We start from the raw sequence: 288,358 nt of genomic DNA, 5'->3' as shown, positions 1-288,358 counted from the left end.
AAGGAGCCTTCAGATGCCATGGTTAAGGGCTTGGCTGTCCACTGAAAGGTTAATGGTTCAAACCCACCAGCAGCTCTGTAAGGAAAGAAGACAATCTGCTCTCATAAAATAACAGCTGAGGAGCCCTCTGGAGCAGTCTTCTTCTGTAGGCTCCCCTGAATTGCAATGGACCCTATGAAGCACAATACCAACATCATAAAATTGTAAACGTTAAAAAATTAAACATAAAACAACTGTCGCTCTCTGTAGTACCGATGAAGAACACAGCTTTCCCCCAGATCCTGGATGCTTCCTCCCCCAACTACCGTGATCCGAATTCTACCTTGCAGGGCTCGATAGGGCAGAGACTGTACACTGGTGCATATGGGAGCTGGAGGCACAGGGAATCCAGGGTGGATGATACCTTCAGGACCAGGGGTGTGAGGGGCGATGCAGGGAGAGTGGAGGGTGAGTGGGTTGGAAAGGGGGAACTGATTACAAAGATCCACATGTGACCTCCTCCCTGGGAGATGGACGGCAGAGAAGGGGGGGAAGGGAGATTCCGGATCGGGCAAGATATGACAAAATAACAATCTGTGGATTATCAAGTGCTCATGACAGAGGGGGGAGCGAGGAGGGAGGGGGGGGGAAGAGGACCTGATGCAGAGGGCTTAAGTGGAGAGCAAATGCTTTGAGAGTGATTAGGGCAAAGAATGTGCGGGATGTGCTTTATACAATTGATGTATGTATATGTGTGGATTGTGATAAGAGTTGTATGAGCCCCTAATAAAATGTAAAAAAAGAAAAAAAAGAAAATGATTAGGGCAAAGAATGTACAGATGTGCTTTATACAATTGATGTATGTATATGGATGGATTGTGATAAGAGTTGTATGAGCCCCTAATAAAATGTTTAAAAAAAAAAAAAACAACTATCGCTCTCAATTCAACGTTTGGCAGCCCCCTGTGTCAAGTTCACTTCTTCATTAGGCTTTTAGGTAATGACAGGAAGACATGAGCTCTTGAGAAGTGGTGAGGACATTAATTTAGACTGAAAGAAGGAAAGCCACTTGCCTTCTCTAATTCTATTCCTAATTCAAGGCAGATATAAAAGGCAAGATCAGTATCCAAATATTTTCCAGGGGAAAAAAAAGGCCAACAACAAATGTATATGCTATAAATTCGCATTACTATCACCACAGTGACATCTTTTCCCTTGATGAAGGTCATCAGCCAGGGAGAGGCTGGCCACTTCAAGAGTTACATATATTTCATTTTGCTATCAAAAAAATCCCCTACTTCCAAACATCTAAATTACATCTGCTATAATCTGATTACTTTCCATTTATTTTGACAGCACCAAAAATAATGCTCTATCTTTAGGGCTTATCTCAGTACCACAGCAAATATCATTGAAACTAATAATACCCCGCTGGATTTAGCAACACTCTTACAACAGCCCCCTTTCAGTCAATGGCTGAGCTGAAACTAGTTCTTTTTAAATACACCCATCAAAGTGCATTCGCCACCTTAACAAACATTTCAAATGGCTTTACTGATTTAAAAGATCAACATAAAGGGGGAAGTTTGGGTTCATTTAACCTCTTACCAAACAAACCTGAATGTAGCTTTTCTTTTAACAGTTTTATTGACACAAAATCCATATATCATACAATTCAATTGTACAATCATGTCAAGAACTTTGAGCATCTTGTGAATGTATTTACATAGCCTCTAATTTAACTAAAATTTACAGAAAAACTAGGCAATTTAGTAGCCCATTAAATATTGCATTAGACTTTCTTAGTGAATGTCAAAGAAAACAAAATTTCTGGGTGTTCAGCATTAAATTAAAATTAAGTATGACTAATGGATTGACTATATGTTTATAAAATCACATTCAATATAATTTTAGACAAAATAATTCTCATTTCACATATAGGGACTCCACCCCAGGTGTCACAGGCAGTCAATGACAGAATTTGAACCCAGATCTGATTCTAACCCTCTCGATTTTTCCACTTTAACTTGACTTTGCTCTATGTAGGGAAAAATAGGGCACCACCATTTCCAGTATATACATATATATGCTGGAATTTAAGTAAAGTAATAGAAATCCATGTAGAGAGCAAGATATTGCAAAAGGAAATCACTCCACCCTTCAAATTCCCATGATCAACGGCTTTCTTATCTATTATCGGAATATGCCATCAGCAGAGAAAACAAGCAACCCAAATGCATTAGCAATCACAAATATCATTATTTATATGTTGCTGCATGGTGTCATCCAGTGTGTTCTGACTCATAGTGACCCTGTGGACTGTGAGCCAGAACTATTACTGTGTAATAAAATACTGCCTGGTCCTCGCAACTGTTCTTCAGTTCGAGCCCACTGTTGCAGCCACTATGTCAACCGATCTTGTCAAGAGCTGCCCTCTTTTTCACGGCCCCTCTATTGACCAAGCATGATGTCCCTTCCAAGGACTGACCTCCCCTTATAGCATGCCCAAAGTGCATGAGACCAAGTCTCATCGTTCTCTCTTCTGGGGAACTTTCTGGTTGTTACCTCTTCCAAGGCTGGTTTGTTTGATACTTTTATAGGCCAGGGGTCTTTCAATTTTCTTTGCCAGACCCATAATTCAAATGCATCCAGTTTTCTCCTTTCTTCCTTACTCAATGTTCAACTTTCACATTCATATGAGGAAATCAAAAATACCATGGCTTGGATCATGTACAAAGAAATCCCCTTTATTCTTTATTCTTACTCCTCAATGTCACAGTGTCTACAATCAACAAGAAATCTAGATTCCACACCAAACGCAGTGCACTAGTCTCCAACATTCCAAGGAGGGCCTGTGCAGCAGATTTACCCACTGCACTGCATCCTTTGATCTCTGGTGAGAATTTTTATTCTCCTTACACTGAGTTGGAATCCACATCGAAGCCTACAATCCCTGATCTTCATCAGCAAGTGCTTCAAGTCCTCCTCACTTTCAGCAGGTAAGATTCTGTTATCTCTTCTGGGAGGTTGTTATAAAGCCTCTTCCAATTTTGACACAGAATTCATCTTCATATAATCCAGGCTCCATGATTATTTTCTCATCCAAAACATTAAATAACTATAGTGAAAAGATAAAACTCTGATGCCATAAAGAGCATCATATATTAAGAAAGCAAAAGATCATTAAAAAGACAGAAAAAATCAAAGTGGCTGTCAACGGAGACTCTGAGAGTTGCTCTTAATCACAGAGTAGCTAAGATAAATGGAAGGAATAATGAAGCAAAATAGCTGAACAGAAAATTTCAATAAGCCGCTCAAAAATACAAAGTAAAATATAAAAATGAAATGTGCAAAGACTGAGAATTAGAAAACCCAGAAGAATAACACTATTGGCATATATTAAACTGAAATAACTAAAGAAAATATCCAAGCCTTGAGTGAATTATGTGTATTTCTGCCTATAATAAATATATGAAAACAAAGAATAAAATTATTACATAATCTCTACATTGGAAAAGATCTGAGGAGTGTGTTAGTTTGGGTACTTTAAAGAAACAAATCCACAGAAACTCATGTATAAGAGAGAGTTTTATATAAGGTTAAGTGTGCATCAAGAAAACATCCCAATCCAGTGCTGCCCAAGCCCACAAATCCAACATTAACCCATTAACCCATATGTCCAACACAAACCCACAAAGTCCTCCTCCATCTCACAAAACATATGCAACGATGCCGAATGAGCAAGAAAGCTGAATCAGTGAATGTGCGAGCATCTCAGCGCTGACAGGGGTCTCCACACAGCTGCTCCAGCACGCAGGGCTGCATCAGCATAGGTCCATGTGGTTTCTCCTCAAGGATGTCTTGCAGGAAGTGAGCTTTGCCAGCTGAAGCTGGGAACTGGCTAAGGCAGCTGCACCCTGGTCCGACCATCAGAAAGCAAGAGACCAGAGAACTAGAAAGGCGAGACTCACTGAGCCATTTATTCCTCCACCTTTCAATTAACACACATTTGTTTATCAGCCAGGTTGACACAATAAACAAACTACCTCAAGGGAGTACATACACATACACACACACAAACACACACAATACCTGAATTCTTTTTTAAGATATGTATTTAAACATTTTTTTATAGAACAACCTTTCACCTTCAAAGTACTCTCTATTACACTTAAGATGATTGTCAAATCTGCAATTCCATTCTTAGAAACATTTTTTCAAAATCATCTGTTTGATAGCTGTTAGAAACTCCCTCGGTTGTTTTCCTTCACCTCTTCTATGTCATCAAACCACTTTCCTTTCATGTTCATCTTCACTTACCGAAGCATCAGGTGAGTAAGGTGCGTGGGACAAGAGAGGCATGCTGTTTTTTGGCCAGAAACTGGGGTGATGAGATGGCTGTATGAGCAGGTGCATTGTTGTGGTGGCAAAAACAGTCCCCACTCTGCCACAAATCAGGCCTTTTTGATCTCACACTGTTATGCAAACTTTTCAGGACCTCTAAATATAAAGCTTGATTAACAGTCTGACCTGGTGGAACAAACTCCAAATGCACTATGAGTCGACATTTTCATCTGTTCAGGAAATCAATGGACGACCAGCACAAGGTTTGTGATCAATCAACATGTTACCTTTTTTGAAATGAGAAAACCATTTGCACACTAGAGTTTACCATACAACTATTTTTGTAAGCTGTGTTCAACATCACATTTTTCCCGAGCAGGGCACATAATTTCACAATTGCACACTGTTCCCTTCAATCAGCAATTAGAAAAAATTAGGTTTGAGCAAAACTGCTTTTATTAAAAACTTCACTGTGACCAGAAATCATCTTCCCAGGTGATGCCAAAGGGTACAGTAACTGAGTGAGTTGCTTGATGCTCACTTATTGGGAAAAGCTCTGGCCCATCCAGCACAATTCCAGTTTGGGTGAGGGTACCCCTTGTATGCTGTCTCACGTTTGATTGTCTATAGTAGCAAAACCAATGGAGCTCATATAAATATACATAGAAATAAATTGTCTTGAAGAAAAAGGCTCATACAACTTTGAAGGAATGGTCCACCCACTTGTGGGGGCTAACAAGTTCCAGAGTCTTGGGTCAGGCAATAGACTGATGACCTTGGCTGCCTCCTGTAGTTGGAGGAAATAAGGAACCCCAAACCCACAGGTCAGACGGCAGACAGAGAACCTCTGCTGGGTCAAGACCTAGAGAGGTCTGGAAATCCAGCAGGTGATGGTCAAAAGAAAAGCCAGAGATATGTGCGGGTTCATATCCCAATAATTTGACGTTACATAACAAGGAGAGTACAGAATCAAGAAAGACAGGGCACATGCCAGAATAGCACATTTTTAATGCATTTGGAATTCCATTTGGGAATGCCACATCCCCTAGGGAGTACTCCTTTCAATTGATTGGCTGTTCATATAAGGTCACAAATTGGCAGATGATTATATGGTGTCTGCTAAACTAAGTCTCATAGTCTGCCCAAGTTGACACAGCATTAACCATCACATTTGTGAACAGGAGAACATCTAAGGTACTTTTAACTGCTGTTGCCATGGAGGAACACAATTTGGGATCTGATGAGACCTTCGTTTTTTAACTTCTTGCAATTCAAGCATGATTGAGTTTATAAGTTATATATCAGGGAACTAATGTGAGATTAAAAATAGAATTGAATTTTCCTAAAACATTTTGAGGCCCCCTCATATTCCAGTCCTGTAGTTTAAAAAAATCTGAAATAAATAATTGGTGTAAAACTAAAGAGATTGATGTTGTGTGTCATTGAGTTGATTCTTACTCCTAGCAAACCTATAATTCAGAGTAGAAATGCCCTCTAGGGTTTTCTGGGTTGTAATGTTTGGGGAGCAGATAATGGGGTCTTTTATTTTGTGGAGCAGCTGGTGGGTTCAAACTGCTTTCTTCTCAGTAGCAGCTGTGCACATCATACCACTCGGGCTCCTTCCAAATGCAAGAATAGTGGCTTTTGGAGGTGATAATTTAATATTATATTTTGCAATATACATATATTTATAATATTATGTTAGAAGAGTCATTAAGACCCTTTATAGTTGATTCTAATATTTTAATTTCTGATCTGGGGATTGATTACATGGTACTTCTTCCCATAAAGTTTTTTGATATCATTTTCCTATATATTCAAAAAAATAATTTTCAATAAATTAAAATGAATCTTCAACACAAATTACCAATATGGCCAAGTTATTTATGATTCCTAGTATAATTAACAACATATCTGATTTGTGCTGTCAAAACAGTCTCAATCTCAACCTGAATTACATGACTTTTCTAAAAGTAACTTATTCTCATTGTAGTAATTTTTATATCATTTTATTAGGGGCTCATACAACTATTATCACAATCCATACATACATCAATTGTGTAAAGCATATTTGTACATTCAGTGCCCTCATCATTCTCAAAACATCTGCTCTCCACTTAAGCTCCTGGCATCAGCTCCTCATTTCTCCCCTCCCTCCCCAGTCCCCCTTCCCTCATGAACCTTTGATAGTTTATAAATTATTACTTTGTCATATTTTACACTGTCTGATGTCTCCCTTCACACATTTTTCTGTTGTCTATCCCCAGGGAGGAGATTATATGTAGATCCTTGGAATCTGTTCCCCCTTCCCACCCCACCCTCCCTCCACCCTCCCGATATTGCCACTCACACCACTGGTCCTGAAGGGATCATCCACCCTGGATTCCCTGTGTTTCCAGTTGCTATCTGTACCAGTGTACATCCTCTGGTCCAGCCAGACCTGCAAGGTAAAATTGGGATAATGATAGTGGGGGTAATTTTAAAGATGAAAAGAACCTTGGATATCAGGTAGAGACCAAGAGTTCTCTAAATGGCACTCAGGGAGCACTTTGAAATAGGAGGTGGGAATTTTAGTGTTTGCAATCTCTGCAAGCTCTACTGGAATCCAGCAGACTGAAGTCAGGGTACTTGTATCTTTCTTGTGTGTTAAACAGATCTATATAATGCAAAAAATTGACCTCACTTTCTCTAAAAAAACCAATCAACAACCACCCCCCCCACAACACCCTGATACCCAAAATGCCATACGATTGATTAAGAGAATATTTAGTACAGAGCAGTTTTTATAGCAAAACTTGGAGCTCTCACCTTACTCATTAGTCTCCACACAAATCACTGTCTTGTATCTTCGTTCCATTCTTCCTTCCTCCTTCATTATTTTCTTCCATCTCTTCTTTCCATCTTTTCTTACTTGATGTTCAACTAAACTTGTATTTACTTATGAAAAATATCAACATCATTCAACTTTATCAATGATAGTAAATTCAATTTAATGTCAGAAAGCATGGAATTGTTCATTAGCCAAATGCAATAAGTGATTTGGTGACATATCACTCTGACATACTAAAGACACAAAAGCTCACACCTCTCTAATCCCTCACTTCCTCCTCCAAGTTTTCCTTCCTCTTCCACCCTGCCAAGTTCACTTGCTTATTCCCCAGAATACAGGAAGCAGCGTCTGTGGTGGGTTCCGCTGAGATTTATTCAGCCAGCTTTTCATTAAAAATAGCAACTGAATTGACTCAATAAAATGTTGCTTATCCTAATAAAGCTCTTTAGAGCTTTGCAAATTTGCATTTAATACTCTTTAGTGTCATTTCAGCATTAATAATCTGTGCCTAAAGGGCAATAGAAAACTTTGCACTTTCTGGTTAATGAAGGTAGCTTCATAACCTTCTATTTTCAAGCAACTCATCTCTAATTTAGCCAGAAAGGAGACTTGTCATAATATACTGATCTTTCTTACATTTGCCAGGAGCCTTGGATGGTGCAGTGGTTATGCATAGGACTGCAGTTTGAAACACCAGCCGCTCCCTGGGAGAATAGATGGGGCTTTCTGCAAACCCTGTAAACTGCCCTGCAGTGTCCTTGTGAACCAAATCACCTCGGTGACAGTGAGTTTGCTCTTATATTTCCCAGACATGAAAATGAATGCAGTTATGTTGACTTGGCCCTGTAGAAGAAGAATCCAGAATTTACTTAAGAACAAATGATTTCTGATATTCTGGATGTCTTCTCATTGCCAGTGGGGTTAAGATATGAAAGCAAAGAAAGTGGAGGTAAAGGAGGAAGGCAATAAATAAGCATGTTTGCATAGCCTGTCAGTGTGAAACCATACCTTAAGCTAAATGTTTGAGGTCTATGGGGAAGTGAGAATTGCTGCCAAGGAAATTGTTAAAGAAAATGAAAACCTTCTTACTTGGTCCCTGTCCCTTCTCCTCAAGTTCTCTCCCTTTCCAGATTCTGTTTTTAGAGAAACAAGCAAAAAGGAAAGAAAATTCCAAGTTGTTTCTAATGTAGATTTAAGACAAATCACTGAAAACACATGAATGGTTTCATGGTACTGTGTAGACTTTTCTTTTTTTATCAGCTAGTGGGCTCAATAATAAACTGATCACATGAGAAAGACATAGAATCCAGGAGATCCGTTCCTGGTGAAAGAACCCAAACCCTGCATCAAGCTAGGTCTTCTCTGGCATCTGAATGCCATCTGATGGGTGGTCTCTATTTTCTAACTAGTTTAAGATTGATTTAGAATAAAATGGGTGGGCATGAAAGGAAGAGTGTGGGAACCACATATTCTCAAATAAAAGGAACAGCTGGGCACTCAGCATTTTCAAGGGTGTATTTGCTGCACTGCAATGGTTGGGCTTTTTTTGTTTTGTGTGTTTGTTTGCTAAACCTGGTTGTGCTGTTGAGTAAGCATTGACCTGCTAACTGAAATTTTGTTGGTTCAAACTCACCAGCCACTCCAAGGGAGAAAGAGGAGGCCATCTACTTCCATAAAGATTTACAGTCTCAGAAATCTAATAAAAGTGATGTTATAAGTCAGAATAAATTTTATAGCAATGGCTTTAGAATACACACACACACACACACACACACATATGTTCAAAGGGAAAGGAGACAGGGACATTATTCAGAACATTTTAGAGTGTTCTGTTGTGTATATCTACGAAAGGTTATTCGTTTTTCCAATGATGAGCACTTGAGTTGTTTCGATCTTCTTCCTATTTTGAGTAGAGCCCTGATACACATGGTTGGGTTCATGCTACAGTTCTGATTTCTTTAGGGTATATGACAAAGCATAGGGAATCCTGGGTACTGTGGTATTTCTATTTGGGTCTGGGATTCTTTTGGGTGATGCATCTCAACTTTCAGAATTCAACACTGGTGAAAAAGTGGGGAGGACAATACTTTGTCTTATATACTTTGGATACGCTATAAAGAAGGTCAAGTGTTGGAGAACGTCATCATACTTGGTAAGATAGAAGGTATTCAAAAAAAGGAAAAAAAAACTCTCAATAAGGCATGTCAACACCGTGGCTGCAACAATGAGTTTAAATTGGCAGAGATTATGAGGATGTTGCGGGACTGGGCGGCGTTTCATTTTGTTGTAAATGGAAACAGTATGGATTGAAAGTGGATGGATGTCACCTAACAACAATCACAATGGAAGCATCTGTCATAAAAACAGATGTGTTAAAAATAATATTAAAAGGAAACTAAAATAGAAAAGATGAATACATCAAAATTGTAATAAAACAATAATGTATAGTTAAAGCCAAAATAATTTTTTCAAGGGTGAGGAAGAAGAGCGGTATAAGAATGGGGAATGAGAAAGGAACAGAGATAGAAATAGTCCGTGGAATTAGCCACTGGAAAAATGTTTGATTGATCAAAAGACAGAAAATGGCCACACGAAGACAAAATCTAAGTTAACCATGCACTTAAACATTGGTTACAAATGAGCAGGAGCTTGAGAGCCCCAGTTCCCACTCCAGTTAAAAGCCTGGGTAGAGGAAGCAGATGAATTTTAATCTGATGATGCCTCTCAGAAGTAAGGGGGGCGGCGGGAGAGAAATGATGTTGTCAAAAAGCAGGAGCTTGTTAAAGAGTGAAAACATAAGAAATGAACATTTCAAATATATAAAATGATCATTGAAAGATTATGCCTTTGTAAAACTGCACAATGGAAAATTAAATCTGAATGCAATGGCCATTTATGAATATGGAATCATCAACTCAATGACTTCCATGTGAAAAGATAGAGGCCAGTTTACAAATACATTCACCGAACATAGGGTCAAATGAATGAACTCATTCTCTGCAGAAAGTATGAATTTGATAGCAACCCTAAACCAGGAAAGCATAGAAATGGAATCACAGTGTGGCCTCAGGTAGATTTGACAAAGACAGAGGAGCCTGAAAAATCAATAATAAAGCTTAATTCAGTCAAGGTTTCTGGCTTTTCATGTGAACAAAGATAAGATTAAAGCCCCAAGTCAAATGTATAAAATAATGTACAGTGAATACCTCTGTAAGGATCCTTCTCTTTGGGGGAAGATTTCTAAGTGCTATATGCATTTTATAAACCAAATTATCCATTCTTGTACATTTTATGTATGTTAAATATAATCAAAGGACAAAGAAAATCAAGGTTCTGAATGAAGGCTGTTAGTCTTTAGTGAAATTTAAAATATAATCATGTGCTTGTTTTTAGAGCACATATAAAAATTCCAAGGTGTTCAAACGTCTCTGAGAGGGGTTCTTAATTGATTTGTTCTTACTGAATACGAGGTGTATGCCACAGTGCTGCAGGGAGAATGGGGTGCAGAATAATGTCATTCCCATTGACAGAATGCTGTACCAATTTGGGAGACTATGTGTTTCATCAGAGCAAGACAACTGCAATTCTCTAATTAGCTTCAGATGAACACAGGGATTTTTTTTTTTTCATTTAAAAAAGGCAGATGTTTGGCTTTCCTCTGAACTTCCTAGATTTGTTCTTTGAATGTCAAATCTTACTTGTATATGTAGTTTACAAAATGAAATGATACCAACCTATTTCACAGAATCCAAAAGAGTATGATTATCAATGTTACACAAGGATAGGAAATATACATATACATATATAATCTTTCAGATATATGAAACATATCTGAACATGTTAAAATAGGTGGCCTTCATCTGCACTGAATTATCACACTTGTGATGATGGTAAAATAAAGATAAATGATTCATACAAAATCCAATCCAAAGTCTGCATTTTACTAAAAAGCAGCAGATGTTATTGACCAAAGTGATGTGTGTGTGTTTTCATACACACACACACACACACACACACACACACACTCAAGGTGATTTTCAAAAAATAAAGAAATCACCCCTATAGGTTATATGTAAAAGTACAACAGGTGTAGCTCTCTAAGTGTAATAATCCTTTGATGTAAACTTGGAAGTTGCCATTCAGTTATCAAATATTATCTATGTAGCTAAAAACTTGCTTTGACAAATAGCTTATAAAATGTCATAAAATAATTTATAGTCTGGTTCAATCTAATAACAAAACTCTAAAATTAATTACCCTCTGCTGTCAATTCTGACTCATAGCAACTCCATGTAACAGCACTTCCGAGATTATAAATCTTTACAGAAGCAGGCTGCCACATTTTTCTCCTATAGAGTGGCTAATGGGTTGAACTTCTGCCCTTTGGGTCATCAGTCAAAAGACTTAACCATTGTTCCACCAGGGTTTTATTATGTCTCCATATGGGTTCTCCTTTTTTTCCTCTCCAACTGCCTTAAGAATCATGTTAGCAAATATTTTCATCCTAGCAGAGATCTTTGCACACAAATGATTTTCAACCCATGTTTATCCCATTACTGATCCAAGCTAAAAGTACGTGAGAGGGCAAAGATTATACACTCTCAACAGTTTGACTTTTGGCATAATTTGCTGTTACTGTTATCTCAGTAAAAATCTGATAATAGATATCTATTGAATGACATAATGTACATGAGTGTGCATGCACGCAGAAAAGCAACGTGGAGACTTAACGAGCAGGAATGGCCCAGCAAGGGGAAGACAGGGAAAGCATCAAGTTCTCGCCATTTGGTCTTCAACATCTCATTTCACTGTTGATATTATAATAAGCACCAAGATCATAGGAATCATTTCCAAGTTTGAATCTCTCCTTCTCCCTTCAACTTAGTGTTGGTAGGTAAAACCCATTTGGGTTGATTCATTCAGTTCCTGACTTCCTAGGAAGACACTATACACAGCAGGGTGAGCCTCTTGGAACACACATCTCAGAAACGGTTCTCTGGATCAGAATACCCCAGCTCAATCAGCCAATGCTGCAAGCGAGTCTTCATATAGTTGTTCTATTATAGAATTGATGATTTTGGCTTATATGTGTTCCCCACCCAAAATGCCAAAATGCCAATTCCACTGCTACCCAGCTGATTGTGGTTTACAATGATCTTATATAGGGTTTTGAGACTACAGATCTTTCACAGGAGCAAACAGCTTCTTTCTGTAGAGTTAGAAGTTAGAAGTTTTAAGCCTAGCAAAACTTGATGAGCTTATTGGCTAACACTTTTTTTTTTTACAGCATTACCAGAATTCTTTTGTAAGTGCTCAGGGAAGCCTTTAAATTCAAAAAATTCTAACCCTCATTTTCTTGGCCTAGTGCCATGTAATATAATCTCTAGGTTTTTTTTTTTCTGTTTGAACTTCCAGTGTGTCCCTGTGTACTTCCCTGCTAAGACTATACCCTTTCTCTGGACCTGATGCTTACTTGTCTGGCCCAGGACCCTTGATTAACTCTTACAATCACTTATATCCTATGGAGACCGTGTTAGGCTGAGTAGACAAATCCATACATACTCATATATGTATAAGAGAGTTTTATATAAAGGGTAATTGTGCATTAACAAAGCATCCCAACCCAGTCCAGTACAAATCCATAAGCCCAATTTTAGTCCCTATGTCTATACCAATATATAAAACCCTCTTCTAACTCATGAAACACAGCAATGATGTAGAATGCAGGAGGATCACAGGCCAGTGGGTAGAAAGTCTTTGGATCCAGTGGGTTGTGAGCATCTCAGCACTGGCAGGAGTCTCCACGTGGCTTCTCCAGGTCCAGAGTTCTGGCTCCATCAGGGTAGGTCCATTTGGCTTCTCCAGCTCCCAGAGCATATTGTCATGTGTCTTGTCAGTAAAGAGTCTCCAAGGGAGTGAGGAAAGAGGAGAAGTCTCCCACCTCCAGGAGGAAAAATCAGATTTCTCAGAATCCTCAATAGAAAGCCATGCCCACACAGAGGCATCCTTGACTAAGATTCAATTGACAGATTCGACTCCACCCCTTCACTCTTAATCCTCAAATTGACAAATGATTATATAATTACCAGAGAGACCATATATTCTATTTTTTAACTTAGAACGAACTCTTCTCCAGCATTGAATGGATGATCGCATATGCTTTTGAATTCTGTCCTACAACCCAGGACAAGTCAGAGAACTGTGAAGTAATTGAAAGAAACTGACCCATCATCACCCCCACCTGTGCTGGTAGGCCTTTTGTTTTGGAGTACTGCTTCTCTTTGAACTTATGACTGAAACACTGAACTCTGAAAACTCAAATAGAGCAAGAGTTCTGTAAGAAAACTCAAATATTTAGTCATTTTTCTCTTCCAACTAACTTTGAAAAGACACTTTTCCCCCTACACATGTGTTACAAAGTAAGCCTTTTGTGCATGTTTAGTAGCAACTGCTCAAACATTTTATTAAAACACATACTAAGGTAGTTAGTTTATTTGCCAACCTGGCCAATAAACACATGTGAGGTTAATTGAAGGGTAGAGGGATAAATGGCTCAGTGAGCCTTGCCTTTCTAGTTCTCAGGCCTCTTGCTTTCTGATGGTCGGACCAGGGTGCAGCTGTCATAGCCAGTTCCCTGCTTCAGCTTGCAAGGCTCACTTCCTGCAAGATATCCCCGAGGAGAAGCCACATGGACCTATCCCAATGCAGTCCTTGGTGCTGGAGCAGCTGTGTGGGGAACCCTGCCAGTGCTGAGATGTTTACACATTCACTGACTTGGCTTTCCTACTGAAATTGGCATCATTGCTTCTGTTTTGTGAGATGGAGGAGGATTTTGTGGGTTGGTGTTGGACACATGGGTTAATGGGTTAATGTTGGACTTGTGGGCTTGGGCAGCACTGGGTTGGGATGTTTTCTTGATGTGCACTTAAACTTTATATAAAACTCTCTCTTATACATGAGTTGCTGTGGATTTATTTCTCTGAAGTACCCAGACTAACACAAATACTAAATGAGAAAAAAATACTTAGTGGCATTAGCAAAATATCTACTTTAAGAACCAGAAAAGACTCTGCCGTAATTCACATTTTATACCCTCTTAAACTAGATTTAGTTCCGGTCTTTATTTCCCTTTAAATTATACCTAAATAGATAGATGCATTTTTTTCAATTGTCAAAAGATTTATTCTCTTGGACAATGGGACATCTCCTCACAGAAGGGTCACCAGGAAAAAATGATTTAACCAGGGTGAAGTATAGCACTGATGAAACAGACCATATTTCTTTGGTTCCTTGAGGCTTCCTCTCCTGGCTTTCACTATGGGCTTTTCTTTAGCAGGTACCGAAGCATAGATAAGAGTTCAGGACATAGGAATCCAGGTCAGCTAAACCCCTCTAGAACAGAAATGGGAGTAGTCATATCAGGAGGATTGGGGGAAGGTGGGGAGAGGAAGGGCCTAGAAACCATGGGGGAAGGAAGACAGCAGTTAGCGTAGGATATGAAATAAATAATAATTTATAACTTAACAAGGGGTCACAAGGGTAGGAGGGGGAGAGAGAGGGTTAAAAGAGGAGCTAATATCAAGGTCTCAAATAGGATGTAAATGGTCAGAAAATAATGATGGCAATATGTGTAAGAATACTCTCGATACAATTTGTGTATGGATTGTTATAAGAGCTGTAAGAGCCCCCAATAGAATGACACTTTTTTTTAAAATTTGGAGGCTCCAGTCCATAAATGTGAAAATCTACTTCTAACATTTTAGCCATTTAGAGACATATGGAACCTAATTTTATTCTGATACACATGGGGTCATCATAGGTCTGAATCAACTCAACAGCAATTAATTAGTCTCTTGTCAGGTAAGAGCATAGGCTTTCCTTTGTGTCAATAATTCGGCTTTTCTATCTGAAATGGATATCTATTACAGATTGAATTGAGTTACCCAAAATGTTATGTTAAAGTTGTAACCTCTATACATGTAAATATGATCTTTGATGGGAAGAGAGGCTTTCTGCTGTTATTTGAGATATCTTACAAGTGATATCTCATACAAAGAGCAGAATATATACAGATACATACAGGGGAACAAAGATGCCATCTGAAGATATGTAGCACTGGCAAACCAAGGATTGTTTGTTCGTTTGTTTTTTTACTTGACAATTTTCCTTATGAATTTTACTGGTTTACTTGTTATACTTCTAACATTCACTTTGATCTTTTCTTTCTTTTTTTAAAAAATTGTTTTATTAGGGGCTTATACAACTCTTATCACAATCCATACCCACATCAATTGTGTAAACCACATTTGTACATTCAGTGCCCTCATCATTCTCAAAACATATGCTCTCCACCTAAGCCCCTGGCATTAGTTCCTTATTTTCCCCCTCCCTCTCCACACTCCACTCCCTCATGAACACTTGGTAATTATTATTTTGTCATATCTTGCCCTGTCAGACGTCTCCCTTCACCCACTTTTCTGTTGTCTGTCCCCCAGGGAAGAGGTCACATGTAAATCCTTGTAATCAGTTCCCCCTTTACAACCCACCTTCCCTCCACCCTCCTGGTATTGCCACTTTCACCACTGGTCCTGAAGGGATCATCTGCCCTGGATTCCCTGTGTTTTCAGTTCCTATCTGTACCAGTGTACATCCTCTGCTCTAGCCATATTTGTAAAGTAGAATTGGAATCATGTTAGTGGGGGAGGAGGAAGCATTTAGGAACCTGAAGAGGAAGGTTGTATGTTTCATCATAGCTATATCACACCCTAACTGGCTCATCTCCTCCCTGAGATCCTTCTGTGAGGGGATGTCAAGTTGCCTATAAATGGGCTTTTGGGCTCCACTCTGAACTCCCCACTTCATTCACAAAGATATGATTTTTTGTTCTGATGATGCCTGATACATGATCCCTTCGGCACCTAGTGATCGCACAGGCTGGTGTGCTTCCATGTGGGCTTTGTTGCTTCTAAGCTAGATGGCCATTTGTTTACCTTCAGGCCTTTATGACCCAGATGCTATATCTTTTGATAGCCGGGCACCATCAGCTTTCTTCGCCATATTTGCTTATTCACCCGCTTTGTCTTCAGCAGTTGTGTCGGGAAGGTAAGCATCATAGAATGGCAATTTAATAGAAGAAAGTATTCTTGCATTGAGGGAGTACTTGAGTGGAGGCCCAATTTCCTTCTGCTACCTTGATACTAAACCTAGAAATATAGGCACATAGAACTATTTCCCCATTCTCATATATAAATATATTTGCATGTGTACATGCCTTTAACAATTATCAGAAACTAGGAGAAGAGCTAGAAGAATCAACATATCTGAGACACTGATTTGTAATTTCAGCCTCCAGAACTTTGAGACAATAAATTTCTGTAGTTCAAAGTCATCTATTTTATGGAATTTTGATAAAGCATCCCTAGATAATCAAGAAGGGAATTGTCTTACAACAAAATTTAAAATTAATTTTCTAGTCTATCTGAAGACAATAAGAATTTGTTTAGTTTAAAAAAGTATAATTTGTTTTGATAACATTAGACACTCTATGAATTGCTTTCGAAAATAAAATGATCAGTAATAAGTAATCCTACACCACTTCCCAATTTATTGATAGTAGTTGCAACTATCTGACTTTGCTTGGTCAACTTCAAGATGCCATTGGTCAAGGCAAGGCAAAAACAAAAACCCTCCCACGATCATAGCAGATGGTACTTGTCCACAAGTTCCACCTAAGAGGATAAACCTGAGAGTTTCCCTGATCAATTTTGCCCAAGGATTATAACCTCCATATCCACCCAGTGATTTGTTAATTGATCAAGGGCATGACTCGCGTTCTGCCGGAGGAAAAAAAACAAAGTCAAATATATGTTTATTGAGTCTCAAACAGGGCAGCTGCAAGCAAGGAAAGATAAGGATAAATCATTCAGATGAGGAAAGCTATCATTAGGAGGCCATAATGTTATTTAAGTTCTCACAGAAACTTGGTCATTTAAAATAGGACTTGGAGAACAAAGGAAACATTCATAAAATCATGAGTCGTGGCAGATCAGCTCATCACAGTCTAAGCAGAACTACACTGTCAGCAAAGGTACTGTGCTTAGGATAGGTGTGCTGTTGTGGATGAGAAAAGCTTACATAATGGACTCAGGGACCTGCAATAAAGACTGTCAGAGTGTAACTCATGACTATGTAGTCCCTCAGGACAATCCTACCACTCCCTGACTAGCTAAGGAAGTGGTAATAATTCAATTTCAAATATTTTCTGCCTGATGGCCAAAGCTTTTCACATTACTAATCAGTAGCCAGAATTCTTGAAGCCTAGTGGGTTGTCAAGGGGTTGCTCACTACGAGGTCATCAGTTTGAAACTTCCCAAAACTCTGATGGATAATGAGGAAACGTTTTATGTCCATAAAGGGTCACACTTTCTGAATCCCCTGGAGCATTCTGCTCTGTCCTACAGTCACTAGAAGATGGAAGCTAATCAAAGGCAGTGGTTGTTGAAGTTCTTTATTCAGAAAGAATTCCAGGAAGCCTTAATCCATGTGGAGATTCAAATCAGATTTATGTTTCCAACGATATACTGTAGCCTTCTGCAAGCCTGGTGCTCAGAATGCAAGTTCATATACAGTCGCCATGGGCTGGATGATACACCCATAAATATATATCCATTTATTTGTGCTGAGGTATATAAATATAGATTTATTTGGGAAAAGTGGGTCTTGTCAGTTGAAACTATATTATTTCTTAATTTTTAGTAATAGGGTTTTATTTTATTGTAAACCAGGTGAGGTTTGCATTTCAGATCATCAACTTTATATTAAAATTCTTAAACTACTAAAAAACCACACGTTTATGCTCCCACTGCTCATTGATTTCTCTTCCTCCTCTCATAGACTAATGTATTTCATGTCACCCAAGTGAACACCCATCATATGTTAAGTATCTCAAGATAATCTAGGATGATCTCAGTGGGTTCTAAATATAAGAACAAGTGTCTGTATCAGAAACAATGGTCTAGGACAGTGGTCCTTAACCTTCCTAATGCTGTGACCCTTTAATACAGTTCCTCATGTTGTGGTGACGCCCCAAACCATGAAATTATTTTCGTTGCTAGTTCACAACTGTAATTTTGCTATGAATCGGGTGACCCCTGTGAAAGGGTTGTTCGACCCTTAAAGGGGTCATTACCCACAGGTTGAGAACCACTGGTCTAGGAGATATAATGCAGTGCAGGGAATAGTTTAATATTTCCTTCAGCCTAAACTTGATTGAGTTTGATAACAGGGCATTTCAGAATTGCATGGATGAAACAGAATTCTGTACTACATAGAGTATGGTGCTTTAAGGATAAAGTCTAAGCCCTACCCATAACACAAAGTCAGGGCATTTATATCTGAAAACCCATGTCACTCACCCAGAACTGTTGAGAAAGTGGGAAATTTACATTTCACAAAAAGACCTGAAGGGAAAGAAATAATAAAATGACTATCTTTTAAAATTTGGAGCAAGCCTCTTGCTTTGGATGCACTTGGATAGGAAAAGTCTGTGCCCATCAGAGATGAACTCCTTCTGGGATGGAAAGTTATAGGGATCTGGCAAGCAGATAGCTGGGTGTGCTTTCTGTGATGACCACATGGTACACTTGTTGAGTGCAAGGAAGGAAGGAACAACAATGAAGGGAATGTAGCTACGTTCCACTGGCATCCAATGACCTAGTCCTCAGAGGCTACAGATGAGAGCGGAGAGGAAAGAATTGCTGGTTTGCAGTTTAAGGAGTTGAGTGGATTCCTGAAACTTAGGGCTGCAACACAGGCCACAGGGCTTGGGTTTTGAGAGAGACAGAGAGATAGCTGGTCTGAAATGCAGGGAAGGTTTATGGACTCCCATGTTTGCAGCTGGTACTAAGTTGACTTAATTAGGATGGGGAGAGTTGAATTGACCAGAATCTGACAAAAGGAGGTTTCACACTGAGCAGAGGTACAGAGCTGCAATTTAATGGCTTGCTCTGCAGTGGAACTTCGTTTATGGATGCAAATGCCCATAGATTCAACTGCAATGGAAGATTCCGCAGATTTAAAAAATGTGCATGTCCCCTAGAGTATTGGGTTGATAGGATTGAAAAATTTGGAAATTGGATATCCAAATGCTAGCAGATGAAGGTATGAATAGCTGGTTTACAAACTTTCATGGGTGTGTTTATGATCAAATGATTAGAAGAAAAATCTAAACCCATTGTCCTCAAGTTAATTCTGATGCATCATGATCCTATGTGGGCTTTCTTAGACTGCAAACCTTTCTGAGAGCAAACAGCTCAGCTTTCTTCCACAGAGTAGCTGGTGTTTTGGACTTGTCAACAGCCCAGTTCCGAAAGCATGGTGCCATCGGGTTCCTTTTAAAAATTATGAGATGGAACAAAGTTAATTCTTCAGGTTTAAAGGAGGCAATGGTTACGAGGGCCAGTGGTCCTCTGCAGCTAGTGAATTAGCAAACGGCTCTTCTAGTCCTAGTTTTGGCAACTCTCATCAAATGACTTTTTCCTATTCCATCTGAATGAAAGAAGGTAGGGGGGAATGCTAATGGGATTATAGGATTACATGGGAGAGTCAATGTGAACAGGATCAATTAGTATTTTTTAATTCTTCTGGGTTTAAATGAACCCATCCCAAAAGCAGGAAGAGTGAGCTCACTGTCATCAAGAAAGAAGCAAGAGTAGTCCTTCCTTTAGACCTGTGGTCTCTGAGTGTTGAGCCTCATAAATCCAAGAGACAGAAAGCTGAGACACTAGAAAAGCTACAGAGTGGGAGCCTCAGCAGATTGAGAGCATGCGTCAGAGAGGTATGCTTCCAGGACCACAGAGTGAGTAAAAATAAGGGCCATTGGGCAGGAGACTCACTTGTGGAGTGATGAGCCTACATGTACTTAATTAGGGAATTTAGGTTTTCTGATTCTCAGAGATAAAAATGAGTGCCTTCAGATTAAGTTTTATGGGTAAGTAGAGTGCTTTGGGGCATTTATTGATGGTGCTAAAAGAGCTCTGTGGACTTACCCAAGTAGAGCAGAGGCCAGACCAAAGTACCAAGGGCCAGAGAACCTAAGGGATAAGTCAGAGCAGAGGTTTCTGAACTAAAGAACTATATCCTAATCATTTTTCTTCTTGGATTATAACCTTTTAACTTCCCCCCAAAAATCTCATAATCATGAATATTGTCTGTGAATTCTTGTGGCTAATGAAATGATCATACCTAGCATAGACACAGAGACAGATGTAGAAGGGACAACTAGTAGCAGAACTGGTGAGAGAGGAGAGGCATGTTTGACCCCTCCCTCAGAGAATCAGCCAGGGGCTAATGGAGAGTTTGATTTCCCCTCCTCTCTGGGAAGACAAAGCAGATCAGATGCTGTGTTCATGCCCATTTAAAGGGCCACTTAGGGGGTCAGCAGAAATTAAAGTTATGCAGTCACAAGCCCACCTGAAAAATAAGCTGAAAAAAAGACAAGGAAGACATGTCCTGTAAGATCTTTGGGGGAAGCACATCCCTATAGACAACTTGAATTTAGACTTTAGATCTTCTGACCTGTGCAGGATAAATTTCTGTTGATTTAATCCAAGTCAGAAAAATCATAGGTATTTGTTTCAACGACCCAAGGAAAATTATTTGACAACATAATCCAAAAGTTACCAAAAATAACCCTCATAAACACTCAATCTTTCTGAGATGCTGGTTAGTAAATTAAACCAGAAGGGCATTCATTCCCTGAGAATTTATGAAGCAAATATAGAAAGAGAAATAAGATATTTATAATTGGAGGAACACTGGGAAGAAACCATGATAGAAGGAAAGAATAAGTAGCTGAGGAGACAGGGAGTGCCTAAATGGAAATGAGGGGTGGGCTGAAGATCAATGAGTTCCAGGCAGGTTTTAGACACCTGACCAGCTCTCTACCAGCCCTCAGTTTTTATATTCAACCTCCCATTGCTTCAATAACTCTGGGTTTTGTAAATACAAGAGTCTAACACAATCATTCTAAAAAGTAGTACGCACTTTTTTTGTGGTCAAAGTTATCAAGAGATAACTTAGTTGAAGCATCCCTGGTCACAATCAGCTCTGGTTTGTTTACTGGAGCAAAACTTTGACATATTAAGCAAAGATCGGCCAAAATCAAAAGCAAATATAAATCTGTAATTTGGAGAAATTCTTTTAAAAACGTCTACAGATATTTGTGTGTTGGAATTGCCATCAGCACGGGGTGACTTGCCATCCTAGTAAGAAACACGTGAGTTATTCTATAAGATTCATTAGCAGTACCTCCTACAGGTTATGGAATATGAAGGACAATTGTTAGTCAAAACTGATTTTTTGTCCTAAGAAAATACAAACTTAGACTTTATCAGCTTTCCTCATCAAAAGAATGTCTTAAAAAAGAATTAAGTGCTACTCATTCAATCCTCTAAGTTTCTCAGGGTCAATTTTACCTTGAATTTAATGATCAGCCAACTACATTTATTAGCTAACCACCACTTTATTAAATTACATTTTCTATTATGTTTCTAATCTTTTCTATTTTACAACTCTTTAATGTGACTTGGATATTAGTTAAGAGAACACATTCGTTTTCCATTCAACAATTCATACACCTTTTGTTTCATAAAGATTCCAACCCCCACAGCGCTCTGCCCTTTTCCCTCCCTCCATTCTGAGTCATCCATTCCTGTCTCTGTCTTCAGAACCTTGTTCTCTTTGATCCTGTCTTTCTCATCTACCAGGATTGATTGTTCTAAAGAGTGCCTTTGCGCAACGGGTATAAACACAGTTCTAGGCTGGAAGGATTACTACGACGAGTTAAGTCTGGTCATCTTTATGATCTTCAGCTTTGTTTCACATTTTTCTCTCACCCTATCCAGGGCATTCTGTTATGACCCCAATCCGAGCAGTTGGTAGCACTAGGCAAGTACCACCCAGTGTTCCTAAATTCAGGAGAGGGGATGCAGGCTGTCCCTTAGTCCTCTGAACTAGCCGTGGCCTTCCATCTTTGATTTCCCTTACTTTCTTTTCTCTGAATAAAAAGAGACAAACGATTATATATAGATGTCTGCGTACCAACTTCCAAGACCTAAGTAGGATGTAGAACCTTGTCTTTGTGGACTGTGTTCAGCCAATTGATCATGATGCTCCTTGAGACTGTGGTCCTGAGTCCCCAGGCCCAGGGATTCAGTCCTTTAAGGTGACTGAACATGGCTAAGAAATCTTTATAACTTTGTTTCCTATGTGCTCTACTATACACATGGAGATATTTGTAGTACATGTGGTAGAGACAGAGAATATACAATGCGTACTTAAAAGTATGCATTCAACGAATTTTTTAAAAGCTAAATGAGTCTTCAGAACAAGTTAAACTGCTTATTTTTATGTTATTCTAAAATGCATAAAATTATATTACTCTAAAATGTTTTAAACTTATCACATTTATATAAAAATTAGTCACATAAGAATATTTGAATAATTGCAAAGTTTACTTTTTAAAAGTGATTAAACTTTTTAAAATTATTTGATATTTTTTCCTTCTTTCCCCCCTTTTCTTTAGTTATCAAGAAGTCCAGATAGCAATACAATGCATAATTACACGTATTGTTTTAGTGCTGAAATTGAAGTAGTTATTGATTTCATTCTGCTTGACTCAATAATCAAGGTCCATGGAAACAGCGGTCAAGAGGTGCCATATGCATTTTCAAATTTACTACAAAAGACCCTTTAAAGATTTAAGAAAAACAAAGCTGCCACTCTGATGACTACGGTCTGTCTGACTCAAGTCATGGCTTTTGAATCTCTTTGTATGCATGCAAAGTTGAATGATGAAAAAAGCAAGAGAGAAGAAAAAATGATATACTTCAAGTGCAGTGTAAGGGAACAAAATTGAATACACCACGGGCAGCCAAAAGGAACTAGTCGATCTTAGAAGGAATATAAGCAGAATTCTCCTTAAAATTGAACTGGAAAGATATTGGCTGTTTACTTTGGGAACGGCATCAGAAAACATCAATCACCAGTAAGAGATGCCTTGTTTAGTAAAGTAGAGGGCCCGAGAAAGTCTCAGTGACATGGATTGGCACAATAGTGACAACAGTAAATTCAAATATACCAAGGATTGCGAGGACAGGGAAGATCAGACACAATTTCATTCTGTTATACATCAGTTACCATGAATTGGTGCCAACTCAACAAAAACTAATAACAGAGTATTGTTAGTGTACTTTAAGTGAACGATATTCTACAGTGGTTAACATCTCAAAGTTTGAAATTGGTCATGTTTATATTCAAACCTTGTCTGCTATTTGACAGCCATATGTCCTTGAGTAGGTAACTTAATTTCTCTCAGGCTATTTTCTGATCTATGGAATGAAGATTTAAGCAGTTCAGATTAAATTATATAATCCATTTACAATACTTAATAATTTACCTGCTACTAGTATTTACACAGAAAAAATCTGTTTTTCTTTAAAACTTTTATTGCATACAAGCTCTTAATCCTTTAGTGAACAGGTGAAATACGAGTATTAAATATAGTAAAAGTCTGCTAGATGATATAAAGAATCTGAAAAGTTTAGAGGACAAAACTTAAATGTGATTGCAGATTTTTGAGCTTAATTTTCATTTCCCCTTTTAAATAATCCCAGTAATAATTATATATGCTAGAAAGTAGACTAAATGCAGAATTTGGGATGTCAACAAAGCATACCTGATCATAAGACTAAACCCTTTAGCAGTTTTATATTAGTTAAAATGAGAATTAGAATGAACCTCAGCAAGCATTCATTATTAATTAGAGCATGTAATATACTAAATATGACTCTAGACAAACTGGAAGTCTTAACAATGCAATGGAATGCATAAACCTTGATATTCAAGGCATATGTCAGTTGAAAGGGACTGGTATCGGCCATATACAATCAGTAGATCATATGGCCTACTGTGCTAGGAATGACCGATTGAAGTTTAAAGGTGCTCTGTCCATTACACAGAGTCCTGGTGGTGTAGTAGTTATACATTGGGCTGGTAGCCTCAAGGTCAGTAGTTCTAAACATCCAATGGCTTCTCAAGAGAAAGAGGTGGGTTTTTCTACTCCGTGAAAAGTTACAGCCTTGGAAACTCGTAGGACCAGTTCTAACCTGTCGTACAGGGTTTCTTTGAATCAGTTTCAACTTGACGGCACTGGGTTTGGGTTTTTGGTTTGGTCCAGTACACCGCACTCTCTACCATTTTGGGTTAAGTTCTATAATCCATTGCAATGGCCACACAGAACTCACTGATAATACTCTTGATTGTGGGATTTATTATGGCAGTTGACAGGATATAGTAGGTGGAAATGTTCTGGACAGATGAGCATAGGAAAAAATATCAGTTTTTAAAAGGCAGCTGTTTTCTCCTTCAGATTGTTTATACAGACTATTTTATCTAGATAGACCTGCAGAGATAATAATATGCACAAATACAAGACCGAGCAAAACAATGCAACCAAATAAAACACAACAACAATGGGACCAACAGTTCTGGGGAGCGATGGGAGAAGGGCAGGTGGGGAAAAGGAAGTAGTGTTAACAAACCCAGAGACTAGGGAACAACAAGTGATCCAAAATCAGCAAGGAGGGTGTAAGAGGCGTGGGAGGCCTTGATCAAGGGCCATATAGCTGAGAGGAATTACTGAAACTCAAATGAAGGCTGAGCATGATAGTGGGACAAGAGGAAAGTAGAAGGAAATGGAGGAAAGAACAAGGAGATAAAGGGCATTTATAGAGATCTGAATAGAGGCATGTACATATGTAAATATATTTATATATGATGATGAAGAAATAGATCTATGTGTATACATTTATAGGTATAGTATTAAGGTAGCAGATGGACATTGGGCCTCCACTCAAGTACTCCATCAACACAAGAAATCCTTATTCTTGTGAACTGGCATTCCATGATACTCACTTTCCAACATGATCACTGAAGACAAAGCGGGTGCATAAGCAAATGTAGTGAAGAAACCTGATGGTGCCGGCTATCAAAAGATATAGCATCTGGGATCTTAAAGGCTTGAAGATAAATAAGCAGCCATCAAGCTCAGAAGCAACAAAGCCCACATGGAAGGTCACCAGACTGTGTGATCACGAGGTATCAAAGGAATCAGATGTCAGCATCCCCGTCCTGGGCGAGCTCCACGGGGGCCTGGTCCTGTGCCGCGGCCAGTTTCTCCGTGTGTCTTTGTCTCGCGCGCTCATGCCACTGCGAAATTTCTTCCTGAGAGAGAGGTCTGGGCTTATTCTGAGGTAAAGCCTTAGCATCAACTGCAAACATTTTGGAAACAAAGATAACCACCTCACTGGGGGACAGTCAGTGAAGGGAGACATCAGACAGTGTAAGACATGACAAAATGATAACGATTTATAAATTATCAAGTGTTGATAAGGGAGAGCAGGGAATGAAGGGTGGCAATGAGGAGCTGACACCAAAGGCTCAAGAAGAAAGCAAATATTTTGAGAATGATGGTAGCAACAAATGCACAAATATGCTTGACACAGTGGATGGATGGATTGTAATAAGAGTTGTATGAGACACCAATAAAATGCTTTTTTTAAAAAAGCTAATTGCCATACCTGAGAATAAAAAAGAGAAAGGAAATTCGACTTTGAAAAAAAATTAAAAGGCAGACATGTACCTTTCCCCGGCAGTTCCTACACTAGATCTGTTCTTTGGCATGTCTAAGTGTATTTGCGTGTATAAGTTACAAAAGTATAATGATGCTGTTCCATCAGATCTGTAAACAGTATGATTACCAATGCTGTACAAGGACAGAAGAGCATATAAAACACATGTGAAAATGTGAAAGCAGACACCTGTCATCTGCGCTCAATTGCCACATCTGTGAGGCGAATGACACTAAGATAAAACATATCTCATGTCCTTCCTGCTTTCAGCAAACAAGGTTGTGTCACCTGCATAACACAGGCTGTAGAAATAAGCCTTCCTCCAATTGAGATGCCTCACTCATTTCCATATCGTCCAGCTTCCCGGATTATTTGCTCAGCATGCAGATTGAATAAGCCTGGTGAAAGGAAAGAACCCTAATGGACCAGTTTCCTGATTTAAATTTCATGGTGTTGCTTTGTTCTTTTCATGAACTGTTTCATGGTCCATATGCAGGTTCCAGAGAAGCGCAATGAAGTCTTCTGGAACTGAAGAATAAAGGAAATGAATTACAAAAAGCTAGGTAAACCCTCAGCAATGGAGTCAAGCAAAAAATAGAATAATGAGAGAAACAGAAGATAGAATAACTAAACCTATCAAGTCTCAAGAGAAAAAGGAGCGACGGAAATTAAATTAAATTAAAAATATAACATTAGAATTATTTGAATCCTAAAGCAGCATAAGAAGAATAAGGCATAGAAACAATTTTCCAAGAGAGCGTCAAAAAGGGTCTCCCAGATCTGAGCAGAGTACCACACATGCAAAAACATGAAGCTACAGGAGCTTCAATCAGAAGAAACGCAAAAATATGAATTTCCTACCATTTTAACAAAAGTATTGAAAAGACAAAGAGAGAATTCTTCAAACAACAAAGCTGAAATCTGCAGAAGCAAAAATGCTACAGCTTTCTCCCCTTGAATAACTTGTGGATTTGAACCACCAACCTTCAGTTGGTTAATGAATGTTTTAACCACTGCATCAAAGGGGTCCTAATTATTCAGGCAATCTATGTTTGTTTTCTGTTTGAGTATTGCCACCACTCTATGCCCATTTGTCATATTATGGTGTGGTCACTCGTGTGTTGCTAGGATGCTGAGAGCTACGCTGCCTGTGTTTCAGTACCATAAGGTTGTAGAAGAAGGATTCAAAAGAACTTCCAGATTAAGAAATAGTAGGACAACAGGACTGGCCACTTGTAGAGCTAAAAATTTAAGCAACATTGATTAAATTGTATTATCGGAGTTCCTAGGCTAGTAACTCAAAATTTGGAGTTTCAAGGTTAGAGACTGAAAGGCTTACATGTTTACAAGTTTGGTCCATTGAAAACAAATGGAGTATACATGAGGCCTTGATGGGTTAGAGTCAACTGGACAGCTAGTACACTCTCCTACATGGAGACCAGTCTCACTATATAATCCTTTTCTATGTATACAGGAAATGTAAGCGTCCTTTGTGAAGTCTGTTTCAATTTATTCACGGTGTTCTGCGTTCTCTATACTTCTTGCATCAATTTTTAGTTTCTTTATATAAACATGGACAGTCAACCCATAGAAAATGCTATATCTTTGAAATTTCATTGAGAGTTTTTTAAACAACTAAACACCTACACTGAAAGAATAAATATAATGAAAGACAAACAATGGATACCAGAAGAGTCTGAAACATGCTCTTTAACATTGGGAAGCTAAAGCCAAAGAAGAAATGGTGCAGTAAAAGAGCGGAACAAAAAATTCCAAAGGAAAGCTCAGGAAGACAAAGCAAAGCATCGGTAAATAAAAGTACAAAGACCTGGAGTTAGAAAGCTCTTAAGAAATATGTTCAGCATAATCCTTCTTTATATTTTTCTATGACAATTATAAGAATTCATAGATATGTAGGGTCAACCCTATGTTAATTAAAATCTTAAATGTACCATGTTATTCTGCTCCCTTCATAGGATTCCTGCCTCTCACATACAAGGATAAGTAAAAAACATTGATACAAAATCACAGCAGCCAAATTATCAAAATGTGAAGCTCTTGGTCTCAACATATCAGATGCATTTTTCTGGGATGAAACTAAATAAGAAATATTCTTATGTGCAACTTCCTAAGCTTGTTTTTTTTTTAACCAGTGCACTGTTCTTTTTTTTTAATTCTCATGAGCCCCCATGAGTACCCTGTGTCTTTGAGAAAACTCTATCAATACGACTTCTTTGGAATCCCCACCAAAGTCGCTCTAACTATCTGAGCAGACCCCTCTGCCTTGTTTTCACTGGCTTCGCAGACCCCTTGGATGCCACTGTTTGGCTAGGACAGCCTCTTTGTTTAAAGACCCTCTAATAAGACTAAGACAAGTAGGTTGCTGAGAGCACTTGTCTGCAGCCATCCTCTCACCGCATGTTTAAAGAAGTGATGCTTGTAATAAACCCATGCATAAATGAACGGAAATCCTAGTAACGATAACTTTGTGCACCCACATACAAATACCCATGACAAACCCAATGAAAACAAAACATTTTATCAAAATTCCTGGAGTCGGTCATGTTTAGATGGTGTTCATCATCTCTGGAAATATGCCAATGCGTATGGAAAACACCACAGAACATCATTGGTCACACAGTGAAAAAAACAAAGCAAATGTAGTTTATTTGTTAGAACAAAATAGAAAAATAAACTTAGAGATTCGATAGTCTTTTTTCAGATAGAGTGAAAACTTGGAAAATGTTTAATAACTGATAGTCAGAAAATTTAAATAATCTAAATTCCTAAACATCTAGCATAAAACTTAAAATATATGAAATGCATTTAAATGTGTACATTAATATTTAAATTCATGCAATTTAAAATAGTAATGAGGTATTTTGTCAGAAGCACAAAACTGTCAGCAGTTAAGAGTCCTATAAAAACAATTCGAGTTGAATCACTAGTTGATATATTATTAAAACAAGGGCTCTCTTCTTTATAAGTGAGGGCTGTCAAGATCGATTCACGTTTTTTTTAAAGTTTAGCTGAAAATGATTTTGAATAACTTTTTAAAGGCCCTAGTGAAGCACCATAGAGTATTCATGAATTATTCAGTTTTTTGACATGAACATGAATACATTTATTATCCCATTTTCACAGTCTCCTAAAAAAATATTTTCAAAATACCTTGTGCAGTCTCAGAGGAGCTATTTGATGAAACCTATATCTTAAGTTGTATTTCTGTGGATGTGTGCATGGATATTCTGTGGCCAAATAGATGGCCCTTGGCAATTTAAACAGAGCAACGCCCAGTAGCAGGTTAGCACATTATTTTCAATCAGTGATTTGTCTTGAATCACCATGACTGAACAGGCTATGACACACAGTCCCTTTGATAGATTTTTATTATGAAGAGAGGGAACAGTTATTTCTCTAGGCAGAATTTGACAGAGAGAATTTTATATAACTGTAGCAAACCTGTATCTGTGTGTGTGATGGGTGTGTGTGTATGGGGGGGTATTCTAACACCAATTCAGTGTTTGTGGAAACAAGAAATTACATGTCATCAAAACAGGAAATAAATAATGATATGATTTTTATATTCTATTAAACTACAATAAGAGTTAAAATACATATTCTGCCAGCATTAAATTGTTTTAATTAAATCAAAAATAGTAATTCTACGTATAATCAGTATTTAAACTTATTTTATCAAATACCCAACCATATTTAATCTTTCACTGTTGAAAAACAAATAAAATACTATTTGTTTACTAAAGAAATTGTTGCAGGCTTATCTATCACACAGGCATTGAATTTTCAAAACTGTGCATCTGTCTCTCTTTCAAACTCAATAAATTTAAAACTTTCAAAAATGTGGATTCTGTTTTATGAGGAATATGACATTCTTAGAAAGAATGATAAGCATTTTGATTCCAGAGGCTTACCTTAAATTTAAGCAGCCTCTCATGCATAATTCCTAGCCAGTTCCATGCCTAGCTGTCAGCAATCTATCACGATTGCTTGATGTTTTTAAAGAAAAGTGGATTTTTAAAAAAAATCTTTAAGCTTGAAATGCAATGTTGTACTTCTCTTTCGTAAGTCTGTGTATTCTTTCTTAGCTATTTCTACCGCCATCACCAAATTGTTATTATTTTTTTAATCAATGGCAAGAAACACTTACCATTGAGTGGATTCTGACTCAGGGCGACCCCCGGGGGTCAGAATAGAATTGTGCTTCACAGTGTTTGTAATGGCTGCTTTTCCAGAAGTAGATTGTCAGACTTTTTTTCCTGAGGTGTCTGTTGACAGCCAAGTGCATTACTGTTTACATCATCTAGGGATTCCTCTTCCAACAGAATATCCCTAAAATAGCAACCGTAAAAAGCAGGAAAATAAATACAGGCGCTACGATCTGCTGACCCAGGCCAAAATGTAGGTTGAGATGAGTGCAGAAGGAAGGATGCTAACGCTGCTTGTGGGCCGGGAGGGCTGCGCCCTGACAAAGCCCATCACTGCTCTTCAGTAATGAGTAAAGCAAAACAGCCCTGGGTTCGACTGTATTATTGTTACAAAAGATCACTTGAATCTCTATTTTGTGCAGTATCTTCCCTTCAAGAGGAAAAACAAAACAAAACTGTGTTCGAGTCAGAAGCCACTGCTGCCTTCTGAGATTGAAATGGCAACTTGTATCTAGTACAGGCACCCCCAGTACTAGGAGAGACTCTCCGGAGTCACCATCGCTGGGCGATTGTAACAGAAATAGCCATGATCTATGGGGAAGATTTCAACCAATTCTCAAAAAAAGTATCATTGACCATTAAGATGGCCTGATTCTGGTCATACGAAGCAGAACACTTTTGTGGGTTTCATAAAAAGTGATTTAAGGGATAGGTGATTCCACAATCAACAATTCAAGGACAGAATTAAGTATTTTGGATTTGTCTGTGGTTAGTGAATTACTAGCATCATCCCAAGGATTGTATCATTGATTCTGAAGATGTGGCAGGACTGAACAGCACTGCATTAGGCTATGCCTGAGGTCACCATGAGTCGAGTCATCTTGAAAGCTACTAATAACAGGAACCTCACTTACTCTCTAGGCCTTAGGAGTGAAACCCAAACCCCAAGAGCGGACAAAATGGTTTAAAGGGACTCCTGAGAAAGATCACCATGTCAGGGCTCTGGAAGGTGTAGAAGCAAGAGAAAAGGGTGTAAGTAGAGAACCTTAGCATTAGAAGAATCAGTGGTATGTGTTAAAAATAAATTTATTTCATTGCTGATACATCTTCTATTTTACCTTTTAACTCCATTCTACTATCAGTTTTAATTGTGTCTGATTTTTAGTGTTATATAGCCATTTTAACTTTTTAATCATTTGCTTTTTAGATAATGTGTGTGTGTACCTGTGTGTGTGCAGAGTCTATGACATGAATGTTACCAACCGTGCTAACCAACCGTGAGCAAAGTACAGCTGCAGAGAGAGATGTTGAGGTCAGCAAAGGACTGAGAATGTGAATCTCAAGCAAGTGATGACAAGTAACCACTCAAAAAGATTTGTAAAGGACATGGAAAGATCCTTGGCTACTCAGAATGACCTAGAGCAGGGCCACCTAAGAGCCAGAGAGTGACAGTTATGAGCAGGAAGATGACCCAGGTTGTGTTATATGTCAGCCCTCTAGCAAAGAAACGGTAAGCCCTGAAGACATGAAAATTTGGAGATATTGGGGTTCCACTGTATTAAGACAGAATGAAACTCGCAGGTATTTGTATGGTACTCCACCTGGCAATATTTCCCAGAAATAGAAGTAAAATAGAGTCTCCTGTTCTTGCTAAGATCGTTGTACTAAAGAAGTATAAAGTTCACCTATTTAATGCATAATTTCATTTTATTTACTAATCATGTTCATCTGAATTGCTTTTCAGTCACTGGAAAGACTGATGAAAACTTTATAAACAAACTATGAATTGAAACTCTGGTGTTTTTATTCTGATTTCCACCTGCACTGTGTGTATTTTTTCCTCTATTCTTTAAAACTACATCAAAGTCGGTAAATAATTGTTACGCTCTACTCCCATTGAAAATATCTGGCATTTATAAAAACAGAAATCTCTGACTGGTCAGCATAAGTCATAAGAAATTTTCTTCATTTAAAACACAACTCATAACTACATTCATAAGTGTGGTTTACTTTGCTATTAATTTTTAATTCCCTATTTTACTCTGTGGTTCAGCCTGGCAATGTGGTGTCATATTCCAAATTTCTTTTTGGACATTATCAGGATCCTTATAACTGGTCAGGAACATGACTGAAAATGAGGGTGTGGGAATGATAGAAACCAAGGAAAAAGCCAAATACCATTTTTATGAATAATGCAATAGTGAAAAGTATATTTTCAAAAGGTAGGCTGTTACTTCTACTTAGTTTCAATGAGTTTTAAATTGTCCAAGAGAAGCATATCTTTAATGGACTGGAAAAAGCCAAAGGCACAGTGGTTTGGGTGTTGTATTTGTTATGGGGAAAAGGGAGCTAATGTATGAATTTCTTTCTCCAATAAGTCACTTGCAATATGACTTATTCATTAAGAGAAAAAATAGTATATATAATATATATATTTGAATTATAATATTGTAGAATATATTATGGACTACCAGAGAGCAACCAAATATATCTTGAAAGACATACGGCTGAAATGCTCCTTGGAAGTAGAGACGGTAACAGTAACAGGAGTAATGGTTCCATGAGGGTTACAGGGAGGGGGGAGGGTGAAGGGGAAACTCATAGGATTGATGACTATACCGTGATATACTATACTAGTAACACCACTCAGTGGGAATGGTAGGTGAATATATACATTGGAGTGTGTAATATATGGGGGGCAGATAGAACTAGAATAGGGAAAAAAGAAAAGAAGGATTCCTGGTGGGTAGGGCAGGACAGGGAGGGGATACAAGGGAGCCAATATCAAGGAGTTCAAGAAGAAAGATAATGCTTTGAAACTGATTGTGGTAGCAATTTGATAATACCACTTGATGTCATTAAACTGCGGAATGTTATATCTTTAAGTGCTCCCAATAAAATGGAATAACTAAATAAAATAAATTCTACTAAAGTTGCTTGAGTGTGAGTTCTTACTCTTATTTGCAATGAAAATCAGTTGGGTGAAAATTATAGAAAGTACACCTCTATATAATGGCTCCCTGGTGGTGTAGTGATTAAGCTTTGGGCTACTATCCAAAAGTTCAGCAGTTCAGAATCACGAGCTGTTCCTTTGGAGAAAGAGCGGGGTTATACTTCTGTAAAGAGTTGCAGTCTCTGAAATACACATAGACAATCCTATGTGTATTTTCTCCTGCCCTATGGCTTCACTATAAATCAGAATTTACTCAATGGCAGCGAGTGGGTTTGAGACCGTTGAATATACTCTCAGGTACCGGGTGCCACTGTGAAAGCAATAGCACACATACTCGTCTTTAACAAATAAGTGTAGCTCCTTGGAATTAGCAGTCTAACTTCAGGCCAGCTGAATTCAGGATGCCAGCTCTACGATAAGCCTTCTTAGCTCCGTGGACTCCAGAGAAGCTCCTTGCTTCCTTAGCTTCTCTTCCTTGGTTCCTCAGTGACTTTCATGAAATATGGTATCTGCCTTTTCCCCCCAACTCAGCTTATTTAATTTAATTATTTTACAATGAAGACCAACAATGTACACCATATACTAATATTGCCTCCTTTACACAACATAAACAAACAAACAAACTCCGAGTTGGTTCGTAACCACAGGTATCCAAAACTCAAGCCAAATCCACTGCCATAGAGCTAATTCTGACTCATGGTGACCTGACAGACCAGAATACAGCTCATCATTGGGTTTTTGAGGCTATCATATTATTGGAGCAGATTGCCCTACTTTTCTCCCATACAGTGGCTGAAGGGTTTGAACCACACACCTTCAGGATGTCAATCCCATCCACTGAGCCAGCAGGACTCCATAGAACTACCAAGTAGAGGAAACAAACACACTGCCATGGAGTTGATGCTGATTCACAGTGACACTGCAGGACAAGGTAGAACTGCCCTTAGAGGTTTCTGAGACTGTAACTCTTTATGGTAGTCCACTTGTCTCTCTCCACAGAGCTGCTGATGGTTTCGACGTGCTGACCTTGCTGACATGTAACCACCACATACATGTACAGGGATCTTTACCCTTGGAACCACAGGGATATCTCTTCCACAGTTTCCAACAGAGGCTTTCCATTGTAAATAACAGGTAGATATAACATTTCCCTTTGGTGGGGGGTGGGGGAGGTTACAATTCATATATATATATATATATATATATATATATATATTCTCACAGCTGAACCAGTTACAATTCATTTCTATATATATATTCTCACAGCTGAATCAGTTGGCACTATCAGGATAAAGAGAGAAAAGAATGAATTTGTCAAGGATTTTTGTCCACAATCAATGCTCATATGGATTTTGGGTCAACAATTAATACTTATGGAAGCAGCAGCCAAGGAATCAAAGGATTCAGTGAATTGGGTAAATCTGCTACTTCACAAGGCCCTTTAACGTGTTGTAAAGTAAGGATGTTACCTGGAGGACTAAGGTGAGCCTGACTTGTGCCATGGTATTTTCATATGCATGTGGAAGTTGCACAGTGGATAAGGAAGACAAAAGAAGAATCAAGGTATTTGAATTGTGCTGCTACAAAGGATATTGTATATACCATGGACTGCTGAAAGGACACACTGATCTGTCTTGGAAGAAGTATGGCGAGAATGCTCTTTAGAGGCAAGGCTGGTGAGACTTCATCTCTTGTACAGCGGAGATGTTGTCAGGAGAGACCAGTCCCTGGGAAAGGACATAATGCTTAATAAATTAGAGGAGTAGCTTAAAAGAGGAAGATATTTGACAAGTTGGATTGATACAATGGCTGCGTCCATGGGCTCCTGGAAAAGAAAATTTGTGAGAATAGTCACATGAGGTCATTTTGTTCTGCTGGGTGTAGGTTTACAATGAGCCAGAACTGATTGGAAGGCACCTAAAAGCAACATGTACATTTACATATATAAACACACAGACATAAACACACACATTTTTAGTTTATTTCCCATGATTTCCATAAAACAATACCTGGCTATGAATTTTATTGCTTCACCTTCAAACTGAAATTAGGACAATTTACCAATATTTGCAGCAAAGGCATCAAACTCAAATGTACAGATGGAGTTAAGTTCTAACTTAAAATTGACTAAAAGTATTTGCTGGCAAAATCCATGTTAGAGAAATGAATTACTCTGAAAATTGCATTGCACCTCTGCTGTACAGCTCGGAATAAACGTTCCACTGCACTGAAGTACCAACCATCCCGTTGCTGTGTAATTTGTAATGGCCTTTGTTTCTGTTATCATCGTAGTAGATACTTTATGTCTCTTTAAGTTCAACATGTTTCAAAATTGCTCTTTTCTCTCTGGCACGTGTGTGTGCAGTTCCCAAAGTCCGTAATAAGCAAAGGACAGGAAAGTATACATCGAACTGAAAACTGTTTTAGGAACATACCTCAGATGCTTCATTTTAAATCTTATTTTTCCTATACTCAAATACATGTTTTATAATTTTAATTGGTTAGTATCATATTTGTGATGCTTTTTTCTTGGAAAAAAAATGAGAAGAGCTGGAAAATGATGCGGTTTCATTTCAGACTGAAGGGAAAACTTCTAAGGGAGTATTGATCTTTTCCCATCGCATCACAAGCACATTGACAGTGGACAAGACAAACTACTGGCAGTCAGGAGGAAATTTAGTGATCTCAGAAAATCAACTTGGTCTCAGTGTGCAGCAGAAACCACTGTTTGTTGTTTTCAAAGAGGATTCTTAGGTATAACATCCTAGAAAGGCAACTCCAGAAGGCCCTGTATTGTGAGACGTAGCCTGGTTCCAGTGATCAGTCCTTGGAAGTTCAATTTCATTGTTTATATTTCTTCTACTGATTTCTTATACAGCCCCTCCTCAGATTAAGTATGTATTCTCAAAGAAATTTAGTATATCATAGGTATACAATAAGCTAGATTGTCTCATTTTTTAATTGATAAATTGAATAGCCTCATTTTCAGCTGAAACATGTTATTGTTCCCTAAGATAATTTTATTAAAGCCTGTCACACAGTTACTAAGGTACCCATATCTCTAGTTTCAGTTAGCCCATTAGAACTCTATTTAAAATAACATTTTATAAAACAACATAATACCTATGATTATCTGATATAGCTGCTTTAAATAATATTACAACAGTAAAAATAATTATCAGAAGATTGTTAAGAACCTTAGGAGATGGTGAGTTTATGTTAACAGAGGAGGAAACCTCAGAAAAGGAAGAACAGAGACTTTGAAGGTGTTAAAGGCATAGGGAAAGGAAGTGATGGGGGACAGGGAAGGAGGGGGGAAAGGCAGGAGGGGGAAATGGATGAGGGAAGGGCCACAGGCACAGAAAGTTTACTAGGATGCTCTCATTGTTCTGACGAAATGGGCGAGGCAACTGGGTTTTTGGGTTTCTGTATGTTTTCCCTGGGTTTGTTGAACTTCACAAGCAGAAGTAAAAGAGAGAGAGCGAGAAGATAGCTTGCAGCCCTGAATACCATGCAGCTTCCTTCCTCATCAGATCTAAACTCTGGTCTTGAGTGGCTACAGGAGGAAAGGAACATAGAAACCAACTCCAATGTTGCATTATATTATGTTATGTTGTATTATATTATATTGTATTGTAGTGTTATATTATGTTATGCTGTATTATATTGGGGTATATTTATGTTAGGATATGTTACATTATATCATATTATATATTATATTATAATGTAGTGTTATATCACAAATAGTTTTTAAAAAGGAAGAACAGTTACACAACTTAAAGAATGCAATTAATGCCACTAATTTTATCTGGAGAAACTATAGAGTCAGTGTATGCTTCCAGTGTAGATTCTCAACAACGAAAAATAAAGTAACCTCTTATAACAGCAACAACAAGAGGGCATGCCATATAACTTCTGCATTTTCAATGTTGTTGTTGCTGCTTTACTTTCGAATAATTCATTCATACATTGACTCACTCATTAAATTAACAATATTTACTGACCTTTCCAGGTCCCAGGAACCAGAAGTATTATAATTAGACAAGATAAATATGGCCTCTACTTTCAAATTTCAGAATCCAGTAAGGATGATAAAAATTCACATTCATGGAAAGTCTGTTCAACATTCACTAATCTAAGTTGCGTACAAAACTTTTTCAACCATTATTACTGTGTACACGATATGAATAAAGATTCCCCAAGTGACACAAATGGCTAAATGTTCAGCTACGAGTGGCCCAAATCAACCCAAGATGCTCCTGAAGAAAGACCCAAGACGCTGCTTCTGAAAGTCAGTCCTTGAGATATATGTGGAGGGAGCAGAGTTCTACCCTGAGACACAAGGGGTTGCCATACATTGGAGTCATTCTCAACTGCATCGGGTTTGTGGATGTGGAGCTTGTAATTTGGAAAAACAAGGCTTACAAACCAAACTAGCAGTAACCAGAAAACCCAACTCTTAAATTCTAGTCCGCACTGGTAAGAAAAACAGTAATTCTGACGATATAATCATTCATGTAATAACTCCAGCACGGAGTCATTTTAAGACATGATCGTGGGAGGTGGGAGATTATATAGAAAAAGGCCAAGTTTCTGCTCTTACAGATGCTGCTTGCTCGCAGAGGAGGAAACCAGTATTTAGCTACTTCTAATTATGATCTTGCTTGAACTTTTTTTTGGAGAAAAGTACACTGACTGTTTTGGACTTTGCCCCGTTTTTCTCTAAAATTCCTTTGATTTTCATGTTTATTTAAAACGTTAGTTGAAAGTTGTGAGCAGCTTACCATGTCACTTGGCATGATGACAGCATCAAATAGTCTCCAAAAGTTTAAGGCAGAAAAACAGACAACTTTCTTAGTTGCTTTATTGTCACAAGGAAAGTGAAGTAATATTTGGTGGTCCACCATGGTACAAACGAATAGTACCTTAAAGAAGGGATTCCCTTCAATAATTTTGACTTAGTACTTGTTGGCAATAGGATAATACCAGAACTCATGAGATTAGTTAAAAATTATACTTTATACAACAGTCATTAAGCAAGTGGTTTTCCAGAAAAAAAGCAGTCATACTGATACTAAGCGAAATGGCAGGTTGTTCAAATAAAAATGACAACCCGTCACAAGAAAGACATTCTTTCATTTGAGGATCCCCTCTTCTCTGGAGAATCACACTTATGATTCTCTAATATCTTCCACAATGACCAAAATTAGTAAATAGTATGTAGCATTCAACATTGACTAAATGGTTTCTAAAAGGGAGGTACTTTATCAGGTGTTGAATAAACAGAGACAAGCTTGCATACCAGTGAGGACAACCAACAAGCAACAAGGGTCACCTGACCCAGAATATTTCTCAAAGGTTATAGGTTTCGTATGGTGTCTCCCAAATCCACCGCAGATACATCCTCTTTGTGGGTGAACTAAACAGAACTAGCTATTCTTTACTGTCAATTTATTGAAATGCCAGGCACTCAGGTACGTTGCTGAGTACTAATCTTCCCCAAAGTCTTCTGTCTGTATGTATGAAATGCCAAAGGAATGAATCTAGAAGCATATATTAAAACTGAGCACCACAGTATCCAACTGCCACATCCCCAGGGACTGGATTTTAAACTTCACTCTCCTCTTGACCTCAGTACTTCATATTGCTGATCTGGTTTAATAGAATATACAAAGCCAAGGAGAAAAGTCAGATCTAGAATAAATGAAGCATTTGCTCAGCTACCTACCTGTTTAATTTGCAGTCTCTCCCATTTTTTGTATAGAACAGACTTTTGATAAAGCCCCTAATTTTCTTCTGATCATCATGAATACTAAACACTTTCTCTAGGTTCTTCATAATTTTATAAAGATGGCTTATTCTACAAATGCTCAAGTTCTGATCTATTTAGGATCTTTGTTGATCTTTTAAGTGATCTGAGAATTCATGTCATTTTCACACAGACCCATCCTTTGAAAACTGCCATGATCCGCCACGAGACCTCCCCAGGCAACAAGAGAATATTGAAAATTCACCAACTTTCTGAAAGTCACTAAAAGCCATTCAATTCTATCATAGTGACACTGAGGTCTATGAAAATGTGACCATACAGCCTCCTCTCACATGTCTCATCTTCAATGTAACTACATTCATTAACAAAACCCATTACTGTGGAGTCAAGTACAACTCACACAACCTTGTGCAAGTTTTCTAAGATGGTAAATATTTACAGGAGCAGATGATTTTATCTGCTTCCCAAAGAGCTCCTAGTGGGTTTGAACTGGTGACCTCAGTAACAGAGACGTTCATATTGATCACTAGGTACAAGATGTTTAAGAGTCTTTTCCGTTTGACTGACAATAAAAAGAGACTTTATCTCAATTGTTTGCATTCTTAAGGAGTCATACAATACTTTTTCTTATTAGATAGTCAATAACTGTTTAGTGAAAATTAGTGAACTAACTCAATTTTTATGATCTACTTACAGTGACCGTTATAGGAAGATTAAGAAAAAAAGACATGCCTTCTGGAATTCAAATGTGATGTTGCAAGCACCCCTTCTGACCTAGAAACTTATGGATATGAGGCAAAGTTATCTAGGCTGTGCTTACTAAGAATAATAAAGAAGTAATCATAAGTTAGTGTGTTTTTTTGTTTTCTAAAAAACATTTTTATTTGGAGGCTCTTACAGCTCTTTTAACAATCGATACATCAATTGTGTTAAACACATTTGTACATATGTTGCCATCATCATTTTCAAAACATTTTCTTTCTACTTGAGCCCTTGGTATCAGCTCCTCTTTCTTACCTCCCTATCCTCCCACCCTCGTGAACCCTTGATAAATTATAAATTATTGTTATTTTCTTATCTTCAACCATCCACTGTCTCCCTTCATCATGTCTCTGATGTTTTCCACCTTGGGGAGAGAATGTGTGGGGAAGGGGGTTGGTATGCATCGATCATTGTGATCGGTTCCCCTTCTCCCCTCCTTCCCCCATGTTCCCCTACTCTCATGGTATCACTACTCTGATTATTTTTCCTGAGGACTTTATCTGTGCTGGGTTCCATGTGTACATGCTCTGGCCTAGCCAGCTGTTGTGTCTCGTGGTGGGACTGGTCATACCATGGCTCTCTGTATCTTGGCTGCTCTGTGCAGGGGTGTCCACCTCAGGGATTGGTGAGCCAGGATGCAGTTCTCTCTCCCTCTCTCTCTCTCTTCCTTAGTTTGCTCTCATGTGGTCCGGGTCTGGGGAGAGTTGCAACTCTCCCCGGGCTGTATCTTCAGTGCCATCTTCTGTAGTCAAATGTTCTTTGAAGAGGGCAAACGTAGCTGGGATTGGGCCTGGCCCTGCAGGCCTCTCTATTAATGCACTGCTCCAGGACAGTATGTTGCCCTCAAAACTTGGTGTACCAGGTTGAGGCCTGGTCCCTCTCTCCCTTTCCTGTCAAGACATGCAGGGTTCTGTAGAAGAGAAAATCCAATGATATATGTATAGATAAATATATATATATAAACATGGATTTCAAGGAAATAGCTCTCGCAGTTGTGGGGAAAAGCAAGCCTCAAATGCATATGTCAGATGTCACGTTCAAGGCTTCTCCTGAATCACTTTGATGTAGGGCTGATGAACCAAAAACTGACAGGTCAGATAGCAATCTGATGGCTCACAGATCTGAAAAATTTGACAAATCCCAAAGTATGCTAGTCAGATGACAGTCTCTTGGTTCATGATCCAACCATCAGAATCAGAAAATAGCAAGATGGATACAGAATTAAAAAAAATCAAGCCTTGCCAGAATATTTCCATATGTCACATGGAATCCAAAACCCTAAAAAAATTTTCCTTTCAAGTGATTGGCTTCTCACCACAAGTCACAAAATGGAAGATGATTGCATCATGTTTGACAAAGGATCATGACAGTCAGATTGGAATATAACTTTAACATCTCCTAAAGTTCTTAAGGACACAACATGAAGCCAAGACTAGAATTCTGCTGCCTGCTCTCTGAGCCCAGGATAAATGTGGTTGCAGTATTTGTATTGCGAACAACTCATCCAAACACATTGAGGCTGCCAAGAGACAGTTTCCCCTCTCATTCCTCCAGAGGAACTTCTGACAACCCAAACTGTAGAACTACTTTTACTATCGGATTGCAGAGAGAGTTAATTAAGCCAACGGGTATTAACTCTGCCTGAGAAACAAGCCCGACTCTGCTGACAACCTCATGTGTTGAGGAGGAGCGCTGCTCCATGCGGTCCGCCTGACTGACTGCGACATTCATAGAAGCACGCCACCCAACGTTCCTCTCCCACACTGCTGGGCGGGTTCAAGCCACCAGCTTCAGTTCAGAAGTCATATACAAATTGTTGCACCATCCAGGCCCATACCATAAACTCTTCAATAATAATGTTATTAATTAATGGTATTAATGGCAAGTAATGCATGATGTATTTAAAACTATCCATTTCTTTTCAGGATTCTACACCTCACATTTTAATCTAATGTACTGCATAATTTAAATATTAAATATATACGTATCTCTTTGCGCGAGTGAAACTGAAACACAGCCTTGAAGTCTCACTGCCAATAGATCTGTGGTCTTTCATAAGTTACATAAAAAGCCTAACAGCTGAACCCTGTTATTCACAGAATATGCTGCCTGGTACTTTTATTGCAGGCACCGTCACAATCAATTTAACCTAGTGAGGAAAAGCACATCCATCAATCAGACAGTTAATCTAAACACACACCGAAAGGTCTATCAAAGCACGATTCTTAAATGAATTTAACTTTGATTAGTTGAACACTAAGAACTTGTGGGTTTAAAAGTCCAAATAGATGATGGAGCAACATTTTTTTTTCTTGTGAAATAGATTGTCCCATGATACTCAAAATGGGGTCAACCAACCAATCAGTATTCTGAAAAGCAATTCTTTCTAAATATTTACAAGTAGCCAAACACAGAAGGGAGATAACAATGGAGCTGCAGTGCAATAACAACACTCATTTATTTCTTTTCAATTTCTACAGAAAATTATTACACATAGAAATAAGAAAACATAAAATGACTCTGAACTATTAAAACTAATTCTGCATCAAGGAAGATAGAAAACCATGTAAAATTGTACCAGATACCTCGGGTTCTCCTTTTCTCTCTTAGCACAAATGTAGGTGACAAAATATCTGCATTCTCACCTTAGTCTCACATTTTTTTTTCAATAAAACAACTTTTTAATAAAAAGAATGATAATTTACTCTCTATTCTTTTCTTTTTTAAAAACATTTTATTTTATTGGGGGCTCTTACAGCTCTTTTTTAAAAAATAAATTTTAAAACATTTTATTAGGGGCTCATACAACTCTTATCACAATCTATACATATACATACATCAATTGTGTAAAGCACATCTGTGAAGCTATCTCTAAAGTTTAACTCAAAAAAATAAAACCCAAACCTTCAGCAGCATCATTCTCTCTCCTTACAAGTGCACATAGAATTATCAAAGGTCTTCTGAAATAAGACTCCCTTCATTTTCAGTTAGTCCGTCAAACCCACACAGAGACATTTGCAAATGTCTAACTCATAAAGTCCACATCATTCCTCCAACAATACGAAATGCACTGGCATTGAGTCAAGTCAGACTCATGGTGGCCCAATAGGACAGATGGAACTGCCCCTGTGGGTTTCCGAGACAGTGTTTTTTTATGGCGGAAGAAAGTCTCATCGTTCTCTCTTGAGCAGTTGGCTGTTTCAAACTGCTGACCTTGACATTAGCCTAATGTGTAACTCCCTATGGCATATCATTTTCAGTTTGGAAGAATTGGTATTATGTACCATCAACTGATTAAGTGTCCCCAAACTACAAGCTTAAAACTTGTAAGGAAAGGGGAGGTGGGTTGGATGAAATATTAAAAAGAAATTAATGTGGGAAAATGTTGAATAATTTACTCCATATTACTTAATTGCATTAACCTGTAAGGTGTTATAAGTTGTTTCTCAAAATAATCTTAAGAAACTAATATCTAGAATTAACAACAAAAATTAGATGAGGAACTTTAGCTGTATGTGGGTAAATCCGTCCACCCTTCACTCTTCACTCAGAAGTCAAGAGCATAGTTGTGTTGCTAAGTCTAGGTCCCCAGTTAAATACCACTCTACCATCTTGGCATTTTGTGTGATTTCAATCAATACCATAGCCAAAAGGCATTATTTTCCTTTCCTTGAATATTTTTCTTCCTAAAACCATTTTATTGAGAACCAATAAAGACATATTATACCATATTTCAATCACATTAAGCAGTATTGTAAAATTGCTACCACAATCAGTTTCAAAATATACCCTTCTTGAGCCTCTTAATATCAGTTCCTTTTTGCCCTTCCCTTCCCCTCTGTAGTCTGCTGGAACTCTAATTGTACTTGCTGCCTCTGTAGTTTCATCAATTCAGACTTTTCATGTACTGAAAGGCAGAAAACCCATGTAATCAAAACTCAAGAGGGCTGTCCCCAATGACAAGATACCTCTGAGGCAAACTCCAATATAAAACACATATACACACATGCACGCGTGCACACGCACACACACACATACAGAAAATGTTGAAAACCAGATCAGGCCCAACATGCACCAGAAGGGTGATCAACTGATAATGTTTTATCCGTTCAAGTGCGGTTTACCATTCTGATATCCTACAGTCATTGTGTTAGGCAGGGTTCTCTAGAGAAGCAAAACCAGGACACATAGGATAGATAGATAGATAGATAGATAGATAGATAGATAGATAGATAGATAGATAGATAGATAGATAGATGTAAGTTTATATAGCAAAAAGAAATATAACAGCAAATTACTCCACACTGCAGTACAGAAAGCTCAGTCCAGCTCACTTTCATGGGACAGTGAATATACTGAAGGTCCTTCCAACTCATGCAGCCAAGGAAGCAGACATTGGGAAGGGGAAGTGGTGAGCTGTAGCAGAGGCCAATAGCGCAGTGGAGTGAAACAGGTCATGGTAGAGCCTAACAGTGTAGCGATTGGCTGGCGGGAGGTGTAGCATCTGTCGTGGTGGCAAAGCAAGCGGAGTAGGCCTGTAGGCAGCAGACAGTGCAGGGTGGAGCGGCATCATGGCACAGTAATGCAGTCCACAGGGGCCTACGGGTTGATGCGGAGCCCAGCACATGCAGTGGGGCAGCACAGCTAGCTCAGGTAGAATGTTGGCCTCACCACCAGGACCATCAGGGTAAAAAGAGAGAGGGGCCGGCCTCCAGAGAGCCATTTATCTCAGTCATACCTCCAGAGGAGGTTATCAAACTGCAACCTGATTAACAGGCTAAACCCCACCCATATCTTCTTACGGGTGCCATGTTGGCACAGAAAAACCCAACTCTCAAATTCATCTCTCCAATGACTGGTTTCTTCCCAGCCTCTATTATGAATGGAAAGAAATGATCAGAGTCCTATTTCCTGTGTGGATCTCACAAATAAATGTTGGGTTTCCACTGTCGTCCATAGCCTTCTGCAAACCAGAATCTCTTAATCTTCAGATTATACAGTTTACAATGCTTTGGTGACTGCTTTTGGTGTGCTTCTTCCATATGGACTTACTTGATCTCTCAAATAACTGCTTGTTTGGAAACAAGCCTTTAAGACACTAGACCCTAGTTTATTATTTTATTCGATAGCCAGTCACCACCTAATATCTTCACCATGATCTGTGTTCTCCTCCTGAGGACAAGTATTGAGCAGGATCATGATATAAGAACTAATTTTTCCTATATTAGAGATGGGCTCTAGTGTGAGCCCAAAATCCATTCTAGTATCTTTGGGGATGGTTTAGGTAACGTTGGATGCCTTTTGATGCCTCCTCGTTAATTTATGGTTGAGAATCTTTTCAATCATCTCCATGGTGCATAAATATCTTCCATTAACACTGACATTGATTAGCCCCTGGTAGTAATTTTTAGAGCACTGTTGAGAGAGAGATATTGAACTATTTCATATCGCAGTACCTAAATTATTCACTTGCACAGAATCAATCCTGTCTTGGTTAGACAGTATTTACACAAACAATGGGAGTTTGTTGTCAGTGGAAAGTTTCAATAATATTCACTCAGAATGTTAGTCACAGGTTTGCCAGAATAATCTGTATCTTAAAACAGCATATAGGGCATTGATGTAGTAAGTTAATGATTGTCTGCCTACTTATAGTTCACTATTCTTGAGATAGCTGTCTTCTGTTTCTTCAGACCCCATGAATTTTCGGTCTTTAAGTGTTCAGGTTACAAGTGTGCTTGAGGTACAATCAGGTGCACCTAGTGGAGTTTTACATTAGATCTCTCTGGTGCGGCCCTGTGGAGCATACTGTGCACCTTGAAGACACAAGATTCAATGTCCCAGTGTCTATGGCACTTGGACTGGGTCACAAGGATGTGCCCAGAAACCCAGGCTGTGGTGGCTTATGCAGTGCATATGACCAGGGATATACCTCCCCACCTTAGGGTCCTTTTAGTCATCACACACACTCACACACACTCACACACACACACACACACTCACACCCCTACACACACACACACACTCACACACACACTCACTCACACACACACCCCTACACACACACACCCCTACACACTCACACACACACTCACTCACACACACACATACACACACACACTCACACCCCTACACACACACACCCCTACACACACACTCACACACACACTCACTCACACACACACCCCTACACACACACACACACAGCCACACACACACACACATACACACCCACACCCACACACACACCCCTACACACACACACACACACCTACACACACACATACACACACACACACATACACACACACACACACACACACACACACTTTAGATTGGTCCTCCCTCTTTTCAAGCAACAGGAAAGAACTTGTGTTCTCCCAGACTTGTCTGCCCCGTTTCCCCTGTCTTGCCTTGACATTCCCGTCAGCATCTCCATCCCTCTGAGAGGGATGTCTACCTGTGGGGGGAGGGGGGACACATTATAACTTTGCATGGCAGCCATTAAACAGTCAATATCCCTCTCCCTCTCTTGGCAATTTGATCCCAGCTGATGTGAAGAGCCCTCCACCAAAGTGACCTTCAAGGTGCACACCTAGAGGATGGTGTATTGTTCATTGGACCAGTCAAGGTCTCTACCCAACTGTCTGGCCACTTTACCCAGCAGACTGGATGCAGATGAAGAACATTCATGGTTGGCATGCTTCTTTGCTTGTAAAACAAGCTTATACCTTTTCATGCTCACTAGTGGGTGTCATTCTGTTGTGAGAGTCTGAACAGTGAGGGCTGCTGCAGTCGATGATAAGGAGCCCTGATGGCATAGTAATTAAAGCACTTAGAGGCAAACACTTCCTGGGGAAAGATGTGGCACTCTGCTCCTGTAATGAGTGCAGTATTTGGAAATGCTAAGTGGCAGGTCGATTTTGTCCCCATAGGGTTAGGATACCTTAAAATCAACTTGATGGCACACAATAGAAACAATATTAGCAATCATACTAGCAACTGTTAGGAACGATCACAAACATTACATCCTAGATTCAGAATATTGATGATGATTTTAGGGTGCTAAATTTTTATTTTTATGCATCAATAAATAGTAGAAGCTACTGTCATCCTATGAAGTGATTTATTTAAGCTTGCAAAATTATGGGCAGTAACTACATATTATTGAAAGCAAACAAAGTGTGGTAGTTACATAATTTCATTCCAACTTGAAAATATATAAAAGTGAGCGGTGGGATTCAAACTGTCAGTCAGGTCACAGCCGGATAGTGCCTCCTTGTGTTCATAGTCTTCTCAGAAGAAGGTCCCTGGGTACCTCCCCTTCTCTCTTTGCCTTCACCTTCTTGCTGGTGGACCCTGGTTGCTGCTGGAGCCGCTGCTGTTGGATCCACACTATACTGCATTTGTGATCTTTTTGTATTCTGAATCATTAAATGTAGCTGTGGGAGTCTGAAGAGGGATCTATGGGCAATTCCCAGACTTATAGTCATGAGTGTACTAGGCTGTGATATTTTCTAATATATCATTTTTATATAGAGAGCTCTTTCTTACACATATATGAGTATCACTGGATTTTTCCCCGCTCCGGTCAACCATGCCTAACACCGGAAAGGAACCAACCCCACCCAGATGAACATGAGCACCTGGAAGCAGTATATAAGAGAGAAAGAAACGTCTATCCCTTTCAAAAATCATAAGGTCTGCTCAGGGCTATGGCAAGAATATATATGACCATTTAATCAGAATTCTGCATTGTTTGTTCTCTCAGGAAAATTCTTTTAAAGAGCTAGGTGAGAAAGGATGGAACTCTCTGTAACCCATTTTATTAATTAATATGGGAAGCAGAATAGTGACATGGTTGAGAACATGGCTTCTGGAATCAGAAGTACTGGTTCTGCACCTCGTTCTACCTTCTCTATGGGCTGTGAAATCTTGAACAAATTGCGTAAATTCTCTGTGCTTCTGAAAAACGGAGGTATGAAGAGCTCTTACCTCGTATGACTAATATGTAAGTGAACTATGCAGTACACTTAGGAGAGTGCCTGCCACTCAGCGAAGCGCAAGTGCCAGCTATGAATATGAATGCAGATGCTATGCAGCCATTCTATTAGCCTGACTGTGCAATCTTTAGCAACTTAGCTCAGCCTCACAGCGTCAGACCAACAGTTCCATTAAGACTTAGGACTCCTTAAAGGCCTATAATCTTTTAGATGCACAACTCAGCCTACTCACTAATGCTACATACTTAGCACATCCTCATTTATCTCCCCTCCTCTGCCTCCTTTACATCCAGGGTTGTACCAAGCAGACTACAGTATGATATACCCAAAATAAACCGGACTCACCCCCCACCCCGAAGCTATGTAGTTATATATTTATTTTAACAAAACAACCTTAACACCTTAAAAGCACCCTCCATTACACTTAATATTTGTCAAATGGAATCTCTGATTCCACTTTTTGAAGCCTTTTTCATACCCATCGGTTTGGATGACTGACAGCACCTCCTTTGTTTTTTCTTCACCTCTTCTACTTTGTCAAGTCACTGTCCTTTCAGTTCCTCCTCATTCACGGACACAAAAATAAGTCACATGGAGTGACGTCGGGTCAATAAGGTGCGTGGGGCAAGAGATGCATGCTGTTTCTGGCTCACTGAGATGACTGTGGGAGCAGGTGCATTGTTGTTATGGTAAAACCGGTTCCCCGTCGGCCACAAATCAGGCCTTTTTGTTGCACACTGTTACTCAATCTTTTCACAATCTCTAAATAGAAAGCTTGATTAACAGCCTGGCTTGGTGGAACAAACTCCAAATGTAATATTCCCCTTACATTAAAATAAAAATGAGCATAGGGTTTTGGGGTGTACCCTCTCACATGTGTATTAAAATATAAGTTATTTTGAAATGTATATGGTGTCGCAATAGAAATTTCTGGGGTCACATAATAGCCTGGTTTTAATAACACAGTTCTGTAAACATTAGCCAAACCGTAAATCGCCTGTGACTTTCTGATACTGCTGCATGTCAGCCATTTTCTGCTTTCTGTATGGATACGCTCGGCAACATATGGGGTTTCCCCTATACACTGCCCAACAGTAACTGCTTTGCTCTCAATAAAGCATGCCTTTTATGCTTATTGACTTATGCTTTTACAGAGTGCTAGGTCTTTTATTCCACAATAAAGGTCTGGTCATCTCCCTCCATAAAGATGACAGTTAAAACTCTTAGGAACTCAGTTCTACTCGGTGGCCCTGGGGTCACTGTGATTAAAATCAACTTGACAGCAATGGGTTTAGCTTTGTAAAAATGAAACCATGTATTCAGCTGGTCTAAAAGTATCTAAAAATGCCTAAAATTATCAGCGATAAAAAAGTCCTATTGCAACCTTGATGTTTGTCAATCAGCAGGACATGGGTACATTTTTCTACGCTGACGTGACTCGGTGTTTTCATATACAATAGATACAAAGATGAATAAGTAGCTGTACAAATTCACCGGTGAGATAGTAAAACTACTGACAGTCCTATTCCTCCTTGAAGCTTTGTCAGTTGGAATATCTGCAGCAGGAGTAATGTGTGTTGTGTATTCATGTTCTTCTAGGCAAATCCTACTTGGATTTGAAAATGAATCAAATGTGCAAGTTATTTTCAATTCTGTAGTCTGTGGTTACTGGAGAATATGTGAATAAGTAAATGTGTTACTTGACTTAGAACAGTAAATAAATCCTGTATATATTATGTTATTAAAAACTGCAAAATGGAAGATAAAGCTAATTTGGATCAGAAACTGAAACGTATAAGGAAATAGTTTCCCTAGTCTTGATGCGTATAGCAAAAATAGCAACAATAAAGCACTGACAAAGAAAAGTTTCTTCTCGAGTGGTGTCCTCTATTTCAGGTTAGGTGGAATTTTTTTGTCATAAGAAAGCAAATAGATAATTATTCGAATGAATAATATTTGAAATTCAAGTTTTAGTGAGATTTCCTTAAACTACCCACTTTTTTAACAACTAGATATTAATAAATTATGTTAACCTACTTTTAGATATTATGAAATAATTTAAAATAATACAACAATTGCTAGCTCTGGAGATGAAGGTGATTGTTTTTATTTCCATCTTTATATTTTCTAAATCTATTATGATTAGTACTCATTATTAATCTAACTAAAATAACACCTATAATTAAATATTTGATTTTATATTTTGTAAATAGAGGCATCTGCTAAGGTTCTCAATTAATTCAGCATTGTCTGAGGCTCTCTAAAGAAGTAAAAACAGTGAAGTAGTGGGTGGGATGTGTAGAGAAAGAGGGTCAGAGAGATTTCAGGAAAATGGCTAACACAATTGTGGAAGCTAGCAAGTTCCCAATCCATGAAGTAGGTGGCAAACTTTCTCTTAAAGTATGAACGTAAGAACACAACTGTGGCAGGCTACACAGCAAAGCTCATGGCTTCTTACAGCCCAAGACCTGAGAGTCAGAGGACTGTGAGGCAAATGAAGCACCAAGAAAGAAAAAGCTTTACCAAAACATCTGTTTATATCATGAATGTCGGCCACTCCCCCAAGGAAATTCGCCTCCACTTGTTGGCTCTCATATCAGTTCACAGCAGGAGAGGTGATACAGAGTGTCTGGCAAACCACTCACAAGTACAGCCTAGCCAAGTGAACAAATATTAACAGACACAGGCATATATTTTCTTTTAGAAATTGTCCCTCCATCTTTTAATCTAGAGCATAAGTGCCCAAACTTATTTGCCCTACATCACTCTTTAAAAAATAAAATACCCCTGGCCATAATCAGGATAAAGTGTAGGTATCTGCTTTGGCAGCCACCCTGAATCATTAAAAGCACTCCAAGGGGTGGCATTGCCTGGTTTGGGAAACACTGAAGAGATTAAAATGTGTGTGAAATGGAGCGAACCAAGTCATATCACTGCACAAGCGTGCTCAGGTAGTTGCAATCTCGCACACTCCCACGGTTGCCAAACGGTTGGACTTGTTTCAAGTCTCAGAGGAAAGTTTCGAGGTGTGTGGAGGGAAATGTTGTCTCCTTTGCACAGAGCCTCAGTGTGTGCTAGCAGCAGTCTTATGAGCAAATGAGTTCTCTATGTGGTGGCACAATTCTCTTTTCAAGCAATTTATATAAAACAATTTCTGCAGTGTGGGTCTACTTCGCAACATGAATTTTGAATTCAGAAGTGGAGAGATTACAAATGAAGAAAGTGAAAATCTATGATAAGTTTTAAAATACCTGCCTCTGGATCTGATGCTAGGTCTATACTTATAACTAGTGATATCAGACGGGACAAAAATAGAGCATAGTTTTACGTGGTTTGGTCAAGCACATCGTGAAGGCTAACCTGATTGCTTAACTATTGGGACAATTATCCAAGAGATGGCTGAAATTCCAAACTGAGGTCCAAATGGGTGTGAGAATCATTAAGGACAGAAAAGAAACTCAGTCACCTAAAGTCACATTACATTAATTTGTAAAGCTTATGAAGATAAACAAGCAACTCTCTAGCTGAAAAGCAACATAGCCCACATGGAAGAAGCACACCAGCCTGTGTGACCACAGGTGTTGATAGGATCAGGTATCAAGCATCAAAGAACAACAACAAAAAAACCCTATCATTATGAATGAGAGGGAGTGTGGAGTGGAGACCCAAAGTCCATCTGTAGGCTACTGGACATCCCATTACAGAAGGGTTGTGGGGAGGAGATGAGCCAGTCAGGGTGCAGTATAGCACTGATGAAACACAACTTTCCTCCAGTTATTTAATGCTTCCTCCCCACCACTATCATGATCCCAATTCTACCTTACAAACCAGCTAGACCAGAACATGTACACTGGTACAGATAAGATCTGGAAACACAGGGAATCCAGGACAGATAAACCCCTCAGGATCAATAATGAGAGTAGCGATACCAAGAGGTTAAGGGGAAAGTGGGGGAAGAAAAGGGGAACCAATTACAATGATCTACATATAACCCTCTCCCTGGGGGATTGACCACAGAAAAGTGGGTGAAGGAAGACATCGATCAGTGTAAGATATGAAAAAAAATAATTTATAAATTATCCAGGGTTCATGAGGGAGAGAGAATGGGGGTGGGGTGTGAGGAGCTGATATCAAGGGCTCAAGAAGAAAGAAAATGTTTTGAGACTGATGGTGGCAACAAATGTGCTCGACACAATGGATGGATGGATGGATGATGATAAGGGTTGTATGAGTCCCCATTAAAATGATTTTTTTTAATTTGTAAAGCCTCAGAAAAATTTAATTAAATACTGCATTTACATAAAGATGATGCCATTTGGAAATAGATAAAGGAAGGAATTAAAAACTGTTTTTAAAGAACTGTGGTATAATATTTAAGAAAGTGCCTCCATCTTGCCCTGCTTACATATATAAAAGAATACATTTATAGGATCATTCATTTAAAGTGGCATTTATGTTCTCTGTACAATGTCTGCAAATAGTCAAAGTGAACAGCATAAAACCCACTAGCTAAGATATAAAATGGGGAGCAGTTTCGCGAAGGAATAAATTTGAACCATTTTCCTTCTTATGACGCTTCAGCTGTCTTTGGGAAGATGTGGATTCAAATTCCTTAAATCAGCTAAGAAATATTCGCATTTATTCTCCAGTACAAGGAATGAGGATTTTTTTCAGTGCCTGGTAATTGGAGGTTTTATTTATGTTTTGTTTATCATCAATTATGTGATGTAAAGTATTAGGCACATCCCTATGCAGAGGGATGGATTTGATAATATATATTTATTTATAATTAGAACTGTGTTAAATCACCCCCCTTATGTATACTGTTACTTTTGGAATATTCCTGAGTTATTTCTATGCTTATCACAAGACTCCTTTCTCAATATTTTCAGCCACAGCCTGATTGAAATTCTGAAATGGCAAGCAGGTAGCAACCTGCTTATTTCAATCTGTCTGCTTTATCCAGTTTCTTTTTCAGAGCTTCCATTTGTTATAGGCACCATACAATATATTAGATGCCACCCAGCAGTGCACGGGACTCTTGCTTACTAAGGCCCCCTCTTTACGGTAGGTATAAATAAAAATTGGTTACAAACTGTTTTACTTTCCATCTGGAGCTCCTATGGCTGTCTGCAACGAATAGGTCTCATTACTTCCAGATCTTATATTCTGACATTCCATAATACTATTCAAAGGGCAAAATCTCTCCCTTTGCATGCAACTTATAGTTTTTATTTCCATTAACTTATAAAATGTGTAAAAAGTGAAAATTTCTCAATGAGGATTTAAGAAGTTAATGGTAAATTAATGCAATCTCTGTTATTAGGCAAATTTGCAATGCAGTGAACATTTAACACTCTCCCCTGGATAGCACTAGACATTATCCATGCAGCTGCGACAGTAACTTCAGTGATGGTGACAGTCTTCCCCCTCGCTCAATCAGCCTGTCTGTGGGGGAAGAGCCGCCTTGCTACATGCTATGCAACATCATTTCTAGTTGGATCTCTCAGGGTGTTCCTTTCATAAAGATGACTGCTCTAAATGTTGAACAAAGAGAAGCTCATCCCGATTCCAAATTAAAATGTTTAATGCATTCAATTATTTCTTCACATGAAAAGTGACGCGAGATCCCCGAGCAAACAAATGAGTATAGTTTTCCTATCGCAATTAATGGATAACACTTTGTTTTCTTGCAATCGTTCCCATTAATCCACATTAATTCTGCTTGTGTCAAAAGGAAAAACTCATTTTCCATGTTTTAATGTTGAAATCGGCCAAACAAAAGTTATTTTTATGGCAGAATAATTTATTTTTTTATCTGAATCTACTTTTAATTTGTTTTATGGATCAAGATAAAAATCATCAAATATTTGGGCATCGATTTGAAATTATATTCCTGGTTTCTGAGAAGTTACATAGCATTAACATTTTCTGCATGTTTCTATTTAATTGCATAGGCTTTAAAATTAATCTCTTCTAAGTTAAAGGGGCAGTAGTGACTGAATCTCCTGTTTTCTGTGAGGGTGAACTGGGTTTGATTCCCAATGAGTGAGCCTCACATGCAGCCAGCATCCAACCATCAGCGGAGCTTGTGTGTTGCTCTCATAGTAAACAGGTTTCTCCAAAGCTTCCAGATGGAGACAGACTAGGAAGAAAGGTCTGGAAATCTACTTCCAAATATCAGAAGGTACACACCCAGTGGATCACTAGTCTGATCAACAACTAATCATTGGGATGGTGTTTTGTTCCATTGTACAGGGGCCTGGAGAAGTCAGAAGCCAACTCCATGGCAGCTGGCAGGAAGAGCACTTCAAACTGGTTTCAAATTTCCTTAAAAATAATACAATAGCATTTGAAGAGGTAAGAGAGAACAAAAAAAGAAGAAAATTGCTCTTTTCAGAAAATATTATTAAGAGGAAAAGGAAGAGAGGGGGGAAAGGTAGTGAAGCATCCTATTCATTTAATGTTACAGTTAGTAATAATGTCTCAGGGAGGGCCTCGAATTTCTTAAATTCACTGAATGCTCTAATGTACATTTTCAACTGTTTTCTCTCTGGTTTCATTCCTGCCTCACCTCATTTCTTTCTCCCCTTCAGTATAGCACATCCATAAACACCAAAGGACTGTATTTATCACAGCTCTGGCACTTTTCTCTCTTGCCATCCACTCTCTCTTCTTTTGTAGCTCTCCAAGATGACAAGCAGAATAGGGCGCCTCTAGATGTGACTCTGAAATGCTGACTACCTGGTCAAATATATATCACCATTTAATTGGATGGGGACAAATAAAACATGGCAACAAAACACTTAGAGATACAGGAAAAGTCTATCAGAGAAGAGCAAATATCCTGTTTTCAGTAGATCCAAGACAGAATTAATTCCCTAAAGTGCAAGCCAGCACACACAGTTTGAAATAATTGCTAAATTGGTGACATTGTTCATACGGTGGGTAGCATGGTTTTCTGGTGCAGTTTCGGGATATGATGAATGCTATTCTTCACCACTAATCACAGAAGTTTCTACATGTTCATATCAAATAGGAACAGTAAGTTGAATATTAAATAATGAGTCGTATACTAAGAAAATAGCAAGGCCATATGAAGAAAGCAAACACATTCAGTGTTTTCTGATTTGAAATGTTTGCTAACCATAAATTTATCCAACACTGAAATGGTGATTTCAAAAACATAAGCAAACAAAAAGATTTTAGAGTCTATATTTCGTTATATCCTATGTCATGAAAATTAGATTCGAATGAATCTGCCAGCTTTAAAGCCCCATTTATTGCTATTTTGATCAGAGAGCCCAAGAAAATTAAAAATGAGGGGTTAAGAGTTGAGATTATGTAGGAGAATCTGTTATCAATACAGAAGGTAAACTCTTTCAGAAAAGACATAAACTAGTAAAAAATCTCCAGATGCTGCAAGGCTCTGGTTAAAAGGTATGAAATCCAAGTGTTTCTGCAGCAATTGCTCTAAGAACAATTCAAGCTAAGAGTAGGCACCAGACTAACTTAAAACCTACTGTCCCCCTATCTTAGTTATCTAGGGATGCTAAAATAGGAATACGAAAAGTAGATGGCTTTAATACGCAAATTTATTCTCCCATAGTTTAGGAAAATAAAAATTTAGGATGGCAACTCCAAAAGTCATTCCTTGTCAGATGTGGGGGAAAACCCCCACTGCCTCGAGGCGATTCTCAGCACAGGCCCCTCAGTCCAAAGGATGTACCCTGCTCTTGCCTCCTCCTTCCAGATAGAACTGAGGTCCCTCAATCGGCTAATTTTTTAATTCTTTTATATTTCAAAATGATTGGCTCAAACTACAACAATCTGCAAACTAGGTTGTGGCTTATCTTATTAATATAAGTAACTCTAAAACTAGCTCCATAAAATTCTAGATCATATATCAGATCACAAAATGGAGGACGATTACATAGCACTGAGAACCATGCTCAATCATGTCAATACCTATTTGGAGGGTAAAGGGTCTAGAAGCACTACAGATTGATCGCAGCTATAGCTGTTTTCTCCAGGTTTACAAATCCCTCCTCCCTACTAGCCCACGCCAGGATTTTGAAGTCATCCCCCCTCCCCGCACAACCCCCCACTGCTGCAAGTGGATCCCTATACCCCTAAGAGCTGCTTTCTTTCTCTTACTAAAAATTTCCAATCAGAAAAATGCGTGGGACTCATCCTGTCTAAGAAGACGGATAACAGCATGGGCAAGAAGTAAATAGGCTGGAATCTTCTCTCGCTCTCTCCCTCTCTTGCTCTTGCTCTCCCCGCCCCCACCCCTTCTCTCTTTCTGGCTGCTTATCATTCTGTGGGCTCCTCTATCTCCACCCTGCCTGCTGGCACCTCAACTTGTTGGTCCTAAAAGCTCTGCCAGTTTCACTAACTCTTTCGTAGCCAAAACCTATTACAGTTTGCTAGTGAGTCTGTATTAAACCCAGTTTTTCTCTTATTTTCTGCATCAGTGGCTCTTGTGACCTCTGCCTTTTGAGTAAGCTCTCTCTTTTTCGTTCACCTGGCTCTAATCTTCCACATCTAATCTAATTCCTTCTACTTCACTTCCTTTTATCTCTGTAAGTCCTGTTATCCCAAAATAAAGCCTTGTCTCTGGAAAACCTTACATACATAAGTAGATGCAGAATAATGGGGTGGAAGGCCATATCTGACCTCCTCTGGAGTCCCTGTTGCCAGAAGGCAGGGTACAGACATGTGTCATTTCTCTATTGTCCATCCTTCTTTATCTGTTCTGATACCAACCCTTTTCCCCATGGCACTCGCTTTCAGTGTGCGTTTGACAAGTCATCGCAATTTCCACACAGAATTCACAGCTAATGCTCACTAATATGGGTATTGAGGGCAGCTAAAAGGTTACCACGGGTCAGGATTAGCAAACAATAAGAATACAGTCATTTCCCACAGAAACACCTCTCCCCAAAATGTTGATTTCTGAATTAAACTGTATCACAATCCAAATGGGAAAACAAGAGATAGGAGGAGGGTAGTAATTGGAGATTTGAAATTTAATATGTCAGACTGAGTAACAGATCTTGCACATAAGAACAGGGACACATGAGAAATAGTCACACGGTAGAAAAACATCAAATATTAAATACCAAGGTACTGTTAACAGGACAGAAAATCATAAAATATTAACAGGATAGGAAAATCACAAATCTTTAAAAACAGGTGATTGTCACTATAGTCTATTTAGGGATGGACATGTGGAATATAAGGTCTTTGTCAGTGAGGAGGATCAACCTCTGGTTTCATACAACCTCTTTCCTCTACCCTAAAATGATCCGGGTCCTAGGTGGAGTTCAGATCAACATCATTGGACAGTTTTGTTATTTGATTGCAACTATTGTTCTCCAGAAAACAAATAAATAAAAAAATAAATATCTAGAAGTTTCATGAAATAAGGATTTGATTGAAATTTGCATAAAAGTTAAGATATAAAACTAGTATTCCATTTTATCTAAATCATTTTTTAATTGGGAGCTCTTACAGATATCACAACACTCCATCATTCAATCACATCAAGCAGTAGTGTACAATTGCTACCACAATCTGTTTCAAAATACTTTCTTTCTTGAACTCCTGGATGTCAGAACCCCTTTATCCCCTCCCTCCCCCACCATACCCCTTAGGAACCCGAATTATGTGAATGTTAGAAGGTTTTTCAGAGAAGAGAAATGGAGCGAAATCTGTTCATTAATAGGTTTTATTGGGGTAAATGAACTTTATAGAGAACGAGATATCAAAGGAGGGGAGGTGTAAGGAATTTAGGATAGTCACCGAGAGGAAAGCCAGTGCTTTGTCTGAAGTCAAGGGACTAGCCAAGCCAAAGAGAGAGACAGAGAATTGACAGAGATTGCAGAAGCCACCACAACATAACAGGAAGGGGTTAAGATGGACACATCACCAGACTGCTGTGGATTTTGGCAAAGATGACTTAAATATATGTTATCAAAAATTTTATTTTATTGATAATATTTGAATGGTAGCCACGATAACTTCAGTAACAAAGTTAGCTGTTATTTGGTTTGACATGGCTTTTAAACTAGCCTTAAGTAATAGAGAGTAACTCTTCTTTTTTAAAAAAATAGTTTTATTAGGGGCTCATACAACTCTTATCACAATCCATACATACATCAATTTTCTAGATACCCACATATTCACATATGTTATCATTTTACACTACTTAATGTGAGGCATGATTTAGTGGTTAATATGGATCTCAACTGATTTTGATGTGTTCTTCTCCTATATAACCTTATGCTAGTCTACATTCAGTCCAGTACTTTATATTCGGAAGCTGTCAGCAAAATCAGAAAGAAAGAAACCAGCTGTGGCCCAGCATTTCATTTGGGCATCTCAAGTTGAATCCAGTACGCTGATCCACCAACGGAGGAACATAGACTTGAATTTTCATGACTTACAAGAAGCCCTGTATTTGCTGGAAATGGACTGAGTTGAATGGTATGCTCGTTATCTGGTGCTTCTATAACCAATTATCGCAATAGAATGGCTTTACCAAACAAATCTAGGTCTCAGTTTAGGAGGCTAGAGCACGATTCATAATGCCGACTCAAAGGAAGACTTTCTTTGTTGACTTTGTGGGAAAGTACTTGTCTCTTCAGCTGCTACTTCCTGGTGCCAAAACCATCTCCGTGTATCTTGGCCTCAATCTTCCTCTGAATCTAGGAGCTTCACATCTCAGGGACCCCACGTCCAAATGATGTGCTTCACTTCCACTTTTGGGGGTGATAGTTAGGACCCCTTACCCTCTGTTCGCTTCCTCTCCTATCTTTAATAAGATAAAAGGTGTGACTCAGAAAGCTTAGGAGTCAAGGTGGAACTTGAGTAAGGGTGGGAGTTGAGTCACATCCCTCCAGGAGGGACACCTCACATTATACAGCCTAACTAACACATAGAGGTTAGAAATCACGGCACACAAATGTAAGATAATTACATCGGATAACAATTAGAGGACAACACATAATATTGGGACCCCTGGCCTAAGCAAACTGACACTTTTTGAGGACTCACAATTCCTCCAAGGCAGATAATTGGACTGGAAACAAACTGCTGATGTAAAGTTGATACCTACTCCCAGGACGGCATGGGTCTTCATAACTGCTTCATAGGCTTTTCAAGGTTGCACTCTTCAGAAGTAGATTGCCAGACCTTTCTCACAGTGCACCTCTGAGTAGATTTGAACCACCAAACTTTTGGTTAGTAGTCAAGCACTTAACTGTTGACAACTCCTCAGGCCTTGAGTATTTAATTAAGCACATTTGTAATTACTCTTTTTAATTTCCTAGGAACAGCTCTAATTTAAGATAATTTTCAATCTAGGTATCTTCATTGATAACTTGCTTTTTTTTTTAAAGTAAAACCTACCAATCCTACACTTTTTCATTACTAACATTTCTTTTTTCCTGGTCCATTCCTAAACTATCAGAGTAGGAATAAGAGACTTCCCATTGGCACATAGCGCTACACACAAATAGTTCTCAGAATACAAACAATTTAACACCTTTACAATCATGCAAACCTATTATACCCCAAGGAAGAAATATTGAAAAATAAGATGAACCTGGATCATTTTAGGAATACTCATTGCAGTGTAAATTCCTGCATTCACTCCACAGCATTATCTGAGTGCTATGTTCAGAGTTTCAGAATATAAAATATAATGACATGGTTAAAAAACACAAGAAAATTCATATGATTTCACTGTGATATAAACTTCATATAACTAGATATAGATGGGTGTGTGTCTATTTGTGAGCCCTCGTGGCCTAGTGGTTAGGAGTTGGGCTCTGGTCCCCATGGTTGGCAATTTGAAACCACCAGCAGCTCTCAGGAGAAAGAGTGGACTTTCTATTCCCATAAATATTTACAGCCTCAGAAACCAACAGTGGGGTTGCCATGAGTTAGCATTGACTCAATGACAGTGAGTTTGATTTGGGTATATTTTCTTTAGAGATCTATTTATACAAATATTTTAAATGACACTATTCCCATGGATACTTACAATCAGTAGAAATAGGTGATGATGTTATAATATATATTGACATGAAAATATCTAACTTGAAATCTGAAGTTCTCTAGATAAAAAAAAACATAAAATTACATACATGTGTTGTGAGTGTTACTTTCTGCTGTTCTGGGCTATTTTGAAGACCATTACAAAGCAAATAAAATATGTTCATTTATATTAAGACTATCTTGATCCTCAACTCAAAGATTTTAGATAAAATCAAAGTTTAAATAAAATTTATTTTAAATAGTCGTCTATTATTCAATATTTGCACATTCTTCATATGGCTTTAGTTGTTGCTGTCAGATGCCATTGAGTCAGTTCTGACTCATAGTGACCTGATATCCAACAAAACAAAACACAACTCATCCTGCACCATCCTCACCTTGTTCTCATGTTTGAGACCACTGTTGCAGCCACTGTGTCAGTCCATCTGTTCCAGGCTCTTCCTCGTTTTTACTGTCCCTCTACTTTACCACTCATGATGTCCTTCCCGGGGAACTGGTCTTTCCTGACAGCATGTCCAAAGTGCATGAGACAAAGACTGGCCACCCTTCCTTCTAAGGAGCATTTTGGCTGCTTTGCTACTCGAATCGTTTGCCCAACATACAGATTGAATAAATCTATGAAAGGAAACCACTCTTAAGTACATCTTTCCTGGTTTTAAACCACTCGGTATCCCTTCATTCTATTCTAAGAATTATCTCTTGGTGGGTTTGCAGGTTTTGCAAAAGTACAATTAAATTTACTGGCAGCTCCATTCTTTGCCATAATTTTTTATGATCCAAAACATTGAATACTTTCAAATAGTCAATAAAGCATAGTGAATATTTTTCTGGTATTTTCTGCTTTCATTCAAGATTCACATTAAAATAGAGTTCTGTGTCAAATCATATTTGAAAAAATTTGATGCATGCCAATCATCACACAGTTTCCTTGAGCTTGATGTGTCATGAGTTATCATAATTTGTGTAGGAGGTTTTGGGTATTCCATTCATGAGCTATCTTTTTTTATCTGACAAAATTAAAACTGATTTTAATTATTTGTTTCCCGATTATCTTTTCTGGGTACCAATATTTTCAAACTAACAAGGGAATATATGCTTTTGAGATGTTGGATAGGAAAAATTAATTGATATGTTCCCAGAGGAGAATAAAACACTTCCCAGTCCTGTACCATCTTCTCATGTGTTCTAAGGGTCACTATACATCAGATTGATGAGACAACGGTAGCTGCCTCTTTCCTAAATATACTTATATTTTGTGGGAAATATATTCTGTTTTTAAATGATTTCATGTTGAAAATTTAAGGCCATTTATTTTCATTAATTTAATTTTAATAGATTTCCTGAACTATTTTTTGCACATCAAGCAATTCAATCACTTTATCTGTAAAACATAATGCATTTTGTGTTTTCACCTATTGTGCAACCATCACTACTGCCAACTTAACATTTTCCTTTAACAATTTAATCACCTCAAAAAAAATTCTATAACCCTAGAAGTTATTCCCTACACCCTCCTATTTCATCCCTTTCCTAATCTTAGGCAGCCACTAATCTATGTAATTTTGCTAAATGTGTGTGTTCTGGACTCAAAGAACAAAACAAAACACATACGCACAAATTCACTGCCATTCAGTGGATGCTGACTCATAGCCACTCTACAGGACACGGTAAACTGCTGCTGTGAGTTTCTGAGACTGTAACTCTTTAGGAAGAAAAAGCCACCCGGTCTTATCACAATCCATACATACATCCATTATGTCAAGCATATTTGCACATTCATTGCCCTCATCCTTCTCAAAATATTTGCTCTCCACTTGAGCCTTGGTATCAGCTCCTGATTTTTCCCTTCCCTCCCTGCTCCCCTTTCCCGCAAGAACCCTTGATAACTTATAAATTATTATTTTGCCATATCTTACTCTGTCTGATGTCTCCCTTCACCCACTTCTCTGTTGTCTATCCCCCAGGGAGGAGGTTATATGTAGATCCTTGTAATCAGTTCCCCCTTCTACCCCACCTTCTCTCCGCCCTCCAGGTATTGCCAATCTAACCACTGTTCCTGAAGTGATCATCTGTCCTGAGTTCCCTGTGTTTCCAGTTCCTATCTGTAACAGTGTAATGCCTCTGGTTTAGTCAGGTTTGTAAGGTAGAATAGGGATCATGATAGTGAAGGCGAAGGAAACCTTTAAGAACTAGAGGAAAGTTGTATGTTTCATTGTTGCTACACTGCATGCTGACTGACTCTTCTCCCCGCGACCCTTCTGTAAGGGGGTGTCCCGATACCTACAGATGTGCTTTGGGTCTCCACTCTGCACTATCCCTCATTTAGAATTATATGATTTTTTGTTCTTTGATGCCTGATTCCCAATCCCTTTAACAGCTCTCTTATGAACTCTAGACTTTCAATAGACATGAACATGGACTGAACCCTTTCAACTCTTACCCTGAGGTAATTTATTGGACTTTTAAACAAAAACATCTCCTGAAATCTTTTTAAAAGCATACAATAGTTTAGCACAGGTAGTGAAAAAAAGTCTGCCTTGAACACAGTGCTGTTTTAAGAACTATTATTACTGTTGTAACTACTGTTGTACTTACAATGAAACTACAAAGGTTTGATAGGAACCTCAGAGAGTCTGAGAGTAATTACATGCTCTGGTCCAGCCAGATTTGTAAGGTAGAATTGGCGTCATGATAGTGATGGGGGGTGGGAAGAAAACATCAAGAACTAGAGGAAAGTTATATGATACATTGGTGCTATACTGTACCCTGACTGGCTCAGCTCTTCCTTGTGATCCTTCTGTAAGGGAATAATCAACTGTCTACAAATGGCTTTTGGGTCTCCACTCTATACTTCCCCTCATACAGATTGGTATAATTTTTTGTTGTTGTTTTAGGTCTTTGATCCTTGTTATCTGATTCCATCAACACCTCATAATAACACAGGCTGTTATGCTTCTTCCATGTGGGCTTTGTTGCTTCTCAGCTAGATGGTCACTTGTTTATCTTCAAGCTTTTAAGACCCCAGACACTATATCTCTTGATAGCCGGGCACCATCAGCTTTCTTCACCACATTTCCTTATGTACCCATTTTCTCAGGAAACTAAGCATCATGGATTGCCAGGTTATTAGAACAAAGTGGTCTTGCATTGAGGGAGTACTTGAGTAGAGGCCAAATGTCTATCTGCTACCATAATACTTAACACAAATATATGTACATAGATTTCACCATTGCCATATATAAATATATTTACATGTGTACATGCCTGTATTTATACCTCTATAAATGCCCATTTGCCTCCTAGTTCCTTCCTCTATTTCTTTTTCTTTCCTCTTGTCCCACTATCATGTTCAGCCTTCATTCAGGTTTCAGTAATTCCTCTCGGTTACATTGCCCTGATCAAGCCCTACCAGGCATCCTACATCCTCCTCACCATCGATTTTAGATCATTGTTGTTCCCTTGTCCCTGAGTTTGTTAACACCCACATCCTTTCCCCCACCTCCCTCTCTCCTCTAGCCCCCCAGAACCATTGGTTCCCTTTTTTTCTCCTCCATATTGTTTATCCCACATATCTTAAATACATATACATGCTTAGACAATAATAATCACACAAAAAAGACAAAGCAAAACCAAACAAAAGAAAACAAAAACACAAAACAACAGCAGGAAGAACCCAACGACAAAAATAAAATTTTTTTTAAAACCCTGTAAGTAGTTCCAGGTCTGTTTGTTGACCTTTAGGGGTGTTTTTACAGTCCAGTCTGATGGGATGCCCCTCCCAAGCCCCCAAATCTATTTTTGATGTTACCCAGGGTCGTTGTTGCTCTGCTCCCTTGCTGCTCTGTTGCTCACTCTTCATTTTTTCCCCAGTGTTGTGGGGTCAGATTGGGCACAATTCCTGCACTGTGCCTCCAGTGTTGTCCTTCACAGTGCTATGGGTCAGGGAGGAAGATCGTGTCTCATGGTGGGGCCAGCCCTATGGTCCTGTGTACTGGCTTTGCTGATGAGGAATATCATCGGGACTTGGTGGACCAGGATGTGCTCCACTCTCTCTCCCTCCTCCTTCATTTGCTCCTGAGTGCTCTGATCAGATGTGCTCCTCTCCCTAAGCTGTAGTTTCAGTTCTGTCCTCTGAAGTGAATTCTTCTGGGGGGAAGGGGTGGAGTGTCTACATAGTTGAGATTGGGACTAGCCCGGTAGACCTCTTGGCACACCAGGTTGAAGTCTGGTCCCTCTCTCCCGCTCCTCTGTGTGGGTTAGCGCCCTGTTCCCCTGCTACCCATGTCTGTCTTTCTCTCTTTCCTTCCTTCCTTCCTTCCTTCCTTCCTTCCTTCCTTCCTTCCTTCCTTCCTTCCTTCCTTCCTTTCCTTTCTTTCTTTCTTTCTTTCTTTCTTTCTTTCTTTCTTTCTTTCTTTCTTTCTTTCTTTCTTTCTTTCTTTCTTTCTTTCTTTCTTTCTTTCTTTCTTCTCCCTTCCTTTTTTAGTTGACTGCTACATATATCCCTGGATTGGGTCTGGCCCCTGCCATAGTACCTGGACCTCAACCCAGGGATGTATGTCTACAGAAGCTTTCCCCCTATACCCCTTTTGCAATTTTAAGCTTACCTTAGCAGACCGGTGTTGTACTTACCATTTTTATGCTTGGCTTACTTTGCTTAGCATAATTTCCTCCAGTTCATCCCATGCAGTGATGTGCTTCATGCATTCCTCACTGCTTTTAGGGATGCATAGTACTCCATTGTCTGTGATCCACCTTGAGTTTATTCCTTTGCATGGAGTTGGGTAATGGTCTTGCTTCATTTTTTCTGCATATATCCATTTTTTCCAACACCACTTGTTAAAGAGGGTATTCACTTTCCTTTTTGATATTTTGGGGGTCTTACCCAAGATCAGTATAGTTATGATTTTATTTCTGGGTTTTCAGTTCTATTCCAGTGTTCTGAATATTAACTATGGAAAATTACCAACGGTCTATCATTATACCAATACCACAATGTTTTGACCACCGTGGCTATATAATAGGTGGAAGCAAAACAATCTTGCCCACTCTCCTTCTTCTTGAGGAGTTCTCTGCTAATTTTGTGCTTCTTCCCCCTCCATATGAAGTTAGTAGTCAGTTTTTCCAATTCTTTGAAGAAAGATGATGGTATTTGTATTGGGATAGCATTAAACTTTTATAGTGCCTGGGACAGAACTGACATTTTTACTATATTCTGTCTTCTGATCCATGAACATGGGATACCTTGAGGTTAATTTTGTCTGAGATTAGGATTGCAACCCCAGCTTTTTTTTAATTGCCATTTTTTTGGTATATTTTTCTCCAGCTTTTGTTTCTCAGCCTATTTTTTGTCTGTAATCTTGAGATGTGAATCCTGTGGGCAGCAGATCAACGGATTGTTTTCTAAGCCAGTCTACTAGCCTCTGAATTGTAAGGTCTGGGTTCAGTCCATTGATATTCAGTCCATTTAATATTATTAAATCCATCTGTGGACTCTGTTATGTCATCTTGTACATTTTGTGCAGGGTGTTTTCCTACTTCCCTTTCTTATCTTATTATGTGCATGCAATCGTGTGTGTGTTTGTGTGTTTCATTCTGGACTTTCCACCCTTGAACCAATGCTATCTCGGTAGCTGTTTTATCTTTGGGTTCCTCTGGGTTTGGTTGTTCTATGTGACAGTCTCTTATTTGTGCTTGGTGAGTGGTGTTCTCCTACCCATACTGGATCAGCAAGAATCTTTTGTAGGAATGGGCTTCTTTAAACATATTCTTTGAGTTTTTCCTTGTCTGGAAAGACTCTTACTTTTCCATACATCTTAAAAGATAATTTGGCTGGATAGAGGATTCATAGGTTTACATTATTTTCCTTCAATATTTGGCATATGTTATGCCACTCTATCCTCTTCTCATAGTATCTGATGATCGTGCTCTGAGCATGTTCTTATTTGGATACTTTTTATATGTGACTGCTTGTTTTTCCCTAGCTACTCTCATGATTTTAGCCTTTTCCTCAAACTACCCAGTTTAACTATGATATCCCTTAGTTACTTTTTCTTGGGATTCAGTCTGGCTGGTGTTCTCTAGGCCTCCTGAATGGTTACCTGGTTTTCATTCATTAAGATGGGGAAGTTTTCCTCTAAGAATTCCCTCGGTATATTTGCCATGAACTTCTTCATTGTGTATTGTTCAAGTAATCCAATTATTCTAATGTTATTCCTCTTCATAGCATCAGACATGGCTCTCATGTATTCTTCAGCTTCTCTGATTATCTTACTCGACTGTCTTTCCTGTTTGTTGAAAGCTGCCTACTTATCCTCTAGGACACTGATGTGATTCTCCACCTTGTTAAGTATCTTGTTAACGTCTGAATTTGGTATGTTTTTTGTTATCTTGTCCCTTAGGTCTTTTATTTCCCTTTATCTTCTCTATCATTTCATCCTTTTCCTTTACGGTTTCCCTCATTGCCTGTATGACTCCAAGTAGCATTGTGAAGATTTCTTTCTGTGGTAGATCAATGTTGTTGGCTTCCTCTATGTATGTCGTTAGATTCAGAACTTCTTCTGACATTTCCTTTTGTTTCTCCTGTGTTTCTTTTAAGTTTGTAGGAGTTGATTGCTCTTTGTGTTGTGTTGTTTTAGAGAAGCCTGTTGCTATTTTCCAGAGATTAAAAGAGCACTGGTCTTCCTCTTTGGGGGACTCGTAGGAATGCTTCTACGAACTGCCTGCCACCAATTGCACTGTGGAGCCAGCCTACCACGTTATCCTTCTGTGGTTTCACTCGTTCTCTAGCCAACCAGTATTCTGTTATTTGGAGGGCAAGTTGGATGTCAGGGGATGCTGGTTGGGTAGTGGTGGACCTGCGAGGATTACACTGCACTAGATGATCTCACGTGAATCTGTGGTAGTGTGGACCATGGTGGCTTGGGGCACCTCAGAGGGCATGCAGTTGTGCCTGCTGCAATGGGAGTGTCACAGAGGGCGGGTAGGTGTGCCCGCTTTGATGTAGAGCACCACTGATGGTGGATGGAATTGCCTTACTCGGCTAGATCACCGCATAGGTCTGGCAGATGTTCCCACAGCAGCATGGTACGCTGGAGAGTATTGGCAGAGCTGCCTTAGGCTGTGTAATTCGCCACAACAGCAGGAGGAAGCTTCCTCATCCACGTGTAACTGCGGAGGACAGGGAAGATTTCTCCCAGCCATGTGGAGCACTATGGAAGGTAGGCAAAGGTTTCCCCAGGCAAGTGGAGCTCCCCCAAGGGTGGGCAGGAGTTCCCACAGCCAATTACAGGACCTTAGAAAGTAGGCATGAATTCCCTTGTGATGGAAGGTGGATGGAATTTCCCTAGCCACGTGTTATGCCACAGAGGGCAGGAACTCCCTCAGCTTGGTGGAGAGAAGGCGTAATTGCCCTTGGTGAAGGGGAGTGGCCTGGAGGTCAACAGTGGCATGTGACAAGAAAGAGAGAGAGGGAAAATATTGAGCTGGCTAAGACAGTGGGGGCAAAGAGAGAAGAGAGAGAAACAAAGTAGAGGTATAGCTGAGCTTTGATTGCCTGAATGTGAGGCTGGAGAGGTTTAAACCATGATCAGAGGTGGCAACAAGCTGTGGCTGTGTTGAAGTAAAGCTCTTTGGATGGCCAAAGGAGCCCAGCTCTGAGACAGTGGTGAGGCCAAGGTTAGCCAGCCTCCACAGTGATAAGCCAAAAGTCCACAGCTCTTCAAAACCTAGATCTGTGTCTACTCATCTTTATGATGCTCCTACTGTGCCCTGGCAGCATGGAATTTCCCTCTCAGTTGCTCTCCTGCACTGATTTCTGAAGAATTCCTCTGGTATGTGTTGCACAAGCTCCATCTTCCCAGAAGTCCCCTCCACTATCAGTGGCAGATCGCAGATTCCTGGAGCACAGCCTGTGGAGCCACACATGAGTGATCAGGGGGGCTGCTGGGAGACCTCAGACCCAGTGAACTCCAAACCCACTCAGCCAATTTAATCCTCCTTTCCTGGAGGACAGTGCAGCCCTGACCCCAGGACACCCTACAAGCTCCTAAACAAAAGACAAAGATGCAGTCATTCTGAAGCCGTGCTCCTTTTCTTTACTTTGAATCTCAAATTTATGTATTTTTAAAGACCAATTTTCCCCTCATTGACTTGTCATGGTGTAACCAAATTTTACTGAGTGTGGTTAGAAAACCTCTCCTTTAAAAATGCTCTTAGCATAAGTAGCTTTACTTAATAGAATTTTTATAACATTCTACATTGCTGTTTTTTTTTTAAACCAGAGCACACAGGTAGGATGATGATGTCACTTAAAAGGGCCAGATAATCTTCTGACAGTCTTCTTTTAGGTACCTGGTTGTTAGTGATTAAAAGCTAGGTCCTGGTATCTCATTCGTCACAAAGACACCTGAAAGTAGCCTAAGATTTTATTGACCTTAGTGTTCTGTTTGCTTGCTCATGGTCAACAATCATTTTCCCTGATTTCCCTGAAAGTTAACATGCACATTCTGATTTTAAGACTGTGCTCTACTGCTCTGGTCCCTTCGTGTGTATGCCTTCTAAATAGAAAACTGTCTTTCTTCATCTAACTTGGAGTGAGTAAATTGGCTCTGACACTCTGGAGTAAAATACTGGCATTTCAGGTGACATCAGCACTCTGGTCAAAAATCAATTGTCCAAATACATAAGAATTTATTTTTAGAATCTCAGTTCTAATCCATTGATTTAAGTGTACAACTTTACATTAGTAACATAGTATCTTGATTACTATATGTTTGTAATAAGGTTTTAACCCAAAGTCATATTTCCCCAATGCTTTTCTACCTTCTCAAGATTGTTTTATATTTATTCAGAATCATAAGCCATGTTTCCCTCTATGTCTTCTTAATTTTCTGTCCTCTATGTTGAGAATTTTCTTAATGTAAACTTGGAGCTTTTAAAAAATCTCAACCTGAGTGCTCTAGTTTTTTATGATGATATTTTAAATGGAATTGTTTCACCAGATTGTTCACTGAAAGTGCATCTAAATACAATTAATTTTTCAACTATTTTATTGACATATAATTCAGTCATTCAACCCCATCAAGTTGTCCAGTTTTAGAATATTTTTTCATTCACATATTCATCATTATTAGCTTCCCATTTCCCCCCACTTCCCCTGCCATTCCTCAAGGAACCACTAATCCAGTTTCTGTATCTATACATATACCTCTCATGGATTTCATATGCAGAAAAACATTAAAAACCAAAAGAACTAGCAATTCCAATAATATCAAATAGATACCAACCTCAATAAAAAAGAAATCAGAAAAATACTAAAACTAGAACACATTTACATAGAGCATAAGGGATATCAAATAATAGGGGGTTAAATTTTAACCAATCTGCAACAATCCACTTTCCAGTGCATTCTGCATGAGAGCATAGGTGTTCACATCCCTGGTCCACGGTCAGAGAAAACTCAACAGGGCTGGAAATTCACGTGTTTTCCCTTCCTTTTTCCTTTTTAACTGAACCAGCTTTAAAATGGGTTAAGATGGAGATAAAATGATATTACATTTTCCCTAACTACGTTGAACCATAATCAACTTTATCATATTCTTTAGCATCCTGCACACTTGCTTGTTTATTTTTTCTAGTATATATTTGTGAATTTTCCAGATATACACATACACACATACAAGATCAAGTCTTCTGTAAAAGAAGCAGTTTTCTATGGAATGCCTTATTTTTCTAACTTTATAGTCAGTTTTGCAACAGTACTGCCAGTTTATTATTGAATGTAAGTGGCATGAGTGGGCACTTTTGCCATCATTAGTAAGATTGTTAGCGATGCATTTTCATAGATACCAGTGCCAGGTTGAGGAAACTCCTTAAGTCTTAATGACACATGTTTTACTTTAGGTAAAGTATAGGGAACCTTGCTTCAAATCAGTCAAACTTCAGCCAAGCAAGAATTCCCAGAGTGTCTTCTATCGCCACTTTTGCTACTTAGCTCGACCCAACCAAGTAGCCAGGCCAGAGCACACCCAGAGGCATTGCTATTGTTTCCTCCTTCCTCCTTATCACAAAAGGTAAGCTCTGGGGCAAGCTCAAGTGGCTGCTACTTAACAATGCAAATAGTTTCAGTAAACCCACCAATCACAATTGTTTATTAACTGTTATAAAGAGTTCCTACAGTTACCAATTTAGCAGATCCTTCCCTGGCCACCAGGGATGCAGGCCTGCTTTCCCAGTGTAAGATCCTTAATCTAATAGATAATAGTTCTTCAGGTGGCTTCAGGTCTGTTTTGTTTATTTTTTGATCCATTGCGCTGTATGTGTAAAGAGTTTTTCTGCTTTTAAGGTTGAACTCAAAGATCAAGTATAGTCTGAGAGGAAGAGTCCAGCTAGTTGCACTCTATTTCGAATAAGGGAAACAACATATTTTAAATCTAATTAAATTGACATATTTTCCATATGTTTATATACTAACAAAAAGAAATTTCATACTACCTGCACATAATCACTTAATAGTTGTTGAAACTAGTGCTCAGAAATTTTGTATAGTTTACCCTATATCACAAACAATGTAGCAATTCCATGATTTGACCCAAATCCTTAGAATCCTGGCAAATCACTTGTGAGTGTGAAAGTGATATTCGGTGTGGCTAAGAGTAACTTTGATGAGAAAATAAAATTATCCTTCCTACTAAATCAGATAATTTAACTGCAACTAACTCCTGCTATTATTCTGTCAAGAGCTTTGGGTTTCTTTTTGCTAAAGGAAAACTTCTTTACAGAGGCACTTTAACTTATTATTGTTAGCGTGTCACTGCCATCGAGTCAATTTTGACCCAAAGAGACCCTGTAGGACACAGTGGAGAAAACTGTGTCTTTCCGAGACTGTGATTCACCCTCTCCCATGGTGTGGCTCCTGGTTTTGTTAGGTAGCTACATCAGGGATGGGAAAGTCCATTTACGCATGCCCAGGAGAGCCCACATAGGACAAAGCTGGATTTTCCCGCCCGTGGTCTCTGATGGGCGTTACACCTGGAGCAGCCCACCTGGGCCAGGTGATTGCAATTCAGCCAATGGGATCAACCTGGGGTCGTTCACCACGCCTCCCCCGGGAACCCTTGAAAAGGCAGGGACTGGAAGGGAGAGGGGTGGTCTGGTCGTCTTCGTGGGAGGAGAGAGATCCTTGCGTGACCTGGGGCAGTCTCTGCCAGGCCACATGGTCAAAGGAATCCTATGGGTGCCGCGTAAAACCTGAAACTTCTTTTAACTCTCATTAAATTCACTTGGATCACGAGCCCAGCTACAGCGTGAAATCTTTCTCGCGCGGAGCCAAGGACCGAGGCTGAAATCTAGTCCAGGAGGGTGAGACCTTACAGTTTCAAACTGATGGCCTTGCAGTTAGTAGCCCAATGTGAAACCAACATACCACCTTAATCTGCCGCTTCAGCCCTTTTTACTCCAACCATGCATTTATTGAGGGGAAAATGTATATTTTATACCACAAAAAATAGTTATTTATGTTATGCTGTACAACAGTTTTATACTGTCTACTTAGACAATAGAGTCATCTCGAGAGTTATAAGAACTAATCTCTAACATAGGAAATAAAAAAAAATAAGAAAACAAATGAGAAAAAGGATATAACTTATTCATCCTTGCAACTCCTGGGCATTGTTTAAACACACCCATGCAGATATTTTGCATTGTCTTATATCCTCCTCTTCTTGCAGGTTTCCCCTGGCAGTGGTGTGATAGCCATGCATAATGATTTCTAACAGAAGGCAGTGCCTAAAATCAACATGACAAATGCAAGTTTTCTTCTTATATCCATGCTTTTGTGAAAAGAACTTTAAAAGGTATCTTTTAAACGTGTTATAATATAGTGTGAGGACTCAGCGGATACAGCGGGGCATAATGTAATCCGAGGACTGGGCTGATAAAGCTCATCATGCAAATGAATTTGCTGGCGAGGAATATTTGGAAAGCAGCAAAATTCAACACTCCCCAAAGGTGCAGAATATTTTATTAAGGAAAAGTTCCAAGGGGAAAGAATGACAATCTGTTTGCGGTCCTTTGTATCTGCCCGCGCACTGTGTGGCACTACAATAACAAAACAGATTGCAATAGAGTGCACGCACAACATGCTGTATGCCAGTTTTGTGAACAATATTCTGATGAGACATTCACTTACTGCTCCTTAATCACAGTCAGTTATCACCACGAGGAATAAGACTTTGTTATCCAAATGCTGACCAGGGAAGACTACAAGTACAGCTAACCCTTTATCTCTTTGTACTTTCAATTCTATTGAAGATGCTGCAAATATCCAGGTTCACCTAAAATAGAAGTCACAATAAAACACACCCCAAAAAAACACTAAAATCTTTGATTTATGATTTTAAAACTTCATTCATTCATAGCTCTTAAATCAAGTATTGAGCTTCCTTCATAATTTCACCAGCATTGAGCACTTGTTATGTTCTCATGGAGCTACATCCATAGATTCAAAGTCATTGCAGCAATTGTCTCCCATGTACTGAACCTGATTGACCAATACTAGAGACTTATTCTGGGGATTGGTGAACCTCCCGCTTTTCTTATCTAGAAATTATGAAACACTTTTCTACTTACTTTTCAAAATCAGATGCTATAAGACAACTTCCATGAGGAAAAACACAAATCCATTATGGAACCTAGTCACACGCATTAATTTTTCTCCTAACTATAAAGGAATCTACGTGATGGCAATGAGTGGTTATGTTTATAAGGAAATAGTTGAATATTGTACTTGGAGGTGAATAAGCTTCAGCTAGAGTTTTACACCTCTGCCTCATGTGGAGCCATGATGGATGAGAAATGAATAACTGCATAATGGAAAGAAATGCTCAGGACTACTTTTTAATTATTTTTCTGCTGATTCCCAGAAGCATTTAAAGACCCAACCTGGATTAAAGGGCATGCATAGACTATACCACAACAGTTGTGCTAAATAATTCATTGTAGTTTTTCATAATTACAGTTTAAATCCTCTCCTGTAGAAAATGTGGTCCTTGCCTATGAGTGGCTGAATTATAGCAGAACAAAATGTCCTAACTTGTGTTAACCTTATGTTCATTCATGTGTTTTAGTTCACTCCTGTGAGTATAGTGTCTCCTTCTGCTCTAATCATTGCCATTCTCATAAATCATCCATACAATACCAAAACCAAACTCATTGCCGTTGAGTCAATTCTGACTCATAGTGGCCCTATAGGACATGGTAGAACTGCCACTGTAGGGTTATGAGACTGTATATCTTTAAGGGAGTAGAAGTGTTATCTTTGCCAGGGAGCAGCTGGTACTTTCACATTGCTGACCTTGCAGTTACCAGGCCAACATATAACCCATGCCACTGTGATGGGGAGGTTTATTGCTCCAACTTGGCCAATGTTGGGATTAATAAGGTTGCAGTTTGACTGAAGGACAGAGAGAGAAATGGCTCGGCAATGTCTACCCCTCTCTCCTGCTCTCTGGTGATCAGACTAGTGTGTGGCTGCTTTAGCTACTTCTCTGCCTCAACTTCTGAGCTACACTACCTGTGGGACAGCCAACCCGTGGATCATGTCACTAGAGCTTTATGTCCCTTCGAGACCTACTTCGCCACACAGCTGGTGTGTACATCACTTGAGCTTGAGGCTACATGATCCTGTCATCTTGCATTGTTTCAGTTCTTTATCCCAGTCTTGAATTGCTGGAATTCCATATGCCATCCAAGCCTGCTTCCCTAAGTTCCTGACTGTAGGTGACCCACCCTGCTGTTTGCTGTCTGTGGGCAGACTGCCTGCATTGCCCAAGAGAAGACTCAACTGTCTGCTTTCTTGACCTTGGACTTAGCAGCCTTTGTGAGTTGAAGGACTTCCAGTGTATTAACTGAGCCCTCTGAACTGCTGTGTGGACTAATTAGCTGTTATAAACCTTTGTGTTGTATAAATCTATCTGTCTATCCATCTCTATCTATAACTATATCTATATATAAAATCATAAGTGTCCTGGTTTTGGTTCTCTAGGACCCTACCTAACACAGCCAGAAAGGCTCAGTTTTTTATTTTTGTTTTTAATTGCTCTACCACTACAAACCTCTTGTCAGAAAGAAGAACAGAGTATTTGGGACTGCTATTTTCTTGCATAAAGCCAAAATCAGAAGCAAGTACTAAATAATATCCAAACACAATGACAAATGTCAAGATGAAATGGGAAAATGAGCATTGTCATTCATCTAAAAATCTATCTGAGAAGCTTTCAAATATATTATTTTTGAAAAATAGTACAATCCTCCTAGAGGTAAAATTGAAATATGAAAAAAAATTTTAATCCCTGATTAATTCCACTTACAGATATTTATCTAAAAAATATAACTATATAATATCACCTAAGTTTAGTTTACAGAGATTTTCTTTCTAATAATAGGGCATCAAAAGAAATCACAAGTTTTAAACATATGGGATTATTTTTGTATAATAATATGAACACTAAAAGCAATATACTTAAATTTAAAAAAACAACTTTTAAGTGAAAATAAGGTCTATATATGATTGGAAAGATAAAACAATAATATTTGCAGTGATTTGGGTATTAAACTTATAAGAGGTTTCATGACATGTCTATAAGCAGAAAGTGGGCAGTGTTGGTTCAATATTATAATTCTCACCTGGGGAGACATCTGCACAGGAAATATGGGTTGGATTCCCAGTCAATGAACTTCAAACACAGGCACCACCCATCTGTCAGTAGAGGTGCACATGTTGCTATGAGCTGCCAAACTAAGGTGGAGTATGAAGAAAGGGGCAATCTATGGGTGAAAATCAGTCTGATACTGTCAGAGGCCAACTCAATAGCAACTAACAATCTCATTTGCTTTTGTTAAGTGCTACCTAGTCAGTTATGACTGATAGTGACCCTATGTGCTATAGAATAAAACACAGCCTGGTCCTGCGCCATCCTCACAATCGTTTCTATGTTTGAGTAAACTGTTGCAGCCATTGTGTCTTTACCAGGCAAGCTCTGGTAAAGTAGTGGTTACATGTTGGGTTACTAACCAAAAGGTTGGCAGTTTGAAACCATTAGTTGCTCTACAAGAGAAAGATATGTTTCTATACTCCTGAATACCATTATACTCTCGGAAACCAGAGATTTACCCTGTCCTAGAGAGTTGCTATGAACTTGATGGCAATGAGTTTTCCACTTTATCAAGTGTGATTTCCTTCTCCAATGATTAGTCTCTCCTGACAACAGATCCAGAGTATTTAAGACAAGTCTCACCACTCTTGCCTCTAAGAAGCACTCTGGACATACTTCTTCCAACACAGATTCATTTGTCCTTTTGGCACTTGATGGTATTTTAATATTCTTCCCCAGACCCACAACTCAAATGCACTCATTCTTCTTCAGTCTTCTTTATTCAATGTCTGATATTCACATGCATCCGACGTGACTGAAAATACCATGATGTGTTGGACAGGCTTTCAAATCCAGTGTTACTCATCCATGTTTAAGAAATAACTTCATATTTAAAGGCAACTTTACATCAAGAAGACACCCAGCCCAGTCTTATGTCCATAAGTCCGGTGCTAGTGCAAAAGTCCCTTTTCAGAATCATATAGCAGAATGCGCGAGATGCAGAAGCAGGAAACAGGGAGCAGGAAGCTCTTAGGCCAGTGGATGCAGAATTGCATGGATCACAAGTCAGTGGAAACATGGCAGGGTGCTGACAGTTCTCAGGGTCATGTGGCCCACATGGGATGTGGTCGTTATATACTCTGTTTTCAGTTTGAGAGGATCACGCATTATGGGTGGAGTTTAGCCTGTCACTCAGGTCATAGTTTGATGACCTCATTTGGAGGCACTAAGGAGATAAATAGCTCACTGGAGGCAGGAAGCAGGCTCACTCCTGGGAGACATTGCACCTGACAAGACGCATGGAGCTATGCTAATGCCCTGAGCTGGATGAGCCACATAAAGACCCCTGCAAGCACAGAGATGCTTATACCGCTACTGGATCCGTTAGAATTTCCACCCACTGGCCTCTGATATTCCTGCATTCATCATCATTGCATGAGTTGGGTGAGTCTGAAGAGGAATTTTTTATTAGTATTGGACATGTGGGCTAATATCAGACTTATGGACTTGATCTGGACTGGGATGGGATGTTTCCTCAATATTCAATTGTTCTTATATATAAAGCTCTTTCTTATAAACTTATGAGTGTCTATGAATTTCTCTAGTCTTCCCAGTCTAACACATGGGGCCACCCCTTAAGGCAGACATAATTTCAGCAGGCAGGAAGGCAGAAGGGCAGAGATAGGTAAGTTGCCAGATTCTCTCTTATACAAAATGCTTATGACACCAGGCTGACTTGGTGGACAGTTTTGACCCTACCCGTCTCTAGTTGACAGATTAGTCCCCGACTGCCTCCTATGGAGAGAGCCAGGTGAACCCTATTCCTCTAAGCAACATCTTCAACTTATTAAAAAGGTCGTGTGCAGCAGATTTACCCAATGTTATATGTCCTTTGATCTCTTGATTGCTGCTTCCATGAGCATTGATTGTGCATCCAAGCAAGACAAAATTCTTGACAAATTCAAGCTTTATTCCATTTATCATGATGTTACCTACTGGCCCAGTTGTGAGAATGTTTCTCTCTTTTACACTGAGTAGTAATCCATACTGAGGGCTGCAATCTAATCTTCTTAGGCCAGCACTTCAAGACCTCCTTATTTTCAGCAAGCAAGGTTGTGTCATCTGCATATTCCAGGTCGTTAATAAGCCTTCTTCAATACTGATGACACAGTCTTCTTCCTATAATCCATATTGTCTGTCAGGTTGTCATACTATAGCCTCTTGTGTGTTGCTGAAGTTATGTCACAGGTATTTCAAATGTTAGCAGGGTTACCCAAGTTAACAGCTTTCAGTAGTTTCTCGACTAAGTACAGACTAGGAAGAAGGCATAAGCTGCCCACTTCAGAGGAAGAATTCACTGAAAACCTTATGGAAATATTGTCAAATACTAGAGGCCAAACGAATAGAAACAGAACATTGTTGGAGGTGGCCCTTGAGGATAGGTCCCTTTGGTTGTAAGACACTTGAAAGACAACTGAGGATGAGTGGCTGTCTCAAAGTTTATTCTTCCATGATGTGTTATTCCAGGTAGACAGAGAAACAAAGTAACAGACACTCATATGTGTATAAGAAAGAGCTTTATATACTAGAGCAATTGAATGTTGAGAAAACATCCCATCCCAGTCCAGATCAAGTCCATAAGTTTGATATAAGTCCATGTGTCTGATATCAATGGATCAATTCCTCTTCAGACTCACGCAACACATGCAATGATGCCAAATTCAGGAAGATCACAAGACAGTGAGTGGGAAGTCTTATGGATCCAGTGGCATTGTAAGCATCTGGTGGGGGTCTCCACGTGATTCCTCAAGCTCTGGGCACTAACCTAGCTCCATGTGTCTTGTCAGCTGCAATGTTTCCTTGGGAATGATCAAAGAGAGAGAATGTTTCTTGGCTCAAAGGAAGAATACCGGAGTTCCCAGAATCCTTAGAAGAAGGCCATGCCCACACAGAGGCATCATAGACTATGACCTGATTGATAGGCTAGACTCCACCTCTTCAATGTGAAACCGTAAAATGATACCAGATTATGTAACTACCACACATGGTGATGTGAAGGGAGTAAAGCCTGTGAGGAGCCTTCAGTGCACTATTGGGCACAATAGTTAACAACAGCCACTGTCTTCAGTTGGCTGACCTCCATCAAGGATACACAGGCTTGCAAGCATCTAAGAAAGACCGCCCCTCCCCCGGCTGCCCGACAGAGGTGAAGGTAATTCTCACTCCAAAGCCCTCTGCCTGAGGGTCAAGTTACCTACAACCTTGCTTCCTGGTCAGGTCAATGGAGGTTTACTCTATGTGGGACTCTGCAATCCACGTGAGGACTTAGTCTGTGTGGGGATCTGGGGCCGTCACCGCTAAGGTACCCTTTTTCAAAGGAAGGTGCTGAGAAGTTAAGCTCTAACACAGACCTTGGTCAGCAGTGGAGCGACCTGATGACTGCAAGGCTGGCCTCTCCTTTCGGTAAAGGTCACTCTGGGGTCCCCTGCTCTCATGCCCGATAACTGACAAGGAGGGAACAGGCCATAGGCAAGAACCCCCCCTCAATTGGGCATTTCTGGCATGAGGGGTGAGGGTGAATGAGGAAAGGGGGCCTAAGAAGGAAAGGGGGGCGGAGTATTCCCAGGACAGAAGGCAGAGAGGCTTGTAACCAGCTCAGAAAGGATTTAACTGGAAATATCCCATGGGGTCGCGGGGACCTGGGTCGCGGGCAGACAGGGTGCAGGAAAAGTAATATCCGTGGCGATCGGGGCACAGCTGGGGATGCCGCGCCTGTCGGGGACTCCGAGCCCAGGATCAGCACAGAAACATCGAGACTCACTCACCAGCGTGGAACCTTCACGCTGCACCTTCTCAGTCAGAGGAAGTGAGTTCCGCAGGAAATTGCATCACCTGGGTAGGGGTGGGGTCTTTCCCAAGGAGCGGGGCCTGGAGATAATGAGAGACTCATGGAGGGAGTGGCCTGGAAGTGAAGCTCAGGTTGCGGAGTGGCAACTGATCCATTCTTAGTAGTTTCTTCTTAGTCTGGAAGTTCTGCTAAAAACTCTTCACTCTGGGTGACCCTGCCTGCATTTGAAACACTTTGGTATTTGAATCAGAATACGGAAGTCATGACAGAAAGACAAACTAAGGAAAAGTGGTGGGTGGAGGATATGCTTCCCAACTTCAACTTGTTAATTAGCAATTCAGGAAGAAAGTTCATCATATTAAAAACAAAACAAAAAAAAAACAGTAATATAACAAAAAAGTGTGGCAAAAATAGTTTTATAATGCAAACATAATTGCATAAGAAAGATAAAACTTGAGTGCGGTTACAATATTCTATTAAAAAAATATATTTTACTTGGTTAGCATCCTCCCCAAATTCATGCCCACTCACAACCTATGCATGTGATCTTATTGAAAACAGGGTCTTTGCAAATGCATTCAAGTTAAGATATTGGATCAGGATGGACCTCAAATCTTATTTGATTAGTGTGCTTACGAGAAGAAAGAATTTGAACACACGGGGAGAATAACATCCGACAGCCAGAGCAGCACTGGGAGTGATAAACACACAAGTCTAGGAAAGTGAAAATGTGGAGAAATTCCCCAGGAGCTAGGAGAGAGGCATGGAACAGAAACCAAAGGGAAACTAGCTCTGCTGAGACCTTAATTTTGGACTTCTACATCCTAGAATTTTGGACTTCTAAAAGTTCGTGAGATAATAAACTTTCATTATTGGAAAACAACCAATTTTCATTATTTGCTGTGGTAGTCCTACAAAATAAATAGAACTAATACAACTATGTTCTATGTAAGCAAAGGCTTACGTTTTGTTTTTATTTTTGTTCCATTGAAACTGTTCAATAAATCTTGGATGAATAAATATAATCTATTGACCAATCATGGGTAAAATGAGATTTGGTGTCCTCCTCTCTTGGGATTATACATAAATTCAGCTTTACTTGTTCCAAAACACCATCTTCCTTTCTTGTGGAAAAAAATGGAAAACCATACAGGCCATCATATCTAACTTATTTTATATTGTCTATTCTTCCAAAATATAAGAGAAATGGATTTCATATTGGTTTGATTTCACTTTAAAAATAGTATCTTAGGAAAAGAATATATATCAGTGTGGACAGAGATATTTTAACTATATTAAATTCACGATTATGTATGTGTCTTTTGAGCTAAGTTGATTAAAAACAATTATTTTTATCATGTATGGATTTGTATGACTTTATATAATAAGTCCAAAAGTCTATCATGTGACAATCTTTCTCTTTAAATGAAAGTAATAAATGATCATTAAACCAACATCATGGATTAAATAAGTCTTTTTAGAGCAGTGTGTGAGCACATGCACAACATTTCCAAATTTATTTGGAAGGAAAAGAAAAATGTTCTAATCACCTCAGTGAAATAACATAAGCAGTGTAATCTTACAATACCAAGAATATAGTCAACAAAATTAACTTGCGCTGTAAAGATTTCCCAGCAAGGAATAACATTTTGCTCCTTGGAACACCTTGCTTTCTAAAACGCAGTGGTTTTCTAAATTTATCCATTACTTCTTTATATGAAACTCTGTCTCTAAGGAGAAAAAAGAAATATGAATATAATTTATTTAAAGTTATAAGCTCCAGGAAGATGACCTAGTTATTTCTGAACTCTTACACTAGCTCCTGTTCATCGCTATCTGACAGCGCCCTGAAAACCAAACCACCAGCTACAGGCACAGGTGATTTGGAGTGAAGCACACAGTAAGCCAAGAAGCTCTGTGAGCGAAGCAAACAACCCTCCAAGTTATTTCAGAAAACGTACTTGTTCTTGGCACCAAAACGAGAGAAACATAAACCAGAGCTAATTCTTACGCCGGAGTGTAGATCAGTTGGTGGGTCCAGAGGAGAGCTCCTTTTGATTCTTCATTTGGTAAGCTTGCTGTTCCAAGACGGAATAAAACCACAATTCTTTTGAGAAAAGGGATTTCCCTTTCAAAATTGTCTATTTCTTGTTAAACTTCAATAACACAAAGAAGAAAAAGTTTCTATTGTGTCGTTACAGTACTAATCTCTGACTCTGCTGACCTGCTTTTCTATTTCCCACATATTCTTTGAAACAAGAATTGGGATATTGCCAGATCTAGGGATAGAATCTGAAAATAAAAGATGTTTAGGGCCTAAAGCTTTGTATTTTCTTCAGGAGCAAGGAAAACTTCTTTCAAATCTGTGTGCTTCAGAGGACAATAGGACACAATGAGTCCATATTATTTTTATCTTGCTTTACAACTTTCAAGTTTTGCAATTTATTCAGTAAGGAAATGTTTTACAGTGTCTGCATATGGTAAATTCTGTATTTTTTATCTAGGGACATAGCAGCTAATAAAACAAATGAAATGCATGTGTCTATGGATTTTACATGCTAAAGTCAACCAAATACAGACACACAGAGAGAAAAATAAATTACGTATTGTTGTTGTTGGTTGCTATTGAGTTCATTTAGATGTGTGGTGACCTCGTGCGCAGGACAGTACTGTGTCCCAGGGTCTCAATACTGTCACCATGGAGAAGCAGAATACCAGGCCTTTCTTCAGAAATACCTCTGGCTGGGTTCAAACCAAGAACCTTTGGGCTAGTAGTTGAACACAGAATAGTTTATGCCACCCAGAGTTGCTTAGCATATAAGAGGTAGATTAAATATTATTTAAAAATAAGTACATTAAGATGGGTCAGAGAGAGTGGTTGCAAATGAAATTGGTCATGGTAACGCTCACTAAAAATGTGTATCTGGACACAAAACTGCAGAAAGAGAGGGAATGAGCCATTGAATGTGCTAATGGAAAAACATTCCAGGCAGAGGAAATGGCTAATGCAAAGTCTATGAGGTGAAAACATATTGATATTGCAACAGCACGAAATCCAGTGAAGCTAAAAAGAAGTGAGCAAATGGCAGAGTATAAAGAGCTTTAGAGAGGTAATAGAGCCCAAAAGATACAGGACTTTGTAGACCCTTTATCAACCCAAGGAATTCCCCTCTATTTCTGGTACGCAGGTTAGTTTTTATCATGAATGGATCTTGATTGTATAACATGCATTTAATGCATATATATGCATGATCATATTTTGTTTTTCTTGTTATGCTCATGAGGTAAATGATAGTGATTGCTTTTAATATATTGAAATTATCTTGCATTCCTCAGATAAATGCCAGTTGATTGATTATATATATAATTAATTATATTATGCATCAGATTCAATTTGATTAAACTATTTATAAAAATTTTATCTGTTCATGAGTGTTAGTCTGTGAAAGCTAGGGAAACAAATGCACAGAAAATCATATGTATAAAAGAGAGTTTTATATAAAGGATAAGTTCACATTAAGAAAGCATCCCAACCCAGTGCTGTCCAAGCCCATAAGTCCACCATTAGCCCATATATCCAACACCGATCTACAAAGTCCTCCTCCATCTCACAAAACACATGCAATGATGCCTACTGCAGGAGGAAAGCCAAATCAGTGAGTGTATAAGCATCTCAGTGCTGGCAAGGGTCTCCACACGGCTGCTCCAGCACCCAGGGCTGTATTGGGGTAAGTCCGTGGCTTCTTCTCAGGGATGTCTCACAGGAAGTGAGCCTTGCCAACTGAAGCAGGGAACTGGCTAAGGCAGCTGCACCCTGGTCTTAACATCAGCGAGCAAGAGATCCAAGAACCAGAAAGGCTAGGCTCACCAAGCCATTTATCTCTCCCCTCTGCAATTAACCCCATATTTATTTATTGGCCAGGTTGGCACAGTAAACTTTAAGTATCTCAATGAGAAATATTGGACAGTTACTTTTTTCTCTTCAGTATCTTTGCTTTTCTTTTCCCCCCTGTTTTGTTTAACCAATGTAATACTAGCTTTAAAAAGAGAGAGTTGAAAAATTTTTCTATTTCTCCTATTTTTTGAAGAATTTATGTATAGTTTGTGTCATTTATTCTATTTTAATTGGTCTAAATTTACCATTGATATCTAGAAGTGTAATTTTTGTTGAATATTTTAGATTCTATTCATTTAAAAGTTAGAGACAATTTAGGTTTTCTATTTGTTCTTAAGTGTCTTTGGTAGATCTTTTGACTTTGAATAAATTAATTTATTTTAGATAAATTATTGAATTTATTGTCATAGATTCAAAATATTAGCTTTAAACCCATTTAATGCCTATTTAATCACTAGTAATGTTCTTTATCTCATTCATTATATTTATTATTTGTGTCTTCCACCTTTTATCTTAATCAGTTGACCTAGAGATTTATAACTTTTTCCACCACCACCACCATCATCACCCAAAAAAAAACCAACTTTGGTATTATTGATTGCCCTTATATCTATTTTCTATTTTACCAATTTCATCTTTTATTTTTATTATTTCCTTTGTTCTACTTAATTTGAGTATGAATTGTCTGATTGAATTTCTTTAATCATTGATTTTCAGACTTTCTCCATTTCTTAATGTGGAGCAATTCAATCAATTCACAGAACATCATCCATAAAGTTTACATTCTATATCTTAGTTCAGTAAGTAATGTCTAGGGTTTTAAAAGCTGCAAGCACCCATCTAAGAGAACTATTGGTCTGTATGCATCTGAAGGAAAAGAGAAGAAAGGAAACTAAAGTTTCAAAGAAATCACTAGTCCATAAGCATAACAGGCCACATAGTCATGGTCTATTCTGAAAACAAAAGTATATGCTACCTAGTTACCACTATTGATCTTTCTAACCAGGTAGACAGTGGTGTCCAAGATATAGAGGGATAAACCAAAACCCAATTCTTTTTTTTTAATCATCGTTACTGGACCATGAGACACTAGAAGAACCCTCAAGACTATGATGCTAAAATACCCTTAAAACTTTGAATTAAGCCAAATCCCAGGAGACACCTGTCAGCTAAATAACAGATTGACTCATAAAATAATAGATTACCCCATAAAAATACTACCCATAAGAACTCTGCTTAAAAATTTTTTTTAACTATTTGAGAACAAATGGTCAACATTTACCCCAAAGCAAAAAAATGAAAATTTAAGGGCAATCAATGGAGTCAAATTAATGGGTATTCAATATGCAGCATGGAAATAAAGATAACTTTGACACATTATTAAAAATGTAACCAATACCACTCAACAATATATATGGAAAATGTTAAATGAGAATCAACTTCACCAAGTAAACTTTGAAAAGAATCCAAATATAATATTATTTTTTGAAAGCAGCCATTGGAAATTTTATCGAACATCATTCTATCATAGTATAGATAGGATCACCGTGATTTGAAGTTGACTCAATGGCAGCTAATGTTTATTAACAAAAAATCCAGTTAATATATTAGGAATGCCATGATTTTATTAGGAAATATAAAATTCATGAAAGGCTCTTATGCTTGATTAGGGTTATGATCATTTATCCCTTTTCCAAAACAAAATTAGTGGTTTAAAGCTATTTGGTCTGAATGTACCTTGTTCTGCTGTATGCCTTCTTTGTTTAGGACCTTACAATACCGCTCAGTGCTTTTTCAATGACCAAAGCAGGGAAAAGCAACATGGCAAATCATTCACCGTCTGTTAAAGTTTCTACCTAAAAGTAGCACTCTTCACCTGTACTCTCACGTCAGTTGTAAAATGAGTTATATGGTTACATGAACCTTCCAGGGATGCCAATAAGAGAAAGTATGGGTGTGAATCAATAATAGCTAACACAATATTATGTTTCAAAAATTGATAAAATAATGATTAAAATTTTCATCATTACCCCAAAGGTATAGTATTAATTAGTAACCATATGCAATTTGTCATTAGGTGCCATCGAGTCAATTCCTACTCATAGCCACCCTACGCACAGGGAACCAAATATTTCCCTGTCCTGCACCATCCTTGCATCTTTCCCATGCCTGTGTCCATGTTGTAGCCTCTGTGTCAATCCATCTTGCTGAGGACCTTCCTCTTTTTTGCTGCCCTACTACTTTCCCAAGCATGATGTTCTCCAGTGTCTGGTTTCTAACGAAAGCACATCCAAAGGATGTAAGACAAAGTCTTGCTGTTAAAACATGGTCATTCTTCTTTGATCTTCTTTATTCAACATAGGAGGCAGTTGAAAACAACCTGGATTGGGCCAAGCACACCTTATTCTTAAAAGTAACATTATTGCATCTCAATATTCTAGAGAGATCTTTTGCAGCAGGTTTACTCAATGTCACATGCCTTTTGATCTCTTGGCTGCCATTTCCATGAGAATTGATTGCAGCTCCAAGCAAGGCAAAGTTCTGACAAATTCAACCTTTTCTGCATTTACCATGATGCTGTTTGTACAGTCGTGAGGATTGGGGTCTTTTTATATTGAGTCGTTATCCATACTGAAGGCTGCAATCCTTGATCTTCAATAGAAAATGCCTCAAGGCCTCTTCACTTTCAGCAAGCAACGTTCTATCATCTGCAAATCGCGTTATTAATAAATCTTCCTACAATCCTGATGCCACATTCTTGTTCATATAAGCCATCTTCTCTAATGATTTACACAGCATACAGATCGAATAAATCTGGTGAAAGGACAACCTTGATGCACATCTTTCCTGATTTTAAAACATGCAGTGTTCCCTTGTTCTGTTTGCATAACTTCCTCTTGATTCATGCACAAGTTCTGCATGAGGATTATAACGTGTTCTGTAATTTTCATATTTCTCAGGGTTATCCATGGTTGGTTATGATACACACAGTTGAATACTTTGGCGTAGTCAATAAAACACAAGTAACATATTTCTGGTATTCTCTGTTTTGAGCCAAGATCCATCTCACATCAGCAATATCATTTGTTCCAAGTCCTCTTCTGAATCTGGTCTGAACCTCTGGTAGCTCCCAGTCAATGTACTGCTGCAGCCATTGTTGGATGATCTGCAGCAAAAATTTACTTGCATGTGATATCCGTGATATTGCTCTATAATTTGAGCATTCTGTGGGTGACCTTTCTTTAGAATGGATTCAAATATGTATCTCTTCCCATCAGTTGTCCAGATAGCCATCTTCCAAATTTTCTCGCATAGACAAGTAAGTGCTTCTAGTGCTTCATCGACTTCTTGAAACATTTTCATTGGTATTCCATCAATTCCCAGAACCTTGTTTTTACCTTATGCTTTCAGGGCAATTTGAACTTCTTCATTCAGTACCATGTGATCTAGCTCACATGCCACCTCCTAAAATGGTTGAGGGTTGACTAGTTCCTTTTTTGTAGAGCAAATCTGTGTATTCTTTCCATCTTCTTTGGATACTTCTGCCACCACTCAATATTTTGCCCATGAGTCTTTCAATATTGCACTTCAATGCTGAAATTTTTTCTTCAAAATTTTTTTCAGTTAAAGATATGCTGAGTGTGTTCTTCCTTTTTGTTTTTCCAACTCTAGGTGTCTGATTATTTCATTAAAATATTTGACATTGTCTTCTCAAGCCGCTCTATGAAATTTACTGTTCAGCTCTTTGAATTCATTATTCTTCCATTTGCTTTAACTACTCTAAGACTAAAGCAAGTTTTAGAGTCTCTTCTGACAACGGCACTGACCTTTTTTTACATGTCACTCTTGATATATGTTCTTGATATCATCCCACAGCTCAGCAAGTCTTTTATAATTAGTGTTCAAGTCTTCATTTCACTTCTTGATGTGTTCTTTAAATTCAGGTGGGGTATGGTATCCATAGACTTGTTTTAATTTTCCTCAGCTCCAAGCTGAATTTATATATGAGCAAGTGATGGTGTGCTCCAAAGACAGCTCCTGGCCTGGTTGTAGCCATTTCTGTTGAGCTTCACCATCATCTCTTCCAAAGATGCAGTCAGTTTGCTTTCTGTGTATCCCATCTGGAGAAGTCCTTGTGTACACTTGCCTTTTGTGTTGTTGAAAAGAAAATATTGCAATGAATAAGCCATTGGATTTGCAAAATTCTTCCATGAAATATCCAGCTTCATTTGTCCCACCCACACCATATTTTCAATTACTATTCCTGCTTTGTTCCCAACTTTTTCATTCTAATTGCCAATAATTATCAATGCACCTTAATTGTATGTTTGATCAATTTCAGACTGAAGACAGATTCCTCAATTTCTTCATCACCAGTTTAGTGGCTGGTGTGTAAATTTCAAAAATAGTGATATTGATTGGATTTCCTCGAAGTCAGATAGATACAATCTAGTCACAGACAACATTGTACTCCAAGACATGGAAATGTCTCTTTTGCCATTCTTCTTGACTAAGTCATAGCTGTCATAGTAAACCACATGATTTTCTAATTGAAAATTACCAGTGCCAGTCCATTTCAACTCACTGACACATAAAGCATCGATCTTTATGCTTTCCATTCCATCTGTGATGACTTCAAAATACACTAGGTCCATACTTCAGATCTTCCAAGTTCTAGTTATTAGTAGATTTCTGAAGCTGTTGCCATAGTTTGAGTTGTGCCCCATCAGCGAATGAAACTCTCAAAGGCTCCGCTCGCACAGGTTTTACTCCATCCGTGTCATCACGGCAACTCTGCTTTGAGAAATCAGCTCCTCCTTAGACACATTTCCATTGCCGTCTGTTATGAGGGCCCCGTCCTCTTGCACTATTTGCAACAATGCACCGCTCCCATTCATCAGACCTTCAGTATATGACAATGTTTCCATGGTATGCATTTATTTGCAGCAACTACTTCCTCACAATTGGGCAGCTATTCCTTCTCATTGAATCTTAGTCTGGAAACTTCACTGAAACTAGTTCAGTTCAGGTAACCCTGCTGACATTTAAAATACCAGTGATGTAGCTTCCAGTACTGCAGCAACACACAAACCACCACAACATGACAAATTGACAGACAAGTGGTGCAATAGTATCCTCAATATTTAGGCAGAGGATATATACTATACCTACTGTGTCCATACAAGCGTTGGTGGCATCGTGATTCCATGATGGCCTACTAACCACCAGGTCTGCCATTTCAAAACTATCAGGACAAGGGAACTAAATTAATGAAAACATAATCACCAGAATGGATTTAATGAGAATGTTGACTCATTTTTAAAAAATGTTACCAATACCACTGAGAAATTTGTATAGAAATTGTTCAATGGGAATCTAATGTGCTGTGTAAAGTTTCACTGAAGACACAGTCAATTATGTAAAAGAATTATTAATTATTAAAAAGATAAAGCAGGAAAAAAACTATCAGTCACTCCACTGTAGAAAGACTCTTGTAAAAGTTAGTCTTAGAAGCCTACAGGGGCATCTTTAACCTCATTGAGGGACCTGGGGGGTCGCTCAATTCAATAACAATGAGTTTTTATTATGTCCATATGCCTTTCTTTAAAAAAAGTGCTTCAGATTTTCTGCCTTTTGATATCTCAAGATACTCTGGGAAATTAAGTTATAACAAGAAAGTACTTTTTCTATTCTTTGGGAATTCAGAGACAAATCCCATATGGATATAACACTGGATCATCAAATGTTTTAAGTTCTTGATAACCTGTTCTGGAAAGATAGTTTTCCTTCCATACATATTTTTCCTGTCCTGGGAACATTTTTGTTTGTTTGTTTGTTTTGTTTGGGGTGGGGGTGGCCTGGGGGGGCACTGGTGGATCAGGTTGGTACTGCCTCCATCTACTAAAAAGTGTCTTTGCCACATTTTATTGCCAGGGTCCCTGTGAAACAGTGCATTTACAAGGCACAGGTGGCAAAGGGTTTGATCAGGATTTTCCTGTCGACGCAGAGAGTGATGTCCGATAGTGTGCCATTGGGTAGTCCTTCTTCCGGAAGAATATTTCAGGAGTTGGAAAGGATGCTGAAAATGTGTGCACCCCAATTCATCTTTAGATATATTTAAAATTAATATGTGCTACGCTCCTTCCTATGGTCTTTGTCTTGGTTTCCATAATGTTATGTGCAGAACTTATGATGCATTAGCCTTTGCTTCATTAAACACCCACCTCATTGCAAATATCTATAAAATGTACTCCACCTCGTGTATATATATTTGGTGGTCTCCTCCCTCATACTATTAGCCCTTTTCATTTGGTGATTAATCACTCCCAATCCAGTCTTTTTCTCCTAAGATGTAGAGTGATGCCAAACTTGACCTTTGGGAATTATTTAGCATAATTTATCTTATCACACTGCCCATGTCTACCCTACACTTGGCTTTTTATATCAGACTACAGGAAAAACTGTGGCACAATTGTTTTCTTATTCTATCTCGTGGGGACATTTAATTGATTTGCCGCAGATGTGAGAATAATTTGCCATGGACAATATTAATACTGAGCCACAAAATGATCTAGTTGTTTGATTTTAATATGAGATGAAACCGAAAATTTTCAATGCACTATTCCTACAGAAATGCAAAATAATATCTATAACAGATAAACCAAAGTGCAGAGTAAATATACTGTGTATATTGATGCTGCTTGAATAATGAATTCCATTTCTATTGTTTATAAGTAATATATCGTATTTTCTATCAATTACCTGAAGAACTGCTTGAAAATCACTGGAGAGTTTTACAGCAACTTTGACTTCTGTGACAACTGTTCATCTTATAAAAACCTATGCAAATCCATTTTCATTGGCTTCTTCCATTTCTGCAGTCACGATTTCATGAAAACACTGCATGGTAGACGGGAGCAGCATCCCAACTGCACTATTTGTCAACTATAGGCTTTGGAGAAGGATGAAATCCTTCTCCAGTCAGACTTTTGGGATAGTAAGTGAAATGCTTGTGGCTCCCCTCCGTATCCATGAACCTGCATATGGACCTCACACACTGTCCCAGGGTAGTGTTACATCTCTTTGAAGAGACCTACCCACTCACATTGAGCTGATTTGGACTCACAGTAATCCTAAAAGACAAACACTGATTCTCCCCCCCCACCCCAAACACTGATTCTTAAGACATCCAAGGTGGTAATTCTTTACCGGGCATGCTACCTCATCTTTCTCCCTCAGAATGGCTGATGAATTTTAATCATTGATCTTGCAGTTAATAGCTTTTGGAGAAAAGACTGTTGTCCAATTTCACTAAGGACCTTTCACTAGTTCTCCCTACCTCCATGTCCACACAATTAGAGATAGCCAAATGTTAGATAGATAGATAGATAGATAGATAGATAGATAGATAGATAGATAGATAGATAGATAGATAGACAGCTGCCTTCTACTTGACTCCATACATGGAGACTAAGTAACAAAGTTAAATGCTGCCCAGTTCTGTGTCATCCTCACTATCACTTGCATGTTCAAGTCCATTGTATTTATTATTTCAACCCATCTCACTGAGGATCTCTCCCATATCTTGCTGGCTCTCTACTTCACCATACACTGTCTTTCTCCTAATGGCCATTTCCAGAGTGAGTTAGATAATGTTATATTGGGAGGCATAAGTTTTCACTGTCTTATTTTTGGAAATAGATCACCAGAATTTCTTTCTGGTCCAATTTTGTCTGGCAACTGCACTGAAAACTGTGGACCATGGATGACCGGATTGATATCTGACATACTACAGCAGAGCCCCAGTATAATAGGAAGATGTGAGCCACCAGTATAACAAACTAACTGACAGTTGGTGGGATATACAGAGATAACTCTTCTTTTCCTTTCAATCTGTCAATGTGGAAATTAATTTGATTTAATGTTACAAGGGAAATACTGTGTCCTTTTTTTATAAAATGCAAGATCAAGTTCTAAATTTGGAGGCTGTTATTATTGAACATCTTTTCCCTCATATGGAATGTCACAGTGTCTTACAGTTTCAAGTACATAGTGGATCAGTTGTAGAAGTCATCATTCTAAAGAAGATGCAATACTACCCTGGGAAACCGAATCACTTCTTATCTATATATGTAATTGAGGAACACTGAGCAACTATCCTCTTGCAGAAAAATAAGACTCTGGGGGATAATGTACTTAAATAGACAAGACTTTTAAAGTAGCTTATATTGTACTGCAGGAGGATTACATGGGAGGAAAAAAAAGATTGCTGATGGGATTCCAGGTCTCTTACCTCCAGGCCAGCTGCGTTCAATTAAATTGAGCTTTTTGGGAGGGGAGCAAAGAAATATCAGCCAGGAGCCTACGGGGAGGTTTAATAGTTACAGGGCTTCCAGAATTGACTGATAAATAGTGCACTGACTTAACAAATAAGGATTATGAGTGGACACGAAAATCAAATTGTGTATCTGTAGGCTCAACAGAGTCCCTATGCGAAGCAAACTGCTAAGTACTCTACTGCTGACTGCTGGCTCAAACTTCCCAAACTCGCATTAAAAGACAAATGTGGCAAGCTGATTAAGAAAGGTTACTGTCTTGAAAACACTGTGAAGTAGTTTTACTGTGGACACATGGAGTTGCCATGAGTCAGAATCAACTTGAGGCAACTAGCAACAATCTAGACATTGCAAACGTCTGTTACACAGAGGCTGTGCAATGGGACAGGTTGTGATCCTGTAACATGGATGGTGCAGACACAGAATGATTTGTACAAGACTGGAACTCCGAGAACTATAGCACACAGTGAACTCCTTACCAAGGGAAAGAAATAAACTAATGATCACTTCCAAAGTGAACTCTAGTTCACCATCTATGTTCAATAATGAGGATATTTTTAATTCAAGTGAGGAAATAATTGAGATATTTCAATATCCTAAAAAATTGTTTAGAACAATGTATCAAACATACTAGATTCCCTTGATGAGTTCTTAATGAAATAATTATAATTGTATCCACTAAATTGACTATATTTAATAACTAAGTCCACTACCATTAACTGAATTCTGCCTCTTAGCAACCCTCTAAGACAGAGTAGAACTGCCCCTGTGGGTTTTTGAGACTGTATATTTTCACTGGGGCAAACACTCCCATCTTTCTCCCTGGAAGTGGCTGCTGGGTCCAAACTTACCGACCTTTCAGCCAGCAGCCCCATGAGAAACCCACTATGCCACAGGCCTCCTTAAACTGACTTGCTTAAAACCACATTTTAGAAATTCATTTTTTTTAAGTTTTAAAATTAGACTTTCCTTTTAATTAAGTATAGCAGTTTAAGGACCGGATTTTACTATCTATAATTCTATTTGTTCACGGAAACACATAGACCATTTCTCCTTAAACCTAAGAGCAAGATAAAGTAATTTTGATGTGGAAAAGCCACAATAAAATTATTTACATTTTTAATGATTTAATTGATGGAGTCTAAAATAGCAAAACTTCTTTCCCTGTTAACTTTTCCCCCTCAAGATAGATTTAATATACTATTTAAAGACTACAACTTTTGATTTTTAACTTTGTCTTCCATGAATAATAGTACTAGCTGAATTCAGTACCATCTTTGCCTCAGGCACATTGTGAATTTGAAGTTCTTGCAATTTCTCATTCTCTTTTAGTTATAAATGGACTTGAAATGTCATAAGAATTTCAAAACTAGAGAGGAACTGTCTAGCCTAGCATCTATAGTGCCACTACACCCCATAAAATATTCACTTGGAAAAAAATCTCAAAAATGATTTTAATCCATTGGTGATATAAAATGAAACCCTTAAAATAATAAAATGACTAATTTAACTAAGTAGAATCAGAGAATATCAATGGAATCAATTATAGATAGTAATTTAACTAAGCTTCATTTTGAGAAGATAGGTGACATAGATGATGAAATATATTTTAAATGTAGATAGATGGATATAAAACACTTACATATCATCTATCCAAGTTTAAAATACTTTCAATTATAAGTATCTTAGAAATTTTGATTCTTGAAATAACCAACACAAGATATATGAAAAGTTAGTCATCGTTGGTGCTTCTTGGTGCCATGGAGTCAGTTCTGATTCATAGCTATGTACAACATACTGATACACCACGCAAGCCTGCACCATCTGCACAGTTGTTCTCATGTGTGAACTCATTGTTATAGCCACTGCATCAGTCCACTTTTTCGCAGCCTCTCTGCTTACCCGAGCATGATGCTTTCCGGGGACTGTTGTCTCCTGACAGCATGTCTAAAGTATGTGGGCGGAAGTCTATGCAATACTTAGGTTTAAAATAATTCCATTAGATTAATATTTTATGAAATCTGTAAAACTATAGAAATCAATAATAAAGTTTCCATCTAGATCTCTAAGACAGTTAAATTTGGACAGACAAAATGTTTTAAGAAAATATTAAATAGTTCTGTTGTTTTAGAGTAGTGGAATATGAATATTTCTCTTTTTTCCTTCTTTTTTCTATTTATGCTTATCTTCAAATTAGTTTTGATGCTTTCACAATTTAAAAATGTTTATGAAATTATTTGTTCAATATTTATATGTTCATATAATTTGTTCAATTTATATGTTATAAATATTATTTAAAATATATCTGGTCATATAATTTGAAAATTGCACACATATTAACTGGGAACAAAAGCTACTCTAAGAAATGAAAGGCAGTGTTGATAGAATTTAGGAAACTAGCTTTTTTACTGACTTTATTTTTGTCATAGTAGCTTTTCAGTAAGATGTTCGGATTTGATACATTTATAAATTGTTGACAATATACATTTTTTTCACTTGACTAATCACATCCTCTTGTAGATGAAATGTTTAGGCAGTAGAGCTTTTTGACCCTTTAATTTCCTTTAGTTTCTTATGGTTTTGTGACAAAATAAAAGCAATTAACTGCATTCTAAATCCTCTTCCTGTCCCTGATTCTCCTGCTTCTTTTATAATTCAAAGCAAATAGAGAATACTTGTTGTGTCTCAGATGACTGCTTGCAAGTTTCTAAGACCCCAGTCACAACTCAATGAACTCAGCTGTAGCACAGAAACACTGAAAAAATTACTAGGACAATTAACTGGGATGCTCTATGAAGCCATGACCCTAAACCACCAAGTCAAGAAATCAAACCCCATGAAATTTGGGGTTGTACACCAAAACCCTCAGTAGCTACTCTATTTTTCCCTTTGTTGTTTCTGTAACTATATCTATCTCACAAACTTTAACAAATCAGTTTTCTACATGTATAATGCATTGATAATTACAATACTCTGTAGTGCTAACTCAATCTATATCAATATTATATTTCATCGTTCTTAATCTGTCCTTTCTCCCTGTGCTGCCCATGGTAACTACCAATAAATCTTGGCACTTAAGCATTTGCCTTTTCTTGTCTTTTCTTTTCTTGTCTGACTGAGGCTATAAAATATTTGCCCTTTGCTGTTGACTTATTTCACTCATCATACCTTTAAACTCTACCCGTACATGAAAAACTAAAAGTTATTGCTACAAAATCGTAGGAACCTTTATTAAACAAAAATACCCAGGTGTGAAGCTGTCATTTCTCCACATAGCCTCAACCGATGCACTTCTGAAGGCAGTATGTCTATCGCTTTGACTCTCCCCTAGTAATCCTTTGCTCTTTGATTTGCATCACATCAAAACGGGAGTTTTGACATCCTCAGGGACTTGAATGGTGTTCCTTTGAAATATTGTTTAAGTTTAGGGAATAAAAAGGATGCTTAAGGGAACAATATGAAGCATGTAGGATAGATGAGGTACAATTTCCCATTAAAACTATATTAGGACAGTCAGTGCTGGCTGCCCTAGACCAATGGGTAGTTGCATCGCCATGAGATGGGGGAAAACTCTTAGCATAATTTTCCTATTTTATTTTTAAATTTTTCTCTCCACAATGTACTTTTCAATTTTCTTACAGCCTTTTAAAAATCATTTTATTGGAGGGTTGTACAACTCTTATCATAATCTATACATACATCCACTGTATCAGTCACATTTGTACATTTGTTGCCATCATAATTTTCAAAACATTTTCTTTCTGCTTGAGAAGTTGGTATCAGCTCCTCATTTTGCCCCTCCCTCCATGCTCCCCTTTCCCTCATGAACCCTTGGTAATTTATAATTACTATTATTTTGTCATATCTTACACTGTCCACTGCCTCCCTTCACCCACTTTTCTCTTGTCCATTTCCCAGGGAGGAGGTTATATGTAGCTCCTTATACTTAGTTCTCCCTTTCGACCCCACCCTCTCTCCACCCTCCCGGTATCACCACTCTCAGCACTGGTCCTGAAGGGATCATCTGTCCTGGATTCCCTGTGTTTGTGGTTCCTATCTGTATCAGTGTACATCCTCTGGTCTAGCCAGATTTTTAAGTCAGAATTGGGATCGTGATAGTAGGTGGGGGAGGAAGCATTTAGGAACTAGAGGAAAGTTGTATGCTTCAATGTTGCTACACTGCACCCTGACTGGCTTGTCTCCTCCCTGCAACACTTCTGTAAGGGGATGCTCAGTTGCCTACAGTTGGGTCTCAGGTTCCCAATGTGCACTCCCCTTCATTCGCAATGATGAGATTTTTTGTTCTTTGATGCCTGATACCTGATCCCTTCAGCACCTTATGATCACACAGGTTGGTGTGCTTCTTCCATGTGGGCTTTGTTGCTTTTTGTTTACCTTCAAGAGGGCCTTGTTTACCTTCAAGAGCTAGATGGCCACTTGTTTATCGTCAAGCCCTTAAGACCCCAGACACTATATCTTTTGATAGCCGGGCACCATCAGCTTTCTTCAACACTTTTGCTTATGCACCCATTTGTCTTCAGCGATTGTATCAGGGAAGTGAACACACAAAGATATGAATGTTTGTTCTTTGATGCCTGATACCTGATCCCTTTGGCACCTCATGATCACACAGGCTGGTGTGCTTCTTCCACGTGGGCTTTGTGGCTTCTGAGCTAGATGGCCACTTGTTTACCTTCAAGCCTTTAAGACCTCAGACGCTGTATCTTTTGATAGCCAGACACCATCAGCTTTCTTCACCACATTTGTTCATGCACCCATTTGTCTTCAGCGATTGTGTTGGGAAGGTGAACAACTTCTTAATAAGCTCAGTGCTCTGCAAGAAAAACTTTCAAGGTTATTCTATGAAATCCATAAACCCTGCATACTTTAACCTCCTGAGAAGGCCTCTTGGCCTTGCATATAGCAGGTCCAGAAGATCCCCTCAGAAACCACTATATATTTTTTAAACATTTTATTAGGGGCTCATACAACTCTTACCACAATCCATGCATATACATACATCAATTGTATAAAGCACATCTGTACATTCTTTGCCCTAATCATTTTCTTTTTTTTCTTTTCTTTTTTTTTTTACATTGTATTAGGGGCTCATACAACTCTTATCATAATCCACACATAAACATACTTCAATTGTAAAAAGCACATCCATACATTCTTTGCCCTAATCACTCTCAAAGCATTTGCTCTCCACTTAAGCCCTCTGCATCAGGTCCTCTTTTTTCCCCCTCCCTCCCCGCTACCCCCTCCCCCCTCCCTCATGAGCCCTTGATAATCCACAGGTTGTTATTTTGTCATATCTTGCCCTATCCGGAGTCTCCCCTTCCCCCCTTCTCTGCCATCCATCTCCCAGGGAGGAGGTCACATGTGGATCCTTGTAATCAGTTCCCCATTTCCAACCCACTCACCCTCCACTCTCCCAGCATCTCCCCTCACACCCCTGGTACTGAAGGTATCGTCCACCCTGGATTCCCTGTGCCTCCAGCTCCCATATGGACCAGTGTACAATCTCTTCCCTATCCAGTCCTGCAAGGTAGAATTCAGATCATGGTAGTTGGGGGGAGGAAGCATCCAGGATCTGGGGGAAAGCTGTGTTCCTCATCTGTGCTACATCGCACCCTGACTGACCCATCTCCTCTCCTAAACCCCTCGATGAGGGGATCTCCATTGGCCGACACTTGGGCCTCGGGTCTCCACTCTGCATTTCCCCATTCTTATATACACACCATATATATACCATATATATACCATGTATATACCATATATATACACATACACACACACACACATATATATATATATATTCATTTTTTTTGCATGATGCCTTAAACCTGGTCCCTTTGGCACCTCATGATCGCACCAGCTGGTGGGCTTCTTCCACGTGGGCTTTATTGAGAAGCCACTATTTTGATGGCACCTTCTATCTGGACTTTCATAAAGCAAAGAGTAATCCTGAATTAAAATTTGTTTCATAAAAATATTTTAATTAACATCAATCTTGCTTAAAACACTGATGGAAAGAAAAGACGTGTGAGCTAGCTGATCTTCCCCACCTGCTTCTTTCCCATGTGGCATTAAAAGCTTGTTGAGGCAAACATATTTAATAAAAACTGAAAATACCAAACCACATAAGATCCCAACATCAGTAAGTACCACTTAATGGTAAGCCTATTACCATTTCATCCCAATTTCTGAGTTTTAGGCACAATTTCCTCATTTATTGATGTTGATGACCTTCCCTCTTTTCACTTATCTTTAAGGTTTTCCCAACCTTATTAAAATACTTGATGTGGTTAAAAACTGTTGTTTTAAGTAGACCAGAATTCCTGTAAACATGGTGCAAAGCTTCAATGAGGCAGTAAAATATTTAATTAAAATTCTGATATTAGATCTGACTTCCAAATTATTTTTTCAAAGTACAAAAGAACCCCACATTTTTAAAAAGATACTCTAAAGAGATATTACTGAAATAATGTGCCTCCATTCATCCATTGATCAAAGAGACAACTTCAGACATGTTCTGTTTGGAATAAGCCATTGTGTGTATGAACTGGGACCCTGGAGGCAACAGTTGGTGTGTGTGTGTGCCCTGGTATTGTAGAATGTATCAAGGCATGTTGTCCTCTTATGGACTAGGTAGTATTAAGTTCATCCATTCATCCATTGATGGGCATTTAGGTTGCTCAGCTGATGTTTTTAGATAAACTTTACTACTCATTGACTCAAGTCCTTATCTAAGAGCAGCAGGTGCAACAACAATAAATATTTCTAGAGGTTTTTTGTTTTGTTTGTTTTGGTTTCCCAGTACTGGTACTTGATAGCTAACCTCCCATTTTATCATCAGAACAGCCTTAAGAAATAAGTTCATGGTTGTTCTCATTTCATATATTAAAAAAAGTCTCAAAAGCTGGAGTACCTTGTTCACGATTGTGAAAGGAGGATGTAGGACAGTGGTCTTCAACCATCCTGATGCCACAACCCTTTAATACAGTTCCTTATGTTGTGGTGACCCCCAACCATAACATTATTTTTGTTGCTACATCATCACTGTAATTTTGCTACTGTTATGAATTAGGTGACCCTTGTGAAAGGGTCGTTCTACACCCAAAGGGGTCATGACCCACAGGTTGAGAACCACTGATCTATGGGTTCAGTCCAAGTCAGCTTGATCTTGGGACTGGAATCATGAAACATTTTCTGAGTCACTTCTATTTTTCTGTTTATGATGAACTTAGTCCAATACCTCATTCAGTAGCTATCATAATCACAAAATATCCTCAAAAGGGCACTCACTCACCAACTTCCCCCAAATACAACCAATCATATGAATTTTGAACTGTGGTACATAAGATCCCTGTGTGCCAAATCGACTTAATGGTAGCTATCTTTATCAAATGTATAGTGATACATAATCAGATATACAGTATAATTAGGAAGTCTCAATTTTCATGCAAATGTGCTGATTAGGAAAAATGCCTAAAAAGAAGAGTGGTAATGAAAGAAAGTTGAGGGGCCCCCCCGGGACGCGGCTGGGGGCTGCTCTCCACTGATGGCTGCGCGCTGCCGGTCGCCGCCTGCTGCTGCTGCATGCGCCGCTCCTTCTGGCCGCCGAGGCTGCTGTATAAGAGCAACAAGCTGGTGCCCATGGTGGTCTAGAAACGTTTATTGAGCACCTGTGATTGACAGAAGGAGTTCTGGTGATTTGGACACAGCAGTTTCCACTGAGAGAGACAACAGCACTTGCACAGACCGGAGGAGTTTGGCCTAAGAGAGAGCAAGATGGCCAGTGTGGCTGGAGCGTGAGCCCAAGTAGAAGAGCAAGAATGCTGGTGAAGCAAGTGAGAGCTCATACAAAGCCTTTTTGTTCATGGGCATGCCCTTTCACAATGAATGAAATGAGAAGAAACAGTGAGGATATATGAACAGTAGCAGAGAGACCACTAAAAATAATAACTTTTATGTAGTACTTTCTATGTGGCTCCCTCTAAGATTATATACTAGTATATATGAGGGCAAGTCAAAAAATACCGCTGTAAAATCATAGACAGCTTATATCGCTTGTGAGCTGTTAGTTCTAGATATACCCCCATTAGGTCTATCTAATTCTGTGGGTGGTGTTTGAATCTCTGTAACTCACTGTGTCAATCCATCTCTTTGAGGGTTGTCTTCTTTTTCATGGTCCCTCGGTTTTACCAAGCATGATCTCCTATTCTAGGAGCTGGTCTCCCCTGACAACAAGTCCAACATCTGTGCCACAAGTCTTGCCACCTTCCCAGCATTCTGTCTGTACTTCTTCCCAGACAGATTTGTGTGTTCTGGTAGGCCATCTCACTGCCATCAAGTTGATGCCAACTCATCGTGACCCTACAGGTCAGGGTAGAACTGCCTCAGTGAGTTTCCAAAATTGTACCTCTTATGGGAGTAGAAAGCCCAGCTTTTCTTATCTAGGGCTGGTGGTTTTGAACTGCTGACTCTGCTATTAGCAGCCCAACTTGTAACCACTATGCAACCAGGGCTCCTGCAGTCCGTGGTATAGATCCAATATTCTTAACCAAAACTAGAATTCAAATGCATTAATTCTTCTTAAATTTTATATATTCGTAGCCCAGCTTTCACATGTGTATGAGATGATGGAAAATATCGAGGTCAGGCGCACCTTAGTCCTCAAAGGGGTATCTTTGCTCTGTAACATGATAAAGAGTTCATGTGCAGCGGATTTGCTCAAGGTAATGAATGTATCACTTGATTTTTTGACTGCTGCTTCCATGGACATTCATTGTGTATCTAAGTAAAATGAAACCCTGACAACTTCAATCTTTTAAAATTTTGTTTATCTATTGTTCTATCAATGGATATTTTCTAGTGGTTCTGTTGCAAGCATTTTTGTTTTCTTTACATTGAGTTGCAATCAGTACTAAAAGTTGATGTTATAGGTCAGTGTACGATATGAAAAAATGCGATCATAGTAATTTATAAATTATCAAGGGTTCATGAGGGAGGTGGGGTGGGTGGGAAGGAAGGGGAAAAATGAGGAGCTGATACCAAGGGCTCAAGTAGAAAGAAAATGTTTTGAACATGATAATGGCAACATATGTACAAATGTGCTTGACACATGGATGGATGGATCGTGATAAGAGGTGTACGAGCCCCCAATAAAATGATGTAAAAAAAGAAGCATATCACACAAAAAAGAAGAAAGTTGAAAACATTGTATTAACTGAGCAGTGTAAAGTCACAGAAACAGAATGTGAACTCATGTTTTCTGATTGTGAATTCAATATTCTATATTTGATGCCTTTGCTTCTTTGGCTGTTCTAAAAGAAAAGTGAGAAAGAAAAAAAATTACATACATTTATTAGTAAAATTTCATAAAATATATTTACATGTGTATATTATATAAATTATAGCCATATAAAATATTACACAAATCATCTATAAATGATATTTAAATGAAATGTTATTTGTATTTTATTTTTATTCTGTTTCATTATTTAAAAAAACAAAAAAATTATGCAAGACTTATTTTGTACATTCCAAGATCACTCTCAGTTTCTCTCTTCTCTTTCCCTCCCTTTCTTTCATACACACATAAACCCCTTATTTATGTCAACTCCAATGACAGGGCTAATAATTCATTTTGCATAATAATAATCCCTTATGTTTAATAGCACTTTAAATCCTTAAAATTATTGGCTGCTAACCAAAAGTTCTAGTCAAATCTGAGGTACCATGAACTAACAGCCTGGTGATTTACTTCTGAAATACAGCCATGAATACACCTATCCTGTACCATTCTCTTCTGAAGCACATGGAGTTGTCATGAGTTTTAATTTACTCAATGGTAACTGATTTACTTCCATTTTCTTTATTTTTATATAATCAAAATTTAAAGTGTAATCATGTAGGCCATAGTTTACAAATATTGTTTTATTGTGTGGAGTTGACAATGGTAATTATTGGATTTCTTCTAGCAGGGTTCACCTCTGCCCCTCTATTTCCAACCCATTAGCAATCACCTTTAGTTCATATTGCAAACAGCTTTCCCTCTGTCAATTTGTATTAATGCTTTTCTTAGTTTTTTTACTCATTCCATGACTGAAAATCAATTGGTAGAACTGCATTTCAACTGTCTGTCATCCCTCCGAATCACCCTCATCATGCCCGTCTGTCAAAACTAGTGCCAAAGAGCTTAGAAAATTTGTCAAAATAATGGGAACTGCTGTTCAACATTCAGTGTGCAGGAGATATTTGCAGCATTCTCTGTCATAAGACAAATAAACACCACTCAAACCCTATTGTGAATTATTATTTGTAGATGCAGGAATGTTAAGTGTCTGATTTTTTAAAAGGTATTTGAGTTTGAGCCAAAGGGTGAAAGAGAATATTTAGAACCAATTTATAGGAAACAGAGGTCCAGCCTATTTCTGCAAAAGCACAGTAAAATTATAGGTTTAACTCAACTGATTTATTTTAAAGTCTAACCAGACTTTTATTTTTAAACTCACTGCAAGGTCAATCCCCAGGCAGTTGTAAACATCCAGTGAAGTTTTTGATCTCCTATGGCACATTGTACATGATAGATAAACACACACACACACACACACACACATATATATATATATATATATATATATATAATTGTGTGGAAAACCATTGTCTATAATTATGTCTGTGTTTTAAAGCTTATCCTTTGTTTTGAAATATATTCTGTCTGAAAAGTTCCAAACTAAGCTTTATCTCATTTTAATTCTCCGAGCAATTCTTGTCCACTGACTAAATAGATGTGTTGAGATTTAAAGAAGAAAAGAGAGAGTCAACAGTATAAGTAATTCACATTTGCAGCCTTAAGTTAAAAAGCACAACCTGCATTTGTCTTTCTCAATAAATTCTGAGATTTGCAAAGGTTACTCCTTTACTCCCAAACCAGTCTACTGTCACAGAAGCAGGTAGAATGAAATGCCACATTGTTAAAGGGTCATATAACAATATTAACTAATGTGTTTTTTTTTTAAGTATTGGTGTTTTGTAAAAATCCCTTTATCCCTTATCCCTTCCTCTCAGGAAAGCAATGACTAGACCTCTTTTGTCCCAAGGAAATAATATCATAGCCAAAAGGAATAAATTAAATCTTTTTTATACTTTTTAAGTTTCCAAAGTTCACCAACTGGAAAAAACTTCTGAGTCTGGGCAAAGTGTAGAAGTGAGAACATAGGATTATCTGGGAGAAAAGCCTGCACTCCGCAGATGAGAGAAATCGTTTCTGGCCTGGAGCTCAGGGTAGTTGGAAGAAAAACAAAATGTGAAAAGGACATTTGCCCTTGCAAATTTCAAAGCCACGCCTGGAGACAAGGTTAAGCAAGGAGGCATTAGGAATATTTGAAAGTATACAGTACATTTCTCCACTTGCCTTCATGGTAGCTCCATGAGAAACAATGAAACGGTTGAGTAGAGATGCCTATGGAACCTCAGAGAATTCCCTATGCTCCAGCACAACCTGAAAACCCAGTGCCCGAGACTATGGTTTAGCAGGTAATATATTCCAGAGACCATTCTGAAGCTAGTGAGGAACAAACAAGCAGTAGAATTACCTCCACGAACCCACAAGAAGAGCAGAAAGAGCCTACAGGTATAAAAAAATCAAGAACCAGCAGTGATGTGAAGGAATCTGCATGTGACAATGGATGTCCAAATAATTCTAGGAAAACCAAGTGATGACAGCGAACTGGGAGGCCAAACTCCTCCCTGCTTGTCCAGGTTCTCCTTCCCTGCCAGTCAGCAATCAGCCTTTCCTTTTACGGTTCCTTTAAGAAGAGCAATTGTAAGAAGAATTATGGGGATCTTTCCTTTATTGTTTAATTCCCAGTGAGTAAGGGAAGCATCGAATCCAGCTAAATTCCTTCATAATAAGCATTTTAGACTGTGATGCAAAGACCTGTCATCCTACTTTGTGAAAGCAAAAGTTCAACACTCAGTGTCATTTTGTCAGACTGCGATGGCTTGTATGCTGCAGGTATTCCGGAAGTTATGCCACTTGTATTTCAAACAACATCAGCTTCATCCATGGTGGAGAGATTTCAGCAGTTTCCAAACCAAGAAAAGAATGGGAGGAAGAAATGGGTGATCCAATCCTGAACTGAAAACTTCAGTAGTATCAGCAAGCACTGTCTGATACAGTGCAACAAGATGAGTCCCTTAGGTTAGAAGACACACAAAATGTGACTGACTATGGTCCTTTTGAACCAGACACTCTAGTTTGAATCCAAGGCTGTATGTGATAGCATAACATCTACACACACATAAGGAAGACAATACAATTATTGCTCAGAGAAAGCGCTATCTCTCTACTTCTGGAAAAGGATCACTAAAATACCTATACGTATGCATAAATATGTATGTGACACGAGAAAAAATTTTACAATGGCTTATAGGTAACATGAGCTTTCGGCAGACATTGCATGGAGAAATGTATTTGCTGATTATCAATTTGGAAGTAAGTTTCATCTTCCAAATATGTTTATAGAGTCTGTGGTAATATATTTTAACAACTTGTCCAGATAAAAATAATTTTAGTGTAAAAGAGATAATATTGTAAAGCATTTTTAAAAGAAGGAGGAAACAGGCTTGTTCCATTCTATTAGATAGATAGATAGATAGATAGATAGATAGATAGATGATAGATAGATAGATAGATAGATAGATAGATAGATAGATAGATAGATAGACAGACACAGAACATAGAAAGAATGTGACTGTCCTATCATCAGGCGATAGATTGTTAACAAATGCAACTTCAATGATTTACAAATGCCCACATTTGCTCGATGGTTCTTCTTGCTTCATTTCGCTCTTTTTTCTGGGTTTGACATTCATAGACGTTGCATTCATTATTGTGACCAAGTACCATATCACCAATGGTATGTCCCTTAGAGTAAGTCAGCAAGTAATCCAGCAAACTTGAAGCAAAATACTCCACACTTTTCTTCACCCATCAAAAGGCTGGAGAATTCCATAGATTTCTATGGTTATTTCTTCTGCTACTACCTCTTCTAATCCTTGAAAAGTACATAATACCTCGATTAAGAAAAGCAAGACTACCATTAACTGCTTCGCAAAAATGACACAAGGTTGCCTTCAGATAAATTCCAACTAAATACCTACCCCAGGTCTGTAATCATTACAGGAGCAGATTAATACATTTTTCCCTGGGAAGAATCTACTAGGTCTGAACAATTGACCTTCCTGTTAAAGCTGAACTCTGAACAACTGATCTGCTGTCATGAATTGATAGAGAAATAAAGTTTTAGAAATATCAAATAATCATAAAAAATGGATGATAGATATGATAGGTAGGTAGGTAGGTAGGAAGGTAGGTAAGTAGTTGGGTGGTAGGTAGGTAGGCTGGCAGATAGATAGATCAGTCAATCAGTAGACTGATGATAAGTAGTCAATCATATGTTTCCAAATTTGTTGTCAGGTTACTCTACCCACACTTCTCAGGTCTCAACTTGCCATACTTCAGGGATCTATTTTTTCTTATTCAAAGTTATATTTAATCTTATTCAAAGTTATATTTAATTTATAATGCTAGGAATAATTGCTGACCAAGAGGTAGATCCTGCCCTCAGGGAGTTTATAATTTATGAAGGAGGGCAGAAAATAAAATTAATTATAAAAATATAATACAACAAATGAAACAAAGCTGAAAATAAACAAGAAGTGGTGAGAACGAGGTGCCAAAGGGACCAGGTATAAGGCATCATGAAAAAAAAATATATGTATATATATGTGTGTGTATATATCTATATATAGATATATATACACCATATTGAATGAAGGGGGAAGTGCAGAGTGGAGACCCAAGGCCCAAGTGTCGGCCAATGGAGATCCCCTCATCGAGGGGTTTAGAAGAGGAGATGGGTCAGTCAGGGTGCGATGTAGCACAGATGAGGAACACAGCTTTCCCCCAGATCCTGGATGCTTCCTCCCCCCAACTACCATGATCTGAATTCTACCTTGCAGGACTGGATAGGGAAGAGGTTGTACACTGGTGCATATGGGGGCTGGAGGCACAGGGAATCCAGGGTGGATGATACCTTCAGGACCAAGGGTGTGAGGGGCGATGCTGGGAGCGTGGAGTGTGAGTGGGTTGGAAAGGGGGAACTGATTACAAGGATCCACATGTGACCTCCTCCCTGGGAGATGGACGGCAGAAGGTGGGGAAGGGAGACTCCGGATAGGGCAAGATATGACAAAATAACAATGTATAAATTACCAAGGGCACATGAGGGAGGGGGGAGCGGGGAGGGAGGGGAAAAAAGAGGACCTGATGCAAAGGGCTTAAGTGGAGAGCAAATGCTTTGAGAATGATTGGGGCAGCGAATGTGCGGATGTGCTTTATACAATTGATGTATGTATATGTATGGATTGTGATAAGAGTTGTATGAGTCCCTAATAAAATGTAAAAAAGAAAATGAAAAGAAAATGATTAGGGCAAAGAATGTACAGATGTGCTTTATACAATTGATGTATGTATATTCATGGATTGTGATGAGTTGTTTGAGCCCCTAATAAAATGTTAAAAAAAAAAAAAGCAGTGGTGAGAAAAGGAAAACCAGTCTGCTGTAACGACGCTATCTGAATAGACTGATATTGTAAGATATCACTCATTTTGATGCTCACCTTCCCGACACAATTGCTAAAGACAAATGGATGCATAAGCAAATGTGGAAAGCTGAAGGTGCCTGGCTATCAAAATATAGTGTCTAGGGTCTTAAAGGCTTGAAGATAAACAAGTGGCCATCTAGCGACAAACCACACATGGAAGAAGCACACAGGCTCTGTGATCATGGGGTGTCGATGGGATCAGTATCAGGCAGGAAAGACCCAGAACAAAATATCATGTCAATGTGAATCGGGGGGGGGGGGAGGGTTTGGGAGCATGGCAAAGAGTACGGAGTGGAGGCCAACAGCCAATCGCCAATCTGTAGGAAATTGTACATCCCCTTACAGAAGGGTCGCGGGGAGAAGATGGGCCAGTTAGGGTGCAGCTTAGCATCGATGAAACATACACCTTTCGTCTGGTTCTTTAATGCTTCTTCACCCCTCCCTCGTGACCCTAATTCTACCTTACAAATCTGGCTATACCAGAGCATATACATGTGTACATATAAGAGCTGAAAACACAGGGAATCCAGGACAGATAAACTCCTCAGAACCAATATTGAAAGCAGCCATACCAGGAGGATAAGGGAAAGGTACAGGGAGAAAGGGGAAACTATTCACAATGACCTACCTATAAGCCCCTCTTAGGGGGGTAGACAACATATAAGGGGGTAAAGGGAGACATTGGACAGTGCAAGACATGGAAAAATAATAATTTATAAATTATCAAGGGTTTATGAGGGAGGGGACAAATGAGGAGCTGGTACCAAGGGCTCAAGTAGTAAGAAAATGTTTTTTAAATTATGATGGCAACAAATTTACAAATGTGCCTGACACAACAGATTGATATATGGATTGTGATAAGAGTCGTACAAGCCCTCAATAAAATTTTTTTAAGATAAAATTAAAAATGATAGCGCTCATTTTGAAATGCTATTTAGAAACTAATTTAAATCTATATGTCTTAAATTTCTGGACAGACTGAGCCTCCTTTTTCATTATTGTTCATCAACGACGAGGGACCTGGTTGGTGGAGAGGGTGTGGAGAGCGTGGTGGTAGGAAACCACTCTCTAAGCAGCATGTTTCTTAGGATCAAGAATTTGGAACAGAGTAATCTTGGTTTGACTCTCATCTCTGGCATTGAGAGCTTTGTGGATTTGCAGTTCAGAACACATACTGATGCTACTTATTTCCATTTTCAACAAATGTAGTCCTCAACTTCAATAGCATCCAGCTTCTAAAAATGAATATCATATTTCCCTATCAAATATCTGTCATATTTTAATGACAGCATATATTTGAGTGTTCCCTGGTGTTGGGCATCGTGTTAAGTACTTCACAATCATTTTCTCATTTAAAACTCGAAAATCCTGTGTCAAATTCCCACTTGACTCTTCAGAAAATTGAGCCTCTGAGGTTAAATAAAATGCCCAAGTTCCCAGAGCTAATAGATAGGGAAGTTGGAGTTCAAACCAATGTGGTCAGAGAGCTGGTGCTTGAAACCACCTCATTATAGTGCCCTACTACTGATAGCATCTGTGTTGCTACATATCACTCTGTAGTCGATCAAATATTTGCCCCAGAAGTTATACTTGAAAGCCAGGACCACTTCTAAGCTGGTCTGATTTGAAACGCTTTTCAAAGGAAAGAGTCTGAGCTCAGTGTCCCTATGCAGACCACTGAGATACTTCCATTTTAAGGATAAGACAGCTTTGTTGACACAGTGCCAATGAGTTCTCAACAAAGAATTCCCTCCAACACTGGCTGGCTGATTTTATGGCATGTTTTAATGTGAGTGGGTCTTGGCTTGATCTTCCTTGGCTTCCTTGATGGCTAACCCCTGTCAAATAAACAAGTGAAGGATATGTCACTTCTCTTCAAGTCTCTTTTTTCTTAGTTCTAGTCACCACTTGTTATTGTTAGTTGCCACAGAGTTGATTCTTATGCATTGCAGCACCAAGTGTTACAGACCACAATTCCTCCATAGGGTCGTCAGTGGCTGGAAGCAGGTCTTCAAAGCTGCTTTTTGGGTTACTGCTCAGTGGGTCCAAATCTGCCATCTTCAGATTAGCAGTTGAGTGAAAACTGTTAGAACCATCGGTCACTCTTTTCTTGAAAAACTTTATGGAAGCAAAGTGTCTTACGTCAAGAATCACCCTCCCTCTAGAAAGTTTAGGAGACTCGTGTAACTTCCTCATCTTATATCAATATTATCTGATTGCCAGTTTGATTTTTGTTATGAAAAATGTTGCTATTAATAATGTAATAAAATATAATAAAGTTTTATGTCAAAACAAATAAACTTATAGCATTTGTTAAAATTTCCTTGAATTATGTTTTTTAACTTTTTCTCTGACTTTCATAAAGCCCATCAACAACAACCGCTGCCGTCAAGGCAGTGCTAACTCGAGGCGACTCCCGGGGTTTCTGGGACTGTAACTGTTTATAGAAGCAGAAAAGCCCAGTGCATCTCCCACAGAGTTGCTGGTAGTCTCGAACTTCAGACCATGTGGATCACAGCCCAATGCAGAACCACTACACCACTAGTGCTCTCTACCCATGAACAAGAGCATGAATGATTGCAAGCAGAGTTTCTGGACCCTCCTAGCCAGAGTGAGTATTTCAGAAAAGATGTACCTTTGCTTATGTGTGTAGTCTGCCAAAGCAGATAAGAACACTATAGAATTGATCTAGAAAAATGCTAGAGGAGCTAATGTGGCTAGAAGCTTCACCACAACTCAGGTTTTAGAGGCACCTCTGTCTTCTTTAAATCACTCGCCCTCTTTGAACATGAGAATTATGAGAAATTTGGATTGTAGATGAGGACCAGAATGCCCAGAAAACGAAGGAATTTATTGCTGGGCTCAGCATGAAGAGGGAAGTCAGAAGTCTAAGATCTCTCTAGCACACAGGTTCCCAAACATCCCTCTGGAACTTAAAAATGAGTTTACTGGAGCCCGTAATTCAGGATAAACTGTACGTGTCTGCTTTCACAGCCTCCGTGAATGGGTCCAGAGCCCACCCCTCTTTAGGAAACCGCTCTAAAACAAAGTCCATACTTGTCTATTAGTTACCAACCACACACCACTCTTTTTAATGATTTTATTAGCATATAATTTATTTAGCATACAGTTTAATAGTTCAATTATATTACGAAGACTTGGTCAATCATTAACTTTAGAAAAATTTCCTCTTTCTCATTGTCACTGTTGCTAGGTCCCCATTATCCCTGAACCTCCCGCCCTGGCCATGCACCTAGGTTATTATTAATCAAGTTACTCTCTCTATACCTATCCTGGATTACAAAGATCAAAAAACATGCAAAACAACAACAAAAACAAACAAGCACACACAAAAAACAGAAATGACAAAATAAAACAGAGAAAAACCTCAATCAAAAGATAGCAGATAATATCAAAACTGGGAAAAAATTTAAAATGGGTTAAAAGGGAAATCAAATAATAATATGTTATATTTTAATCTGACTACATCTGCCATAGTTGACTTTACAATGCCGTTGTAGAGCAAGGCTGCTTACATCCCAGGACTGTGATTAAAGGGGAGGCATGGAAAGCCCAATCACATGGGGGTGATGCAAATATATTTTAAACTTCAGCTGTCATCCATATCCTTCTGGAAAATGGGTGTTGAGAATTTAAGCTCTAAAAGTATCCAGAGTTCAATTTTATTATTTACAATTCTTGGATCGCACAGGCCCCTGTGCTTATTCCACATGGACTTAGTTTCCCCCTCACTTGTATGTTTGTTTTTCCAAAGACACAAGTTTAAGACCTCAGACATGATTCTTCCGGTTAGCCATGCACCATCTGATTTCTTCACAACACTTTGCTATCGATCCATATCTCTAGTTATTTCTTCATGTGGGTGGATATCAAGTAGAGCCATTGTATAAGAATTAATTGTTCTTAGATTAGGGCTGCAATTAAGGGAATATTCAAAATCCATTCGTATCTCTATGGCTTAGAAGCATCCCTTCTTCACTTTAGATATATCATTATCATTTGATGATAGAGCCCATTATAATCATCCCTATAGGGCCCGAGGTAATTTTACTGAGAGTTATTATTAATTGAGCCAATGGTATAGAATTATAAACACTGTTTAGAAAATAAAACTTGCATGTATAGCCCAGCATTTCAGACTGAAATGCATGAATTGTTGACATGTTCAGATGAAAAGCTTACGTGACTAGATAGTATTTACACACCATTGAGGATCAGAGATACGGTGAACTTCAGTAACACTTATTCACAAAGGAGGAACCATGGCTATTAGGCTAACACATGTCATTAAAAAGCATTGAGACCATCAACATAGTAAATATATGCTAGTTCTGGGCCACCTTTCATGGGTACCCTCAAAGCAAGAGATATAAACCAAAGTCCAATGACCACCAATTCCATGATCGGGGGACAATGCTCGTCTGCTCCTCACACACAGATATCTCAGCCTAAGTCCAAGTAAGTATTTCAGAGCCTTAAATCTGCGACACATGAGTCTAAGAAAAAGTCTAGTTCACTTAGTGGGGTTTCCAAATAGGAACCTTCTAGGGTATCCCAGGAGGGATATTGTAAACCTCTAGTGAACAGATAAAATTAGGTCAAAGTGTCCAATTTGGAAGATAATACCAGGCATTTTCTCCCCTTGGGGTCTGTATGAGCGGGGAGAAAAATTTTTTTTCCAATAGCAGATTGCCCCACATGGCATACCCTACAATAGAAGTGTAATTACCGCCTCCTAGACAGACATGTCTCCCCCGCCCCCAATAAACTTGAATTTCCAGTAAGTTTCGATAAATTTCCAGTAAGTTTTTATAGGAATGCCTGTTCATTTTGGGTGACCATAAAACAATGTCATATTGCAGGAACAGATTGGTCTTCTCCCTCTCCCCACAATAAAATGACCCCGCAAGAGTTGAAGCCTCCTCTCCAGAAGTGTGTGGTATATGGTTCATGGGCACTAGGCAGGCTCACTACTTCATTGTGTGGGAGACCGGATTGGACCATTACATGACCCAAGAATGAAAGCTTGCGTTTGTCTTCGTGTTTATCCTTATAATAGTGAACTCATAAAATATTTGCCTTTTGTGATTGGCTAACTTCACTGAGCATAATGGTTCCCAGGTCCATCCATGTTGTGAGGTGTATTGTGTTTTCATCACTGTTTACTGATGTGTAGTATTCCATTATGCATAAGTTCCAGAGAGTCTTTATTCATACTTCTACTGATGAGTATTTGGGCTGTTTCCAGCTTCTTGCTATTATGAACTATGTTGCAAAAAGTGTAAGAGAACATGTATTTGTCTGTGTTGTCTCTTACTTCTTTGGGGTATCTACACAGCAGAGGCATTGCTGGGTCATATGATATTTCCAGACCCAGTAGCTTTAAGCAGCACCATATCATTTTCCACAATGGTTGTACATGTTTACAAGCTCACCAGTAGTACATGAAGTTCTCACCTCTTCCGGCCCTCTCTGGCATTTCTCTCATTCTCACTCGCTCTCTCGTTTTAATTGAACTACTATTGTGTGTTGCATGTGAATGTTGGATACTGAATTTAAAAAATGATGAATTTGAATTGTGATGTTGGAGAAGAATGTTGAACATACCCAAGACTGCTAAATGGATAAAAGGATTTGTCTTGGAAGAAGTATGGCCTGAGCACTTCTTAGAGGTCAAGATGATGAGATTTCATCTGGCATACTTTGGACATGTTGCCAAGAGAACTCGGTACTTGGAGTACTGATCAGTACATCATTCCTGGTAAAGTAGAGGAAGGCCCACAAGGAGATGAACTGACACAGTGCCTCAACAATGGGCTCAAGAATAGGGGAAATTGTGAGGATAACACAGAATCACACAATGTTTTGTTCTCTTGTGCATAGGGGTGCTATGGATCTGGGAAAACTCAATGGCATCTAGCAACAACAACAACATTGTTGTGGGTGTGTTATCATTGTTTTGATTTGCATCACCCAGATGACTAGTGAACGAGCCTTTTTCACATGTTTGTTAGTCATATAAGTGTCATTTTGGTGACCGTCTGTCTGTTCATGATGATTTTTGCCCAATTTTAATTGTATTATTTGTTCTCTTCTTATTGCGATGGGCCATAGCGACCTTATGCAAAACAAGAAGGAAACACTGGCCAGTCCTGCACCATGCTCAAAAGCGTTCCTTTGTTGCAGCCACTGTGTCAATCCATCTTCTTGAGAGTTTTCCTCTCTTTCAATGCCCCTCTACTTTGCCAAGCCTGATGTCCATCTCCATGGACTGGTCTTTCCTGACAACATGCCCTAAGCATGTAAGATGAAATCTTGCTATCCTTGCCGCTAAGGAGCACTCTAACCTTACTTTTTCCAAGACTAATATGTTTATTCTTTTAGCAGCACATGGTACTTTCCTAGTCTGAAAAAAAATCTTTATTTCTGCCTCATATTTGAGGGATAACTTGAGAGGATATAAGATTTTTTTTCTTGACAGGTTTTCAGGGTTTTTTTTCCCTTTCAGAATGTGTTTTATGTCACTCCATTGTCTTCCTGTCTGTTTAGTTTCTGCTGAGAATTTCAAAAGCTCATACTTACTGGTTTTCCTTTAGCGGTAACTATTCTTTTTGTTTTTTTCAGAGCTACCCATAGAATTCTCTCCTTTTCTCTTAAACTAGAGAAATTTACTACAATATGTCTCAATGTTTTTCTTCTCTGTTCCCTACTATTTTGGGTTCTCTTGGCTTCTCAAAACAGTTATATTTTTCCCTTCCTTTGTGTTGTTAGGTTAATTTTCTTCCATGAATTCTCAAACTATTTTATTGGCAGAGTTTTACATTTTCTCCTTATTCTAGGATCCCAATGCTTCTCTAGATAGTGTCCCACATCATTGTCAGGTTTCTTGAGATAACTTTGATATTTTTCTTGATTGTTTTCTCCTCAGTTATAGTCTGAGTAATCATCAGGTCTTTTTACCATGTTTCTTAATTCTGTGATCTAATTGTTCCTCTCCTCAGATTCCTTGTTTTTTGATTCCTTCCATTTTCCTTCCCCAGTTCTCTTGAAGATATCTAAGCAACATTTTTCTGAAGTCAATTACTGGTAGCTCAGGACCCCTTTTTCAGTGTATGCCATTAGGACTGGGTGATTTGGGGTTGTTGAGTTTGTTTTCCTTGATTTGGAGAATGTACTGCAGATGGTGCAGCTGCTACTGGTGTGTTAGCTGTTGGGTTGTTTAGGAGTAGTCGGCTCTTTCAAGTTATGGGTGAGAAGTGTAACAAAAGCCAGAAAACACATGGTATGGAAAGGAAGAAAAAAGGAGAGAGATATGTAAATGGAGAAGGTGGGTAGGAGGAAGGAGAGAGAATAAAATAAAAGTAATATTGCTATATAAATCAAGGAGTTGGGCGTTTCTTTTGGTAGAATAGTGGGAAAATGTGTTTTAAGAGGATTAATAGCACTTAATAGGTGGCATGGAAGTATATTTCACCAAGATAGGGAGAGAGGAGGCAGGAAGGGATAGTTGGTGGAAGTGGTGAAAAGTGTAAGCCAATAATTTAACGAAAAGAAGTTAGATAATTTCAAGTCAACTTGAAGATACATAATAGCTATGGGGTGGTATTCAACCTGTTAATCAGGTCACAGACTGATAGTGACTCCTTGTGGGTGTGGTATTCTCATAAGGTCCTGGGAACCTCCCTGTGTTAGGCAGGGTTCTTTAGAGAAACAAAATCAGGACACTTATGCATATATATGTTATATAGAGTGATACATAATATAACAGCTAATTAGTACACATAGCAGTACTGAGGGCTCAGTTCAACTCACTTTCATGGAACAGTTAATATACTGGAAGTCCTTCAACTCACATGGGCTGTCAGTCAAATGTCAAGGAAGCAGACAGTGGAGTCTTCCCTCAGGAAAGCTAGGCAGAGTCTACCTCTAGGTAGCAGGGTGGGTCTGCCACAGTAACTGGTATGGGAACTTAGTGAAGCAGGCCCTGATGGAATCTAACTCAAGCAATGCAAGGCAACAGGATCCACCAGCCGTGGGCTCAAGCAATGTGTGCACCAGCAGCATGGCAAAGCAGGTTTTAAAGGAGCCTCAAGCTCTAGCTACATGATCCCCAGGTTGGCTTAGCTCACAGGTAGTGCTACACGTGGTTGAGGCAAAGACCTAGCTCAAGCAGCAGCTCGTTGGTCTGATCACCAGGGAGGAAGAGAGAAGGGGAGGATTTTGTAAAGCCATTTATCTTATTACTCTCCAATCATGGTGTGACCTGATTAAATTCCACCCACATGTTCCTATTTGCCTCGTAGGCACAATAAACCTTACTATCATATCCCTCTTTCCTCCTTCACTTTCTTGCTGGTGGCCACTCTGAGAACTGCCAGAGCTCTGTGATGCCGCCACCTCTGTTGGATCCGTAAGACTTTGCTCCCACCAGCCTGTGCCCTTCCTGCATTTTGCATCATTACCTGTGCTTATGTGAGTTGGAAGAGTGACTTATAGACGAGTATCAGATTTATGGACTTGAGTTCAACTGGGCTGGGATGTTTTTCTTATATAATTCTAGATATAATTACTTCTAGATATAAAATACTTTCTTACACATATATGAATGTCAATGGATTTGTTTCTCTGGCCTACACCAGCCTACACACACACACACACACACACACACACACACACACAAGCGCTCGCATATTTAGAAATACAGGTAAAGCATAAAAGAGAAAGAGAAATAAAGGACAGAGAAGGACAAAGGGAAAGGAGGAGAAAGAACAAAGAAGGAAGAGGGAGTTAGTTATATGTGCAGAAAATTGAAGGAGGAAAAAAATAGACGTGGGTTTGGCTTAAATGCGGATGTGGAGTTCTGTTGCTATGGTAGCACAAACCTGGGCAGCTCTATGCCCTCGGGGAGAAAAGGCCTGGCTTACAGTAAACCAATGTAACAGCCTGGTATGGGGGCTATGGTTCGCCTGTGCTTGCTTGCAAGGCATGCTAATCTTCAGGGAAACAGGACCATGCAGAAAAAAGAAATGAGAGTCAAGAAGAAATATATATTAAATTAAAATTTAAAAATAATATAAAACCAAGAAATAGAAAATAAATGCACAGTTTGGACGGAGATTCCTCCTTCTTTGGCAGAGTTAGTATGTGCATGTATTTTTTGTGGGGTGGGGAGGAAGGTGTGCATGGTGTAAGGAGCAAAGATGAAGGTGGAAGCAAAGATATATACCTTTTTTGTCATCATGAATAGTGTTGCTTGGATAGTTTGGTTACATGCACCAAACTGCCCACATGGTCTACTATCCATGCAGGGGACCCAGGGGCCTGCCAGGAGAGGGGTTTGGGTGAATGAATTGAAACAGGAGCTGTGAAAGATTGGCTAATGCAGGGTGGGGGAGAATGCACTGAAGTAGCTCTGACTGCTGCTCAGTGGTGAAGGGAGGTGGCGGGGTTTGGGGGGTTGGGGGGGGTGGTCATAAACAATCAGCCATCATTGCTGATCTCCAAATAAAGCAACAAAAATAGTTTGGGGTCCTTAGCTTTTACATTGATTTTCTGGCTTCCAGGGAACACATGATCCCTACTTGCTGGGACATCTGAGGATATCTTCCTGTGCTTTTACTCTATTGGCCATGTCTCCACTCTTCCCTCACACCAACCTACTGCTTTTAAAATATAATGAACTCTTTAACTCTACATAGTTGTTGAAACAGATTTGTTGGCATATAACCCATGTATCATACAATTCCACAGTCAGTCACATCAAGAAGAGATTTATAATGATCACTACAATCAGAAAAAAATATATTGATGCTAAGATTATACTTTCCCCCCTCAAAATCAAATAACAGACGAGGATGCCACATAATTTTGGATGATATTGGTGCAATTAATTTATAGGTATATATAAATAATACTAAGGTTCATTAGTTGACACCACTTTTATATAATGTTTCCATTTATTCAATCATTGAATAAATATTTATTTCAAGCCGTGATGGAGTAAAATTTCTTAATATGGTTCTTCTACCCAAGTCTCTGTAACTAGCACCAAATGATTGGGTTGGGCTATGCAAACAGACCGCGTGTTACACGGATAGATGGGATTGGTCAGTTTTTGTTACTGCCCCACTGGCTGTAAGATGAGCCAACTTTGAAGCAGCAGAGAGGAGAGAAACTCAGTGGGCCTTGGAAGAACTGGTTCAAGGTCTCTTGCTGGAGTGGCAGAGTCTGCTGGGACTCGATACATCACAGAAAGTGAAGAGCAGTACTAAGATCATGGGTTACCTAATCCTCATCTGGCATGAGAATATGGAATTGCAAGACAGACTGAGAGGCAGCTGGGTTCCTGACCCATAGAAGCAATGGTCAAAGGTGTACATGGCTAAGAGACTGCATAGTAAAGAGTGACTTGGCAACCGCATGACTGGGAGGCTAACAATCGGACATGGAGCTGCCTAATGGATAAGGAGCACAGTGACTGGACTTGTGGTTGACATCAACTTCCTTAACCAACACCCTTACTTGTGAGTATTATCTGTGAGTTATGTGTGGCCATTGAATTATCAAAACCAGCATAGATATAGAATGGTATGGGAGGAATGCTTGGTGTCAGAGTAGGTAAAGAAGGATGGAACGTGGAACCTTGCCTAACCCTTGCCTCGTGGTGAAGGGAAGTCAGATATGTCCACTTCCATTGTCATTTGCTGCACAGGTCTTTTTGGATGGGGTAGCATGCCCTAGTATATCTAGAAAGAAGGTGTTTCTATAGCATGGTCATCCCTTAAGCTTCTAACCTGCAGAAGATGGACATTCAGTTCTCACCTAGTGATTTCATCAGGTGACCTCTTAAAGTGTTGAAAAGGAAGGTTGCTTTGAGGACTAAGGTCTGCCTGAACCAAGCCATGGTATTTTTAAGTTTCTCTTATCCCTGTGAATGTTGCACATTGAATAAAGTAGGGTTAAGAATAATTGATGCATTTGAATTATAGTGTTGGTGAAGAATATTGAAAGTACCATGTACTTACAAAAGAACAAACAAATTTGTCTTGGAAGAAGTACCGCCAGAATTCTCCTGAGAGGCAAAGGTTGAAAGACTTCACCTCAAGTACTTCAGACAGACAAAGAGAGACCAGTACACAGAGAAGGATGGCATGCTTGCAAAGTAGAGGGGCAGCTCAAAGGAGGAAGACCCTGATGGGCATGATGGAAATAGTGGCTGAAACAGTGAGTTCAAACATCAGAACAATTATGAGGATGGTAGCAGACTGAGCAATGTTTGGTCCTGTTGTTCATAAGGTCACCGTGTGCCAGAACTAACTTGATAGCTGTGGCAGTTGCATAATCTCCTGTCAACTTGTGAAGGGGTGGAGTCAGCCGGTAAAATCAGGTCACAGTTTGATGACCTCATTTGGAGGCACGACAGAAATAAATAGCAGGCTGGACGCCAGGTGCACATAGACATTCTGCTTGTCTTCTTGTTGACAAGCCACATGGAGACCTCTGATGGAATGAGAGCCCTGCAGCTGAAGGAGCCATGTGGAGACCCACACCAGCACTGAGATGCTTCCACCCACAGACCTGTGATCTTCCTGCATTTGGCGCCATTGCATATGTTACCTGAGTCTGAAGAGGAAATTATAGACTGGTATCAGACAAATGGGCTAAAATCGGACTTATGGACTTCATCCTGACTGGGCTGGGATGTTTTCTTAATATACAATTACTCTTTGATATAAAGTTCTCTCTTACACGCATATGAATATTCCTGGATTTGTTTCTCTGTTCAACCCAGACTAACACAATAGTACCTAACAAATGATTTCAAAACAAAATTTGACATACTCTCTGTCTCAGAACTGCACACTCACACTCTGGTGTGCCTGCTAAGTTAGTTGTTTCTCACATTAGTCATTCTGAAATTATTTAACAATCAATTCTAAAATTAAGCAAACAGATATATTATAGATGACAGTTATATTTATCACTGGTGACTGTAGAATAAAAGAGATACAAATAAGCATTCAAATTTACCATCATAATGATAAAACAAATCATTGTTGAAGATATAAAATATGAATTCATATGCACATATATAGTAAATCTTTAAAATTTTCATGGGAAAATTAAATTAAAACATAATGGAAATGCCCAATGGACTTTTGAAGCCCCCTTCTCTGTATATTCGCAGGGTTTTCAGTGACAAATCCCACATAATTAAGCAGCCTTTTCCTTATTCACAGCCTGTCCTTAGTCTGGAAGCTTCACTGAAGCCGATTCTGTTTGGTGATGCTGTTGACACTGAAAGTACTGGTAACATAGCCTCCAGCATCACAGCAACATGCATAGTATGACAAGCTGACAGACAAGTGGTGGCTGCATCAATGGGCTGGAACAAAGTGAAACTTAGGAGTAGGGTACAGGTCTGAGCTGGATTTTGTTCTATTATGCATCTGGTTGCCATGAGCTGGAACCAACTCAATGTCACCTAGCAACAACATATGTAGATGCTGCTGCCAGTTGTCACCAAGTCAACCAATTCAAACTCGTAGTGACACTGTCTGCAACAGAGTAAAACACTGGCCAGTCCTTGGCCATCTTCACAGCCATTGCTACATTTGGGAGCCTTAAAATACCTATGTCAATCCATCTCATTGAAGGTCCTCCTTTTTTAACTGACCTTCTACTTTACCAAGAATAATTTTTATCTCCAGGCTCGTCCTTCCTGATAATATATCCCAATTACATAAGACAGAGCCTCTCCATTCTTGCTTCAAAGGAGCATTCTGGTTGTACTTCTTTGAACATGAATATGCTCATGCTTCTGGCAGTTCATAGTATATTTAATATTCTTTGCCAACATCGTAATTCAAAGACATCAATCCTTCCTTAATCTTTCTTATTCATTGTCCGGCTTTAGCACTTATATTAGGAGATTAGAAATACCTTGGTTTGAATTGGGAACATCTTAGTTTTCAAAGTGACATCTTTGCTTTTAAACACTTTAAAGAGGTCTTTTATCAAAGGTAGAAAGATAAGGCTTTCTACTTCTGAAAAGAGTCCCAGTCTCAGAAACTCACAAGGGCAGTTGTACCTTGCATTATAAGGTCACTATGAGTAGGCATTGACTCGATGACAGTTGAGTTCAGTTAGGTTTAGTTTGTATCAAACTTGCCCAGTGCAATATTTCATTTGACATCCTGTATGCTCCTTTCATGGGCAATGATTGTGAACACAAGTACAGTGACAACTCGACAACTAAACAGATACAAGTATGCACATGCACCTGAAGGAAAAGCCCTGTTGGTGCTGTTGGTTACGCATTCATCAAAGATGAGAAAGCAAAATGAGATTCCCTGCTTCCTTAAATATTTTCAGTATCAGAAACCCTAAGGAACAGTGCCTCTCTACTTTATATTGTGTCATAAGCCAGAATAGATTCAGTGTTCATGGGTTATGAATATATAGACATATGTTCATATATATACACACAAATATGTAGATGAAAAAATAAATATAGATATATGTTTATACATAAGTTAGTATACATGTAATTTTTGAATTCTGCCCACTGACAAGCCCTAGAAATAGTGACAGATTAGTAGCAATAAACACAATATGATTTCAGAGCTAGGATTCTAAATACTGTTCTCTGACTTTAATACTGAGGCAGGTAGCTGTTAAGGTGAACCTATAATGTCAAATCAAAAGGACAGAGTCTGTCATACAGGCACATGAACCAGCCTAGAACAGCTTCCAAAGGTCAAAGCTATCACAATATGAAAAATAAAATTATATTGGATCATTTTCCAAAGAATAGCACAAATATCTATGAGCCCATGTTAATATCAATAAATGGTGCGGTGGGGATAATAAAAAAGGAAATTATTCCTTACAAAAGAATTGTGATTAATAAATGTAAAAGCTATAAGAGAAATGAAAATTTATCATTAAAACAGCATAATCATTGCTTTGGGAAAAATCCATTCATGAGTGCTTAAATTGGTGGGAGACACTTAAGGAACTAAGAAGATATTTATATAGCCTCAAAATAGTTCCCACAAAATGTTTAATTACTGAGGTAGTTTTGACATATGAACACAAAATTTTTGTTACTCTGCCCTTCAGAAGGTGAGGTTTAATACTCCTCCTCTTCAGTGTGGCTGAACTTGATAACTACCTGCTATTAAAGAAAGCAGAAGTAAGAAGTCAGCTAGTATTACAGAAACACACTCTAGTGCATGTTTCTGTATTGTCTGTGACTATTTTCCTGCTGTTACTGCCGTTAACTCGTTGTGGCAAAGATCATATGGCTCACAAAGCCTAAGATGTGTATTTTCTGACTGGTTACAGAAAAAGTTTACAGACTTATGAAATAGAGTATAAATAGGGAAAAGGAGTACCTTTACAGAGGAAATTTCAGGCTTAATCTACCCTAACCACATGATCAAGTTTGCCATCATCGGTGATAATTCAGTTGGAGATGAACCACGCATACAACAATCTCTTCTATTCTTCCACAAAGCCAAGCACTTCAGCCCAGTTATAAGAAAATGTTAGAACTACAGTCAGAATAGTATAATCGGTGGAGTATCTGATGGAAAGTCTTCAAAATTCATGAAAGAAAATAAATGACACTCTTTCTCTTAATCTCTCTCTTTCCCACCACCCTCCTCTCTCTCTCTCTCTCTCTCTCTCTCTCTCTCTCTCTCTCTCTCTCTCTCTCTCTCTCTCTCTCTCTCTTTCCCTCTTTCACACACACACACACACTCAAACATACACACGCAAACTACACACACGACACTTATGTGCATCAAAGACTTCATCAAAAAGGGCCAACAGAGAATCAACAACCTTGTAGAAATGCTGGGCAATACTGAATAAGACAAGGCAATAACCTCTAAAATTTATAAAAAACTGAAACACCTCAACAAGGAAAAGAGGACTAATCCAATTAAAGATTGTCAGAAGACATACTTGCCTTCATGAAGAGATCACTGAAGATAAGGGTGCTACAGCAAAGTGTGATGAAGAAAAAAATGGTGCCCGGCTACCAATTGCAACAGTGCCTGGGGTCTTAAAGGCTTGTCTACAAATGAGCAGATATCTAAGTTAGGCCGCATTTAAGTCCACATCAAGAAGCACACCAGGCTGTGTGGTACAAAGATGATGATTACAAAATCCAAATATGATAAAGGGAAAAGTATCAGAGCTTAAATTGTGAACACCCATTTTGTAGAAGGCGATAGAGGACAGTGGGAGTCCAAAAGCCATACGCAGAGTATCGAGTCAGATTAAGCCTCTGGCAGATCCCCTCTGCCCACAGGCAAGGGACTCAAATAGCTTTAGTATCAGAGACTATTGTAAACTTCGTTGTGGGGGGTTACATGACAGAATAAGATGATACTTGTTCAGTTGACTTCCCTCTTGACCCAAACTGAATTTGTTCTAGATTTATATATTTCTCACTTGTTCCACAACAGAAAGGTCTCTGTGTTTTTAAGTATTGGTAGTGGTCTTGTCTTTTTAACTCTTTAAAAAATAATCTTTATATATTTTATTTTCTTATTTCTGGTTAACTTTTTTGTTTCTGTTAGGTTTTCCATTTTATGAAGCACTGAAAGTGTAAATATGTAAAGACAATAACTGATGCAATAGTTTATCAGGGACCTGGGTGGGGAGGGTGAGAGGATCTAGGGAGCGGAGAGTGAATGTGGAAAGGGAGCACTAAAACTGATTGTGATGATGTATATAAAACTCTTTTAAAAGCGACTACACTCTAGAAGTGTATGCTATGTCAATTTTATAGCAAGAAAACTACTACTAAACAAATAAACAAAAAAAACAAAACGGACCAGTGGTTACCATGAGTGAAGGAAGATGAATTTTTGCTTAGGGGGTCATTGAGTTTACATCAATGGTGGTGGAAAAATTTGTTAAAGGATGTCAGTAACAGTTGCACAACACAAAGAGTATAATCAATGGCTCAGAATCATATATGAAAACTGTGGAATTTGATTTTTTCCTATGTATATTTTTGCCACAATTTACAAAATAATTACACTAATAATGAGTAAAAGGTAGAAGAAAATGTTCTAAACTTGATTGTGGTAATGAGACCTAAAAATGTCCAATCAAACCCCTACTTCACAGCTTGTGGGACCTGAAATTATCCAATCAAACTCCCCCTTGACTGCATGTGGGACCTAAAAAACCTAATCAACCTCCTCCTTCATAGCTCGTGGGACCTAAAACTGTCCAATCAACCCCTTCCGGCATAGCTTGTCTGACCTAAAACTGTGCAATCAAACGCAACCTTCACTGCTCGGGAGACCTAGCACTATCCAATCAACCCCCTCCTTCATAGCTCCTGGGACCTAAAACTATCCAATCAAGCCTCTCCTTCATAGCTCGTCTGACCTAAAAGTATCCAATCAAAACCCTCCTTCATTGCTTGTGGGACATATAACATCCTATCAAACTCCTCCTTGACTGTTCGTGGGAATTGGAAAAATATCCAATGAACCACCTCCGTCCCTGCTCGAAGGACCTAAAACTGTCCTATCAAACCCCTCCTTCACTGCTCGTGGGACCTAAAACTATCCAAATCTAACCCCTCCTTTGCTGCTGATGGGACCTAAAACTATCCAATAAAAGCCTGTTAGGCAGCTTAGCCTAGGAAATTGGGAAGTCCATTTACGCATGCCCAGGAGAGCCAGCAATGGACAAAAGCTGGATTTTCTCGCTGTTGGGCCCGGATGGGCGTTACACCTGGAGCAGCCCACCTGGGCCAGGTGACTGCAATTCAGCCAATTGGATCAACCTGGGGTTGTTCACCACACCTCCCTCGGGAACCCTTGAAAAGGCAGGGACTGAGAGGGAAAGGGGTCTTGGCTTGCTTGGGCCGTCTGGTCATCTTCGTGGGAGGAGAGAGATCCTTGCATGACCTTGGGCAGTCTCTGCCAGGCCGCATGGTCAAAGGAATCCTATGGGTGCCGCGTAAAACCTGATGCTTCTTTGAACTTTCATGAAATTCACTTGGATCACGAGCGGGCTTCAATGTGAAATCTTTCTCTCGTGAAATCTTTCTCTCACGGAGCCAAGGACCGAGGTTGGAATCTAGTCCTGGAGAGACCTAACAAGCCCTCCTTCACTGGTCGGGGGACGTAAAACTATCCAATCAAACCCCTCCTTCACTGGTCTTGGGACCTAAAATTGTCATACAAACCCCTCCTTCACTGCTCGTGAGACCTAAAACTATCCAATCAAACCCCTCCTTCCCTGCTCATGGGACCTGAAACTATCCAATTAACCCCCTCCTTCATAGCCAGTCGGACCTAAAACTATCCAATCAAACCCCTTCTTCACTGCTCTTGGGACCTGAAATTATCCAATCAAACCCCTACTTCGCTGCTTGTGGGACATGAAACTATCCAATCGAACTCCTCCTTCACTGCTTGTGGGACCTAAAAACATCCTATCAAACTCCTTCACTATTCATGGGACCTGGAAATATCCAATCAAACCCATCCTTCCCTGCACATGAGACCTAAAACTATCCAATCAACCCCCTCCTTGATAGCTCATGGGACCTAAAACAATCCAATAAATCCCCTCCTTGAATGCTGGTGGGACCTAAAACTATCCAATCAAACCACTCCTTCAGAGATCGTGGCACCTAAAAGTATACATTCAAATCTCTCCGGCACGGCTGGTAGGACCTAAAATTATCCAATCAACGCCCTCCTTCATAGCTCGTCGGACCGAAAAGTATCCAATCAAACCTTTTCTTCACTGCTTTTGGGACCTAAAAACATCCTATCAAACTCCTCCTTCACTAGTCGTGGGACCTAAAAATATCCAATCAAACCCCTACTTCGCTGTTTGTGGGAGTTGAAATTATCCAATCAAACGCAACCTTCCCTGCTCCTGAGACCTAAAACTATCCAATCAACCCACTCCTTCATAGCTCGTTCGACCTAAAACTATCAAATCAAAACCCTCCTTCACTGCTTGTGGGACCTAAAAACATCCTATCAAACTCCTTCTTCCTTGTTTGTGAGACCAGGATATATCCAATCAAACCACTTCTTCAATGCTGGTTGGACCTATAACTATCCAATCAAACCCCTCCTTCACTGCTCGTGGGACCTGAAACTATCCAATCAAACCCCTCGTTAACTCCTTGTGGGACCTAAATCTATCCAATCAAACCCCTCCTTCGCTGCTTGTGGGACCTGAAACTATCCAATCAAACTCCTCCTTCACTGTTCGTGGGACCTGGAAATATCCAATCAAAGACCTCCGTCCCTGCTCCTGGGACCTAAAACTATCCAATCAAACCCCTCCTTTACTGCTCCTGGGACCTAAAACTATCCAAACAAACCCCTCATTCACTGCTCGTGGGACCTAAAACTATCCAATCAATGTAGACAGAGGCATTACTTTTCCTCAAACAATGGGGAGTAGAAATACCATGTAATCCAAAAAGCTCTTTACTTGGTATATAGTTTCAAGAAATAAGAGCTAGAGCATGAACAGATTATTCACACCCATGGTTATTGCAGCACTATACACAATAGCAAGAAGACAGAAACAACCCAAATGTCCATCAGAAGAATGGTTGCAGAACTTTGATCCATGATGGTAGAGGGCAGGTGTCAGCAGTGAATCAACAGAGACAGGGTGGGCCTGGTTATAATAGACAACAAGTTTTCAATAATAATCAAAGTAACCTGTCTCATGTGGAATTATGGCATTGGCTACTTAGCCACGGTGTCCCTAGGAATGAAATAGATGGGAAGCCTACTAAATACGTGATCTGTACAGGAGAAAGAATGGTAGATCAGGTGAACAGCAGAATAGACAGTCATGATCACTCAACCAATTCACAGATCTGAGCCAGTTTATAGACCCACAACCCCTTGAATGATGGGGAGGCCGGGTCCCTTGTAAGGAGGACCCTGCTACATCACTGAAGGTTTATACTGTTAGTCTTTCTTCTAGCCTTCCCCAAAGGGACCTGCAGCCTTTCACAAGAGTGACTGTTCATTGGGGGAAAGGAAATAATCAAACTTTTCGGGGATTACTAGACACCGGCTCAGAACTGACACTAATTCCAGGAGACGCAAAATGGCTCGAAGGCCCACCACTCAGCATGGGGGCTTATGGAGGTCAAGTTATCAATGGAGTTTTAGCTCAAGTATGCCTCACTATGGGTCCAGTGGGCCCCCAGACCCATCCTGTGGTTATTTCCCCAGTTCCAGAATGCATCATTGGAATAGACATACTTAGTAACTGGCAGACCCCCCATAACAGATCCCTAAAAGGTGGAATAAGGGCTATCATGGTAGGAAAGGCCAAGTGGACACCATTAGAATTGCCACTACCTAGGAAAATAGTAAACCAAAAGCAGTACCGCATTCCTGGAGGGATTGCAGAGATCAGTGCCACCATCAAAGACTTGAAAGATGCAGGGTTGGTGATTCCTACTACATCCCCATTTAATTCACCAATTTGGCCTGCAAAGAAGACAGATGGATCCTGGAGAATGACCGTGGATTATCGTAAACTTAACCAGGTGGTGCCTCCAATTGCAGCTGCTGTCCCAGATGTGATTACATTGCTTGAGCAAATTAATACTTCTCCTGGTACATGGTATGCAGCTATTGATCTGGCTAATGCCTTCTTCTCAATACCAGTCTCAAAGGCCCACCAGAAGCAGTTTGCCTTCACCTGGCAGGGGCAACAATATACTTTCACAACTTTCCCCCAGGGGTACATCAACTCTTCTTCCCTGTGCCATAATTTAGTCCGAAGGGACCTTGACCACCTGTCTATTCCACAAAATGTCACACTGGTCCATTATATTGATGACATTATGCTGATTGGACCCACTATGGAGGATGTACCAAAGACTCTAGATTCATTGGTACAATATCTGCGTACAGTGGTTGGGAAATTAACCCAACAAAGATTCAGGTACCCTCCACATCAGTAAAATTTCTAGGGGTCCAGTGGTGTGGGGCATGTCGAGATATTCCTACTAAAGTGAAGGACAAGCTATTGCATTTAGCTCCCCCAACGACTAAAAAAGGGGCACAATGCCTAGTGGGCCTCTTCGGATTTTGGAGGCAACATATTCCTCACTTGGGTGTTCTACTTCGACCTATTTATCAAGTGACACGAAAAGCCTCCATTTTTGAGTGGGGCCCAGAACAAGAAAAGGCTCGTCAACAAGTTCAGGCTGCCGTGCAAGCTGCTTTGCCACTGGGACCATATGATCCAGCTGACCCAATGGTGCTAGAGGTGTCAGTTGTAGATAAAGATGCAGTGTGGAGTCTTTGGCAGACCCCTATTGGTGAATCATAGCATAGACCATTGGGATTTTGGAGTAAAGTCTTGCCATCCTCTGCAAACAACTACTCCCCCTTTGAAAAACAGCTGTTGGCCTGTTACTGGGCCTTGGTGGAGACTGAATGCCTCACCATGGGCCACCAAGTCACCATGAGGCCTGAATTACCTATCATGAACTGGGTATTGTCTGACCCACGTAATCATAAAGATGGACGTGCGCAGCAACACTCCGTTGTTAAATGGAAGTGGTATATACGAGATCGGGCCAAAGCAGGACCTGAAGGGACAAGTAAGCTGCATGAAGAAACGACCCAAATGCCCACAGTCTCCACTCCTGTCACATTGCCTCCTTTCTCCCAGTCTGCACCTATGGCCTCCTGGGGAGTTCCTTACCATACTTTAAGTGAAGACCAAAAAAGTCATGCTTGGTTTACGGATGGCTCTGCATGATATGCAGGTGTCACTCGTAAGTGGACAGCAGGAGCACTACAGCCCCTTTCTGGGATCTCCCTAAAGGACAGTGGTGAAGGGAAATCTTCCCAATGGGAAGAACTTCGAGCAGTGCACCTGGCCGTTCAGTTTGCATATAAGGAAAAATGGCCAGAGGTGAGACTATATACTGATTCATGGGCTGTGGCTAATGGCTTGGCAGGATGGTCAGGGAATTGGAAGGACCGTGAATGGAAAATTGGTGCCAAGGAGGTGTGGGGAAGAGGTATGTGGATAGACCTCTCTGAATGGGCCAAGAAAGTAAAGGTAATTGTATCTCACGTGAACGCTCACCAAAGGATTACCTCTGAATAGGAGGACTTTAATAATCAAGTGGATAAGATGACACGCGCTGTGGAGACTGGTCCTCCTCTTTCCTCTGCCACTCCTGTTATCGCCCAATGGGCACATGAACAAAATGGACACGGCAGCAGGGATGGAGGCTATGCAAGGGCACAGCAACATGGACTTCCACTCACCAAGGCTGACTTGGCCACTGCCACTGCTGAGTGTCCCATTTGCCTGCAACAGAAACCAACATTAAGTCCAAGATATGGGACAATTCCTCGGGGAGATCAACCAGCAACTTGGTGTCAGGTTGATTACATAGGACCACTTCCATCATGGAGGGGACAGTGTTTTGTTCTTACTGGAATAGACACCTACTCTGGATATGGATTTGCCTTCCCTGCACGTGATGCTTCTGCCAAAACTACTATTCGTGGACTTACAAAATGCTTCATCCACCGGCATGGCATCCCACATAGCATTGCTTCAGATCAAGGAACTCACTTTACAGCAAATACAGTGCGGCAATGGGCCCATTCCCATGGAATCCACTGGTTGTATCATGTTCCTCATCATCCCGAAGCTGCCAGCTTGATAGAACGATGGAATGGGCTCCAAAAGACACAATTATAGCGCCAACTAGGTGGCAACAACTTGCGGGGCTGGGGCAATGTTCTCCAGGAAGCTGTATATGCTCTAAACCAGCGGCCAATATATGGTGCTGTGTCTCCAATAGCCAGAATTCACGGGTCCAGGAACCAAGGGGTGGAAGCTGGAGTGGCACCACTCACTATTACTCCTAGTGATCCCCTTGCAGCATTTTTGCTTCCTGTCCCAGCAACCCTGTGTTCCTCAGGCCTGGAGGTCCTGGTCCTGAAGGAAGGAACTCTCCCACCTGGAAACACAGCACAGATTCCACTGAACTGGCAGCTGAGAATGCCCCCTGGGCACTTTGGACTTCTCATGCCTTTGGATCAACAGGTCAGGAAGAGTGTCACGTACTAAGTAGGGTGATTGATCCTGACTACCAAGGAGAAATTGGACTGGTACTACATAATGGAGGTAAAGAAGAATATGTCTGGAATCCAGGAGATCCCATAGGCTGACTCTTAGTGTTACCATGACCTGTTATTAAAGTAAATGGTAAGTTACAGCAACCCAATCCTAACAGGACTTATAATGACCCAGACCCCTCAGGAATGAAAGTCTGGGTCACCCCGCCAGGCCAAAAACCACAGCCAGCTGAGGTGCTTGCTGAGGGAAATGGTAATACAGAATGGGTAGCAGTGGAAGGTAGTTCTACCTATCAATTACGACCACGTGATCAATTGCAAAAGTGAGGCTTGTAATTGTCAATGTATTTTCTTTGTATGTGATTATTGCATATATTTCATTTGTTCAAATATGATATATCAGATATAATTTGACTCAGTGTGTTTTCATTTACATATATGATAGATGATTGATGATAAGTATAAGTGTGATTTCATTAATATCTGGAAATTATATAAGTATGTATGGGTAAAGAATTGTGTACAGGTGCCAGGTTAGCAAGGGGTGGACTTGTGATAGTTTATTGTGCCAGCCTGGCCGATAAACACAAGTAGGATTAACTGAAGGGCAGAGGGGTAAATGGCTCGGTGAGCCTCGCCTTGCTTGTTCTGTGCCTCAGTTTAAAGGGGTACACTACCTGTGGGATGCTTAGCCTGTGGTCTGTGTCACTGTAAGTTGAGGTCCCTTTAAGCCCACACGATTGGAATATTCATCTCTGGAGCTAGGGACCGACAGTTGATGACATTTGGGGACCTGCTTTGCTGTTTGCTGCCTGGATATATATAGCCCAGCTCTCTCTACAGAAGGGGACTGGCAACTGGCAGCTCTCAAGCCTTAAAGGAATGCTAGTGCCTCACTGCTTTATAATTTAACTGTCAATTTCTTGCATCATCTATCTGTATATAATTTAACAGTTCATTTCTTGTATTATATATCTATCATTATAAATATATTTATATATAATTACTAGCAATCTGGTTTGTCTCTCTAGAGAAACCTGTCCAGCACAATGGATTTGAAGGATTTTCATGTTGAGTGCAGTTAGTCAACAAAAAAGGATAAATTTTGCATGAGACATTGTTATAAAGGAAAGCAAACCAAAATAGAGAGAGAAGTTGTTTGTATCAAAATAAACATACTTTCATGGCTACCAGAAGTGGGAGGGAGGTGAGGGACAGGCAAGTAGTAAACTAGAGGGTGGACAGGTGTTAGCTAACCTGTCATATTGGATAGTCATATTCTAGAAGAGGGAGAAGAGAAATAAAAGGGAGTGGGGACAGGTCACGCTATAAGGAGGTTTGATAAATCATTGTTTATTACAAAAATAATCTGAAATGTAAACCTTCACCAAACAAGCAATAAAAAGTTTTTGTTAAAAAAAAGAAAAAGAAAGTAACTGCCACAGATTAGATGCTACTGTGGAACCCTGATTGCATGTGATGTGGGGTCCAGGATTGGACTCTGTAGTAGAAATTGGAACTCTGGACAAACAAATGAAGTAGTTTGCCTTTAAAAATAAGAAATGGATAGCAGGGGAACAGGGCACTAACCCACTCAAGGGAAGGGCATTGTTTATATCTCCACAGGGAAAGAAGGACAACCAGACCCGGTGCTCCAAGATGTGAATGCAACATGCCGGCATGGAGTAGGGAACCAGTGGAGAGGTCTGAGGGGCCATCCTAATCCCAAATACGTGGACAGCTGTCCCTCCCCACAGAAGAATTTACTTTAGAGGATGGCACTGAAGCTGCATCTCAGGGAGAGGGACATGTCTGATCAGAGCACACAGGAGCAAATGAAGAGGGAGGAAGAGAAAGTGGAGCACATCCCGACCCACCAAGCCTTGAGGATGGTACTTCCACTCAGAGCAGTCAATCCACAGAGAAGACCACATGGCCGGCCCCACTATGAGACACGATATCCCTCACTGACCCATAGCGCTACAGGGGACAACACTGGAGACACAGTATGGGAATTGCGCCTGATCTGATCCCACCACACCAAGGCAAAACACTAAGGGTGTGGAACAGAACAGTAAGGGGAACAGAGCAACGAAGTCCCAGGAAATACCAAAAATAGACTTTGGAGCCAGGGCCTGGCATCCATCACTCGACTGGAAAACACTCCTAAACGCCCACAAACAGTCCTTGAACTAACTACAAGCTTTTCTATTTTTATTGTTGTTGTGTTGTGGATTTTTTATTGTTTTTTTCCATTGGCTTTTTGTTGCTTTGTTTTTTTTTTTGTTGCTTGGTTTTGCTCAGTCTTGTTTTTGTGAATGTTATTTTCTCTGCAGGTCTGTCTAAATAATCTAGGCTGGATAAACAATTTGGAGGAGAAAACAATGGGACCAACATTTTTGGGGGGACATGGGAGAGAGAAGGAGGTGGGGGAAAAGGAAGCGGTGTTTACAAACCCAGGAACAAGGGAAGAACAAGTGATCCGAATCAGTGGTGAGGAGGGCGTAGGAGACCTGGTAGGGTGTGATCAAGGGTAATGTAACCGAGAGGAACTACTGAAACCAAAATGAAGGCTGAACATGGTAGTGGGACAAGAGGAAAGTAAAAGGAAATAGAGGAAACAACTAGGAGGCAAAGGGCATTTATAGAGGTCTAAATAAAGCCATGCACATATGAAATATATTTAAATATGAGGATGGGGAAATAGATCTATGTGCATATAAATATAAGTGTATTATTAAGGTACAGATGGACATTGGGCCTCCACGCAAGCACTCCCTCAATGCAGGAATACTGTGTTCTATTAAACTGGCATTCCATGATGCACACCTTCCTGACACGATCGCTGAAGACAAAGCGGGTGCATAAACAAAGGTGGTGAAGAAAGCTGATGGTTCCCTGCTAGCAAAAGACATAGTGTCTGGGGTCTTAAAGACTTGAAGGTAAACAAGCGGCCATCAAGTTCAGAGCAACAAAGCCCACATGGAAAAAGCACACCAGCCTGTGTGATCACGAGGTGTTGAAAGGATGAGGTATCAGGCATCAAAGAACAAAAAATAATATCATTGTGAATAAGGGGGAGTGTGGAGTGGGGACCCAAAGCCATTCTGTAGACAACTGGACATCCCCTTACAGAAGTGTCGCAGAGAGGAGATAAGCCAGTCAGGGTGCAGTGTGGCAACGATGAAACATACAACTTTTCTCTACTTCCTAAATGCTTCCTTCCTCCCCTCTCACCCCTCCCAATATCATGATCCCAATTCTACTTTACGAATCTGGCTAGACCAGAGGATGTACACTAGTACAGATAGGAACTGGAAACACAGGGAATCCAGGACAGATGATCCCTTCAGGACCAGTGGTGCAAGTGTCGATACCGGGAGGGTGGAGGGAGGATGGGGTAGAGAGGGGCAACTGATTACAGGGATCTATATATAATCTCCTCCTTGGTGGCTGGACAATAGAAAAGTGGACAAAGGGAAACGTTGGACAGTGTAAGATATGACAAAATAAAAATGTATAAATGATCCTGTGTTCATAAGGGATGGGGGAGTGGGGAGGGAGGGGGGAAATGAGGCTGTTTGCTTGTTTGTTAAGTATGACTTTTTCCTTACCCCAGCAGTGACGTAGAGAAAACAAAAGCTTTACATCAGGGCAGACTAAGTAAAATTTCCATGAGAACCCTGTGGGGAAATACTGATGTATGTTGGCTGAGATAATTTTCCTTTGGTATCATAAGGATGGAGCTGTGACAAGTTTGAGGTGGAGGAACCTATCTTGTGACTACATCTGAAGCAGACGCAAGAAAATGAGCAGACAGAGGCATGCTGATAACATTACCTGACTTACATGCAGCTGTTGACTTACCAACTTCCTGGCATATATATACATATATTTGCTTATAAACAAATAAAGCAGCCAAAGCCCCACTTAAAAATAATCCTGGTACAATGAAAAGGCATTCAAGGGGGATAACAAATGTGATTTCACCATTTATTAATTCATTATCCCCTTTCAGCAAGAATAAAATATTAAATATATGGAAAATATTACCTGAGGGCACAGCTGCACAAAGATCACATTACTCACGAATACTTCCACTGACTAGGCTGCAGGCCAAGTCCATGTCATGTTGAGGCTACAAGAGAGAGGAAATCCTCACCTGTATGGATTTAATTGTGAGTACAATTTCAAACATACCCAATAAACACGACTTTGAAGTCTCTTGAGTCTTCTAAATGTCTATTGCTTTAACTGCAAAGGTGAAAATAATTAACTTCCACACAGGGATGTTGTGAATGTGCCAAATAAGACAACAAACATAAAAGCCCTTTAGAAATATTGTATAAGCACAAAGGGTTGGTGGTATCACCCCACAGACTATCTTTGTAAGTGTATTTCTGATGTCTGTTACTTGATCTTGTCTTCAGACTTCAAACTGTTATCCGATCCAGCTGAGGAGAAGTAGAGACATAGACAAGCTACAGGGCCATTGGAGGACACAGGCAGGAGCTATGAGCACGTGGGCTATGTCTACTATATGCAAAGCAGGTTGGGTGCACCAAGAAATGCAATCATCCAGTTCAAAACAATGAACACCTTCACCATCCTTCCAAATTTCTCATGCACCTTTGAATGTTTCCCTCTTTCTCCTCTCAACGTCTGCCCCGTTCCCAAAAGAAACAGAGATCTGTACAGGTAGTTCACCTAACATATTGAGGAACCCTGATTATAGGACCTTGCCCTGAAGCAAAATTTAGAGTTCATTCACTGAATTTCATTCCTGCTGTAATGTTTTTAATGCAGACGCAAACCCACATCTCTGTTATAAAATGATATGTGTATGTCTGTGGAGAATTCCCATATAATCAGAAACTGTTTGGCTCTCTTTTCTAGTACTTAATAGAACACAGAACTCCTGTGGAGTTTCTAGGACTTAAGTTATATGTTTTCAGCCTAGGCTGTAATTCAGCTGTGAGCCTGGTAATTTGAGATAACTGCACCTGCCCATAGAACCCTAGATGTCACTCATCCAGTCACCATATTATTATTGTCAACGCCATGACATCTTGGCTTTTCCACACATCTGTACACTTTGATTTTTTTTTATTTCTGTCAGTCCATTGCATTAATATTATCTACATACATAAAAATTATAACCTTATATTTTCGATGCAGTGATACTGAAAGGAAGTATAATTTATACCTTTCACCTTAGAATTACTTCTAAATATTTAGAGAAAAATGAGTCTAAAGTTGGCTGCCCTAGATTACATTACCACTCACAATGACCCTGGAGGACAGGGCAGAGCTTTTCTGTAAGATTTCTGAGACTGTACATTTTTATAGGAACAGAAAGTCTTTTCTTTCTCACACAAAGCAGCTTGAAACTTTGAGATTTCCACTTTCCAGTGAGCAGACCCACCTCTAGTAATGATTAACAAATGAAGTTGAGAAACAAAACACAAATATTTATAGTTTTTTACATCTTTTCAAATAACCACTTTGGCAAAAATACTATTGTCCACTTTTTATAAACAGTTTTACTGGCATTTCATCCACCTGTCATACAATTCAATAATTCAATCATATGAAAAAGTTGTAGTTATCACCACAATCTAGAACATTTTATTCTTCCTTGTACTCATTGTTATTAAAAAAATTTTAATTGTGGCAAAAAATATTTTTTAAAAAATTCAACAAATTTTACTGTATAATTAAGTGTCATTGATTATATTCTTCCTGTTGTAAAACCATTATTGATATCCTTTTCCAAATTACTCCACCACCATTAACATAAATTCTATATACCCTAAGCATGAACTTTTCCTCGTTTACGCACGGTAACTGTCAGTTACATTTGATTTCATTCGTTCTTTCTTTTTTTAATAGTTTTCTTGATATAATATTCATAGTTTTTTAAGCATTCAAAAATTTTTATTCTTATTTCCAGAGTGGTTAAAGAAGACAGACAAATGAAATCAGACAATACATGTAGATTTAGAATACAAAAAATATCCTCACAGCAAGGTGAAAGCATATACCTATTTTAGGAACATTTACTTGTTTAATAAAATATAAACATATAAATGTATATTGTACTCATCCTTCTGAAATGAATTTAAAAATAGAGATGCACAATGGAAGTCTTTATCCAATATACAGAATTAATTATATAGTATGCTTTTAAGACAACTTGTGAGTAAAAGCACATGCAAACAAAACATATGTAAACACAACTTCTGGAGAAAGAAAATTCTATCACTCAAAATCTCAATGAATTTTGCATTTAGCATGTATTTTCCCAAGAAGTTCAAAGCACCTAAGAAATGATGCACAGGTTCATCTCTGAGGTATGCACACCTTACTATTAGCCCACTCCATAGATGGAACAAGTGAGGCACAGGAAGACGTGTTCTGAAAGCCACACTAAATTGTTTTAAAGCTGTGACCAGACTTCAGATCATCACACTAAGCCACTAATTCTAAATCAAGTACTATGTGTGTGTACATGACTGAAGCTATTATTGTTCAAATACATTCCACCTCCCACCCGTTTCATCCAATTGGCAGAGGGGGAAAAGGCATTAGCAAAATGAAGGGTTTCAGAGGCCTTTACATGAAACAAGGAGCGCTGGAGGCGTGGTGGGCTGCTAACAGAAAGGTCAACAGTTTGAAACCACCAGCCAGTCCGAAGGAGAAAGTCGAGCCTCTCTACGTCTGTCCTGAGTTACAGTCTAATACGAAGTCCGTGGGGGCAGTTCTTCCCGCTCCTGGAGCGTGGCTGTGCGTCGGCATCGACTCGAAGGCAGTGAGTTTGCATTTGAACATAAGTGAATTGTCAGTGTTAACCCTGTATCCCATGGGAGAGCTTCCCTTTGGGAAGTGTAAACTAGCTCTTCAGAATGAAATGTCCCCTGAGTGAATGTGGGAGGTGAGGGGCAGGAAAATGGGCAGTCCCGTTCCCCTAATGGCTGAATAAATGCCCAGCCTCCCTTCTGGGGTCTTGGGAGATGCGAGAGACAGCCAGGTCCCGGGCAGCTCGAGGTCAATGGGAATGGGAGGTGTGACTTTGGCCTTGTGCAGTGCACCCTGTCTGAGCCCTGGACCCCAGCACTCACTCTGCCTCCCTGAGCTGGATTCTTTCCCAATAAACTCCCACAGCTTTACAGACGACACGGAAAGGACACATAAGGCGTGCTCGATGGTGCCGTGGGACTCCCTGGCTGTTGAAGTCGGCGACCATTCTGCAGTAGAGGCTGGAGCATCATTCTCATGAGAACGTGAAATGCACTGTTCACGGTCTCTCCTCAAAGCTCTGTGGCATCTGATCGCCGGAAGAAGGCAATGGGGAGCTCTTGGCTGGGCACCAGGAGACCCAGGTGCAGCATCGCCACGGGCTCCTGGTCGGGGGCCACCAGGTCGTATTTACCGACGATCCAGCACAGAGCCAAGTGCAGCTGGAGATCGGCCAATGGCGGCCGATGCACATCCGTTTCCCAATGCCATCGAGCAGATGGGCAAAGGCTTTGATCCTCTTCTCTTGAAGCCAACGCTCGGGACTAAACTGACTGGAGTCTTCAAAATGGTCTTTATTGGACCCTAGCACCTGGGTGGTCAGCATCAACCCAGTTCCTTTAGGGAGTGCATCTTCGCCCAGAACCAGTGCTTTGTCAAGGGTCTGAGTGGTAAACGGCACACTTGGGCTAAGCTAATAGACTCTTTCAGACAAGCTCTGAAACACGCCATGTTTTTCAAGTCCTCTGCTCTGGGCGCCCGGTTCTCAGGAAGCACACTTTGAATTTCTTCACGAAGCTTTTGTTGCACTTGGGGGTTTCGGGATAAATCGGAGAGAATCCACATTAAGCTGTTGGCAGTCGTTTCCACCGCCGCCAGCTGCAGCTCCGTGAAGGTCACGTACAGGGCCTTCGTGGACAGCCAGATATGCTGATAGACGTCGCCCAGGAAAGCTGCCTGGGGCGTCCCAGAGGACGTGTCTAACTGTCTGTCCATAGATGACTTGACTGACCTGAAGATGGTGTCCCAGGCCTGCGTGTGGTCCTGCCAGACCTTGGCGTTGAGGCGCTTGTGCAGCGCCACCGGTGGACCATCATCCTCCCCAACGTGCTCGTCATTGTTTTGATGGCCATGATGAAGTTCAAAGCCTCTTCTGTGTTCTTCTGAAGAAGTCCAGACCTCTTCCCATATAACATGAGGCAGATACTCTCGAATGACCATTTGTTCAGCTCGCTGTATGTCTTCAATGTGGCCGCTTGCATCGCAGAGTTGATCCAGTCAACCAAATCAGCCAACACCTCATTGATTTTCTTGTCCAGCTTCATCATTTCCCCTGGTTTCATTTGAAAGGCGCTCGGCACCCACTACCAATCATCGCATTCCAGGATGAGCAGCCCGGAGTCCTCCTGGTGATAGTCGCCATCACCTCCAGGGGTTTGATCTCCAGTCGCTGGGGGTAGCGCTCTCGGTGTGGTACAGAGCCTCCAGCAGGCTCGCCGAGGCCAGGCGCACCGAGGAGAAGGAACCCAGCTTCTTGCGGAAAATCTTGCCACACTTCTGTGCCAGAGTGTCATGCCATTTCTTGAGCCCCCCTTTCCAGAGTATCTCCAGCTGGCTGCCCAGCAGTGGCCAGTTGGTGGGGCCGGACAGGGCTGCCACGTTCTGCGCCTCGCTGGGCACCAGCAGGCAGGGGGCCACCTCCCCCAGCCAAGGGGGCGTGCATGCCGTCGCTGTCTTGAGCCTGGGGCCTTCCCGAACTGCTCAATATTCATACTTCTTAAAATGTTTTCTGGAGTTTTTGGATAGTACAAATGAATGAAACACTGAGCTACTAACCAGAACCATCCAGTGTCACCTCAGAATAAAGGCCTGGCAATTTACTAATAAAGAAACCATTGAAAACCCTATGGCACAAAGTTCTGCTCTGACACATATGGGGCTGCCACATATGTCAGAAATTACTGGACAATAGCTTGCATGATGTGTTCGATTGCATGGTTACACGTCTGTGTTTTTTGATTGATATAATTATGGCGTGTTCTCTAATCACTCTAGGATGGAAGTTCACGTTACTTCAAAATGGAAAATACGAAATCAGCATCTTTAGATATAACCCCCTTTGGGACATCAAAATGTATCAATAAATATATACTCATATCTCTACATAAATCTCATTTTACCAATTCATATGATATCAAGTTCTGTAGACAAATCTTATGATCTGCTTTTTCTATGGTCATCTTCTAGACTTTTAATAAACATAACTTCACTAGTCTTTATGATCTTCTACATTTATCAACTTAAAGACAAAGGCAAATTTAAAAACATAAGCTTTACCTGATAGATGTGTCTTCAAATTTAAGCAATCCCACACAATTTTCTCTTCTGCAAAAAGGAAACAACAAAAAAGGCAGAGAGGGCGATGAAGTTTGAGTCTGGTAAAGGATATGAAACAAGAAGTCAATGCTTGTTACATAGTAAATACTCAGTGAATTGTTACTTTAATGAATAGAACAGTTATAATTACTGAGTGTGAATTGTGCAGAAAAGTGCACAGTGAGATGGCACAGTAGCTTAATACAGAGGTTAAGCACCCTTCCCATTAACCGTAGGGTGCTTAATTCACCAGCTGCACTGTTGGAGAAAGATGTAGCTCTCTGCTCCCATAAAGATTTACAGGTTCAGAAACCCCCTAAATAGCCTTTCTATGATTCAGAGTCAACTTAGTGGCAGTGAGTTTGGTTTGGATTTCACTAATGAAAAGAATCCTGGTGGCACAAAGATTGGTGGTTAGAATTCACCAGCCAGACAGGAGGGAAAAAGATGCTCCCTTTGGTTTCGGCAAATTGTGCAGCCTTGGAAACCCTTTAGGCAGTTCTACTCTATCCTATAGGGTTACCGAGAGTTGGAATCGATACAATGACAATGACCTTGGCTTATTATTTTGCTCCTAACCAAAGTAAAGACAAAAATAGAGGCAATGTATGAACACTTTACACTTTTTCCCAGTTCCGACATTAAGAATATTGTAGCACAATATTTAAAAAGCTGAAATGTCACCATTATGGAAATTTTAAAAAGAGCCTAGCAAGTGTTGGTCTCAATAAACTAATAGATTGTATGTAACTTTCTGAGTCATGCACCACTTTTATTATTATTTTTTTTTTTTAAATTATTTTTTATTTTTTAACAAATTATTGGGGCTGATACAATTCTTTTCACAGTTCATACATATACATACATCAATTGTATAAAGCACATCTGTACAGTCTTTGCCCTAATCATTTTTTTCTCCTCTTTTCTTCATTTACATTTTATTAGGGACTCCAACAACTCTTACCACAATCCATACATATACATACATCAATTGTATAAAGCACACCCATACATTCCCTGTCCCAATCATTCTCAAGGCATTTGCTCTTCACTTAAGCCCCTTGCATCAGGTCCTCTTTTTTTTTTCCCCCCCTCCCTCCCTTTTCCCCCCTCCCTCATATGCCCTTGGTAATTTATACCTCGTTATTTTGTCATATCTTGCCCTATTCGGGGTCTCCCTTCCCCCCTTCTCTGCTGTCCCTCTCCCAGGGAAGAGGTCACATGTGGCTCCTTGTAATCAGTTCCCCCTTTCCAACCCACTCACCCTCCACTCTCCCAGCATCGTCCCTCACGCCCTTGGTCCTGGAGGTATCATCCAACCTGGATTCCCTGTATCTCCAACCCTCATATGTACCAGTGCACAGCCTCTGTCCTATCCAGCCCTGCAAGGTAGAATTCGGATCATGGTAGTTGGGGGGAGGAAGCATCCAGGATCTGGGGGAAAGCTGTGTTCTTCATCGATACTACCTCACACCCTAATTAACCTATCTCCTTTCCTAAGCCCCTCTATGAGGGGATCTCCATTGGCCGACACTTGGGCCTTGGGTCTCCACTCTGCACTTCCCCCTTCATTTAATATAATATATATATACGCATACATATATACATATACACATATATACACATACATACACACACTTATATCTTTTTTTTTTTTTTTGCATGATGCCTTATATCTGGTCCCTTGGGCACCTCGTGATCGCACTGGCCGGTGTGCTTCTTCCATGTGGGCTTATTTGTTTCTGAGCGAGATGGCCGCTTGTTCACCTTCAAGCCTTTAAGACCCCAAACACTATCTCTTTTGATAGCCGGGCACCATCAGCTTTCTTCACCACATTTGCTTGTGCACCCATTTGTCTTCAGCGATCCTATCATGGAGGTGTGCAGTCAATGATATGATTTTTTGTTCTTTGATGCCTGGTAACTGATCCCTTTGGGACCACTCGATCCCACAGGCTGGTGTGTTCTTCCATGTGGACTTTGTTGCTTCTGAGCTAGATGGCCGCTTGTTTATCTTCAAGCCTTTAAGACCCCAGTCACTATCTCTTTTGATAGCCGGGCACCATCAGCTTTCTTCACCACATTTACTTGTTCACCCATTTTGGCTCCAGCTGTTGTGTCGGGAGAGTGAGCATCATAGAGTTCCAATTTAATAAAAGAAGGTATTCATGCATAGAGGGAGTGTTTGAGTAGAGGCCCAAGGTCCTTCCGCCACCTTAATACTTGACCTATAAATATAGACACAAAGATCTATTTCCCCAACCTCCTATATATATTTGCATGTACATGTCTTTGTCTAGACCTCCATGAATGCCCTTTGACTCCTAGCTCTTTCCTCCATCTCCCTTGACCTTCCTCCTGCCCTACTACCATGCTTCATTGCCACCTGGGCTAGAGTATACCTCTTCTCTAAGCAACCTTACCCTTGATCATTTCCCACCAGGCCTGCCACTCCCCCTTCTCTACCCTTTGGGGTCCCATGTTTTTCCCTTGTCCCTGGGTTTGTTAACACCACTTCCTTACCCCCCACCTACCCCCCACCCCAAGTCCCCCCGGAACTGTCGGTCCCGTTGTTTTTCATCCAGATAGTTCATCCAGCCTGTCCTATTCAGACAGACCTGTGGAGTCACTAACATGCACGAAAACTAGACAGAGGAACACAAAGCAACAGTATACAACCAGACAACAAAACAACCAAAACAAACCACTGAAAAAGAACAGAACAAAACAGTTCACAAGAGAAAAGCTTGTAGTTAGTTCAGGGATCTTTGCTGGCCCTTAGGAGCGTTTTCCAGTCCAGTCTGTTGGGGCACCACGCCCTGGCCCCAAAGTCCACTTTCAGCATTCCCTGGGGACCTTGCCACTCCATTCCCTTGCTGTTCCGCTGCATTCCCCCAGTGCATTGCCTTGGTGTGGTGGGATCAGGTCAGGTGCAATTCCCACACTGTGTCTCCGGTGCTGTCCCCTGTATCGCCCTTAGTCACTGAGGGGCATCATGTCTCATAGTAGGGCCAGCCATGTTGTTCTCTCTGTGGACTGGCTGCTCTACTCAGGAACATCATCATCACGGCCTGGTGGGCCAGGCTGTGCTCCACTCTCTCCTCCTGCCCCTTCATCTGCTCCCGTGTGCTCTGATCAAATATGTCCATCTCCCATAGCTGCAGGGTCAATGTCGTCCTTTGGAACAAGTTCTTTTCGGGGGAGGGGCAGGAATCCACTTAATTTATGGCATGCACCACTTTTAAACTCGCGACTGAAGGAAACTTAGATGCAATGTCAGGAGTGGGCAGATGAAAGTATCAAATAATTATAAGTCTTCAGGAGATAACTTCTTGTTCATCTCTGGAAGATATGTAATCTAAAAGTATAATTTTTATGCCACCTACGACGCAGCAGCTGAGTAAGTATTTCTGACTTTGTAGGTAGGGAGCTTACAGATCAGACTGTTCTGAGCTTGCCTCCCTGGGGTTGCAGTGAATTGAACCAACGCATTCCCATCTCAAGATTATAATGCTGTCCAGTGAATTCTAAAGTGTTCCCTGTAAGAAGTGTGCCCATACTAGCTTTAAATGTGCTGCCTCGTAGTCAGAGAAATACTTGTATGGCTAATATTGTAGCCATACAAGCTACAGATATATTTGCTATACAACGTCGATACAAGCATAAACTACTTGAATCCAGTTCCAAAGACATTTTAATTAACAAATATTTAGAACTATGAATTTAATTATGTTTGTAGGCTGCCAAATTAGTCACCAAACCATTCATTATTACTAACTAGATAGCAGAGTTATTAAAGGATAATTCAAAAATTTCAAGAAAGGTCTTTGAATTATTCTTCATAAAAGATAAACAAAACATTTTAAAACGTGACATCAATCAATGGTTCATCACTTCAAATAACACATTTAAGTGTTTATGAATCAATAGAAAGCTGTGTTAATTTTATCAATCAAATAATCATTTATATAACTTAAGCAAGCCTGCAGTAACAAATTGTAACAAAGTAGAAGTTTAGTCTCTCAACGTTCTAGAGGCTAAAAGCCCACCCCAATGTGCTGGCAGAGCCATGCTTTCTCTGAAAGCGTTCAGGAAAAGTCTTCTTAGCTGACTCTGCTTCTAGTGACTCCATGACCCTTGGCACTTCCTGGTCTGTGATTGCAGCACTTCAATCTCTGCCTTCATCATCACAAGGCTGCCTTGCATCTCCATCTTCACGTCGGACTTCACGTCAGTCAATGAACTGAGTACAGGATTCCTTCTTATTTTGTCAAATACAGTAACTCTCTTCCCCAGACTCAGCAACTCAGCATCCACTCCACTGGATCACAGCAGGGTTTAAAAGAAAACAATCAAGAACAACATTGTCGTGTTTGTGATGTGAGATGACCACACTGATATCTTGATAGGGAATTCCATATTTTCGAGGTATTTGTGATAGTTCAAGTAGTCACTGTGGGACGGTGAAGCACAAAGAAATTAGTAAGGTTCCTCGCCCCACTCCTCCCTGTATAAGAGGGCCTCAAAAGGTTTATGGAAAAATCCATGATCTTTTCCTTGAATTTTCTCCCCACAAATCTTTTGAAGCGCCTCGCATACGAATACATCAGAATATATCACAAAGTTGTCAGTCTTCCTTATTTTGGGTGTTCTTTTCAAGAATTGTGTTTTTACTCAGCAGGCTCTTATTACTGCTGAGGCTGGGTTTATGATGGAGATTTCAAAACATCCTGCCGTTGAGTAGAAAATTATAGATTGCATAAGCCCAGCTACTTTTATCTTCCTCAAAATTAGTGAAATGAGAAGAGATAAGCATGCAGAGAGAAAAACACCATCTTCTATTTAATGAGTTTGCAAAAGCTTAAGTATTTACAAAATTAAAACTGCAACACATATTGTAGTGTCAAACAGAAATTTAAAATGTTGTAATTGCAAAGATAGCAAAACAAAGTCTGTACCGGGCCTATGACTGATGTATCATGGCAATGTCAGTTAATCTGCTTGACCTTACTCTGGAGTAACTTATATACCGGGTGATTACCATATGGTTCCCTAAAACTGATCACAAATGGTAGTGTTTATTTGTCAAAACTCAAACCCTAGCAAGAGTAAAATATAGTTAAAGACCGTTGGGGATGCTGTGTTAGTCTGGGTGGACTAGAGAAACAAATCCAGGAACACCCATATGTGTGTAAGAGAGAGCTGTATATCAAAGAGCAATTGTATACTAAGAAAACATCCCTGCGCAGTCCAGATCAAGTCCATAAGTCTGATGTTAATCCATATAGCTGATACCAGCCTCTAAATTCCTCTTCAGACTCACACAGCACATGAAATGACGCCAAATGAATGAAGATCACAGGACAGTGGGTGAAAAGTCTTGTGGATTCAGTGGCAGTAGAAGCATCTCAACACTGGCAGGGGTCTCCACGTGGCTCCTCCAGCTCCAGGGCTCTAGTTCCATCAGGGTAGCTCCAACTGGATTGTTATCAGTAATGTCTCACAGAGAATATGTGTCCAGCTTCCAGTAAGCTATTTATATCTGTCATGCCTCTAAATGAAGTCATCAGGCTGTGACCTGATTGACAGGAGAGACTACACCCCTTCACTCTTAATAGTCTCAAGTTGACACCAGATACTGTAACTACCACAGATGACAATGCATTTAAGCTACTGTCCCAAGAATTTATAACCCCAACTTATAGTCTTCTTCTACTTTAAATTATCTCTGATCAATGTAATTTAGAATCCAAATTTGTTTTTAATTTAAGTGGCCTACATTTCAATTGTTTATGCTTCTTATAGATATTTCCTGGTATACCTATTATTTCTTGTTTAAAGTTTGTTTTCATTGTACTCCTGCATCAATACAGTGTCTCAAACAACAGAGAAAACTGTAATTATCAAAATTCAGCAATAAATAAAATCATTTAATTTTGTCCTATTTTATTTAACCTTCTTATATCTATTTATGTCAAACTGGTTAAAATAGACCTAAAGAACAATCTTTTATTTAAAAAAATACTTGCATGAATTTGGTGAGATAAATAGTTTACTCACAGGCTAGAAATAGTCTCTCTTCTCCCTATAGCATTATTCTGATCTCTGCACTAGAGATCTAGGAATTGTGTATGCATGTATATCTCAGGTTCAGAACAATAGCCAAAACAGTGAAGGTTACTCCACTTTTTAGAGTTTTTTTTTCTGTAGCAAAATCTGTATAGCATCTTTATCAGAGATGCAGAGAGAACCTGAGACTTCATTTTAAAATTCCAACCAAAAAGTCCCTAGAGCATCAGAGATTCAAAACAATCTCATAATGATATTCTTTTGACATTATTCCTCTAAGCACTGCTTCAAGAAACATGCATGATACAATGAGAAATAGCAATAAAGTATATGGCCTCAATGAATTTTAAATGTTACAACCAAAGTGAATTTTAAATGCAATGAACAAAAAATCACTAACTCTATATTGAGTATCATTGATCAGGTAAATTCTTTCAACCACATAATTAACATGAATACAACATTGATTATGGGGGAAAATAATATACGTGTCCTCTACATATTGTAGGAGCTCACAGAAATGAAGCATCACTCATCTTTTGGAAAATCCTGGAAGCCTCCAAAGGAAGGCTGACTTATATAGGCTTGAATTAATGAGTGCAACGAAGTAGGAATATTTCTACTTGGGCTATAATTGGCAAATACCTGTGAGGTAAGGAGTACGTCTGGAAAATAATGATGGCACTAGATTAAGACTTTATTTTTTAGCAGTATCATTGATTTAAAAAGAGAGAGACTAGAGGAGGAAGACTGCTTTGAAGACAAGTACAGTAATTCCCCAGAGAGTTTATTATCTCCCGTCTGTGTTGTGATAACAGAATGAGCAGAATATGCTGCTTGTGTGGGGAGATAGAAATAATAAAGATCAGCCTAATATTTTGCATCAAAATAACCAGGAGGCTATGCCAATAAAATGATTCATAATTGCAATACACGCCTATTGTTCCTGGGTGGTCCTCCTGCTATTGGTATAGAACCTGTCCTGACTTAATCAGAAAGCTATTCTACAAAACATAGCAGAATTATAACCTGTGAACTCTCAAATATCTGTCCTTAGGACCATCACTAGCCTACATTCAATGTTAATTACATTATTGTATTTCTCAGCAGTTAACATGGAGCTGAAGGCTGGGAATATAATCTAATTTTCTTTCCCTGAAAATAGCCAAGGTGATGAAGAGTAGAGCGTCTTGAATCAGGGAATTATCCTTGCCCCTAGTTTTATCTGAATATGAACTTTTCTTTAGTATTTTTTAATGACCAAAACACTGAAGTACATTTTTCCCCTGTAAGATCCATGGAGAGGGACATGTGCCAACAAGCTACTGACCAGTATTTCATCAGCAATACCTTTGTGCCAGTTCAAAACTTAGTCAAAAGTTATAATATGAATTTGTGTACTGTTAGGGCATCCCATGGGATGAATCCTTTTCCAGATAAGTGTCAGAAATCAGATCAGGTTTTGGAGTTGTACCACATCTTTTCAACCTTTAAAATAATTCAGAATTGATTGATGGACACATGAGTACATGTGCTTTCTTAAAGAGATTCTTGGTCAAATGCCAAGCTTCCCCTATCCCTTCATATCCAGCCATCTCATCTAGTCAACCCAGCCGCCAGCTGAGTGCTACCTTAATTCTGTGCCTGACTCAAGTTTCACTGCTCACTCTTCTCTACAGAGCAACACTTTACCTTCATAGATTGGTGTCAGAAACCAAAAATGAGCCATTGTTGTCAATTAATTCTGAATCATAGAAATGTAAGAGAACAGAGTAAACTGATTCATAGGGTTTCCAAGGCTATAAATAGTCACGCAAACAAAAAGCCACATCTTTACCCCACGGAGCGGCTGGCAGGGTCCTCATGCTGTGAGTGCCCGCACTATGTTCATCCCTGCAAAGCACGGGGTCCTTATAAAACGAAAGGAGCGTGAGTCACTGGGACAGTTAGGGTTGACGTCCACCAGACATCCCTGAGAGGAGCGCACTGGTGGCACACTGGGGACACACTGGGCTGCCAGCCACAAGGGCCATTCGAAACCATCAATTGCTCCACCAGAGAAAGACAAGGCTGTCTACTCCACTGAAGAGTTATAGTCTAGTCTTATGACTTGCCCAATAGGGTCAGAAGGACTCAATGGCAGTGAATTTAAGAGAAGCTCCGGTGACTCAATGGCAGTGAGGCTTTTTTTTTTTTTTTTGAGTAGACATATCTGGTGAAGGTAGGGGTAGAGCCAAATCAATCAGGCCTCAGCCTGAGGACACCTGTTTGGGGTTGTGCCTGTTTGTGTGAGAGAGAGACCCTGACTTGAAGCGAATACTTGCTTTTCCCTTGGATTTCTGTGAATCTGGATCCTGCATGTGGTTCATCGACACCCTATCGTGTCATCTGCCTATCCCAAGACCCGTCAGCACTCACTCAGCCTCACATTAGTTTACTTTAGCATCCACCAGTCTGTAGCCCTCCGGTTTTGTGGTCCTGCTTCTGTCCATCAGCTTCCACAGCTGCAAGAATCAGGAGGAACCTCCAGCTGATATCTCACCTGCAGCTCTGACGCAGACTGGAGTGACCGGCTTCTGCAATGGCATAAGGCACTACTTGAGAGAAAGCTCTTTCTATATACACATGCATACAAACATCACTGGTTTTTGCCCTCTAGAGAACCTAACCTAACACAAAATTGTTGAGTTTCTGGTATGCTTATGGAAAATTTCGCAGCGGATGGACTTCACAACACGCTAGATATGATTGCTGGCACTGAATCGTGCAGGTGAAAATCGTTGATTGGAACATGTAGTGCTGTATGTATTTTCACACCTGCAAAAAAAAAAGAAAAAATATATAAGAACAAGGTCGTGTATCCTATACCCATAATTTTCCAGAATTTTGAGTAATTTGTTCAAACAGTCCAAAATAAGTATGACCGTAAAAGGCAAAGGAACTATATGTTTAATTAAATGGAACCCTGGGTGTCCCTGAGTGGTGGAAGCATTTCAGCACTTGCCCATTACTCAAAAGGCTGGAGGTCTGAACCTACCCAGAGTACGCAAGAGCAGGAGCTTGAGAAGGCGAGTACTGGAAACCCTCCTGTGTGCACACAGGGCAGGAATTCACTGAACAACAACTAATGACATTAACAACATACATTCATATTATATATTTTAGAGTGACTCTTGCTGGCATTTGAAAACAGAAAAGAGTTGTCAAGATAGCTCCAGTTGAGCTTCTGAGAGGCGTGAGCTGCCACACGAATGTTTAGAGTTATTGTAAAAATGACTTGTTATGTTTGTTTCCACACAACAGCTCATTCTCTATGAAGAGCTGTAATACATCCAATTTTTAGCTTTATACACTGCAAACACATCCATGGAATCTAATGAGATTATTATTACTATCATAAATCAAGCATCTGTAACTCAATTAAAAGCAATATTATAGAGGCATCATTCAACAACACAGACATTCCCAAGTTGTGTACACAAACAATAAATATCCATTAAGTAGTCAGCATATCAGATAGGTGCTACCAGAAAACGAAAAACAACCAAAAAAGCAATTTGGTGATGAAAGGGAATGATAAGCTAGAAAATTGGCTTCTAATACTCAAGGATACATAATGCTTGTTTCTGTTCCTTTCTGCAGACTTGTATTTCAAGTCTTTATAACTGATTTTTTCTACACTTTTGATTAAAAACTTATTTCCTTAATTGTGTGGTTGATTTTCCCAAAATTATCACAAAATATTGTTTCAAAAATAACTTTGCTATTTAATTTAAAAACTTTGGAAAATATCACTGGGCCACCACTAATTGGTTTTGTGAATTTCTCACTGCCATCAAATTGATTCTGACTCATGGCAACTCTATAGTGCAAAGTAGAATTGCTGCTTTGGGTTTCTCAGGCTTTACCAGAGCAGAAAGCTTCATCTTTTCCCTGAGAACAACTAGTGGTTAGAAGCACCCAGTAGCTACCAGTACACCTTAGAAAGCATGATTTCGTGTCCAATTTCCTCCACTCCCAGATGACAGTAAGTCTTTGCTAGTTACAGACAGCTATGAAATTCCAAGATGAAAGGCGTTAATGCAATGCACTCACTTCTCACTTACTGACATAGTTAGGCGACAACGAACATGCTATTGAGCAACAAAGAGTGTTATACATAAAATGGAAAAGGACCGCAACAGATCACAAAATGGAGGATGGCTGTATCATCACCTAACTGGCAAACCTTTGAGAAACATGTCCTAGACAAGTTGACACACCATGTTAACCATCACGGGCAGCATCACTTTAAGTGCTGCGCTCTGAAGTTCTTCAGTGCAGGAGAATGTCATTAATTGGTTGGAGAGTAGGATAGGAGGTGAAGCATCAGATAATGAGATAGTTGACAAGTGAAATGTCGACATTTACAATTACTTCAGCGGTTTAATGAATGCAATCAAATTGTCTTGCTCAGTTTTCTGTTCATTGTTATTGGTCTAACAAATATGGTTCGTCCATAAGTTTGAAATAAGAGCTTTTCATGTTAGTCCAGTGTTTCTTTCTTTGACCTAAGCAAATACATAAAATGTACCAAAGTCTTACTTTTAGTGTTAATATACAACACTTCCAGAAATCTGTTTAACACTTTTATCTATCTTCATATGAGATAAATCTTTTATTTTTACTAAAAACTCCATGGAGAAGAACATTTTTTAATCTTAATTCTAAGAGGAATAGTTTTCACCTAGTTTATTAAAAAATAAATTTTAAAAATGCAACAAGTGACTTTTGCAATATGTTAATCTTTAACATAGTCTGACAATTTAACATTTTAATTACATTGAAATCATTCAACCAAACCATCAAACAATACCAATGTACAAAATTTTGATCTAGTTTATTTATAGCCCTACTAATAGACTGTATGGAAAAGACAAAGAGAAATAATAAATTAATAGATCATTACATGTGTTTAGTTCAATTCCATTTACAAAGTACTTGCACTTACGTATGTTTGACTCTCATGTGCTGTTGCAAAGAATTGGGACAGATTTTTATGCAAGATCCCTGTCTGCTCTACACATCTAAAATTTTGGAACCCTTCCCCATTACATTGGAAATGGGTTAGAGATTATGAATTTGTTCACACAAAGTAGGCGTTTCAGACAGACATTCAGAGTAAGCCGATTCAGAAAACAGGGTGAAAAAGTGAGAGAAAGAATAGTATTGAGCACCGTGCTGCTCCCTGGGATGAAGATGGGATTTTCTACTCCCAGAAGTGACGTTTTCAGAAACCCCCACTCAGCAATTCGCCCCTGACCTTTTGGAGCACTGTGAGTTGGAATCAACTCAACGCCAGTGAGTTTGGTTTGGTGTAACAATACCTGGGGAGTCAGGCTGGACCGTGCCCATCAAAAACTGCTTCCCTGAACAATAGGCTAAAGGATGTTTTATAGACAAGGCTGAGGGGAGAGGTCTTCTGGACCAGTCTGGCCTTTCAGAGAGGCCCTCTGGTTCTAAGGTTATTCTCTTTGTTTGGAGGGATGTGTTAATATTCCAGCTGTACCTATTGTTAGCTGAATTTCTGGCCTTCATGTGGAAATGGATTAGTCTTAGCTTCTAAAGAGGAATATCAAAAGTTTGTCAGTCCAACATGATTGTAAGATTGAAATGGAGAAGAAATTAGAGGAAACCTCAGCAAAATGCTGACGCATAGTGCACCATCAGTTTCACTCAAAAATTATCTTATTCAGATTTGTCTACTTTACCTGTTTCTCTGGGAGCCATCTCAAGAACAAGGTTTATGTGAGAAATTGGCATCTACCAAAAAAATAAAGATATAGGACTCCATATCGAATACTCAATAATTAGAATCATTCAATTTTTCTCTCAAATATATGAAATAGAACAGAAATATAGCTGCCCCTAGTGCATAAAACTAATTATTGTTTTAAAAAAGTGGTTTCCATGCGAGTAAGCAAGATGACTGTGTGGCTTGTGTGTTGCTGCAATACTGGAAGCTATGCCAATGGTTTTTCAAGGTCAACCCAAGTGAACTGCTTTCAGTGGGGATTCCAGACGAGAAAAAGACAACAGAGAAGGACTCTGCTCCCCACTTCAGAGGAAGAACCTCTAAAAACCTTATGTATAGCTTCAAAGCACTTTCAAATTCTGAATGCCTAAGCAAAGTAAGCAGAACATTGTCAGATCTACTGTGGGCAGATGGACCCGTCAAGTCCGAGGGCAATGGAAATGAGACTGAAGAGAATATGATTTCTTGGAAGGGAGTCAACCTTCATGACATGAGTCTGGAAAAGGTTATGGAAATGGAGTCTTCCGGAATTTCATTTGCTGATGGGACATGACTCAATGTAAAGAGAAAAAACTTTTTAAAAACTCGTCCAATGATTGGATCTGGGAATGTGCTAAGTATGAATTACAAAAAATGGAAGTGGTCAAAAATGAAATCTAACATGTAAAAATTGACATCCCAGGAATTAGTGAGCTGAGATGACGTGGTATTTGGCCAATTTGGAATCAGAAAATCATATGATTTACTATTCCAGGTATAACACAATCAAGAGAAATGGCTAGGCATTCATTGTCAGAAAGGATATTGCTAAATTCATCATGAAGTGCATGCTATCTGTGATCAGACCATATCTATCAACTTTCAAGGAAATCCACTCAATACAACTATTTTTCAAAGGTTTGCATCAATCACTAAAGCTAGTGATGAAGAATTTGAAGCATTCTACTAATAACTTCAGTCAGAAACTGATCAAGCATGCAATCAGGATGCATCAATATCTATTGGTGATTGGAAGCTAACGCTGGAAACAAAGAGGAAGTAGCAGCGGCTGGAAAATATGGACTTGGTGATAACAATGAAGCTAGAAAGCACATGACAGAATTTTGCAAGATTAATGACTTGTTCATAAGCAAATATATTTTTTCAACAACTGAAAAAGCAAAGATACACATGTACTTCCCCAGATGGCATACACAGAAATCAAATTGACTACATCTGTAGGAAGACATGATGGAGAAGCTCAATATGTAGCAACATATGAGCTAGAACCAACAGTGCTGAATAAAGAATTTCAAGCTCCACTTAATGCATTAGCCAAAAACAGGGATCCAAGAATTCATGGAATACTCACGAAAATTTTTTGGAAAGCTGAAGAAGTCCTGAGAAGAACTCACTCATCTATGCCAGGAAATTTGGAAGACAAATATCTGGCCAAATGACTGGAAGAAATCCCTATTTAATGCCCATTCCAAAGGTGTCCCAAGAGAATGGTTACACTATAAAATGATTTCATTAATATCACACACAAGTAAAATTTTACTTCAGATCATGCAGCAATGGTTACAGCAGCACACTGACAGGGAACTGGCAGAAGCTCAGATTCAGAAGATGACATGGAACAAGAAATGTTTGTACTGATGCCAGATGGCTCATGGCTCAAAAAAGAAAATACCAGAAAGGTGTTTACTTGTGCTTCATTGACTATGCAAAGGCATTTGACTGTGTGGACCATAATGAACTGGAGACGTCCTTGAGAAGAATGAGAGTCCTATAACATTTAATTGAGATTATTTGGAACGTGTACATAGTTCAAATACATGGAAGTTGTGCAAATAGAACGAAATATGGACTGTTTTAAAATCAGGCAAGGTGTGTCTCAGAATCATATTCCTCACCATGCTTGTTCAATCTGTATGCTCAGCAAATCATCCGAGTAGCTGGATTATATGAAGAAAATGTGGCATCAGGATTGGAGAAAGTTTTATTAACAACCTACAGATGTAGGTTACAAGGATTGTAGCCTTCAGTGTGGATTACAGAATAATCTAGAAAGACCAAAAGCCTCACACTTGGACCAATAGGTCAGATCATGATTAATGGAGAAAAGGTTAAAGTTGTCAAGGATTTTGTCTTACCTGGTTTCACAATCAATCTCATAGAAGCAGCAGTCAATAGATCAAAAGACATACTTCAATAAGAAAGAAGTATAGAAGAGTATAAATAAGTATAGACGAGCACGGATGTTTCCTTGAGGACTCAGATCAGACTGACCCAAGCCATGGTACTCTCCACTACACCATATGCATGTGAAAGTTGGACATTGAATAAGGAAGACCAGAGGAAAATAGATGCATTGAATTGTGGTGCTGGAGAAGATGATTGAAAGTACTATGGACTGCTAAAAAGACAAACAGACCTCCATCAGAAGAAGTAAGGCCCAAGTGCTTCTTATAGAAAATGATCTCAGGATGTTGTCTTACCTATTTTGGACATCTTGTCAGGAGCGATCAGTCCCTGGAGAAGGGGATCATGGTCGGTAAAATGAAGGGGTGGTGAAACAGAGCAAGGCCCTCCATGAGATGGAATGACACAGTGACTGAATCAATTGGCTCAGTTGTAGGGACAATTGTGAGGATGGCAGGACAGTGCAGTGCTCACTTCCACTCTGTGGGTTGGAGCCTACTTGCGGCACCTTGCAATAACAGCAAGCCACATGAAGCAATTTCTCATCAGGAAAAACAAACAAAACCTAAGCAATACTTCCATAGAACATAAGGAGCAAATATGATTGGGACTATGCTCCTAATTGGATACATTTGACCCAGTTTCTATCCTGCCTCTCATGACCCAAGCCATCTGCTATAGACTGCTGAGACTTAGGACTCTGTCCTTTAGAATACACGTCCTTCATAGACCACACCAGAAGGATTTGGTATAGAAACCCCCCTAAGTCAACTGGGCTTTATGTAAACTCACCTATTACAGATTTAAGGAATCAATATAACCTCTTGGACTTTAGGCTGAAACACTGCAGTGTGAGATTAAGTAGATGAGCAATTACTATCTCAAGGTTTTAGAATTGGTGCTCATTGGACTTAGTTTGGATCTCTTGCTTTAAGAGTGCCCGATGAATGTTGGCCCAGAACCGCCACATGGTTATTATTTGAATGCTTTCCTTGTTTTCTGGCAACATACAAGGGGTGCCTGCCCTGCACCCCCAGAAAAAAAATGGATAAGAGTTCCACTGTGCAAAGCCAAACTTTGGTAGTATGCAGTTTTTCCGCTAGGCAAGCGTCGGACAACTCAATTTGAGTTCGTTCTCCCAGTAGCATCGCCTGGGAAGGTTCTCTCTGGTCACAGTGAATTTTGTGGTAAAAGAACTTTCACTCGAACCTCATTTTTTTGTGATGGACAATTTAAGAGAACAGCGTGCAGCTGTGACATTTTGTTTCCTGCTCAGGAAAAATGACACAGAAACTGTTGTGATGTTGAACACAGCTTAGAAAGACAGTGCTTTGGGAATAACTCAAGTGTGTGAGTCATTTTCTCATTTCAAAAAATGATGAAATGTCTATTGATGGCAAACCTCGTCTGGACATCAGTCAACCTCCAAAATTAATGAAAATGTGACTTGCAGTGCATTTGGAGTTTGTTCCACGAGGTTAGACTGTTAATCTAGCTTTCTCTTTCGAGCTACTAAAAAAAAAAAAAATGGTGAAACAGTGTGGGCCCAAAAAGACCTGATTTGTGACAGATGATGGGGGACGTGTTTCACCACCATGACAATGCACCCGTTCATGCAGCCATCTCAATGTGCCAGTTTGGGGCAAAAACAGCATGCCTCTCTTGCCCCACTCACCTTACTCACCTGCCTTCATTCTGGGTGGGTGACTTCTGGTTGTTTCCACGAGAGAAGAGGGACATGAAAGAACAGTAATTTGTGACAGAGAGGTGCTGCCAGCTACGCAAACAGATGGGTTGAAAAATGTTCCCGAGATTGGAATTGAACATTTGACAAATGTGTTAAGTCTCCTTGAGAATACTTTGAAGGTGATAAGGTTGCTTTGTAAAAAAAAACAAAATTAAATGCATAGCTTTGAAAAAAAATTCTGTTTCATCTGGCACCCCCTCATATATCAATCTGGTAGGCAAGATCTCGATGATAAGGTGGTAGTGAGGTCTCTAAAATGAACCACTTTTTGTTCTTGGTGGGTGCCAGTGAATTGGCTCTGACACTATGTACAATAAAACAAAATGCTTCTCAGTCCTGCACCCTCCTCGCAATTGTCCTGGAGCCTGCTGTTGCAGCCACTATGTCCACCCATCTCATTGAGGGCCTTCTTCTCTTTGCCTACCCCTCCACTGCACCAAGTGCAATGTCCTCTTCCAGGTAGTGAATTGTTGGACATCAAAGCAGTAGTGTGAACTTTTGTATATGATTGAGAATTGGGAAGAAAAATAGGGTTAAATAGAAAAATATGGCTCTGATATAAGGAAGACAGTAGTTGCTGGATTTCTAATTTAGGTAATGAGGAAGGATGGTGGGGATTTTGGTAATGATACATGTACAGACACTAGGTTTAAAAGACAAAATACATGGTGTATTGATGTCCTGCCATGGAAAAGCACTTCAGATGATCTACCTGCAACAATAGAGATGAGGTATGAGGCGTTATTTACAGATCCCCAAACACATACTCCTAAAGAACAATCTGATAAAATGAGAGAAAGCTGATTTCATCTCATAACAATATCACCCACAAAAAGAAATATTAGTTGGTACAACTCAAAAGAATCAAGAATACAGATCAAATTGTTTGCTGCATGGAAATCAAAGAGTATGTTGTAATATCAAATACTGAAAGCCTAAAATAAATGATCCAGAAATTAAAGAAGAGAATTATCATTATGAACTCTAGATATTTCATATTTTAAGAAACTGAACATAACTCAAAAGCCATGACTGAGTCAGTAGCAATCATATCCCTAGTCTTAAATTATCATTTCCCAATAAATACACCTGAACTTTTTTGAGAAACAATTGATTTCATGACTGTAAAAGATAAACCTGAAGCATTTCCTCATAACATATAGCAAAGAAACCAAAAAGGCACATCAAAAGTATATCAAAAGGTAAAGAAGTCCCTTTGATGACCATTGATAATGTTTTCTAACATAAAATGGCAATGATGTATGCAAAGTGAATTAGAGACATAAATAACCACAGATGTATGAAAGGATTTTGGACTTGCTCTTAATTCTAGCCCCCATTTAAGAACAATTCGTTCTTATGACATGGCCCTTCTTCATGCTTGCCCTCATGATGGGATCACTGAAAATATGGCTGGTACTGAAGCAAAGTGTGTTGAAGAAACTAGTTAGTGGCTGGCTATCTGAATGGATAGCCATTCTTTAAGCCTGGGGTCTTACAGGCTTGTTTTCAAACAAACTGTGTGACAATTGAGGTATTAAGTAAGTTCACATGGAAGATAAATACCAGCATGTGTGATCAAATTATATTATTGTAAATTATATAATCCTAATCTAAAGGAGGGGATGTATCAGAGCTTAAATTGTGAACACCTGGTCTGCAGATGACTATGGAGACAGTGGAAATCCCATATCTATTTGCAGGGTCAACACAGTGAATCTCCTTTGATCATAGTTAAGATAGTTGAATATCCCTGTAATCAGATAGGGCCTTGTAAATTCAATTATGGCAGATGTAGTTAGGTTAAAACGCGATATTTCATCATTTGATCTTCCTTTGACACAGTTTGAAGTGGTTTCTGTTTTGTTTCAAGTGAAGGGCAAGTACACGGTGGATTAAGCCCCTAGGGAATTCTCTAACCATAGAACAGAAATGGAAACAGTCTTGCAATCATGCAGAATGTGGATTGCTGAAGATGCAGTTAGGTTAATATTTAGGACCCTATCATTCGATCTATTATCCATATAAATTTATTTCAGTTTTTAATATTTTCGGCTTTCTTTTCCTTTGAGGTTTTAATCTCTTTTATTTTGTATTGTTGTTCGTTTTTTGTTTGGTTTTGTTTTCTGCATATAAAATCCAGGATAGATAAATTTGTAGAGACAAAAAGTCAATTAGTGGTTGCTTGGGGGTATGGCAGGGAGGTTGGGGGGAATGGGGAGCTGATAACAATGAGTATGAGAATGAAAAAAATGTTCTAAAACTGACTGTGGTGATGATTGTACAACTCTTCTTGGTATGGTTGAATTATTGAATTATATGATGTACGAATTATATGCTAATAAGACTGTTGAAAAAATAAGCATTGTGTCTTTAGTGGATCAAAATACATCAAATATATTTTTAAAAGATCACTTCTAAAGAATCCTGAGGAGTTGACTCTTTATTTTGAAACCTGGTCAGGGGGAAATATCTCATACCTGGAATTCCTGGATAATGCAAAAAGTTAAACCACACTCATCTGTAGCCAAAATGCCACACAGAGGAACCTCGGAAGAAAGGCCTGACAATCTATGTTTGAAAAAGTTGTCATTGAAAATCCTACTGAGAATCCTATGATAGACAGGGATTTGGAATGGACACAATAGCAGCTAGTTATTGCTATCTAGCATTCATTCTGACTTTCTAGTATGAACTAGCATAAACTGGATTACTAATGAGTCAATGAAGTAAAGTTTTTATAGAAGTATGACAATTAAAAATTTTATAGAAGTGTGACAATTAATTAGAATTAAAACACAATCATTTTGCAACCCCAAATGAATTCATGGTCCAATAATTGACTGTGATCAATCTCAAGACACATGATGGAAGAAAATAAGAAATATTTTCACTTATGAAATAGGCTTCCAATCTGAACTGATTGAACTTCTGCATCAACCTAGAAATGAATAGAAAAGCCAGAGAGAGGCACACCATACTATTATCCCGAAAACAAGCAAACAATTTGCTATCAACGTCAACTCAGGGTGACTGCATGTGGTTCAGAGTAGAGCACACATCATAGGATTTTCAATGACCATTTTTCTCAGGTGCTTTTGGGTAGATTCAAATCATAAGACTTTTGCTATATGCATATTCTGCTGAAAAAGACCTCATTAAAGTGTCAAAAAGCAAAGATGTTCCTCTGAAGACTAAGGTGTACTTGATTCAAGCCATATTATTTTCCACTGGATCATATACATGAAAGAGGAATATCAAAGAAGAGTTGACCCCCCAACTACCATGATCCGAATTCTACCTTGCAGGGCTGGATAGGACAGAGGCTGTACACTGGTACATATGAGGGTTGGAGGTACAGGGAATCCAGGGTGGATGATACCTTCAGGACCAAGGGTGTGAGGGACGATGCTGGGAGAGTGGAGGGTGAGTGGGTTGGAAAGGGGGAACTGATTACAAGGATCCACATGTGACCTCTTCCCTGGGAGAGGGACAGCAGAGAAGGGGGGAAGGGAGACCCCGAATAGGGCAATATATGACAAAATAACGAGGTATGAATTACCAAGGGCATATGAGGGAGGGGGGAAAGGGGAGGGAGGGTCGGGGGGGAAAAGAGGACCTGATGCAAGGGGCTTAAGTGGAGAGCAAATGCCTTGAGAATGATTGGGGCAGGGAATGTATGGATGTGCTTTATACAATTGATGTACGTATATGTATGGATTGTGGTAAGAGTTGTTGGAGTCCCTAATAAAATGTAAAAGAAGAAAAGAGAAAAAAAATGATTAGGGCAAAGACTGTACAGATGTGCTTTATACAATTGATGTATGTATATGTATGAACTGTGTAAAGAATTGTATCAGCCCCAATAAATTGTTAAAAAAAAAAAAAAGAAAACACATATAAATTGAATAATAATAATAATAAAATAATGCTATGAAAGAAAACTTTGAATGTTTAGATTAAAGAAAGGAACATTAAAGGAAGGGACAAGAGATGAAAATTTTAAGAAGAATAATAGGAAAAAGTAATACTAGAGCTAGTCTCAGGAGAGCTGTTAAAACATGCTTATTTGGGCCCTAAGCTTTGCCCAGGAGCTTTGTCTCTGTTGGGTGCTAACTTCTGGGTAGATGGCACGTTAAGGGAATAGAAAACAACAAACAAATTAAATTGGAAGTAAAAAATACAAAGTGGGGGAGGGATGGGAAGAAAAAAAAAGAGGACCTGATGCAGAGCGCTTAAGGGGAGAGCAAATGCTTTGAGAGTGATCAGGGCAAAGAACGTACAGATGTGCTTTATACAATTGATGTATGTATATGCATGGATTGTGATAAGAGTTGTATGAGCCCCTAATAAAATGTTTAAAAAAAAAAAAAGAGTTGAGTCTCCTCACACAGTGGCTTCAACAATGGGCTCAACCACAGCAATAATTATAACTAGGAAATGTTCCTTCTATAGTCCATTAAGTTGCTATCAGTCATAATAATAACACACTCATCAACACCTAACATCAATAACTACAGAGTATTAGAGAGAGAGAATAGACTACCAAGAAAGTACCAGGATAGTGGTTACTTTTTGGAGGTCTTCAGTGATTTTATTAGGAGAGTGTACACCACACTAAAAATATATGAAAGGACTGGAAAAGAGTGATTACACATCTTATAATCCATTAAAATTCACATTTTGTGTAGTTTTCTGAATTTATAAAATATTTCACTACAAGATTAAATTTTTAAAATGTGAGGTTGAAAATCAGTAAGCATGTTTCATCACCTTAGTCATATCTAAATTTTTAAGATGTTTGTGCATATTGTGAATCATAAAAACAGTGATTTATCTTGCAACATTTAACAACTTAGTTCTGCTAAGAATACTTTACCTACCCAGACACCTATTAGAAGTTTTCAGAATATTGATATTCTCTGATAAACTAAGGGAAGTGCTCATCTATTCAATACATCAATGTTGAAAATATATATTCTATTTAAATGTCAATAATCAAATAATAAAGCTTTAATTTATTCAACATCTGTTAAGATCATTTAAAACACTCCATCCTCTGTTTTTTAACAAGTTTTATTTAAGCTGAGAATATTCTAATTCTTATTGGGTAGTCATTGCAGTCATTTAAAAATGACGTTTCAGTCACTGATTTTCTGAAAATCTCCATTACTTCACTGGGCATTAAAAGAAAATAATCCCTTCATGAAGAACACTGAGTCTTTGCTTTATTAGGAGAATATAAAATAGGTCATGAAGTGACGTTAAAACCTCACTGTGATGGGAAGGTTATAACACTGTTTTGTTATCATCTCAAAACAATAACTATAACCCACTGCCAAGGATTGATTCTATCATTTGATCAACTCATAGCACTAGTTATAAGAAGCTTAATTAACGTGCACTGTTTGTTCTTATTAATCATGTTTTTATGTAACACATCATCACACAAGCTAGAAATAATGGGCTTATGGTAAATTTGAAAAAACTTCAGGAATGCATGCAAGGTATTCAAGAGTGTGCTAAAGAGGCAAAGCATATGTGGTGAGCCCCAATGCCAAGGAATGAGCAGCACAATTAAATAAACAGAAGCTCTGGGGTACTGAATATGTACTCTATGCAGAAAACAGATCTCTTGTCACAAAGACAAATACATTCTAAATATCTTCTTCACTGTGTGAAATAATTTTTAGCCATTTGTTTCTGTTATGATCCCAAAATAAATAAAGCCAAGTAAGAACTAGGAATACTAAATATACAGCTCTTTTCCGTAAAGTCAAGATATGTGAAAAAGTCATTTTTAAATATTTTATTGTTAGAAGAAATTAATATGAAAAAAATCCATGCCAAAGAACTCATTAAATGCAAAAGTGCTATGCGTATCAAAATGGTCGTTAATACCTCTCCCTCTAGGCTATGATGATAAGTCTGCGTCGGTTTCCTCTTAAAATACCTACATAAAACTTCTCTACTGCAAAAGAATTCATATAATGAAAATGTTAATGAAAGTCTTGCTTTTAAGATGTAGCACATTTCATCTACTCTAAAATTAGACGTTAGGACACTTTGCTCCATCATGGGCTCTGGGAAGGTAAGGCTGTGCATCACTTATGTAAGGGGCTGCTTCTGATATTTCATCACACAGGCATATGAGAGTCAGTCCAAAATATTGACACTGGAGGTTCAATTCCACGCATGCACAGACTTCTTCCAAGAAAAAGTGGTTAAACGTGTCTCTGCAACGTTTGGGTGTCTGTCAACATGTCCACTCATTAATAAATACACTTGTGTTAATCTTACTGGAGTGTCTCCTGAAGAGAAAATGGTCCAAGCAAAACACCAGCTTCTGAGAAGATCTAATGGGCCAGTTAAATTCAAAGCCCCCTTGAATCATGAGGGCGTAATAGAAAAAATATTTTAAGAAAATTAAAAACTGCATTGATGAGGAAAAGACCAGAAAAGTAAGAGGAACTTTTTTTTCATCACAAGGAACTTGCTCATTCTTCTATGGCAGTAAGGTTATCCTACACGGACATCACTGCAAACCTTTGCCCTATCTGTGCTACAGCCGTGATTTTGCCTTTCAAATGCTCTTTCTTCCCAGAACTCCAAGAACATTTTAACGAAACATGATTTGAGATTCTCAAGGCCACCAAAACCCATGTGTAAATCCATGAGTGCAGAATTCCTCAGGGAAGTGTGTAAATGGAAACAACTGCCTGGAAAAGTATGTAAACCTGGACGGAGGTTATGTCGAGAAGCAATAACCTTGCATTGCTATATTACTGTATCTAACATATGGCTCTACTATTCTGAAGAAATACTTTTTACTTATCTTATAGTTAGAGAACTAGTCCTTTAATGTCAAACTGCAAAAATGAGGACAATGTGATCAGGATCTGCTACACAGTCCTTTTTGAATATTTAGTACTAATGTAGGCCAGTGACAGAGTTGGACTGGATTGTTTCGTTGTTATCATTTGCTTCTTTGTCTGTTTCCCCCTTAATTAAAAAGTAATAAAATTTAAAAAAAAAAACGCTTATTGGATCATTAGGGAAATCCTAAGGACTAAAAATAAACAAATAACCTTTGGCTAAACTGTTTCCTCAAGTGCGGAGTCTCACACTCTGAGGACTGTGGAAAGATCCATGTGGAGACTGCAAAAGCAGATAACTACACTTTATCATGAATTACTGGCTATAGCACAAGAATTTTTAGTTGCTGGGGAAATGTTGAGAAATGTATTTTTTTCAAAAAGGGTGATGGGCCAAATAAATTTAGGAACACTTCATAAATTATCAAAATTATATAAACTAACCTACTTACACTTACATCTGTAACGGAAACCTTTTCAAAAGACTGTATAAGTACCTATAATCAGTTTGAATGCATTCATTCGTTTATTCAAGCAATATTTACTAACATCTTTCTAATTGCCAGATATTTCATGCACATTCTGCTAAGAAGGCAGAAGAGAAAAATAAAGACACAGAGTGTGAAATCCAACAGGAAAGTTATACGTGTAAACAGGCTATCAATATTACAGTAAGCAGCAAGGGCTTCAGGGATGGAAGTACAGTGCTCCTGGGAGGGACCATCCTTCCAATAACAATTGTAGTCTTGTGGACGCTCCACGTGTTTCATAGTAGAACTATGCACTGTTCTTTTTGTTTGTTTGCTATTAGATAAATATTTACTGAATACCTAATGATACCAGAAGCTATACAACTATTTGAGTTTTCAGAAAAAGCAAAGTTGATTTATTTTTAAAAGTGCATGTAGGCCCAGGTGAGCAGCCTATACGGGGAGCTCCAGTGAGCATGGTGTCCAGGAGATCAAGTGAGAGGATTCTGGTGAGTGGAAAACTCCCCAGGAAATGCCGAGGGGTGGCCCTAGCCTGCATCTGCTTTGTTCCAAATCCCCGGAGACCTGGGTCCATATAACAGCACTTTCTGTTGGCTGTGCGACTTTTATGCACCTCAGTCGCCACCCGTCAGGGACCCACCCACCCACCCTGACCTGGTTGCCTCCCCCAGGAACTGGGGGGGGCTATTGTGTTGAGCTCCCCAAAGCCACAACCTGACCACCACATAGCAGCTGTCCACTCGTGCCTCCCACCCAGGGGAGCTGCGCACTTCTCCTACAGTTCTCCTCTCTGTGTGAGGCTAGGTGGCAATTCCCCGCCAAGCTCTGATCTCTCCCAGCAGCCTACCCGGGACCCAGAGCCTGACATGCAGCAAGTCTTATCACCTGCGGCTGCAGGGGCACACAGCCCCAGTACATGGGACACCTCCACCCCAATGCAGTCATGTCTGCCATGTCATTGGGGCACAGGGCCCACCACTCCCATGGCGCCCGCTCATTGCAGCCCTGGCCTTTCCCTGTCCGCACAAAGTAGTGCCGGTACTTAGCGCCCACAATTTCGCAGGCACTGCCACTCCTAGAAACCACCGCCCTCACCAACTTACATGGAGCATGATTCCTACCCTGGAAATGTGGATAGGCCCTTCCTGGGTCGCTCCTGGCTTGTGGATCATTGTTGCCTCAGCCCCTCGCATCCCAACGGAAGAGTGGAGAGTGAATCCCTGGTCCAGAGGGCATCCTCACCCCAAAAACAGTCTAGCGACAGAACCCAGGAACCATCAACCCAGTTCTGGGAGCTCCTTAGCCCATGCCGGTCATGCCACTTAAGACCCCAACGCAGGCACCACCCACCCATTGGCCTCCTACAGCCCTATCACTCTACCGGAGTAAGCCACCGGTCATAGTGAATTCCCCACAGCTGTCCCCACCGGTGGTTGTAACCTCCATTCTACAGAGGCTCACACACACACACACACACACACACACACACACACACACATACACACACATACAAATGCACCACTGGAAGCGGGGTTGTTCCCACCTTCACTTATCTCCCTTCCAGTGGCTACGAGTCCTCCCCCACCATTGTCATCTATATTGTCCCCCACAAAGACACAGCAAAATGATAAGATTGTTGAAAGGAAAACATGCAACACAAAAGGAATGAGATGTTAGAAATGAATCCACAGATTGTGATAATAATTATCCTCCATTCCTACACTAAATGAGAAAGCTTGTAGAATGGCTTGGAGAAGATAACCCACAATCTGTTGCCTGCAAGAAACACATCTTCAGCTCACGGACAAGAATAAACTAAGAAAAAAAGGCGGTCGAAAAATATATACCTGGCAAACGGCAACTTAAAAAAAGCAGGAGTTACAATCCTAATCTCAGACAAAGTTGATCTCAAGGTTCAAACCATAAAAAGAGATCAGGAGGGGCACTATATAATGCTCAAAGGATCAGTTAAGCAGGAAACAGTGAGCATAATAAATATATATGGGCCTAATGAGAGACCTGTGAAATTTGTAAAACAAACATGAAAAAAGATATCACAGATTCAACAATTATAGTAGGTGACTTTAATACATCACTTTCAGAGAAAGATAGATCATCGGGAAGGATGCTCAGCAAAGAGACTATAGAGCAAATCACTACAACTGGGCAACTGCATTGATAGACATATACAGAGCTTCCCATCCAAATGCAAATAATTTCACATTCTTCTCCATAGCACATGGCTCATTCTCACAAATAGACCACATGCTGGGACACAAGTCAAGCCTGACTAAATTCAAACACATAGAGATTACTCAGACGTCCTTCTCAAATCACCATGCCATAAAGCTAGAGATCAATAAAAGGACCAGAAAAACACGGGACAATAATTGGAGGATGAATAATGATCTTCTTGGACATGAGTGGGTACTGACCCAGATTAGAGAGGAGATTAGAAGATTTCTAGAAGTTAATGAGAATAAGAATGTGAAGTATCAAAACCTATGGGATACAGCGAAAGCAATCATCAGAGGTAGCTTGATAGCAATAAGTGCGTATATGAAAAGGAAGACAGAATTGTGACTGATACGTGCTCACAAAACCTCCAGAAACTAGAACATCAACAGAATAACCCCTCCAATAGCAAAAGAAAAGAAATAGTAAAAATCAGGGCAGAGTTGTACCGGTAGAAAGAAAAAAAGAACTATGCAGAAGAGTAATGCAGCACAAAGCTGGTTCTTTGAAAGGCTCAACAGAATCGACAGACTGCTGACAAACCTAACCAAAGAACTGAAACAGCAAGCAACAATTGCCAGATCCTAATGAGATTAAAAGGATAATCACAGAATATTATGAAAGCCTGTACTCTAATGAACTCAACAATGTGGCAGACATGGACAAGTACACCTTAGACTCTCGCAGATAGAGGTCAAGAACCTAAACAAACCCATAGCGAAAGAACTAGATGTGGGTATCAAGAAGCTACCAACCAAAAAAGCCCCAGGACCAGACTGTTGCACAGGAGAATTCTATCAAGCATTCAGGAAGGAGCTGGCACTGATCCTCCTGAAAGCATTCCAGAGTGTAGTAAAGAATGGCAAACTTCCAAACTCATTTTTAAAAGCCAGCATAGTCTTGATCCACAAACAGGGCAAGGATCCCATAGGAATACAGAACTATAGACCAATATCTCTAATGATCATAGATGCAAAAATCCTTAACAAGATATTGGCCAATAGAATACAAAAGTATACAACACATATCATCCAACATTATCAGGTAAGATTCATCCCAGGGATCCAGGGATGGATTAGCATCTGAAAATCCATCAATATTACATACCACATTGAAAAGAAAAAGCATAAGAATCACATGACAATATCAATAGAGGCAGAAAATGCATTAAACAACATCCAACACCCATTCCTAATTAAGATGCTCAGGAAGATAGGAACGGAAGGTCAATTCCTCCAGTTAATACAAGCTATCAATAAAAAGTCAACAGCCAACATCACAGTCAATGGAGAAAAGATTAAATCAACCCCACTGAAAAAGAGGACCAGACAAGGATATGCTTTGCCCCCACTTCAATTCATTATCCTACTTGGGGTCCTAGCTAATAATATAAGACAATGGAAGGACATCAGAGGTATCCAATTGGCGAGGAGGAGGTGAAATTATTGTTATTTGCAGACAACATGATACTGTACATTGAAAAACCCCAAAGCTACACAACCAGAGTATTGATAGCAATAGAGGAATATGGAAGTATGGATACAAGATCGATCAATAAACAAAATACAAGATCGATCAATAAACAAAAATCAATTGGTTTGCTATGTACATTGGACAGGACCATGGAAGAGGATGAGTACCCTTCACAATAGCCAAGAACGAAATGAAATATCTAGGGATTTATTTAACCAAAACAACGGACAACTTTATAAGGAAAACTACATGACCGTGCTATAGGAAACCAAAAGTGACTCCCACAAATGGAAGACTATCCAGTGCTCACAGATTGGAAGACTCAATATAGTAAAGATGTCTATCCTACCCCGGGCATTGTATAAATTTAATGCTATCCTGATTCAAATACCAACAACCTTCTTTCAAAGAATTGGAAAAAACTGACCATCAATTTCATATGGAGAGGGAAGAAGCCTGGAATTAGCAGAGAACTTTTAAAGAAGGACAAATTCATAGGGCTCACTTTATCTGACTTTAACACCTACTACACAGCCACAGTGGTCAAAACAGTGTGGTACTGGCATTACAACAGATACTCAGACCAAAATGGAAAAGATCAGAACCCCCAGAAATAAGACCATCAGCATATAGACAACTGATCTTCAACATGGGTTCCAAAAACATCAAGTGGGAGGGTGACACCCTATTTAACAAGTGGTGCTGGATACAATGGATATCTACATGTAGGAAAATAAAACAAGATGTCTACCTCACACCATGCATAAGAACAAGTTCAAGGTGGATCACAGACCTAGAAGTAAAACCCAAATCAGGACCATTAGTGAAGGAATTGGGAAAAACAAACGACCTTAACTCAGGGAATACAAAGGGCAGGGGGACACACACAGGGGAACCTGAAATCAACAAGTGGGATTTACTAAGGATAAAAAACCTGTGTGCATCAAGAGTTTATTGAGAGGGTAACAAGAGAACCCACAGTCTGAGGGAGGATTTTTAGCAATGACACAACAGACAATGGGCTTATTATGAAAATTTACAATACCGTCCTTGCCTAGAAAAAGAGGAAAAGAGTTAACCCCTTAAAGAAGTGGGCAAAAGAACTGAAAAGAAGTTTCACTAAGGAGGAGTTCCGTATGACCAATGAACATATGAGAAAATGCTCTCTATCATTAGCCATCAGAGAAATGCAATCAAAATAACCATGAGATACCATCTAACACCTCTGAGGCTAACCCAAATCAGCGAGCAGTACGTGTTGGAGAGGATATGGTGACATAGGAACTCTCCTCCATTGCTGGTGGTCTTGTAGATACATACAGCCACTATGGAAAGCGATCTGGCGCTAATTTTAAAAGATGGAAATTGATCTACCTTATAACCAGCTATCCCTCTGCTGAGTATATACCCAAAAGAGGTAATAAATAAACCATGCCCAGTAGTATGTGCTCCGATGTTTATTGCAGCGCAATTCTCAATCGCATAGAATTGGAAACGATCTAAATTTCTATCAGTAGATGAGTGGAGCAGTAAACTCTGGCGCATACACACAATGGAGTATTAAGCATCACTAAAAAGCACTTATGACCACATGAAACACGTCTTTTTCAAAGGGGTGCATAAGCAAATGTGGTGAAGAAAGCTGATGGTGCCCAGTTATCAAAAGATATAGTGTCTGGGATCTTAAAGGCTTGAAGATAAACAAGCGACCATCTAGTTGAAAAGCAACAAAGCCCACATGGAAGAAGCACACCATCCTGTGTGATCATGAGATGACAATGGGATCAGGGATCAGGCATCAAAACCCAGAACAACAACAACAACAAAAAAATGTTAATGTGAATGGGGGTGGGAGAAGGGGGAGTGTGGAGTGGAAGCCCAAAGCCAATCTGTCAGCAATTGGACATCCCCTTACAGAAGGGTCACAGGGAGAAGATGGGACAACAGATAAAGAGGGTAAAGGGAGACATCGGAAAGTGCAAGACATGAAAAAGTAATAATAACATAAATTATCAAGGGTTCATGAGGGAGGGAAGGGGAGGGAAGGGAAAAGCGAGAAGCTGATACCAAGGGCTCAAATGGTAAGAAAATGTTTTGAAAATGATGATGGCAACAAATGCACAAATGTGCTTGATTCAATGGATGGATGTATGAATTGTGATAACAATTGAATGAGTCCCCAGTAAAATGATTTATTTTTAAAAAGAAACATGTGTTTTCATGGGAAGAGTTGGAGGAAATTATGCTAAGTGACCTCAGCCAATCACTAAAGGAGAAATACAGCACGCGTCCCCTGAGGTAAGTGTCATCAGCACAAGAGGTATAGAAGAGAAGCCATCTACATCACAATATTCCAGTTGATATACTGGGAGTCAGGAGGAGGATCGACCCAACCCAAAGAAGTTCAGGTTGGTCCAACAGAATGGGGAAAGGGAAGAAGACAGAGGGAGAAAAGGGGGTGGCTGAAAGTGAGATGATGATGGGGGAGCAGAGCACTAACCGACCCAGAGGGGAGACTATTGTTTTTTTTCTCCACAGAATTGGGAGTATGCACTCTACCAGAGTACACCAAACCATGAGAGCTATGTGGCCACGTGATAGAATGCATGAAAAGAAAGGGCTACAGGGCTGACCCCAACCAGAGTCAAACTGACCCCCTCCCTAGAAATTGGGGTGACAGAGAACAACACTAAACCTGCAGGTTGGGGAGAAGAGCCAGCATGCCATGCCCACACAGAAGCAGACCAGGCAGGAAGAAGAGAAAAGGACAGCTCGAATGGACCCTAGGCTGGCAAACCAGGCCCAGAGGACAAGGTCCCTGCAGGGAACTGATGGGACACAGAGGGGACTGTGGGACTGACAACAGCTGGTGTCCCCTTACTGAAGAAGAATGCGACAGAGGACAATTCTGCGGTCACATGGCAGGGAGGTAGTGCAGTCTGAACTCTCCACAGCGGTGCAAACCAAGAAGGGAACATGTCAGACCAGCCACTGGAGAAAAGCAAAGCTACAAAGCCCCTGAAGAGCCCCCAAAATGGACTCCCAGCGGGAATGACAGCTCCGAGTCCCCCATGCTCAGTGGGGAGATAGTAATGAAGATCAGCAAACAGACCTGGAATTTTGTATGTTTCTTCTCTCTCTTTTTTTGTCCTTTTATTTCTTTTCTTTTTCTTCTTGTTTCTTGTTCTTTTCTTTTTTAGTCTATTCTTGTGGGTTGTTTTTTTTTTTTTAGTTTTTGCTATGTCATAGTTGATGTTCCTACTTATAAGACAGGCATGGGAAGCAAGCCCAGGAGAAAGCAGTGGGACCATCAGTCCCAAGAGGACCTGGGTGGTGAGGGTGGTGGGGGAAGGGAGCAGTGAGCAGACAGTGCAATATACAGGGGAGGAACTAGGGAATTCAAGTCAACAACAAGGTGGAGATAGGGATCAGTGGAGTGGGGAGTGTTGGAGCAACAACAAACTATCTAAGAGGAGGTGCCAAGAGGTGGAAATAAGGGGAAAGTGATGGTGAGGCAGGAGGAAGGTAAAAGCAAACAGAGGAATGACCTAGGAAGCAAGGCAATGGATAAAGATATAAGCATAGGTGTGTACAAATGTAAATAGATTAATCCACAAAAACAGAAGTATTGCCTATGTACATATATTTCTACATCAATACACTGAGGTAGTGGATGGATTTCGGGCCTCCCTCCCTCCATACAAGAACACTTTGCTCTAACAAATTGGGAGTCTGTGATGTTCACCCTTCCAACACAATCGCTGAAGACAAAATGGGTGCACAAGCAAATGTGGTGAAGAATGTGGATGGTGTCCGGCTATTAAAAGATATGCCACGTGGTGTCTTAAAGACTTGAAGTTAAACAAGTGGCCATTCAGCTTAGAAGCAACAAGTCCACATGAAAGAAGCACACCGCTGGTGTCATCATGAGTGTCATCGGGACCGGGTAACAGGCATCAGAAGACACATTAAGAGGAGGAGGAGGAGGAGGAGGAGGAGAAGGAGGAGGAGGAGGAGAAACATAACTAACAAACAAAAACATATTGTTGAAAACAAGAGGGTTGAAGCAGAGATCCAAAGCCCATCTGTAGACAATGGAACAATCCCCCCACAGAGGGGTCACAGGGAAGGGATGAGTCAACCAGGGTGCAGTAAAGCATTGATAAAACACACAATATCTCTCTGTTTCCTTGAGGCTTCCTTACCCCCAACTATCATGATCCCAGTGATGCTTCTTAATTCAGACTAGACCGGAGCATGTACACTGGTATTGATAAGAGATGGAGGCTCGTGACACACAGTATCCAGGAACAGGAGTGGGAATAGTGATACCAGAAGGGTAGGGGGAAGCAGGAGTTGCAGAGGGGAGAAACAGGGAAGTGATCACAATGATTGACACATCACCATACATCCCTCTCCAGGAGGGGAGAACAACAGAAAACATGGAGGATGGGAGACAGTGGTTGATGTAAGATATGAAAATAATAACAATTTATATTCTATCAAGGGTTTAGCTGAGGGAGGAATGGAAATAATATGCATGTACAAGAGGGTGCCCCCCCAAAATGAATTTTTTTCAAAATTATGTATTTAAATTTTTTACAAAAACAACTATCACCTTGAAAGTACTCTTCATTAATTACACTTAATATATTTGTCAAATCTGCAATTCCATTCTTGGAAACATTTTCAAAATCATCTGTTTGGATAGCTGACAGCACTTCCCTCATTTTTTCTTCACCTCCTCTAATGTCTTCACATTGCGGTCCCTTCATGTCCCTCTTCATTCCTGGGAACAAAAAGAAGTTGCATGGTGCAAGAGAGGCATGCTGCTTTTTGCCAAAAACTGGCACACTGAGATGGCTTCATCAGCAAGTGAATTGTCATGGTAGCAAAACCAATCCCCCGTCTACCACAAATCAGGCCTTATTTGTTGCACACTGTTATGCAATCTTTTCAGAACCTCTAACTAAAAAGCTTGATTAACAGTCTACCTGGTGGAACAAATTCTAAATGCACTATAAGTTCCCATTCGGGAAGTTGACAAAGGAGGCCTGTCTTCAATCGGCATTTCACCTCTTTGGAAGGGAGAAACCCACTCATACACTTTTGTTTTCCCTGTAGCGCTCTCTTTGTAAGCTGTGTTCAACATCACAACAGTTTCTGTGGTGTTTAACCTGCACAGGAAACAAAATTTCACACGCTGTTCTCTTTAATCAGTTGTCACAAAAAATGAGGTTTGAGCAAAACTACTTTTATGAAAGACTTCTTTAATGAGGTTCTCTGGAGAGAGAATTTTCCAAGGGGATGCCACTGGGTTCACTAATTCAAAGCAAGTTTCTAATGCTCACCTAGCGGGAAAAACATGTACTACAAAAGCTCCACCCAGTGGGGATTTTTCCATTTTCTGGGGGGTGGGGGTGGGCAGGAGGCAGATATTCCCTCGTATTCCTGCAGTAAATGGCACAGAAGGTGGCCATATCTGATTTTCTCTGGTTTCCCAATGCTACAAGACAGAGATCAGACATGCTTTCATCCTCCATCCATCTGACAGCAACCATTCCTCCCATGGCATTCTACTTCTCTACTAGATTAAATAATTCATTGCAGAAGCCATATAGAACTCATAGATCATGTTCACAATCATGGGGTGTTGTTAGTAGGCCTGGTAGTATAGTGGTTATGAGTTGGCCTACTAAATGAAAAGTCAGCCATTTGAAACCACCAGCAACTCCTCAGGAGACAGAGAGGGCTTTACTTCAGTAAAGGATTACAGGTCTCTGAAACTTACAAGGACAGTTTTAACCTGTCATATAGAGTTGCTATGAGTTGGCATCAGTGAGTTTTTTGTTGTGTTATTTTTATTAGGGAAATTAATAGGTTACCACAAGTCAGGATCAGTAAACAGTAAGGATACAGTCATTGGTCCTCAGTCAGGAGCCAAGTCTCTCTTTTTGGATCTCAGTCACTCAGCCATGTGGTCCCTCGGCCTCTGCCTCCTGCAGTCAGCAAATCCACTATGGATCGGTCTCACAATCCCATAATCTTGGAGTCTCAGAGCTGCTCTTCTGCTCTATCTTATGATTTCCTTGTTTGGGCCTCTGGTCTCAGCCCCTTCCCCTCAGACAGATGTCAAATATGCTCTTCTTCCAGTGGTCCTGGGACTTTTCCCTGTGTCTGTTGGCTATTATTATACACAAAGGAATAGCTTTGACAAGTTGTGATTAGTTTTTATCTTTCATCAGGCCATACCCATAAGGCAGCAAAGGGGTGACATGGTTGTGACTTGGTTTACACCCTTTACTAAAGTCAAGACTCATTCCCACCTTAATCCTGTCTCTTAGCATATCAGAGAAATCTCTACAAAATGGGATTATAGCCACAGGAATAGGGTCCAGAATTATAATACATCGCAAAAGGAGTTATGACTAGAATGGCCATATTTGTTGACTACATCTCAATTACAATTATATTCTTAGTGCAGATTATAGAAGGAACATTTCCACTGATATTTTTCATTAATAGGGTTAGAAGATTCCATAGGACTGTTTTCCAAGTACAATGAAAGAGGAGGTCAGAAAAGGACTTCCTAGCTATCTAGTATGGAGCATGTGGGATCTTACCAGAGACTCACCACCCACAAATGAACCAGTTAGTTACTGGCAAAAGCATTATATCCCAAAGGTACATTATAATTATTTCTGATTAAACACGATGAAAGCATGGACCTGTTTAAAAGTCTAAGATATATCAGTTTTTTAAAACCATATATCCCAGAAAATAAAACATTATCTATGAAAATATGTACCCCTATTTTCTACATAATTATTGTGAAATAAATTTATCAAAGTCAAATAAATTAAAACTTTCTTCACTTGCTTCTATTGGTGTCTTCATGAGCAAATCTTCATTTTCCCCTAAAATGTGCCATGCACCATTTGAGGCAATGAAGAATTCTTAATATCATGGTTGAGGGCCTGCACATTCATCTATAGTATATAATTTTCTTTGAGGGCTGAAGTGGCATAGAGTCCAACTAGTAGAGCAAGCACTATCCACCCTGTACAGCCTTACTACTGGCAGGGTACACACACAGGACACAGCCACAGGCACACACATGCAAAAACACCTAAAGTATAATATTCAGTTCTACTGTAACATGCAGTTATTGTCTTAGAGGTTTTCCCCAAGGCCAATGCTTGGAAAACCTTTATCATAGTGGTTTTTACATCTTCAAACGCCAAGCTTTTCTTTTTTTTTTTTGCTCTTAAAGATGCTAAAGGGCCAAGTGGTGGTTAAGTGTTGGACTGTGAACCACATGATCTGCAGCTCAATACTAACCATGGTCCCAGGGGAGAAACATTGTGCTTTCTTCTCCCATAAGCATCAAGATCTCAGATACCCAAAGGGAGTGAGCATTAATTTGATTACAGTGAGAACTTCAGGTTGGTCTGTGCTTATACCTATTTCCTTCCCCCTCTGTGGTAGACAGAAAAGGAACAGACCATAGGGTCTTCCATGGGTGATTTTTTTAGAAGTAGAAAGTTGGGCCCATGGGGTAGGCTTGAACTTCCAACTTTTCAGTTAGCAACGGAGTGCATTAACCATTTGCACTACCCAAGGACTCCTTAACTGCAATAGGAGGGATGAAGGAATATTCCTAAAGAAATGATCAACTAAGATGAGAGTCAAGGATGAGAGTGTGAAACTACTTGCTCATGTATGGCTATTCTATCCATTTGTCTATAATTCCTTCCAAGTGATTGGGTGGGACCAGCCAAATAAGGCACATTTTTGGTTTTGGGTGCCATCAAGCCAGTTCCAACTCACAGCAGCTCCGTGTACAATGAAAGGAAACACTGCCTGGTCCTGCATCATCCTCACAACTGTTCTTATGCTTGAACCCATTGATGCAGTGCTGTGTCAATCCATCTTGTTCAGCACCTCCCCTTTATTCACTGCCTCTCTCTTTTACCAAGCATGATGCCCTTCTCCAGGGACTAATCTCTCCTGACATCATGTCCAAAGTCCATGAGATGGAGTCTATCCATCCTTGCATTAAGGAGCATTCTGTCAAGCTTTCTTCCAAGATAGATGTGTTTGTTCTTTTGGTCATCCATGGAATTCCCAATATTCGTCACCAGGACCATAATACAAGTGCATTGAAACAAGAAGCCTCTTATGGAGGGACTGACCAGTTCTAGTAGTCCTCTGAGTATAAACAAGCCTTCTCAGAAGTGGGAAGTAAAATTCTATGATCATAAAGAAAGGAAAGCCACCAATGAGTGTATGTGGTATGCTGGTCTAGAGTGGCAGAAGCCGCAGAGGTCAAATCACTGAGATCATGCCATAGTTCAGAATGGAGGCTGTGTGACAGAGTGGTGAGTTAGCTTACTCACCAGTTAACTCCCAGATCAAGGCTGAAGTTGATGAAACGCTGAAGACCAGAAAGGGACGTGGCGATGAAGAGGTTGTGAGAAGAAGTGATGAAAAGTCTATATCCTTAATATATTTGTTTTTGCTTTCATTTTTTTTATCCTGATTTATGTTAACCTGTTATTTCACATGTAATCCCCCTCATCATGAGTCTTGTCTAGGAATTCCATGTAGCTCTTGCAATGAATTATTTAGCCCAAGCAGAGAAGTGGAGTGTTGTGGGAAGAATGACCAGTATCAGACTAGGGAAAAAGAAGAATGGAGGGTGGAGGCATGTTTGATTTCTGCCTCATGACAATCAGCCTTAGGCTGTGGGTGATTGGATTTTCCTTCTACTTACAGAAATTGAAATAGCCCCCATGCCACTTCCCCAGGGAGTAAACTAAATAACAGTCAAAAAAAAGAAACTTTGCAGGCAGAGGAAATGTGCAAATGCCTGCTTTTATCTGGGAATTTAGGGAACTAGGAAACAGGTTGACCTGGCTGAAGTCCTAATAAAAGGAGTTGGTAAAAAGGAGGCAAAGAGATGGGTACAAAGAGGTCAGTTTTGAGGGCTCTTGGTGGAGGGCTGTGGAGGTCCCTGTAAGACTTAAATGCCAGTGAGTTACTCTCGTTTTCATTTGGTCTCAGTCACATCACAGATCTGAACCCTGCTTGGTTTCATTAAGCACAGAATTTTGGGAAAAATTCTAAAACTATTATGAAAACTACCTTTCCTTTTATTATATACCTGCAAATTAAAAGGTATCTGATGAAAACAAACAACTGTAAGATTCCAATTCCTGTCCAAGGCAGGTGGAGAAAAAGCTGCCTTAGAGAGTCATGCCCCCTGCCAGTTTCCCTTGGGAGCCTGGTGCCAGACCACTGACTGGGAAGTATGGTTTCTGGTTTATGGAGAGGAAGCTGGAACCCCGAGCCAAGGGAAGGGGAGCCCTGGGCACTGTGGGCTCACATCTCCCAGAAGGTGGGTGTCTGGCCAGATCCATATCGGGCCAGCGTCTGGCAGTGAGTGACCTTGAATCTTCCACACACACCTGTGGAGCTGACCAGAGCTGGCTGACGTAGAGCAGCTTTGCAAGTTTTTTTCTTTCTTTTGCGCACGGCCCATTTTGTTCATGGCCCATTTGGCTCAGTGTCCGCTTTGTTCTTGGCCTGCTGCTCTGCACCCAGCACGAATACACCCGGAACCAGGAAGACACCTTATATTCCAAACCCTGACTACTCTACTCTTAAATGGACTCAAGGCAGCATAGTCACATGTTCCTTGGCCATATAAACACCACCCCTGTAGCCGGGTGCATGACTCCTTCAGCCCGGATACAGTGGAGCATGGGACTTCACCCAGGCTGAGTTTTTCTCCCCAATAAAGCCTGTTTGCTCAAACGCGACTGATTTGGTCTCTGGCACCTTTCAAGTACCTTACATTGGTACCAAAATCCGGGATAGAGACCCTCCCCCCTCGGTGGTGGGGGCCAGCCCGCGGCCACCCTCTCCCGCCCGCAAGGGATTCTTCAACAACCGAACTTCTGTGGTCAAGAACAGGGTAAATCCTGCCCCTCCACCTCTCCATCTGAGCCCTTTCTGTCCTGTGTTGCGATCATGCCAGGGACAGCTTTCCGTTCCAGTTTGGGACCCTGTGACCTGGGAGATGTCTGACTAGCAGGGGACCACCTCCGTTTATTTTAGAGTTTCCTCTAACACAGGGGATGCCTTGTCTTGGGGGATAACTCTCCAGAGTGTCAGGGCATCATGGGCAATACCGAATCCAAATCTAATCCTAAGACACCCCCCCTTGGGATGTCTCCTCCTAAATTTCTCCAAATTAAAAATTTCCCAACGCCTCCACAAAAAAAGGGCTAGTCTTTTTGTGTACCACCAAGTGGTCTCAATACCACTTAGACAATCAGTCTAGTTATCAGTCTGAGAGTATTTTTAATTTTGCCGTCCTCATTGACTTGAAAATTTTTGCCGCCGCTCAGAAAAATGGTCGGTGGTTCCGTATGTTCAAGTTTTCTGAGATTTCTGTGCCTTCATTTTGCAGGTGTCCCAACAGGTCTCAGCCACCCTGGAAGTAGATTAAAAGCTACATATTCCTTATCGTCCCCAGTCATCAGGTCCTACGCAGACCAACGCCTTCTGGATGTAAGAGACACTTCTGGGCACCCAACCCTTAACCTCTCCCTAGGAGACCAGGTCCTAATAAAAACTCATCCTGTGCCTGGCCCTGAACTCCAGCTATGGTGGAAAGGACCATACACCATAATACTCTTGACCCCAGCAGCAGTCAAACTGGTATAACTGATGGGGTGGCATCATCTGATGCGGGTCAAGCAAGCACCACTGGAACCCAAACCCACTTAAAACAAGTAAACTTCTAACCTCATCAGTCGAACTTCACTCCACCCAATTAAAACCTCCCCTAAATGATTTCGTCATTGCTCCTCCTCTTTTTATTTTTTACCCCCTTATTATTTGTTTTAGGAATAAGCCTTGCAGCAACTGCTACGGCCAATTGAGCCACTGGTCAAAAGATCTGTTTGGGGCTCAGTTATGTTGCAATTTGTTCCCGTTTTTTCCTCTTCAGGTGTTGGCGTCCGTAAACTCAGAAATGCGGTCACCCAGCCACTGATGGCAGTTCATAGTTACCGAAACCTGGGCTGAACCCATTCGCTGGTTATATATCTATCGTGCTTACGTACACACTGGCCGGGCAGATCAAACCCGGCTAATCCAGAAAGCCCAATGACAACTTCAAGAATAGAACTCCTCTGGCAGCAGTACCTTTACCTCAACTGTTTAACTACATGGAAAAAACAGATGCCTTTCCATCGGTAATTGGAGTTCACCTGTTCCACAATCCACTGCTAAAAAATGGTCGTTTTGCTATTCCAACCTGGGACAAGGTTATAACAACACCAGAAGTAACCTCACTTTTCCCCTCAATCATCCCCCGAGGCAGATTCTTTTGGTGCAATGGAACCCTGACAAAAACATTTCCATTTCCACTCCTTCCCCATCCCATCTATGTATGCTGACCACCCTGGTTCCACAGCTAACTCTATCCACAGTCCCTGAGGTAAACGTTCTGCAAAATCCCTCCCATGGCACCACCAGACACACGGGCAGTGTTCCTCCCTGTCATGGTTGGTGTAGTGGTAGCCTCTTCCTTGGTTGGCTCAGGAATGGGGGCAGGAGTCCACTGTCTGAGCTCTTCACAAAGCTGGTCTTCTAAACTGCAAGAAGCAATTGAAGCCACTGCATTATCTTTAAATCTCTTACAGCACCAAATAACATGCCTAGCCCAAGTAGCCTTACAAAACAGAAGAGCCCTAGACCTCTTGATGGCCAATAAAGGGGGAACGTGTATGTAACTGAATGAGAAGTGTTGCTATTATGTTAACGAATCTGGGTTGGTGGAAACCAGCACGAACAAACTTCTTGAATTGGGAAAATAGCTTCTCTGGTCAAGCCCCCAGTGTCCAACAAGGAGGTTGGTGGTCTAATCCATTCATCAGTTGGCTTGCTCCCTTAATAACCCCTCTTATAGCCATCTGCGCTCTGCTACTTCTGGCACCCTGTTTGCTGAACTTTCTGCACAACCGAATGCAAAAAAAGTCTCATATTGCTGTTACTCAAATGTTATTTCACCCTTACAGTCCTCTCCCACTGGATCCAGACATTCCTAACCTGTAAGCCCCTCCCATGCCACCTAGTACCCGTAGGAAGTAGCCACAGGAGTCGTTGCCCCTATCACCAAAGAGTTGGGGATGTCTGGCCTGATCGATATCAGGCAGGCTCCTGGCAGTGAGTGACCTTGAATCTCCCCCCACCCATGCGGAGTTGTGCTGGAACAACTGGCAGCAAGTGACCTTGAATCTCCCACACACACCTGTGGAGGTGACCACACCTGGCTGATGTAGAGCAGTTGTTTTTTTTCTCTTCTTTTACTCATGGCCCATTTTGCTCCTGGCCAGTTTTTTTCATGGCCCATTTGGCTCAGTTCCCACTTTGTTCTCAGCCTGCCGCTCTGCACCCAGCACGAATACACCTGGAGCCAGGAAGACACATTACATTGCAGAAACCCGGACATACCTGTATCTCCCAATCCCTGACTACTCTACCTTATGTGGACTCAAGGAAGCCCAGTCACATGTATCCCGGCGATATAAACACCACTCCTGCAGTCTGGATTGCCAGTCCCTTGGCCCAGACACTGTGGACCGTGGGACTTCACCCAGGCTGTTTTTTTTTTCTCCCCAATAAAGCCTGTTTGCTCAAATTCGAGTGATTTGGTCTCTGGCACCTCTCGGCTACCTTACAGTGGGCTAGAACCCAAAAGTGGAGAACCATTTCTGTGAGGGCGCTAAAACAGAGGAAACAAGAAGGCAACAGACCATCTGAAGAAAACCCCAAACCCCGCAGTGACTGCTGGCTGTGTCACAGCTGGGCTGCGAGGTTGTCAAAGGAGCCAGGTAACCCCTGTGAAGGGGTTCTTCTGGCCAGAAAGCCATGGGCACCACCATCCTCAGGCCAGCTCTATGAAGAAAAGCAAGATGACAAACTTCACATAGAAGAACTGATCCTAGTGGAGGTCCTTCACTTGATCCAACTTAGAATGACTTCTAACATATTTATTTTAATTTTAGTTCCATTTTCATAAACACTACTTTTATATCTTACCATTCTCTTAATTGAATTTTATATCTGAGTAAATTATATATTTTGAATAGAGCATATTTTGGGATATTACTTTTATTGTAGCATAAATCACTTCATTGGACTATAGCATGGTTATGTTACAGTTGCTACTTTAAATTTAATTTTTAATAAAACACAGATCTTAAGTGTCACTAGCCTATGAATTTAAAGTCAACATATGATGATCTGAAGATTCGTTTTTACTTTCTCAATTTTTGAGTACATTCATTTGGAGAGTGGAATTTGTTCATCAAACATATGATGTTGAATTTGTTTATAATAATTTATAAACCACTTATATATAAAAATGGTGACAGATTTATTTTTTTATTTTAAAAATACCTCTTATAATCCCATAGCTACACTATAGCTGCAGAAAGAAAAGTCTGAACTAGAAAGAATTGATAGCTTAATTTAACTTCTATTTCAAATGGGGATCAACTCTCCCTGGTGGTACAGCAATAGAAACAGCTCATTATATAAGGCACAAAACTCTGTGGTTTTGTTTTAACTGGGACATTTATAAGTGAGTAAGGAGCTAGACCTAAGAATAGAAAAAAAAGTCACACAAAGTCTAACACAGCTAAGCAACAGAGTCATAACTCTTTCTGATACAACATTGATTGTGAAAACTAATGTCTTACATTTGTAGACCAGCATTCTTACAAAAAAAGATAGTATGGCGACACACACAAAGAGTTGACATATATTACATTACCATCAAGAATATACATTGTACTATTAATAATCTCAGAGTAAAATGTCTTTAATATATACCAGAGAACAGAATAAACATTTTTATTCCAGTTACTATAACTACCATTAATAAAATGTTGAATATTCACTAAGTATGCTTATAAAGGCCATGTTTACCAACTCTTTTCCATAAAGGGGAGCAGAAAAATGGAAAAGACTCAGCTTCTGTTCTCCAATAATTGAAATGACAGATTCAAAAACAAAGAGAACAGAACAATGTGGACTCACAATCCAAGAATAGCATGAGGTAATGTGGAAAAAGTATGAAAGGTTACCCTATTTAACTGGAAGAAGGCAATGAAGGAAGGCTTCCTGAAGGAGGTGACCATGAAGATGAGACTTAATGGATGAGGGGATTCTGAGCAGAAGAAGAATTTCATGAGCAAGAGAGAGTGACTCCTGTAACTCCAGCACATATATAACTGTAAAGACAGAAGATGAAGCTACAGATGAAATGAGATGGGCAAGAACTTGGTCCTAGAAAGTCATCTTTGTGTTAGGGAGTTCAGTCCCTAACCTTTGGATGATAAAGAGCCATCAAAAAGTACTGCATTGGGGACATGAGGATAGAAGATCAAAGGGGGTAACCTGCCTTGAACAGTTAAACATTGTCAGTTGAACCCCTCTCTGATACACACTAGACCTAATCTAGTTTTCAACATTTTCTGTAATTTTGTTTAGTTCTGTTTTGTTTTCTTGTTTGTTTATATTAGGGTTTATCTCTGAGATGCTATGTCATTGGGGGTCACCCTCCAGAAGTTCTGTTATATGTTTTTCAGTATATGAAACCCAGGATTTATGGACCTATAGGGACAGCAAGTAGAATAGGTTTTCATGTGGGGCGGGGGAGACAGTGGGCTATAGTGGGGGGTTGGTAAAAGGGATACGACGTCAAGAAGCTCTGTAAGGAAAAGAATGTTTGAAAACTGATTTTGGTAACAATTCTACAATATTGCTTGACATCATTGAACTATGGAATGGTAGTATGGATTAACTCTCAATGAATAATATTTTTTTAAGTTCAGATCAACCGAGTAATTTTACATTTCAAATATCCACTCAGATAGTGAGGACCAGAGACCTGTAAGGTAACTTCTACAGAAACAAAATGTGAACAAATGAAGAAACTTGAGATTTGACATGAAATGTCAACAAGATAAGCTCTGGGGAAAGGTGAATTGGGTGGGGGTAGGGGGTTTCAAAGAAGAGTTCCAATGATAAAAGAAACTAAGATTTTCACCACAACTAACTTCTGGATACAGAGTAAGCGTGTACACTCAGTCGTGGAAAGGACCATGTGCTCTGCTGCTATCCAAAAGCCTACACAGAAACCCCTTGGAAGAGAGATCTGCCTATCTAATTCCTAAAAACTAGCCATGGAAAACTCTGGAGAAGATAGTTCTACTCTAACACATATGGATTTTCATAAGATCTTGTTGATAAGTGACAATGGGGTTCTATAATCTACTGTTTCTTTATAATATTGATGTATTTGATTTCTTTCTCATTTAAATTTTTTGTACATTTTTGCTGAATTTGTCAGGCATTTTTTTTGCTTCATTGTTTTTTCTTTGTTTTCCTAATTGTTCATTTCATCCATCAGAATTAAGCAACTGATCCTTTCCAGATGAATAGCTCTAATACGGGGCTAAAAGTTAAATTGATTTGAATGTTGCAACAACACTATATCAGGCAGTGAATGAGGTCCACTATCCATTCCATTTGTGTTTCTATAGAGTTTAAACTACCTAATTTAGACAACAGAGCTAAGACCCATCAAAGTCCCTATATTTGGGTTCAGCATAACGCTGCTTAAGTCTTCTCATGATTTAAGGATTATTTTTATATTAAGCAAACCTCACTTTTCCTTTTCCAATGTACCATAAGCCATATTTAAAGAAAGGTGCACAGATCTGGATGACTGTTTACAAGAACCTTTTGAATTGAATCTGAAATTATTAGTCTTTCTGTTGTAAGCTTATAAGTGAAGCATAGCACAACATGATAGCCAGATCGACCACAATTACAGTACCGAATTAAAGGCAAAAAAATGAGACATTTGGACAGCTCTGGAACATTGCATTTCATGAGGCTCAGTGCACAGCAGGAAGTACAGGTGTTCCTGTAAATGCAGTACAATGAGAAAATTCAGTGCTCAAACCTCAAAATTCCCCTACTCACTCATGTGATGGGGATGTAAACATAAGTGTCAGTATTGCTTCCCTTTTTTGTGATGGGTTGTCATTATGTGGAAAGCAAGTAAAAATATTTTGTCATCATGGCTGTTGTCCCAACACCAGACAAAGTGAATTTGTTTGAGTTCTTGTCATGTGCTGTCTATAATTATGTACCCGTCATTTTACAAATATAGAAAAAAAATTTAAGAACCCTCATTTATTTAAAAAATTATATTAGTAGTAATATGGTCCCTTTCTCATATTAAAATAATGTGCCCAAACTCTGCACCTCTCCCAGGGACCTGCGAAGATTATCTTTAAGAATGTTCTATGATGGATGCTCCAGTGGACCGCTCGGTTCACATGTGGAATGTTCGATGAGGTGAACTGGGTCAAGTTTGTTTAATTCCCAAACAAACTTCAGAAAACTAAGATATAAGAAACAGAACAAGCCAGAAGAGAAGGCAGAGCACAGTATAATAGTCTAATTGTCTGCACTTAGACCCCTCGAATTAAAGGTAAAAGAGAAAACATTTATAAAGCCCTTGTCCATTGAATTTCAATGTATATATTCTATTTTGCAATAGTTAAGCTACAGTCTTTTAAAGGAAAGTGTTTAATGCTTGAAAATATTGTATGAAAGAAAATGTTTTTAAGGTCAATGGGCTAAAATCACAATAAAAATAACCAAGTGGCAAATTCAACCTAAATCCCTAGGAGCCTTTTTTAGTCTTCAGTAACAACCTTGCTGCTTTTCAAGCAACTGCCTGAAGTAGTAAAGTACTAGTACTAGACACCACGGAGTCGGCTCCAGCCCATGGTGACCCTGTGCACAAAGAACAAAGCACTGCGTGTTCCTACACCAGCCGCACAGTTGCTCCTGTTCCTGAGTCCAGTGATTCGGCCACTGTGCCAGGCAGGACCTTCCTCCTTTCAGCTGCCCCTCTGATTAACCAAACATGGCGTCCTTCTCCAGGTTGTCTTTCCAAAGCACTTAAGACACAGTCTTGCCTCTAAGGCACACTCTCGCCTTCCTCCTTCTGATACAGATCAGTTTGTCCCGTAGCAGTCCATAGTACTTTCAATATTCTTCTCCAGCAGCACCATTCAAATGCATCTACTCTTCTATAGCCTTCCCGATCCAGTGTCCAGCTTTCACATGCATGGGATGCAGATGAGAACACCCCGGTTTGGGTCAGGCAAACCTTAGTTCCATACTCTGAGAGGTCTTGTGAAGCAGTTACCTAATGCAATATTTCTTTGATCTCTTGACTGCTACTTCCTTGGGCATTGATAGTGGATCGCAGCAAGATGAAATCCTTAAGAATTTGAACCATTTCTCCATTTATCATCCTGTTACTTATTGGTTCCATTGTGAGGCTCAGGTTTCCTTTGCACTGAGTTGTAATCCATACTGAAGGTTGCAATCTTTGGTCTTCAACAGCAAATACTTCACATTCAAATGACAGACCATGTTCTCTCAGAAGCTCTAAGAAGAGTTGTCCTGGCCTTCCTGGTTTAACAGCCCAGACATACCTTGACTTGTCCAATACTCCAATCTCTGCCTCTGTTAGCACTGGACATTTGTTCCCCTGTGCTCTGTGCCTCATTTCCTTTATGCATTAAAACATCAGTCCTATTGGATTAGGACCCATTTTTTCCCACAATGATCTCATCTTAACTAATTACATCTACAACGACCTTATTTCCAAATAAATGCACCATTCACAGGTTCACAGTGTTAGAAATTGAACATATTATTTTGTGGACAATATTCAACCCACATAATATCTTAAAGATATTTAGGTCCATGCAACCTGAAAACAACAACTCAAACTTTCTGAAAGTGCCTTAGGTTAATATAATAAGAGAAGGAGGAAATAATCCTTACTATATAATCATTCTTGAAATTGGATGACATGGGCTTAATTTTTTTACTCCATTGATGAAAGAATGCTGTATTATGCTGCTTGCGTTCTATGTTTTATTGCTATATTTCTTGAGGAAACAGAAAGAGGAAAAGGAAGGTGAATCGTAGAGTTGGAGAGGAGGAAAAGGATGAGGGTGGAGACAGTTAGAGGGTGGGAGAGAAATAACTGCTGTTTAAGAAGGAGTTGGAGAAAAGGGAAAAGTAACCAAAGACGTTATGTAAGAAGAGGAAGAAGAGGGAAAATGCTGAATCTACTTCAAATTGTAAGCATCAGATTTGCGAACACAAACCACTTCCTGGTCTTGAAAACGAGCAGTTTTTGTTCTGAGACCTTAGAGACTATAGAGTGAAGGGAGTGCAGTCTGCAAAGTTCTGGAAAAATCAAACAATAAGAACTACTTTTGCAGGGAGAATGCAAATGACACTATGCAAATGCCAGAGGCGGGCAAACTACTGCCAAGGGAGGAATACCGGAGGAGGTGACGATAAGGGCCAACTGTTGAGAAGAGCGAGACAGCAATCTACTTCCACTGTGCCCTCAGTGATCCTCCTTCCAGCTGGTGCTGCTGAGGGAAGCTCCACAAGCCCCTTCCCATTTACCTACCAGGGACACAGGCACCACGAGGACCAAGTAAGTCCATGCAAAAAAAGGCACACCTGTCCTTGCCCAAATTATGAAATCCCAAGTATTAACAGCAATAACCTTTTTTTAGTAGTCTTTGAGGTGGGAATTCTCAAATATACACAATCAAGTCTTTTTAAAAATCTATGTGGAAAAAATAGTGTGTTCTGAGATTTGAACTGTCCCATGGTGGTGATCAATGGAGCTCCTTTATTATCGCTATGTGCAGGGCCCATGGCCTGTGGGCAATGTTCAGGTGGCAGCAAAGCCATAAAGTAAAGATAATTGTCCATGGAAATGAACACTGCATCTTGACATTTTACAGCCCTTAAAAAGTCATAAATTGGGACAGAAACTACATGAACTCCTTAAGGGACATCTGTTTAAAGCCACTGTTACTGAGGGATCTTTATATTTTAACCAAAAAGTTGTTGCATATATCACTTTCAGTTTTTGGAGTCCTCATTTATTTTCTTGGCCCTGAAAATATCACTTATGTTTTGTCTCTGATTGTGACGATAGATGGTAGGCAAATTGAATTTTCAACAGAGTATTGATTTAGCTCAGAAGATGTGTCTGTGGATAGGCTCACTCACAAGGAGAAGTACACCTTGCACCAAATATTAATTCAATAATTTTGTTACTTTTCCTGGTAGCCTTTGACAATCCATAATTCTGTATCATAATGTTGAGTGAATTTCATGCAATCATTTGTCCATTTTTCTTTTGTTAGGTTTGACCCATAGAAGTAGAAAAGAGTGGAGGAAGAATCCAACCTCAAATAAACTAGAGTTTATTACTTAAAGCCATGCAAATTATCCATAAATTTGTGATTCAACAAGGTGGACAGTCAAGAGACACTTCTAATACAAAAGAGAAAAGTTGTACTATCTCTAGATTGATCCAGATCACGCAAGGCGCCCAAAGTTAGACATTGAGATCTTATTGTGATGCTTAAAGTGGCTTGTAATTCAGCCTTCTACTAGTTCTTAACATAAACCTTCATTAAAGCAGATGTTGTATGATTCTTCAACTTGCCTGTTAGTAGGAGACAATGTATTTCCTAGTCACTATTTTGTTTTCCCTGTGAAAGAATTTCTTCAACTACAGGAAGTCTACCTTTCCTCATCCTCTCATTTATTCTTTTTTTCAACCCGTTCAACGTCATCAAATCAATTCAGTGTCATAACAAATAGCCCTGTGTAGTATTTAGAAAGTGAGAAGATAGCCTCACCTTTTTCTCATTGGGCAACTGGTGGGTTTGAACTGCCAACTTTGTCATTAAAGGAACACTTACCTGACAGCACCACAAGGGCTTCGTTTTACCCACAGTAAGATAATTCACTGTACGCTGAGATTGAAGGGGTGGGAGGGAGGTAGATTTAGTTCAGCAGATTTTTTTCCTCCCCTTTGTGACTGAACCTGTCTACAGACATTTGTTCCCTTTTTAATCCATGCTTTACATTTAAAATATTTTTTACTCCCAAAACAAGATTTTTTCGGTTGATACAAAGTTTGCCACTTTCAGCTGCTAACTGAAAGTTTGTAGGTTCAAGTCCACATAGAGAAATCTTAGAAGGACATCCTGACACTCTACTTATGAAAAATCATCCCTTGAAAGCCCTATGAAGTACAGTGATTCTTGTGGGGTTACCATGAGCCATCATTAAACTGATGACAACTGTTTTGGTTGTTCCTAAAGGAAAGTGGGTGGGGTGGAGTGAGGAAGCTTATGTTTACTAATTCGTGATGGGATTTTAGGTCAGCAATTTGAAAACAACAGGTGCTCTGCGGAAGAAAGAGAAGGCTATCTTCCCCCCTGCAAATACTACATGGGGCAATTTGTTATGATCCTGAATTGACGTGATGGTACTGGATGAGTTTGGAAAAGGAATGAATGATGTGGTGTGGAAAGCTTGGCCTTCTATAGGTACAAGAGTTTTGTTCATATGGAAAACAAAATAATGAGTAGGAAATAAACAATTTACCTCCTACCAACAGGCAAGTTGAGGAATAATACAAAATAAGGCTTTCTACTCCCATCTCAGAAGTTCCCAGGGGCAGTTCTGTTCTGCCTTATAGAATTGCTCCTATCAATTATACAAGGAATCATTTTTTCCCCATTGGCTTACTACTCTCTTGTTTTTCAAGTGCTTCAGAGGCCATGTAAGGAAAAAGGATGTTATATAGGGGTCACCTCCAAGACCACAGAAACATATGTATTCACATCTTCATGTTCCACAGGTCCCTGCCATCTGGAAGGTACTTGCTCTTTCTTTTCACCTTTTCCAAATCCAAGTGGGGGAGGGGGGAGGACAAACGCAGGGACAAGGGAACAGCAAGAGATCTAAAATCAATGGTGGGTCGGGTGTAGAATGCCTGGTGGAGTTGTATCAGGAGCAATGTAGCTGAGAGGAAGTACAGAAAGCAGAATAAAGGTCAAACACAATAGAGGGACAAAAAGGATAAGGAAATAGAGGAAATAGCTAGAAGACATTTATAGAGGTATAAAAATAGTCATGCACATATGTAAATATATTAATATATAATGATAGGAATACAGGTATGTGTACAAATATTTATAGCCTAAGTATTAAGTTAGCATACAGACATTGGATCTCTACTAAAGCACTTGCTCAACACAAGAACACTTTGTTCTAATAACCTGGCATTCTGTGATGCTCACCTTCCCGACTGGATCGCTGAAGAAAAAAATGTGCATAAGCTAATGTGGTGAAGAAAGCTAAAGGTGTCTGGCTATTAGAAAATATAGCATCTGGCATCTGAAAGGCTTGAATTAAACAAGCAGACATCTAGCACGAAAGCAACAAAACCCACAAAGAAGAAGCACACCAACCCATTTTATCATGAGGTGTCAATGGTACAAGGTATCAGTCATCAGAAGACCCAAATAAAAAACATTTCAATGTGAATGAGGCGGGTCAAAATGGGGACCCAAAGTCCGTCTATAGGCAATTGAACATCCCCTCACAGAAGGGTCACTTGGAAGGGACAAGCTAACCAGGGTACAGTATAGCGCTGAAAAAACATGCAACAATCCTCTAGTTCTTTAATGCTTCCTCCACCCCACTATCATGAACCCAGTTCTGCCTTACAAATCTGACTAGACCAGAGCATGTACACTGGTACTGACAAGAGCTCTTGACAAACAGAATCCAAAACAGATAACCCCTTCAGAACCAATCAATGGAGTATGAAGGTAGGGGGATGGTGGCAGTAAAAGGGGAATAATGGGCGAAACAAATCACAATGATAGATGGACAACACCCCCCCAGCCCCTCCAAGGAGATGAACAACAGAAATGTGGGTAAAGGGATGGTGTAAATTATGAAAATAAAAATAATTTACAAATTATGAAATGTTCCCAGGGAGAGGGTGCAGAGAGAAACTGATCCCAAGGGCTCAAGTAGAAAGAAATGGTGGCATCATATGGACAAATGTATTTAATACAATTGATGTATGGATTGTTATTAGAACTGTAAGAGCTCCCAACAAAATGATTTATTAAGATAAAATAATAACTTTTGCTAGAGCAGCTGTGATATTAAATTCTGTAATATGCTTGAACACAGTGTCTCCAGAGGAAGAGGTATATACTGTCAATTTTCCTTTCCCACTTAGTCACTGAAGTCTGTGTTAACCTTCAACAGACCCTACTAGCTTGCCTCTCAAGCGGGATGAGTGTCTAGAAATCAGTTTGATGTTGTAGCTGAAGTACTACAAAATTAACATGACTTTATGGTAAAAAAAAAAACAAACACCTCACACCTCAGAATCATGGCTGATGTAAACTGGTAAATATATTTATATAGCAAGATATTATTTATTATATGATAATTAAGAACATCATTAAATAAATCAGGTTGTGACTAGACAATGCAGTTATGATTACGTTTCTTTTCCAATACACTTTTCCCATTTTCTACAATGCTATTTACATTGACTTTATAATGAATACTAAAACATTTTTTGGAGATTTGTTGCTTATTATGACTTAAAATTTCTCCTAAATCATTTTATTAAGATAAAATAAATTTTGAAACAAAGAAAACTAATGAAAAGGAAATTGTTGAATGTCAAGGTGGTAAAGGAGAAATTGGTTGGTTTCAAGTGTATTTTAACTACTAATACTTAAAATTCATTTACCGTCACCAGGCCTGGCCAATTTCCAACATTTCGCTGTGTAAGGCCACGTCCTGTCTGTGAATGTGTTGTCCCGTCCAGCTTTGTGTGCTGCTGCGATGCTGGAAGCTATGCCAAGAGTCTCAGAAGTCAACAGGGTCACCAAAGGTTCAGTAGAACCTCAAAATTAAGACAAATTAAGAGGAAGAATTAACATCTTTAAAAAATTGTCCAGTGACAAGCTTCAGTAGAACACCATCAGCATGTGAGCCACTCATGTTGTAATGATTCAAAACACAATAGCCTCCTCCAAGCAGAATCTGCCCTAATGGCGTGTGTGTGGGGTGGGGGGGGCGGCACCACGTCGGGCCGGCATTTGTGTGTTGAGGTGACACAACTCACAATAAGAAAACATAGATGAAAATATAATTTAATAACTGGAACAAAGAATGTCAAAGTGTACATTTGGAAAATTGTAAAATCTAATGGAATTGAATGCTTTAAGATCAATATTCTAGGCATTCCAAGCAACAACAATAAATTCACTTTTATTGAGGAAATGCTGATTCACAGCCACCCTATAGAGCAGGCTAGAACTGCCCCTCTGAGTTTTTGAGACTGCAACTCTTCATGAGAAGAGAAAGCTCACCTTTCTCCTGTGGAGCAGCTGGTGGTTTTGAACTGTGGACTTGCAGTTAACAGCTCAATGAACAATCACTACACTGCCAGGATGACATCTGTGAGCTGAAATAGACTGATATTGAACATTTACAATCAGATAATCATATGTATTGTCTATTAAACTAGGAATGATAAAGAAGAGGGAAACAACACACTTGTCATCAAAAGTAACAATTCAGGACCTGTCCTGAAATCCTACACTGTCAGTGACAGCACAGTATCCATACATGTATAGAAAACCAGTTAATATGACAATTATTTAACTTTACACACCAAAAAGTGATACAAAAGTTGAAGAAATTGAAGGTTTACTACCTTCTACAGTTTAAATTGATCAAAGAATGCAACCAAGGAGCATCGATACTAACTGTGATTGAACTCTGAAAGCTGGAAACAAAGAAGTTAGAAAACATGAACTTGGTGACAGCAAAAAAAAATGCTGGGAATCACATGATAAATTATTGCAAGACCAATGGAAATGGAAATACCTTTTTTTAAAAACATAATTTTATTAGGGACCCAAACAACTCTTCTCTCTCTCTCTCTCTCTCTCTCTCTCTCTATATATATATATATATATATATATATATATATATATATACACACACACACACACACATAATATATATTATGTAAAGCACATTTGGACTTACAGAGTTGATCTGGACTGGGATGGGACATTTTCTCAATACTCAACATTTTCTCAATATTCAACTGCTTTTGTATATAAAACTCTTTCTTATATGCATATGAGTGTCTATGAATTTGTTTCTCTATTCTACCCAGAGAGCATCTCAAGAATAAATTGATGCAACAAATACTACTGTCCATAAGCTAAACAAGCTATGTGATCACATCAAGAGCATAACCTCTCAAAACTCCCCACCAGTGAGTTAATTTGAACTCAGTGTGACTCTATAGACAGAGTAGACCTGCCCCTTGGGGATTCCAAGACTGTAAACTTTTGATGGGAGAGTAGAAAGTTTTATCTTTTTCCCATAGAGCAACAGTTGGTGGTTTCAAACTGCTGACCTTATGGTCAGCAGCCCTAGTAGCGCATATCAAAATGGATGGCAGAAGAGACTCTGTAACTTGTTCTTGAATGTAAAGTAGCTGAAGCAAGTGGCAGAAACGATCAGGTAAAGAAGCTGTGGAGAAGATTTCAAAGGGCAGCTTCAGAAAGCAAAGCGTTGTAATGAAATGCGCAAAGACCTTGAGACAGAAAAGCAAAAGGGAAGAACAAGACAATACTTCTCATCCCGGGAGAACTGTAGAACCAGTCAAGCTTTCAGTTGAAATATTGAAGGATTCTCTGGGCAAATATTGAGTGATTCAGCAAGCACCAAAAGAAGAGGGGAAAAATAGTCATTGGGCCAAAAGAGAATTGGTGAGTGTGCAAATACTTCAAGGTGGCATGTGATCAAGAATCGTTGATACTGAGAGGACTCCAAGCTACATTATACACATTGCCATAAAACAAGGCTCCCAAAGTTGATGGGAAACCAAATGAGATGATTCAATGCAATGCTGGAAGTGCTTACTCATCAGTGTCAAGAAAGTTGGAAGACAGCTGCCTGGTCAAGCCTACTGGGAAGCCACTGATTAACAACCTGATGTACGATCTAAGGCTGCAAATCTGTACAGAAACAGTCTCATCTTGCTCCTCTCAGTGGCTAATGGGTTTAAATCACAGACCTTGTGGTTAGTGGCCCCAAAACTAGTCCACAATGACACAAAGTTATGGATAACATTGCAAAAAATGGGTGTTCTAGAACACTTAATTGTGCTAGATGGAAACATAGACCAAAAGGCAATCATTCAAGCAAGATAAGAGAATGCTGTATGGCTTAAATCAGGAAAATGCGTGTCCTTGTTCCATGCCGTCAGCATAGGAGGAGATGGCATGTGCGCCCTCTCTGACCTGTCCTGGCTTCAGGAAGGAGAAAGAGAAGGCAACTCCACACGAGCCCACAGACGACCGGTCCTCTATCCTTCTTTATCCTTCTTTATCCTTCTTTATCCTTCTTTATCCTTCTTTATCCTAGTCCGGATGCCAACGCTTTCTCCTATGGCGCCCAGCTCCCTGCTGAGTTCTAAAATCCAGGCAGGAGCTATCCAGAACTGGAGACACTACTCACAACTATGAGGGGTTCTTAGGGAAGTTAATAAGTTACCACAAGCCTGGATAGAAAACATGAAGGACACATTTTTTTTTAAATTATCGCAGCACCTCTTCTCATCCAGAAGTCAATTTTCTCTCATGCCCGCAGCCTCGTAGTCACTGAATGTCATGGGAAAGAACCCCGCCTGCAGTCTTGACTCATTGCCTCATGGTCCCGGCAGCCTGATTCCGCTGTTCTGTCTCATGTTCTCCATGCTGTGGCCACGGGGCCTTGGCTGGCTCCACCAGCTCGAGCAGAGATCTCATGCATTTCACTGGGGGCTCTGGTTATTCGATGGTCCCATGATTCTCCTCTCTTAGACTCAGAAGCATGAAAAAGCTGGACAATCTTCCAGTTAGAGTCCTCTGTACCTTATCTGCATGGTCTCATTCAATTATTTAGTAGGCATTATAAATAAATAGATAGAAGAGCAATAAGTAGCGAATTCCACTGCACCCCGGCATACATATTCCAACTGTATGCTGAGCAAAGTTGAACCACGTGAAGAAGAGCATGACCTGAGAGTTCATTAACAACCTGCACGACGCAGATGGCACAACTAACTTTCTGAAAGCAAAGTAGTCTTGCAGCATTTACTAATGAAAGCAAAGACTGCGCCTTCAGGATGGATCACAAGTCAATGTAAAGAAAAGCTCAGTCCTCGCAACTGGACTAATGGGAGCATTATGATAAATGAAGAAAAGATTAAAACTTTCAAGAATTTCATTTTATTTGGGGCCACAAGCAATACTCACGGAAGCAGCAGACTAGAATAAAATGAGGTGTTGCATTGGGCAAAGCTGCAAAGATCATTTTAAAGTGTTGGAAAACAAAAAGTCACTTTAAAGACTAAGATGAATCTTAGTCTTTAATACCCAACCCGGGGTATTTTCAATTGCCTCACGTGCATGTGAAAGCCAAACAATGAATCAAGAAGACTGAGACAGATGGACGCTTTTGAATAATGGTGTTGGTGAAGAATATTAAAAGTCCCATGGACTGCCAGAGAAACAAATAAATCTGTCTTGGAAGATGTACCTCTAGAATGCTCGTTAGAAGGGAAGATGTTAAGACGTCACCTCATGTACTCTGGACATGCTATCAGGAGAGACCAGTCACTGAAAAAGGACATCTTACTTGGTAGAGTCAGTGACAATAAAGAAGACAGACCCTCGATGAGATGGATTGACCCAGTGGCTGCAGCACTGAACTGCATCATAGCAATGATTGTGAGGATGACATAGGGCCAGGAAGTATTCCATTCTGTTGCTCAGAGGGTTGCTATGAGCAGGGACGAAATCAATGGCACCCATCAGCAGCAGACTTACAATATATACACTGCCCCCTCGGTAGCTGGCGACAAATGGCTGTCAAGCATGTTATGCTTAAATTGCTTTTATACGCCATCATTTTACTCTGCTGCTGTTATCACCTGGCCAGAAAGACACTACATGTCATCTTTTAGATGTCACTCTACTCCTCACCTCAGTGGTCAGCATCACATTTTTAAAGGATGCCTAATGTTTTTAGCATCCTAGTCAGGAAACTGTGGCAACACAGTGGTTACACCCTTTGTGGCTCATCTAAAGGTTGTGGGTTCAGATCCCTCAGCCACTCTGTGGGAGGAAGATGGTGGCATTGTGCCTTCGTAAAGAAGACACCAGTAGACTGCCCTCAGTTCTAGTCTGTCCTATGGGATCACTATGTGTCATAAATAGCTTGACAGCAATGGGCTTGGTTTATCCTCATCATAATCATCATGATAAAACAAACACGCTGGTGTTCTCAAAATGGTGCTATGAGGATTGCCTTAGACCTTTCTAGACATTGACAATCTAAGATATATTGTCACATCACACATTAAAACTCAGTAGGAATTTATAGATAATAGATTGGATGTCCTGAACTAATATGTAGAACAAAGATCTAAGTATCAAATCCATATTCAGACAATATCTGAATAAGTATATGAATTATCAATAATGTCTAATGCATTTTGTTGTTGTTGTTACTTTATATGAGGGGACACATTTCCTGGACCATGATTTCCTGGCCACTTCTCATATTTGCTTCTCCTATGTTCATTTCAGGAAATAATCATTCCCCAATTACCTGCAATGCCCTTTGCTGTCACTGCTTCTAAAGCCTGAGATGAAACTCAATTTCAGAATGAAACAGGCAATCAGGACATTGCCAGGTCGTGGGTACAGCTAACACTCATTTCCCTCCCCACTCGAGCTTCACCGCCCCATTTGTATGTACACAATGCAATCAAATTTCTCTCCCCTGAGGGCCCTCAAAAACGGATAGGTCATTTACTTCCAGAAACTTGACACCTAAGTTTGTTCTCAAAGCAAGTTGTTAGAGGACCAGGTTTTGTTTTGTCTGTTTTACATTTCTTGGATGGGACTCAAAAGAGTCATCCCAAGTAGCCAATCCTCAAGTTTAAAAATGTTTGCATTCTTACCAAATTTGCCATGAATCTTCCTGTTAAAATAATTGAAACATTTTTTATGATTCATATCAACTCTAGTAGTATCAAGTTGGCATTAATCTGAGGCCTTTTTAGCATCTGTATACTAGTATGAGTGAAAAAGACTGGGCTTTCTACTCCCATACGCTGCTATAGTCTCAAAAGCCCACACGGGGTCACTAGGAGTCAGCATTGACTCAAGAGCAGGGAGCTTGCTTGGGAGGTTTACTCGTTTATCAGTATAAGGGCCTTTGGTGGTGATGTAAATTGTTTCCTCTAGGCTACCAACTAATGGTCCACTCACACTGTGGTGCCATGAAAGAAAATTCTGGCAATCTGCTTCCATAAAGACTAAAAAACACAAACTCTGACTAGTGAGTCCATTCTAGTTCATCATGCCCCAGGAGAGTAGAACTGGCCCCCTACGGTATGCAAGTCTGAAAATCTTTTGGAAAAACACTGTCTCCTCTGCAATGTGCCCGGTGGGTTTGAACAGTGGTTTTAGGGTGCATAGACCAACATTTAATGCACTGAGCCACTAGAGCTCCTCCACATGTATAAAAATTGTAAAAATATATGTACACTGAGAATAATAAATTGAACCAATGATATGGGTCATGTATTGTGACTTAAACTACATTGTTTCAGTTAGCAACTGAGTGCTTAAACCACTGTACCACCAGGACTCATTTTCATGAAGATTACCACTCTAAAGCCCTATGTAGTGTAATGCCGTTCTATAATACATGAGTTTCTGTACTGCGGAATCAAGGCAAAGCATCAGGTTTGTTACACTGTTGGTATGTTAGCGTAACTGTGTAAAGCAAACCGATGGTATACAGAGTAGATTCTGACTGATGGCAACTCTAAGACAGAGCAGAACTGCTTCACTTGGAAACTAAAGGGTTTCCAAGGCTGCCAAAGGTGACGGGAGCAAACGTCCTCATATTCCTTCTGCAGGGTGACTGGTGGGCTTGAAACAAGGACCTTCAGGTGAGTAGCCCAATACCCACTGTACCACCAGGCTGCTTCACTTGTATAAAAGAATTGTACAAATGTGTGTGCAGTCAGAATAACCCATTTAATCAATGTTATTAGTCATTATTGCTACACAACTTTATCTCATTTAAATCATGTACACGATCATTGTGCAGCCACTGAAAATCTAAGAAAGTGTTATTAAGAAGGCATTTTGAAACTATAGGCCACGTGCGAAGACCTATATGATGTGGCACAGAGTCACTTTGCTGCAAAAGCAGGTCTCAGTATTCGGCTCCCTGGCCCCACGTCAGTTGCAGTTTCTCCTATATCTCCTTCTTGCCTGGTATTTCACATACTATTCTAGGTTTATGGGAGAAAGGTGAGGTTTTCTCTCCCATAAAGATTTCGAGTCTCAGAAACCCGCAGGGGTTGCTCTACCCTGTCCTATACAGTCCCTGGTCAGAATTGACTCCACAGCAGTGAGTTCTCTATAAAACCACATTAATAAGGTGCTAACCTCCAATACCCGGAAAAATTTTTCAGATTAAATGCACTCCCTGAAATATTACTCAAGGACTTACTACATACTTAGGGTGTTTGAAAGCCTTAGGTAATTCAGACAACCCACCTTAAATGTTTGCTGTTGAATTATAAGAAAATTCAGTGAACATGGGGAGTTATGTTCAAATTTTAATGCAATAAACTGTAAATTCATCTACTGAAGCATTTTCAACATCTGGGGCCCTTTCTAAATCTGATGAGCTGCCTGATAATGGTGAATTTTATGCATATTATAAGCATTAAATAAGCTATTTACAGGACATCTTGGTGAATAATTTTTTTCATGGATATATCATTCCTTGTAAAGCAGGGAAGATTAATGTAAACTTTATTAGTGTTAATAGCTAAACCCCGTGCCATCCAGTCCATGGATGGCAATGCATAGTGACTCCATATGTGATAGATATATATGAATCACACATACATCTATGAATCTGTATATATCACAGCTAATGAGTTGTAGATTCATAGCAACCCTATAGGACAGGTTAGAATTGCACTTGCGCATTTTGAGACTGTAACTCTTTATAGGAGTAGAAAATCTCTTCTCTTTCCCTATAAGAGAAAGCAAACCCTCGGCCACAGAGTCAATTCCAACTCATAGTACCTTACATAGGGTTTCTAGGGTGATATCTCTACAGGGGAAGATTCCCTCATTGTCCTGCTACCGAGGGCTGGTGGCAGTGGATTACTGGCCTTGCAGTTAGCATTCCAATGCTTATTGATAGTGTCAGTAGGGTTCCTTACAGACTCACCCCAGCAAAACAGAATGGCCGCATCCAGTTTCCAAGGCTGTAATGTTCACAGAAGCAGACGGTCATATTTTTATCTTGGCAAGTGGGTAGTGACTAGACCCTCGATCAGTGAAAGTGTTCTGGCATTACCAGGTATGTGGATGCTTTTTGTCCCAGGTAGAGTGCGTTGAGACAGGAAAAAGCTGTCTTGCAACTAAATGATACTAAGAAATTGGCCTAAGGGTATGTGAGATGGAAAAGTGGGGGTATGTGGAGAAGAATGTGGCATCAGGGTCCGTTGCTGTTCGGTGCCATCTAGACGGTCCGGGCACGTAGTGACCCTATGTGCGTAAGAGAAGGAAACATCCCTAGTTCTGTGCCGTCCTCCCAAGCATTCCTGTGCTGGAGCTTATTGCTGCAGTCACTGTCAAGCCGTCTCCTTAGAGAGCTTCTTTCTCCCTGCCCTTCTGCTTTACCAAGCAAGACTTTCTCCAGGGACTAGTCTCTCCTGATCCAAAGTACATAGACAAAGTCTCACCATCCTTGGCCCTAAAGAGCACTCTAGCTGTACTTCTTCCAAAACAGATCAGTTTGTCCTTCAAGCAGTTAATGGTACTTTTAATAGTCTTTCCTAGCACTGTTTTTCAAATGCATCAATTCTTCTTCAGTCATCCTTGCTCCATACCCAACTTTCACATGCATATTAGGCAATTGAAAATACCATGACTTGGATCAGGAGAACTTCAGTCCTCAAAGTAGCATCCTTGTTTTTCTATTTTTAAAAAAATCATTTTATTGGGGGCTTGTACAATTCCTATCACAATCCATACATACATCCATTGTGTCAAGCACATATGTACATTTGTTGCCATCATGATTCTCAGAACATTTGCTTTCTACTTGAGTCCTTAATAACGGCTCCTCATTTTCCCCTCCCTCCCCCCTCCTCCATGAACTCTTCATTATTCATAAATTGTTATTATTTGTCATATGTGACACTGCCTGTCATCTCCCCACGCCCTCTTCTCTGCTGTTCATCCCCCAGGGAGGAGGCCATACATAGATTCTTGTAATTGGTTCCCCCATTCCACCCCACTGTCATCTGGCCTGAATTCCTGTGTTTCCAGTTCATATCTGTACCAATGTACATCCTCTGGTCAAGCCAGATTTGTAAGGTAGAATTGGGATCATGATAGTGGGGGCGGGGAAAGCATTTAAAAACTACAGGAGAGTTATATGTTTCATCATTGCTACCCTGCACCCTGACTGGCTCATCTCCTCCCCACAACCCTTCAGTAATAAAAACTTTTACATCCCCCTTTTAAAGAGTTCAACAAGATCTTAAGGTTAATTCAAGCACCACACGTCTGTCAACCTCAGGCTGTCTAGCCTCTCCAGACCTTTAGATATATTATATTGAGGATAAATAAATGTTTGATACATACACACACACAACTGGTACATATTTAGGTTTCACACAACTTTGTATCAAATGAAGTGTCCAGTCTTGTCTTAATCTCATAAGGATGAAGGTGAGGGACCCGCCGAGGCTGACACAGTAAGCAGCAATGAGGATCTTTGGGAAAGGATACATTGATAGTTTTAAAAGGTACTAGGACCAGGGCATGGAATTTTGCTCAGGTGTCCAAAAATAATTTCAGTCAGTTATGAGTTTGCTTCTCGACCATACACCTAATTTCAAGAATGCCTTCATCATATCCTGTTAGTTCCTTTGGATAGTTCTCATTGAAATGTCTTGGTGTTATGTAAATAGATGGCCACTTAATTTTTTTAAATGGTACCTAATTTCCAAACACTTACAATAATGCCTTAAGTGTTTCATATCACTAGAAGAATTCATAATAAAATGCTTCCTGTAGGATAAGTTAAATTTTACTATAAAAAAGAAAACTATTGATGTTAAGGCATGGTGTATAAGCCCAGGAGAGAGTTTTAAAATAATTTGTTCTTCATTTTAGAGCGCATTACGATGCTGTTTTCCCTTTGTCTCATTGGTCACACTTTCTATTCCTAGGTTATTGACATGCACTTGAGTGCATTTAGTAACCTGCATCTACTTCTCACCAACTTTATCTCCTTGGATGTTAGTGTTTAATTTTTTTAATCAAAAATTTGTTTTTAATTTCTGTTCTCTTTCTTTTAACCTAGTAAACCAAGCTTTCCTTAGGGGGCCTCTGGCATTATGTAGACATTGTAAGTTCTATGATTTTATTCTAAACCCTTTTTATTTATCTTCATTCTTTCCACCTTTATACTTTCTTGTCTCTATTTCTATTTAAATGACCTGAATGAAATGGCCATATGTTGAACTATGGGCATATGTATGCTGGCTTACATACAATTTGTATTTATGATGGCTTACCTAAAGTTTGTTATATCGGATATCTGTGTGAGATAAAGATAGGAAAAATCCTTGGCATATATGATCATTATATGTCATTATGGTCAATAATAATGTATTATTATTATAATGTTCCGGTTCCATCTCTAAGTAGAATCTTTAAGCACCATAAATTATTCTTCTCAAGTGTATAGATGCAATCCTCAGGTGGCCAATTCTTATTGGGTCCTCTGGGGATATAATTTAGTGTTCTTCAGTCATTCTAAACTTAGTTTCAAATTGTCAAGCTTTGATATTTGCTATCTTCAGGCTAAATGTCCTATTACATTTATATCCAGTCACATTTACAAACTAATGTGATCCTCTTTATAATAACATCCCCAGGAGGATATAAGTTCTCAAGAAATTAAGTAAATATATAGAGAGAGATCTGGAGACATTTGGTATTATAAAACATCATATTAAAAACATATCAAATATTTTGGCTCCCCATTATTTCTGTCAAAATTGCATGAATCTAATCTACAAGTCAAATCTGCAGATACTCGCTTTCTGAATGCTGTCCTCACTCTTACCCTATCTCCATGTCATTATGATTGAAAAATAATAATAATCATAGTTCTCAAAGCAGCTACATGGTTTTCTCATTGAGTTCGTGGTAATTTCCCATTCTGATCAGTTTCGGGCCTTAGGCTGCAGACCAATATTTGTGTTTGCAGTTGATTTAGGCAAAATCTCATCCAACGGAGAAACTAATTGAAGAGCCAAAGTAAAGGGATTGCTAAATTAATTGTGGGCTCAAAGATTTTCATTTCAAACTCCAGTGATTGCTTCCGTGAAGGCAGACGGTCACGGAGTGTGGGTGGTGGTGCAGCGCCCTTGTCATTGCCGTCATTAATTCTCGCTTGGAACAAGCACGGCAGTCATCACATTTTAGCTGTTGCTTACAGCACACTGCTTCGGAACAGAAGGAAGGCGGTGATTGACAAAATGTTTATGTGACAGATACATTCACCATATAAATACACATCTGATGAACTTGAAAATTAGCTTGCTGCTTGAAACAGTGGTGCATATTTTAAAAGACCAGCTTCACAGAGATGCTATTTTTCACTGCTTGTTTCAGCTAAACAAAGAATAGTGGCATCAAGCTCATAAACCAAAACAAAGCGATTTACTTTATTCAGCCATTTCAAAGAAGTGAGAGCAGGAAATGGCAAATACGTAAGGCCAGAAACACTTAAATTCCAATGGCATGTGAGGAATGTTTGTTTTATTTTATTTTATTTTTTCCTAAACCCAACTATTTTGCCCAGTCGCCCTTAACACTTTTAGTAAATCTTATATACTAATTTTGTTTACAATTTTAAAGATATAATTTTTACCTTAGCCTTAAGGATTATCAACACAGACTCTCTGATTTGTTGAGTTACATTTCCAGTTCACATGTTTTATAATTTCCATTCCTAAGTTACATTCTTCTACCTATTTTTTAATTGTTTTTATAAATCTAGCTTTGTTCTCTCCTGCCCATGTATGCTGGGCTCAGTTGTCCTAATACTGAACCTTCATTATCAATTATCTATGGCTGTGTAACAAATGATCTTAAAAATCAGTGGTTTAAAGCAATAAATAACAATTTGTTATTTCTCATGAGTCTACATGTCAGCTGGCTGGCTCTGCTGCCCTGCACCATGCTCAGTTGATCTCATCTGGCCTTAGTTATATATCCGCAAGAAAACTGGGATCTGGCTGCTTTAAGATAGTCTCAGTGTAAGGTCTGTTGCGGAGCTGGCGATCACTAAAGTGAAATGGGTAACGAAACAGCATGCCTCTCATCAGCAGCAGGATAGCCTGAGCTGTTCCTGATAGCTGCTACATAGCGAGCAAGCAGAAGCTGCCCAAACCTTTAGGGACAAAGTCACAAAAGTGATACAAGGACATCTGCCACATTCTTTTGGCAAAAGCAAGTCACAAGAATGTAAGTCACAGGCTAGCCTAAATCTGAGAAAAATGGAAATAGATGCCATCTCTTGATAGAAAGGCTTATAATGTCACCCTTTGAAGAATTGAGAACATTCTTGCAATCCATTACATCTCTATACCATTATCCCTAAAATGTCTATTTACAACTTATATTTAACCCTCATCCTCTTAAACCACCAAATAACCTTTACTAATTTATAGCCAACAGAGGAACCTGGGTGACAAACTAAAGTCAGGAAGCAAAGAAAGCAAAAAATAGTTGTCACAAATTTATTGGACGCTCTGTGTATCTTCACTAATAAAAAGGCTAAATAAAACCTCCACGATCGCTGGCTTCAGGTGAATCCACATATTGCTGATTACTTGGAATAGGCTTCTGATTCTTGAAAAATGTTAAAGTAACATGTGGAATTCTAAAACAATTGCTGCTGGTGTAGCCAACTTTGAGTCAGCTCCAACTCGTAGCAAGCCGATGGAAAACAGAATAAAACAGCCCAGTCTCGCGGCAGCCTCATACTGCTTTGTGTGTTGGCACCTGCGTTTGCAGCTGTTGTGCGCATCCATGTCTCCTCTGTTTCACTGACCGAGCATTGTGTCCTTCTCCAGAGACTGATCCTCCTGAGAACATGCCAAACTGTGTGAAACAACGTCTCCGCATCCTTACTTCTCAGGAGCATGGCAGGTGTACTTCTCTCAAGACAAATTTGTTTCTTCGACTGAAAGTTCGTGATGCTTTCGATATTGTTCACCAACACCATTATTCAATGACTTCAAATCTTCTCTGACCTTCCGTATTGTCCAGTTCCCACAGGCATAGGAGGGGACTGAAAATATCACGGCTTGGGTAAGGTGCACCACGCTTTTCAAAATGAAAGGCTTTACGATTTTTAAGGAGTCTCATGCAGCAGATTTGCCGAATACAATATTACTCTTGATTTCTTAACTGCTATTTCCGTGAACATTCACTGGAGAACCCAGTAAAATGAAATCTTTGACAAATTCAATCTTTTCTCTATTTGTCATGATTTTATCTGTTGGTTCAGTGGTGAGAAATTTTATTTTTTATATTGAGTTCCAATACATATGAAAGACTGCAGTCTTTGATTTTCACCAACTAGTTCTTCAAATGCTCCTTGCTTTCAACAAGCAAAGTCGTATCATCTGCGTACTCAGGTTGTTAATAAGTCTTCCTCCAAACCTGGTGTCCTGTTCTTCATAAGATCCAGGCTCTCGGTTTATTTCTTTAGCTTTACAGATGGAATGAGTATAGTGAAAGAACACAACCCCGACACACACGTTTCCTAATTTTGAGCTGTGTAGCATTCCTTTGCTCTCTTGGCCTTTGTACAGGCTCCACGTGAGCATGATTAATTGTTCTGTAATTGCCATTGCTTCTAAGGGTATCCATCATTTGTTATGTATGATCCACACAGTTGCATGCCGTTGTGTAGTGATTATTTTTTTAATTATACATTTTCTGGACTTTTCCCTGTCCGTTTCAGAATCTGGCTTAAATGCCTGGCAGCTCTCTATCAATAGAGTATTTCAGCCATTTTTAGGTTATCTTCAACACATTTTTACTTACATGTTATTTATATTAAGAATATTGATTGAATTTTTTGCATTCTATTGGGCTGCCTTTCATTGAATTGTGTACAAATATGAACTATCATCCAGTTTGTTGACCAGGAAGCTGTTTTCAAATTATCTTGGCATAGACCAGAGCATATTTCTAATGTATCAATGGGTTCATACATTTCAGTTGGTATTGCATCCATTCCTGGGCCATTGGTGTTTGCTAGTGCCTCGAATGCAGTTATAATCAAGTACATCATGCTTGATTTTAAGCTGTCTCTTGAAACAGTTTAACTTTGACCCCCCAAAAAATCTGCAAATCTGTGTACTCCTTCCGTATTCTGTTGATTCTTCCTGCATCATTCATTATTTTGCCCATAGAATCCCACAGCATTTCAGCCAGGGGTGTCAATTTCATCTTTATTTATTTCAGTTTGAGATGTACTTAGCACACTCTTCCTATTTGACTTTCTAGAGTTTTTTCACATTTCAATATCATACTTTATTTTGTTTTCCCAAGCAGCCCTCTGAAGTTTTCTGTTCAGCTCGTGTACTTCATTTATACCATTCACTTTTGCTGCCCTGTGTTCAAGAACCAGTATATGTCACTTCTGATACCCACTTTGGTCTTTTCTTTAATTCGTGTTTTTTTACTGACCTTTCTATTTCTTTTTGTATGATGTCAGTGATGTCATCATACAATGCCTCATGTCTTCGATCATTAGTATGAAAGGTGACAACTCTCGTCTTGGGATGGTCTCTAAATTCCGGTGGTGTATACTTGATGTCATATTTGGGCTCTCCTGGCCTTGTTTTAATTTTCTGCAGCTTCCCCCTGAACTTACATATGAGAAATTGATGGATGATCTGTTCCACCATTTGCCCTTGATCTCATTTTGACTAATGATATTGAGTTTTCCCATCATCTTTTTCACAGTCAATATGATTCCTATAGACTACGTATGGTGAGGTCTATATGTATAGCTTCCATATGTTTTGGGATTTCAAAATTCTATCATACGATCTCTAGATTTACTTCTATTAAAATGCCATATTTTTCAACTGGTGAACCTTCCTGTGTTTCCAACCTCCCATTCAAACCAATAATCATTATCAATGCACTTTGATGACATGTGTGATCAATTTTATACTGAAAATATTGGTAGATTTCCTCAATGTCTTTATCACTAGCTTTAGGGATTAGTATAGAAATCTGCCTAATAGTTGTTTAACTGGACCTCCTTTTAGGCATGTAGGCTTTGTACTATCACAGGCAACTTGACATGTAAATATTATACTATTGTACTTCAAGATTGATCTTGGAATTTGGGGAACAATGAATATAACACTACTACCCTTGAATTAGTTGTTCCCAGCACAGTAAATCATATGATTTTTCTGACACAAATTTTCCAGTACTGAGCTATTTCACCTTACTAATGCCTAGGATATCAATGTTTGTTTGTTCTATTACATTTTTGGCAACTTCTAAATTTCCCAGATTTATAGTTTATACATTCTACCCTTCCAATTATGCCAATAGTTTTATTGGTATATATTTCACATCACACAATTTAATCATTCAATCATATTATGAAGAGTGTGCAATCATCAACACAATAAATTTCAGAATATTTTATTCCCATCTTTATTTTTTTTATCTCCTTACTGCTCCCTGCTCTCCCCTGACATGCACCTAGGGAATTTAATAGATTTACCTGTCCTGGGTTCCATATACAGAAAATCATACCAAACAAAAACAGGAGACAAACAAACAAACATCAATGGCTAGATAAAAGAGGAAAAAAGTCTATTAAAATATTAAAAACTGAAACAGCTTTAAAATTATTCAAAGGATATATAAAAAGATAAGGTATTAATTTTAGCCTAATTACATCTGCTATAATCGATTTTACAATGCTCTCTGATAGTAAGGATGTTACCATTCCTGGACCTTGGCCCTCCAAATGGATTTTGGGCTTCCACTAGCACCATGACTTGGATACAATTTCCTCCTCCATACTTGGATTTTATTATTAATAATCCTTGAACACACAGGCAGGTATGCTTCTCCCATTTGTACTTAGTTGATGCCTCATCTAGATGGCTGCTTGTTTGAACACAAGCCTTTAAGACCTCAAATGCTATATTCTTTCCAATAGCCAGGCACCATCTAGTTTCTTCACCACACTTTGCTACAGCACCCATCTCTTCAGTCATCTTTTCATGAGAATGAATATCAAGGAGGACCATGTCAATAGAACTGATAGTTCTTAGAGTGGGACTAGAATTAAGTGAGCCCAAAATCCATTCATGTATCTATGGTTTAAATATGTTTCTGGTTCACTTTATAGACATCATTGTCATTTTATGATAAAGAACGTTATTATAAATCAACTCCTCAGGGTATAAGGTGATTCTATTGATAGTGTTATTAATTTAGCCAGTGGTATAGAATTTCAAGCCCTGTTGAGAAAAGTAAATTATGCAACCATAGGTCCACTTTAGGCCACAATACATGAATTGTTGATTTGTACAGATTAAACTCTTAAGTAACTGGACCCTATTTACTTGAACAATATTGTGAATGGTAATGCAAAACTTGCAATAACAATCATTCAGAAAGATAGAAGCATGCACTTCATACTAATACATGGCATAATAAAGCAAAGCGGGTATTAAAATAGTAAATACAGGGTAGGTAGTTCTGGGCTACCATTCATTGGGCACTCTAGAAGCAAGAGCTATGACCTAATCAAAGTCCAATGCCCACCAATCCCGTAACCTTAGAATAGCAGCCATCTGCTTCTCACACTGAGGCCTTTCAGCTGTAAGTCCAAGGGCGTGTCAGTTCCTTAAACCTGCTACAGATGAGTTAGAGGAAAATCCCAGTTCATTTAGTAGGGTTTCTACCTGGAATCCTCTGGTGTGTTGTGTCGAATCCTCAAAATGTGTGTGCCTCCGACGGACGGGGCCTGAAGACCCAGCAGTCTCTAACACAGGGCCTAGGGCACTACGGGCTGCATAGCTCATAGTTCAAGAGTGTGCAAATCGAACCATGCTTCCACTATTAATGGTGCTTCCGACTGTGTTATGTTGTGTTCCCCCAGCAAATGAAGATCATCAGAGCCCCACTCTTCCCATGTCAGTAAGGCTGACCTCTTAGTTGAGGAGGCAGCCCCTCTTCCTCGGCCATGTTTTGCATGCCTTCCAACCGAGCGGTCGTCATCCAGCCCTGTATCTTGTAATAGCCTCCTTTTATTAATACGGTCTTTGGTGGCCAATTCCTTGAAATTACTTTTCTTACTAGTCTGTTCTTAATCAGGAAATTTTCCTGAAACCTATTCACTTTGAGTCACCTTGCTGGTCTGTGAAATCCAGATGGAATCGCTTCCAGCAAGCCTCACAGTAGCATGCAAGCCACCACAGAACACCAAACTGAGAGATGAGTAGTGGACATTATATATATCTCACGCCTTCATCATTATACATTTTACATGGACTAGCAGTGGCATTGGTTGAACTCAGCAGGCTGTGCAACCATCACCACCTAACATTTCCACATAGTTCCATCGCTCCCAGACCAGAGCCTCACACACATTACTCCTCCCCCTCCTTCCTTTCCCTGGCAGCCACTAGTACACTTCTGAGTATTCTACATATTTTACCTAAGTAGGATAACGTAATAACTGCTCTTTGATGTATAACTCATTTCACTCAGCATAATGTTTTCAAGGTTAATCCATAATGCAGCATAAACAGGACTTCGCTTCTCTGGATGGCTTAGCTCTACATTTCAGTTGTCCACGCATCTCTTCATGGACACTTACATGGTTTCCACCTTTTAGATTTTTTTATATAGTGTCTCATGAGAATGTGTGTATTTGTTTTGGTTTCTGCTTTCAAGTATTTGAAGTATTTCCAACCAACTTTGGACTGGAATTGTTGAGTCATATAATAATTAATTGCTTATAGCATTTCATTGTTTAACTTTTTGAGATCCACAGAAGCTATAACAAAATGGGAGAAATTTTACTTTGTAAAATCTACCTATTTTTAAATGAATAATTGGGCGTTGAATTGAGTAGATAAAGGAAAATTGCCAAAGAAAAATATAGCATGTAATTTTATGAATTCAATTAGAATTTCTGCAACTTACTATCCTGTGACTGTGGTCAAAGTATTTGGACAGTGAAACTCTAACTTAATAACTACCTTACCATTTCATTCTGTACACCTCCATAAGTTTCATATAAGGAGGGGAAAATATTAGCCAAATGTACTCTTCCCTAATGTTAGTTCACATAGGACAGAAATTAGGAGATTTAAGGGATCAAAGGACACCCACGGAGGTTCTACACAGAATTATTTCATCTGTTGAAGGCACTTGGGTCAAGCTTTGATTACTTTCAGGAAAAAAATCAGTCAAATACCTAGAAATAGAATTGTAGAACTTAACACTCTCATGTAAATTATCAAACTCACGCTTATCAAATTTCACTGTATAATATACATAATACAAATATGTTTTTTTTGTGTTAGTCTGGGTATTTTGGAGAAACAAATTCACAGAAACTCATGTATAAATGAGAGTTTTATGTTAAGGTTAATTGTGCATCAAGAAAACATCCCAACCCAGTGCTGCACAAACCTACAAAGTCCTCCTTCATCTCACAAAACAGACACAATGATGCAGACTGCAGGAAAGCCGAATCAGTGAATGTATAAACATCTCAGCCCTGGCAGGGGTCTCCACACGGGTGCTCCAGCACCCGGGGCTGCATTGGAATAGGTCCATGTGGTTTCTCCTCAGGGATGTCTTGCAGCAAGTCAGCCTTGCAAGCTGAAGCAGGGAACTGCTAAGGCAGCTGCACCCTGGTGTGACCATCACAAAGCAAGAGACCCAAAAACTAGAAAGGTGAGGCTCACTGAGCCATTTATCTCTCTGCCCTTCAATTAATCCCACAAGTGTTTATCAGCCAGGTTGGCACAATAGACTAACTAACTTAGTTTTTATGTGTGCTTCTTGGATCAACCTTCTTTAATCCACTATTAAGAAAAATATATCAAAGCAAATACCAAATCGATATGATAAATAGTTTGTCCTTCAGCTTTTTCCAGAGTTTATAGCTGTGAGCCAGTAAGCCAAGCTGGCACAAGGGTTAAGGCACTAGGCTGCCAACCAAAGAATTGGTGATTCCAACCTATATAGCCATTCAACAGACAAAAGAGTGGGTCACCTGCTCCTGAAAGATGGCTGCCTTTTAAATCCTACCCAACATCACCGGGAGGCCGAGTGGACTCAACAGCATCTAACAGTGACATTGGCTAGCCACACATATTGGAATTCTTCAATAAACCATGACAAAAAATTTACAGACAACCCAATGCTGGTTAAATTGCAATAAATAAATATATGGGAAAACATTTAGTGTTTTTAGAAAAAAATTTGGGGGGACGGGTCATAAAGAAGGAAGGCAAGCCACGGGCTACATAAAAAACTGTGGCTTGCATCTTCCATACCCAAACTGAAAAAGAAAACCATTAATGGGCATTGTTTCACAAAGCTATCAGACACCCTTTACTATTTCATGGAAATAGAAAATAGCCACGTCCCTAGAGTCTCTGCTAATGTGCTGTAACTCGCAGGTATTTTAAGACGAATTCTTTTATGTGCTTCAAAGAATTCATTTGTCAATTGTTTACCTCCTTTGCCAACAAGTTCAATGACACGTTGTGATGCTTGTCCCCAGTGGGCAGAGAAAATGTATCCTTGGAGAACTTGCCACTGAAGCTTTCATTCGCAGGGTGGTGGTCACAAAGAAGAAAACGGTCTGAATACTAGAAAGGGTCAACAGTCTTTAATTCTATCAGGAGTTTAATCTTGTAATGAAGCTTGAAAATTCCATTTTTGTTAATAGAAAGAGAACCAGCATGAAATTCAGGGACCCAACCTTTCCACTGGCAGCTAACACAGCCACACTGAGTCATCACAAACTCCCCATAATGCAGTTGATGTAATTACATCGAAAAGAAGGAGGCGGGGATGGACTGAGCTAGCATGGTCAGCCAAATGCAGCAAGGCGTGCAACTCAAAATTGTGTTACTGGTGCAGAGGAAATATGCTTTAAGTGTAGAGCTGACGTTTCCCTATTTGAGAATTCCCATCTTTCGCAGATATCCTATAGCAACGCCAGTTTGATTGAAAATCATCTCTCCCTTTCTATATATTCTGCGCATTTCTCCAATTATATTTCTAAGAAAGAGATTCAATTGTACCACCAGGGAAACCAACACTAGCCTCAATATCCCTTTGGATCACTTCCTTAATAGTCCTGACAACAGATTCTGTTTCCACATACGAGGGCTTTCACTAGAAATACTGCTCATTTCTAATTTAAAACCGCAGGGCCCCAACTCCAAATGCTCTTGAGCCTTACCTGTTTCACTTCACATTGCTATCCAATTGACAGAAAACAAGATGAAGGGTCTGTGTTCAATTTTGAGTGAATACTGCAAACGTAAAAATAGCTTGATAAAGCGAAATAATGTTGAAGTCAGGATATCTGGGATTTACAAGTACTGCTATTTCACCTAACTTGGTGGACAGTTCACTCGGATTATGAAGCTTTCTGGACAAACTTCCCATCCGTATGGATTTCTCCTCTATACCGTTCAAAGATTGGCTGACATAATCGGCAAAGCTCCGCCAGCTATCAAGTACCTGTGCTCTCAGGTCCTTAACAAGGAATCTATATTTTGCCTCAAACCAAGGCCAGCTTAAACCAAAGCAAGGCCAAAGCAAAAATACAGGTGTAGGCAAAATAAATGTCCACAAACCATATTCCATCCGACGGTCCTGAAGAAGCTCACTTTGTAAAACATCATATCATCACAAACACAGCTCTCAAAGCCATCCTTACGATGTCCATGCTTGAGCTCCCCGTTTAAAGGTACCAGAAGAGAGGGCGTATGGCAGCTAGTCAGGACCCTTTCCATCCTTCCCTAGTCTATATGTTTGGATTTTTCCCCTTGTGATGCCGCCTGTGAATATAAGCATGATTTCCTTACCCTTGGACTTCCATGGAATTAATGAACTGTTGCAATATCCAATCATAATTTGTGTGTATGGTTTAGTGTCCTGGCAGGCTGATAATTATTTCTAGTGCGGAACTGCTTGCCTAGCAAATGCTTTCATTATTCTTGGGACTGAGGGAGAAGCTGTTTGGTTATGCAGAGCCTGTCTTCTCCAGAGCCTTCCTTCTTGGCCACTGCTTGCAATAAACATCTTTTTTTTTTTGCTCTGTTTTAATAGATCTGCATGCGAAAGGTCATTTATTAGGTAATCACTTGTCTGTAAAAAATCCTAATTACTCTATGTTTGTCAGAGAGAGGAAAACAGCATTGCATTTGAATGCCGAATGAGGAGCACACGGAAATGTAGATGAGCTGGGATAGGTCTATATTTTTTTTAATTGCCAGAGAAAGAAATGTGTCTAAGTGCATCTACACTTTGAGGGTTAAGAAGAAAATATATGCGATCAGATCAGCTAGAGTGAAGATAAAAAAGCATTGAGCTTGTGGCATTCTCACTTTGGAGTTAAAAGTAAGAGAAAAATAATTTATGACTGCTACCGGCATGTATTTTTTCCTATGGAATTTTAGTGCCCCCTGCTGCTGTTCTGTAAAAAAAATATTCTACATTCAGTGCTTCATGTTTTTTTCCTTTCTTGATAGAGAAAAATTTCTGTGTGGAGATTCTATTTTAGAAGTAGACTCACATGTTAGTATCTTCGGCTTCTTATAAGGAAAAAAACTGATAATGGTTAAAATATGCAAACTTACTGGAATATCTGTTTCCCTCTACTAGTGAAATTATTTGGCATGACAAATGAACTAATTGAGTTTGTTAATTAAAAATTATAAACTTTCTAGAGAAGCCAAGCAAGTAGTGGGAGAGATGGAAACTCTCTATTCTGTCCGCACAATTTTCCTGTAAATCTAAAACTGTTCTAAAATGAAGTTATTAAAAAAGGAAGATAAAGGTATCACCACCCAGCAGAAATTGATGAAAGCGAAGTTATGCAGGGAAACTATCTGTAACCAAAGCTAAAGCATTGTTTCTGAGTTGGGTGCTTAGAACACATCAATCATTCATATTCCAATTAGTTCATTAAAAGATGCAGGCACACCACACACTAACATACAGAACGTTTGCAGAGACTACACTTTATTAATAATTGATCAAATGGATCCTGTTAGGGAAGCTCCATGTAGGGCTTGTGGGCTATAAACCTTCATAGGAGCAGACAGCACCAACTTTCTCCTATGGAGTGGCTGCTGGATTTGAACCGCAAGCCTTGCTCTTAGCAGCCAAGCGCATACCCACAACCGGGCTCCTCAGGGTGAAACCATCTTCATTTCATGATGTAAATGTGGATTCATGCTCCAAAATATTTTCCTGACTTGAAGCATCATATGCTAAGTCTCAGTACAGTCACAAAGAAATCTGAAATAAGTCTTCACAATCATCGACTAGGATAAATCCTGTGTTTCAGAAGGGTATTTTATATCATATATTACCCTACTTTTTTGTTTTGTTTTGTTGTTTATCAATCATTTGGGGGCTCTGTACATACATCCATTGTGTCCAGCACATTTGCACATTTGTTGCCATCATCATTCTCAAAACATTTGCTTTTTACTTGAGCCCTTGATATCAGCTCCTCATTTCCCCCTCCTTCCCCATTTTCTCCTCCCTCATGAACTCTTGATAATTTATAAATTATTGTTATTTTGTCATATCTTACATTGCCTGATGTCTCCCTTCACTCACTTTTCTGTTGTCTGTTCCCCCCAATTCTACCTTACAAATCAGGCTAACCCAAAAGATGTACACTGGTAGAGACAGGAACTGGAAACACAGGGAGTACAGGACAGATGAACCCCTTCAGGACCAGTGGTGAGAGTGGCTATACAGGGAGGGTGAAGGGAGGGTGGGGTAGAAAGGGGGAACTGAATACAAGGCTCTACATATACCCTACTTTTAAAAATAAACAATTAACATTGAATGATGTGTCAACTGGTTTCCTGCACTATGCTCAAATTTAATTTTCAACTCATACTGAACTAATGCCAAGAAGCAATCACCATAGTCCAGTGGCATTTGTTTTATCCTGCCACAACACCGAGGCAGCCCTTTATTCACTACATCAGAGTCCACTCCCCATAAACAATTCCCCTACCAAAAAACCCAGCCCAGCTGTAGGACATCTTCAGTACAGAACAGGTTTGCCACGCTTAGGGAATTTAAAAAAATGTAATAATATGGAAAGCCTTGTTTTAAAAATAAGGGGAAATTAAATAAGGACTCCAAAACAAGGAAATGTGAATCCCAAGAAAACAACTAGTTTTCACTCTAAGTAAAAATAACTTCATTGAAATACTCAACTATATCACGACTCTCGTGTTCATTACCATTTCAATACAAGTTTTACAAAATGATAGGTTTTTAGTCATTTTAAACCACATTTTGCTCGTTTTATTCTCTATTTAAATCACACTTCTTGATACAAAACAATTCACATCATCAATATTTTGAAGAAAATTACAGTATTTCCATTGCATAGAATTTGGAAGATAATTCTATCACACTGCAATGTTTCTAAATATTTGGAATACACTTAAATATCTTGAATACACTAAATGCAATTTTGGTATTCACTTAAACTATAGAGAAATTGTTGTTTATCTGAAATATGAATTTATCTGGATGTTCTGTATTTTACTAACACCTCTGCTCATAATCTTCCAGTAAACTTGAATTTTTTAGTGGTCTTGGCAAGAAGTAAATCTGTGCTGAAGGAGGACAATATCAAACCCGGAACTCTCATACTCAGCATCTCCAGAAATATAGAAAGAAATCCAATAAAACTTATTTAAGCCCATGTTTGCACATTCTTTCACTCTCCTGGTCCATTCTTGTTGGGATTCAAAATCCCTGAGATAACCTAGCAGCAGGTAAATATTTAGGACCCCTGAGATAACCTAGCAGCAGGTAAATATTTAGGACACCTGAGATAACCTAGCAGCAGGTAAATATTTAGGACATCAGAAGTAAAATGACATAGTTCTTTAAATCATGCCGTTCTCTCAACGAGGCTCATGAATCTCAGACTTAGAATCCAGGCATTCATAATAAATAGCTATGGGAGCACACCCCCACTCTTCCAACAGTGTCCCGTATGGTGGTGGCTTTCAGGTTACTATTAAGCTGGAAGTTATGTCACCAGTATTTCCAGGACCTGCAGGGTCGCTCATGGTGGACAGATTTCAGCAGAGCTTTCAGACTAAGACATATAAAGAAAAATGTCCTAGTGATATATTTCCAATAAAATTTCTTGGGATCACAAAATAGTATTTGTGCCATAGACCCTTCATATGGAAGGATCATTTTCTGGAAGAACTTCATTTGGGAAGTGTGGTTTACAAAAAGATTGTTCCGCTGCTCAACTCCCCCAAATATATATGTTAGTCTTAGGACACTGCTTGCAACTACTGGTAAGTGATTGTCAAGTTATGTCCTTGAATTGCCATCCATAGCAAGCAGACACCATTGTTTTTCCCACAATAAATAGGGCTCACTCCCTGCTGCTAGGTACAGTGGATTGCTTCCCCTGAAACCTTAGTCTAAATAAAGTCTCCAGCTCTAGGGCAATCAAGGTCAGGCAGCCATCATGAATCTAGGATCCCCCATCTTGTCACATGTGGACCCCCAACCCCTGCTCATTACTGTATTACTTATAGTACAACCCTTTCCTTTGACATATGCCTTTACCTATAATTAGGGGGCTTGCATGTCCCCAAAAGATATTTAAGCCTTGGTTAGCAATAAATCTCTCTCCTGCCCTGTACCACCAAGAGAAGCTGAGGTGAGCATGCTACCATTAAATGTGCCCGACTCCATTATTTCAATCTCTCTTCTCTCTCTCATATTTTCTATGACTTTACTGTAATCTTTACTTATTATTGCTGTTTAATTGTGCCTCCCGGGGCCCATGATGATGTGTCAGGGGCTGGCTCCCCTGGCAGGGCAGGTAGTGGGCCAGGAAAAGAGGGGAAGGAGGTCCAGTAAAATGGACTAATGCAATGGCCGTGACAGGGAGTTCAAGCTGGCAAGCAGTCATGAAGCTAATGGAGGACCAGATAGTTACTGTGCTGATAGGTTCATACCATCAAGAATCAGAGTCAACTCCAAGGCAACTAAAAAAGGGGGGTACAAGAAAAGGCCTCATAGAGAGAAAAGAAGAATCATTCCATTTCATCAAATAATTCTAGACATCAATAGTTCCATATGATAGTTTCTTTCATAAATTAAAAGGTTTTATTTTGTTTGGAATTATGTTAGTCCTGGTAGACTAGAGAAACAAATCCATAGAAACTCGTGTGTATAATAGAGTTTTATATAAAGGATAATTGTACATTAAGAAAGCATCCCAACACTGTCCAGTCCAAGCCCATAAGTCCAATATCAACCCGTATGTCTGATACCAAGCTATAAAGTCCTCTTCAGACTCACAAAACACATGCAATAACGCCGAATTCAGGACAATCACAGGCCAGTGGATAGAAAGTCTTTGAATCCAGTGGTGGTGTAAGCATCTCAGCGCTGGCAGGGGTCTCCACGTGGCTTCTCCAGCACCCAGGGCTGATGAGGGAAGGTCCACGTGGCTTCCCCTCAGAGATGTCTTTCAGGACAAGAGAGTTAGTGTCGCCTGCCTCTAAGAAGGAATACTGGATTTCCCAGAAGTCTCAAGGGAAGTCCACGCCCACAGAGAGGCCTCATTGGTTATGATCCAATTGACAGACTAGACTCCACCCCTTCATTCTTAATCCTTACATTGATAAATGATTATATAACTACCACAGGCATATTTACTGTACAATGTAAATAATATTATAAGCAATCACATCTGAGAAGTATTTAACTTCCTTAAGGCTATCATGTTCATTACCATCTCAATACAAGTTTTACAAAATTATAGGGTTTTAATCATTTTAAAGCATTTTATTCTCATTTTAAATCGTATTTCTCAATACAAATCAATTCAGAACATCATTATTTTGAAGGAAGTCACAGTGTTTCCATGGCAGACAGTTTGGCAGATAACTACAGCACACTTCACTGTTTCTAAATGTTTCTTGTGGTGACATTCTCCTCTTTGGATACTATGATTTCCCCTATCCACTAGATGTTGGAAACGTTGTTTTTGCTGATGTTGTTTCCTGTGAGTAGAGTCCATTTTTGAAGAACAGTATGATTTCCTTATCAGAATGCAGAGTGCTATTTCTGTGTATTACCTGCAAGTATTTTATGAGGGTTTTTCCCGTCCTTCTTTTGAACATTCATAGCCTGACTCTGTGAGGGTGAAATATTTTACCTCAGAAATGAAAATGGCAAGTGCTAGTCTCACATAGAGTATTAAAAGCATTCTGACTTGATGGACTATTGATGGTGTGGAGGCAACCAGTCTTGTATACATTTCTAGAAGAGTCAATATCGTATTGTTCCACTTGTTAAAATGTCGTGATTTTAAGGTTGGCCTCAGAAAATATCATTTCTGGCTGTGAAATATTCTTTGATGTCAATAAAAGAATAATATCTCTTTTGTTCAAGGACTACTATCGTTAAAACAATTTAAATCAAAACCAGTTTTACTGGGGCAATAAATAATATCATGATGCCAAATTTTCAACTCCAAAGTTATTTGAGCTAAAAGCAGTTTGAAAGAGAAACAGCACCTTAAAATTGAATAAAGGGGAGCTGATATCAAGGAGTTCAAGAAGAAAGAGAACGTTTTGGATTAATGGTGCCAGCAATTGTAAAATTAGTCTTGATCTAATTCAATTATGAACAGTGAAACATCTGTAAGGGCTCCCAATAAAATGATTAATTAATAAAGTTTTTTTAAAGTAAGCTTTGGTCTTCCTGGGTAGTGTCATATCATATTATTGGAAGTAATACTGATAGAGTGATAGAAGATATCTTTGGATTTGGGAAACTAAGACTCAGGGAATGGCACCTGGTAATCATTTCTGTCCTAGAGGAGACTTTAGTGTGCTGGGATTTCTGCACAGTCACTCATAAGCTTGCAGTCATGCAAGCACTAAGCCTTTGGATGATGTTGGTGCCAATTTTGATTCCTCTACAATCACAGCAGAACCTAAAATGAGAACTACCTGAGTACAGTCAATCTCCCAAACTGTGGAGCGATAAGAATAAAGTCATTGTTGTTGTTTCAAACTACTAGTTTTGAGGTTGTCGTGCAGATCTAGAGAACCGGACACTTCCACTAGTCACTGAGAGCATGAATCATATTACATATTGGATGCTGAAATGCCAGAGTTCAATACAGATCCATGCACAGAGCAGGTATTCTATAAATACATGTTGACTTCTTAAAAAACCTACAAACTGTCAGATGGTTACACTGTCACCTGTATTTCAGATACTAGTAATGTCACCAAGTAAGGTCTCAGTGGAGACTCTTGACTGAAATCAATCATCTACATCCAAAGATTAACCATTGAAGGTCATATGGATCACAACAACAAAAACAAAAGCTAATCTGGAAATGTCCCCAATCCCTTCCAAATAGATCATGGCTCAAGATAGTTTAACAGAAACATTAGCATTATAAAAATATAGTTAAGGCAGTTTCTAAACAATGAAATTGAGAAATAGTTATATATTTAACCAAACACCTTAATTTTTTAGTTAGGTCACCATAATAGGAAATATTCAAATATGAGTAAGAAATTACAAAAAAACTTAATGTTCAAGCAAAATTTTTAATTTTGAGAAATTTGCATCCAAATGTTAATGAGCTTTATAGCCCCATAAATATTTTCTGATGTGATTTTTTGTAATATTGATATTTATGTTATATAATAAAATGTGACAAAATGTGAACATTTTGCATAAATCAAGAACCAATACTTTTCCAAATGACTAATGTATGATATTGCCAAAATGTGGTAGGAAAGCCATTCAAAACACAAGATAGAATAATAGATTTTTAGGTAATAAAGTATGTAAATTCCATTTTATATCACAACTTTATATCACAATTTTATATCACAACTAACATTTAAGGAATTACCATTTGGTGAGTTTGGGCGTTTTCAAGAAAATATCAATAATTCCTGAAAAAAACTATTAAAATATTCTTCTCTTGAATGATTATTTTAGGTCAGCTTTTTGTGATATTTCAACCCAAAACATATTGGAAAAAAACTTTATTGTAGAAACAAACAAACCAACAAAGTTATCAAAGCAAATATATGAAGAAATATACAGGTGGAAATTCCACCATATTTGATAAAAATATGAATTTACATAATAAGAAGAAGGTCACATAGTTAAAAGCCAGAGATTATAAGCATACTCTTGAAAGCAGAACGTGAGAAGTGACACATCACACAGGGGGCAAGAGAGGCTCCACAATCAGGAATTATGGGCCCAGAAGAAAGTGGAATCAATTTTTTAAAGGGCAAAAACAGCCGGGGTTGGAGGCAGGGGGTGGGGGTGGGGGTATTGTCAGGTAGAATTCTATATTCAGTAAGATACATTTCATGAAGAAAGTCAGAATAAAGGCATTTTAATTTACAAGTAAAAGAAAAGACTGTCCTAAGTAGCTCATGGGAAGGCAAGTCATTCAGGGTGAGGAAAACGGTGCTGGATGGAAAGTCAAATACTGAGAAAGGACTGAAGAGCCTGGTCAATGACAAACAGCTAAGTAGGGTTTTTTGGTTTGGTTTTTATTTTTTTGAAGTTATTTGTTTTGTTTATATTCTTTAATTCCCTTTTATACATATTGTATTCTCTTAATGTTCTTAATATCCAAGTATGCATGTAATTGCTTAAAATAAAACTACAAAATCATCTCATGAAATTGCTGACACTTGGTACAAAATTTGGCGATCAAATTGCTTATAACTGCTTTCTTACCCAACTCTTACAGCATTGAGTAGTCATGGACTGCAACGTCCTTCAGAGGAAACATTCGCCTGGCCTCCTCCTCACCTAGAGCACATCATGAAGCAGACACACCGACAGAACCAGCATGCAGTGCTGAATTCACAGACACTTTACTGGCTTCCTAGACAAAATGTTATTCTGCAATGTTTGCAGCAGTGAAGATAATAAGATAGTTGATATTTTCTGTAACAATAATTCACTATTCATAGATGTCATGAGTTTTTCTTTCAAATTTATAAAGGTCATTCTAACACTATAATACCAGGAAAATGGTGAACAGAAATAGTAGTTTTATTTAGATACTAATGTGTAGAAAATATTCAGGTTATTAAAAAAACACAATATCATACCTGAATTGTAGATTCTTAGAATCATCAATTCACAAAAAATCTATGTAAATTTTATTTGTTCTTTGAAAGGGGAGAAACAGATTACAGTAGATCCATTTTAAAGATCCACAAAAATATATAAATATGAGAAATTACATTTAACATTAATTCTGGATCACAAAATATAAGTATATAATGTGCTATTTATGAAGAATACAAATTAAATCTGCATGAAATATTTCTTCCTATGAAAATAATAGTAATTCTAATATTTCATTTAAGTATACTTATCTTCCTGAATAAACATGTTACCCAACAGGACAATTTTTTTCTGTAGTTTATCAGGAGATATTGCATTACATTTCATTTGGTTTTTGATTTTTAATTCAGCAGTCTTTGTTATAAAATTACATTGACAAATCATTCTGACCTCGGCAACCTCATTTCACTCCCCTGTATGAGACAAAAGATAAACTCTTTCCTACACCAAACAAGATAAAGCCATTTCCCTTTTGAACTCTCCTTCTGAGTTATCAAGGAGAAGTAATCATTGTTGATAATTCTTTCCATCTTTTCCCTTTAATGTTGACTGAAAGCCTAAACAGCCTCCCATTTGGTGCTCATAATGCTTCAACTGATAGAGTTCCCAGAACCTTTTGACCCTTAAAAGTGTCCTGGTTAAATTGACCAAATCATTTATGTGTCCATCCCAGAGTGAGTGGTAACATGTTCCTCTCCTCAGAGTTCCTTCTCAAGAAAAGTCGTTCATCCTTTTGTGCATTTAACAAACCAATATTCACGGTCCTGCATGGATTCTAGGGAGCCTGGTGGTGCAGTAGTTACAGCATTAGGCTGCCCACCAAAAGGTTGGCAGTTCAAACCCACCAGTGGCTCCATGGGAGAAACAGGCTTCAGTCAGCCACTGGGAAACTAAACTTGCAAAGCCAATGGGACTATTCTTTGTCCTGCCGGGTCCCTGTGTGTCTGAATCAGCCCAACACCAGTGGGTTAGGGGGTTTTCTATGACGTATTAGGTGGTCAACACCGGTGATGTTCTGTGAACTGAACGGCTGCAGAGGAGAGTTCGCACCCAGTATACCAGAAGGAAGGGCTCATGGCCTATTTCTGCAAAACAAACAAACCAAACCACCATTACTGAAAACTCCGTGGAGCACAATTTGATACCGACACACACAGGAAGGCCATGAGCCAGAGTTGAGCAGATGGCAATGGTCTTGACATCTGCTAGGCTCAGAGCTTGATACTGCAGGAAGAAGATAAGCAAAAACGAGGTGGCTCCTAATCTCATGCCGAAATTTTGGTCACAGCCTAGACTAAAGACTGAATTCCAAATCCCCCCTCACTCTTTTGACATCCCAACATTAATTCTCTTACAAAATACTTCTGAAATGGCCAGCATGATTTGTAAGGCCTTATAAATATATATTCTCGAATATCAGTCGGCCTGGGGTGTTTTATTTTCTTTCCAATCTCTTTATTAATGCTTTAGGTTTATAGTTTTTCCATGTGTTGGCTTCAATTACTGGCTTTTTACATGGTGTTCCTGATTTTCCTGTTATTATGACATTTAAAAAAATCATTTTATTGGGGGCTCATGCAACTCTTATCACAATCTATAATCCATCCATTACGTCAAGCACTTTTGTACATTTGTTGCCATCATCATTCTCAAAGCATTTACTTTCTACTTGAGCCCACATGAAAGAAGCTCATCAGCCTGTGGGATCACAAGGTGTTGAAGGGATCAGGGATCAGGCATCAAAGACCAAAAAACAAATCATAGCTTTGTGAATGAGGAGGAGTGTGGAGAGGGGACCCAGGGCCCATCTGTGGGCAATTGGACATCACCTTGTAGAAGGGCCAAAGGGAGGAGATGAGCCAGTCAGGGTGCAGTGTAGCAACGATGAAAAATACAATTTTCCTCTAGTTCCAGAATGCTTTCCCCCACCCCCAACTATCATGGTCCCAATTATACCTTAAAAATCAGGCTGGACCAGAGGATGTACACTGGTACAGATAGGAACTAGAAATACAGGGAATCCAGGACAGATGATCCCTTCAGGACCAGTGGTAAGAGTGGTGATACCGGGAGGGTGGAGGGAAAGTGGGGTGGAAAGGGGAAACTGATTACAATGATCTACATATAACCTCCTCCCTGGGGGATGGACAGTGGGCAACTGGATGAAGGGCAACATCGGACGGTGTAAGATATGACAAAATAATAATATTTATAAATTATCAAGGGTTCATGAAGGAGGGGGAAGTGGGGCAGGAGGGGAAAATGAGGCCTAGGGTAATTTTAAGAGCCTGGGTAGTGCCATGGATAAAGGCTTGGCTGCTAACCCAAAGGGCAGTGATCTGACCGCACCAAGCGCTCCATGTGAGAAAGCTGTCACAATCTGCTTTCAGAAGGATGTACAGCTTTGGAAGTCAGATAGAGCAGTCCCACTCTGCCCTACAGGGTCATTTTGAGTCAGAACCAACTTAATGGCAATTGATTTACTTGGAGTTTTTCTGCAAAGGAGTTCTTTGTTGTCTGTATTGTTTATCAAAGTACGTATACTGTGTATTTATCATGTTCTGTCAAAAACAATAAAGGCCCTGGTGGTGTAGTGGGTTACACAGTAGGCTGCTAAGCACAAGGTTGCCAGTTTGAACTCACCAGCTGCTCCATGGAAGAAAGATGAGACCTCTGTTCCTGTAAAGATTGACCGCTTTGGAAACCCACAGGAGTCATGACACTCCATCCTACAGGGTTGCTATCCGTCAGTACCAACTAAACGGCAGTGAGTTCGAGGTATTTTTGATTTTTCTAAGAAAACAGATTGCTGGGATTGCACCATTCTGCTGGAATAGCACTGAGGAAAAAATAAAAGGAGGATAAGGAATTTCTCAATAGCAGCAGGAGGCATCCACAGGGAATGTGCTACATTCAACCTTGCTGGGCCATTCCATCTACACCAATAGGAACCATCAAAAAAACTTTTTATTTTTTTCATCGAAGCAAGCTCAATCTTGAAATCATAGAATAAGCTTTTTCATAAAGGTCTGCTTAGTGTATATTGCTACTTATATACATCTTTCAGTTAATGAACACAATTCAGACCAAAGACCAGTTAAATGTTAACATAATCGGCTTCCAATAAAATGTTCTCCTGGAACTATTTCCCAATGTATACGTGTATGCACAGGTGTCTCTGGATTGACACAGTGGCTGCACCAATGTGCTCCATCACAGAGAAGACTGAAGAAGGCCAGGACTAGACAAGCTTTTCTGGGGTCAGACAAAGATCGCAATGTATAGAGCCAAGTGGGTGGCACCAAACAGCTGACGTCTGTACCACTGTAGCCATCGGATTCACGGGAAGCACGTTCCTACAAGGCAGACACTAGTCACTCCCTCGGGTGGGCTAGTTTAAGTTCAATTAATCTGGAGGGCTATTGTCAAACACCACTCACACACTGCAAATATCATCATATGAGAGCAGATGAATATGTGTGACTCAATTTACATTTTTAATATGTAGGTGAGATAATCAAGTTTTAGTGATGGTCATATTAATTTCCAGTATGTTCATTATAAGTTTAGCAATAGATAGCATTTCTCTACTAATACTTGCAAAGCATTTGACGCATACTCAAAATTTAAAGATTTACCAAATATATATATACATATATATATATACATACATATATATGATTCTCTTAACTAGATGTAGTACTATATACCACAGAAAGTGATTCTTTTAAGTGGATTCTGAGATAAAAAACGTGGACTGTGAAATCCGATGACTTTGAGCAAAATCCCACCTCTGACACTTCTTAGTTACATGGCCTTGTGTGTTACTTAATGTCCTGTGATCGTTCACTTTCTCATCTGTAAAGGTAGTGAATGATAATACATGCTTCATACAGTTAATTGAGATAACAGCATGAAATTATTATAGCTTTCACTGTGTCCCTTCTCCCCACCCGCCTCCAAAAATGGAAAGAAGCCAGATTTGCTTTGCATCTCAGGAAATCAATAAATTTATATGTGACAAGGCACATAAATCCAACTTGTAACCATCACTTATGCTTTTTAACACCAGAGCAGTCGACAGATTTTGGCCCACAAAGCTACTAAGATCAGATCTGAAACATCCGTATCTTTACACCAGAGCTGAACTCCCTATGGTTCAGGAGACTTTGCCTGGAAATACATAGGCCTGAGTAGAGTTTTCAATTTAATTCCTTTTGAAATTTGTACACTTTCCCCTCCATTGAGCTCAAACGTTTCTTATTTCCTTCCCCAAGAAGGAAAATGACAAAGCATATTGATTGTGGTTGTGAGAGATTTTTCTCCAGAGGGGTCAAAGGAGAATAATTTTTTTCTTCTTGATTCTGTCTGCTTAAAAATGTCATTAAGGCTGTTTGCTTTTCTGGACTGAAAAAATTTTTTAAAAATTATCTATAGCTAGCAAAAAGGTCTAAATAGATGATATCAATCAAAAGTACCTGCCTCCTGATGGAACTGGGGTCTGAAGTCATTTTATTCTTTGAGTCAACCTTTCTATCAAATACAGTCCAGCCTTTAAATACCCTGCCCAAGAAACGTTCACATTTTTCACTACGATGCACACTGCACCAACCAACTTATAATAAGAATTGCCTACATGATAGGTATAATTATTCCAAATGCTATTAATTGGAAAGTTTTCTTAAGTAAGATACATTTTGAGACTCTTTTACAGCTCTGGTAATTTCATATTAGAAAAAACTCTCCAAAGAAAATTATTAACTTCAGTGTTGGAGGGAAAAAATAAATAAACTGAATTCTATAGGTTTTGTTTCATTTTGTTTATCTTTGAAATAGATTTTTAAAAGATAAACTACATAAAAACTTGATTTTAATGCAAATAAATTTGTTTACCAAAATTTCAAACCCAAGGATTTGATTGCTCACCTTATGAAGCATGAGTGTTCAATCCAAAACAGTATTTGTCGCTGGATATAGACCATGGCTCTATCATAATTTTAAATTACCAAAATAAAGCTAAAAAATAAATAAAGCAACTAAGTTCTAAAAACTAGGTGTCACAGGGAGGAAGGCAGCATGAGGTAACATTCTATGATATGAAAAATGTCAGAGAAAATTGCTCACAAATTTCTATAACAGTAATCTGTGTATTCCAATGCCCACTATACCATGATACTAACCATCAGGCACATTGATGGGTTTGCAAAAGTAGACCTGAGTTAACTACATAAAATTTATACAAAACCTTTCTTGCATTTACCTTTTAGTATTAACTATAAGTTCAAAAGTAGTTGTCATTTCCTTTGTTCCTTTTTCTAAATCCATAACAGCTGAACCACAGCCAATTAATTTAAGCAAAGCAAATATGAAAGTGTAGATGGAAATAAACATGGCCTCAAAATGCTGTCCGTAACTACAGAAACCACAGGGATGAAAACAATAAGCTCCTAGCTGTCATGCACTCGTGATTTACTGTTATAACATCCTGCAAGGGATTGCCCAGATAAGCTGTTTTGTTTTGTTATTCCAATTTCCTTTCCTTTTTAAAGAAAATCGTTTTATTAGGGGCTCATACAACTCTTATCACAATCCATCCATACATCAATTGTGTAAAGCATCAGCTCCTCATTTTTCCCTCCATATCTCCTTCCCCCTCCCCCATAAATTATTATGTTGTCATATCTTTCCCTGTCCGACGTCTCCCTTCACCCACTTTTCTGTTGTCCGTCCCCCAGGGAGGAGGTCATGTGTAGATCCTTGTAATCGGTTCCCCTTTCTAACCCACCTTCTCTCCTCCCTCCCGGTATCACCACTCTCACCACTGGTCCTGAAGAGATCATCTACCCTGGATTCCATGCGTTTCCAGTTCCTATCGGTATAAGTGTGCATCTTCTGGTCTAGTCAGATTTGTAAGGTAGAACTGGGATCATGATGGTGGGGGAAGAGGAAGCATTTAGGAACTAGAGGAAAGTTGTATGCTTCACCATTGCTACCCCGCACCCTGACTGGATTGTCTCCTCCCCGTGACCTTTCTGTAGGGGGATGTCCAGTGGCCTACAAATAGGCTTTGGGTCTTCACCCCACACTGCCCCCCTCATTCACTGTGATAAGATATTTTGTTCTGATGATGCCTGGTGCATGATCCCTTCGACACCTGGTGATCGCACAGGCTGGTGTGCTTCTTCCATGTGGGCTTTGTTGCTTCTGAGCTAGATGGCCGCTTGTTTACTTTCAAGCCTTTAAGATCACAGATGCTATATCTTTTGATAGCCAGGCCCCATCAGCTTTTTTCGCCACATTAGCTTATAGTGGCTTGCAGAGTTAAATAAAAGGCCTCAAAGGAAATCCTACCACTTGTAAGCAGGGATATCATTATATTTTACTTCACTGTGCATATAGTATATAAAAATACTAATTAATGTTAATGAGCATTAATGTAATATAAAAGCTTAAGAAGGCAAAGTAATCATATATCAACAATTTTATTGAATCCTCATTCTTACTCAACAAAAAGGGTGTGAAACAGTTAGCCATGCTGGTGTTACTTTAAAAAGAAAAACTCATCTCCATGCACCAGTAATGTACTTTATTCCAGCCTGGATTTCAAAGGCTAAACTGATTAGCAGCTCACCAAGAACTGTGAGAATTATTAAAAAGAACCAGAAGAGCAAAAAGTGTGCTGTGAGAAAGTCACATGAAGAACAGTGAATTATACTTTGGGATTTGGCATCCTAGGGCTCATGAAAAGAAAAAAAAATCCCCTGCCTTTTCTCTCGACTCAGTGAGAGGGATGCTATATCAAATATTCCTGAAAGTAGAACATCCCGCTGGTTTTATCTTATTAAACTGGGAATAAAATGCATTGCTTTATTAGTGTTGCTTCAAGAATGAATCAAAGCTGTGGACTTTCAGCACAGAAATCCAGGATATGAAAAACAGCACAGCCTCTGTTATTCCTCCCCTCAATATAATTGACTGTAATTAATATAGGGTTGAAAGAAAACTAATGGCAATGTGACCAAATTATGTGCCACATCACTAAACTGTTTAGCTTTCCTATAACCATAATATCATGATCTCCTGGTCATTACACAGTTTATCTTTGTAATTTACATAATAATGTGATAATGGGTAGAAGATGACATCTGGGAATTGTTTTTATTGTTGTAAATATCTTTACAACAAAGCATTTGCTGTTCCAACATCCTCATATGTAGTCCAGTGAGATAGTGTTTATCATGTTGTTCATCCATCCTTATGACCCATGTCAAAATTTTGCCAGCAACCTTAACAGAAGCTCGGAGTGCTCTGCGTAAGGAGTCCTCTTTTGGCTTTTCCTCTCCCATCCACACAATCCTAGGAATCACTAACACACTTGCCTATTCTATGGATTTCATATAAGTGGGTCCATACTATATGTGTCCTTTGCACTGTTTTCACACAGCCTGATGTTTTCAAAGCTCATCAATGATGTAGTCTGCGTGAGCACTTCATTTCTCTTCATGGCTGGGCAACACTCCATTGTAGATATTTGTTTATATCCATAAATTTGTTGAAATTGTAAGGCTGCTTCCACACTTGGCTATTGTAAATAGTGTTACACTGAATAATGTTGTGCAGGTATCTGGTTTGGTTTCTGTTTTGATGATCTTGGATATGTACTTAGAAGCCCTGGTGGTATAGTAGTTACATATGAAGCCGTGATGCACAAGGTCAGCAGTTTGAAACCACCAGCCGCTCATGAAGAAAGACAGGGCTTTCTCCTCCCATAAAGAGTTAGTCTCAGAAACTCACAGGGACACTTCTGCCCTGTCCAAGAGGGTCAGTATGAGTCACCATTGACTCGGTAGCAGTGATTTTGGAATTTGGGATGTGTGAATGTTGGACTTTTTTGAGGAACTGCCAAACTATTTTCCACAACAGTTGTATCATTCTACAATCCCAAGAGAAATGGATGGTTTCAATTTCCACACGTACTTTTAGGTTTTCTTTCATTTTTTTTAGTTCTGGTTATTAGTAAATAATGTGCTCACTCAGTGATTTTTATGAAAACTATATCATAGGCACTTTATTCAGCAGAGTGGTAAATGTGGATTCAAGCAAGAATCAGTTCAGGCCCATGTTTTTCCTGAAGAAATGATCAGTTTTAAGGAAGCAACATATCACACATAGCACCATGAGCTGTGTCTAAAGACTAGTGGGTGGTAGCCAGAAAATAAGTCCCCAAAACAAATTTGATTCATTTCCAGAGGCTTTGCTGCTCCAGGATTTTACAGCTCTTGGCTCAGCCCAGGCTCTTTGAAGTCCCACCCTGGTGTGAGGTTGGAGCCATACATGGAGATTTCAAATCCTTTTCTAACAGTCTGTAAGCATGTAATAAAACAAAACAGAAATAATAAATTCTCAGATTTTAATTTGTCCTTAATCTTGGGACAGCACCCCAGGTATGGTTACAAATAAGATACTGAATGTCACATTGTGGTTTATGAATTTGGGGATCTCTTCTGCCATTTACTAACTATGAGATTTTCAGCAAATAAATTAAATGTTCCGCTTGTACTGTTAGTATATTTACACAATAAAAATGATAAGGTACTTTATTTAAAGGGTTACTTGAGAGGATATATGAGAATGCAAATAAAATGCTTCAAAGCATTCTTGACATATAGCAAACATTCAATAAATGTTGATCACTATTCATGTTATGATGATTGGTATTATAAAGATGACTGTTATTATAATATACAAAGTCTAAAAAGCAATTATCAATATATGATGGTGTGGAAAACTGAGGTTAGAAATGTTGAAGAGAAAAATCAAGGTGTTAATTGAAAAACACAGATGAAAATAATGAGGACAGAAATAGAATGAGAGAGAAAATGCTAAAAGAAATTCCATGGGCCATTCCACCAGGTCAGATTGTTAATCAGGCTTTCTATTTAGAGGCTCTGAAAAGGGAGCGTAACAGTGTGTGACAAAACAGGTCTGACTTGTGGCAGATGTGGGACTAGTTTTGCCACCATGATAATGCACATGCTCACACAGCCATCTCAGTGCACCAGTTTTGGGCAAAAAAAAAAAATTAGCATGCCTGTCTTGCCCCGTGTACCTGATTCGCACCCCCTCACACCGTGTGACTTCTTTTCGTTTCTGAGAATGAAGAGGGACATGAAAGGAAAGTGATTTGACAACATAGAAGAGGTGAGGGAAAAAATGAAGGAGGTGCTGTTAGCCATCCAAACAGATGAGTCTGAAAAATGTTTCCATGAATGGAATCACAGATTTGATAGACGTATTGAGTGTAATGGAGAGTACTTTGAAGGTGATAAAGTTGTTTTGTTTTAAAAAAAAACACTCAAATACATAGCTTTGGATAAAAATCCTGTTGGGGGGTGCACCCCTTGAATTTTAAAGTGTCAATAGTAGATCTTAGGTCTCCATGCCAAGGACAAAGCATACCCACACACACTTGGGATAGTGGATCAGATCAGCCGTCCTCTGCAAGGACACCTCTGTTCTCATTCACCGCCATCCAAAAAGTGTGTCGGGAGGGGAGAGTGTGAACAGTGAAGCACTGCACTTCCCACTAGTAGAGTGAGAGAATTAGGGCAACTGAGAAGGTGGCATGGATTAATAAAACATTCCAACCAGCTGACAACTCTTTGGAAAGACAGAGTAAGAGTGCGGAAACACAGGTAGCGCCTGCCTATGACGCAGTCCCATCCCAATGCCTCTGTTAAAAATCAGTTCTGATGCAAGTTGAAAGCACCATTGTAGCAACAGCATTTGCAACAATAAATCCAAACACTGAGCAGATGAGAGTAGACATCTGAGAATGACAGCATCCGTAAAATATGTGTTGTGATGCTCCATGCAATACACACTACTAATGACACAATGTACAAAACTCAAAAACAGGGCATTAGAAGGGTGACACATTGTAACTTAAATACAACATAAGCTGGGACATCTGTGATTTTTTAAAATAAATTGAAGAGAATTTTAGGATGAAACCTTGATGGTACCTTTGTTAAGCGCTCAACTGCTAACTGAAAAGCAGTTTGTTTAAAACTGAGCGTCGTCTGGCAGACAGAGGGCCACGAAGTCGAGAGGCCAAGGACCAGAGAGAAGCGTGCCTGTTAGCACGGCGGAGAAGAAGCAATGCAAACCAAAGAACTGCCCTGAACGCGTCTGACTATGACTTACTGGCCCCTGTTGGCTTCTCTAATGAACCCCACTGTCATGAATACTTACTGTGTGTGAATTCTGTATAACCATTAAAAAGACGGTGGAGCCCTGCTGAGAAATAGAGTGCCATGGGAGAGATTGTAGGAGTTAACATAGAATAAAGAAGATTGGTGGCTGGAAACATGCCTGACTTCTATTTCCTAGAAAACAGCCTGGGGCTATCATGGAGTTGGATTCTCCTTCCCCCTTTTGTAATCAGAGGAGATCAGAAATGGCCTCGCTGCCATTTTTTCACTAAGCAGCCCCGTAACAAATAGGTGTGAAATGAATGGATGTAAAGGTCTTCTTCGAGCCCTCTCTGGCCTATTCTCTGGCTATTCACTGTGAGATAGTCTACTTCAATAATTCACTCTGAGATAGTCTACTTCTAAAAGGTTTCATAAACAGGAATAGTAGAAAAAAGGAATTGACTCACTTTTGGAGAGAAAGTATATGCTGTCTGGCGCCATCGCTGCTTGTATCCGCAGTCCCCGCCCTTCTCTCGGGGCCAGCTAGGGATCCCACTGTCAGCCTGCAGTTGTCACCCATGAGCTCCTTTTGAAACAGGGCCACTAACGGTTATATTTGCTCTATGGCTTTTTGAAAATAATAAGCTACGCTTATTAAAAGATGTGTGTTCCAGAGGGAAAAAGAGATGTTGCCCTGCGTGTTCCTTTCAAGACAAAGTGCTATTTCCATCTGAAATCTTAAAAGATTTCTTTTAAGCTATCCAAATTATGGCCCAATAATCTTCTCAACATCACCATAATGTTAGAAAATAATAAATATATTATTCCACATGCCTTATGTTCAATAACACTCACAAACACATAAAGTCATACTGAAATCCTAGTTTAAGCTCAGTCATGGTGAAAATATTCAGCTACTAGATAAACAGTAGTGTTTGTCTTCAACCCATAAACAGGACTTTGGACACCAAAATGTCTTTATCTCCATCACTGAGTATACAAGCATCTGTCTACCTGGAGCCTAACTGGGAAATAGTTTGCACAAAAATACAATTCTGATCAGTAGGATATTCTCGGACATTTAGGAAGCAAAAATGAGTTAAGTGAAATAATTATGGGGATGAAATGCTTCACCTCCCACTGCCAACCAAAAAATAAATTCATAAATAATGAAAGGAAATGCCACAGTGAGAAATTCTGATAGTTAGGCAGTGTTTATCTACCCCTCTGCACATAGCTTTTCACAAAGCACCAGGGAATAGGTGTGAGTGAGGAATCTGTACCATATGGGAAGAAAGGGCATTCAACAGAAGGGTTGCTCCCAGCAGAATTACACTCAAAGAGAAATTATGGAAACAATACCATTGTGAGCGCTTAAAGCCTATTTCGCTTTCCTCTTCTCTTGTCCCCATTCCTGCTGCTCCCACTTCCACCTCTCATGCCAACATCTTTATCAGCTTTGTTTGCATTATGTGTAACAAAAGCAAGGGAAGAATAGCAAAAATGATTATGTAAATGCCAAAATGTCCATTTTTGACCAGAGGTGACATCACTCGCCACATTCCAACTGGATCTGATTCAAACTGCAAGAGGAGGAGAAACGAGCTTAATTAAAATATAAAATGAGGAGAGGGAGTAAACCGTGCCTTTTCAAGAGCTGAATCGACACGTTTCTGGAATTGTTTGTTATTGTTGTTCTGTGTTGTCTTGTGTTTTTAATCCAAACAGCTAACATTTCAGCAAACAGGTTGCTTCTGGCTTTGTGATGAAAGGCAATACAGAACAGAAGTTGCTTTCTGTGTGAAATATGCAAAATTAGAAAATATTTACAATGCAAAGGCATATTCTAAAACTGGCATGTCGATCAATGTATGTGGCGTTAAGAATTCTGAATCCTCTAAACTTACATTAACTCAGAACCTTGTACATTGCTAAATTATCACATCGTTTATAACTTGTTATTGGTGCTATGGATATTAGTTGCCATCTAGTTAATTCGGATTTACGGTGACTTCATGTGTGTCAAAGTAGAAACTATGTGCTCTCCTAGCACCACCAGACATTGAGCTAGAAATCGCTTCCCCTGCTAGCCCCAAAATATTGTACTGCATGGTACAGGACCTTCTGATTTTACTAATCACAGCCTACATCTGCATATAATACCTTTATAAAACGTCCTCCAATTAGCCAGAATGAATATATCATTTCGTTCCTACCAGGACCCTTGCTGATGAGATGGAGAATGAGATGAGGTTTGGGAGTTTGATTCTAAAAGATAAAATATATGCAAAAGGCCTCACAGTATACGCAGCAAGCACTTTGTAAATGCTAATCCATATTACAATGATCTCACTTCAAAATAAAAAGACTTCTCAGTGCATTTACATGATGAGTATCAGAGCTGCACGGAATCATTTGTTTTTTGTTTTGTTTTGTTTTGGGGGGTTATTTTTGCTCAGTGGCAGCAGTGGTCAGGCCAAAATGTGCTATCTGGGGCCACGAGACAACACAATTCCAACATATTCAAATGGATTGCTTGATGCTCTGTTTTGTCCTCTCTACATGAAAACGCAGAATGCTATATTGAGAATATGACTCAGATAAACCAAGAGACTCTGAGTAAATTAAGAAATCATGTAATTCACATTAAAAATGTGGGTAGGAGGAAAGACAAAGATAACTTAGTTTACACAGAAGTATGAAAAACGAACGAACTCCCTTCCATTGAGTTGATTCTGACGCAGACTGACCTAATAGGACAGGGTAGTTCTGCCCTTGTGGGATTCTGAGACTCCTGAGGACAGTTGCTTTTGAACTGTTGACCTTGTGATAGCTCAGTTTATAGCCCACTATGCGACCAGGGCTGCTTCTCAGAAGTATAAATATGTACATTGTATCAACATCAGAAAAGCATCAATTAGCTGAAAAACTACAAGACATTTGTAAAATGAACTATGATGATTGAAATTATTGCATCTAAATTGGTAGCGAATAAGAGGAAAATCATACAGGAGATGGACTGACACCGTGACTGCAAAAATTGGCTCAAGCAAAGCACTGAAGGTGTGGATGGTGCACGAGGGAGCACTGTGTCCCTCTTTGTGCACAGGGAGCATCCTAGTGAGTCCGAGTGGAGCCAAGGGCACCGACCACCAACGACTGTGCTGGCTTCCTTCCCAAAGAAGGAAAATATTGAAATTTGTGAGATGACATTTCAGATGGGAGAACATGTTGTACATTTGAGAAGTACCTGATTTTTCTCCCAAGATCCGAAGATGTGATTTTTGGCTCTTTACACTGTAAGATATAAGTGAAAAGACATTTAATCAAAGTTTAGGCATTATACAAACATACATTATAGATTTGTACTATTCTCTAAGGCTTTAGCAATTCTCATGAATTTCCCAGAAGATTATAAATTGTGTATTTATGTAGGCAAACTGCAGCAGAAGCGTAAGCAGGAATCTGGTGATCTTAAGCAGAAACAATGGTCTAAAGATATTTCCTTTCAATCTCTCTTTTTATTCAATAAAAGATTGGGTCATTCAATTTTAGTTACCTTGCTGATGCATACAACATAATCATGAGTTGATAAAATAGAAGCTTGATGACTTTTCCTTGTCATATTAACTTATAAATTATCAAGGGGTCCTGAGGGAGGGGGGAGTGGAGAGGGAGGGGGAAAAAAAGAGGACCTGATGCCAAGGGTTTAAGTGGAGAGCAAATGCTTTGAAAATGATGAGGGCAATGAATGTACAAGGGTGCTTTACACAATTGATGTATGTATGGATTGTGATAAGAGTTGTATGAGCCCCTAATAAAATGTTTTTTAAAGTAACATTAATAGCTACTCACAAGATTGGATCATTTAGTTCTGAAAATAAGATGGCACAAAGTATAGAACTGAAAAGTATGCAACAGAATTGAACTCTGTATAATTCTTTTACAAAGTCCCTGTGTTAGTCTGGGTACTTTAGAGAAATAAATCCACAGAAACTCGTGTATAAGAGAGAGTTTATATAAAGGTTAAGTGCACATCAAGAAAACACCCCAATCCAGTGCTGCCCACGCCCACAAATCCAACATTAACATATTAACCCATATGCCCTGCACCAATCCACAAAGTCCTCCTCCATCTCACAAACACACATTAGGATGCCACCTGCAGGAGGAAATCCTGAGTCAGTGAACGTGTAAACATCTCAGCACTGGCAGCGGTCTCCACATGGCTGCTCCAGCACCCAGGGCCGCATCGGAGTAGATGCATGCAGCTTCTCTTTAGGGAAGTCTTTCAGGAAGTGAGTCTTGCCAGCAAAAGCAGGGAACTGGCTAAGGCCGCTGAACCCTGGCCCGACCATCACAAAGCAAAAGACCCAAGACCTAAAAAGATGAAGCTCACTGAGCTATTTATCCCTCCGCCCTTCAATTAACCCCACATGTGTTTATCGGCCAGGTTGGCACAATAAACTAACTATATCAGTCCCCAAATTCAAGCCCTTCCCGCTTATGAAGAGACTATTTCTATTTGTGAAATTTTTATTTCCTTTGACAGTGAATTCAAAGAAGTCAGTGAGCAAGGTTAAGGAAAAATATGTCAAATGCTAAGTACAGGAGGAAATCTTCCAGGAGGAAATGCATAGCTGTTTAAATAATTATCCACCCATAGATTCCTAAGTACATTTGTCTAAATCTTCCAAAAATCACTTTATTTCATTCTACCTTAATCAATGCTGATTGAAGATGCAGAGATTATAAAATTATTCTTCCATATTTTAACAGTATCTGTTTAAGTAAATCTTGGATTTCTATGTTTACAAATTTTTCTCCTTTGGACCAATAGCTGATTGATCTTTACATTTTGTCTTGTAATTCACTCAACCTTTATGCATTTAGTTATTTATCAGATACTTATAGAATGTCTGTTAAGCATCAGAAATTATTCTAAGCAAAATAATATGATAATTTGCCAAACAGACACCATTTTGAGTGTTAATCCCTGCAACTATGTTTTAATATGCACACGCTTTAAAAAGAAGCCATTACATCAAGATTGTGCATTAGTCCGAAAAGATGAAAAGGTGATGCATTAGACTTGCTACACTCTTATTTAACCCAGTATTTATAGTCACAATAATAGATTCTGTTAAAAACAAAAAGGACAGAGAATGACATGATATTAATTTCAGATTTGACCTATTGTAAAACTCACTTGCCTAGGAGGTGAAATCAATTGCAGAGCTGCAGGGAAAGAATCTTCCTTTATACAAAGGGAGTCTGACAAGGGCATTATTTCTGAGCAAGGACGGTTGTACACATGCTTTGCTTGCAGCACATAAGGTTGTATATCATTCCTCTTCTAGAATGTAGTAAATATAAACCCCTTTCCTTTCTCTCTAAACGTTCTCTAAGGCATTTGCATCCCTTAATATTTTAAAAATCAACTTCATTTCCTTTCAAGACACTAACAGCATCATGGTTTAGTTTTTAGCAAATGACAATCCTTAATGACCCACTTTCTAAATGAAAAGTTAAAAAACAAATCTTAAAACAAATCCTCCAAATACAAAAGCAATGACAGTTCTAAGGAAGCTGCTCTTCAGCTCCAGGGTATCCTTAATACTCACACAGCTCATCCTGGTATGGATTTAACAACTGTGCTGTAATCCGCTTAAGGCCTGGTACTCACATCTTCTACTATTCTGGTTGATAAAGCTGAATAATCTTAAGAGGACAGTTCTGTCGCTGAGATTGTAAATTAAGTAATCACTAATCACAAGATGATAAAGAAGAGATGTGACATTGGCAATGGTTTTAAATAACAATGCTGAACTGCTCTAATCAGAGACTGAATATCAAACTAGAAAAAGAAGCAAACCTTGAACTCGCCATTCCCCAAATAGACGCCAGGTAGTGAGGTGCTGCGGGACAATGAAGGGCCCCAGTTGTCGCAAACACTGGCAGACACACCCTGTGGTCTTCCCTTACCGCTGCCTTTTCCTCTACCATTAGTGTCCAAGTAAGTGACCTAGCGCTGTCAAAAACAAAGGAACCCTGGGCGTGGCGGGTTACCCATTGGGCTGCTTACTTCCAGGTTAGTCGTTCAAATCCATCAGCTGCTCCTTGAGGGAAAGATGAGGCTTTCTACTCCTCTAAGAAGTTGCAATCTGAAGGCCTTACAAACTCAGTTCCACCCTCTCCTTTAGGGTATCCACGAGTCAGAATGGAGTGGTGGCAGGAAGTTTGGGGTTGGGGCAGGAACATAAAATACTCCATGTTGGTGGCTTTAAGAAACAGATATTTATTTTCTCACAATTTTGGAGGTTAAAAACCCAAATCAGGCCTCAGCCATAACAATTTCGTATGTACGTGCCTCTCCTGATTTCCGGTGTCCACTGTCGTCCTTGGTATTCTTGTACTTGTAGATGGGCCTCACATAGTGTCTTGCCTTCCACCTCTGTGCATCTTTCTGCTCTTTTAGAAGGCACTGTTCAGAGGACATGAGGGCAGAACTCATCCTACTGACAAGGACCCCATTCACAGAAAAGAGAACCCCTATTTCGGGCAGCGGAACAAGGTACTGGAGTTAGGACTTTCACGTGTCTTTTGGGGTTCCATTACTTCTGTCCATCACAGGATGATCTCTTCTCAAAGTCTCTTTTGTTTTTGCAGGGCTTCCAATCAGAATAGTGAAAATTCTTATAATACACAAAAATACTTTGTCAAGAAAAATAAATGGCATTATTTACATTAAAGGATATATGACAGATATCAACATGGGTGTACTTTATGTAAAAGCATTTACAGGAATTTAGTAATTTAACATATCAAAGTAGCAGTGGCTTAAAATCAGATCAGAGACCTATTTTAAGAGAAAAAAAAGTCACATTAAATTGAAAATATCATCATGCTCCAAAATTTACTGTTTGAAATTAATGTTCTGTGGATTCCTACAAGAGAATTAAACATCATCAGACACAAACTTTACTAACTCTATGCAGTTAGTTCTTCAGAGATAACGGTGGTAACAACTAAGTTTAAATAGCAAGGAGATAACAAAGGTGTGAAAATTAAGTCCTGAAGCTGAAGGATTGATGTTCTGGACTATTTCTAATATTGTCCACATTGATGTAAATCAGCACTTCGACAACTTTTGTCAGGTTCTTGGTGCAAATGAGCATGCAATGCCAATAAGAGAAGTTATTTGAACTCAACAAATACCAAGGGTAACAACTGAAGTCTACTGGCTGATGAGCAAACAGGCATGGTGTTTAGGAACTTCACCAATACTCCAAGGGAAGGACTTGCCAGGCAAGTATTGCACTGCCAACAAAATGTCAGAGGTTCGGATCCACTAGTCACCTCGTGGGACAAAAGATGATGTTGTATGCTCCTGTAAATATTCACAGCCTTAGAACCCCCATATGAGTAAAAAAGAAAAAGAAAAAACACCCTCAACTCAATAGCAGTTTTCCCAGTTTGTATATATCCTAACAAAACAAAGTAGTACAGTGGGTGAGCACTCAGTTGCTAACCAAAAGTTTGACAGCATCAGCTGTTTGGGGACAGAAAGCTGTGGCAGTCAAGGGATAAGAGCTCAAAACACACGGAATCCAGGAACAGGAATTGGAGTAGCAATACCAGAAGTGTAGGGGGAGGTGTGGAGAGTTGTAGAGGAAAGGGAAACCGATCACAATGATCCGCACATAACCACGCACCAACCAGGGGATGAGCAACAAAAGCTGTGAGGTGAGACAGTGATTGGTGTAAGATATAAAAATAGTAATAATTGATCATTTATCAAGGTAGTCACAGTGGGGGAGGGGGAGGGGGGAAGAAGAGCTGACACTAAGGGCTCAATAGAAAATAAATATTGAATTGGACATCCTCTTACAGAATGGTCATAAGGAAGAAACGAGCCAGTCAGGGTGGATGAAACACACAACTTTCCTCTAGTTCCTTAATGCTTTCTCTACTCCTTCTCCTCACTATCATGACCCCATTCTACCTTACAGATCTGGCTAGACCAGAGTATGTACACGGGTACAGATAAGAGCTGGAGATACAGGGAATCCAGGACAGATAAACCGCTCAGGACCAATAATGAGAGTAGCAATACCAGGAGGGGAAGGGGAAGGTGGAAGGCAGAAAGGGGGAACTGGTCACAGTGATCTACATATAACCCTTTCCCAAGGGGAAGGACATTAGAAAAGTGGGTGAAGATGAGACCTCAGTCAGGGAAAGACATGATAAAAATTTTAAATAAATTATCAAGGGTTCATGAGGGAGGGAGTGAGGGAGAGGGAGGGAAAAATGAGGAACTGATACTAAGGATTCAAGTAGAAAGAAAATATTCTGAGAATTATGATGGCAACAAATGTGCTTGATACAATTGCTGTATGGATTGTTATAAGAGCCCTCAATAAAATGATTTTTTAATAAAATTAAAAAGCCATGGCAGTCAGCTTCTGTAAAGATTACAGCCATGGGGACCCAATGGGGAACTTCTACTCAGTGCTGTAGTCACTATAAAGTCAAAATCAACTTGTTAGCAGGGGACGAGGCTAAATGTTCCAACTTACTTTCTATCTACACACACGCACACACGTCACAAAGTATTGCTACGAAATCATGTTGCTATTGTTACTAGCTACTCTTAAGTCAGTTCCCACTCATAGAATCCCTCTGTGCAAAAGAATGGAACACTGCCGGGTCCAGTGCCATCCTCAACACCGTTCCATGCCTGAGCACGTTGTACGGCAGCAATGCCAATATATCTCCCTGAGGACCTTCCACCTTTCACTGACCCTCTACCTCACCAAGCGTGACATCTTTCTTCAAATGCCAGTCCTTTCAGGTAATGTGTCAAAGTAAGTGTTTCTGAGGAGCGTTCCAGCTGTACTTCCTCCAAGATAGATGCGTGTGTTCCTTTGTCAGCTCGTGCTCTTGCCAGATCCTTCACCTGCCCCATTATTCAAACCCATCATCTCCCTAGTCCTTGTCGAGCTTTTGTAAGCATATCAGAAGATTGAAAATACCAGGACTTGAGTCAGGGGCACCTTGTTCTCAAAGTGACACCTTGACTCTAACACTTTAAAGAGGTCTGTGCAGCAGATTTTACCAGTGCAATTGGCTGTTTGATTTTGAAATCACATGGCCGCTCTGCAGGACAAAGACGAGGCTGTTTACTGCTATATAAATGTGTCATATCCAAAGCCTCCTGGGGCAATTCTCTCCTTTAATCGGGTCACTGTAAGGTGGGCTCAACTCCACAGCACTGAGTTTGGTTTGAGTCCAGGAATATTGATTGGATCCAAGGACAAGTAAATCCTTGACAACCTCAATCTTTTATCCATGAACTATGATTTTGTTTATTGGTCCAATTGTGAGGGTTGTTGTTGTTGTCCTTACTTGAATTATAATCCATACAGAAGGCTATAGTCTTTGATCTTTACCACTAAGTGTTCAAGTTAATCCACCTTCTCAGATTATTTGCTCAGCATACAGATTGAATAAGTATGGGGAAAGAATACAACCCTGAGCACACAAAACATGAAGTTATCATTTATCAACACACTCTCCAGGTAGATTTTATATACTTCTGAAGGTTGTATTTCCATCTCGCTAGCCATTTACAAAAGAATGCCTCATTCTTTGATTTACAATACATTGAACAGAAGTGTTAGGATTCTCAAGAGATTCAAATCACAGTCCCTCCAAATGGCTTTGGACTTTGGAGAACAACAAGAAGTCGAAAGAGTGGAAAGTCTACAGGTCTGCAGTCTAAGGTTTTCTAATATAGGATGGCCCTTGCTTCTCTCAAAGATTGAGCAAGTACATTGTCTTGTGGGAAAAAAAATCTTTAGTGTAAATTTCATCATCTTTATTTCACTGATGCTGTTTTCAATTTTCTTAAAACGTCTTTACAAGAGCTCCCGTGATCTTCCCATGCTGTTTGAGAAAATCTATTAAGACTACCCTCTTTGCAGTCCTAAAGGCCGTTGCTATAACCTTCAGAGCTGAGCAGTCTGGCTCAACATTCCTGGTTCAGCAGATCGCTTTGGACGCCACCATTTGAACTGGGCCTTGCTCTCGAGATGATATTGGTAAACCCAGGACTAGTACTCAGTTATGATTGCTCCATCAATCATCTTCATACTCACAGAGCCAAAGTCTCGCTGAGGCCAGAATGCTCACTTGAAATGGAAAGGCTGCAATCTGCGGAGCTCCAACCTCAGTAGATATCACTGCGGTGGTCTTCTTCCACGAGTTCCTGGACTTCAGCCTCCATTTTTCATTTGTCAGTGTTGACAATCGTCCCTCTCTTAGCTCATCTCGGAGGTCTTCTCAACCCTGCTGAAAACACTTGATTCATCTGAAATCTGTGGATTTGTACTGGCAACATTTCCATCAGTTTGCTAAGTCTCAGACACCCAAACGCAGTCATTCTTCCCTGTTCTACAGCGTCGTAATGAGTCAGAATTGGCTTCTTGGCAGTGAGACCATATCATATCCCTGACTGGAGGAGGGCATCTTGGAGTCTGAAAGCCTACTTCATTCCTGGTTCCTCTTTCTTGATGTAGTAAGATTCTCCTTTCCCACAAATAAGATAGCTCATTTCGTACCCAGCAAGATGGCAAAATTGACCAAACACTGTATTCAAATGCCAAGATGTCTCAATTACAACTACCCCTGCTAACAAGCACTCACAACTGATGCATATAATTCTATCAGCATTTCCACCACCTTCTCTGACCCAGACCAACAGTCAAAGAGAAGAACACTAAAGATCCATGGTCCCACCCAGCCATTCGATGGAAGTAACAAAGACTGCGGCTATAAATAAATCACTACAGTGAGCTTCATGATGGTCGTTATCATTTTGAACATTGCAGGTGCGTACGAGTAGTAAAAGAGGAGCGCAGAAAGGACGATGGTCGCCGTTCCACCTGTGATGAAAGCACATCTGTGAGCACTAAGAGAAGCATCAGAAAGGAGGAGAAAGTCAGAGGCTTCCTTTAGAAAACACTCATATTTCGGAAGAAGAAGGAGGTATGAGCAGGAGTGGAACAACACTGCAGAATTTGGAAGGTATTATCTGGTTATGCACAGATAATAGAACACCTTTTATAAGCAACCAAATCAAAACTAGTATGTTAGGCTTGAAATTGTATTGCTTTTAAAATGAAATTTATATTGATATTATTTGACAGGCTAAATCACAAGGAAAACCTCGTCAAGTGGAGAAATCCGCCAGAGCTACCACCATTCAGCTGAAGAAAAACTGCTCTTAAAAAGTCACCCACATAATGTGCCACACTGCTGGCATGGCCAATCTCTACAGCCACCCTACTGCCAAAGGGGCAGAAATCCCTGATGGTCTGAGAGCTTTTTCTACACAAAATCCTAAACAAAAATATGGAAGTACTTCAGTATTTAAATTTAGACTACCTTATCACGAGAGGTATATGAGAAAGAACTAGAAAAAGAGTAGGATATGGAAGAAGAAAAGACAAGTTGAGGGTAATAGAAACCTTTTCAGTGCATCTTGTAAATAAGTGAACAGCAAATCCGTTTTTTCCGAAAGACATATTCTCAAACAGCTCAGTAACCTGAAGGCCTGGGAGAAGATGTGCCTCTACTCTCATGCCAGTCTCATCATGGTCATCACCTGGGCATCATGATCACCATCTCCTGCTTCTCCTCCTCCCCCTCTTCTAATCAATGCCATCATCATCATCACCACCGGGACATGGATTATTAGCCATGAGCCAAAGCTATGCCAATACCGCATACGGATTGTTCCACAACTCTGAAAGATCAAGATACTGAGAAGTTATTCTATCCCTATTTTCTCTGAAAACTCTGATTACAGTCTGTGAAATCACTACATGGAAAACGAGTCAACACTTAAGAGGAAAAAATTAACTTTGGTTTGTTCTGATTCAAGGAGTATGCTAAAATGCAATAACACAAGCTATTTAGCATGGTAATTGGACTTTTAGTCAAACAAGGCAAATTATAAAGATCAATATCCTCATCTCTCATCACCACCAGAAACTTTAAATGACTGAAAAGAAAAATCAAGTCTGAAGAGTGGAGGAAACATGAAATATTTGATCCCCTGAAGTAGATTTTCGTTAATGTTCTTCTGAGGACAAGTAAACAATTAAACAAAAATGTTCAAATAAATGAAAATACTATTTTATTGGAACTACTTCTTCAAGAACTTCCTAATTTCTAGTAGAAGATGTATGTTCTAAACAATAAATTTGATTAATTTCTTGTCTTAAATGGTAGAAGCTAAAAGTTTATGTCTTTGAAACTTTGTTCTTAATACCCTCATCCTGTCTTATGTAACAGGCTTAAAACAATTAGATAGCAGCTCTGTGTTTCTGCCTGCTGTGCTAGCTTCACCCCAACAGAAGAGGTTCCTTTGAAGTGGAGCTTTATAATGAGCTGGAAAAGGAAAAACCAGGAGCAGAGAAGACTAAGAATCTTCTAAACAATATTTATCTAGAGGCTAGTTGGGGTTTTTGTTTTTTCTTTTCTGTAGGAAAGCAGAGTTATACAATTCAGTCATCGCCTGAATTAGAAATTATCTCAGAACATTTAAGAATTACAAGATAATCTAACTCTTGCAACCTTTCTCTGCACAAGTTAGTACAACAGAAAGCAAACAAAAATAGTAAGACTGAGAATTTTGAAAATATAGTTCATATAGTTTAAAATGCCGTTAAAAATAAAATGATATTTTAATAATGTCTTTTAACAATTACAGGCCAAAATCATGGTAAAGTCTAGACTTGTCCCTACAAACATATTTACCAAGAGGGGACTCAATTGAATATAGTGGTCCAGGAGCCACACACACACACACACACAACTCAGACCCAAAGATAACCAAAGAAAAATATCTTATCAATGAAAGAAATAACAAAATAAATTTCCATAATTCACAAATCTCACCAATAAAAATAAACAGTGGTATACAGAGCCCAGATGCTTCAGTAACATCTACTACGTGGTTTCTGTGAGTCAGAATTGATTCAACATCGGTAAGTTTCTTTGGATTTTGGTCTCTGATCAAATTGAGAGAAAGGCCAGCCTGAGAAATGTATCTGTGCTAACAACCAGCTTGTAGGAGAGCGGGAGCCCAAAATCTATCTGCAGATTCCCAATTTGGATTAAGCCTCTGGAAGATCCACTCTGGCCAAGGTCATGAGTTCAGATAGCTTTTCTAGTAGACAGAGATTACTGAAAACTTGATTATGGGGATGGGACTACAGTATAACAGGATACTTAGTCAATTGACCTCAGTCTTGACCCAACATGAATTTAAATATTTCTCTCTTGTGCCACAACAGAAATTGTCTCTCTAGCTTATTTTAATATTGCTGGTTGCCTTTTCTTTCTTGCTCTTTGCTTTCTTTTTAAATTTTATTTTATTGGGGCTTTTACAGCTCTTATCACAATCCATACATATACCCATTGTATCAAGCACATCTGTACATATGTTGCCATCATCCTTTTCAAAATATTTTCTTTCTACTTGAGCCCTTGGTATCAGCTCCTCATTCTTCCCTCCCTTCCCCATGAACCCTTACTAATTCTTTTTTTTAATGTCTTATACCAACCACTGTTTCCCTTCACCCACTTTTCTGTTGTCTGTGTCCTTGAGCAGGACCCATAAGTTGATCATTGTGATCGGTTTCCCCTTTCTCCCCCACCCTTTCCCTTACCCTCCTAGTTTTGCTACTTTCCTTATTGGTCCTGAGGTGGTTATCTGTCCCAGGTTCTCTGTCTTATGAGCTCTTATCTGCACCAGTGTACATATTCTGGTCTAGTCAGATTTGTAAGATACAATTAAGGTCATGATAGTTGGGTAGGGGTGTGGTGGGGAGGAAGCCTTAAAGAACAAATGGAAAGTTCTGTGTTTCTTCAGTGCTTTGCTCACCTTGACTGGCTCATCTCTTCCTTGTGGCCCTTCTGATAAGGTATATCCAATTGACTACTGAGGGGCTTTGGGTCTCCACTCTGCCCTCCCCTTCATTCACATCAATATGATTTTGTTTTGTTTGGGGTCTTTGATCCCATCGACACCTTATGATCACACAGGTCAGTGCACTTCTTCCATGTGGGGTTTGTTGCTTCTCAGCTAGATGGCGCTTGTTTATCTTCAAGTCTTTAAGATGCCAGATGCCGTACCTTTTGATATCCAGGGACCATCAGCTTTCTTCACCACATTTGCTTATGCACCCATTTTGTCTTCAGCGATTGTATCAGGGATGGTGAGCATCACAGAGTGCCTGCTTAGTAGAACAAAGTGTTCTTGTGTTGATGGAGTGTTTGAGTGGAGGCCTAATGTCCATCTGCTGCCGTAGTACTTTATAAATAAATATATATGTACATAGATCTATTCTCCTATCATTACATATAAGTGTATTTACATATATATGCCTGCATTTAGACTTCCATAAATGTCCTTTGCCTCCCATTTCTTTCCTCTATTTCCTTTTACTTCCCCTTGTCCCGCTATCATCTTCAGCTTTCATTGGGGTTTCAGTAATTCCTCTCAGCTACATTGCCCTTGATCAAGCCCCTCCCCCCCAAGCAATTTATGCCCTCCTCTCCATCTATTTTCGATCACTTGCTCTTCCCTTGTCCCTGGGTTTGTTGGCACCCCCCTGCCATTTATCCACCTCCCCTTCTCCCATGTCCCCCACAACTGTCGGTCCCAGTGTTCTCCCCTTTGGACTGTTCATCCCACCTATCTTTCTAGATAGACATGCAGATACAATAATACACGCAAAAACAAAGTAAAAAGCTAAACATAACAAGAAAAGAAAAACAAAACCACAACCACTAAAACAAAACAAAAAATTAAAAACAACAGCAAAAAAATCAAAGTCCTCATACACCTTTAGGAATATTTTCCAGTCGTGTCTGCTGGGGTGTCATGCCTGGCCCCAAAGTCCACCTTTGACACTCCTTGGGGACATGGTTGCTTTGCTCCCCCTGCTGCTGTGCTGCACATCCCTGGTGATTTACCAAGATGTGGTGGGGTCGGATCGAGCACATCTCCTGCACCATGACCCCAGTGCTATCCCCCATAGAGCTATGGGTCAGTGGGAGACATCTTGTCTCATGATGGGGCCAGCCCTGTGATCCTCTCTGTGCACCGGCTGCTTTGAGTCAGAATATTGCCCTCAGGGTTTGCTCTTTACCTTTATCTTTTATCTTTACTTTTTTTTCTTTCTGCTTCATTTTGTGTTTTCTTATTTCTGCTTGGTTTCTGAGTACATGAAGCACAGGAGTGGAGGCATAAAGACAATAGCTGATTCAATGGTTTACTGTGGATGTGGTGAGAGGAATTGAGGAGCAAATAATGAATGTGGGAGGTGAGGAGCACTGGAACTGACTGTGATGATGTATATACAACTCTTTTTAAAAGTGACTTAACCATGGAAATGTATGATATGTAAATTTTATATCAATAAAATTATACGGAGGGTGGGGAGGACGGCCAGCCTGAGGTTTACCAAATGCAAAGAAGTTAGCCTGGAGTGTAAGTGGGTAGGAATTCAGCTTGAGTCAACATTCAAAGCGATGAATTAGGCACTGCGAGAGAAGTTGCAATGGCAAGAGAGACTTTGGAAAGGATAAAAAAAGTTGACTAAGTAGCATGCCACAGCAATCCCTCCCAGATTGTGTGTGTTGTAGATGATTTACCACACGCAATGTGCTGGTGCCAGGGAGAAGAGTTTGATGCTGCTGGAGTTAACTTTGAATCCTAAAATGGATTGAATTGTGCCCCCGCCCTCAAAAAAATATGTGTGTGTTTGAGACTTGGTGCCTATGAAATGCAATCTTTGAAGATGTTATCACTTAGGTTAATGGGAAGCCATGCTGCCTAATTCCATTTGAGTGTTGCCCTGTACAAGAGGAGAAGAGCCAGAGATAGAGGAGACTGGACCAGGGGATGGTGGAGCTGCTGCTGCTGCTGCTGCTGCTGCTGCTGCTGCTGCTGCTGCTGCTGCTGCTGCTGCTGCTGTTGCTGCTACTGCTGCTGCTGCTGCTGCTGCAAGCCACGAACTACATGGTTATCAGATGCTAAGAGACATGAAAAGGGGTCTTCCTTGAAAGAAAACGTCGGCCTCCTGACACCCTGAATTTGGATTACTAGCCTCCAGAACTGTTACATAATAAAATTGCATTGCTTAAAGCCACCCACTTTGTGCACTTGGCTGTGGAAGCCCTAGGAAACATACGCGGGCAGCCATTGAAAGCACTTGAAATCCAATCAGAATGAAGTTTTCTGACTTATAAATGCCTTGGGTGGCAGGGTTCTGCTTCCCGTCCCAGACAACTCCAATCAAATATGAAAAAAAGAAATTAAACTAAATTAAGCATACATATGTATTTTCTTGGTCTCTGACTCTCAAAGTTTTAAATAGGGCCCCACATTTCTCAGACAAGAATCATTTCAATTCTTAATAGTGAATAAATATACATCTCCTGTAAAATTAAATGGATGAGGGAAATGCTAAATGAGTCTAAATCTGTCTAAATTTACTTAAACATGGAGAGTGAAATGAAGCATCACAACTAATTTCCACTTGTAAGACAACCTTCTTGAGACAAATAGGCAAAACCTCTTCTTTTTTGTGTACGAAATTGTAAAGGGTAGTATATCTAAACTATAGACAAGGAAAAATTGCTTCCAGATGAAAATTATGTTTCCAAATATTAATCAGTAGTGGCAGTGAGAAGCAGATGGGTTGCTACAGAAAGCAGAGAGATGGCGTAGTCTACCCAAGGAATAGTTACAGAATTGAGAAGGAAAAGGTGAAGGGAGCAATGTAGTAAGTAAAAATAGCATGGCAAGTTTGAAGACTCATCTTGGTGGGCCCTTGTGTTTATCATAAGAATTCCACAGCAATGATTTGGGAGAGAAAAGGGTTCCATAGAAGATGGAGGAGAAACAACAATGAAAATCTAAAGGAAGGTGAGTCGCTGAGCTGAAAGAATTGTGTTTGGATGAAAAAAGGTGTTGCTTGAATGCTAGACAAAATTAATGAGAAATAAAAAAATACAAGCCTCAGTGATTACAAGAAGAAAGAGAAAATAAAACAAACTAAAGACATTCCTGCAGAAAAGCAAACCCCAAAAGAGTCGTATTGATGTCATCACTCCCTGTGAGGTTCTATGGGTCAAAAACAAACTGCTCAGTATCTATAAAGTCACGATCGCTGTTTGTGGTTTGAGGTGGGGGTGCCAGCCCCCCACCACTAATCGCAGGTTCAGTAAGCACACTTGTACGGTTGAGAGATATAAGTATTATTATATTAAAGTCATCGAGAGCACGAGAGATAAAAGAGAGATTGCAATAATGGAGTCGGACACATTTCATCGTAGCATGCTCACCTCAGCCCCGCTAGATGGTCCACGTGGAGAGAGGGGGAAGGGAAGGAGGGCAAGGAAACAAGGGAGCAAGGATGGGAGAGGAGAGAAGGAGCCGAGTGAGTGGGAGCTCTCTATTGCTAACCCAGGCCTATCTCCCTTTTGGGGGCTTGCAAGCCCACTGATTACAGGTAAAGACATACATCACAGGAAGGGGTTGCACTATCAGTTATACAGCAATGGAAGGGGATGGTCTAGGGATATACATGCAATAGGAAGAGGAGGGGTTGGGGGTATACATGTAACAAGATGGGCAGATCCTAGATTTTAGGATGGCAGCTTAACTTTGACCTGTTCTATGGATCTCTCTCTATAGGCACCATTATAAGTAGGTGTGAACTCCACCTATAGGAACCAAGCTAATGGTCGCAAGCCTTAAGGAGAAGTAATCCATTGTCCCGAGCAGCAGGGAGCAGGCCTATCCAGTGGTGGGGGAGACAGCAGTCTGGTAGCTGATTTTCCTCAGGGAGGATGCCTGCAAAGCATCTGACCTCCCCCCACAACTGTTGACTTTGCTTAAAGAACAGCATGTCCTGTGAAACTGTCATTCATGATAGGAGGCTGTCAAGACATTCTTACATTAAAGAACTAAGAAAATATCCCATATATATATATATTTTAATGAGATATTTAGGATGAACTTTAGAATAAGTCAAAATAAAGAGATGGTTGGTAAGCAACATAAACATAATGTTTACGCCCACTTAAAGGCATGGTGAGATCTGCTCCCTTACATAGCCTTTACACAGCCAAGAAGCCCCTTTGGAGAAGTCTAATACAAGACACTTGATGTCATGGAGAGACAGAATAGATTCCATGGGGATGGGCTTGTTTGTTTTTATTTTAACTACCACCACAAATACAGCATCTAAATAAATAGTATTTAACATAAAAAGGAGTTCTGCACATCAGTTGTTAAGGTACTCAGCTACTAACTAAAAGGTGGGTGGGTCAAACCCAATAGTTGTTTCATGAGTTAAAGATGGGGCAGTCTGCTCCCATAGAGATTATAGCCTTGGGAAGCCTAGGAAGCTGTGCCATGACTGTCCCACAGGGTCACTATGAGTCAAAATCAAGTCAACATAAGAGAGGTTTGTTTGGGTTAATATAGAAAAAGAGCATGAAGCAATAAAGAAAAGGGAGGATGGAAGAAAAGAAGAATGGAGAGCAGTAAGAAGGACAGAAAACAGAAAGAAAGAAATGAACATCACTCTCACATGTTAAATGTTGTTTGTTGTTGCCGCTGCTACTGTTAGGTACAGTGTTGGTCTGGGTAGACTAGAGAAAAAAATCCACAGATTCATATATATATATATATATATATGAGAGAGTTTTATGTAAAGGATAAGTGTACATTCAGAAATCATACCAATCCAGTGCTGTTCAAGCCCTTAAGTCCAACACTAGCCCATATGTCTGACACCGATCTACAAAGTCCTCCTCAATCTCAGAAAACACACACAATGAAGCCGACTGCAGGAGGAAAGCTGCATCAGTAAGTGTGTAAGCATCTCAGCGCTGGCAGGGGTCTCCACACGGCTGCTCCAGCACCCAGGGCTGCATCAGGATAGGTCCATGTGGCTTCTCCTCAGGGATGTCTCACAGGAAGTGAGCCTTGCCAGCTAAAGCAGGGAACTGGCAAAGGTAGCTGCACCCACCTCTGACCATCAGAGAGCAAGAGAGCTGAGAGCTAGAAAGGCAAGGCACACCGAGCCATTTATCTCTCCGCCCTTCAGCTAACCCCACATGTGTTTGTCAGCCAGGTTGGCGCAATAAACCTTAATTATTTCAGATGCCATAAGTTCTGCCAACTAATAGTGACACTTGTGCAACAGGAGGAAACACTGCCCAGGCCTGTGCCATCCTCATAATCACCAGATTTGAGTGTACATCCCTCTCCTTGAACATCTTCCTCGTGTATCTAGTGGAATGTCTTTTTCCAGGAGCCAGTCTCTTCTAACATCAGGCCCAAAGTATGTGAAACAAGATCTCCCCATCATGTGAAATAGGAGTAGATTCATTACATACATGATTGCTTTTGAAGTAATTTCTGGTTGTGTGTGTGAGAGGTTTTATGACAATAATAAAAAAGTAGCTATAATATCTAAATCAATCTAAAAATAGTAAGAGCAATGAAACAATACACTAAAATGTGACCAGTATACACAAATGGCCAGTAAAGATAAAAGAAAAAAATTCTTTTCCAACTTTTCACAGATAAAGTCTTTAGACATAAATATTTAGGAAGGGAAGACGGTGGGTTTACCATGCCGCCAGTACTGTAGCATGTGTTACACATTACAGCAGCCCCTGTGGTGTTCTGTAAACTTTCACCTTTCACTGCGCCCCGGTGGTGTAATGGCCAAAGCATTGGTCTGTTAACCACACGGTACGTTACTCAAATCCACAAACTGCTCCCGCAGAGAAAACTCGGGGTTTGCTACCATCAAGATTTACTGTCTCATAGGGTCACTTATGAGAGTGAATGAATGTGAAGGCAGTAAGTGTGGTGGGCCCCTCATACTATGAATAAGGATACAGCCACATGTATGTTTCACCCCATTGTTTCAATCATTCTCAACAAATTTCCCCATGCTCATGATATTAGGTTTCTTGAGTGGGTTACACCTAGGTTCTTAGCTTCACACGCTGAAAGAATCCCTGCCGAATTCACGTTTTGTCATCCAAGAGTTTGTACGAGGGACAGGAAAAGTTCCAGGTGTTACAGTCTCAAAGGATACATGCTATTTCTGGAAAGCGGGCCAAGCCACGCAAAAGCCGCACTGGGGTTCAAAGCTGGGCACAAAATATCCACGTGGAAAAGAGCACCCACATGTGCAGAATTGGGGAATCCCCAGAGGCCAGGAGGCCAAGTGCAGGTGGACCCCAGAGTGAGCCATGAGTGGGCCCTGAGGAGATAGCAGTCTGCGGTACATGCCCTGCATGCTAGAGACCCTCCTTCCAGCATGCCCCTGAGTGAGGGAAGAGCAAATCAGTCTGGCAGCAGGCCAAGAAGGGGTGCCAAGGGAGCATGCAGGGCTGTTTCCTGCCTTTATTCTATTCTGTCCCCTGGCTCGGGGAGGCATGGTTGAAGGTATTGGTTGACCCCATGGGCTGAGTTCAGGCCCTCCCCTGCGATGTAGCTAAGTTAGGTGTGCCCTAGATATTGACTTTATCTGAACCTAGCAGGTTCTAGTCTGTGCATGCTCAGTTTGGCTTTTCCCATAGGTGTCCAAAGGCTGCTTGATTTATTTCCAACCCCTGTATATGGGCCTTGGCGGCATTGGGGGGACAACCCCTCCTGTCCCTAAATCTAGTTAACTAATAGTTGTGGGTCCCGTGCTTTATGCTCATTTTCTCACATACCTCAGTGGTTCAAAAGAAATTGAGTGTTAAGTTTGGGGATGGTTTTCTCGTTCCTGATTCTCTACACTGAAAAATATCATATGAAGAAGCATTGGTGTAAGTCCAAACAAGCTTTGATGACTGAAAAGGAAGTCTGGGGCAGTATGCTTTTGTCCCTGGACATCATTTAGGGCCTCACAGGGAGCCACACTAGAGTCCACGCCCATGCCAGGAGCGTGGGAACTTATGTGGAGCATCCTGTGAAGAACCACAAAAAAATGCCTTGAAAGGAGGATGTGCAGGGACATGTTCCTGCTTTTATCCCTTCCCAGGCTCCACCCCCACTCGGTAGACATGGTCAAGAGTATCCCAGAGTTTTAGTGGCTGTGTATTAGTGTGTGTCTGTGACATGGTATTGCTGGTTTCTAATGCTCATGTCCCCTAGATTTATTCTGAACATTCCCAAGATTTGGGTTCTTTAACCAAACATGCCCAAGCCTTGGGTCTTTCTCACAGGCTTCTAATGTGTGCCTGATTGCTTTAAAAAATATCCTTTATGCGTGGTATGTCTAGTTAATTTTCAGTAAGCGTAGGCATTCAATGGAGATGACTCTTTTTTCCCCAAGCTTCTTGTGTGTCACCACCACTCCAAATCAGCTCCAGGGATGAATCCGCCCCTCAGTTCACTCCCTTGTTCTAGAAACCATTATTCATCATAGATGTTCAAATTCAGAGTAATCTATTATGTCAGAAGCAATGTGCCTACAGAAGTATCATGTCCATACACATTGTGTGTGAGAATGAGGAAATTAAAAAAAAATTCTGACATAGAATGCCCATGTATATACTACAGGTGTCTCATGCCATTCCATAAGTGAATTTTAGCCTCATTCTCCTGTTCTCCCATATTAGAGGTGAATCATATCTCTCTATTCATGTTCTTCATTCTATTCACTTTCTTTCATCTACTGCATGTGTGTATAAAACGAGTTTAGAAATGTCTATATTGGTCATGATTGTATAATAAGCTACGGCCAAGAGATCAAGCCATGAGTTTCATAGTCCCTGGTACTCAGACTATGAACAATTGAAAATATACATTTGTTTCTATGGATTTTATGCTGCATTTTCACACCATGCCTTTTATGATTGCCAACTATTCAATCTCTCCCTTAGGAGGTATTTTCCTAAGAGATGCTTCTGTGCCAAATTTTTAACATATTACTGCAAAAAAATTTAACTTGTTTACACAGAACACCTGGGTGGGTACGGAACTCCGGCTGCTGGCAAACAAGCATAAAAGGCTGTGTCGTTTGCATTAAGACGTGGTACTGATAGCACATTAACTCAACAGTCGCATGTGACATTTTTATCAGATCATCTTAAGTGAAACCATTTGGTTATGCTAGATCTGCAATTGAAGTCAATAACACTTATAGAAATAAAGAGCAGCAATGGGGGACTTGCCCAGCTGACATTGAAACAAGTATGACACGTGTGCTATCTATAGTGGGAAAGAGCCATCTCTGCTGGGAATAGTGGAGCAGAGGCTCTCGCAGGCTTCCTTTGAGTTTTGTCATGCATTGTCTCAAAGCTGCAGAGTCCCTTTCGGTCATGGCATAAGTAGACAGACAGAGACAAGAAAACAGCTAGAGAGAGTGGACCTTCAAAAGTTCTGACTTCCCATTATAGGCATCAACAAACCTTCTCAAACGATGGGCCACTTTGAAAAGACGTATCTTTCCATTGTTCCTAAAGGAATCCTAACTAGTTCAACTCATTTGCTGACCTTTTAAAGTCTGAAGTTCAAAAAAACCAATTTTAGATAGGTGGTATTAAAAAGTTATTGATTATGTTGAACCCAAACAGCATTACTTTATCCATCCAATTGGATGCCCTGTTGTATATGAGAGGAGGAAGGGTCAGGGACGTGGAGAGTTAGCCAGAGACATAACAAAATTTAAGATTTTGGGGGGTTGGAAATCCAAAGTGTAATAGCCCTCTCTCTTGCAGTAAACAATTCCTTTTTGCATTCACACCTTGCAGCACTGGCCCGGCATGGAGTAGGGAACCAGTGGAGAGGTCTGGGATGCTGGCCCCAGCACCAAAAATTAAGTGGATTCCTGCCCATCCCCCGAAAAGAATTTGTTTCAAAGGATGACATTGATTCTGCAGCTTCGGAGATGGGCATATCTGATCAGAGCACACGGGAGCAGATGAAGGGGCAGGAGGAGAGAGTGGAACACAGCCTGGCCCACCAGGCTGTGAGGATGATGTTCCTGAGTAGAGCAGCCAGTCCACAGAGAGAACAACATGGCTGGCCCCACTATGAGACATGATGTCCCTCAGTGACTAAGGGCAATACAGGGGACAGCACCGGAGACACAGTGTGGGAATTGCACCTGACCTGATCCCACCACACCAAGGCAAAGCACTGGGGGAGTGCAGTGGAACAGCAAGGGAATGGAGTGGCAAGGTCCCCAGGGAATGCTGAAAGTAGACTTTGGAGCTAGGGCGTGGTGCCCCAACAGACTGGACTGGAAAATGCTCCTAAGGGTCAGCAAATGATCCTTGAACTAACAACAAGCTTTTCTTTTGTAAAGTGTTTTGTTTTGTTCTTTGTCAGTGGTTTGTTTTTGTTGTTTTGTTGTCTGGTTGTATACTGTTGCTTTGTTTTCTTCTGTCTTGTTTTCATGCATGTTAGTGTCTCCACAGGTCTGTCTGAATAGGACAGGCTGGATGAACTATCTGGAGGAAAAACAACGGGACCGACAGTTCCGGGGGACTTGGGGTGGGGGTGGGGGGTATGGGGGTAAGAAAGTGATGTTAACAAACACAGGGACAAGGGAACAACATAGGACCCAAAATTGTAGTGAGGGGGGAGTGGCAGGCCTGGTGGGGAATGATCAAGGGTAAGGTTGAGGAGAGAAGAGGTATAGCTGTAGCCCAGGTGGGGACAGAGTATGGTAGTGGGGCAAGAGGAAAGTCAAGGGAGATGGAGGAAGGAGCTGAGAGTCAAGGGGCATTTATGGAGGTCTGGACAAAGACATATACATGCAAATATATATATATGAGGATGGGGAAATAGATCTATCTGTCTATATTTATAGGTTTAGTATTAAGGTGGCAGAACGACCTTGGGCCTCTACTCAAACACTCCCTCAATGCATGAATACTTTCTTTTATTAAATTGGCACTCTACGATGCTCACCCTCCCGACACAACTGCTGAAGCCAAAGTGGGTGAACAAGTAAATGTGGTGAAGAAAGCTGATGGTGCCCGGCTATCAAAAGAGATAGTGACTGGGGTCTTAAAGGCTTGAAGATAAACAAGTGGCCATCTAGTTCAGAAGCAACAAAGCCCACATGGAAGAAGCACACCAGCCTGTGTGATCAACTGGTCCCGAAGGGATCAGTTATCAGGCATCAAAGAAAAAAAATCATATCATTGGCTGCACACCTCCATGATACGATCGCTGAAGATAAACGGGTGCATAAGCAAATGTGGTGAAGAAAGCTGATGGTGCCCAGCTATCAAAAGAGATAGTGTCTGGAGTCTTAAAGGCTTGAAGGTGAACAAGCGGCCATCTAGCTCAGAAGCAATAAAGCCCACATGGAAGAAGCACACCAGCCGGTGCGATCACAAGGTGCCAAAGGGACCAGGTATAAGGCATCATGCAAAATATATATATATGTGTATGTATATGTGTGTGTATATATATATATACCATAGTGAATGAAGGGGGAAGTGCAGAGTGGAGACCTGAGGCCCAAATGTCCACCACTGGAGATCCCCTCATACAGGGGTTTAGGAGAGGAGATGGGTCAGTCAGGGTGCGATGTAGTACAGATGAAGAACACAGCTTTCCCCCAGATCCTGGATGCTTCCTCCCCCCAACTACCATGATCCATATTCTACCTTGCAGGACTAGATAGGGCAGAGGTTGTACACTGGTGCATATGGGAGCTGAAGGCACAGGGAATCCAGGGTAGATGATACCTTCAGGACCAGGGGTGTGAGGGGCAATGCTGGGAGATTGGAGGGTGAGTGGGTTGGAAAGGGGGAACTGATTACAAGGATCCACATGTGACCTCCTCCCTGGGAGATGGACGGCAGAGAAGGGGGGAAGGGAGACTCCAGATAGGGCAAGATATGACAAAATAACAATCTATAAATTATCAAGGGCTCATGAGGAAGTGGTGAGTGGGGAGGGAGGGGAAAAAAAGAGGACCTGATGAAGAGGGCTTAAGTGGAACGCAAATGCTTTGAGAGTGATTAGGGCAAAGAATGTATGGATGTGCTTTATACAATTGATGTATGTATATGTGTGGATTGTGATAAGAGTTGTATGAGCCCCTAATAAAATGTAAAAAAAGAAAAAAGAAAGAAAATGATTAGGGCAAAGAATGTACAGATGTGCTTTATACAATTGATGTATGGATTGTGATAAGAGTTGTATGAGCCCCTAATAAAATGTTTTTAAAAATTCCTTTTTACATCCGTAATTTAGATAAAGAATGGCGTATGAGGCTTCTGGGGATGGTGGTCTGATAATCCCTGGAGAAATGTAGGTATACATCACTGTTTTGTGTGATCATTGAAAAACCCACTGTTTCTGTCACATCAGTCACTCACTGTCATTGAGTCGATCCTGCCTCACAGTGACACTATAGGACAGGGTAGAACTGCCCGTGTGAGTTTGCAACACTGTGACTTTTCACTGGAGTAAAAAGCCCAGTCTTCCTACCACAGTTTAACTTGTTTGATTTCACTGTACTTTTTAAAGCAAATTGGAGGTAGCAAACCCCTCTGTTTCCTCCTGTCTCTCACTTGCAGAGTAGACATAGAGTTTCTTGAATCAACTTCATCTCTGAAACAGTTACAAGCCAGCCTGGACCCTTATTCAAGGTAACAGGTGAAGCAATGGGCATTTGTAGACTGGGTGCCCTAGGCAGTGCTTTAATGGTCTTGGAGTTTCCATCTACAGGGCTTTCCCCTGGCCACATTGCCTGAGAATGCCATCAAGACCTTAAAACCTCCGGTGACCCTGAGAAATGTGCATATCCAAGCCTCCTTCCCATGGACATAAGCCCTAGGAAATAAGCTACTTCCTTAGGCGAGAGACGATTCAATAATGAAATTAACTAGGGATAGACAAAGATAAAGTCTCTCTTTCAAATCCAAATTTAAAATTTTAAGCTTAATATCACTAACTTGGGTATTATGGGGAAAGGGTTTTTAATAAGTAACTAATAAACTAAACTAGGGGGGGTTGTAGCATTCTCTTTATTTTAAAAAATATTAATAATCAGAATAAAGGGGCACTTGCCACTGAGTTCCTGTTGTTGGTGATGAAAACATGGCAACCGATCGTGGTGAGGGTTGTACATGATCAGTGTAACTCATGTCACTTAAGTGTACATGCAAAAATGTTGAACTGCCAAGTGCTGTGCCCTATATCTGTTTACAACAATAAGAATATTAAAGTAGATATTTCCTTGAATGCTATGATACTGCCGCTTCAATTTTCTTCCCTCAAGAGAACAATTTTAGGATTTTTTCCCCAGGTTTTCTTCTTTACTCCAGTCTTATGGGGTGATCCATCCATGCTGGACTACTAAATGCAAACAAAGTTGTTTACCAAACTCTCCATTTCTTTATTCATCTGGGAATTGATAGCCTTCCAGCCATGTAGTAATTGATCCATAGATCATTGGGTCTTGCAAAATCCCCAAAATTCCAAAGGAAAGAGCCAAGAAGAGAAATATCTCTCCTGTGCTCTGACTCTAATGATTAGAGAGGACTAGGAAGAGGAAGACCATAACGTGAGAAAAAGAAGACAGTGCAAGTGTTCAGAGAGGTAGAATAAAGGAAACCTGAATTTTAATCCCATTTTGTCCTAAGTGAACTAGAGAACCCCCTGGTGGTGCGGTTCATCCTCTGACTGCTTTGACCAATAGGCTGAAGTGTGAGTTCATCCAGGGGCACCTGGCACAAAGCCCTCGAGTATGGGATTTGTCATGAGTCTGAACTGACGCAAAAGCAATCGGATGCATTTGGTGGGTTTTTGTTTTGTTTTTAAGCAAGCTACAAAATGTTCTTTCTGCTTCAAATTACTCCAGTGTGTTGGCTTTGTTCAAAGAGTCAAATGTAACAAAATGTAAGAGGTTTTTCATGTTATATTTATTCTTACTTCACATGAGTGACTTCTTTTTCAGGGTGCAAAAGAGACTCTGAATTTCAGATACAATTACGAGCACTTATTAAGTTTCAAACTGAAACAGACAAGATAAAGACACATCATGCACAGGAGAAGCCATTAGTGTGAGGTGGTAATGGAGCCCAAGTGTTTGCAGAGATTGGGAGATTGTGAAAGGAGCTGGGAGGGCAAAACCAACTGCCATGAAAGCAAGAGTGGTGGCAGGTCTATGCATCAGAGGTGCAGGCAGGACTACAGAATTGAGGATGAGACCATGATCAGGACACGTACACTCTGCTAGACAGGTGAGTTTCTAAGATTAGTCCAAAGCCCTCCAAGCAAGATAGTAAGGGTATGACTTAAGACCATGTAACCGAGTACTTCAATGTCCACTGAGGGCACACCCAGGCAGGTCTAAGTAGGTGGTTGTCAACCTTCCTAATGCCTCAACCCTTTAAAACAGTTCCTCATGCTGTGGTGACCCCCAACCATAAAATTACTTTCATTGCTAATTCATAACTGTAATTTTGCTACTGTTATTAATCATAATGTAAATATCTGATATGGAAGATGTATTGTCATTGTTACAAATTGTATATAACTAAACCATAGTGATTAATCGCAAAAACAATATGTAATTATATAATGCGAAATATTTATTCCTAATTACAAATAAATGAAATTTTGCCTCAACACATGGTGTAACGTGGGTAACAGTCTTAATATAACACCTGTGAACGCCATTGCTACATTTTGCAACAGTATACATGAAAAGCCATGGGAGAAGAAGGAGCAACACAGTCTCAGACAGAACAGGGTATGACTGCAAACACTTGACCAGAGTTTTGTAAGTGGCATTGTAGAGAAATCAGTTCCCACTGTGTCACTGCTAATAAGTTCAGTGAACTCCTCTTGTGCCGTCTCAGGAACATCTTCAACTTTGATTGTGAATGGGCTTCTGGTAAGTGCAAATGGGGTGTTAAGTAGATTTGGAAAGTATGATGAAATTTTGTCTACAAGCAGGTGCAAGTGTTCTTTCACAGAAATTATCATTGTATTCCTTTTGTCTGGTTCAATGTCATTTTCCTCAAAGAAAGCAGATAATGTAGGCAACATGTAAATTTCTATTATCATCCTATTTTTTTTCATTTGGAGTAATCAGATCTTTTCAGACAAACCAACGCATGTTGCATTTGGTCCTTGCAGTGATCAATCTAACTCATTCAAGATGGCAAAGATGTCAACCAAGTAAGCTATTTTCTGTAGTTCACTTTGATTCTTGAAAAGTGCTTCAAATTGCAGTCTTGCTTTCTGATTAAAAAACATTTTGTGTACATAACAAAGCTCAAAAACACATTTTAAAACTTTTCCTCTAGACAACCATCTCATGTCAGTGTGAAATAGCAGAGCATTATTTGGTGCATCCAACATGTTGCACAGTTGCAAAAACAGTAGACTGTTTAACGTGCTCACCTTTACAAAATTGACAACTTATGACACTTTTCATTACTTCTTGTAACTTTTGTGGCAGCATCTTCATTGCTAATATTTGCCAATGAATCATACAGTGAGTTCTGATGATTTTTGGTAACTCATTCAGTACCAAACATTGAAATCTAGATCGACATCCTAGCATAGCTGGATCTGTGAAAACACCACAAACCTTTTCCCAAGAGATTTTATTTTCTTTCAGAAATGAACAGACTGTGTCAAATACACCATGTGAAGCACTTGTCATTTCAAGAGGATTGCAAAAAGAAACTCATCTTTAAAGTCGCCCTCATTAATAGACCTCACGTAAACCGGTAAACTGTGAACAGGTTGCAATGTCTGCAGATTCATCAAGCTAAGCTGAATGCTATATATAGGAAGTGGAGCAGATTTAATTTCCTGGATTACCTGATCAAGAATAGCAGCGGACATGTCATCTATTCTTCTGCATACTGTGTCATTATATAAGGTAGTTATAACAAATTTATCTCTAATCATAACTTGAACAATGTTCAATGTTGCCACTGGCAACAGTAAATCCTCAGCAATGGAATGAAGTTTCATAGCTCTGGTGATTCTGAGTCCCACCAAATATGAAGCTTCAGCAGCTGCTACGTTTTATTTGCGGAACTTGCCACCAGTGTCAAGTCTGGTTTTCTTGAGTCCATCAGCTTTGCTTCTAAAATAGTTGGTATCCTTGCCAGCACAGCTCGGATGCTTGCTATCAAAATGGCGTTTTAGTTTTTCGGCTTTGGAGATTCGGCTGATAGAATTTCACAACAAATAGCACATTGCGATTTCTCAATTCCGCTGTAATTATTGAGCTAAAACCACAGTGTAAAAATCCTCATATTTCCTTTTCTTAATGTTCTTCTCTACATGATCCATTGTCAAAGGATGGTTTGCTAATGAAAATAATATATAACAATCACTTTAATAATACAAAAGATGATACATGGCATAGTTCAGTCAATACAGTTCATTAAAGTTTCCTATGATGGATCATTCCTTGTTATTTTTTACATACCTGTTTCTATCACAAGGGGGCAGTATTCACATCAACCACAGCTGAATATAAATAGGACATATCAGCCTCCAAATTATGTTCACATGGTACAGATATATATATATATATATATATATATATATATATATTGCAGTAGTTGATGATTCTATCGTACAAGCTTTTACATTTACCCAGTAATTAAAACTCATGAAGTGTCATTTTACCACCAATCCTGTTGCTTTCAACACAGTAGCTGCTGTCTAAACATGTGTATGGCGCCAACCCTGTCACATACATAGGTGTTTGTGATGGCATTGGTGCAATGATGTCATCACACCAGGTACTCCTATGGGGATGGACCTACCTGGAGACGTTTAGAGGAACGGTGTGTCTGTTCCTAGACCATTGGGAATATGTGTTTTCCGATGGTCATAGGTGACCCTGTGAAAGGGTCATTCGACCCACAGGTTGAGAACCACTGGTCTAGGGCCTATGCTGCTTCTCCAAGGACCCATTAGGGCACTGACAGTAATTGATTTTCTAATGCACTCTCCCTGAGGACAAAGCTCTTCTCGCTGTTGGTTAATTTATGTGGATCTTGAGATTCTCCTGTGACCCATAAACTCCAGCCTCACTGCTATTGAGTCAATGCTGAAAAGCCAAGTCTTCCTCCCGTGGAGCTGCTAGAGGTTTCAAGCTGCTGCCCATACATACGGCTCACAGCTCAAAACATAACCACAACACCACCAGGGCTCCTACTGTGAACCAGAGCCTACTGCAAATTCAGTGCTCAGAAACCCAAGCTCTGATGCACCTTCATCACTAGGCCCCACTTCCCTGCGCTTTGCAACATTCATGCCGAGCTGATTTCACTCTCTTACACATTTTCATAATCCTATCTGCCAGATAATTTATGTAAAGATGACTTTTAGGGATGGAAATAATATATACAAGGGAGTCTTTGTTACATAGGCTTTAGTCTATGTAAAAGCAGAAATTACTATCTGATCTCAATGATTTGAGATACTCTCAGTATGGTTCTATGGCATATGATATAAAAAGTCTCTGGACTCTGGAAACTGTCTCAGGATTCTAACCCTGAGAGGAAAATCAACAATAGTTGCTGAGGAACGAACCCTTTTCCTTTAGTTTCCAACTATTGCACTGAAGGTCCCATACCAAAACAGAGTATAACATTCCCCACAAAAGGGTCACAAGAAAAGAATGAGTCAGCCAGAGTCAGCATAACACCAACGGAGCCCACAGCACTGCTCTGGTTCTTTAACGCTCCCCCCACCCCACCCCCACCCCCACCACTATCATGACCTCAGTTCTACCTTATACTCATACAGATAATAGCTCTCGAAACACGGAATTCAGGACAGATAAACCCCTCATGAACAATAATGGGAGCAGCGATACCATGAGGGTAGGGTGATGGTGGGGGGATAAGGGAGGGAAACGGGGAACTGACTACAGTGATCAACATACAACACACACCTCCTCAGGGTGATGAACAACAGAAACATGGGTGAAGGGAGACAGTGATTGGTATAAAGATAAGAAAATAATAATAATTTATAGTTTATCTGTGATGCATGAGGGTGGGAGAAGGAGGGAAAAAAGAGGAGTGGATACCAAGGGCTCAATCAGAAAGAAAATGTTTTGAAAATTATGGCAATATATGTACAAATGTATTTGATACAATTGATGTATGGATTGTTATAAATGCTGTAAGAGCCCTGAATAAAAATGATTTATTAATAAAAATAGTTATGCATTTGGTCAAATGTGTGATAATTTCCTAAAATGGCTAATGTTAAGCATGTACATTATTTTAGGCATTGGCATCAGATGTACTACTTGTGGTCCATAGAAAGATGACTTTTCATAAACACAACCTGCATTCTGCCATCCGCGGTTTTTTAACAAGAGCTTTTACAATGCAGGGTGTGGAGAATTGACAGCTTTTGCGCATGTCAGTGCTTTTTCACAATGTTTGCTCTGTTCAGCAGAATCTCAGCATTGAGATTTAAAATATGTTTTCTAACTCATCCCACTGTGCAAATCAGTACATTAAGCAAGCCTAGCAGAAAAGCATAAGCAGGCAGATAGAAATACTGCCAGAGATTCTCCTATCACGCATGATAGGAAATAAGATTTAAATAGCAGCTTGCCTACTAGTGTATGAACCAGAAGTTGTAGCCCCAAAAAACGGGGAGAGAGAAATCATCAAAGCCAGATCTGCAAAAAGACAAAGTAGGCGTGGAATCAAAAAGAACCCACTTAAAATAATTCAGATTAAATCATAGTATATTAAGCATACCACACTGTGAATTTAGGATAAGCTGCTGCAACAGAAAGAACCCTGTTGTTAATTGCTACCAAACAGGCCCCAGATTACAGAAAGAAAAAGTGCTCAATTCTATGCTCTATTCTATGATGGGCTACAGCTTGGATCAAAGGGTTTCCACTGACTGACTTTTAGGAGGACATCAGCGTGCTTTTCTTCCCAGGCCATCTTTGCTGGAGACTAAAGAAACGTGTTGAGCACCATAGCCGCACTAAAGCTCCCACTGACAGAGGCTGTTGCTGTGAAAGAGGTACATTGGTCAAGAATCAAAGGATATCCAATCCCCCTGCATGGAAGGGAAGAATCCCACCAACATGCCCGACCTCCCCCAAAAAGTCTTCCTGTCTTATTCCTGTGTTAGTCTGTCTATCTATCCTACTTTGTTTTTGAGCTTTCCTCCAATCTTGATATCACTTTCTTCTTCATAAAGGACAGCTTCTTGGATTATTCACTCAGCATCTAGATGGAATAACATAGGTACAGCAGAAGAGTACAACACTGCTGTACAACTTATACATGTTTTTAAACCACGTTTATTCTCTTGCTGTGTTTAATGACAGCTTCTAGAGCAGTGGATCTCAACCTTCCTAATGCCGCAACCCTTTCATCCAGTTCCTCATGTTGTGGTGACCCCCAACCATAACATTATTTTCAATGATATTTCATAACTGTAATCTTACTACTGCTATGAATTGGGCAACACCTATGAAAGGGTCGTTTGATCCCCAAAGGGGTCGCGACCCACAGTTTGAGAACCACTGTTGTAGAGCATTACAGATTCCACATGAACAGAATTAAGTGTTGGAATTTCTATTATTTGCAGTGCTATGCAGATGACACAGCCTTGGTGGCTGAAAACCAAGGGTAACTGAAGTACACGCGGAGGAGGACCAGAGTGTAAATTACAACTCAATGTAAAACATAAACTCAAACTTCTCGCATCTAGACCAACACAAAACATCATAATATGTAGGAAAATAATTGAGGTTGTCAAGGATTTCAACTTGCTTGAATCCATAATCAATGCTCATAAAAGCAGCTGTCAAGAAACCAAATGATATATTGCACTGGGCAAATCTGTAAAAAAAAATTTAATGTTAAAGAAAAAGATGTCACTTTGAGCATTAAGGTATGCCTTATCCATCTGGTATGCATGTGCAAGTTATACAATAAATAAGGAAGACCGGAGAAAAAAATGATACATTTCAAAGGCTGCTGGAAAAAACTATTGAAAGGATCCTGGAATGCCTGAAAATCAGATAAATCTGTCTAGGAAGTACAATCAGAATGTTCTTTAGAAGGCGAAACTTAGTCTGACATACCTCAGGCAGGTTAGTAGAAAAGAGCAGGAAAGAATGTCCTAGAGAAGAGCATCACGCTTGGTCAAATGAAGGGTTGGTGAAAAAGAAGAGGCCCATCTGCATCCAGGAGGATCCAGATGGATCCAGGAGGACCTGGATCGATGCCCCGATGCAGTGGCTACAACCCTGAACTCAAGCATAGCAGTCACTGTGAGGACGGCACAAGCAGTGCTTCCGTGCTTCTCATGGGCCACTTTGAGTCAGAAGCCCCTGAGGGCCCCTGAGAAGAGCAGTGGTACTACAAATAAGGGCACCCGGCTCCCGGGCATCCTCCTCCCCGCAGGGAGCCAGCGCTCGACGCTCTTCCTTCCAGGACTCCGCCATTTTCTGGAGTCGCATGTCACTGTCCATATCACAAAGACTTGGAGGTATGGTGGGAAAAGCAGCAGAGAAATGGGAATCTCTTAGCAATGAGTATGGAAAGAAGAAGAGATTTAAATTTCATTGCAGTAATGATTGTTTAATTCTTCTTAATGCGATTGAACTATGGATTGTGTGACATGCGGATGATGTGCCAATAAAACTGTTTTTTAAAAAAAACATGCTTAAAGATGTTGCTGCCATCAGTGAATGGCTGAAAGCAAGTTTTCTCAATAGTAGACCTGTCTTAGGCTTATTTGGACACCTTAACAAATGCTTCTTGTGCCATAAGGGAAAACAAATTGAGACCAGAGCTAAAAATGAATGTTAAACAAAACTCAAATGGACATCTTCCCAAGGCGTTAAAGCTTTGCAAAATGTTTGCAGGAATAATGTCTCCATACAAAACAAGAATTGATTGCACAAGCATTTAAGGAAGGTCAGAAAAATTCAAAGATGAGCCAAGAGAAGGGAGACTGTTAACGTCACTAAATGAAGAAACTGTGGCTGAAGTCCAGAAAGTGGTGGGGAAAGGCTGTAGACCTGCCACTGATGCCACCCTGTGGATTTATTATGAAGACCTTTCAATCCAATGGAGACCATTATTTGTGAGAGAAAGGCCAACAACATTGGTCCAAGGAATTTTTTTCTCCCATCACAACAATGCACTTGTTCCTATTAGACCTGTCCTGTGAGAATTTCAATGAGAAATATTCATTACCCCATTGACCCTACAACCCTGATCTTGGCCCTTCAGATATATTGTTGTGCCCAATACCCAAAGAACATTGAAGAGAAGCCCAATTTGGGTCCCTCGAGAATAGCCGAACTTCCATGTTGGTGTGGTATATGTCAAAGCACACATAATTCCTCAGGGAAGGGTTGTTGTTGGGTTTACTGTAAGGTGCCATTGAGTCAGTTCCAAGCCATAGCAACCCCCTGTGCACAACAGAATGAAACTCTGCCCGGTCCTGCACCATCCTTAAAATAGTTGCAGCCACTGTGCCAATCTGTCTTATGTGGGGCCTTACCTTCTTTCACTGCCCCTCTATTTTACCAAGCATGACATCCTTCTCCAGAGGCTAGTCTCTCCTGACAACACGTCCAAAGCATTGAGGTGAAGTCTCAACATCCTTGTCTCTAAGGAGTCCTCTGACTGTACTTCTAAGCAGTTCTCTGGCTGTTTGTTCTTTGGTAGTCCATGGTACTCTCAGTCTTCTTCACCAGCACCACAATTCAAACCCATTGATTCCTTTTCGATCTTCCTTATTCAATGTCCAACTTTCATATTCATGCATGAAGGGGAGGTTAGAGAGATGAAAACATTGCTTACAGAGAAATGGTAACATCCATCGAACTAGATAGTGGATGTGTTGAAAAACAATAGCTTCATATTTTTATATTTTTTTAATAAATGTTTCTATGATTTTGTAGTTCAAAAAAGACTGGTTTATGAAAGCAAGATTAAGGCTCAGAGGGAAGGAAACAGCACAGAAGCAGTACACCTGCTCAGTGAAAGGCCCCCAACACAGACGCATCCCACAGCCACTCCTCTCTCATTCCCTTTTGTGGAACTACCAAATGGCCAGAGCCTGCGTGGTGCTGCCAGATAAGTGTTGGACTGCTAACCTGAAGTTCCGAGCTTCAAACCCACTGGCTGCTCTGTGGGACAAAGATGAGGCTGTCTGCTTCTGCAAAGATTTGCAAAAGCCTCAGAAGCCCTATAGAGCATCACTATGAGTCAGTACGGACTTGATGGCAATGGATTGTTCAGTTGGTTATATCAAATAATCACACTGACTAAAAAAGACACTAGAAATATCTTTCCGTGTGCCCATGAAAAAACGGGAGAAGGGACATTGTTGTTCACCAATTTATGAAGATAAATGTTAAAAAGAACATGTGCACAATATTTTTCCAAACACCCAAAAATAACCATGTAAGTATTAGCATCCTAACAAACTTAATTATCAGGAGAATATTTTAACACATCCGAAGGAAGTTAGATTAATTGCTATACTAACTTAAAATGTATAAAGATAATTACAATCATTTTCCTACTTCATAAAAATAAGACATTAGGTTGAGATGTCAACAGTGACAAATTTCAGTGTTAATATTATGGCCTCAAAGTCCTGTCACCAAAATATGGCATTAGTGTGAATCAAAACAACTCACTTAATGGGAGATATAAAAGAGAAAATTATTTTTTGAAAGACCCAGATGCATATGCCCTTATTAGAGATGTGAGACTGAGCAGTGATAGCCTATTCCTATTCTGGTGTGTGTTTTGTAAAGATCTTACTACTCGTAAGGTTTCTGTGACAGACTGCTAACAAAGGCATGCAGAGGAAGCACTATAAAATAAAGTATTAAGTATTAAGGAAACAGATGGACATTGGGCCTCTATTCAAGTCCTCCCTCAATGCAAGAAAATGTTGTTCTAATAACAGAGCACACCATGATGCTCACCTTCCCAACACAGTCACTGAGGACACAATGGGAGCATAAGCAAATGTGGTGAAGAAAGCTGATGGTGCCCGGCTATCAAAAGATATAGTGACTGGGGTCTTAAAGGCTTGAAGATAAACAAACGGCCATCTAGCTGAGAAGTAACAAAGCCCACATGGAAGAAGCACATCTGCCCGTGTGATAATGCAGTGCTGATGGGATCAGATATTAGGCTTCAAAAACTCAAAACAAAAAATCATATTGATGTGAATGAGGGGGAGGGCAGAGTGGAGACCCAAAGTTCATCTGTAGAAAATTTGACATCCCTCATAGAAGGGTCATTACAAAGAGACGAACCAGTCAGGGTGCAGTACAGCACCAATGAAACATACAACTTTCTTCTAGTTCTTTAATGCCCCCCCCATTATCATGACCCAAATTCTACTTTGCAAATACGGCTAGACCAGAACCTGTACACTGGTACAGATAAGAGCTCACAACACAGAGAATCCAGGACAGATAAACTCCTCAGGACCAACAATAAAAGTAGCAATACCAAGAGGGGAGGGGGAAGGGGGAAAGAGAAAGGGGAACCAATCACAATGATTGACATATAACACCCCCCAGGAGGACGAACAACAGAAAGTGGGTAAAGGGAGACAGTGGTCAGTGTAACACAAGAAAAATATTAATGATTTATTAATAATAATCTGTAAATTATGTCAATAATATAATATATTGTTGATATTTATTCTATTGTTTATATAATACTTTATGAATAATAGTTTATAAATTCAGAATTTATAAATTATCATGAGAGAAGGAGGGTGGGGTATGGAGGAATAAAATGAGAAACTGATACCAAGGGCTCAAGTAGAAAGGAAATGTTTTAAAAATGATGATGGCAACATACGTTCAAAGGTGGTTGACACAATGGATGTATAAGAGCTGTAAGAGCTTTCAATAAAATGATTTAAAACATTTTTTTAATCTTATCACATATCATTATGTTACATTGTCCTGAGTAAAGATTATTGGCATTAAAATATATATATAGTAAGAAAGACAGAGAGACTCAAGTTCAGTAATTGATTTTGCTTCCTTTAATATTTCAAAATTTCAATTATTCAAAGAGGTAGTCCTAAATTTTTATTTTATGTTAATATATGTAAAATAGATAAAGGTATTTTATAGAGCTACATTCTACACATCTCTGCCCCTAAAGGATGGTTCATTGCTAATGATAAAAGATATAAATCTATTACTGTATTTTTGGTAATTTCTATTTTTATTAATTTATGATATGATAAATCACTATGATTTTTGTTCTGTTGTTTTCCATGATATGGCTGACAAAGAGCTCCTTCGTGGTCTAGGACAAGTAGCAGCCTTGAAAACTTTATTCTTGACATCTCCACTTTGCATTGTGGCACCATCTCTGGTCAATAACTTCTTTGAAATAAGATTGCTCTTTTGGGAAAACTCACTGCCATTGAGTAGATTCCAACTCATAGCACCCCTCTGGAACACAGTAGAACTGAGACTGTACGAGTCTTTATATCTTTATATCTATCTCTCTGGCATATCTTTACCAGAGCAGACAGCTTCTTTCTCGTGAGGAGCAGCTGGTAGTTTCGAACTGCTGATCTTGGGGCTTGTAGGCCAACTCGTAACTCACTATGCCAGGGTTCATTAAATTAAAAATGCATATTTCCACGTAAAGAGGCACAGAGAAATGGCATTTTACTGCAATACCGAGAAGAAAAATGAACAAGTGAAAGCAAGGCTCTTCTTTGCTCTGAGCCACGGGGGGAAAAAAAACCCTCCTTCCTCCGGACTTGAGTCCCCTCATCATCTCACGCAAAACCACATGGGGGCGCCAGAGTCGCCGTAATTCACAGTCACTCACTGAATGCCCTGTTACTTTCTCATTTGCTTGGTGCCCAGTGGGCTACCTTGCACCATCCTGGGTGCTTTGCTCGTCCTCTGAGATAAGGTATGACTGAGCAGGGGTGTTTGAACTACTTGGGGAATTTTTTTAAAGGCAGTTTCTAAGGGAAGGGCTCGTGATTTCTGCATTTCTCACCAGTTCAGAGAGTTTGTCCACGCTGCTGCTCCACAAACTGCATGCTAAGTTGCAAGAACTTAACATATAAATGCTTTATAAGGCTACTTGCAGATAACAGATTCATTTACAAACCTAAAGTGAAGAAATCCATTGTGTGCGATCTCCCTTGCCCAAATCTGAAGAAGGCAGGGGGAGGGAGGGGGCGACAATAAGAAGACGCACGCAGTCATTGTACCCAGATGGACATTTTCTTGAAGTGCAGTTCCATTACAACACCTCCCAGACCTGTGGGCAGGTTGGATACACTGTTCTGGAAACTATCCGCTACTGACCTGAGCGGGGATTACATACACCGGTCCCAGTTTCATGAAACTGTAGGCAACTCCAAGAGCAGAGGAGAACCCAGAGATAGAAATATGGCCTCCCTGGACACAAGGTGCTTCTTTCTCATTTTTGTCAGTGCTGTGGCGATCATAATCCTGATCCTGACAGTGGCCTTGAAAGGATTATATGAAATAATGTGTGTGGTCAGCATTATGTAGTGCGAATTGGCCCTAGCAATCCTGTACGTGTTGGTAGGCTTAAAGAAAGCTATTGCTTCTTTCTAAACTTGAGCGTGCTTGAAAATGCTTAACTGTCTCAGAAGTACTTTGGGAGTTTAGTATGGCGGGATTAGGCACTGTCGTTGCGAGGGGAAACAGTAATCAACTGCCAAGCATTGTATGGAAGAGTGAAAACAAAACAGCAAAGTCCGGCTGTTTTCATGTGCACCCTTAACGGACTAGACTGCTCACCCTGAATGTAATGCGCTGGCCAAAAAATCGCCAACCTTGTCAGGAAGCGTTAATGATTACTCAAGAACGCTGGAAAAGGGAAATACGACAAGCACTTACAAAGCAATTCATTTTAAACTGGTCTGTGAGCCTAGAAATGGAAAAATTAAAAGCTTCTTGGATCGTGAGGAACACAAAACTTCCGTTTTCTTACTATCCACCAAGAAAGAGCAATTGAAAATATGTACACATAGCTAAACTTTGAGCAATAAACCACCTCTTTTTGTTGCTCTTCAATCTCAAATTTCTAAATTTAAAAATATCTTCAGAAGCTATTTCCATAACATCTCAATAAGCTTCCTTACATTTTTTTATTATGGAAAAGGAAATGAGACAAAAGTGCTCTTTCTAAGACTATGCCAGAGATCTGATGTGGAAACTCCACTAGGAGAATTGGACTCCTCAAACACACCTGTCACCTAAGGACTTAAGACTGAAAATTCATGGTGTTTGAAGAAGCAGAAGACCAAGGTTTGAACTGTCAGTAGGCAGATAAACATTGTCCAACTTGCTGTGTTCAGATATATACTATTCCGGCAGACCTGTGATTGACTTTGTCAGTGAATATTATTGTAAATTTTGCCCAACGACCAACTACCTTTGTTTGTGTAAACAGCGTCCAGATAGATAAGGTTTATTCCATACAGGTGAATAATTCAGGTATTGTGATACGTAATTAATCTACACTGGTCCAATATCCCTCCATCAACAGTGTCTCAAAAATTAGTACCGAAGGTTAATCAATGACACTGCTACCAGATGATACCATGCTCCAGGGAGGTGATCAATAAGATCCCCTTCCATAAATTAACAAGAAAGTCTCTAAGTGGAGGCAAAGGCAGATAAAACACAGAGATCCAGGAATGAATTTTGGGCTCATACTTATTACTAGCTCCAATTTAAGAACAATTAGTTCTTACATCATAACCCTGCTCACTACTCACCCTCATGAAGGAAGCACAGAAGATATGGCTGCTATAGCAAAGTGTGGTGAAGAAATTAGATAGTGCCTGGCTATCAGATGAAATAGTGTCTGTGGTCTTAAAGACTTGTTTCCTAACAAGTATTTATCTAAGTGAGATGTCTAAGTCCACATGGAAGAAGCACACCAACATCCATGACCCAAGGATTGTAAATTAAATAACCCCAAACCAAAGGAGGGAATAGTATCAGAGCTTAAATGTGAGATTCTGGTTCACAGAGGGCTATGAATGACAGTAGGAGCTGAAGACACATTGGTGAGCTCTACATAGGATACAAAACCTCCAGTGATTTCACTCTGTCTACAACTGAGGGATGGGAATAAATGGATTACCAAGTAGAAGATACTGGAGAGATGACTATAGGAGATCAGAATGATAAATCTGACTTGAAGGTTAAAACTTAGTCACGTGTTTCCCCCTCTGATACACATTGAGCCTGATCACTCTTCAACACCTTCTGTGAGTTTTTTTGTTTTACACTTGGAGTTTATCTCTGTAGCCCTCTTGAATTTATATATATATATTCAACAATATACATATTAAATATATATATTCAACAAATATATGTTCAACAAATTTATATGTGTATTCAATAATATACATATACATATACAATTTATATATACATTATAACATGTTATTATATAATACATTATACAATATATATACATATACAATTTTTATATACATTCAACAATCTGGGAGATATATATATATATATCTCCCAGATTGTTGAATGTAGGGAGGCAACACATAGAATAAGGGTTCCTGGGGGGTACTGTGGGGGAGGGGTAAAGGGGAGCTGATATCAAGAAGAAAGAAAATGCTTTGAAACTGATTGTAGTAACAATTGTACAATACTGCTTGTTGTGCGTGAATTGTGGACTGGTATGATATCTGTAAGAGTGCTCAATAAAATGGTTTTGGAAAGAGCAAAAAGAGTGCTTACTAAATCAACTAAACATGCCATTTTGAAAGGAACCTCTAGTGACTTATTAATCCCTGGGATCTGTTTAAGCTTTCTGGAGCCTAGATACACTCATGCATATAAGCATGCCCTTCTTGTTTATAAGAAAAATATTTTAAATAAATATCCCCAAATGCTTCACATTTTGTTAAATTTTTAATAACTGTATTCCCCAAATAACTGTTAGCAGCATCCTCCATTGTTAAATCATGATATATGCTTCAAAATATTCTACTAAAATAAATAATGTGAAGTTTTAAGGACAAAGGTAAACTAAATGATGGAATTAAAACTAAACAATCCCATTGTTTAATATAATGATATAAAGTTGCAGATATTTCCTCTTCCCAAAGTATCATGAAGGTGAAAAGTAATCTGTTATCCTTTTCAGTGCATTGTTAAATTACAGAAAACAGAAGTGATGTCTATCAAACGCTAGAGTGCAGGCTCGAAAGCTTGCTTTATCGGGATTCCTCCCTGGTTCTCAGCCTCTTAGCCTTGCAGTCCCTTGGTCTTTGCACCCATGAGCCAGGTAGTCACTAGGATTGCTTCTCTGGTAAAGCCATAGCCCCGTGGGCTCTGTTTGCAACCTAAATCAGAAGCACACAGGGGAGAAGCGCTGATAAAAACACAGATCCCCAAGTGATTCCAATGATGAGCCAGGTTTGGGAATTTAGGATCTGTAGGACGTTTTGAACACTATGAAATTGTATTACATACATATCTTAATTGATACTTTCAAAAACCTTAAGAATTGTTTTTATTTTATAGTGAAGAAAGATAAGGTTCAGAAAGATCATGCCATCCTGTCAGTGTCAGAGAACGAGTAAGTTGCAGGTAAAGGATAATAACTCAGAAATACCTCACAGCAAAGCCCATCCATCCTCCTTCTCTAGTTAAACAAGATGGGTAAATTTGGACCAGGAGCAAAAGCATCAACATGCATTCCCCAAGACAACCATCCCACTGAAGTTCTGCGCAACTCAGCAGAAGAGCAGGTGTTGGGGCCATAGTAAATTGCTATGGGGGTAGACATATCTGGCCTCCTCTGATTTTCCTATTGCAACAAAACAGGGGTCAGACAAGTCTCCATGGTCTAATATTCTTTCCCTATTCTGACTCCAATCATTTCTTCACATCTATGCTGGGTTCAATTATTCATACATAATATTTACAATTAAGGGGTTTATTAGGGAAGTCAATAAGTTACCACAAGTCAAAATCAGCAAACAACAAGGATACAGTCATTTTGTTCCTCAGCCAATGTCCAGGTTCCTCTCTGGTTCTCAGCCTCTAGCCATGTAGTCCCTTGGCCTTTGCATCCATGAGCCAGGTAGCCAGTGGACCTGTTTCTCTGCACACAGTTCCCTATTCTCTGTCCAAAGGAGAAGGCACCCCGAGTCTTTTCCCTGCTCCTTTGAGTCCTGATCTCACATCTCTAATGTCTTCAGACAAAGATCTTGAATTTGCTCTTCCAGTGGTCTTCTGTGTACCAACTTGTTCTTACACACTGAGCAATGGCACTGAGGTATGCTTGTCTTTCAGCAAAACATACTGTTGTTAGGTGCTGTTGCCCTGGTTCCAACTCATAGCAACCTTTGTACATCTCAGTCCTCAAAATAACATCCTTCCTTCTCACCATTTTAACGAGCTCTTATGCAGTAGATTTACCCAAGGCAATGCACCGTTTGATCTCTTGATTGCTGCTTCCGTGAGTATTGGTTGTGGAGCCAAGCAAGATGAAATCCTTCACAACTTCTATCTTTTCTCCATCTATCATGATGGTACCTATTGGTTCAGTTGTGGGGATTTGGGTCTTCTTTACATCGAGCTGTAGTCCATACTGAAGGTGGCAAACTTCGGATTCCATCAGCAATTGCTTCAAGGCCTCCTCATTTTCAGGCAGCAAGGTTGTATCAACCGCATAGAGCAGGTTGTTAATAAGCCTTCCATCAAGTGGATGCAGCATTCATCTTCATATAATCTATCTTCCCTGATTATTTTCTCAGCATAGAGTTTGAACGAGTAGGGTGAGAATCCACAACAATTGAACAATTACAGGAAAACATCTACTTACATCATGAACTGACATACGTATTTGAATATAGTAAATGACAATTTACCCATTTATTTATTTCATCATAATAGGATACAGAAACAAAACACTCCAATATTATCTCGGGAAAGACCAGTCACCTGAATATGAAATTTGACCCATCAACCCGTGTCCATTTATAATATGTGGAAACATTATAAACCAGGGAGGAAAATGTCCACAGTGCAACCCAAATGCTATGCTCCTAAAGTTCTTATGTGCTCAATAACAGTCATCAACCTCATCCAAACCCAGTCTAAGTCAAGTCATTTTCATCTTCTATGATGGATAAACCCATTAACAGATATGGCTTTTGTACAAAACCATTATTCAAAATAATTAACAAAACATGATTGACTGTCAAGTACCCACATTCTTTACTGTGGCCTTCTATCTCTTCAAAAGGGTTCAAGTTTCTTCATACCCTTTTAGATTTCTATAAACACTCCATGTTTACACAGCACACATGTTGTACTCTAAATCAAGAGCTCATAAAAAATTAGTTATTCAAGGCCACAGGGCCTTTAGTGAGAAAATCAGATGAGTCAAAATTCACTTCCTCTGTAAGTTTCTTCGTCTTCAAAAGCTTGATCAGGACAACATTGTTATTGTTGCTGTCAGGTGCCATTGAGTAAGTTCTGATTCCTGGTGACCTTGTGTACACAGAGTCAAACACTGCCTGATGTCCAGACCATCCTCACCATTCTTCTTTGGTTCGAACCCACTGTTGCAGCTACATTGTTGATCCATCTTATTGAGGGTCTCACACTTTTTGACTGCCTCTCTACCAAGTATGATGTCCTTCTCCAGGGACTGGTCTCTCCTCCTAATATGCCCAAAGGCCAAGGTATAATTTAGTAAAAACACTACTTTCATGAAATTTCAAGAGAAATCTTAGCTACAAAGGACGAACAGATCTGCGAGGATCACAAACAGGGCTGGGTGACTCAGCTAGGGAGTCGGCATGGAAGCACCACTGCTTACTGATGCCTGCACACGCGCATCCTCTATGTGAAGTTAATGATCAAGCACTCTTCACCTGAATCTGTTTTCAAGTGACAAGATAAATCTTCATAGAAACGGGTTCCAACCTTGGGCGATAGGAGAAGCTCTCCTGTTAAATGAGGCAGGAAGGGAAAAGAAAATGTCCCTTTCTGTGTGGAATTTGTTAAGTTTAGATGCCTCTATAATTCTTTGTCTTTCCTCCTCGTCTTTACTTTCCTATGTCATTTATTTAACACACACCATATCCCCTAAATAGGTAATGTTTGCAACTAAAATGATTTTCTTTCTATAAAATAAAACGTTCCCCCTTTGCAGCTCCCACTCCAACCAGGCCCACTGTTCATCATCTTGTTGATGTCCATCACAGTCATCCCTTCTGTGACTACTTCACCCCAAGTCTCTGATCCTTCTGTCTCTAAAGACACGAGTCTGTGTGTGTGTCTGTCTGTCTGTCTGACTGTCTATCTGCCTGCCTGTCTGATTTGAGCGAATACTTACAGAACATATTGGTTTTCTATTTAGCAATTCATACATATGAATAGTTATGCCTTTTGATATTGATCGCAATACCCCACCAACTTAACAGCATTCTTCTCACTTCCTCCCTGTGTTTAATGTTTCCATTCATCATTCTTTCCTATCCATCACTGCCCTCTGAGATTTATTCCTGGGAAAATGCTGCCCTTTTGATCTCCTGTGGTTGATTTTTCTCAGGAGTACAGACCTCCCTCTGGCTGTTGTTCCCTTTTTAGGGCTATAGTGAGGTCAGTTCTAGGCCTGAAGGGTGTCAGGTCATTGTCTTAGGGGTTTCACCAGACTATATTCTCTATCAAATCAGTGAACCTGGTCTGTTTTTTAATATTTTAAATTCTGCTTTAATTTTTTTCCCACGCCCTATCCAGGACTTCCTGTTGTGATGCCTTTCAGACTGGTGAGCAGTGTTAGCTGGATACCATTTAATTCTAATGGTCTCAGATTAGGGTAGACTGGCAGTCCAGTGGTTCATTAGTCCACTGTACTAGATATTTGTATCTGTAATTTTTTCCTCTCTTTCTGGTCTCTGGACAAGGAAGGGCCAATAGTTGCATGTTAGATGTCCACTCACAAGCTGTAAGACCCCAATTGCTACACAACAAAGTAGCTTTAACTCATGGGTTCCTCCCAGTGCCTTCCTTTGCCTGTGAGCTCCTCCCAGTGCCTTCCTTTGCCTTGATCATTTTGTGCCCTCTGCCGCCATATTGTACATTGCCTTTCCCCTCACCCAATTTAATACTTGTCTGCTCCTTACTCTAAAGACACTCTCTTTCTTATAAAGATTTTCTACCTCTTATACTTACTTACCCATTACCTACAAACTGATTGAAGCTCAGAATGACCCCATGCAAGGTATTCAAGACTGTAAATAGTAAATGCCTCATCTTTCTGTTAAGGAGTGACTGGTGGTTTGAACCTAATGGTTAACGACCCAAAACCTAACCCACAGAGTCACCTACAACTGTTGCTACATACTCTCAATCCATAACGACTCTGTCTCCAACTTGATGACACCAAGCATCCTGCTCTGGGACCACAACAATGTGCTAAATCTAGATTCAGTGATTTTTGTTGATAGTGTCTCTAATATCACTCAGCCCCTTAGTCCTTCCCTTTCTTCAACTCCATCTTTACCTTAGATTCCATGAACTGCAATTTAAATAGTTTTCTATCCAATACCATGAATCCCTTTCACTCGTTGGTTTTCTTTGCACTCATTGATCAAAATCCAGTTTGGGTGAGCACATGTGCGTTCTCGCTCATTATCTATGATGACTGTAAGAGGGCCTCAAAGACCAGTCCACCATCGGTGCTTTGGTTTCCATCCCATCCCGAATGTTGGTAGAACTGTGAGTTATTAATTTATACTACGGGCTAATACTTTATCTTGAATATCAAATGTCTCCCATTGGTCTTTGAACATGTTCACAGCTCTCATTTAAAGTTTATAGTGTCATTGAAATTGACATCCCCCAGCTACTTCATGTATCTCTCCTACATTCCACGGCCAAGCTTCTGAAAAAAATTACTTACCCACTCATCTCATTTCCTCATTTACCATTCACTTTCCACCCACTCCAATATGGCTTCCATCCCCATCAGCCAATAAACAGTATTTTCCAAAATTGCCAGTAGTTACCGCTTGATAAATTCCATGGGAATTTTTAGTATCCTTTATTCTTCCTGGGCTTGTTGCTTGTCACTTTTTTTTAACTTTCAAGAATCATTCTCTTCTTTCCTTGCCATCAGCATTAGATAGCCTTCAAGCTGCTTATGAAGCTATGCTTGCTTCTCCATCAATACTCTCAACATTGATATTTCCATCAATGTATACATTAAATTATTTTATGTCATCTCTTTCCATTTTTTAACTTCCATATGCATCGGAGGAAATGGAAGCATGGAACAGATGCACCTTGGTCAACTGTAGTTTTCTTTCTGAGTAGTATATAAAATAATAGTGTATTAAACTAGTGATATCTTAGATTTAGTGAAGTACCATATTTCCAGGCCTCATCCTGAAATAATCTGGAAACCAGATTATTATCTACTCAGAATTCCCACTTGAATTTTTGAAACAGCAACACAGTAATGACAACTCTCGGGGACATTGTTTATATTTCATTCCAGGTGAATGGCACCTCCTAAAAATAGGCAAAATAATGACCTTGACAAATGTTCTTCAAGTTCATTACAGTCAAAACTGAACCCATGATCTTTACACTCCCTGCTCTCCTGAAGTCTAATCCTCATCTAGCGTTCCCTGTGGCTGTCCATTCAGTTTTCCACAAGCCTGATATCTGAATGTCAAATGTATCCGCCCATCTCTTCAGACACCACAAAATCCAATTACCAAGTCATATGGATTTTGCAGATCCGTCTTCTCTGTACTCACTCCCCAGGCAAGCTGACCATCACCTTCCCTGGATCTCCACACATCTTCTAAGTGCTCAGACAGCAACTATTCTTGCCCATTTTACTAACCCTTCTCTCTACATCTGACAGAAGACTTTTAAAACACAAATTAGACAGTGTCTTACCTGTCTAATATTTAAATCCCTTCAGCACCTATTCATTGTTGATGTGCTGAGTGTCTTCCCAAATGGGGTGCACTTGGAAATTCTGCATTATCTTGCCCCTCCTCTTCATTGTCCATACCTGCTCATTCTCTAGCTTCCCGTAGTGGGGTCATTTTTTCAGGTCCCCGACACTCAACATTCCTTCCTGCCACCGATCAAGTTTAATTCTGTCCTTCCCTGGCGTTCCCCAATGTTATCCTCTACCCAAGTGAACTCTTCTTCATCTTTCAGCTGTCTGGCCAAATACTGCTATTTCTGGGAGGCTTTAAGATGTAAGCCGCCACATCAGCTCCCTTCATCACATGCTTTCCTTTTCAAATTTAAATTGAACACTTTATAAAATATTTTATATGTAATGTTGTATGATGAGCTTACTAAGTTTGTTAAACTCTAAGTTCCATGGGAGTTTATTCCCAGTTACTGGCTCACTTTTGGGCCCAGAGTAGGTGCTTTAACAAATGTATTAAGTGTATATCTGTCAAGATTGGATGGAGTGAAATGACATCCAAAGCCGCTCACTGCAACTAACTGGGTAATAATAAAATATAGGCTTTGTATTGAATATTGTTTAATACATTTATTAAATGAATTTTAGGCTTTTAAGTGTACACTTCTCTCCCTAAAACTTGTTTACTTATCCAACTTTATCTAGTTTTGTTTTATTTGTGTTTCAGGCTTTTTTTAAATTCTTACATCTATATGATTTTTAAGATTTTTAATCAATTTGTTTGCCATTGATCTCTCATAAAGTACTGTTCCTTTTTCTTCTTAAATGAAGATCCCTGCCTCTACTTCTACAAGGAAATATTACATGTACATTTATATTTAACTTCCTTCAGCTACACAAGCGGGAAAGAAAATCCGATTATATACTGGACCGAAGCTGATTTCCACAAGGCAGAAGTCAGATGTGCCTACTCCACCCAATCCCCTTTGCCCAGCCCTAGCGCCCGCCAGCCCTCCACAGCAGTCCACTTCGTTATGGGTGTCATAATCCATCGCAGGGACCACCCAGTCTCACAGGCAAGATTCACAATTATGACTGTTTATTAGGGACTCCAACAGGTTACCACAAGTCAGGATCATGGGTAGTCCAAATATGATCCTTTCACCAAAAGCATCTCTTCTCAGCCTTCTCTCAGTCATGCTGGCAGGCACAGTCCTTGGTTTCTCAGCCACAAGGTCACATGGCCTCTGTTCTGCTTTGGCAAGGGCGACAGAGTTCCTGTGGAGCTAATAAATGCCCCAAGGGAACTCTAGTCTGCAAGTCGGCTTTCTGCTCAAAGGCACTCGGCACTCGGCTCTCATCCTTGTCCTCAGAGCTGTCATTCCTCTGCCATCTGTGCACAGAGTGGTCTTGGCCCAACCTTGACCACCCTTCTTTCTTTGTCAGTCATTGAATTCTCTGTGCCTGCTTCTGAGATGGCTCCATTAATTCCCAGAGGAATGGTGGAACTGACCAATATAGAGTCCTCTGCACCTTATTTGCGTGCTCCCACCCAGTCATTTGATGGGAGTTTTAAATAGAAGAGTCATACCACGTACTTTAACCAAATCTCATTCTATCATAATTAGGGTGCTCGTCTGTGTCTGGAATTCAATGTTTTGATGATGATTAGCAAGTGTTGCTATGCTATTTAGGCACCCCTAGATCTTCATTTCAATTAGCATAACATAGTCATTAAATTAAGGCATTTATTAAGGTGTCAACATTCATGGAACAGACAGAAAAATGTCTCATATGGGCCAATTGGAATCATTTTGTTAAATTAGCACAGTAGCCTTTAATAAGTGGGTCTAAGTAGATACTGTTATTAACAGAGCATGAATTAAAATGAGATTTTTATGCTTCACCTACTTTGAGTATATTTTCAATGGACAACTCTGTATAAAATCACCTGAGCTTTCGCCACATATTCTGTGTACCCTGGCAGTTCTTTGTCAGTTTATACAGTTCTTATGGTCACATCAGGCTCAGGAAAAGATTGTGACAGCTTCAGAAGTATTATTTGCTTTTATTTTATTTGGCCATCTGTTCTAACAAATTTGTGGGATGATAAGTCAGGAGAGATGTGTGACACGGAGGAATCAGGGAGGCCATGGAAAATAAGTCGGTTTGTTACACTCAGAGTTCTCCGATGCAGGGAGAACCTCCATGATACAGGGCCACACAGGAGGTTACACCAGGAGTGAGTGGGTGCTGTGAGACAGGGCTTATAGCCTACTAACCTTGTGTGATTCGCCGACGTCACCGGCTTGCTGGATATTGGACATGTGAAGTATTTCTACAGACTGAGGGGGAATAGGAACTCTCTTTAGGTGTTGAGCACTTGGGCCCCAGGGCAATAGGACAGGTATGTAATGGCACAGGTATACAAGAATCGGATGGGCTGAATGGCTGATTAATGGGCTTAATCAGAAGAACAAAACAGCCTCCAAATAGGTCTCAAATTTGTCTTGAGACAGAATTTAAAGAAACGAATATTGCACCAGCAAAAACTTCCTTGATAGCTTTTGGTTAAGTGATATCTTTGTACTTAAGGTCCTCTCTGTTATCTTTCAAATATCCCCGGTGCCATAGTGGTTACGTGTAGGCTGCTACCTGCAAGGTCAGTAGTTCAAAACCACCAGCTGCTTCTCAGGAAAATGATGAAATTTCCTACTCCAGTAAAGTGTTACAGTCTCATAATCCCGCAGGGGCAATCCTACACTGTCCTACAGGGTCACTCAGAATTGACTTGATGGCAGTCAGTTTGGGGGTTTATTTTCTCTGTCAGGGTGCCTTGGCGGTGCTGTAAGTTCAGACTCACAAGGTACTCCTCAGAAGAAAGAGCAAGCTTCCTGCTTCTGTAAATCTTGATAGCCTAGGAAACTGGGGGACTAACTCCATAGCAGACAGAGTGTCTTTAACCTTTTTTGGTTTATTTTACCTCTCGAGTTCCGGGGTGACACAAATGGTTGAGTGCTTAGATACTAACCACGTGGTTGGCAGTTTGAATCTACCCAGAGATGCCTCAGAAGAAAAGTGTGGCAATCTTCTTCTGAAAGGCAAAAGCCATAGCTTATCTATGGAGCACAGTTATATTCTGAAACCCAGGAGTCACCATGAGGCAGAATTAACTCAACAGCCCAAGATGCCTGGACCAGCTCTGTGCTGACGAATACAATGCGCACATCATTGTAAGAACATTGGTGCAGCTTTAACAACATAGAACAACAAATCAGTATTGATTAGCTACCACGGAGCCTCAGTTCTTCTCTGACTACATAGGGGATGTGCAACTTGGCACATTTGCTCACTAATTCCTTGTTTTCCCATCTTTAAAGACCTACCTTGACTTAGTTGTTATAAATATTAAACACATTAACCTGATAACAATTTTATAAAGGAAAAGCCTTATACAAATAAAATATCTCACTCATGATAATAATTTTGCCTTTTTCTTTATCAGCTAGTTGGAACTCTGAAATTGCTTGCCTGAGCCTCTAGACATCTTATCTAAATACTGTTCCCAAAGTGGTTGTTGACAGGTCCCCTCAAATCGTTGCTGGCTCATAACAGGCCCATGTGAAAAGGAGCAGTTCACTAGATCTTCCCCAGTGATGCTTCTGAGTGGGTTTGAACCACCAAACTCTCAGTCAGCAGCCAAATTCTTAACCACTGTGTGATCAGACTCCTTCCTCAATTGATCAGTGAGACTTCCTTCTCCCCTAAAGATGTACGGTCTCGGAAGCCCAGAGGGATTCAGAGTTGGAAAGCCACAGGGACGGTTCCGTTCTTCCCCACAGATCCACGACGAGTCCGATTGACTCAATGGCAATGACCGAGTGACCATATTATGGGCGGGGGCAGCTCTGGGTCAATCTCTATGAGTCAAAATTGACTTGATGCCACTGAGTTTTGTTGTATGTTCGTGTGAGGATTTTGTGTTTGTTTTGGGTTTTGTTAGTGGTGGTTTTTTTGTTGGTGTTGGTTCAGTAACAGAATTCTGGCATTCTATGCACGAAATCTGGGTTACATTTTCAGTCAAGGCAGCCAACACCCACCTGCCAGTAGTAATTTCTCCAATTATTATTATAATAATGAACAGGTTTGGGTGGAATCAACAGATTGACAGACTAAGAAGAAAGGCCTAATAATGAGTTTTAAAAAAATTAATCAGTGAACAACCTAGTGGATCACTGTGGTTTAATCATGGACACAGCACAGGATCAGACAATGTTCCAGTCCATCGTGCATGGGGTCACTATGAGTCAAGGACAGCCAACAACAACTGCCATAGTCTATGCTAGGTAAGGAAGATATAGTCATAAGCCATATCATTGAGAAAGTCATATTGTCTATTATATTGCTGAAATATATATATTCCAGAAGATATATATATTTAATAAGTCAGGAGATAGAGCATTTCCTTTAGCAACTAGCAAAGTGATCCAGTCACTCAACAATTTACCCTTGATTTTTGACTAATTATAAAATAATAAGTTAGTAATTACTGTATGTAGGTAAAATAGGCAAAGGGAGTTGGGAAATGTAAGTAGCAAGCATTAAGGACTGTCCATGAAACTATCAGACAAACCATCAAGGCAGCTAGCACATGTATGTAACATTTTCAAACTGACAACTACAAAAAAACTTCTTACAATGGGACTAATAAGCAACAGTATGATAAATGGAGAGACTATTAAAATTATTCACAATTTCCTCTAGCTTGGATCCATAGTCAGCTCCCAGTGAAGCAACAGCACTAAAATCAAACAGCATATTGCACTGAAAAAAAATCTGCTACAAGGAGTCCAGGGCAGATGGTCGCCTCCTTGGAGGAGGGGCAGGTGTAGAGATCTGTGTGTGGCCTCCTCCCTGGGGACAGACAGCAGAGGGGTGGGTGGGGGGAGACGTCGGACTGAGCGGGATGTGACAAAATGGTGGTTTGTGGATTGTTGGGGGTTCGTGGGAGAGAGGGGAGGAGAGAGGGAGAGGAGGGGATGGGGACCTGGTGCCGGGGGCTTGGGTGGAGAGCCAGTGTTTGGGAGTGATGGGGACAGTGGGTGTGCAGATGTGCTTTGCACAGTTGATTTATGTATGTACTGTGGTAGGAGTTGTATTAGCCCTAGGTAGATAGATAGATAGATAGATAGATAGATAGATAGATAGATAGATAGATAGATAAAGTTGGTTTCAAACCCCAATTAAAAAAAAGCATCTTAGTGGTTAAAAAAACAACAACAACAAAGCTATCACCTTGAGTACAGTACACCAGACTCAAGCCATGATACATTTCTTTGTTAGTTGGCATTTAATACTTACATCCTATCATTCCGTATTTCAATAACATCAAGTAGAATATGCAATTGCTACCACAATCAGTTTCCAAATATTCTTGTTCTACATGGACTCCTTGACACTGTCTCCCTTTTACCTACCCCCACCCCCCAAATAGGGGGGATCATCACTCCTGGGTTTCATATAATGAAACACAGAAAAGCATATAACACAGCTTCAAGAGGGTGACCTTCACTGACAGAACACCTCTGAAATACACTCTCATATGACCAAACAAAAACTGAACAACACAATACAAACCAAAATTACAGAAAAATTTTGGAAACCAGATCATGTCCACCCAGCATCATAGTGCGGGTGGGGGTGGAATCTACTGACAAAGTTTTAACTGTACAGGTCAGATTTATGCCTTTGGACTTCTCAACTCCTCTCCCCCAAGTACTCTGTTTAGTGACCCCTTTCCTCCCAGCCCTCCCTTTTAGATAAGGGGGTTTCTCTTGGGGCTTGGTTCCAAGGTAGTTCCACAAATGAGGTTTGGGATCCCACTGGCATCCATTGCCTTCTGCACACCGGATTCTCACAACGTAGGCTCTGATACTGATCTCTTTTTGAACTTTGGATTATATGGACTGCAAACCTTCAGTGACTGAGGATGGGGTGCTTCTTCCATGTGGGCTTACTTGACATCTTACTTAGATGGTTGCTTGTTTGGGGACAAAACTTTAATACCCCAGACACTATTTTATCTGATAGCCGGGCACCATCTAGATTCTTTGCACATTTTGCTATAGCACCCATATCTTCTGCATGCCCTGCCTGAGGGTGAGTATTGAGCAGAACCACAATGTATTAGTGCAAGCCCAAAACCCATTCCTGGGTCTATGCTTGCTTGCTTTCTTTTTTCTTTCTTTCTTGGGAGCTAACACATATGTCATCTCATTCCATAGTTCAATCACATCAAACAGTACTGTAGGATCCCAAACATACTTTTCCTTCCTGAACTTGTTGACATCATCTCCCTCTATCTCCCTCACCCCTCTACGTCCCCTTCCCCCTGAAACCCGTGTTCTATTTGCTTGCCCTCTAGGCTCAATGTCCCTGGGTTTCCATTAAAAATAGCACAACTTCAAGAGGGTGACCCCCAACAGTGACATGTCTCTGAGATATACCCTAATTTTTAACAAGCATAAACAAAATATAACAGAATAGCCACCACAGGATTACTGGAATAATAGGTATCATAATGCAGCCTACAAAGCATTGATGTAGTAAGACCTTGCTGTACCCAATCTACAGGACACTTCTCTTGGTACATCTGTCTTCTGCTTCCTCAAACAACATGTGTTTTTCAGCTTAAGTCAGTCCAGTTCACCCAGTGGAGTTCCCGCATGGGGTCTCCATGAAGCAGCCTCTGGAGCATGCTCTGCACCCCAAAGTTCCAGGATTCAGTTTCCCAGTGTTCCACAGCTCCCGGCCTGGGTACTCAGTATACTCATAGATGCCATGGGTCAATTCTGCCCACCTGCTATCCACCACTAAAGACCCTCCCCAACTCATGTTCCCAAGAACATCCTCAGTCTCTCTTCGCACCTAGGTTCCCCCAAGGTTGATCATTCCCTCCCTCCTGTCTTTTGCTGCCCCTCCCACCAGTAACCCTCATCCCTCATCGCCTCCTTCTCCTGTGGAACTCACCCCCAATCCACATGGTAACTACACAGCAGACAGCATCTCCCCCTCCCAAAGCATATGATTACAGGTGTTGTGAGGTGCCCTCCACATGTTCCATGGTTTCATTGCTGTTTTTAGGGATACCTAGTATTACATTATGTGTATGTACCAGAGATTTTTAATCCACTCTTCCATTGATGGTAATTTAGGCTATGTCCAGCTTCTTGCTATTGTGAACTTTGCTGCAATGAACATTGGGGAGCAAACGTCTGTTCATGATCCACTTCTTATTTCATCATGGATACCAGTATGGCTCAGTAATGGTATTGCGGGATCACATGGTAGTTCAATTGCCAACTGTTTTAGATATTGTCATATCACCTTCCATAGCAAGCCACATGGTATTTTTTAAAACATTTTATTAGGGGCTCACACAACTCTTATCACAATGCATACATATACATACACCAATTGTGTAAAGCACATCTGTACATTCATTGCCCTCATTTTCAAAGCATTTGCTCTCCACTTAAGCCCTTTGCATCAGGTTTTCTTTTTTCCCCCTCCCTCCCGCTCCCTCCTCCCTCATGAACCCTTGATAATTTATAGATTATTATTTTGTCATATCTTGCCCTATCCGGCATCTCCCTTCACCCCCTTTTCTGTTGTCTGTCCCCCAGGGAGGAGGTCACATGTGGATCCTTGTAATCAGTTCCCCCTTTCCAACCCACTCACCCTCTACTCTCCCAGTATCGCGCCTCACACCCCTAGTCCTGAAGGTATCATCCACCCTGGATTCCCTGTGCCTCCAGCTCCTATATGCACCAGTGTACATCCTCTGCCCTATCCAGTCCTGCAAGGTAGAATTCGGACCATGGTAGTTGTGGGGGAGTAAGCATTTAGGAACTGGGGGAAAGCTGTGTTCTTCATCGGTGCTACATCGTACCCTGATTGACTCATCTCCTCCCCTAGACCCCTCTGTGAGGGGATGTCCAGTGGATGACAAATGGGCTTTGAGCCTCCACTCTGTACTTCCCCCTTCATTCACTATGGTAAGATTTTTTTTTGATGATGCCTTATACCTGATCCCTTTGGCACCTCGTGATCGCACTGGCTGGTGTGCTTCTTCCATGTGGGCTTTGTTGTTTCTGAGCTACATGGCCGCTTGTTCACCTTCAAGCCTTTAAGACCCCAGATACTATCTCTTTTGATAGCCGGGAACCATCAGCTTTCTTCTCCACATTTGCTTATACACCCATTTGTCCTCAGCAATCCTATCATGGAGGTGTGTAGCCAATGATATGATTTTTTGTTCTTTGATGCCTGATAACTGATCCCTTCGGGACCACTCGATCACACAGGCTGGTGTGTTCTTACATGTGGACTTTGTTGCTTCTGAGCTAGATGGCTGCTTGTTTATCTTCAAGCCTTTAAGACCCCAGACACTATCTCTTTTGATAGCTGGGCACCATCAACTTTCTTCACCACATTTACTTGTTCACCCACTTTGGCTTCAGCAGTTATGTCGGGAGGGTGAGCATCACAGAATGCCAATTTAATAGAAGAAAGTATTCATGCATTGAGGGAGTACTTGAGTAGAGGCCCAAGGTCCTTCCACCACCTTAATACTAAACCTATGAATATAGACACATAGATCTATTTCCCCATCCTCATATATATATTTGCATGTACATGTCTTTGTCTAGACCTCTATAAATGCCCTTTGCTTCCTAGTTCTTTCCTCTATTTCCCTTGACTTTCCTCCTGCCCCACTATCATGCTCCGTCCCCACCTGGGTTACAGCTATACTTCTTCTTTAAGTAACCTTACCCCTGATCATTCCCTACCAGGCCTGCCACTCCCCCCTCACCACCAATTTGGATCCCATGTTGTTCCCTTGTCCCTGGGTTTGTTAACATCACTTCCTTACCCACCCACCCCCACCTTCCCCTATCCCAAGTCCCCCCGGAACTGTCAGTCCGTTGTTTTTCCTCCAGATAGTTCATTCGTTGGGCAATATTTAAGAAAGGCTGAAGAAGAATTGATGCTTTCAAATTACCACGCTGGAAAAGAATATTGAATATGCCATGGATTCCCAGAATAAATAATATGCCTTCGTAGAAAGACAGTGAGAATGCTCATTAGACGTGAATGATAAGATTTTGGGACATGTTAGCAAACTGAATCAGTCCCTAGAGAAGAATATCTTTCTTGGCTAATTAGAGAAGTCAGCAAAATATAGAGGAACTCCCTCACTGAAACGAACAGTGGATACAACAGTGGGAGAAATCATACCAGTAATCACAAGGATGACATAGGATTAAGCAGTCTTTCAGTCTGTTGTGCATGGAATCACTGAGTCAGGTATATTCAATGCTACTTAACAGCAACAATAACAAAGAGATGGAGAATGATTTAGAGTTAGTAGGAAATCGAATGTAGTGCAGGGGAGTGTGGCAGCTATGACTATAAAGGGGGGAAATATTTGAGGCCACATAATACTTTTGTATCAGAAGGTGGTAGTTACATAAACTGGTGTCAATTTGAGGATAAAGAATGTAGGGGTGACTTTTCTTTGGCCCTGAATCAAGGCTGACAGTTTGATGGAGCTGTTGGCTTCAAGCAGGCGCCTAAAGAAATGTCTTCCTATGGTCTGTTGGCCATTTCAGAACTTGGAAATGTAATGGTCAATTCATTAGAAAGAAACATCTGAGTAAAAAAGAAAAAAAAGAGTGTAGGGGTGGAGTCTAGGCTGTCAATCAGGATATAGTGTGGGCATGGCCTTTACCTAAGGATTCTGAGAATTCCTAGATTTCCTCCTTGGAAGGCAAGAAAGACTCTCTTGTCTCCCTTGGAGACACTCTACTGACAGGACACACAGCACTATGCTGATAGACCCCATGCTTTGTGTAGTGGAGGAGCCACGCGATCTACAAGACTTACAACGCCACTGGATCTACAAGACTTCCCACCCGCTGCCCTGTGGTCATCCTGCATCTGGGGTCATTGCATGTGTTTCATGAGTCTGAAGAGGACTTTATAGATTGATATCAGACATATGGTTTCACATTGGACTTAGGTGCGTGGACTGGACTGGGACATTTTCTCAATATTCATTTTTTCTTGTATATAAACCTTTTTCTTATATACATATGCATGTTTATGAATTTGTTTCTCTAGTCTACCTAGAATAACACATTGACCATGATGAATTTCGCAGGTATTTGCACATGTAAGTCATGTCTATTAAAATGAAATATGGAAAGACCTGAGGCTAGAAAGCCAAAAAGAAAGAACACACTCAGCAGATCTCAAGGTGAATGAATTAGAGAAAAATCAATGCCTCAAAATGCAGTGTTGAAGAATTCTATAGGCAACATATTGAATGAGACAATGCATTAAAAGATAGAAGGATTAAATAGAATCACTGTACCAAAAAGAACTTGCTGACATTTCATTTTTTCAAGAGGTAATACATGACCAAGAGCCTGGGGTACTGAGGGAAGAAGCCCAAGCTCCAGAGAAAGCATTAGTGGAAAAACCAGGCTGCTTCATGAATTCCCAACTGCAATGTACAGGAAGCACTTACTGCCGCAGTACAGGGAGCACTTACTAGTCCATGCCAAGATGCCTGGAAGATCGCTACCTGTCCAACCAACAGGAAAAGATATATATATATATATATATATAAAGGGTACACATATATATACCCTTTACACATAACGGTGATCCAAAAGAATGTGCATATTAATGCACAATATCATTGGTATCAAGAAAAATATGCAAGTAATTTATCTCTGAGGATAAATCAACAATGGTTGCAGCAGGACATCTACACGGAACTGTCAGAAATTGAAGCTGGATTCAAAAGAGAACTTGGAATGAGGGGTATTATTGCTGACCTCAGAGAGTCCTCAGCTAAAACCAGAGAATGCCTAAAAAGTGTCACTTGTGATTTATGAACCATCCAAAGGCACCTGACTGTGGATTACAACTCAGTGTAAATAATCAAATATCTTCGCAACTGGACCAATAGGCAACATCATAATAACAAGAGAAAATACCAAGATTATGAAAGATTTCATTTTACTTGGGTCCACAGTTAATGTTTATGAAAGCAGCAATCAAGAAATCAAACAGTGTATATCATAGGACAAATGTGCTCCCCGAGGCTTCTTCAAAGTGTTAAGGAGCAAAGATGCTCCCTCGAGGGTTAAGGTTTGGTACTTTTAATCTTCTATGGGTGCAGAAGCTCAGTCATGAATAAAGAAGATCACAGAAGAGCTAATGCATTTGAATTATTGAAATAATAGTGAAAGCTTGTGATATATTGTCCTATATGCTTTAAAATTTTTTATATTGCCATTTCTACTAATGCAGGGACATAAAGGCAATTGTTGCTTTTCTAAAAATACTCATGCTCAAAATTATGGAATGCACCTCAAGTTTACATGTCATCCTTGTTCAGGGGTAAAGCTAACATTCTGTATTTTACTCACATTTAATGCATGAACTCATGTGCTGCTGAGTAGAGTACAGTACAATGCTATTTTATCACTTGTGTTGTGGTTGGGTATCACTGAGGCATCTCCGACTCATATGGATTTTGAGGACTAAGGTGGACCAGTGTACAGCAGTGCAAATCATAACCCAGTTCTGTGTGATCCTCATTATTATTGTTCTGTTTGAGCCCATTTTTGCAGCTGCGATGTCAGTCCACCAAGTGGAGGATTTTCCTCTTTTTCTATGCCCCCCTTTATCAGTTATGATGTGATTTTCCCGGCACTGACTTCTCTTGATAAAAAATCCAGAGTATTATTATAGCTGTGCTTCGCTCAAGACAGATTTATCTGCTATTCTGGCAGTCCATCGCACTTTCAATATTCTTTGTCAATACCATAATTCAAATGCATCAATTTTGTTTTGCAATTTTCTCTATTCATTGTCCAGGTTTCACATGCATATGATTTGACTGAGAAAACTTCTATATTTTCTTTATATAGTTTTATAAATTGTAATAATTGTGGTAACTAGGGCCCACAAGTACCTGGAATAACTCTGTGCTATCCTGGCAATTTCCTGTAAATATAATTATTTTAAATTGAAAAGTGAAAAGAAAGGGGAAAAACAGAAAGAGAATAAGCAGTAAGAACTTTCCTGATACTGTTAGATAAAATAATTTCATAGAAACCAAGTCTGTTCCCATGATAAGCAGAGATATTCTTTAGAAGAACAAAGTAAGAGGTCTCTCATTTCCTCCTGTCTCCAAACTTATTTCAAAGCCACAGTAGTTAAAACAGCTTGATACTGATATAATGATAGACACGTAGGCCAATGGAACATAATAGAGAACACAGCAATAAATGTATCCACCTATAGACAACAGATCTTTGACAAAGGGACAAAAAAATTACATGGGTAAAACATAGCCTCTTCAATAAACAGTGCTGACAAACTTAAATTTCCATCTGTAGAATGAAACAGGACCCAGACCTCACCCCATCAAGGAACTAAATGTAAGTCCCAGAGCTGTAAAAATTAGCAATAAGAAAATAAAGGACTAAAAATCAATTTTTTAATAAAAAAATTTTTTTAAGTAAAAAAAAAAGAAAGAAAATAAAGGACTAATTTAAGGGTTATATTACAGGGTATAGATACACTATCAAATATAATGAAGAAAATGCACACAGTAGAGGCCAAAATCGATGACTAGGACCTACTGAAAAGAAGACACTTCTGTGCAGCAGAGGGGTTTATCTTTGACAACAATGCCATCTATATAAAATGGCAATACCTCATATAAGAAAAAGAGTAACCTAATTAAAAAGCGAACAAAGTGCATAAACTGACAATTCACCAAAGACAATACCCATGGCCAAAAGCACATAAAGAAATACTTAGGATCTCTAGCTAGTCAAGAGATGCAAATCAAAGCAATGATAAGATACCACCTTACACAAGGGCAGCCAAGTTTTTGTTTTTAAGGAAAAGAAAACAGCAAATTTTTCTTCTGGAGAGGCTGTAAAAAGATTGAAATCTTTATACACTGCCAGTGGGACTGTAAATATGTACATTTTGGAAAATGATTTGGCCGTACCTCAAACAAGGAATAAAAATTGCATATAATCTAACAATCACTGTGCTGGGTTTATATCCTAAGGAAGTAAGAATTGTTAACATGAGCAGACCTAGGCAAACCCATATTCAGTGGGGGTACTGTTCACAAGAGCAAGAAGATGGTAACATGGATAAAGAAATGTTGGTTCATGCACACAGTAGAATACAATGGACTGCTAAATGCACATTGTGGCATAAATGGGTCTGGAGAACAGTATCCTGAGGGAAACCAGACACCCACAAAAGGACAAATATATGAGATGCTTATAAGGACAAAGAAGATAAAGACTTTAGTACCAAAAGGAACAGATTTTGGAGAGATTGTCAAAGAGGGGAGGGCAAGGGAGGAAATATAAAGCCATGGGCTCGACATTGGATGAGTGTTGACTCCGGTGAAGTGAAAGATAGTGGTCCACAGAAGAGAGAGGAAAATCAAGGATCGAGGGAGGGGCAAGCTGCTAGAAGAGTTAACTAGTAGCTTAGACCAGGGAATACAAAGTTACCCATCTATATTGTAAACCCCCCACCTAAGATACAATTTTTTAATATGTTTGCAATTGTACCACAGGTAACTGTTAAAATGTTGAGCGCATGATCAATGTGTGTGTCTCTCTTCAATACTGATGAGGGCAGTATAATTGCATCCTGCAAGCACTCCCTAGTCAAATAAACCAGTTTCCATAAAGTCAATTTCAACTCGTGTGTGTGTCAGAGGAGAAATGTGCTCCATGGCTGCTTTTAAAAGAAGTGGGTCCCCAGGCCTTTCTTCCTAGGTATAGGTATCTCTCCGTGGAATCAAACCTCCAACTTTTCAGTCAGCACCCAAGGCATTACCTGCTTGCCTTGAACTACCCATTGAATTACCCTCCACCCAAGACATTAAGCCAATTCCAATCCTTAGTCACCCCATAGAGCAGAGTAGAAGACCCTACTGAGTTGTATAGGCTCTAGATCTTACAAAAAGAGAGGACCATGCTTTTCTTCCTCAGAGTGACTGGTGATTAGAAATCATTAAGACTAACACCAAATGCCTTAACCACGGTTACTATGTAACAACCCCAGTGGTACTGTATTCCTGTGGTTTGATAATATGAAACCAAAGGCTGACATTTTGAGGAGAAAACAAAAAGCATGAAGTTAGTCACCAAACAGCTCTCTAAAGATGATATCATTTCTGCTGTCACATAGTTTCTACTTATTACTTTAGGTAAGATGAGAACAATATCAATTAAATATTCAAAAAATTTTCCCTCAAAATTATTAAAAGTGGTATCATTGGAGCCATTAAAATTGACACGATGTTTAAAATGAGCAGCAATATTTCACGCTAATGGAATGAAGTGCCTTGTGAGCTTTTCTTATCGTCAACATCCAGGGCTATATTACTTCTGTTGAGGTAAAATTACCTGACTAACGTTATTACCTAGGTCTCCTGTGTAGTAGAATAATGGAAAGTGCCTCCATACTTTGAAAAGGCATTATATTCTCAAAGAGAATTAGCATTTTATTTTATATAAGTTCTTAATGGGAACATTTCTAAAACACTAAAATAATCATTGAAAATGGCCCTCTACCCATTATAGCCACAAATTATATAAAGTCATAGATTTTAAAAGATATTACCAGATATTGTGTTCGACACTAAGATATTAGATATTCTGAAATAGTTTAAATAATATTCCTCGAGTTTATGTATACATTATATATGTGTCTTTCATTAGAGGTCATATGGACACATTGAGAAAATAAAACATCAGATAACCTGTCTAGTCTGTGCCCCAAAATATCTTCATCTGTATTATTTTAGTTTAAAATGATCAGATACTGGTTATTTATTGTAGTTTGCTAACACAAATCTGGACTAACCACAGGCCATGTTCTGTTAATCCATTTTCAAAATCCATGAATCTTCAAATCCAACCTCTGATAATTTTTATAAGCAAAAATTGAGAACTAGGAGATTGTTCAGAATTGAATTTTTATCATTTTATTGGGTTCTCTTACAGCCCTTATCACAATCCATACATGCATATATTGTGTGAAGCCTATCTGTAAATATGTTGTCATCATCATTTTCAAAACATTTTCTTTCTACTTGAGCACTTGGTAGCAGCTCCTCATTTTTAACCTGCCACCCCACCATCCCCTCCCTCATAACCCTTTATAATTTATAAAAAAAATTTTCATGTACTACACTGGCCACTGTCTCCCTTCACCCACTTTTATATTGTCCATCCTCCTGGGAGGGAATTATATGTCAATTATTGTGATCAGTTGCCCCTAACTCTGCCCCCCTTCCCTTACCCTCCTAGTATCCCCACTCTCCTTATTGGTCCTGAGAGGGTTATCTGTCCTGGATTCCCTGTGTTGAGAGCTCTTATCTGTCCCAGTGTACATCCTCTGGTCTAGCCAGATTTGTAAGGTAGAATTGGGTCATGATAGTGGGTGATGGGGAGAGAAAGCATTAAAGAACTAGAAGAAAGTTGTGTGTTTCATGGCTGGCCCCACTATGAGAAATGATGCCCCTCAGTGACTAAGGGCAATACAGGGGACAGCACCAGAGACACAGTGTGGGAATTGCACCTGACCTGATCCCACCACACCGAGGCAAAGCACTGGGGGAGTGCAGCGGAACAGCAAGGGAATGGAGTGGCAAGGTCCCCAGGGAATGCTGAAAGTGGACTTTGGAGCCAGGGTGTGATGCTCCAACAGACTGGACTGGAAACCGCTCTTAAGGGCCAGCAAATGATCCCTGAACTAACTACAAGCTTTTCCCTAGTGAAGTATTTTGTTTTGTTCTTTGTCAGTGGTTTGTTTTTGTTGTTTTGTTGTCTGGTTGTATACTGTTGCTTTGTTTTCCTCTGTCTTGTTTTTGTGCATGTTAGTGTCTCCACAGGTCTGTCTGAATAGGACAGGCTAA

At 39.8% G+C, this 288,358-nt stretch overlaps 1 non-coding gene and 1 pseudogene across 1 annotated transcript; one reads left to right on the top strand and one right to left on the bottom strand.

The window, feature by feature from the left end:
• Nucleotides 1-134,446: 134,446 nt before the first annotated feature.
• On the bottom strand, nucleotides 134,447-258,845 carry LOC142440552 (1,25-dihydroxyvitamin D(3) 24-hydroxylase, mitochondrial pseudogene; annotated as a pseudogene).
• Nucleotides 258,846-281,896: 23,051 nt separating this feature from the next.
• LOC142441540 (small nucleolar RNA SNORA2/SNORA34 family) lies at nucleotides 281,897-282,032 on the top strand. The gene has a single exon (XR_012782913.1). It is a non-coding gene; the product is annotated as a small nucleolar RNA SNORA2/SNORA34 family (small nucleolar RNA).
• Nucleotides 282,033-288,358: the final 6,326 nt, after the last annotated feature.

The sequence above is a fragment of the Tenrec ecaudatus genome, chromosome 2 (assembly GCF_050624435.1).
Source record: "Tenrec ecaudatus isolate mTenEca1 chromosome 2, mTenEca1.hap1, whole genome shotgun sequence".
Taxonomy (NCBI): domain Eukaryota; kingdom Metazoa; phylum Chordata; class Mammalia; order Afrosoricida; family Tenrecidae; genus Tenrec; species Tenrec ecaudatus.
This window is presented reverse-complemented; position numbering and strand designations above follow the sequence as displayed.